The sequence below is a fragment of the Rhopilema esculentum genome, chromosome 14 (genome assembly GCF_057945365.1).
Source record: "Rhopilema esculentum isolate cy_ngs chromosome 14, ASM5794536v1, whole genome shotgun sequence".
Taxonomy (NCBI): Eukaryota; Metazoa; Cnidaria; class Scyphozoa; order Rhizostomeae; family Rhizostomatidae; genus Rhopilema; species Rhopilema esculentum.
In genome coordinates, this window is record NC_142828.1 from 2,019,751 (window position 1) to 2,276,679 (window position 256,929).

Sequence of the window (256,929 nt, forward strand, 5' to 3'; positions counted from 1 at the left end):
TTATAATTTCTAGAAATATACATTCTTTTCTTGTTGTTATTGTTTTTAGGAATTTTTGTTGCAAGGACTTTGTTGCTAATTCCAAAGCAACATACCCCTGACTATTTACTTCCCAGCTATTATGTACAAGTACAATGTTACTAAGTTTTTCAAGCCAGTTTTTCTGGAATTTCAAATTGCCCAACGGTCCATTACCCTGGCAACAGAAACTTGTTACTAAGTCCCTACGCTTTAATAAGCCCAATCCTAAAGTTTACCTGCTAGTTTTTCCAAATAGTCAATAAAAAGTCACATATTCAACGAAAAACGAAAAGCATTAATAGAGCATTTCGCCACATTTGTGTTTTTGAAATCAACTTGCGTGTTAAATTTTTCGCAAAATTAGCGTTAAAAAGTGCAAATGCTTCGAAAACGAGCTATTTTCATGGCAATTATCAGATGATATTTTAAAAATCCCCCACTCTCTCGTTTAAGACTTTTTTTGATTTACTCTCATTTCAAAAACGACCCAAATAAATACGCCCCTAGGTGAATATTTCGAGGATTGATTGTGTTATTGAGTCTTTCACCTTATTTAAAATGGAAAATCAACTTCAGTCACAGCAAACCAGGCTAATTCGATAACGTACAAGTATATACAAAGTAAAAGTTTCTAAATGTTTTCATGCATTATTAATATAAAATCACTTGCTTAGACATACATTACATATTCAGGTCGCCTCGTCCCTGATTTTAAATCATTCTTAAGAATTTAGATTTTCTACGGATTTTATTTCTTCGGGTAAACAATTTCAGGCTTGTGATCCGAGCGAGATTCCTGTGATTATCAAAACTGAATGTTATTTGGTTGAGCCTCTAGTTCTACATGCAACTTTGACGAATTCTACTTTTGATATTGTTTTCGGAACGTTGTGCGTGATAGCCCCCTCCCCTTTCTTGTTCTCTTTTTAGTATTTCACCCCTGGATTAGAGGAAGTATTTGCATCGATTCAGGATTGAGCTCATTTATAGTTTTGTATTTCTAAGAAAAAGAGGGTTATTGGGCTTTTTGTTAATTCTAAAGCAGTCCTTCGTAAGATAATTTGGTCATCGTAAAGAAAACAGAGAGTTCTTTGCTCTGATGAAGCCCCGTATGCCGGGACGAAATATTAGCCATTACGGTATATGTGTGTTTGTTGTTGTTAATTCTCATCGAGTTGCGGTGTTTCTTACTCACTATGTAGAGTTCGTTCCTGTTTTGGCGATCTCATGTATGCGAGCCGAAGAGAAAAATCATACTAAAGGGCAGTAGTTGAAGTTCGCGTAGAACAATTTCTAGTCGACGATCTTTTTTCCTTAAAAACAAAAAAATATTTCAGTCTTTCAATCATGTTTAGCTGTGTTGCTACTTTTTCGCAAATTTCCGATATGCGAATGTTAAAAAGTTTAGTTTATGATCTATAGTGACACCAAAACACCAAGCGACTCCAGCTTCTCTAGTTTCTATAGCTTAAGATTCTATAGTTTGATGTCCTGTGTACAACTCTATGTGTTCGCGATCTCTTGATTGTTATCGAACTATGTTCACCTTCTTTTCCGAAAAAATATATAGTTGCGGCAGGCTTTTTTAAAAATGTGCAAAGAATTTTTTATCTGCTTAGTTGACAAGAGCACATGCCCCTTTGATAAAATAAAAAAAAGTCATTGGTGCAGAAATTGAAAAGAAAAGGGCCAAAGACTGATCCTTGATGTACAACTGGTAAAACAGTTTGGGAGCTGCTGTAGACATCATTGAATCGCACTGTCTGTGAACATTCTGTGAATCTCTCCTTGTACTGTAGATCTTTGAAATCATTTTGCGAATTCCCACATAGAATATTACCTCCCTGATAGCTTACATGAAGGTGTCAATTTTTGTAAATGTTACCATGCTCGATAGAAAGGCCTGCTACGATTGTTGTTTTGTTCCCCTTCGCCACCCTGAACTACGTGCCTCGTATGGGTTTTCTGTTCGGCGAGATTGGTCCGGCAAATGGTATAGCGCTCATTCAAAGCGTCTCCGCCATTTTGAAAGTCAACATTTAGGAGAGCAGTTTTATGTCACGTCAACTTCAAAATGAGTTTCTTTGGTAAAGTACTTGTTACAGTTGGAATCTTATCGTTAGTGCATGCTGGATACTCGGCTGTTCAGTTTAAAACGTATCTAAAGCTGAAAGAGGAAGATTTTGCGAGTTTGCCAACTGACATTTTAGTCCAAGTCATGCTCTCTCTGATTTTCGCAGTTTTTGGAATAGTTAGAGTTGCGGGAGAGCTAAGAGACATTCATGCAGCAGCAGAACTTGCTTCTAAATCTTGGGAAACATTCGGGAATCGATCATCCTTTTATAGTTTCAATCATCGAGGAAAAATCATGTTCTCTGACCTTCTGCAGGATTAAGAAGAAACATGCACTACTCGCAAAGAACAGATGGAATTCCGGTGGCGAACATAAACTTGCAACCAAAACAGAGCAAGGCAGAATGAGTTCATTCAACTTTAGTGTGAGTTTCAAAGATTTGAAAGCCATCTCGGAGAGAAATTAATAAATGCGTTGTTGATATTAACTGCCTTGGTAAGAAATAAAAATGAAAGGCAATAATAAACACGTTCCTTTTAATTCTTATCCTTGTTTCAGACAGAATACTTTTGTAGAAAGCTATGTTGCTTGCATTAAAGTTGTTGGCATTGTTTCAGTGTTTATATATTGTCAAATAACATTGTATCAAGTAATATGATTTAAAGGAATTCAATCAATCAATCAAAATCTTTATTAACGTGTCAAGAATATTTAGCTTACAGGCTAAGTAGGGATACAACAAAAAGTATATAAAGTTAAACTTAATTATAACATTTGAAATTACAGTCTAATTTTTAAAACATTAAATTCCTATGTACAACTAAACTACAGTCTATTGTCTAAAAGAGTAAATTGTTGGCACCGCTTTGATGGCTCTCTTGGGGATCCACAAGAATGAATTCAGGCCACAGGCAGACCTCATTAATCTACACGAGCACGTCCCTTCTTTTTTTCTATTTCCTCTCGTTGAAAGAGACCATTCACAATTATTGGATCTTTCTATTTCCAAACATAACATATGGCTTTCTTTAAAATAAAGAAAGTTTTAGACAACTAAGTCTACTCACAACACACTCTAAGGTATTTGAGAAAGCAATAGAACTACAACTTTCTCTATTTTCTGAAGAACATTTTTTGAAATACTTAAAGTGCATATAGCAACTCTTTTAGAAAATAATTGGTCTGGAAGGATAAACATTCTGGTGCAGCTCCTTACGTGTCAAAGCCTTTGATTGTCTCCAAAAAAACCTTTTTTTAGCAAAACTACTTGCCTATGGTGTAGATGGAAATTCTTTTTTGCTTATACAAAGCTATCTATCTCAAAGTAATGAAGTAGTCAAAGTGAAAGGTTGTTGCAGCTCCTGGGGTAGACTTGTACAAGGAGTGCCACAAGAACCAATACTTGGAACTCTGATTTTCAGTATTTGCCTTAACTAGATTTTTCACTGCAAAAATACAAATAAACTATCGCAACTTGAAAAAATTAACACTAATAAATGTCTTGATTGGTTTAAATCCAATGAAATGAATGTAAATCCCTCTAAAGTTCAAGCTTTCGCAATTGGAAGGAAGAATAAAAGCACAAGTGAGTTTGAAACTTACAAAGAATTTGCAGTTGGAAAAGAGAAAATTTTATTTTGCTTGGTGTCCAGATCGAGGAAGATTTAAACTTGATGCTTTCTGAAAAGATTAGCAAGATTTATGGGCGACATAGAGAATATATGACTTAATTTATACCTTGTCACTACAATTGTATAGATTTTGTGTGGTAAAGTAAGTCAGGACAAGATAGAGTAAATTAACTAGAGGCCATTATACGATCAACCTATTCAGACTTTTGGTCTTACTCAAAAGAAACTACCATACATCATTCCAATCAGTCAAAATTTTAGCACTTTGTACCTAAAACAACAGGTTGCAACCTTTGACTTAAGAACCCTTTTGACATTCCAAAATTCAGAACTGGAATTCACTCCCAGAATCAATAAAGACAGCACAAAATGCTACACAATTCGATTTTCTCAAAACTTTGTTCCTCAAAAATAAACACGCATTTTCCTTTTGGCAGAAAGAAATCTGTCTTATGCAATCCTTGAAATTGTTGTTAGTCGTAATGGGTGTACGTTCACTATTGTAGAAACTAACATCAAATAATCTGTACAGTTACAATTGCTGCCTTCACCCTTCACTGAGTTTGGCAAGCATCTCTTGGGAATGTAAATGGCAAGCAAACATGCAAATAAACTAAAACTTTCATTAACACTGAAAACCGTAGAAAAATTAACCAAAGCCGCATTCTGCAATAAAATAAAGCGCAAAACTGCGGCCGTAAACCATTGCCACTTTACACGGAAAGACGCAAGACACATCTTATGCTGAAGCCGGAATTCCCAGAAAAACTATTGCCAGGAACGCCGGAACGACCAAGTGGCAAGGGGGCAGGCTTAAATAAAAAGGGCATTTGAAAGATTAACTGTCATTTATTTCAATCTTCTTTAGGTATCTCGAAACTTGGCTAGCTTTTAGCATGAAAATTGTTTACAAGTTTTGAGAAATTTCGTCATGATTGAGGCTCTACAGTCAGAATTTCACAGGAAATTCTTTGCTAATTACAAAAGGCCTATATCAATGACTCTTTATGAGAAGGGCCCTTTCGTCCCCCTTGCCCCTCTTATCAACAAGGCTGTCTGACCCCCCCCCCCCGCGCCCCCTTCTCCGGCATCTCTGACTTTTTCCAAATCCACGTTAAGATAGGATTGAGGCCGTGAAGTCACAATCCTAGGATATGTTCCCTTCCGAATCAATGTTTCAGATGCCATAGATTTACCTGCTAAAGTTCTTTTTGCAAACTTTTGATTGGCCTTGTATGGCTTTCTGTAGAACTTTGAACAAAGATGATTGATCGACAATTCTACTTAGCGACTTTTCATTAGAAATCACAGACTAAGAATTATTCGGAGTTTCTTGAAATATTGTCGGAAGTCTTCTGAAATCCCGTTCAAAACTTTTTCGCCGATATGTTAACGCCTAGACTTGAACCTGTCGAAGTTTTCGAACTTAATTTACAACAGACCCATTCATACCCATTCTCGCGTATTCTTTTCGACAGTTTTCGGCACATAATTCGTTTTTGTTAACCTGATGCATGCCTAGCTTACATGTGATCACATAATGTATGTTGGTTAATGCTGAAAGGAATCAATGGATTTTCATAATATGACATTTTTGTCCTAAGCGACTGTTTGCGCGCACAAAATGCTATTATTTTTTTGTCAGAGACAGCTTAAAGATGTCAAGTGTGTTTATTTGCTTTTGCGATCGAAAAATTGGCCATGTGCTCTATTCATCGGTAAAGTTGGGTAGTATATGTTTTAATTGTCAAATTACTAGACCCAAAATAACGCTTTCACGCTTCGGTGTCATGTGCTTGTTATTCACTTATCGATTCAAAAATACCTCTTGCTATTTAGATCTATGCCTAGACGAATATTGTGCAATTCTTCGACAGTATTACATTCAAAGAATTTATATGGAAACACAGCTGCTAGTTTCCTTAATGAATGACTGCAGCTGGAAAAAGTGCGTCAAAGGAACTTTTGCTGCCAATGATTTGGAATTGTGGATGGCAGCTTTTGATCGAAATCGCACAGCCAAATTAAGTAAAGGATCTAGCCAAGTTTCTTACTTTCGTCTTGACAATCATTCTTCAATAACATTTTCTGGGGGGAGAAAAGGGGGCTATTTCATGTTTTGACTGGATAGGGAGTATTCTGGAGATGTTGGATTATTGCAGCTGTTTATTAGTAAAATAAACCCAACACACTGCATTTTTCGTCTGATCACCGATCCCTGTTTTTGTCCATTGATCACTGATCACTGCTTTTGTCCATTGATCACTGATCACTGCTTTTGTCCATTGATCACTGATCACTGCTTTTGTCCATTGATCACTGATCACTGCTTTTGTCCAATGATCACTGATTACTGCTCTCGTCCAATGAACAGCGATCATTGCTCTTGTCCGTTGACTATCAATTGATGCTCTTGCCTACTGATTAATGGACTTGTCTTGTCTCCAGCCCCCCCCCCCCTTCCAAAGCCATGCAAGTTCCATCTCTATCTTTACCGACTTTCATATACCGTAATGCCTCAAATAAGCGTCCAGGCACTTATTTAATCTTTGCAGGCACCGCGGAGCGTTGAGAAAACTGGGGGGTCTAAAAAAGTGGGGAGGGGGGCTAAAACCGTATAAAAAGAGGCTTTTCTGGTAGTTTGATATTTAATTACTTAATATTGGCTAAAGCCCCCCCCCCCAGCCCCCTGCTCCGCGGTGCCTGCTTTGAGGCTCCAGGGTGGGTGCTTGTTTGAAGGAGGCGCTTTATCGAGGGGGGCGCTTATTTAAAAAGTAGATTTGGGTGCAAATTGTGTTGTTCATTAATCTTCCTTGTTGAATTGCCTTCAAATTATGTTTTCCTTGAAAATACGTTGAAAAATGAATGAATAGTCGATTGATAAATGTCCAGCAATCTCCAAATCACCTTTTCTGCTTTAATACATTCCAGCAACGTGGCTGTCGATTATTTTGCCTTCTTTCTGGCTGTCTACATGCCAAGTAGACTTGAACTCTCGAGAATTAGCGTGCATTGATTTGAAAAAATATTGGAAAATACACCTTTTTAGATAACTTTGCTCATCCGGACAGCACTAGACCTGAGCTGCCTCGTTTCCATAGTCAGTTTATGGCACTGAGAGTCAGAATAGAAAAGGTTCAACATTTTTGAAGGTTTTCATCAACAGAGTGAGAAAGAAAAGATGCCTGGGGGGAACGTAAATCAAAGAAGTAGAAGCAGATCGCCTGTAAGGCGTGGTAAGTCTATTTTCTTCTCAGCTTACATGTAGTTTTATTATCTTGCTCTTAAGGTTCATGTCTGTTGTTTGTTTGAAACATGGCAGATTTTTAGGCCGTTGCCTCTTGTAAATTTTTATTGATATCTGAAGTCTTCAGAAGATCGTAATTTTAAGTCACTGGTTTTACGAGATTTGACTTTAAAACTCTTTATATTTAATTTGATTTCGAATAGATTGTTAATTGAGAGTGGCTTATTTGTGAATGAGTAGTTAGTAAGAGTGATGAGCGATCAGTATGGGTCTATATCATCTCTATGTATATTGAATAATACTAAATATTGTTCTTCAAAGGTATGGCCTAGTCCAAAATAGGCTGAAGATTATCAGGAAACTTTTTTAACCAAGAGTCACTTGAGACTTTCAAAGGATACTTAACAACTAAACTTATCTCAGTTTGATATTATCAATTCTACTATTAACATTCAGTAGAAAGAGCAATAAAAGTAACATAACAAAAAAACACTTTTCACATCTTTTTACACTGCGAAAGTCAGGACAGCATAGGCCCATTCTCTGACAGCATTGGAGAAAATCGATGATATCTCAAATTTGAAAAAGCTATAGAAGAGTTGTTTTTTGTTTTGGTCTCTGAATTAAATTCTGTACTAGAAAATTGAAATAGAATTGTAATTGAATATTTGGTTTTCTACACAAATTTTTTTGTCTCACTGAATGGGCTTCCTGCGAAATTATTTAACAGAATTTGTTTATTGATACCACTGCCAAAATCAACCAAATAAGGGTAATTGGAAATACTTTTGTCCCAAACATGCTGAAAAGGTAGGAATATATTAGAATAACATTTTGAGAGTTTTTTTCAATTGTTTTACCCTTAAGTTGATATTTTCATTGCACCTGATGGAGGAGCCAAAAGAGAAATACAAGAATCGCTAGGAAAAACATTAAATTTTAGGCTGACCAGGTCATCAAAAATCGGCTCATGCTTTCACAGACAGCCATATTTTCCTAGAAAAATGTACCAAAGTGACTCTTTACTTGTAGGAGAATAAAATTTTGGGGGTGCACAAGTGGACAGAAAAACTGTTGAGATTCAGATTTCGTGCAAGCGCAGGAAAAGCTTTAGTGTAACGAGAATTGAGCCTTGTTATGTGCGATTCGTTCACTAATAAAACCATCCTTGACTAACGTGTCATTTCCAACCCAGCGTGTCTTATTTTACGTGCAGAGAACACGGAGCCAGTGAGAGAGACAGTGTGTTGCCTGTGTAACTCTGATGTGAACTGAACTGAACTGAACTGAACTGAACTGACTTACATAAAAATTAACATGCTTATATACAGAAATGAATATCTAGAATTAACACTAATGATGTAAGGAAAACAAAGGATAGGAAGGGCTAGACTAAGTGTGAATAGTTTATGAATTGAGATTTAGGTAGATGTGTAGGGTTAATGAGGGCCTAAACAAAAGAGAGGAAATGTTGACATAGTGATATGTTCGTAGAGTGTAGTGATGAGGTAGTGATGTGAAGAAATTACTGTAGGTAAAATAAACAAAGTAAAAATGGATGGCGATAGGTGAGGAAAAATTAGAATGAATGGAATCACTACATAGCTCCCCCCCTAGAATGCAAGCGATAGCGAAGGATTCGATAAGTGTTAGTATGTGGTTAGCTGCGAATAATTAAGACGATAGAAATATACGTATAAAAATTACTTAAATGTTCGAATGTCCAATTTGTTCGTTGACTTGCTTTCGTGTACCATGTGCGGGTCTGCAAGCAGCGATGAAAATTGACTTGAATTTGCGACGTAGTCCGATGTTGAGCAAGGTTTTGTGAATAGGTTTACCAGGAACCTGCGATGAGTGAATTGCCAAGGTTTTGTGAGTCGGGTGACCAAGAACCGGGATGCGAGGGCACTGCAGTGAGTCGAGTGCGTGGATGCCAAGGTTTTATGAGTAGGGTAACCAAGAACCTGCGAAGAGCGTGAGACACTGCCGAGCACCGGAGAGTGCCGTGGAGCTGCCGAGGATGTGAGGCGAATAGAGACACTTGTGTCCGGGTGCTGTGTTGTCTAGCTGAGCTCGAGTGTGTGACAAATCCAGTTGAGTTTTGGAAGCTGACAAATTCTGTTGCGTTGAGTTGGGTTGAAAATAACGTCGAAGGATGTTGTTTTTAGCCATGTCGGGTCACGTCGTGGTCACCATTTTAGTGTAACGAGAATTGAGCCTTGTTATGTGCGATTCGTTCACTAATAAAACCATCCTTGACTAACGTGTCATTTCCAACCCAGCGTGTCTTATTTTACGTGCAGAGAACACGGAGCCAGTGAGAGAGACAGTGTGTTGCCTGTGTAACTCTGATGTGAACTGAACTGAACTGAACTGAACTGAACTGACTTACATAAAAATTAACATGCTTATATACAGAAATGAATATCTAGAATTAACACTAATGATGTAAGGAAAACAAAGGATAGGAAGGGCTAGACTAAGTGTGAATAGTTTATGAATTGAGATTTAGGTAGATGTGTAGGGTTAATGAGGGCCTAAACAAAAGAGAGGAAATGTTGACATAGTGATATGTTCGTAGAGTGTAGTGATGAGGTAGTGATGTGAAGAAATTACTGTAGGTAAAATAAACAAAGTAAAAATGGATGGCGATAGGTGAGGAAAAATTAGAATGAATGGAATCACTACATAGCTCCCCCCCTAGAATGCAAGCGATAGCGAAGGATTCGATAAGTGTTAGTATGTGGTTAGCTGCGAATAATTAAGATGATAGAAATATACGTATAAAAATTACTTAAATGTTCGAATGTCCAATTTGTTCGTTGACTTGCTTTCGTGTACCATGTGCGGGTCTGCAAGCAGCGATGAAAATTGACTTGAATTTGCGACGTAGTCCGATGTTGAGCAAGGTTTTGTGAATAGGTTTACCAGGAACCTGCGATGAGTGAATTGCCAAGGTTTTGTGAGTCGGGTGACCAAGAACCGGGATGCGAGGGCACTGCAGTGAGTCGAGTGCGTGGATGCCAAGGTTTTATGAGTAGGGTAACCAAGAACCTGCGAAGAGCGTGAGACACTGCCGAGCACCGGATAGTGCCGTGGAGCTGCCGAGGATGTGAGGCGAATAGAGACACTTGTGTCCGGGTGCTGTGTTGTCTAGCTGAGCTCGAGTGTGTGACAAATCCAGTTGAGTTTTGGAAGCTGACAAATTCTGTTGCGTTGAGTTGGGTTGAAAATAACGTCGAAGGATGTTGTTTTTAGCCATGTCGGGTCACGTCATGGTCACCATTTTAGTGTAACGAGAATTGAGCCTTGTTATGTGCGATTCGTTCACTAATAAAACCATCCTTGACTAACGTGTCATTTCCAACCCAGCGTGTCTTATTTTACGTGCAGAGAACACGGAGCCAGTGAGAGAGACAGTGTGTTGCCTGTGTAACTCTGATGTGAACTGAACTGAACTGAACTGAACTGAACTGAACTGAACTGACTTACATAAAAATTAACATGCTTATATACAGAAATGAATATCTAGAATTAACACTAATGATGTAAGGAAAACAAAGGATAGGAAGGGCTAGACTAAGTGTGAATAGTTTATGAATTGAGATTTAGGTAGATGTGTAGGGTTAATGAGGGCCTAAACAAAAGAGAGGAAATGTTGACATAGTGATATGTTCGTAGAGTGTAGTGATGAGGTAGTGATGTGAAGAAATTACTGTAGGTAAAATAAACAAAGTAAAAATGGATGGCGATAGGTGAGGAAAAATTAGAATGAATGGAATCACTACAAAGCTGACTTTTTGCTGGTTCGCACCAAATGCTGATCTGTGCCCCCCCCTAGTTTTTAGCCTCATCCACTGACCAATTCATGCAAAAAATGTAGTATTTACCGTCTACCTTTTGAAAGCACACAAGAAAAGTATGAGGAGCACTTATGGCCTAAGATTCCCTCAAGTCCTAAGATCAAAAAAATGGTCGTCCTTTTGATTTTTTTTCCAGAAACCAGTAACAATCCTGCAAACAACAAATTTATGGTATAAGGAAGCAAAAGTGAATAATCTTTTAAAATGATTAGCTTAATGGAGTGAGTGTACCATTTATTACTGAATTTTGAAAGTCACTCAGTTTTTGAAAGTTGCCTATTGTGGTCTGTCAAATGGCAAAATATTTGCTGTCCTCATCTTCCCAGAAGAATAGATGTAACAGCTGTGTCATGTTTAAAGCAGTATTGCAAGAATTGGTTCATTGTATTACAATAAAGCAATATATTATACAATGCAAAAGACAGTAAGAAACTCTATCAGATGATAACTAATTTATTGAGGAATTTCTTAGGAAATATGAAAGACTGTTCAAAGGAATATCTGTTTAGTTTTCTCATACTTTTTTCTTCCTGTTGAGATGTGTTAGGAAACCACTTGACTGTATTAGCAAAACTGTTTGGTTAAAATAGGCTAATCCTCTTGCTTTTTTCAAATCCTACTGGAAATGAATGGGTCATGAAGTAGCACTTAAAAAATTGTGTGGTTCAATACATATCGTAATTTCCACATGATGAAGACTGCTGTCTACTTTTGCACAGTCACTTATACTCCTTTTCATCTGCATGCATTGTTGCTCTCTCACCACACTCTCGCAAAATAGATTCACATCCTCTTTGTGCAGACTGTAGTGGCAGTTATACAGTTATGATATCTCTATAAAAATATGGATTCCCCGTGTTTCAGACAAATTCAGGGCTTGAATTCGAGGTTTTGTTCTTTTGTCCTGCTGACTTGAGATTGAAGAAGCAATCAGCCTTAACTTTATAGAAAATTTCTCAACTTCTATATTTTACTCTCTTACTATTCAATATTTTTTGCATCCTTCTTTGGAGGCAAAATGAAAAAATTATTCTTAAGAATTTTTATATGGCATTAAAATCCACTAGCCACTTTTCAGTGATCAATTTGATTTTAATTCAAATGAATTTACAGTTCAATTAGAAAATGGCTTAATTTGCACTTGTGTTGAGAAGTCCTATAAATTAGTTGATTGTTCAATGAATGTTGCTGGCATACTGGAGTCCTACTGTTGTTAATAGAGAATAATGTTTTTCATAAACCAGTTTTTGCTGAAGGGTACTTGGACCTTGTAAATGAGTCTAAAAGAAAACATATTGAACATAATTCAAATGCCACAAAACCTCATGGTACCATGTGGAAAACTTTTTCATTTATAAGTCAATTGATTGACTGTCATTCCAATTGGGAAGAATGTTTGGGCACAATCATAGCATCAAAAATTGAAACTTTGGTTCATCCATAAATAATTTCCCTCTAGAAAGAAGAAGAAGTCGATCCAGATCTCCAAGAAGACACAGATCACGGTCCCCTCGGCGCAGAGACAGGGAAAGACACAATGAACGAGATGGTGCAAGAGAACGGTAAGACATTTGAAAAGCCTCCCATGAATTTTCAGGCTGCATTAATGCTAAATCCATGGATGAAAGTTGAGTACCTCAGAGGGACATTCAAATTTTTTAAAAATTACTGTCAGTGCTTAACATCGTGCTTAAAATGTTCAAATTTAAAGTATGTACTAGAAGTATTGAATTTAACCCAGAATTACTTATACTTTAGACCTAAAAAGTATGAAATAATTTGGAATGAAATCACTCTGTCCATTTCCCAAATTCATTGACATTCTATAATCTAATGATCTTAGTAAATAGTTTTCATGTTTAGTTTAAATTGTTGTTTATGCAGGAGATCCTGAAAATAAGTAATGTTAGAAACCCCTGATGCATTATATATCTCTCAAAGCTTTAAATAGAAATTTTCCTACTTTAGAGGCAGGGCCATAGCAATGGAGGGGGGAATGGGGGACAAGGGACATAGCATCCCCATAGGACAAGAGCCTGCCTAGAAATTCCAATTCACTGGCAGATTTTATCAGTGATATGTTGATGAGTAAAAATAATCTGGTTGCTAAACTTTTCTAAAAAACTTGGGTCCCTCTCTCAAGCGCTTAGGTCCATATTTTCCCATTTCTTCGCTTAGGTCCTGTTTCATCTATTTATAGATATTGATTCCATTGTTCTTTAGAGTACTGGTACCATTTTTAGGAGGAACTCCTTAATATTCCATGCCTCTTCTTGACCAGGTCCTGTCAAGAGCAACAGCTGTCACAAAATCCTACAACTCATCTTTGTTGCCAGAACTTGTAAGCTTTGTAATGCTTTACATTCTTTTTGTGTCTTGGAACCTTGGTACCTATCTTTTTTCAAAGCTATAATAAAGACTTGATCTCACCTCCTCTCTTCTTTGATTCTCTCTCAATTCCTGTGTTAGGACTTGAATCTCTGCTTCACTGATAATTTAGTTCTTTACCGGAGCTCTTACTAGTATAAAACTTTGAAGCAATGCTGTTACAAAGAGCATCGTAACTCCGTTTTACACTTTTGTGCCTCATTCTCAAATTCTCTCTCTTTGCTTATTTCCTTGTCTTTTATTCATCTAATTCATCTTTTTTCATATTATGAACTTAGGTAGCTTAGCGCCACTCTGCCGCTTTCAATATAAAGACATCGTTTACATCTTGGCATTTACTTTCAGTTGTAAAACCAATTTCTTGGCAAAACTATAACATCAACTTAAATATTTCACCCCTATGAATCTTTCCATGTGGTATCTTTTCACGTGTGTGCGATTCTTACATTCCATTTTGATCAACAAAATGAACGGTATCATATCTGCAAACTTTCCAGTATTGCCTTTCAAGCCACTTTCTATATCCTGAATGGACATGGACGTTAAATGTTAGCAATAAAATATAAACCAGTCAAGAGTTACACCCAGTCTTATATCTTTGTTTTATAAATGGTAAAATTTTATCCAAACAAAACTTGTCAGTTTCAAGCAAAAATCAGTCTTTCAAAGAATATGGGTTTGTCCGAGGAGATAATTTTTCTATAGCTCTTCAAAGTTCATTTTCCCAGGATATTGACGAACGTAATTCACTAAATCTGTCGCTTTAAAGTCGAATATTCCCGACACAACTTAACTGTATTTAGATGTTCCTCAAGTCTCATATTTAGGCACCCTGCTGCCTTACTATATTGGTGAATTTTTTGCGTTTTAACATTTCGCCAGTCTTTCAAGCTTTGTTATCAAAACAACATTCATAAACCCTGACCCTTTGTCTCCAGTATAACGTTAACGGATCTACTAAACAGGCACTAAAATCCAAACGATAAATGTAGGAAGATCTTCGAAAACTACTCGAAATCTCCGGTTTTCTTCGTGCGAATCTTGAAAGCTCTACTACAAACAAGACGTGGTCAATGTTACAGCAAGGCTCACCAGAAAACATCTCTAATTCTATCCGGAAGTACTTGAATAACTCCAAGGCAACCCGCAAAATCCTTACAATGATTTATCACTCTCGCATTTGCTTTCTGTTTCGCTGTCCAGTCGGCAACTCTTGAATTGGCTTTAAAAAATTCAAACATTTTGTGACAGACTAAACTTTTTCATCTGTCACTCTTTAGCGTAGAATAAGTCAGAACGTAGATCGAAACTCAAAGCCAGATATAAATTTATATTTTGGATCGAAATACGCCATTCAGAAAAGCAAGCAAATGTTTTTGAAAGTTGCCCGATCAGTGCCGCTTGCTTATTGAAAATATAACCAATGGAGTCCAAGGGTGAATACGAACTCATTGCGTCTACACAATAGGGGTATAATATTGATTTATTATAAAGTGACATAGAATGTTAGGAAGAATATTTTCTCGACAAATTAAATAATCTTATACTTTTTCGACCTTTCTCCACAATATAATGTTTAAAATTTTTCAAAATTCTGTATGCCATACATCGCTGAACAATATTTATTTTGTTTCAGGTCACCAAGATCTAGATCAAAGTAAGTTTTCTACTTTTCATTTTCACCTTAATGAAATCAGCAGCCGTTCTCCTTTGATATTTTATGCTATGTTTGCACTATGAAACAAGAAACCTCTCTCGCGTTGTACCAGAAAGAATTTAAAATGCCTTAATGTTAAAGAAATGGCTTAATTAAATGCGTGAAAGACACAGGCTAGTATGAAAACAATATCACTGCTTTTTGAGTACTGTAACTATGGCTCAGGTTGTGTTGTTGCCTTACCAAAGTACTTGGTAATGTAGTGAGTCTAGTCCAAAGTCATATAAGATGAAAATTATCCTGCCGTGTTATTTTGGAAACGACAAGTATCCGTTTTACAGGAAGAGCGAACTTAGAATAGAAAACTCTATCCATGAGATTAGTAACACGCTCTTTTAGCTTGATTTGCTAACCGGAAAACAATCAATTTCAATTGGTTGCTAATCCAAGCAACATAATTATGCTAAATATTTTCGATACATTTCTAATAATTTTCTTGAGCTACATTTTAATTTCATGATATTCTTTGCTCGGTAACAGCTGTCATATTCTGCTCATGTGTCAATTGTTTTCTTTGATTGTTCATAATTAATGCATAACCCCAAACCCTCTCTATTTTTTTGCTTATGTACTGTCGGTTTTTTTTGTTAAAACCTCAATTGAAAATACAGTTTAGCGTTTGCTATTGTTTCCATATAATCTGTTTCAAACTCTGTAGATTTCGTGGTATTTTTCGATGTAGTGGAATCATTACAGTCTTAAGTCTATTCACAAATTTTGACCACTTTGAAACGTCTTTACTGCCGTTCTAAAGCCAAAGCCACTTCTTTGCAAGTCACACATATCTGCCTGTTTTTCATTGTTTATGTTTCTTCCTTATGTCTCGTGACTGTAACTTAAATCACCTTTTCAAATGATCTTGACTCGCCAGGCATAATGTCTGTTCATGTTCAATGGGTGTTCCCTTCTTTATTTCAACATTTCTCACTTTTTTTATCGTTTTGTAGTTTAACTTGTAATATAATGTAGTAGAATTATTCCGAATATACGAAGATGTTACCTGCAAGACTACCGATTCTAAGCTGAAACTTCATTTTTTTAAGGGCTGAATCAACTAGCAAATCAAAGACGCATGAACAAGGTAACACACTTCCAATAATTTCTGTTTGATACTTTCATTTCTTTTTTGCGGAAAATCTATGTTTTCGCTCGTTTCCTTTTCAGGTTGAGCCCTATTAGATTAACTTTTATCGGCACAATGGGGCTCAAGGGGGTTTTCCATGTCCCATTTGTCGACAAATTGGATGAGTCATCCTTTGTTTGCCGACAAGTTTCAAAATTTGCTGACTAAGCACCTCTTGATGGTAGAAAACTCCTCGTTTTTGAAACGGAATTTTTCCGGAAAGGGGTGTTACACCCCTTAAGCCTCCCTTTAGCGATGGCCCTGGACACAAGACAAGGGAACGAGCCCGGCTCAGTAATAAGGGTCGTGGACAACAGATCCTTAGGTCTTTGGTTCGAGTTACTCATGACCAAGACTTCGCTTAGCGTGTGAGGGTTCGCCAGCTCTTTATTATTTCAGGACCCTGCTCGATAAGCACAGCTTCTCAGTGTCCTATAACCTATTTTCGGAAGCTGGGTTATAGCAAATACAATAACAATGATTTTCATACTTGTGCCGTGGATGTATGTCTGTATTTTAATAGTTACTGATTTTTTCTTAATTGTGAAGTAGAAGATTTTCAGATTCAAAAAAAATGTTTATCAAATAGATTTTTCTAGAGACCTACTGATACGCTGTCGAAATATCATTTACTTTGATCAGTTATTCCGTTGTTTATTAAATCAGTTAATCTGGCCTGTTTTTACAAATGAGCAAAACAATTTCGTTTTAGATCTCTTACGAATTTATTGATAACAAACAAGTACGAGCCTTTCGGTCATCTTGTCGTTGAACGAAGTTGATCAACGTTTAGAAAAAACAGCAATTGTGAAAGCTTATTTTTTTAAAAATCTGTAATAATTTCGTACAGAAGAAGAAGTTGATGATGATACTCAAATGATGCAGCTGATGGGGTTTTCTTCGTTCGATACGACCAAGGTAAGTCATTGAATCCTTTATGCAGCCAGCTTGGGTCCTATTGCACAATGATTATGTCCTCCTGTAATTGATAGACCTTGTATAAACAGATTGTTTCCTGTTTCTCATAGCTATTCAAATGATCTTATTGATATGCCAGCTTGTTTTTGTTGACTTTTATCATAAGCATGTAAATATAAATTTCTTATAAAGCTGGAGCTTACCCAGTTTATTTCGCCATAGAATAAAAGCGCTTCTTTCTTGTTGTTTGTCAATAGGCCTAGTTCACTAACCATTTTGACCTTCTTCCTATCGATAGAAGAAATTACAAATAGTGACGTACGGCAGTGCCCAATTCTGGCCAATTTTATTGAAAAAGAGTCGTGACTTTCGTAGTCAAATTTATTTAAGCATACTTTTATTGAATGCTGCCTTTTTTCTGACCATCACAGGGGAAACACGTAAAGGGGCAAATGGAAGGCTGTGTTAAGATCGAGAAAGCAAAGAAATACAGGTATGAATCTCAGAAGCATTTCACTTATGTCTTTGTCTCAGTTAGATAATAACATGAGAAAAATGATTCATTGTCTGTGTACGATGAAAGGTAATAGAGTTTGAACACGATGGCGTCTTTAGAACAAATTTCAAGAACTTTCGAATTTGGACCACTAAACGTGAACTTACGCCCTGAAATACCTGTATACATGCATTGTCAATTAAATGTGTTCCATGTTAGCCTATCTATGATAACATGGCTCTTTCCTTATCTAATTACTGTAATTTACTGTAGTTCTAAAATATGCCAACAAGCAAAAAGAACAATGATCCATTTGCAGGACCTAAAGGCATTTGACATGCATAAGTACAGCAAATCCAAAAATAACTCGATCAGAGCACCAAAGTCTGAAAGGAATTTGAAACTACTCACGTGAAACCACTCTAGGGTTTCGCCGATTTGCAAATGTTGATGCTAGTCTATTACGTTTCGAATCCTTTGGTCAAGTATGGCGTTTTTTGCCAGATTGGCTGATAACTATGACAATATTCAATTTAAGATTGGCTGCGGCCCAAACTCCCAAGCTCCTAAGCTCCCAGTTCCTCAGCCTTGCACCCCCAGTCTTGCAACCCTAGCCTTGCACCCCTAGCCTTGCACCCCCAGCCTTGCATCCCCAGCCTTTAACCCCCGCCTTGCAGCCAAAGCCTTTACTCCGAGTCTTGCAGCCTCAGCCTTAAACCCCCAGCCTTGCACCCCAGCCTTGCACTCCCAGCCTTGCACCCCCAGCCTTGCAGCCCAAGCCTCTACTCCGAGTCTCGCAGCCTCAGCGTTAAACCCCCAGCCTTGCAGCCGCAGTCTTTAACTCCCAGATTTGCAGCCCCATCTTGGCAGCCCCTCGACCCGTATGCTTGTGCATGAATAATCAACACTTCTGCAAAGAAATGAGGCATAAAATTCTAAAAACGTCTGCCGCATCTACATTGAAGAATTGTGTATTCACAAGAAACAGTCGTCAAACCTGTTTCCACAGTTAACTTACAAGCCCGCTTTTCGTCATGTGCTAAATTGCCAAAGAAATCTCTACATCACGCCTTTCCTCTGAAAATCGGTCTTTAGACTTTTATAGTTTATAAAGGAAGGATGTCAATTAATTTTAGCCGTATTATTAAATCACTCACGTTGAGTTCCATGCTTATTACAGATTGATTATTGGAAATCTGCCTTAACTTTTTTGTAAACGTCTTTCGATTGCTATCATAATTTGTGAGCTCTTCTCATCTCTTTTCATTCCATTTATTTTATTCAAAAAGAAGGTTCTTGGCGCATAATCTCCAATGCAAATTTTTACGCCGGCTATTCTGACGAAGGATGCTTCACCAACGTTGTCGGCAAATTGGACCTAAACACCCCCCCCTTCCCTGCCCCCCTCCCTGAGCACAATAGCTAGCGACGACCCTGGGAAGAGTAATTGTGTTGTTGGTGTCCTAAACCGTTAAAAAATCTAAATGATACGGAGATTTTGAAAACCTCATCCTATCTCGCTGGCTGCTACGCCCGCCCCCAGTTATAAATAAATCTAAGAAATATCAAGTTCCCCTGCATTTATTTATGTTATACCCCTCGCACAAAAACACTTCGTAGTAATCACTAAACAATTGTTTTCTTTCAGACAATACATGAACAGAAGAGGTGGATTCAATCGCCCTCTTGATTACGTCACGTGAGAGCTGTAGAGCCATCTCGATCTGGTCAGAACTACCGTAAATTATCAAGAAACTGCGCATTTGCTGTTTACAAAGGACCTGTGTATATATTGGTAACTTAAGTTGCAGGTATTTCAGTAAAGATTATATGAACTCTCTCAATTTGCGACATCTTATATTTTGTTGTTGTTATTGTGTATACATGTTCATTTTCACATTGTGTCTCTCCTGCCTATTTAATTGGCTTCCGTGACAGATTCATTTCTGAAGCAATTTCATTCTGGACACAGCTTTTTCAATTCAAGATTACTTATTTGTGCACTATGCATATTTAAAACCAATCAATGATATCAAATTTCAACGCAAATAGGCCTAAGCTGATACAATAGTTTTTATAACTGATTTTTTATCCAATCCTATCAATTTCTATTTCTAAGGTTTCCTAGAAATTTTTAAGGCAATATAGTGCAACAAATACGATGTTTGTTTGGAAATATCATGGGCTAATCCTGTTTATTCCATTAGTTGGAAATGGTCTTTGGAAAGATGGGCATGTAATCCTCAAGGCAGCACCAGTTTGCCCATCGTTAAGATATCTGTTGGTATCGCGGTTTTCTTGTCCTGGGTCAACCAGATTAGTCACAGAAGGCAACATTTAGCGGTCTCTTTATAATAAAAACTTTGGATATAAAAGTTGGTCGATATGCAAGTTATTCTCATTAAACATTAGGAACAGTAAACCTCGGATATCGAATGTTTTTCTTTGGAAAAAACAGCTGCTGTGATAAGTGGTTTGTGATGGACTGTTCGCCCACCTCTTTGGTTGAAATGATTTAGCTACTCTCTTTATCATAATAATCAATTGTCACCATAGCTATCATAACAAATCGCCTTCATCAGCAATCACTATCATCACTAATCATCATAATCACTAACAGCCAGCTTCTAGATCTTCATCTATCACCAACATCCCTATCAATCATCGTGCTGAACGGCATAATCATCAATTGTCACCATAGCTATCATAACAAATCGCCTTTATCAGCAATCACTATCATCACTAATCATCATAACCACTAACAACCAGCTTCTCGATCTTCATCAATCACCAACATCCCTATCAATCATCGTGCTGAACGGCATAATCATCAATCGTCTTCTTAATCATCACAATCCTTATGGCCTTAACCATCATCTCAATCCTTTTGGCCTTATGGTCTTCAGTTCTTTCTCAATTGTCGTAGTTAATACCGAAACAACGTGAATTGCCTTTATGAAGTAATATATTCAAATTTTAAGTATTTTAACACCTCGATACTGCTTGTTCTCTTTTCGTCATCTTCATCAATATATTTAGTGCTTTTTATGATAAAATGAACATACGATTCATCAATTTTTTTAACTATTCACTCTTATTATTTGTGAAACCTACTGCAAAAAGTCTTGCAGATGCTTTGCCATGAAAACAGACTTTAGGTGAATCAAACCATTTTCGTTTAGACTCACATTTAAGGTAGAATTTCATCAAGCCTGATTTTTCTAGATAGAAAAGCAAGGTCGATGTTCTATTAACTTTGTTATAAACCGAAGAGTACCGATTTGTATGATCCGATCCAACTAAAAACTGTTGAAAAGCTTTTCTATATAATTTCTTCAAAAAGAATTACATTCTTTTTTTATAAGAACACAAGCCGCAAAATTGGTCAATAGTTAATGACAAGTTTAGAACAGGCTGAGGCTGTGGTAAGATGCAATTTTGAACAACGTTGTGAAACCCTCTTATAAAATTTAATTTTAAAAAACGAGGAGTTTTCTCACTCGTTTCCCACTTGTTGGTTAATAGGACCTGAAGCACGACAGCTAGCAACTTGCACTGCTTGCAGCCTAATAATTTAAGAATAAATTAAGAATAATCCAGCCTCAAATTTTTTGGTAAAATTAGCAACAGCCAGCCTGAACTTCATTTTACTCATTCCTATAGAAAAGCAGTTCAAATTAGCAGTTCATGCTTGCAGAGAAGTTCTTAGAATCTTTTTAGGCCATCGTGGTCGCAACCTTTTTTAGTTAACTGATGTCGGGTTCGCATTCTAAATGGAGTTTTGCAGGTGCTCAGTTTTCTTTTAAGACTATTTGATCAATAGCTCAAATAATTTGTCAGGTGTGATTCTCAATATCTTGAAACACTTGCATTGTGAGACACAATTTTCTCGTTGAAGCGAAAATCAGCGCCAGATAGCTGTTGTTTTTATTTTTCCGTGGACGTGGTCGCTGCATGTGGCTGTTTGATTTGCAGTTTATCGTATCCAGATGTACTTGGCGCCGCAATTTCTCTCTGATTTTCTTTTGTTACTTAAAATCCCATCAGTTACGTCGCATTTTGCATGATATCCTCAAAATCTTAAATCTTCATATTTGAAATACTTTAACTGGTCTGTGCTTTTGTGTGAATCCTATATGATTATCTGGTGCTGAGCCGAAATATTTTGTGTCTGGGTGATAAATTTTTCGGTCTATCGATCAACGTCTTAGACATCTTGCATCATTTTTGCTCTTTTTTCGCAGGCCTTTTCAATAATTTAATTGAAGATAATAATTAAGAGGAGGAAAACAGCATTTTAACAGAATTTTGTAATACTTTCATGTTTGGCCTTTGCAGTTTGCTATCTGTTTAAGATCTATCAAATTCAGAACTTACAAAAACTCCCAATGGTTCAGTGAACAGTCTGTACTTACAACAAGTCTGTAGCTGCAAATTTTACTATAAATACTTGCATTGTTAAAGACAAAGACGTTTGAACGGAAAAGGCCTACAAATACGCAAAATGATCGATAACGAGCAATCTCAAAGTTTTTTAGCACTACGGCTTTTTTCTCCGCCGAACAAGTGCAGTTTTAAAGACAACTTAATGGGGGTAACATATAATTTTTACCAAATCATCATTTTCTGCAGGTAACATCAGTTAAGCCATTTGCACTAAGATGACTTCAGCCATCGTCAATCAACTATTAGCCAATCAAAAAGCGTCTGCCTTGTGTTGTGCTTATTGATTGGTCAATTTTTGATTGACACATGGCATGAAGCCACTTAAGTATCTGTCGATTGGCTTCAAGAGGAAAAGTGATGTAGTTTTGTAGTAATGCGCTATACGCAAGACGACGTTATTTCTAATCAATTTTTTTTCAGTTCATACATATTAAAAGTTTCGAAGCTTTTTGGACTTGTTACAGATCTTTTAATCAGACTTAGACTGCCAATGGTGTGTTGGTTTTTGAGTGTTTTCTTTGTCTCGGTAGAAAAATAGATTTGTGTTGAAAACGAAAACGGCCTACACACACGACTACTGTAATATGAAATTCTATATTCTATATAGACATAAATAGACATTTAGGCCAAATGACCTTAAGGCTCGTGCGAATAAAAGATTGCTTCATAGCTATAATCAATAATTACCATCAATCATTAACATCCATCACCAATCAAGATCATCAACCCTAATCAGTCATTGTCATGAATCACAAATCACCAGCAATCACCAGCAATCATTAACATCCATCACCAATCAAGATCATAAACCCTCATTAGCCTTCGTCGTGAATCACAAATCACCATCATCAATCATCATCAAAATCAGAACCATTATCACCACCAATCACCTCCAATCATCATCATCATTAACATCATCGTCATGGCACCCAACTAGTTACATCAGGGATACCTATTTTTCGTGTATTCAAATAAAGTCTAGAAGAACTGCAAGTTGAAAAAAACTACCAAATTGATTCATTATCTTCAAAATCCATCAATGAACCCTATTAGTTTTAATACGATGATACGTAGTTCTTGTTCATTATTTAAAATTTCCTTAGGAAACCCGAAAAGAATTATACATAATTACAGATGTTTTCTTGTCTTTAAACTGATGTCGTTTGCCACACTCCATTGTTGACCCGGGCTGGAATGTAAGATGGAGATAGCAAACAACGCTCATCTGAAAATCTCCTGTCGCGATTATCTGCCACGGACAGCCTGCTTGCTGCTCTACCCACGTGCCTAAGCACTTCTCGCTCCCTGCTCTGATCCTCGGAATGGGCATGAAGTACAGTGGAAGACAGGGTAGATCGGATGGAGGCTGTTCTCTGGCGCTCTACGACCTGCTCTCTGCAACACGAACACTTGAACAACAGCTTTTTAAAAGCATGGCGATAGTCAGGGTATCGATATGCATATATGATGGGATTCATGAGGCTGTTGGCGTAGTGCATATACTTAACAACAGGAATGAGAGGATAAAGATAATGCCCGTTTGAGCAAGGACAAGCATGGTGCAACAGAATGTTCAGCAAAAAGAATGGAAACCAACAAGTCAAGAAAAGGACAATGACTATCCCAATCATAACAGCCAATCGCATCTCTTGTTTGAATCTCCAGTGATTTTCTTGCCGTGTTTTCATTGTAAGAAAAATCAGAATATAAGATGTGATGATAACAACTGTTGGAAGAATGAAAGCAACAACAACAACCAAGTAAGTGAAACTGGGCCAGATGTTCATAATCTTAAGTGAGGAGAGAGCAGCGAGCGCAAGAGATAGCCCCCAGACCATGATGACGCCAACCACAATGACTCCGCGCTTATGTGCTATATTCCGGTGCTTTGCCGGGAAGCGAACGGCATACATTCTTTCAAGACTAATCACAGTGAGGTTCATAATTGACGCAGATCCACAGACTATATCCAGTCCGAGGTAAATGTAATATGGCGCAGAGTTTTCAAGAAAGTAACCTAAAATCAATAATATCATTGTGCAATAGCTTGAACAATGTAAAATTTATAACAGATTCATTTTATAGTCTCAGCATTAGTGCGTTCAAACAGGTGTAGTGGAAAAATTCCAGATTGCCGAGTTTTAAAGCATCGAACGACCTAAGAATCAAATACTTTAGAGTCGTGAAGCTACCTAATTCGTGAATATAATTTCAGGAAACATAATTCTACTTCATAATAGTAGCCAGTGTGATCAGATGATTAATTTAAGTGCTGAAAAATTCCAAGATTTGATATACTATTACTGAAACTGTATTAAAAATAAAGTTATTTGCAAAATCTTATTTTTCTGTTAACTTGTTGATATGCGTCTTGGAATTGAGAAGTATGACCACGAACTGAAACGCAAATAACCATTCTTTTTATCATCAATGTTTTAAGTTATAGATAGCCAAAAAAGATTATGAAGAGTGGATAGTTAAACAAAACGAGGCTTGGAAAAATACGTATTTACTAATCTATAGATAACGGTGAAATTACCTCAAGACAAGCCTAACTTATCGTGAAAAAATATCGCAAGATTGTATGTAAATTTGTGGCATAGATAGATAAATACACATACCCATTCTGAAAGCGACCCAAAGTGGCAAGGAGAAGGCGCCGACCAAGATGTCTGACATAGCAAGACTGATGACAAATGAGTTTGTGATCGTCTTAAGTCTTCTGCTCACAGCTTTGAACGCTAAGCAGACGAGGCTGTTGCCGACTAGGATCGTCCCAATGAGCAACGCGAGCACGACCAGTTCAAAGTAACTTGCAGTAAATACCTCTTTGATCGGTTTAAATGCATTCCCGGCAGTTGTATTATTTCCTCTCAGATTGACTGACAAGTTAACATCAACTCTTTCAGGCCTCATATCTGCACAAACTACTTGATGACCTAGAACAAAGCGCTGTATTAGAAAAGCTGTCTTAATTTACATTGCTCAAAGAATTGGTACTGCAACAAAATCGGAGCAAAATTGTTGTCCCGGCAAGTTTATGGAGAAATGATTGTAAAACCAATGCGTTATGTTAATCTTAATCTAAAATTTAACCTGTCATAGCATTACAGAAATGGAAATGTTCGGCTTTAGTTGCAATCATCTGCATATGGTTATCGAGGCAGGTCGTTGTTCCATCTGTTTCCAAGCATATTGTAGATGGTTTCAGTCAATTTTAATTATTATTTTGCTATGAATAATCTCCAAAAACTGTGTGAAGTTAAAGATAAGTTTTCCGATACACATATATTTAAATAGATCAAGATTTGCAATGTTCTGCAACCGAATTAAAATCGTTCTGAAATAAACGTCTTGATTTCAAAATGAATTTGATAATGTCTCTTGATAATTTGATATTGCAAGAATATTAACCTAATTGAGACTACCGGATGCTATCGTGATATGATCGAATGAAAATTCCCTACCACCTTTTCATTAATTGGCATATAAATTCACCACCGCTTCTCGTTATCGTTTGCTGTAAATCGATAAAATATATCGAACTTCGTTATCCTAAAACCTATAAACAAATGGTTATAAAAATTCAAAATATTCTTACCAGAAAGTCACTCAATCATCAAATTGTTGTAATTGTGGTTTAGCGCGTACCATTTTTAGTTGTATACATCTTTCGGCATCGTCATCCTCTAACCCAATGAAGTAACAGGTCTTGCTCTTGACAATTGCTCTTGCGTTTCGTTTGCATATATCTTTATTTTGTTGTTTTTATTATGAATTATGGGAAAATAAGAAGGCTGGAATATAGTTGTTTTGATTAAAACGAAGGAAACGCAAATTGCTGGCTGTGATCCCACACAGGCTGTATGCTCTCGAGAAAAACAGAGTAAGCAGCTGCTTCCTTTATCGTTACGTCATCAGCTACAGTGACCAATTGCTGTAAATGGAAAGGAGATTTGAATTTTCAAACGTATGATAATTTATGTTAATTATGAGGCACACATGCTCAATGAGATAAGCACAGGAGATTAAAGCATGTCATTCTCACGTGGTTTTCTTTTAGACTAAAGTTTTTCTCACACAAACGAAGTATGTCTTCTAGAGCACGAATTCTGAGTAGCAAGAACCGCAACGAGCAAAAGCTATCAAACCAAATGTCAATCAATGCAATGGAAACAACTCAATCGTGAGTTTATATATCTCAATGTTTGCTTCTTCGATTTCCAATTTGGGATAATTGAGAAAATTACAATAAATATTTCATACAAGGTAAACAAAATTTTACATCTTTATAAAGACTTGAAAAACAAAATCACAACAAAAAAGAGGTATATATTTGCAAAAAAATCTTGAAGCAAAACTTGTGAACTCCAATGTGTCTTTAACCTCTAAACAACGGCGATAATAGCAGATTAGAAAGAAGATAATTAGGAAGCATCTCGAGTCCATTACAGGACGCCGGCAGAAACAGAACACCGTTTTGCTTTCGTTTCCTCGCGCAATCCTTCAATCCGCCTGGTTTTTTTCTTAATCTGTTACAGTCTGTGTTTTCATAATCCGAACATTTTAGTGATTCTGTTTTGAAAGTCTTATCAGCTGTAAAGCTTCACTTTGTTTTTGTTGCTGCAGCAAAGCCGTTGCTCTGCTCCTAATCCACTCTATGTTTTATTCCCCTTAGGTCTAGTTTTGTGCTGCTCTGTTAACTTGTGCCAAACTCAAGAATCGTAGTTTTACAGGTTACAAAGATCTGCTCAACATTGAGATCACTATTTCACCTTCATGAAGGAACTTTTCGGTCTATCTTTAGAAATTCCTTCAATAAAAACAACAATACAACAATCTACATCAACAGCAGCAGCAACAACAGCGCCAACAACAGCAGCAACAACAGCGCCAACGACAGCAGCAACAACAACATTGAATCTCTTTTCCCGTAGTTTCAATGTTTGATTCCACAAATTTCATCACAAGGGCAATATTAGATTTTCTTTATCAACGACAGTTCCCTGCTTCAGCCAACGACCGATATGTTTCTAAGCCATAAGAAGTAACATGTAAGTCCTATGCTATAAAGTGAGATAACAGCATCAGATCTATAGAACCGCAGGTAAAATTTAAATTTTTTTACAGATACGAAGCCTGGCCGCTATCGCAAAAAATCACAGCTTTTAACATGAAGTACTCTGTAAGGAAAGGACGATTGGGAAAATGAAGAGCGGTAAAAAGACCAACGCGAACGTTTGGAGACAAGTTTTGGATCGAGATTTTGAAAGGATACTCAACATTACAGATATGAGAAAGCCTAAATGTTTCAAACCGAATGCGAGCAGACAAGTTGACGTACAACAACATTCAAATGAAAATCGAGGGAGAATGAGAACGGATCCCAAGAAGTGGTGGGAAGGTGATTTTGAATGGATGGATGGTGCTTGCATGCGGTTAAGTAAAAGAAACTACGAAGATAACCATTTACGCTATAAATTTACTTTCCATTGGCATGAAAAATTTTTAAGAAAAGGCGCTTGTTATTTTGGCAAATTTTTCCGAATATAATAGAATTTACCTTCACGTCGTCCTATAGTTATATTTTCTTGATACTGCCAAATGATTTTATTCAGAACACATCGCTAAATGGCATCACCACTTGTTTGTGAAAATAGTCAAGGCCATCAGAGGCGCCGGAAGATTCATGATGCGGCGGGGGCAGGACCGACAGAAAGAGCACCTTGGGGTGTCAAAGTTTGCTGATGAAGCAGATCGGGAATCTTCGTTTAGTCAATGAAGAAAGCCTGGTTGTAGTTGAAGACCCTGTCAAGGGAGAGAGGATTATCGTGCTGGGGGTGTAGCCCCTAGGGAGGTTTTGCGTTGATACGCCCTAAAGACTCTCGGAAATGAAGGCAACACCCATAAAAAATACTTTGAATCAAGACTACAGTCAAACTTCCATTTTGAAATTCCTTTCACCCCAATATCAACCACCAAGGGAGGCTTAACCCAAGCCTGTTTTAAATTAAAACAAAATTTTGTTCTGATGACCATCTACATGGATTGATATAACATTTGGATATAACTCCTCTGAACTTACTTTTTTCTTTCTTTATTTAAATTTGGTACAAAATTTTTTTGGCTTAGTTGTGTGAAATGCCGCCGAGAGGTCTTGTAGGTCCTTTGCGAGCGAAGCGACCAGAAAAATGACTGATATATCAAGCATAATTTATAACGTTTTCAATCTATGTTCTAACGTTTTAAAATCTTGTCAGACGAGAAGCTCTAGTATAAAATTAGCTTTTGAAATAAAATTAGCATTTATCAGTAATCAATAACAAGCATAATAGCAGAGATTGATCTACACAATTGTAAAAAGTTACGGTAAATAGTGAATAATGCTTTATTTTTCACGAGTTTTTAATCTATGATGACCAAGTGGCCGAGTAAATATGACACTGCAAGGAAGTACAAAAAGTCTTGGGAAGCGCAATATGTTTGGCTTACAAAGTCTAGTGACGGGAAGGGCAACGGATATACTGCAAACTGTGCTTTTTTTGCTGCGCTTGCGCATTATGACGTCAATGTGTTATGGGTAATTTCGCCTACATTAACGTGATTTGGCCTATTTTCAAAAACAGTTTGGCTACTTAGTACCCTAACCACCTGGCAACCCTGCTTTTGGTAGGAAATCTTTTGCCCAAAATATTGAAAAGCGGATAAATTAAACTTCTTGCTGTCCTTTTTTTTATCTTTACTCAACTCAATGCTATTGATTGTTTTAAACAAAAACAAAAAATAATAAATTTACTTTCGTATCGTCTTATATACATCTCTACTTAATACTCCTGGACGTTTTTAATGAAAAAAAACTGATTGATACGATCATATTTTTGTAATAACACAAGCCTATAGGTTTATGAAAATGTCAATTTTGCAGGAAATGCTTTCGTCCCAAACATTGAAAAATGAATGAATTTACCTTCTTGTTGTTCTTTATTCATCTTTACTTGATGATGCCAAAGGTTTATTTCAGAAAACAGCGCTAAATCGTTTGGTCATTTTTAGTAAAAATGCAAGGCTATAGGTTTATGAAAATGCCAATTGAAAAATGAATGAATTTACCTTCTTGTTGTTCTTTATTCATCTTTGCTCGATGATGACAAGGGTTTAATTCAGAAAACAGCGCTAAATCGTTTGGTCATTTTTAGTAAAAATGCAAGGCTATAGGTTTATGAAAATGCCAATTGAAAAATGAATGAATTTACCTTCTTGTTGTTCTTTATTCATCTTTGCTCGATGATGACAAGGGTTTAATTCAGAAAACAGCGCTAAATCGTTTGGTTATTTTCAGTAAAAATGCAAGGCTATAGGTTTATGAAAATGCCAATTGAAAAATGAATGAATTTACCTTCTTGTTGTTCTTTATTCATCTTTGCTCGATGATGACAAGGGTTTAATTCAGAAAACAGCGCTAAATCGTTTGGTTATTTTCAGTAAAAATGCAAGGCTATAGGTTTATGAAAATGCCAATTGAAAAATGAATGAATTTACCTTCTTGTTGTTCTTTATTCATCTTTGCTCGATGATGACAAGGGTTTAATTCAGAAAACAGCGCTAAATCGTTTGGTTATTTTCAGTAAAAATGCAAGGCTATAGGCTTAATAAAAGTAAATTTTTGCCAGGAAATGTTTACGCCCTAAAACACCATTAAAAATGAATGAACTTACCTTCTTTTCGTCCTACATTCACCTTCACTCAATGACATTAATTTTTTTTATAAAACATCGCTAAATTTTGACCATTTTGAGGTAAAAATGCAAGGGTATAAGCTTACAAAAATTGCAATTTTTGCCAGAAAAGTCTTTTGCACAAAACAAAAACATCAATAAACTTTTTTTTCCTATTGGTTTATATTTACCATTACGCAATGGTATTGGATATTTTTATGAATAAAACATCGCTAAATTGTATGACCATTATTTTGTAAAATTGCAAGGGTTTAGGCTTGAAAAATGTCATCTTTGGAAGAAAATGTTTTTGCCAAAAACAAGAAAATCTAATGAATTTACCTTTTTTATCATTCTATATTCTTTTTTTTTCAATTCTTTTAGATTTTATTATGAACAAAACATCGCTAAATTGTATGACCATTATTTTGTAAAATTGCAAGGGTTTAGGCTTGAAAAATGTCATCTTTGGAAGAAAATGTTTTTGCCCAAAACAAGAAAATCTAATGAATTTACCTTTTTTATCATTCTATATTCTTCTTTACTCAATTCTTTTAGATTTTATTATGAACAAAACATCGCTAAATTGTATGACCATTATTTTGTAAAATTGCAAGGGTTTAGGCTTGAAAAATGTCATCTTTGGCAGAAAATGTTTTTGCCAAAAACAAGAAAATCTAATGAATTTACCTTTTTTATCATTCTATATTCTTTTTTTCAATTCTTTTAGATTTTATTATGAACAAAACATCGCTAAATTGTATGACCATTATTTTGTAAAATTGCAAGGGTTTAGGCTTGAAAAATGTCATCTTTGGCAGAAAATGTTTTTGCCCAAAACAAGAAAATCTAATGAATTTACCTTTTTTATCATTCTATATTCTTCTTTACTCAATTCTTTTAGATTTTATTATGAACAAAACATCGCTAAATTGTATGACCATTATTTTGTAAAATTGCAAGGGTTTAAGCTTGAAAAATGTCATCTTTGGCAGAAAATGTTTTTGCCAAAAACAAAAAAATCTAATGAATTTACCTTTTTATCATTCTATATTCTTCTTTACTCAATTCTTTTAGATTTTATTATGAACAAAACATCGCTAAATTGTATGACCATTATTTTGTAAAATTGCAAGGGTTTAAGCTTGAAAAATGTCATCTTTGGCAGAAAATGTTTTTGCCAAAAACAAAAAAATCTAATGAATTTACCTTTTTATCATTCTATATTCTTCTTTACTCAATTCTTTTAGATTTTATTATGAACAAAACATCGCTAAATTGTATGACCATTATTTTGTAAAATTGCAAGGGTTTAGGCTTGAAAAATGTCATCTTTGGAAGAAAATGTTTTTGCCCAAAACAAGAAAATCTAATGAATTTACCTTTTTTATCATTCTATATTCTTCTTTTCTCAATTCTTTTAGATTTTATTATGAACAAAACATCGCTAAATTGTATGACCATTATTTTGTAAAATTGCAAGGGTTTAGGCTTGAAAAATGTCATCTTTGGAAGAAAATGTTTTTGCCCAAAACAAGAAAATCTAATGAATTTACCTTTTTTATCATTCTATATTCTTCTTTTCTCAATTCTTTTAGATTTTATTATGAACAAAACATCGCTAAATTGTATGACCATTATTTTGTAAAATTGCAAGGGTTTAGGCTTGAAAAATGTCATCTTTGGAAGAAAATGTTTTTGCCCAAAACAAGAAAATCTTATGAATTCACCTTTTTTATCATTCTATATTCTTCTTTACACAATTCTTTTAGATTTTATTATGAACAAAACATCGCTAAATTGTATGACCATTATTTTGTAAAATTGCAAGGCTATAGGCTTACAAAAATTTCAGGTTTTGCTAGAAAAGGCTTTTGCCCGAAACATTAATGAACTCATTTTCCTATCGGCTAACATTCATTTTTACATAATGATATTGAATAATTTTATGAATAAAAAATCACTTAATTGTGAGACCATTATTTTGTGAAATTGAAAGGACTAAAGCTTAAAAAATGTCAATTTTGGAAGAAAATTTGTTGCCAAAAACAAAAAAATCTGATGAATTTACCTTTTTATCACCCTATATAATATCATTTACTAAATTCTTTCAAACGTTTTTTATAAAATAATCGCTAAATTGTATGGCAATTTCGGCACAAAAATACAAGGGTATATGCTTACAAAGATGTCAATTTTTGCCAGAAAATGTTTTTTCACAAAACAAAACAAATTATATATTTATCATTTTTTATCTTCCTTTATTCACCCTTTTCAATGCTATCAAATGCCTTTATGAAAAGAATATTGCTAAATTGTATGGCCATTTGTTTGTAAAAATGGTCAAGGCTATAGGCTTGCGAAAATATCCATATTTGGCAGGAGAAGTTTCTTGCCGAAAACTTTGAAAATTGGTCGAATTACCGTCTGGTATAATTTTAATCGATGGTGCTAAAGTTCATTATTCAGAAAACAGCGCTAAATGGTTTGGAATTTTTCATAAAGCCTATAGGCTTGCGAATATGTCAATTTTGGCAGGAAATATTTTTGCCCAAAACATTGAAAAGCGAACAAACTAACCTTCTTATCGTTCTCTCTTCATCTTTACTCAATAGCATTGATTGTTTTGTGGGGAAAACATCGCTAAATTGTATTGCAAATTTTTTCGTGAAATGCAAGGCTATAGGCTTCAAAAAATGTCAATACTGGTAGGAAATGTTTTTCCAAAAAAATAAAAATTGAATGAATTTATCTCCTTTAAAGTATGTTATTCAGAAAACAGCGGTAAATGCTATCGTAATTTTTTCACAAAAAAGCAATGCTATAAGCTAACGAAAATTTCAATTTTTTGCAGGAAATTTTTTTGCCCAAAATATTGAGAAGCGGACGAATTTAAATTTTTGCTGTCCTATATTCGTCTTTACTCAATGACATTAATTGTTTTATGAGGGCAACATTGCTTAATTGTATGGCTAACTTTCTTAAATTGGAAGGCTATAGGATTAATACAATTTCAATTTTTGCCAGGAAATGCATTTGCACATAATACTAAAAAATAAAAGAGATTCTTTCTTAATGCCCTTTGATTATCTTTCCTCGATGTTATTTAATTTTTTTACGAAAACATCGCTTAATGGTATTATCATCATTTAGTAAAATGCAAGGGGAAATTGCGCTAAAGTGAATTAATTTAAAAGATATACAGGAACAAAGCAATACGACGACGAGAATCCAATGTAACGAGATAAAATTTTCAAAATAAATTAAATTTAAGGAATATACTAATATTTCGCCCCGGCATACAGAGCTTCATCAGAGTAAATGAAACGACAAGTGAATGAATTTGAAATGTGAGATGTGAATGGTGTAAATGCAGCGCAGTGGAGAAAAAATAGGATGATGAAAGTGGGGGAGGGAAGGGAGGTGGGTGATGTAAGGGGATGATAATGATGACTATGAATATGAATATAGAAAAACAACAATAATAATAATAATAATTGTGATGGAACTGAGAATAATGTAATGTTGATGATAGTAATGGTGGTGATGACGATTAATAGTGGTAGGAAAAATATGGTGTGGGTTGTGAGGGCGGCGTGATAGGTGATAAGTTGTTTTGTAAAGTTAACGGTCGGTGGTTCTGTTCAGGCCGTTGGGATGTTCAAAGCTGATAAGGATGGCGAACGGTCTTGATTGGGAGACAGTGAAAACTAAATTGAATGAAATAGCCAATAGCTCTCGAGCAAGATACGATGTGGATAAAATTTGAAATGTGAGATGGTGGTGCCAGATTGGTGGATGTTGAATGGAGTGAATGCAGCGCAGTGGAGAAAAAATGGGATGATGGAAGTGGGGGAGGGAAAAGTGGTGGGTGATGTGAAGGAATGTGGGTGGTGCTGTGGAGATTGATGCAATGGGATGATAATTTACCCTCTTATCGTTCTATATTCATCTTTATTTGATGCTACAAAGGGCTTTTATTCCGATAACTGCGCTACATGGTGGTAAAGCCATTTTGTGAACATGCAAGGGTATAGGCTTAAGAAATTGTCACTTTTTGGCAGGAAATATTCCAGTCTTAAGCATAGAAAATTGAATTGAAAAAGCATAGAGAAAGTTTCCATTTTATCATCATAATTTGACATTTTTGAAGGTTCTCATATGCTTTAGTCCTAGAAATATGTCAATTTTTGACAGGGTGTGTTTATTCCTTCAACATGGAAATGTTTATCACTCAAAAGACACTTCTAAACCGGCCTTCCAAAGACATATTTGATGGATTCTCTCCAAATCCGTTAAGTTATCCACAGAAAATAGGGCGTTTTAATACAAAAAACATAGAATTAACAAGCAAAACGTTAACAAAAAGACCGTTTTGGAAATTCCTTGAAGGGAAGATAGCTAAGAATCTACGCAACATCTTATTTCAGAAACATATTAGCAAATTCTAAAACACTGAACCGCAAAGCCGAAACCTTGAAGATTGTCTGAAAGGTCATAATGATATCTTTGCGAAACCTATCGATCTACTAACATGAAAGTGATAAAAAGTTCTTTATCTACAAATGTGTTGGATCCCAAATAGATAAGTACCTTGAAGATCAGGAACCGCGCAAATCAAATTTTCTGCGTAACATTTCATTTAAAAACGCATTGCAACATATAATGTTTTTGAGGGATTAATCGAGGTAAAACGCTTAGAACATAGATAGGTATATCCTGAAGATAATAATTGGAAGTTTGAAGCACGAACACGATTTGGCAGGCAGTTAGGAAAAGCTTAGCAAAGCCTGATTTCCATGTATCACCAAGTGCTTAAGTTAGATTTTTAGGAATATTTTGAAATGTTTCTTCAGAGCAACGGGGCCAAATTTCTATGTGCTAAAAATCTGTTAATGAATTTTTCATTTTCCACTCTCAGAGGTGCAGAGGGCAGAGGATACGAATTTACCCAGTGACAATAAACCCAATTGTAAATAGGCCTTTACTTAAAGAACCTGAACATTAGACGGCTCTGTCATTTCATAAGCGTTATGTAATTTTATTCTTTGACCTGGATAAACATTAGAATCACGACTTAGATTTTGCGATAACTCTCGAAATTTCGACAAACTTAAAGAATTGCAAAGATTAGGGGGGGGAGAGATAGTGATACCCCCACAGTCCCCCGGTATTTACATGCCCCTTCATCTTGTCAAAACAACCAATCTTCACTTGTCCCTTCTTACGATGGCCCCATACGGATGCTATTGTATCAATTTATTCACTTTAATAAAATCAACTTTTTAAACTGATAATATAAAACTAGAGAAGAAGAAGTGCTTCCGTCGATGTTATTTACAAAAAATTAGCTTTTTCCCTAAGATTTTGTAAAGATGCAATAGGTGCTGTGTCCGTTCGTCATTTAACTTTATCCAAACACTCAAGTTCCCCCGTCTACTGAGTTATGTGTTGCTGTACTGTAAAACTTTAGCATACCTTGGGTATTTGGCGAGTAGCCAGTCCTTGGGCACAATGGAGCAACTATGTTGCAAAAATAACGAACAACCGCGTGCGAATTATATTGGCTTTAGAAAAAATCCAAAGGTAATCGAAAGTGTTTCATAAAATGAGATGACAAACCTCTTCAGCTGGCAAACATCAGTAGTGTCAAGCTAAGGATTTGTGTTCCTTTGATGTACTGCCAGTAGATCTTCTGCACGGAAGAGATTTGAGGTTAACGTGATAATATTCGAGGAAACAAATAAAAAAAGTCGAAAGCTTAGCAAATGTTGGTAGAGTGTTAGAATACTTAACTCTAGCTCAATCATAGTCTATCCCAATTCTATAGGCTATGGTTTAATTTAGCAAAGACAAACAGTTGAGTACCCTACCAAGTACCAATTCAGACCTACTAAGCGCGGAAAGATGCAGTTGGCAGGGGGGGGGAGGGGGGTATTGAATCACACCGCCCAGATTCGACTGACCAATTTCGCACTGAGAACTTTTACCTTTCTATCTTTATACAAGTAACTAAAATCAAGAACGACAGAGCTTCAGAGGTCATTTTTCAATGAGAAAATCTACCCAGAGTTTCATACTGCAAGTCATAAGTCATTAATGCATACAAAAATCCAAGAAAATCAAGTAGAATAAATCAAAAAGGTTTTCATAGTGTGCCATAAATCCTAAAGGGCACAAAAAGGCAAGAAATAAACGGACCTCAACCCATGATCTCCTAGCTGCAAGGACACCAGGCTGCAAACATTCGCACTACTTCGAGTGAATGTAGCACACTAGCTGCTGTCGATAACTGTCAAGAGCTAAAAATAAGCAATAAAATTATCATAATATGTCGAGTACATTTATTGCACTTATTTATTGCACACATCAAACGAATTTTTGCAAATATTTGGGATTAATTTGGAAACTGCCACACTCTTGGAAACCGGATCTCTACAATACACTCATTTTTTTATAAGAAACTGGATGTAAGAAACGAGTACTGGACAGTCAGAAAAAATTAAGAAACTTCAGTACTAGAAGCAAACAAATTAAGAAACTATTAAATCGTGATAAAACTGAGAACAACGAAATTTTGTAAAATCCAAGAACAATATTGCCCTGTTTGCCTAGAACTTAAGACACAAGGGATAAAAATATACTTCCCACATCTAAATACAGCATCGGAACGGAAGCGAATCTCTTCACGTGATAAAATTTCATGACATTATAGTTAAGAAACTCTTAAGAAACAATGAGTATTTAAACTTTCAGAACATTAAGAAACTGGAGTACTCAACATCGACCTTTGTTTCTTATAAAAAAATGAGTGCAATGAAAGAATATAGCGGGCTTTTAAAACATTTCTGAAAACTCAAGACAAACAGTGAAGTGGCTGGGAGCGTAAATTAGGGGGTGTGTGATAGTAAGGTCAATACCTTACTACATATGAAATAATTTGAAAATGTTGTTTGTTGATATTTTTTCGCTTTTTTAAGAGACTACGTAGATCAATTCATGGAAAATCTTGAAGGATAAATTGACAAAATGTGGTGGAGACCCAGCAAATCCGAATCATCTTTTTAACGAACATTCGTGTCAAATCCGAATCAAACATATACCTTGGAAATTTCAGAACGTGCACATGTTCTTCTCTGATGTGAGCGGGGCCAATGGCAGTTGGGAACTAACCATTTCCTGCGACATAAATCGGGACATAATTTCAAGATTACACAAACTGGATAACGTGTACTACATATTGGTGATATATTTTGAAATGCGCAGTACTAAAATTATCAAAATTAACACACATATATCGAATTAAAAAAAGACATACATAAGGGTATAAATCTAAATGTGATTTGTAGCAATTTATCAGACACTTGCAGCCAACTCAGTCACTTCTAGATTATCAAAACTGTAAAATTAAGGGGCAACTAGACTTTTGATTGGCTTAACGTCCGTTCTCTGTTACGAGGGGCAATTCACTATTGCAAATAGCGTACGAGATTTTGCCTAAAACAAAAGGATTTCTGGGGATTTTCAGGCAAAAAAATAGGTGTACGAGATTTTTTAGAGAGGTTTACCCCTCGCCCTGTTTAGTTATGGCAAAATATTGGTGTCCCATATAATAGTCGCATTCTGAATAACTAAGAAATACATCAAGTTATAGATCTCAAATATCAAGTTATCGGACAGTGGAAACCATTCAGTTTGTAAAGCCTGGCCTTGAACAAATAAAAAGAGTAACGTTTCAGGGATATCGAAAAAAGGAACGATTTTCTAAAAATGTCAGAGGTCTAAACACTTTGCCCTTGACACGAAAAGCCACTGCACAGATATAGAAATAAAACCCCGCAAATGAGAAGCTCCTTATGACCATTCATTTCTTGTTGTCTGTTTTTACAGCTGTTAAATTCTACTGTTACACCACAGAAAAATTAGAGTTACCAAGTTTCACCAATATAGGATAAATAAACCAAATACACCAAATATGATAAATAGTGGGACACCACTACTTTGCCACTATTTAGGTCTAAGATTCTTTGATTAATGCTAAATCGTCGATTCGCGTTCGGGAATTTACGTGAGCAGGAAGACTTATGTGAAAAGATGCCTTCTTAGGCACTCCCAGGGTAAATACTAAATTATTGCATAAAAACGTCGGTATCGACCGTCAGTGTTGAGCCCGCATTTCTGAATCCCCAAAGGTGATTCCACTGCTTAAAGAAATTTTCACAAACCTAAAGTTCGTGATATCAGAAAAGGAGCAAGAGAGGTTGTTAGAAAAAGATAAGATGTATTGTGACCAGACATAACCAAACAACAAAAAGAGTAAAGCAAAAAAGAATCTTGCCGTTATTTTCAGCGAAAATAACCTTTTTCTTATACGTATAATATTTATTACCAGTGAATTTTAAGAATTAAATAAATTTCCTCAATGTCAATCAAAAATTTTTGCTACAGTAAAATCTACCACGATTCATGCTCAAGGGATATTTCTTGTAGTATAGAAAACCTTTGGCAGATTTCATAACCCTTTTTAGGAAAATTTTATAAGAAATTCTCAGCATTGGCTCAAAACATTAGGAAACCATTCTCGTATTATACTTTTAGCAAACAGCTTACTCCTAAACAATCATTGCTCGGACTGTCACTACGTCCGTCTCGGTCCGTCTACTCTAAATAGGAAACCATTTAGGGGAAATTGTCATTGGCAGTTGAAAGTGCATCGTTTCTTTTTCTACTACCCAAAAATATATAAATTTTCAAAAATGTTAAATTCTCAGTTTAATTCTAAATATTTCTCAGTAAAGATGTTTAATTCTGAATATCAAGAAGCTTTTTGTACTCGGAGGATTCTGAGGTTTATTTTCAAAGAGAATTGCATTTTAGACGTTAAAATCTCGAGTTGTTAAGGACAGGAAAATGCCAAAGAGTGTCCAGATTCTAAAGCATTTCTTCTATAACACAAAACAAAGTTGTTAATCTTTGAAGCTAGCCATATTGATGACTTTTTAGAAATTAAATTATTTCACTCCAGCCACAGTGGCTTTGGCCTCTAAATGCCAAGCCACAAAAAGTTCAATGTAAATTGAAACATTTTCGATAAAAATTGTATGGTTGACTGTTCTACTTTTAACTAGACTTTCTGTGGCTGAGCCGTTTATTAAATTAGCCGTTTATTTTAAGTAGACAGGCGAAATCTATTTAATATATTTATCACAGAGTTAAGATTGTCTCAATAAACAAGTACATTCACATCGAGCAATTAAACACAAATCCACTGTCATTATTCAATGAGCCAAAACAAGCCAAAACAAGCCAAAACAAGCCAAAACAAGCCAAAACAAGCCAAAACAAGCCAAAATAAGCCAAAACAAGCCAAAACAAGCCAAAACAAGCCAAAACCAGCCAAAACCAGCCAAAATTACACAGAACGACCCAAAACGATCCAAATAACGTCGCAAATAGCATCGAGCAGAACGACCGTTTCCAGCCCAACCCCGGCACGATAACAAGCTACAAAAATCACCATAGAACATAGATAAATCTAAATTATTTTCTGGAATAGGCAACCATCGTACTTAATAGGTAATGATGATGATGAGAATGTGATCGATTATTATTAGGATGGTTTATACGGAAAATGCCGTTGGCCGCTTAGGCCTCTGACCATCAAGCAAAAAAAACAGGTACAACTGGGAGTGAAAAGGAAAGAAGTGAAAAGGTGTAACGATAGTGGTTCTTGTCATGACGGTGAAGAACCAGTCAATAACCAACCTCGTTAGTGGAGCGATGGGCTAGGCCAAAGGGCCTAGGCCCCTAATAAGTAACGCACAAGAGATACTCCTTCGTTGCTTTTATCTCTATCGTCAAAACAGAAAGACTAAATTATTCTAACTTGGATTACATTGTATTAAAACACAAACAAAGGAACACTGTGAAACATCACATAACACGAAGACAGTGACGCACATTTCCCGGAAAGGGAGTTACTAACACTATAGCGCGACAAACAAACATGTGACATTAACAAGCAACATAATCAAAGAATCTAGCTTAATATAATAATAATGATTACTGAAGAATAAAAATCCTAAAACGTTATAAAGGAAAACATATTATCTGCTCTGCATCTAGAAGGGTGGACATCATCGCCTCGCCTCCATTTTCTGGATTTTCAACTCTCAGCCCCCGTGCACAGGACGCAACAGGCGCGAAAAATGGTCGTTCTGCTCGATGCTATTTGCGACGTTTTGGATCGTTTTGGGTCTTTCTGTGTAATTTTGGGTCGTTATGGCTGGTTTTGGCTGGTTATGGGTCGTTTTGGCTCGTTTTTGGAGCAACATACTGAGCATCCAGGATTGGTTGATGATCAAAATTTAAAACAACCTTTCTTATGTTGACTCCAAGTTTAATAAACTCAGTTCCAAAAAACTCAAGATCTGTTCGATGCAGATGCACTAACAGCAAGGGGGGGCGGGGGGTGCAGGGGGCGGGGGGTGCAGGGGGTGGGGCACCCCCCTAGAAAGTTCTTGTCGGCAAATTTTCTAAAAGTAGAGTTTTGTCGGGTTTTGCTTTCAACGTTCCTAAAGCAATAGCTTTAGCGAACAGTTGGGATAAGATGAGGATGTGAGCTTAAAAGTATTGCCCAAAAGCCCTCAGCAATTCAAAACAGGAAAAGATAGCGCTATGGGTGTCACGGAGGGGCAAATATCCACCCGAAACTTCAAATGACTCACTTTCGGCAGCCGGAGTCTAGAATCAAAAGAATCGCTTCGCGCAAAGAAATTCGTCTTGGGTAAAATAGGTTAGCCAAATATGTGCGCACTAGGTCCTTTGCGGCGACTCCATAACAAAAGTATGCCCAAGAATTGTAAAACATTTCAAACCATTGGAAGAAAATTGCTCCAATAATATTCTTCAATGTATTTTGAGGTAAACTAAATGGCGTGGTCACAAAAGTTTTCTCCTCGCTTCGCTCGCAGGAAATTCTCTTCTGAAGTCGTGCCCCAGGGCTTAGGATAACTATTAAATGCGTAGCCATTTTCACTGTCAACAAGACATTTCCATTTTATTCAGGAAATTCTCTTCTGAAGTCGTGCCCCAGGGCTTGGGATAACTATTAAATGCGTAGCCATTTTCACTGTCAACAAGACATTCTCATTTTATTCAGTCAAAGCGGGCCAACATGCTTGACCTTGACATTGTCCTCGATCTATTTAAAAGAAGATATCCAAAAGCAAGATCATACTGTCTTTAGCAGAAACCAAGCAATGACTGGCTCAAACTTGCTTAGCCAGTAAACGATGTACTGTACAAGGGCCTACAAGCTATGTACATCAAAACATTTGCATAACAAATTTGGGATATTTGAAACGCTTTAACGAAATTGTTAGTCTAAAGAAAGTATATATAACAGATTTGATTGACGGATAAAAAAGTTTTTTCCATTCATTTCAAAACATTTTAGGATTCGAAACATTTTAAAGAAACTGTAAAGGGGAGTTAATGAAATGTGTCGGCAACCATTGTTATTTTATAGTCGTCGGCACTTGAATTTCTAAGATTGTCGGCTCACCCTGGTTTGGTTTTTAGCCTCACCCCTGGGCAACTCAAATCTCCATGTAGCAGGTTGAAGCCCTATGAGCCATAAACCCAAAACCGGAGTATCTTTTGGTTCCCTCACAGTAAGGCATTAGCTCGACATTTCCCACTATAATTTGTCTGATATACGTCATAGGTGTGCTACAATGGTCGAGTTTTCGTTGTGTCGTGTTTGTTTCAAACCAAACAAAAAAAAGTGCAGTTTGCAATTTTCATGGCACCAAACGTGCAGCAAAATTGAGGAACTATTACATGGGCTCCGACATAGGTTGGAAAGTTAGGGGGGGGGCAAGGGAACATTTATCACTCATAGCAGAATAATCTGAAAAAAGCTCTATTGTTTAGCAAAAAATTGTAAGGGTTATGCCCCCCCCCTCTTCGTCGGAGGCTCTGTATTAAGACAATTTTAGTAATACATTCCGATGAAAAGAGGTCGAAAAATAAGGAACTTCAAGAACTAGGCCTCGAGTTAGGTTACGTATAAAAGAAGAGCGCCTACTGGGAATTCGACATAACGAGTAATTTGACATAACGAGTGCCAAATTTCTTTCCAGTTTCTGAATAAGGCACAAAATAATGCAGACATGATATTGACCATATTCAAATAACAGTGCTTCTTACCAGGGCCGCCGAGAGCCATACTGGGCCCAGGGCAGGCCCACTGCATGCTAGTCTATATAATAGTCTTCATTTACTTTGAATTTTTATTTGTTATTCTCTTCTAGTACAGGTATGATTTAAAATTACTGTGTCATTAAGAGTCATACTTTAAAAAGAGACAGTTTAATTACCAGCAGGCCCTTCTTTGCTCACGGGCCCAGGGGCAATTGCCCCCCTGCCTCCCCTCACGATGGATCTGCTGCTTACATGCACCCTTACAGAACTCATAGCATCCACCCCTGCACTCTTTGCTGAAATTGACCTTATGGGACGCTAACAAATTGCACCTCGTGGCGAAGGAAATCGAGGGGACGAAGGAAGAAGTTAGCCAGAGAAAAGATGAAATCACAGGATTTGATTTTTGCAATTCTTTATAATAAAGAGCTTCTGAATGTAGTGACTGTGCTTTCACCTTCTTGAAAAATCTTTTGCTATAGCTGTGTTTCAGCCCAGCCCTAAGATTTTCTTAGCTATTTCCTAATTTCATCACTAAAACTTTCTTAACGCTCTCTTAACGTAAAATTGGAAAGTTTTACGTTACTAAGCATGCGCAGTGATGGAGAAAATAAAATGCTATAAATATGCTATATTTCTCAAAAACCCTCAATGTCATACTGTATTTGTCGTTTCCAGTTCAGTACATTACTGTATTGATGAAATATTTCACTCTTACACCACAATTTCCTTCGAAACTTTGAATCTCAAAATTTTTCAACTTTCTTAGGTTTCCATGATCCAGCCCTGAACTTTCTTAACTTTTTGAAGAACCGAGCACAATTTTCTTATAAAACACTTTCTTTGTTTCTTATCTTATACAATACTGTCTTAGTTTCTTATTAAAAAGGGTGTAGTGATATAAACTCTTAACTATCAAAAGAGCTTTTATTTCTGGTACCCGAGCGAAAATATTGGAAGACATACTGTTCATGGCAAGGAAGTATTTGTAGAAAATAATCACATAAACCCGCGAGTAAGCACTCTCTGATTAGCCAAGCACACTTTCTCTCCCCCGAACAGTCTTCTCTCCCCCCTGTTCTCCGTCAGGACAACAGTGTCTCTCTTCCAATTGAAAACTACATTAGGCCATATACATACCGAATTTTCTTTAATAGACTCCAAGTCTAAAACAAACGGCTATCGTTTCCATGGAAATAAATCCCACTCTAATACACAGCCCATCTAATAAGCGCCTTCCTCTTCTAAACGCCTACCATGAATTAAACGCATCCCTTCCGGAAAGCTACAATGCATACTGTTTTTATAAGAAACAGGGGTCGGTGTAATGTAGACCGGTTTCGCAATGCCTTGACAAATTTATGTACAGTAATCATTGTTTCTGAAAACATTTTCTTTACCTACGCTGTATTTCCTACTCTACGTCTCAATGGAGGAGCAAATCTCTCCATAAAGTTCTCGTATGCCTCAAAATTTTAAGTGGTTGCTGGCGTTTCAAACAAATGGTCATTAGGTCAAAATAACGGAAATAATTTCTACGTGCTCTAAAGGTCGATAGGAAGCCGACCAAGGCTTCGCGTGTTTACGCTTATTGGGCAGTCTAAAACGAGTTCTGCCGAGTAAAGTAATAGAGTTTTCGTTTCTGCGAAATATTTACGAATTTCTCCAAAACACGCTGAATCAAGTACTGTTTTTTAGCAATTGTATATGTCTATCATTTATTAGACATGATTAGCGAAAAATAGTGCCAACAGACATATGGTATCAAATCTATTGTCTACGTTTGTTCCCGAAATCGTTTAAATATAGGGGAGATGTTAACACAAAGACGGGGCACCGACAAAGAAATTGACGAGTAGCAAATGTCAGCAGACGGAGGTAAATGATGTCGGCATGAGTGTATGGTAGCCGGGGGTCAAGTCCGATCTAAGAATAGCTTTCATTGAGAAGAGATTGGTATCGGCACGTGAGCAGTTTTCATTCACAATAATAAATTGGCTGGAAAAGAGAAATATTTGTTTTAGGCAAAACGCGCCTATATAAGTTAGCAGATGCATATAGATGGCCAGTCAATGAAATACTAGCGGAGGAACTGATCATCCTGAAATCTCAAATCTGTCAAATCAACCAACGAGAAAAAGGAAATCCACTGACTTGACGCGCTGTTATTTGACCGAAAATTGGTCGATTTGGTGTCGTGAAACATGGGCTTTCATGTGATTGGATATAAGAAGGCCATCTCTTTACTTGCTGTGCACCTCAGCATATTACAACTGTGTTGTTCCTTCGGCTTGCATTCATTCATCGGTAAGTTACGTTTAAACATTTTACAAGAAATTTTGACTTAGAAATCTGGTTTTAGAAATCTAACGAATCTTAACAGTCTGCAAATTTTGAGAAGATCCCTACATAAAAATGACTATAATCGTTTTCAATTTTTTAGGGTCTCTACTTGTTTGTTTTGCTTTATCAATCATCGAAAGGTAGAAATGAATACATTAGCTTATTTTTTTTAATAAAATAAACACTTTTCTAGACATCGAAATTTCCTCGGGCTCAAATTCTTATTCAATTTTTTTGTCTTCCCAAGTTTTTTTTAAGAGAAGAGACAAGGGTGTCGGGTCGGACAGAAGGGTCTTAGACAACGAGGCGGGTTTAGAATAGGGAAAGAAAAAACCAGCAAAACAATGGTCATCTTTATTTCATACTGTCTAAACAAAGGCTTCTATACTCTGCTCTGTAAATCTGAGATGTGGCAAATCCAGCGGAATTCGCTAATATTTGTTCTGTGACATTTGGAATAGAGAGCGTGCGTACACCAGTCACAAACTTTCCCGTGTTGTACAGAACAGAGTTTAATCGTACGACCTGTTTTTGAAACACTCTCGATATTTTCGCACAGAAGGTGAATTTTGCACCATGGCGTTTTGGAACAATGCTGCAAATTGGTACAGACTGCGTCTGTTCCTGCTTTTTTCAGAAAAAGATCTATTGTGTTGTGAGGAGCTATACAGGGCGAACCGCAATTCAGAAATTAATGGGGGTCATGCAATGATGGGCAACTCACACACAATAACTTCTTTAGGCTTTGAGCTTATCTTGGATAATTGCGCAAAGTCCGTTTTTTTCCGCAGGGCCTTCGCATCAGAGTCTTGCTGCCCAGCTCAAAATGTTGGTCAGCCAAATCCTAATAAATTAAATGAATTTTAACGGTGGGCGTCTGACGTAGATTATAAATGCTCAAGCTGGGCTTTTTTTAAACGTAACAATTTGTACCAATTTATTACAAAATTTAACAAATGTCAGGTCAGAGACTGTCTGCGCAAAAATATGTGCGAACAAACCAGATAATTGAAAAAGTTTCATGTTTTTGTCTCTTTGCCATTTAGCAAGGACCGAGATACCGGAGGGGGGTTTATGGCCAAAAAACATAAATAGCATAAGTAAAGTACTTTTATTTTGTGAAATATGGCTGTTTTTACATTTATTTATAAGGGTGCCCCCCTCGCAAACAAAAAGTTGTATCTAATATTAAATAAAACTTTTGGCTTGCTTCTTTTGACATATCTTTTTAAAATAACCAAAAATAGCATTTGTCTTTCCGGAAAAGATAGAAAATCTGGTTTGGAAGGTAATTCTTGGCAGTTGTACGTTGAAATACAATGACCGCCATGTAATCTCGGGTTTAAGTTGCAGCGATAGCAGTGTTAAATTATAATCGCCATAGTTACTGGGCAGTCGAAGTTGTTAATTCACACGCAATGTGGCAGCAAGACTTTCGCGTCAATAATTCGAAAGCTTTGCAACATTCTGTGGCTTTGCGGCATTGGTTATGGTCGATAATTGAAGAAAAACAAAGTTTTATGTAGTAGGGGTGCATGTGTGGGAGATGAACAGAGTGAAATACCAACAGCCCTTCAAAACACCCTAAAACTTCATCTCTTTCACTCCATTTCTATTATTTTTGTAGAATATGTCAAGTTTCCCAAGGAATGTTTCACATAATATGTCATGTTGTCTTATATATGCTGCTAGATTATACATATGATATCTTGTACTTTTTAGTTAATTATTTAATTGTAAAAAACTGTTTCTAGTTGCTTGAATGAATGAAATTGAATTTATCCCTTCCAGATCTAAATGATACCCTTCTGAGACACATTGCTAAAGCAAATCTGTTTCACAGTTCTTAGTTCCGGGCTAAATGATTTTTCCATATTACCGGAATACATTTGTCACGTGATATTATTTCTAGGAAGTCCTCACAGGGTTTCAATGTTTCCAAAGTATTGGAAATGCAGGGTGATTCTTGATTATGAATTTGGGAAGTCGGTTTTCTGACCTAAGGTCACGAAGGTGCCACTACTACATCACAAACAAAGCTATAAATGCGATAAAATCGAGAGACTTCACTAAATGAAATTTTCATTCGCTTTTCTCTATGGATCAAAATAAAAAATAATCGATTGCAATCGGCAAACCAAGGCTTTTTATGAATGGAGCAAGCAAGAGGTATTTTAGATATCCTTCAAAGTTTCAACAACTCTGTTTTCATAGAATGGCCGTTTGTTTAACAGCAGTTCGTGCACCTTGGATACGAGTGGTGTTCAATGTATGGAAATTTAAAGGGAAATCATAGTCTAGCAAACAACCACGTAGCTGTAGGTGTCGGCTAGGGGGGGGGGGGGCAAACTCGAGCAAGAACCATACTTGAGGGGGGCAGGCTTTACAACAAGAAAACAGATATATAACAAACAGATATATTTGGACAAAATCAAGGTCATGGAATTATAAATATGCCAAATTTTCAAAATATCGTTTGGAAAAACTGTAGCCAAAGGGGACAAGCTGTTGCACAGCCCCCCGTGCCCCCTGCAGCTACGTGGCTGCTAGCAAAGATTAATGTGCATTGTTCCGTGTCTTTTCATTTTCCAACAGGCAACTAGTAATCATAAATTTGAGCAATATTGTTCTATTTTTACCTTACCAGTCATTTTCTGCAGGAAATTGTAAAAATATTGATTGAGAAGGGAACAGCAAAGCAAAGAAACGATGTAACGATCATTCCTCTGCTTTTCTAAAAAAACCAACTCATGAAACACACTTTTCAGGAAAAGATAGAAAACATTAGGAACAATCACCAAGGAGGTGATAAACAGAGGCAGAGGTTAGTGAAGAGGATACTTGAACCTGAAGCAAAAAATGCGGGCTGACATATTAAGTTCAGAGCTTTTAAAACTTTAAAATCAAATGCATTACACTTCTAAAGGTCAAGCCACAAAACCCATTCCATGTTTTATTAAATTTAAAGAATATTGTCCAACCACAATCGTGACCACTATAGATTTAATTTTTATACATTGGAGACTGGTGAAATTTGTTTGGAGTATACAGAGCATGATGGCGTAGAACTGAAAGTGCTCGAGCAGCGATACAGAAATGTTACGCTCGTGCGATATAGAACATTTCGATAATAGATATGTGTTATTTAGACAATATAGCCAACAGTTTTATTTCTTACATATCGCAATTAGCCTCACTATGAGGAATTCTGAAAACTAGTTCTGTTCTTTGCATTCCAGTCACTGGTTTATCAAGCTCACTGTAGCATAGCGGTCAAATCTTTGATTGGCTCAGAGCTCTATTCGCTACCATGTTCTAAGCCAATCAGCACACAGGATTCTCACAATGTTTTTTTGTAGACAATGTGGCAAAAACACGCTGAAATGGCGAAAATGGGCCTAATTCTAGCTGCGAAGCGATTTTGTTGTGAGAATCCTGTGTGCTGATTGGCTTAGAACATGGTAGCGAACAGAGCTCTCAGCCAATCAAAGATTTGACCGCTATGCTGCTCACTGTAGATCGATCCAGCTCGATCCAAGTCTTGTTTGTAGATCATCGATTCCCGTTCCTTCCTGAAATCAGTGATTCCCGTTCACTGTTCACTATAGATCATTGATTCCCGTTCCTTCCTGAAATCAGTGATTCCCGTTCACTTTTCACTATAGATCATTTCCCGCTCACTGTTCACTGTAGAACAGTGATTCCCGTTCCTTCCTGAAATCAGTGATTCCCGTTTGCTGTTCACTGTAGATCAGTGATTCCCGTTCCTTCTTGAGATTATAGCACGATGGCAGTAAGCATAAGTCTAGGTTTTCTTGGATTCAAGAACACAGACGGATAAAATAGCGAGAAACAGAGGGAGTTGGGTTCTAAACACGTCTTCTTAACGCTGCCAAGCCACCTTGAACGATTTTCCGCAGAAAATTTAGCAGTGTAAGCAGGCAGTCGCCGAGGAATGGTGATTGCAGAATCCTCGCTAAGAAAAGATTATCACTAAAATATGAGTACCCATACTAAGGAAGGTAATACTCGTTACCAATAAATTAGTGAAGGTAGGATGAAGTAGTTGCTCTTGCGATGAAATGGATGTGTAAGAATTTTCAAGCTGTATTTGTATTGTTTAATAGCCAGCATATGCCTTCTAGGATTATCAGCAAACCTCTTGTACTAATGAGTAGGGAAGTAGCCTTTTCTTTGCCAAGAACTGAGGGTCGACCCTTTTTAAAATGAGTCATGGGGCATTGAGACACCCTTGAATTTGAGGATGAACACTTATTGACGAAGGTGAACAGTTTACGTGTTTGTCTTGCTCTCTAAAGCCTTCAAAATGTGTGTGAAAAGAAGATAACGATTCTGCAAATTTTAAACTTCATGGATTACAAGGCCAGGCCGTCCTTAACCGAATGGCTACAACGCACAAGGCCTGGATTTGAGCTTTTCTAACCAGACCAGACTGCCTAATACCTTGCTGATGGAAAGAGTGGCAAACAGATTTCCAATACAAACAACTTTGAAATGGGTATGACAAGTGACGCTAAACTATTTATCGAATGATTAGTCAAGATTTTGCAGTGGTTACGATCAGACCTACCCGAAGAAAATAATAAAGGATAAAACAAGGGATCTTTGTTGCTTGAAAAAAATACAGCCAGCTTAGTGCATTCGGTCTGAGTGGTAATTGAGTTGTCACTTGGGATTATAAAAAAAGGCCTAAGGAGAATTACTCATGTGTCTATTGATTTAAGTAGGCGTTTAACAGTAATGTTTATAATTCGAAGTAAAAAGGATGTCAAAAAGATGAAATTAAAAATTTTAAAAGCGATAATGCTATTTGACTAAATTAGATAAGAAATAGATGAGAAATATCAAGAGAAGTTCATAATCTAGAGACAGATCTTGGCTTTGGCATCCATATTCAGAAGTTACAACAAAAACATTTATAAACTACCGTAAAAGCTCTATTAAGCCCCTCTCTCTATTAAGCCCCCCTCTCTACTAAGCCCCCCCCCTCTTTAGCCCCTGATGTAACAAAATGCGCGTTAAGTGGGTTTCTTGACGGTTGTGATGATGATATCCCAAGAGGGTTTCTTGACATCCCATGATATCCCAATAAGATCATGTTCATTCAGTGCGTCCAATGTAAAGATTTTCTTGTGCGCCTTAGTCATCAAGAGCATACCGATGCTGATTCTTTCGAAAAAACCCAGAGCATTGTGGAATTTCTATACTATGTTTTATCTTAAATAATTAATAAGCTCCCCTCTCTAACAAGCCTCCTCGCTTTTAAGCCCCCCTCTACTGACTGAAAAAATGAATAAGTTCCCCGGGTCTTATTAGAGCTTTTCATTTGACATATCACTTAGGCACTCCTCAGTTTCAGGGACATCTTCAATTTTAGAGGTATTTGCAATTTAGAAGACAGGTCACCTAGATGATATACTGTCTTTGCTGTCGAGGCTCGTCGAAGTAAAACGGCAGTGCCAATGAAACTATTTATAGTAGAGTATTCTTAAAGTCGAAGACAGGTATTTCATTTTCAGTAACATCCTTCATCTAGCTATGATCCGACCATATTTGAAGGGTATCAGCATTCTTTTTCACCAAGGCCGCCAAGAAGGGGGCAAGGGGGCAAGGGGGCAAGGGGGCAAATTGCCCTAGGGGCTCTGAAACCTCTCAGCGACCCTGATTGTCACGATTTATTGGTACACGATTCCAGTACTATTTGACACGGTTTCAGAGGTACATGACGTCACCAAAAGAAGACATCATTTCAAAGGCACATAACCAAACTGTCAAAAATATTTGTTCAAGTGCACAAAGGTTTTATAGAGTTTGAAATAAAACCATAGCTGGCTACCATAAGAATCGAAGTTTGTTTAGTATGTAAACTAGATTTGCATAAATTGATATCAATGTCAAGTTTTGATTGGTACAAATTTATTTTGGAAAATTGTCCATGAAGCACGATTCCAAGTATACTATCAAAGACAAATGAGAACTTTCTGATATCATTTTTGTATCTTATTTCCTCACGAGTCTTGTTGTTTGAATAACAACAACGTAGTATTGAGAGCTAAGAAACCCATTCTATGAAACCTCAATTCCCTGTGACAGTATCGATTAGAGATAACGAGTATCGCTGAATGGTCCTAGAACATTATTTGTAACAGAGTATATCTAGTTACCGTGCGATCAGAGGCAAATTGCTCTGCTTGCTGTGCGGGGATTGTAACCAGGGTTCTCTATGATTTACACTTGCTTCGAGATAATTCGAGGTAATGGGATTAAATCTATATAAAGTGACGAAGTATCTTAGTCACCACCGGATCCCAAGAAACCTTGAACTTTTGATGCTAGACCGCCCCTGCATGCTAGTGATTTCATGAAGCAGCCAGAACAAGGCCACGGCACTTGAATAGTTCTTATGATGATTGGCCAATACTCTGACCAATCGGGACACGAGAAAATATCATTTGATGTCTGTCGCAACCCTGTGACATTCCATGTTGCCAAAAGCACTACGGAAGGTTATGTTTGACATAAATAAGGCGTGTTGCCATCAACTTTGTAATTATGAAGCGGTAATGCTTGCAGGTGACATATCGTGCGTAATGCTGTATGCAGTCCAAGATGAGCCAAGCCAGAGAACAATTAGCAATGTGAGACTGTGTTTGACCTGGTTTTCTCGCAATCACAAACTGTCGGTAAGACCTTAAATAGCAAGACGGCTAAAAACAGCGAAACCACCCCCAGGCTACGAGGCTAATAAAAAGTTGTGTGAAATCCATTGCAGAGAAATTATCCAAAAATAATGATCCACTGCTGTTATACCGTGGGACTATTTAAAAAACACGGCGAAGGAATTTGCGTGAGAAAGACATAAAAACTTGGTTTATGTTCATTTTATGATGGGAGTGCCTACTTTAAATATTCGAAATCCTGCCAATGTTACAAATAAATTTAATTCATTGTCGTGAACCACAAGGAACAGCTGGCTTGCCCTTGTTAAATTTCTGTCTACTGTTGATTTTTCTCAAATAAAATGCAAAGAGGTTGAAAGATTAACTTTTGAAGGATTTCGAGGCATTAAGACGGCGGTTTCTGCTTGACTTTGTTTCTAAAAATAGCAAACCAATCTGACATGAATATTTGTGAAATAATGGAAAAGGAAATAAGGCAGGAAGAGAAAGATATATGAGTTTGTAAAGCAATCTGATGGTTTGAAGCTGTTTTATCGCATAATTAACAAGCTAAAAGATGTACTAAAAGGGGCTTTGGTGATTAATTCAGTGCCGATATGATACGTGACAAATGAGCATGGCCTAAGCCACGAATTTGAAAGTGGGGGGGGGGGCAAAGGCTAGCAAGAGCAGAGGTGGCGCCAGAAATCTTCCGACAGAGGGGCTGGAGCTTCCGACAGGGGGGCTAAAATGACTAAAATAAGCAGTTTTCGTATGTTATTTTGTCAAATTTGCTCCGACAATAACCTAAAATTTCCTCCGATGGGGGGGCTAGATGCTTCCGACGGAGGGGCTGTAGCCCCCCCCTAGCCCTCCCCTGGCGCCACCACTGAGCAAAAGTAAGGGGCCAAGGCCTTTTCCCCTTTTACTGCAGTTTTAAAACTATTTGCTTTGCAAAGATGTGGGGAGCCATGGGCCCTCCGGCCCTGGAGGGGCAAACGTGCAAAGTCATTATCGAGAGACCAACAGAAATCAGTTCATGGTTAGTAGGCTCTTAATGGAAATGGGCGTTTTAACAGATGGGCTTTAATTTTACAGCTGATGTTCGTTGTCGGATGTATCGACCCTCCTAGAAAAGGCGCCCTTGCAATGATATAGAAGCGCTTGCGCTCTTGGGACCGACTCCAGAACGAGGCAAGGATATCCCATGGACTTGAGAAAATTATAGGACTTGAATCATGTTTAAGTATCAGTTTGAACTTATTGAATAAATTATTTAAACAGACAATTGTTAGAGTTGCTCTCGCCCTAGGTCAGAAACAAATATTCTTGACGTTCGCAAAAAAAGAACAAAGAAACATCTTTAATTATAATGTTGTCAAAAACTTACAAAGACTGAATAATTATTTGATGTGGTTATTGCTGAGTTCGATATATTTAAAAAGCAAATACAAATTGGATCTGTGTGCAGATATCCAACACTTAGCCTATTTTTACATCATGGCATGTAAATCAAGACATAAAGCTGTCATTTTTGGCTTCCAAGACATCGATAAGAGTGTCCTACCAGAATGGAATTATGGAAAACTTAGCAAACCTCCAACAAAAAAATCTTTCAAACCACATATCAGAGCCAGACCGTTATCTGGTTTTTGTATCATCATTCCTTACTATCTGAGTAAATTTCAGCTTTATGAAATGCCATATGCCAGCAGCCTGTCAAATTGGAAGAATGTTCGGGAACATGAGGCCATTAATGAATATCACATTGATCACATTGAAATGACATAACCTGAAAACGTAGTGTAAATCCGCAAATGTAAATTTTGACAAAGAACTTTTTATTCTGGTTGCTCAAGTATTATCAGTGTTAGGGACATAATATATATACCAATCGATTTACTTGCGATATTTTTTTTGGGAACACAGAGCTGCTTGGGTTGGTTGCAGGGCCTCCAACCATAGTTTATAGAAATGTCCTATCAACTATGCTTCGACGATGGGGACCGGGGACGGGCAATGGCCTCCACTTTTTTGTAACATGTTTGTTATAGACATTTAATTCGCCTTTGACCCCCTAATTTTCGTCATTTGTCGGAGCCCTTGCGTTGGATGGAAGAGAAGAAGTGCTGAAGAAGGGATGATAATGAAGCCTGATAGTTTTGACCCCCCCCCCTAAATTTTGGATATTGATGAAAATTGTATAACAAAGATTTATTAGAAATTCTTCAGCTTGATTTAATGTGAACTGAGATTTTGAACTGAGAAAAAAGATTAATTTTACGCAACTCATAAAAATCACATTCATAAAACACTTAAGTTACCTTATGATTTCTCATAGACATATTAAGCAATAAAAAAGTAGTTTGTCCCTCTTGCTATGAAATCAGAAGGCATCGCTAGACTGCCGCATAGAAAAAAGTGATATCACAGCAGTGTCATACAAGACTTTCTACGAGAATACACTTTGTAAGTGTACCTCTTTTAAGTCTAGCGATGGAGACAAATTTCTTTGTTGATGCCGAGAGATTTACAAAAATATTGTCTTAAGCCCATTCCGTGAGATGTAATGCTGTGTATTTCTTTTTCGGCTTGAACATTACGTGAGATAACGATATAGTGTTGTCTTCAACAAAAAACGTAACGTGCAAAAAGTATCGAACGTAATGGGAACTGTAGCCATCCATGTTGTCACAAACAACAACGGCAGTGTAGCGCAGTTGTTTAAATTATGACGGGGGTCAATGGGCGCAAGTGACTGGGCTTTTGCTAAACACTTTTTTGAAGGAGAGCACGAGTCAATCCTTAGCTAGAAGATTGAGCGTGATCGCTGTTTATCAATGTTGTATTTCCATAGGCAAAGGGCACATAGGGGCTGGGAAGGGGGGAGGGCTCCCAATGAGACAGAATTTACCGAAATTCAGGCCCAGTCAGGCAATTTTACCTCAGTGAAGCAAGGATATTTGGTCAAGACCCATACTAAGTCCCTTAAACGATTAGCCTCCGCTGAACCAATGGGTATTTTGATGCAACTAAATACCGGAATGAGCCAGTAATTAGTCTGCAGTTATTTCATTTCACTTGGAAGTACCACTGCCCTCATTTTTAGATGCATGCAGGGGCAAAGTTTAACTGCATATTGACAAGTTCTCTAGGCAAATAAAACAATTGTCTGTATTCTAAGTTCTATTGGATATTGATAAAACGTTTCGAAAATACATTAATAGCAGTATCCTAGAGTGCGCGCAGACTTTACTTTCCGTTGCGAAGGAGAACCAATACGGAATTTGCAAATACGGAATTTACAAGTTCCGTCCTGGCTCTCCTTCGCAACAGAAAGTAAAATTTGCAAGCAGGCTACAGTAACCATGATCACAATGGATCATCAATGCAACTGGATCCATTCCTGCATAAGCAATTTGCTGTGTATTCTAAAATGGTTCACAAACGGAATACAAGGACCCCCCACCCCCCCCCCCAAATGAATTTCGTTCTTCGTTCAGACGGCACTGTATATTTTTCAAAAAATCTTAAAGCTGAAAACCCGTTTCCACATAAAAGAAGTAAACCTTTTTAGAGATCAGTTCATTCGTAAAAATATATACCAAAACTGGTAATAGATAAGTGTATATTAAATAAGGATATCCTATCCGGTATAAGATTTGCATTGACCTTAAATTGATTCGATGAAATCGGTTTAAAAAGTCACACGAAAACATCCATGCGGTCAAAGCCTTCCTTTTCCCGTTCGGCTTCTAATTGTGAAGGACATACCACTATAAATGGGGGATTTTCGACCCAATGTTAAATGTTTAGCTGATAACTAAGTCAGAAATTTATGATTTCAATTAATTCTTTGAACGCGGTCACCCTCTTCAAGTCTAGTAATTGGATGCGGAAATTTTATCACAAAGCGCCTCATTGAATAATGGGAAAAATCGTAGAAAACAGGTTATAAACTTATTATTACCTTATTGACTCTCTAGATACAAACATGTTTTCAAATGAGTCCAAAAACTGTTGTCATTTTATTTCGAAATGAAGTTTTTAGACTACATCTAGACAGGGTATTTGTTAACCATAGGATCTTTAAAGGATAGAATATTTCCTTTAAATAAAACATCTTTCTTTTTTTCATCCAAACACTTTCCATTAGAGGGCTATGTTACCAAGAATCGTCATTTCAAGTCTTTAATAACTTTTCCATCTCCCACTCTTGCTCTAACCATTCTTCTTATAGATTTTTCATTTTCGTGCTCCACTTTTCATTTCAAATTTAGAAGCACTATACACTAACTTCAGTTTCTTACCCCCTGTGTGATGCACTTGAAGTTTTTCTTCTCCCGTAACTTAACCCTCCCTCTCTTCTCCCGTAACTTAACCCTCCCTTTCTTCTCCCGTGATAAGTTTATAAACAAATTCATCTGTTGGAAAGTACCTAAAAATAGCAATGTCGCATAAAACATGATTAGTGAATGCGAGAAGTTATTTTTTTATATTGAAGATTTGGAATAAATTGAAGTGGTTTGACCTTTTGGCAAGTTTGTGCAAACAATGCAATTGCCGTTATTCAAGAGGTTTTTGCATCAATCTTGACGCTAATGCTTGGCATATACCGTGATCCTTGAAAGCATACCTTGGGATTTGAGAAGTATTGATCTTGCAAACACGAAGATAACTTTAATGCACGCATAATGCAAGAGTTAAGGGAAGTAGTCCGCGAGAGAAATCGCTCTGTCAGAAAATCCTCGAGTGAGTACTCTTGGCAGGGGTGCGCTAAACATTTTATGGGAGGGAGGTGCCCTGTGCTAGACTGCTTCTTTTTAATTTCAGTGACCACCAGGTTTGCCGGATAAGAAGTATGTTACATTGTATTACATTGTAATGCAAAGTGTGCCAAATAAAAGGCACTTAACCGTAACACTTATGCACTCTCTCCGCCATCGCAGCATCACCCCTGGCCCACAATTATGCTCAATAGAGTACCTTTGGAACACAGCAAAATCGCTATCTAGCGGACACTTGTTGGATTAGACTCCTTGCGTTTGCAGGGAGGAGGTATTCGTTCATTATTTCCGGCCTATCATAGGGGGAGAGGTAAAGGGGGCAATGAGTGAACCCTGTCATAGCTGTTGGCTAAATTAATGCTTAGGAAATTATTGGGGGGCACCGGCTACTACGACCCCAGATGCTACATTTTTGTTTATTGGAACATGCTCATTATTAGAAAAAATAGGAGGTAATAGGAGGTTTCATAAACCTCCGGTAACAGGAGGTTTCATTTATTTAAGTGATCGTCACACAAAATAGCAGAATCTTCAGTAAGAATTAGAATATGCACAGTAAACAAAAATAATATGTACCATTTTGAGTACCGTTATGACCTGGGCCAAGTGAGTCCCCTGTGATAGACAATGCATACTTGAAGATATCCATAACTAAAATCTGTAGGGCTAGTGCATCTAAATGTTGGTAAATTTTTTCACCAAGGGGCAAATCATTTCGAAAGAATTACTGAGATTTTTTAGATTTTCACATTCTTAAAAGATTTTCAAGGTTATTAAAGATTTTAATTTTTTTCCCCATTTTGAATAATTTTTCTGATTTTGATTTTTTTCAGATAGGTTTTGGAGACTTCTTGAAATATTGAAAATTTTCTGAAGATACTTCAGATTTTTTGGAGCTTTATCAGTTTTTAGAGGATTTTCAGAAAATTTTGAGAATTTTTGACGATTCTTACCAATTTGTTACCAAAGTGTACAGGATCTTTTTCAGTGATTCGTCCCTTGATTTTCAGTACAGTATTGAAGTTATTAAATATATTTTACCAACTAATACACTTAAAACAAAAGGAGAAGAAACAATTGTTAATTTAAGTATATTTTAATAGATTTCAGTGAAAGTTTCCATCATGCAAGGTCTTCCCAACAAGTAAATACCAAATTGTTGCTTTTCTCGGTAGTTTTTAGAAACTAAATCTAATTTAAGAAATTATCGAAATTTGATTTCCAAAAGTCAAATCATTCATAGTAGTTCCATACCTTTATTACTTATTTGGTCATTTCGTATATACTTTGTTAATCCTCTTCAAAATATCTTTACAGGTCATGAATGTGGTGACGTAAAGCAAAGAGCAAGTGGCATGATAATGTCCCCGCGGTTGCCCGCGTCATACTCGCAGGCGGTGCTTTGCAAATGGAAAATTGTTGCACCAGAGAACTATAACGAAATATACATCTATTTATGGCTTCAAGGTAGCAAAAAATTGACTTACGATTTAACACATTGTTTCTCGGACCATTTAGCAATAAATCAAATTATTGATGGCAGGAGAGAAAAAAGGGTCAAATATTGTGGAAAACATGGATTTTTTAAAACTAGGACATTTGGGAGAGAGGCAGAGATTAGATTCTGGGCAAGCCCCACTCGGGAGAGCGAGACAGAACACAGAACAAGCTTTCGGCTGCTATGGTTTGCAAGCAGAGGTAATTTTACAGTATTAATTAAAAGTGATCATTCTAAGTGATCAATAGCGACTGTCAACATTTTGTTCTTATATCTTAAATTGCTGTAAGTAATTTTAGCATATTTTTCTTGGTAATTTACTACACTCATAGCCGACATTAAAAAGATTGTGTAATGTGATATTTGGGATAACAAACATGTTACTTGAAACTCCGAGAAAGGCAATGTCTTAAGGCTATGTCGTTGGCGCGGTTGCAGGGAGGTCGCAGGGGAGGTTGTAGGGGGCTGCAGTGGATTGCACGAAGGTTGTAGGGGGGTTGCGTTTAGTAATGAAACTTTATTGAAAACCTTAGAATAGACATTCATTCTATGCAAGTGAAACTCTAAAATACAAAAAAGACATAAATTCTAATGTTTTTGTCAATATTTTTTCTATTGCTTATAAATTAAGTATCTTTTTTAAAAGTTTTGTTCAAGTTAGTGAACCTTAATGTATCAGCTGGTTTAAAATCATATCGAAAATCAATTTTTAAGACAAACTCGAATCTATCATCTAGAAGACTCATTAGAGCCAAAAAACTAATAGAATCATCATATTGTTAACTTAATTTTACTCCATTGGAAAGCAAATCAGACTTCATAATTTACACGAAAATAAGGGAAATAGTTCGAAGGAAAATTAGAAGACTATAGACGCCTTTGAACGCTTTAACTGTGCACCTCTTTGAATGCCAGAATTTCTAATCGCCCTTTTCAGGTTGCAGCAGCGCTATACACGGACAACATGGCATCATCCAATCGCCAAACTACCCCGATAACTATCCATCAGATACGTTTTGCACATGGCGACTCAGTTCACCTTTCAGCCGCGGAAGAATAAGATTACGATTCATCAAATTTGATTTGCAAGGACATTCTCCCAAGTGCAGGTAAGTTTATATCTAAAAAATCTATGTACCTGGGATCAGATAGGATGTCTTGAAAAAGATGGCACTATCTTTTTCATTTGCCCAGAAATTTAAAAAGACCATTATCGGGGAAAACTTGCACTCGAAGGGGGCAGCTTGGGCAAAGCGCCTAGAAATAGGGCAAAACAATCAAGAAAAGTGCTCAATATCTCGAGGGCTAGGGGGTCACTGCCCCCGCTCCCCCCCCTGGTGCAGGCGTCCTTGATCATACTTAACAGCAAATAATCTAACGTTCAAGAAAAGCTCTGTTTGCTTAAAAAGAAGACTTTTCGGAGACGTTTTGGAATGCGCTGGCAATGCCGGTGTAATATGCGTTTCGGTCCCCCCATGCGAAAGTGTCCGGGGGGACCGAAACGCATAGCAAAACGACACTATGCAAAAGTGTCCCCTCTATAAAACAATAGGGGGACACTTTTGCATAACAAAACTGTATGCGAAAGTGTCCGGGGGGACCGAAATGCATAGCAAAACGACACTATGCAAAAGTGTCCCCTCTATAAAACAATAGGGGGACACTTTTGCATAACAAAACTGTATGCGAAAGTGTCCGGGGGGACCGAAACGCATAGCAAAACGACACTATGCAAAAGTGTCCCCTCTACAAAACAATAGGGGGACACTTTTGCATAACACAAATGTATGCGAAAGTGTCCGGGGGGACCGAAATGCATAGCAAAACGACACTATGCAAAAGTGTCCCCTCTGTAAAACAATAGGGGGACACTTTTGCATAACAAAACTGTATGCGAAAGTGTCCGGGGGGGACCGAAACTTATAGCAAAACGACACTATGCAAAAGTGTCCCCTCTACAAAACAATAGGGGACACTTTTGCATAACAAGACTGTATGTGAAAGTGTCCGGGGGGGGGGACCGAAACGCATAGCAAAACGACACTATGCAAAAGTGTCCCCTCTATAGAACACTATAAAACAATAGGGGGACATTTACCTAAAAACTGATTGCCCTATCCAAAACATCTATGGAAGAGGTCAATAATTGAAATATCGCTCTGGTTAAATTATTCATCAAAATGTCTTATTGATAGGATCAATAAAATATGATTGACTTTCTTCAAATTTGTAATGGTATAACTATTGCTTCAGTGAAATTACCATCAAATTCTTAAGAATTGTAGTTTGCAATTTCGACATTAAGAATTGTAGAAAATATCGTGGAAATTGAATGGAAACAAAGTAACGTTTATTCATAACTGTATGGCAAAAATTTAAGGGAAACGTAGAACACTTTATTTAGATCTTATAAAGAGAGGAAATTACAGCTGAAGAGGTAGGACTATTGACACATGAACATAGCATACAGTGGAATCCTGATACAATGAACCCCTGGTTTAACGAACTTCCGATATAACAAACTATTTTCTGGTTCCCTTCAGAAATCCTTATATCGGGATTCCACTGTATTTGTTATGTCAAACGAAATCAATAGGTAAAACCAATATATTGTTTCATATTCATGTGAGACCATGCTATCCACTATCTAGGTCTTGGCTACCGTAAGCAGACGTATGGCCTTATAATGCGATTCAAGGTGCACACAAAATTTAGCCTGGGTATACATTCCACTGCAAAGTTCCCAATGGCAGAGACAGAGAAAGAGTGGGTGGGACATCTCGGTGTAATTGATTTTGTATTTCGCCGAATTCTGATGAGATAATTCTGGGAAAGGGTAATATTTTAGGAAATTATTATACTTTATTCTGTGTAACCAAAAAATTAGTCTTGAGGGCATCCTACTTGTAAAATAGTTACTTTCTGGGGTTAAAAAGGCGCTTTTTGACTGCAAAAAGGTGTGGAAATTGTTTCATTCTGTCCCAACCAGTTCCATAACACTCTCTTGTCATATACTTTAATCATGTCATGTACTTTAAACAAATTAATTTAAGTTTCTGATCCATCATTCTCCAAATCCTTTTTTGTTAAAAAAAGGAGAAAAGGTGGGTTTTTTTCAAGTCTTAACCTGGGTTGTACAAGAACAACTATAAAGTAAATTACCATATGATTATATATTAGCATTATTGTATTAACTCCTTACACTGGTTAATAACAGAGCCGCACTAGCATATTTAGTCCCAAGCATAGATGAGCCTCTCTATGAACTAATGTGAAAATGAAATCTAATGAAATTTGAATAATCATTGAATGCTGAATTTTTGTCTCTGTAGTTACAAAAAGGCATTTTATGAGTCGAATAAAAGCATTTCATTATTATGTATATGAACAAAAAGAAGTTATTTCTCAAATTTTAATAGATAAATATATCTCCTTAATCATGCCTCCTCGATTTACTTGCGACACGAGGCGACATTCTGTGACTTATACAACTTTTCTCTTCAAATGAATATTCAAGGGCGGAAAGCTATTTCAAGGTTTTGATAGATTTTGAAATTGAAACTTTGGACTTGAATATTAATTTGTTTTTGTGTTTCCATTTTTGTATTCCGTTTTTGGTTAAACTTCGATTTATTGCTAATACTCCGATTCTTTCTAAAGGGAAAAAAGTGGAGTATCTGTCTTCAATTCTGAAATGAAGAAAAATTGATAAAATTCAACGAGGGCTATGTTAAATGATTACTGTGATTTCTTTTAAAGACAATCAACAAACATTAGTCTTGTTGTTCTGGAAAAAATCAAATCTCATCCAATTTGTATTTGAATTGACCTGTACCAAAATACACCATTGTATGGAATTTCTCGTAGCGAAAAGAAGTTTCATTATGATGAGTTTTCAGTTGCCTATTTATAGGCGCGAAGGTGTCCAGCTTTATCTCCGTTGATTCTTTGTAAGCAATAGCGAGATAATGTTTTCAACTTTAACGTTGAAAAATAATCCCATTTTACTCAGACTCTTTGATATCAGAAGGAAGAATGTAATTCTTTGTCAAAGAAGTTTATATGTCCCCTCCTTTGCTACCCAACTTTGTCGTTGATATTCTAGTTGTACCTTTACATAAAACCTTTCAGTAAGGGGTCTCTGATTGGGCAATTGCAAGATACAATTCGCCATTAATACATGCTAATGCTAGATAGTTTGATAAAAAAGGGTCAAGTTTCATATATGGTGATTTGAAGAGATGTGTACATATTGCGAATTTTCCAATTTAGGGGCAATATTATGCATGCTTGTATCGTGCATAAAACAGTTTTACATAAAATTTGATCGTTGGAATTAATCGAAATTCACTTGCCTGAATCTAAACTCAGACTACGATATATTTGGTAGTTTTCAATTTGAAAGCTCGGTATTGCGGTAAAACGAAAATTTCCTTGCAGAATTGCGTTAATAGGAAATTTTCTATGCGGAATCCTGGTATCTGATCTCACCCAAAGAGCCACCCCCCCCCCCCCTTCCCTTGAAATTTGAGGGAAAATTGCAATTTATAGACATCTGTTACTGAAACATCTTGTCTCCAGAAAGTCAGAACAGCTTCCAAAGGTCCTTGTGCCAAATAAAAAATTTGCAGCCCCCATGCCTACAGTAGGATGGTCTCCACTCCAATAAGTAACTAATCTTTTTATATTGAGACTTTGTATGAAATATCAGTTGTAAACCTCTTCACTCCCTTTATTTTTTTCAAAACCACCACAATTTCCTTTACCTCTTCTGAAAGATACACTGAAAGGCTAAGTGGCCATATTGAACTTTGTAATGCCCCTATTTGCATTGAAATCTGTTATTTGTTTGCCAAACAGGGAAATGCCTAGGTAATACCTACCCCTGATGTGGCTAACACAGTTGATTTTGTGCATTTTATATTCATATGCATTTATTCTTATCATATCCATAAGGAATATTATTGATATGTTTTTTTTAATAGGTCTTGCTAATGAAAGTTAAGAACCACAAAATTAAACTAACATTGTAGTCTCTGAACTGGTTAGAAGGTTTACCAAAGATCTCCCAAAGGTCTGAAAAAAGGTCTGAAAAAAGGTCTGAAAAAAGGTCTGAAAAAAGGTCTGAAAAAGGTCTGCCAAATACCTGAAAGCATTAATAAGAAAAGCATTGAAAGTTTATATTACATAAAATCTTTATATGTCTGATAAATCTGACAATAAATACATGCATTTTGAGAAAAACAGCTCTGATTTTATTGTTTTTTCTCAATTATTATTTCTCATTTTTATGCAAAAAAATCTGAACACAAATGTCTATTGTGTAAGAGCTGTGCAATAAACCCCTTAGTGAATGAGGGCTAAGTCAGAGATCATGTCAGGCTTATTCTAGCAAAAAAGTACAATCTCATGGTATTATACAGTAAACATTATGACCCCACAATTGTACAAAACAAATAAGAAATTTTTTTCATGATTGTCAATTGTTTAAACCATATAAAAATTTTAAGAAACAAAAATAATGTATTCTTTCCATCTATCAAAGTAATGTGAACCCTAAGACAGTTGTAGTGTTTACATATTATTAATGATGATGACATCGTCATATCAAATTTACACTATACAAGAAACATCTCATCCATTGTTGTCTTGTTTAAGTTTATTGAGTAAGAGTTTTCAGAAGATGTATTATTTGAAAAAGAAAATGCTCAGCTCAGCATCAATAGAGAGTGTTTGAAAAACCAAGAACAATAATTGCCAATGTCAAGAACATCCAAATTGAAAAGCAGACATTCTGAACAATATTACCTCTTAAGCAAAACAAAATTAGCAATATTTTATGTTTATACTTGTAAATATCAGTACAGAATATTCAAGATAAAATGTTTTCAGACAAAAATTTCCTCAATTTAAAAAAATTAATAGGGGGATTTGGATCATTTATTGATATAGAAGATGCCTAAACTTGAAAAGTATACAGTTTATATACACATCTAAATACTTTGCCTACTTTGTCTCTTAGTTGAAAAGAAAGGATGTAAAAATTCCACCTTGATTCTAGAGACTTTGATAACTTTTTTCAGAGGTGTCATAAAGTTTGATGGAGGGGCTGTCCCTTTTAACATGGGGTAGAATATCTTCCCCGTCTAATGTATGCATGCTTCAAGGGGGCACTAGCCCCATATCTTTTCAGTAGCAGCATCTTGGAAAAAATACTATTAAATGGGCATGATTAAAGACAATGTCGATATTCACGATAAAGTTTACTATATATTCAAATTGTAGCAAGGCTTAGGCCAAACAGAGCAGGGACGAATAAATTATATGTCAACATTCACGCCTTTCATATGCAATTAATGTTAGATTTGTACATAGCTTTTCTTTACAATCAAGTATGCACGAGTAAAAAAATTGATTTTAAACACAAGGGAGCGTTTCTTGTGAATAAACCATCAGTTTTTGCCACGATTTCACGAATCAAGCTGATGGGCCTAAACTCACCGTATCAACTTTCTATTTCGGCTTACTATTATCATCTACCGCAAGAAATCTAAGCAATCTTTGCATTATAAATAATATATTTTTGGATTTCCAGTAAATTTAACAGTCATCTTGAACTTTAGAATATATCAGCATCTTGAACTTTTTCTCGAAGCTTCGCTATACACTTCCGCCATTACCACTTGGTCACTGAAACGCTACCCGTTTCACGAAGGTTACTGAAACGCATATACTTATCGCCTCAAAGGGGACACTTTTGCATGGGGGACCGATTAGCATACTACACCGGCACCAGTACCCCAATATCACGTTTTCCGCCAGGGCTTTAACCCTGCCCCAGACCCCTCTTTCGTACGCCATAACAAATATCTAAATAACTGAATTGCTGATTTATCACTTACGTGCCTAAGCAGAGATCTGGAGCATAGGCTCTGTTTCCATAGCAGCGTGAAAATGCTCGGCGTTAAACGATGCTGAAAAAAAGCAATGTCAAGATATCACCCTCAATACTTCTAAATTCACACAAATCATTTTTAAGTGTTAAGAACAAGGTAATGAAACAAAAACTACAAAAAGATGAACAATGGCAAATTTTGACGAGATTTGTGGTGAAGAGCTGTGGTGAGATTTGCAGGTTATTAAACTAATACAGCGAATCCTCGAAGAATTTAGAAACAGCTTTTTTACTTTCATTTTACCCTCACATATCATCTCAAAGTTTTTTAAGGGCATTGCCCCTGATTTATCTTTGTCACGAGACACCCAAGATTTACTGACCATGTACATCAGAAACATTTCTGAAACCCAAGAACATAGTGTCTGTTGAAAATGTAAGTCTTTGTGGGCATTTACTGTAGAATCTTTTTTATTGATAACGATCTTGTTGGGTTATTTTCACTTGTTTGAATATTTGATACTTCAATATTGGCCGTGTAAGTTACGTATAATCCTAATTTTTGGATGACCTTTTCTTTTTTCCTTAAATAGACACTAATATAGAATCCATTCAAAGCATGAACCCGGGACATTATTTAAGTACATAGAAAGATTGTGGTCACCGTTAAAAGAAAACGCCGTTAATAGTCTTTGTGGGAGGAAGGTTGATGAAAATACAACCATAGCTTGGTAAATTAAATCACAACCATAGAAAGGTAAATTGTGACTGGTGAAACAGAGAAGAATTAAAAGCACTTGGCTGGTTGATATATGGCAAGGGGGAAATGGGGTGTAGGGTGATCAGTAGGGTATTTATGGGGTTGGAGGCTGGAAGCAGGTGGCAGCGAGCACGGGGTAGGAGAAAGGGAACATATATTCAAGGTATACGATTAGCAGGAAAAATGATGAAAATTATGCAAATTAAACAGCTGAGTTTCGAATGGAACTCGACATATTTAAGAAGCCCCTACATCTAACTTTAGTTGGTATTAAAATATTTAACATTGTCTTGGTGTCCATCTCATTGATATTCCTTAGTGGCCTATAAAAACCTTTGGCAGGCCTATAAATGAATTCACCTCCATGCTATAGTTGCATATGAATAGTGTCATTTCATATGATGGTGACAATGGGATCCAGTCTTCTTAACGTTAGGCCTACGTGATCGTTCGCAATCGACTGCCGATCGATTGTTTTCCACATCAAAATATTTGGTACCTAACTTTTCATCAAAGGTTTATGTCTTAAATCATACAAATTACCAATTTTCGGCTTCTAAAGCATACAAACATTGACCACATTTGAGGAAGACTCCAACTCTATGTAAAAATGACTTACATCGAGTGTATGTTTCGTAGGAAGGACTATCTCATCATAAAGGATGGACAGAAGAATATTATAGGGACCTTTTGTGGAAAGGACACTGTGAAGGAGCTCAACATCAAAAGCAACTCCGTAGTAATAACATTCAAATCCAATCGACGCAAGAATTTCCCTGGGTTTAAAATTGAATGGGCAGCAGAACTCGACAACAAAAACGGTGTGTAAATAGTCTTTTTTATGTTTGTATATTTAATAAGAACACAAGGCTCGATCTGCTAAAAAGTAAAAAAAAAGCAAGAATATGTCCAGCCTTGGGCGAAATAAGAAGAGAAAACAATGTGCTTTTGTAAATTTTCGAAATCGACCAGGTTTTATCAGGCTATTGTGCTAATTTTTTACAAGGAACAAAGGTCAATGTTGAGTAATCCAGTTTCTCTTGAAATTTCAATACTCGTTGTTTCTTAAGAGTTTCTTAATTATGATATCATGAATGATGCTATGAAATGTTCGTGACCTTTTTTATCACATCAAGAGATTTGCTTCCGTTCTGATGCTGTATTTAGATGTGGGAAGTATATTTTTATCCCTTGTGTCGTAAGTTCTAGGCCAATAGGGCAATCTTGTTCTTGGATTTTACAAGATTTCGTTGTTCTCAGTTTCATCACGATTTAATAGTTTCTCTTAATTCTTTTGCTTCGAGTACTGAAGTTTCTAAATTTTTTCTAACTGTCCAGTACTCATCTCTTATAGCCAGTTTCTTATTAAAAAAATTAGTGTATTGTTTCTTAGAAACAATTCATAGAATCATTTTTGAGACTATAAAAACATTAAAAACATCCGTACCTTTAATTACCCAGAAAATAAGAACACTGAACCCCTACAAAAATGATCTGGTTCTTATGAAATAGAATGTAGTTAATTCGATTATGACATTGAGGAAATTGGAGATGCTCAGAATAGGAGAAAGATATTGGAGTATTGAACTATTGGTTGAAGGGCACAAAATTGCAATTTGCGCCTTCCGAATAAATTCTTACAACACCTCAACAATTACAGAAACAGTTTTATAGCAGAAAAAAGTACTATATAGGCATGAATCGTAACAAAATTCTTGTCAACAAAAGTTGATATTTTAACAAATGAATGTAAGGATTAGAATAAATCAACCCATATTGATGTTGGAAAATTTTTCACCAACAGACAAAAATTGTGGATACACCAATTTCCAACCAATTCCGTATGGCCACCGTCAAAAACGTTTTGTTGGTGGCGAAAATGCGCACAGAGGGCTCATGCCTTGGCTTGTTCAGGTATGATTTAGTTACTCTGGTAGACTTCTGAAAATCTACTTTTGATTGGCTGTTCTTTTAAAGTAAACTAACGATTTAAGATTAAATAAATCATTGCTCTAAAGTGGCGTAATATTCCGGTTTCGTATGCCAAATGTACATTTTTTTTTCAATTTTTCCCAACTCTCCCTCGGAACATGATGTATCAAATTATATAAATAGCTTCAGCGTTGTACAGATTCTATAAGATAGTTTAACTTTACATTGACTTAGAAAACAAGCTTTGTCTATGAAATGATGAACTTATGACGATTTTAACAACGATAGTAGTCACAGTGATAGGGTAAATAGTTTCATTTGACTTCATTAGCTTGTGGCATCGCAGTACACGAACTCAATTTCTAACATCCGAGAACTGCGGTGCGGAGGTGCACTCATTGGAAAGAAATGGGTGCTTACGGCTGCACATTGTGTTCAGTCAATGGAAAGAATTTCATATCAAGTTTACGTAGGTGGTGAAGGGAGCAAAGACCCTAGCGCAAAAACAGTAGCTGTAAGGAAAGTTCACACCCATCCAGCGTATTTTGGATCTCTAGTGAATGACCTGGCGGTCTTGGAACTTGGGGAGGAGCTGTCAATGTCATTCTCGGCGAGTAGCTATTTTGTCACGACTTTCTTGCTATTTATCATTATGATTATTATCATTATTATTATCAATTTCCTTAAAGTAGGCGTATAATATATGAGTGCCAAACCTGGGCTACGAAAGTTTTACATAATCGGCAGCTGCATTCATCGCCCTTCCATTCCTTTATGCGTTTTTTAAAGATGTAAATATTCAATGACTGTTTAGCATCATTTGAGAATCCATGCCACAGTTTACATCTCAAGAAAGCAATACTCTCTATCCTAAACCGAACTATCCGGGCCTTGAGCATTTGTAACAGACTTTAGTTTCTTAGGTGATAAGGGGGATTCTTCTCAATGAAAATGTCAGTCAAAAAGAAGTTTGAATCGAAGTTAATTCATGTTCATTCACCATGGCTGATTGAATACTTTTTCACTCTAATGAAAAAGTACCATGACCTGTCTTGTGATAAAAGCTTCGAATTTGTTTGTAGATTCGGACGATATGCTTGCCAGATTCAAATACTGTCAAAGAACTTATACAAAAATCAAAATGCTGGATGGCGGGATGGGGAAAAGGCAGCGATGGCATGGCATCGTCAAGCTTGGTATATTCGGAGCTGCAGTTTATGGGTCATTGTCTGATGAGACAGGACATCGTCTGCGCTCGGAGTCCTGATCCTAGCAAACAAATTGGACCTTGTGATGGTGATTCTGGTGGCCCACTGTTCTGCCAATTGAATGACGGACCGTTCGTGGTAGCAGGCATATTAACACACGGACCAAAAATTTGCGGAACGGATCAAGACTATTACATAGATGTATCGCATTTTAATGAATGGATAACAAGTATAACGAAGAAAGATGATATAGCGAATCTTACAGATTAAGAATTAATTCACTAAAGGAACATGAATTAACTTCGATTCAAACTTGTTATCTACAATCAAAGAAAACAGGACGTTGATACTGTGAAAGTGAATTCAAAAATAGAAATGTAGGAACGGAGATTTTGGGGCTGTCAAATGAAATATTTCAAATACTAGGAGATCGTATCATCAGCAGCATCAAGATGGCGATTGCTTTTATTATCTATGAAGTTGACAATGACTGTGCAGTTTTCTATTATTTATCGAAGATGCTGAATTCTGAGATCTTCTTTAATGACAATGTTTATAGTCTTCAATAACTTTTATAAAATTGATTTTGGAAAAGGTTTTGATGTTAATATGGGACAATGTTTATGGGCACACGCAATTAGTTTTAACTTATCAGTTCTGAAAATCGGGGTCAGAAAGGGCTGTGTGTTGGAACGGTTACAACTGTTGGAATGTGGCAAGTATTTTTAAAAAGGTCCTGCTAGAATAAGTTATCAGCTCGACCATGGCCTTTTCCTTGGTTTGAAATCCTTAGGCCAAAAAATTTCATTCTAAGTAATAAAGATTTAATGGCTTGATTCAACTTTTGTTCGAATTTTCTTGCTATCTAATATCTCATGGTTGTTTATTCCAAAATCATGTGCTAGTAAAATAAAACAATGAAATGAAACAAATGTAAAATAAATTAATAATCATTTTTTTGAATTGGAAGGTTTTATATTTTTAGTAGGGTTTTATATCCTCTTTATAATTACCAAAATAGCCTAAAATATGAAAGCTGGAAAGAACACTTGAAATCATTTTTTCGTGCTATATAATAATTGTTTTAAATTTTTAGTCTTTTTTGCAAATTTATCTTCTTGTTGTAGTACCTTAAATAGTATTTTTAATTTTGTGACTTTTTAGAGTTATATGGTTTTCTAGAGTTAAGCATTCATCATTAAACATATTTACAAGTTTTTGTCTATAAGTGGTTGAGAGTAATTAGTTAATGTTTTTTGAAAATAAATAATGCAAAAAATAGTTTTGATAATGTGCCAAAACTAAATGGTACAAATATGGACATTCCAAACCTATTTGACAGTAGTTTGTACAGAATATTTAAATTAGTAGTAAGAATATATGCATTTCTTTTTATGACAGCTTACAGTCAACCACTTTAGTCACCACAAGAAATAATTACATCGAATTAAAGTCGATGACCCTTTCATAAGATTTTGCCTCAATAGTATCCAGTTATCCAGTTTCCACTGGATACTATTATCCAGTTTTTACAGTGTCCAGAGCATAGTTAAATTGTTTTGTAGATTCCAGTGCAGTTTATAAGTGACTACTTCATGTGATGTGACTATAACTAGACCCACCAGAGCAGGGGGCTGGATGGGCTGTGCCCCCACCCCCATTTTTTTGCTAGTATGATATCAAGGTTGTGGTGTCAAAGATAATGGTGGCAAACTATGTAAAGAGACCCCTCCTCACTTTTCTACAGCCCCCAACGCTAGAATGTGCTCGGGTATCCCTGATAACCAGTGCAAACATATTTTGTGTTTGCACTGTTTGCATTGATTCAACTGTTTAGTAAGTCTGACAGGAAAAATTTCCATGTATCGGTCTATAATGGAAATGATAATTCTATAAAATAATAATGAAAAATATAACTTTCATAAGAATGTAAATGCTTGAAGGAAATGTTCGTGTTGCAAGTAGCTTTTATAAAAAGAAATGCATGTAAAGTTTTATTACATTTATGCAATAAATATTACATGGATGTTATGGGTTCAAAAGAGATTGTATTTTGCCAAATCATCATTCAGTTGTTGTTTGCAAATTCTTGAGACAGGTTCCAAGTTCAGTTGCAAGAAAGCAAGATGTCATGTAGCACAATCTTAAGTTTGAAAATTTTTTTTGCGGTACAGAATTTGAAAATGGCTTTGAAAAAAGCAAACATTTTACGACATACTAAAAGCTTTTTCATCTGATACTCCTCAGAGCATAAAACGTCAGAATAAGGTTCCGAAAGAACACGATGGAAAATATATACCCAGTTGTGGATCAAAATAGGCCAATCAGAAAAACGCAAGCGCAAGACCAGTATGGTTGACCAATCAGTGCCGTGAGCCTAAATAAAACTATCAATGGAGTCCAAGAGAGAAAACACAATGGCGGCTTTTACGTTTCTATGTAGATCAACTCCAAAACTGCTAGATGGAAGGACGACCGGGCTCTGCCAATTATCCTGACGTTCTATGCTCTGAGAGTGTCAGACGAAAAAGCTTTTAGTATGTCGTAAAATGTTTGCTTTTTTCAAAGCCATTTTCAAAATCTCAAGTTTGGTTGATTCTTAGGCCAAAGAGTCAAAACTTATGGTATGTAAGAGAAGTGTTTTTCCTAGCACATTAAATGTGCACCAGAACATCTTCAATACTTAAGATGGATTTCCTCTCTTCACAGTATGGATGGAAAACAGAACAGGGTATACGGTACAAACATGTACAGAAGATATTTTGACATTCAAGAACGGTACACTTACCGTACTGCTTTCCATTTTTTAAAGTTGAAAATAAGGCAACTTTTTTCCACGGAATTTGTACCGGTTGACCTCTCGAACAATGTTCGAGACATTGCATCATAACTACAGCAACAAGCTGTACTCGGAACTGAGTCACAGTCATTCTGAAATACCATCATTGGAGGAAGCAGGCAGAGTTGTAGAGCCCCCTTGTAAATGCTAATAATGAACCCTTTTCGTTAATTTGGTGAATTTTTGTAGATAGGCCAAACTGCCCCTGGTCATCCGTTACCACATCCGAATCCGAAGAAACTAATGACTGAAAAATGATCTAAAAACTAAAAATCATTATGTTCAGATAGAAATTTTACACCCGTTGCTATTTCAAAGAGCGTTTGAGCAAATTTTTAAAAGCGTTGCAAAAGGGCAGTTCTCATATCCAAACAATTTTGTAAATTTTTTTAGGCCTATCTGCAAAAATTCAAGATGCAGGCCATTTTCAAAGTCAATGATTTCTCTTACTGTTATCCCACTCTTACTTTTCATTTCTGCCTCCTGTCTTGCAACTTATGATGAAGAAGTGATACTAAAAAAGTTAGTTATGGTAACCTACCTTTGCTTGGCATCAAGGGGTCTCTCCGCGAACGGGCACACTCTGGAACGACATGGTTTTAGCGTCAGCTGTTCGTCCGTTTCCCGCCGAAAAACAAGCTGACCTCGTTATCGCTATTCTCAATTCCGAGGTTTTTGACACGCAGGGATTGCAGGGATAGATTAATTTACTAACTCGGGAATACCAATCCAACATAAAGGGCATAAAGCTCCCTCAGAAAAACTGCCATAGACATCAGAAAGGTCAGTCATGAGGCTACGTTCCCACATCATCGAGAGCGAGTTGGGCCGTTGGTGCATCGGCGCCAATCGCTCAACCTACCATATAGGGGTTACTAAGGGAAGTTACACAATAACCCCAAAATATGGTTGATAAATGGGAGGGAATGGATAAGAAAAGCTTCTTTTCCCCACTGATAGCCGATGCACCAAGCCTACCTAATAGCATCAGAAAACTCTAAGAAGCATAAAAGATGCCTAAAGGTATGAGAGGTTTTAACGATGCCATAAAAGAAACTCAACACGCAAAGTTATACTGAAAAGGCATTTAACATAAAGAAACAAAATGAGGGAGAGAGGGCTGGGAAAATACAATGAAACAGCCTAGTTGTATTGTGGCTTCACCAAGCAAGATGAGACCCACGCTATGCCAAAACCTTAAATACCCCTAGATTAACCAGGGGAATGAAAACGCCACGAAACACACATCTTACCCTTGTTATACAAATCAAATTCACAGGAGGCCGAAAGATTCCCTGAATTGCCCATAAACTAGTAGAGCAGATACAAGCAAAACGCGAGGAAGCGTGGCACAAGAAAACATAACGAAATAGTAATAACAACAATCTCATGCAATTTAGTTAACGCTCAAAAGCCCCTCGTAAAATGAACTCTGATTAAATTTCATTTAATCATCATTTTCAGATTTCACAACAATTGAGTTTAAGTTTAAGCAAAAGCGACGGCAGAAAGTCGTGGGTTCGTTTTTATCAATCTATTACAGGTCATTGATAATAAGAGTCTGAGATGGTTAATAAGCTCAGGCATTGAATTCATTGATAAAATTGAGGATCTTATTTGATATAAACATGTTTAAGCTCAAGGAGGGACAGACACAATAATCTGTATTTAAAACGCAGGGGAGTCACACAGACTTTTTATATAAGGGGAGGTCCATCCGCAATAATCAAAATTCACCTAAAAGTATCGAAAAGAAATTTAACAGGACCAACTTTATCAGGTAAAGTGTGTTGATAAGACCTAAAAATATCAAAATACAAAATATTGTCGTTAAGCACATAAGAGACTAGTAGTCACAATAATATAGGCTGTTTCCAATAATAATGAGTTTAAACACATCTGATAATATATTTATCTTTTATTCATTATTTATTCATGTTTTTGATATTATTATGTGTTAGTGGACCTATAAGTATAAAAAAGGGTTATTGTTAACAGTTCTTGGCGGTACAGAACTTGAAAATGGCCAATATGTTATAAAATGTTTGTTTTTTCAAAGCAATTTTCGATTTTATTGTTAAATAAATCAGGTACCGAAAATTATCAGATTACAAAGAAAATTGTTAAACATAATTATCGGATGGACTTTACCCTGTAACAAGTTCATTCTTCTGTCACATAATACGCATGCGCCGTTAATTACTAATCACATGACTTTTACTCTATATATTGCTTAAAAACATGTTGTTGTATAATCTACATGTTTGTTTAAAGACAGTCTTATCGGCTTAATATTTAAAGCCTTGGCCAAACTGAGCAACATTCACAAATTCATAAAGCCTTGGCCAAACTGGGCAACATTGTTGCCCGACAAATGTTGCTTGAAATTTTGTTGATTTTTTTGTCGTCGAAATATGGTGGCCAAACTGGGCAACATTGTCGTGCAGCATCTTTTGCTGATGTATTCAAAACAGCGGGCCAAATTTGAATTGATAAGTGGTTTCAAAAGTTTGGATAAATATGACTGAAAGAAAGCAAGCTGCAGCCACTGGAAGCTGATTTTGACTCAGAACAACACCATCCTGTTGCTTTTAGCCCCCTTTGGTTGAGCACTCGTAGAAGCAGTAGCATTTGGCTGATTTGTTGTTTTCAAGAACTTGCACTTGGACTTGTTTCAGACGAGACCTTTAAATTCTTCCTGAACTATTCTTCCACTCCATGGTTTCTTCCCATTCTGCAAAATCAACTTCGAAGCTTAAATTTTGACAGGCCATTTTGATTGAATCGAGTTGAGGATATTGTTTTGCAATACAACACTGCGCATGTTGATTGTTTCTCAGATGGTAAATTAAGGTGAATTGTTGCCCGACAATGTGGCCAAACTGGACAACATAGAGCTGAGCAACAAATGTTGCCGAAAAATGTTTGAGCATGTTCAAACATTCGAGCAACAAATTTTTTAATGAATTTGTCGGCCGACATGGTGGCCAAACTGGACAACATTTGAGCAACATTGCACAGTCATTGCATCGAATCATTCCATACGCGGCGACGTGACTCTAATGCAGATGGAAACAAACAAGTGTTGTCACTTTATATATCGTATGTTTTTATGTTTTTTTTGGAGCAGATGATGGTGAATGTAGGCCAGCTACCTGGATTAATTTTGGATGCCTGTAGCAATATTTATGTTGGAGCGTACATATATTTCAAATGTTATACAATGAGCTTTGGAATTTCAATAAAAAATTGGTTCTTTCTTTGTAAAAGATTTGCGCTTATCTTTTTCGAAAGTCGTCCATCTAATTGACATTTCTTAACCTGAGGCAAAATGGTACGACGTTAGATTTGAATTAAGCTTTTCCGCAGTGTAAATCCAGGCAAATAAGAAAGGTTAAAAGTGCTTTCCTTGGGATAAAAGGCTTTAGCAGACGGCTTCAATACATCTACTGTCATTTTATTCACCAAAATAATACAAAAAATCTCTATAACCTCCTCGTTGGCACATACGACATGAACTTAAGCCAAGCTTCTCTTTATAAATTCTAGATTTCATAAATTTTATAGGATTATGAAATCTCAGCATGGCAAAACACAGCAAAAGACTTTAGCGTTTCAAAACACTCTTTGCATCCATCCACCAAAGTAAGAAAAAACAGATCGTAAAGATTGTAATCTGGAAGCCAACGAAGATATAATTAATTTGTTCTCAATGTGCTAGTTTCGGTTTCACTACCCACCAAGCTAGGATTTCGTTTCTCTGAGGAATATCAGTAAAGAAATGTTTTGAAAATGAAAACATTACTACAACATCAACAGGTTACTTTATCAAGAATAAAAGTTATCATAATATTTTAGCACAAATTGTTTGTGTAGAAAACTGTTTATTGACAACTTTGAAAACTACTTGCAGAGGGTGACAAATTGACAAAACGCAATGGACAAAACCGTCTTTACACCTCTCCCACCCTCTTTACAGTTATGGCCATCCTGAGGAATATAGCTACCAAAAAAAGCAAAATTGATTTGCAGATTTAGATACATCTCATTGCTTTCTTTCATGTAATGTAGTCCAAGATAAAATTTTCTTAAAAAAAGATTTTTTGATGTCGCAATAATTTGACACTCTTTAGTGACCAAAAAAGGCAAAATAAGAGAAAAAAGATCCAGAGCTATATATGGAAATTCTCGCAATTTATATTAATCAAGTTTAAATGGAAATTCAAATCAACTGCACTGAAAATATATTTATAAGCAAATGAAAACTACATGACAATGATATTCATATAAGTCTAATATACAATTGTCTATGGCTGCTACGCCCTTATGTACGCTTTCAACTTCGATCCGTTCAGAAATTCCTTGGCAATTTCTCTAACATAGGTTCAAAATCTTTGATTGACCGGAAGATTTGAATATTTCATTGAACGTTGCTGTACTTCACTGAGAATGTTACAAAGTTGCAATACTGTTTGAAATAGAGACAGAATTTGTGTCAAAAGATCAAGAGAAGATACGGACAACAATTTCAATGGCAATAATTAAGGCGGGAAAGCGATAGATAATGATTGGATTCAAGTGCCACGCCCATCAGGTGCCTATAAAATTACGGAAACGCCCACTTTTACAATTACATTCTATCTTTAACGTAAAGTGGATAAGAAGATCAACAAAAAATCTTGGCGTTATTTGATCACTGCTTACTGCCGAAAATCTTTTTTAGCGGATCAAAGACAAATTGAGCGCATAACACAAAATGTTTAGGGAGGGGGAGGGGGGAATGCCGCACACCTATATTCCCTGGTAAGTCCGTCTCTAGATAGGCGGAAGGAAAGCTAATAGAAATTCAAGGTAGGGAAAATATTTGGTGCCTATAAATTAATAATGAAAGAAATTGATAAGGTGACTTTTGTAAGCCTTTTTTCCTAACCGTACCAATTTGGAACCCTTTCACACATTTACGCAGAACTTTTTGGAACGGTTCAAATGGAACTTTTTTTCCTAGGTTTTTTCCTTGATTCCATTTTGGTACGGTTCCACGGGTCCTTTGTAAACGGTAGGCCTAACTGTACTCATTTTTACATGCTTTCAGAAGAAACCGGTCGCGTGTAAACGCTGCTTACATTCGACATTTTTCATCATAACTGTTTGTAGCATCGTATAACTTGATAAAAATTAATGAAAAATACGTTAAGGAAATCGAAAAAGGGGAGCCCAGGAATTTTACTTTCTACCTTGTTTACATCGCCTTTGATCTCCTTTTAAAGAACAACATTCTAAGAATTCCAACAGTTACATTTTTCACCGTCGAGCTTCAATATACGGCAAAGAATAAAAATCAATATTTTAACCAACTTAATGGCTTTTTAACAAGCAATTGTGTGAACATAAATACATTTAAAAGCTTTTTATTGGGGCAAAAGCTGGATATCGTATTCCCACAATGACATACTGATTCAACAACACTATATTGAAGAGCTCAGCAGGCTGTGCTACCAGCCGAGAGTGGCAGCAAACGAAAGATAATATAGCTATGTAGTTCTAATTACGATTTTGGGGCCAAGGTTGTATCTATGGACAAAATCAATAGACAATTTTGTTATTTTGGCTTCGTGTCTGTACTAGGTTGGCGATCAAGGCCAAAACACCATTCTTGTCTTAAACAAGAAATTAATGGTTATTTTAGTTCTGTTCTATCTGCTGAGGTTGCAAATTCTTCGTTTCAGTTAAGAGCAGGAGCACACTAAATACCTATTCAAATACTTCCATGCAATGAACTTTCTTAAAAATTATCATAAAAATTGAAAATTTTCACTTTGAAAATGCTAAGTGATGGGGGCCTGCAAAATAGCGTCTACTTCTGCTAAACGGTTGGCAGATTATTAAAAAAATTAATTATTATAATTCTTATTGATTCAGTTCCGGAAAATAACGTATAAATGGTGCAATAATATTATTCCAAATTTATTAGCAGTGAGTTTATCATTTTTTATTTCCTCGTCGCTCGTTAATAATTTCCTTCAGTTTACGTTTCCTTACTTCTAAAGCATTCTTGTCGAATGGTATTTCACTACGACAAAGCAGCTCAATGGCGTTCATGTAATCTTCAACCTGCAATACTGGTCCTTGCTCAACCAGACTGTTCAACAAACCCTGCAAGATATATTTCATATTAGGAAAAACACAGCGTAGGAAAAAAGGAAGTAAAAATTGGCACAAGCCTATGGGACAATACTCAAGCTTTTTCTTGCAAAAGAAATACCAATACTTCATACTGAAATGGTATCCTTACTTTATAAATACCACCACAAATGTAAGGGATATAAGTTGGTGTCCATCTCTAGCAGGAGAAGAAAGAGCGGTTTTATGACAGGAAGATAAAGCGAAGTCTGTTGCATGATTTGAACAAAATAGCAGGAATGACTGAGCCCGTTGGCACAACAGCATTTGCTGTGCTAGGAGTTGAAAGGAAGCCATCGCTCCGATGAGAAAATGTTCGAGAGAAAGCTATAAATTAATTGGATAAGATTTTGATGGAAACCCTACATAGGCTGTTTGGAATAAAGACCAACATATCCTAGAAAAACGTCCGAATTTCATAACAAATCTTCCATGCTTTGACTTGACTTAACCTTTGCACTTAATAAGGAGAGGGGCAATGACTAATGTATGAAAAGCCTGGTGCATGCGCAACACAATCAATGTGAGCTTTTATGTGGGTTTTGGCTGTAAATGAATGGAACCGGAATCCTTTCCTTGCTTGTTTGCAGTGATAAAAACATTCAAAATTGAAAAGTTCCTTAGGGGTTATGTCTTAAGTATTAAAAGGTCTTTGGCTTTCCTGGCATTCTACATGCAAATTCCTTGTAAAGTGGTTCATTACAAAATGTAACATACTTAAAGTGGAATATCATACGAAAATATCTTTCTATTACGCTAATATTGTCTTATAATTAAAAAATGAGTACACAGCAAGGTTAGCCACAAGACATGACGTTGCACCAGCTGACTTACTATTTTTATCAAATGTTTATCATTTGGCAACAATACGAAACTGCGCATGAGGTTCTACTTGACCATGCAAACGAAACAGATTGGCATCTCATTTAGGGATCACTGTGAGCAGATTTAGCAACAAACGCCCACAAATAATAATGGCCATCGAGAAAATCTTTGCTTATAAAAGAAACAGATGTGGCTCACCGCAGGCTTGGAAAAACATCTTGTTATTCACGAGCTTCTAATGAAGTTCTATGTGCTTTTAGGGTTTGAGAATTCCATCATAAGATATGTGACCAAGATAAATGAGACCAAGATTGATAGCATTATTACTTTGACCCTTACAAAAATTAACAAATGAACTGATAAGAGAGTCTCAAAAACGTCTTTTCCAAATAGCGTCTAGTAACTGGCCGCTAGGAAGAATCGTTTCGCTTTCGTTAAGTCCAAAGTAAACAGTGTGCAAAAATCCTGGTACTTGAGTTCCTTAACTTTTTACAGTATCTTAGTACAAACAGGTTCCTAGCGAGTTTCTTTAACATTTCTAGCAAGAAGTTAGAAGGCATGGAGCCAGGGGCGGATTCAGGGTGTCGCACAGGTCGCACAGAAGACCGTCAGATTTTCAGAATTTAGTTTTCGTCTTCAGTCATTAAAATTAGGCAATCATTTTTACCACAATCTTCTATTTTCCTCCTTACAGTCAATACATTTAACTCTCTTTACACAATAAACACAGGACCGAACTTGGTCGATCTCACATCCAATGCCACGATTTAATTCAATATAGAAGACCATCCTAGACCGTGAACAGTATGATTTTTAAGCATGTCGCCCGCGCCGCATAAATATGCCGGGCCCTTTGTTATGCAAATATTTTACCAAATTTCACTAATCAAGGTTCAAGTTTTCACATATTTGTGCGGCACGAAAAGTCTGTAAACACTATGTTAGATTAATGTGCCTCACAACTGCTGGTGAGGGAAGAAAATGGATGAGGCTTGAAGTTGTGAATGAGAAGAATACCAATTTTCTTTATCTATACGGAAGAGATGCACAGGAAGTGTACATTTCTGAGTCTCAAGATATTTTGTTTTAACTGCGCGTTGGATTTGCTGGAAAATTTGGAAAACCTTTTACAGGCAAAAATGTTTCACTGAACAATTTGAACGTTTCAGAGCTGGCTAAACTTTGAGATATTCCCAGTCTCGTCGCCACCTTCAAAACTACTAAAAGGCTTACGAGCCTCGTTTGTGTCGCCACTTCCGCTCTTAAAAAGAAGGGCGTCCAATTGAGGCGTCTCATCGATCAAAGTGTATCGGTCTTGCTTCGTCCCATTTGTATTAGGACAAATCCCATTTAGAAAGTAAACACTTACAAGACATGAAAATAATATTTTATGCCAAACATCAAGATGACTTTCTTGAGCATGATGAATTTTTTGATTGATAGTAGTTGAAATAATCGAAGTGGTAAACTTTAGGGCATTTTGCCCTTAGGTTAGACCTAGTTTCTATCGTTCCAGGGGGGGGCGGCCCCCATCAAGGCTCCGCCCTTGACCATGAGAGAGGCCCCCTGGACCGCTTGCTGGGTAGTGTTATGTACGACCGTCAATTTTATTCTATATCCGCCCCTGCCTTGGACTAACAATTTTGAAAAATCAAAAAAAACATTAAACGTTTGATAAATAACATTTGAGGTTTCTTACTTCTTTTGACCCTGACAAGATGCTGTACCAATGTTTCTTATGCTTTGAATATATGATAAAGTTCTTATTTTGAAGGATGGGTTAATGGCTTCTGAATAAGCAGCAGCCAAATTCGAGGGGCAAATCACTCCAAGAAAATCTCGAACACCTTTTGTGAAAACCCTTTTGTTTTATCTGAAAATCCCTAGAAATCCTTTTGTTTTAGGTAAAATCTCGTACGCTATTTGCAAGAGTGAATTGCCCCTCGGCCAAATTCATTTTAGCACTTTTCAAAATAACACAGATTTTGAAAAAACACAGTGATTCAATACTTACATCAGGGGTTAGAAACAGCAACTCTATGTACTGCTTAGCGTTTTCCAGATCAGGTTCCCGTGGCTTCATAAAATCTACAAGCTCTTGTTGTAAGGTGAATATATTTTGACTCCTAAGACAAAATAGTCCAAGTAATTCTTAGAATACTTGTGATATTCAAACTATAACTTGAAAACCGAAATAAGGCAACCATCACTTCTGTATTTACTTTAGATTTTTAGTCATTTGAAACGTGTGTAATACATTTTGACATTGCAATATACCTTGACAATATAACAACAGGCTGAGAACTATCAAGTGGAAATTAAAGAAAGAATGGTTTCAGAATTCAGCAACAAGGCCTCTCGTCCCAACTAAAAGCTTGCCAAGTTTTGGTACACCAAACAAGATTTGTGTAACTTTACAGACACATACAACGGATCAAAGAAAAGATTACTCACATTTTCTTGACGCCATTTCTATTGATCTTCTTTATGTAAGCAGTACTTGATACGATGATAGATGCCAATAGGTAACCAATGCCCTCAAACAGATATCTGAAAAACGGCAATACTTTTTGTCAACTGTCATGACAATACGATATGGCATTAGCTAAGGATCAATCTGACCAAAATGTTACGTTATTGTAGAAAGTCTAAAGCTCAAAAAAACATTTAGACAATTAAACATTTTTTGCAAAAACATTTAAACTTTTGAAAAACAAATGGGCATGCTACGCGATATTTTGAGATAGGAACAAAATGTTTTACCAAAAATTATCTTCATGGTCATGAAAAATTATCTTTGAACTCAAATAAAAAAATTCTCCAGGCAACATTAAAATACATTCCGACCTCTGAAGGACTTAATTAAGAAGTTTTAGAAATCTTCTCTCCTATGTAATTTGTCTCTCATTATTCTTGTTTTGTTTTTGTCAATGTATTTTGCATTTGTTTTAACTGCCAAATTGTAAGTGTTTGTTTTGCTATCAGTAATCTGTAACATGTAATTTGTAACATTTGATGTCACTCTAATTTCAAGTAAACATGTTTAATTTAATGGTCACAGGGTTGCTATGTATTTCCATACTCCCTGTGGCATCGACTTGTAAAATTTTATGAGAATATATAAAAGTGTTAAACTTCAATATTTCTGCAAAACCTGCATAGGAAGTCAGTAGAATCACTTGATGGATTAAGTAGAACGGAGGGGTCTGGAGACTAATTGTGCAAGGTTTAACTATAGGTAAAATATGTTAGGACAAAATTTATTTTCCATGTTTGGAGGGTTCTGCTTTTTGGAGGCGTCAGAGGTATGAAGCTGTCAATTTTTTTGGAAGTGCCCGCTCATCTTAGGTGTCCGTTTTAGGAAGATCTCCCTTGTTTAGAGATTAAAGTTATAAGGTGTCTGGGAAACACATTTGCTCCAAAAATACTTTAAACAGAGAGCTTTGGTGCAAATGAAGTTAACAAGCTTTTTGTAGGTGTCCCCTGCAGATATTGCGGATTTCTTGATTACGGTTTAGACATATAATCTTATCAATAAAGATCTGAAATCTGGCTTCAGTTGTTGATTACCAGGCAACAAAACCTTTCAAGTACACCACCATCTTGATAAAATTGAATTAGTACCCAAAATTAAAACCGAGTATGCAGGCAAATCTAAAAAACTCCAATAAACTGCCTGTTGACATACGACAAACTAAGTCATTCTTTATAACTAGGAATTTAATTAAAAGTCATCATTATTAGTCATTCTTTGCTTATGAACAGCGTTTTACTCAAGTTTTATGTTAAAAAGGTTGATGTAAGGCTTTTAATGTATATTCCTTGATTTAATGTCCATTTTTCATACATAATTTTATAGGACATTGGTAGATTTATTTTTTTTTTACGTTGCAGGATCCACTTTGAAAACAGCAGAGAAGCCCAAGCGTATAGTTCCTGTATTTAATCCTGTCATATCACACGCACCTTTTATATGAAACTAAGCTCAAAATTATTACACAGTTTCTTAACTCTTCTTTTTTGTGTGATAAAGTTTCTCAAAGGTTCTTCAAATACCAAGAGCTCATTTTATAGAAACACAAAAACGTAATATAAAAAGCGTAAACAGAAAACCTCATCAGGTGGAAGAAGTTGTTACCTCTGTCATCAATACCAATCTATCCCGAAATAGGAAACAAATCGCCCAAAAACATTTTTGACAGTGTCTAATGTTGAGAAAGACAAGTACTATGGTTTATCAATTTTATTGTCCACTTTTTGCTCGGTTTCCTGAAGACGTTTGTTATTAAAATGAGTGTATGTAGCAAAATAATTTTAGATGCAATATTCAGTGAATATAAGAATGGAATTGAAGAAAGAATAAGGATAGTTTACTTTAATTTAAAAGGTGACAGCGAAGCTGAACAGATTTCCTCGATGTCTCGCAAATCCTTCGTCAGCTGTGGAACTAGAGGATCAACTTCGACGGCGTCCATTGAGCAAACATAGGTTGACTGGAATGCAAATTAATTACAAGAAATTACACTTAAAAGATGCAAGCGTTGCAAAAAAGATTGGGAATAAACAAAATCTTTCAATTGAAAGCAAATAGAAGCAGAAAAATTCCAACTGGTAACACAGGTGTATCACAACAGTGGCGTAGTGGCGACGATGCTGAAGCAACTGTGCTTTCCTTAATTTTTCGAGCAAAATAGATTCACAACAAAACGAAACAAAACAGATGTGCACAATAACAACGTTGTACTCCCCAGCGTGAGAAAGCACGAATACAAGAAGAGGCAAAGACCACTATCGGAGATAATAAAAGTTTCGTTCTTGGTGGCTGCGTCTTAATTTAGGCCTCCCGCAATACTTTTGAAATCCGGCTGACAATAAAAATATAGTTGCGACTCAACTTAAAATCAAAACAGGCAAACACCTTGCATTTGATTGGCACAATAGACACCAAATACAATAAGCGGGCTATGATGCCACAGACTACCCGAGGAAGGTGAAAAATACAAACGTAAATAAAACTAGGCAAGTACATTGTACAGAAAAACAGAAGCTGCAGACTAAAGAACAAGTACATTAATCTTTATATAAGAAAACACTTTTATCAGAACACGGAGGCACAATTTGGTAAAAATGAGTAGATCGCGAGATATTTTTTTGAAAATCTTCACACATGTTAAAAATGTAATACGAATCGTATATTTAGTTTTTTTCGAAACACCTGAATGCAGCTTTAGAAAAATCAACATTAAAATATAAAATCAAGAAGTACCCGAACCTCAAGTTATCCAAAAACTAAAGACATCGAGCTTCGGCATAAATTATCTGATTCTTTAAAAAAATTTGTAAAATATAGTGAGCATTTGCCTCCATTGTCAACTGAAAAATGCTCCTTTGAGAACTTGTACCCTTTAGCTGTGACCTTTTAGATATTTATAGAATAAATGCAACATTTCAGCATAAATACAAGGGCACTATACAACTGCAGCCAAGCAGCTACGACATGAAAGTTTCATGTAGCTTCTGCTTCTGCTACAACGATATTGAATATCTTACATACCTGCCTCGTTGCGGGTATGAGGTAATAGAGGCAATGGCACTGGATTTCCAAATGCAGAACCAAAAGGCACGTGTCGGCAAGATCTTGGAATTCGAGGGTCAGCGCTTCTAAAGACCTAAGTGATCGAAATTTTTATTATTTGCAAAAATAATGAAAATTGACATGCTAATATTTGCAAAAAGGAAAGTCTGCCTTCCAAAATTGTCAACTCCCGACAAAGTCACAAGATTTTAACAAGAGTCCAGAAAAGTGTTTATCTTTCCTCCGAACAATACTCTTTAGTTGTCAATTTATTTTTACTTCTGAAAACTTTCTTCACAAAAGGATGAAAATATGGCGGAATTTGGGTGTGACGCTAAAATTATTTTGCTTTCAATATTTTTTCTTGGCGCCCGTTGACCGTGTTTAGGCCCTACACTCTATTTAGGCCCAAAGATGCAAAACTTCGTTCACTGCCACACGCGGAATTGGTCATATCTTTCCAAGCAACAATGGAAGTAGTCTCAATTGGGGTCTACAGTATCATCTCGGTACACTTTCCGGAAGTAATTAGAAGCTGGAACTATTTGTTATTTCAGAATCATATAAGCTAATTTAAGGACATAATGAAATTAACTTCCGAAGGTAGAATGATTTTATTATAGGTACCCAATTTAAAAACGTGAATCGTCAAATCATTTTGGAAATGATAATCGGTCCTTTGACTATGCACAATATTCAATAAAATCACATGACGTTCAAAGATAACTAAGGTTCCAGTAATTTTAAAATTTAAAAAAGAAAATTCTCGTAATTTTTTAAAAGCACACCATTCTATTGAAATAGTTGAAAATAACTAAATTGGCAAACATAAGGTACTAAATTAGAGAGACATGATTTTGGTAATACCACGAGCAGTAACAAAAATACCTGAGAATATCTTGAGGTATGGGTGGCAGTTGCTGGATAAAAAAAGATGCATCAGCAAGTATATAATAAAGTATCAGAATCTCGTTTTGCGTTTGGAAAATAACGTTTAAAAAATATTCTGAATATGGAAACATTGATAAACAAATGTTGACAACATTGCTAATCAATAAACTTGTCAGTAAATAGTCTTGAAAGCTTAGCGGATAAACATTCGAGGAGTAAGATTTATCATATAATAATTTGTGCGTTTTACGGCATCAAGCACTATTTGACTAGTAAAGCAGGAATTGTTGTCCAATTATTGGAATTAATTTAATGTTGTTTCAGATATTTAAAATTTAACTCAAAAACAGTCTCTTTCCACTATTCTCTTATTGTAAACTACACGAAGTATCAATGGTTGGTAAAAAAATAACGCTGTGAAGAGACCATCCATTGAATATTACAATAAAGGAAAGATTAACAGTAAAGAGGACCAATACAAATGGAAGAATAGCGATGGGCCATTACTTTTGTTGCTAATATATAACTTTTAAAAACAATTGACTTATATTTCCTCTTCGGCACGAAAGGCTACAAATGCCTAATTACCAGTTCAAATCTCCCATAAATAAATGGCCTACTTACAGCAAGGAGGTCCCCTAGCGAATCAGATCCATCGACTTGAATTGTAGTTGCTTTTGCAGACAATTTAACGATGAATTCTTGCAGCTTTCTCGTAAACCAATCCTGCAATTAAACAATATCGAAACAAATACATAAGTTGGATGCACTAAACAGAAAATGAAAATTGGACGCATTTGTAAGAACATATCTTCATAGAAAATAAAAGGGACATTGATATATGGGAATTAATTACTGAGAAATACGAGGACCTAGTGGTCATTAAATTTGCATCATTGAACGAATAGGTTTTGCAAGATCTTCTGTAAAAATCAATTCAACCTTGAAGAAAAACATTACAGTGCCTCCCCCCTTCCCGTTGGCTTCAATGGAAGTCCAACAAATGAACACTGTTTGATTTGATTTGATTTTTGATTTGATTTTGATTTAATTCACATTCTACTATATCTCTAAAAAAGCTAGTTAGTTATATAAATTATAAACAAATCAACTAAAGAACGCAACAACAATAACAATAACATTATTTAAAGACAAGTCGAAGCAGAATACTTAAGGAGGAGCCTTCAAAGTAGGCTAACTAACGAGATGAAGCCTCCCCCACCCTTTTGTTTCAGCGATCTATATGTTTGGGATAACAACTGCTCTTATTGCTTCGTCTGCCATTGTCATTACTTGCAATTTAGATCCTTCTACTGCTTTCGAGACGCTAGAGAAAACACTTTCCCTTATACCCCCTTTTTGTGCCCCTTTCTATAAATATACACATCAATTTCGAACTTAGCCCCTTGACTTATCTATTTCCATCAATACGAATTTTTCTCAAAACCTTTAAAAGCAAGAATAGCCCCATGTGAGTGTTCATAACAGAATTCCTTTTTGCAAAATGACAAGGTAAAGAAAATGCTGACGATATAAGAAGTGCTTGATATTTGTTTACTCCAATTGACGACGATACAGCAGTGTTTGACGAGCCAACGGTAAACAAAGATCCGAACTATCCTCTAAATTATCATGCGATATCCTGCATTGACCTGGGTCTAAGCTTATCTTGTCAATGCATGCTAGGATAAGCCCTACGCTGAAATAAGCTCCTCGGCTTGAATACGCCTCCAATAACATGCTTTTGAGGCCAACTGGAGCTATATCGATTAATTACGTCAAACAATTCCTTTGATAAGATGAGTTCATAATGAGACCGATTTGATATAAAGGGCAAATTTAATATGGAGGATATAGGTACATCAAAGAGTTTTTGACTAGAAAAGTTTTGTTGTCAACAGCCTCCTGAGCAAAACATGTTCATTTCACTCTATCCCCCCTTCTCAACATCTATGGCTTTGTATAAGTGCTTCCCCTTTGTCAGTATACAGAGAACTTCGAATAAAAGAATTGGATGGTATGTGATCAATGGAGTCCTAAGGTGAACATTCTTAATAGGCAAGCGGCACTGATTGGCCTATTTCAATCCACAACTGGGTGTATATATTTCCTAGCGTAGAGTTTTCGATCTATGTTCTGACGTTTTAAACTCTGAAAAGTGTCAGACGAAAAGCTTTAGTTTACTCAATTGTTTGTTTCTTTCAAAGCCATTTTCATATTTTGTACCACCAAAAGATTGAGAACAAAGAACCACCGATGGAAACAACTGATACTAAAATTGATCTGAAAGGATAAATATCATATCAGATCCTACGGAGACACACATCCATGATAATCCAAAAACCAAACTTTCATGCCAAAGCAACTCTTGTGGGAAAAATTCAAATCAAACATGAGACGATGGATCTCTTTACTAAAATCGTTTGCAGTAATGAAAGAAATACAAGAGTTTAAAATGTAAACCATAGAATCCACAGAAATATTTAATTACGAGGAAGCAATAAATTGCACTTACAAGGCTTTCTTGCAGACTCACAAGCGATTTCAGATCACCGATATCCAGAATAACCTCATTTTTTGCTATCGCACCCCTTTTCAAGGTCCCAAGAATCTTGTCTGTTTGCTAATGAGAAATATATCAAACGTTTAAAACCCTGTTACACGGTCATATTTTCAAAACGACATTCGTCAGATACGTTACGATAAGAATACGTTAAATTGAACAAGAATAACATCTGATGAAGATCTGATGAAAATATTTGACCTGTAACATGGCCTTGAGATCACATTAAAACAACAAAAACACGCAAAAATTACATAACATTTGCTATTTGGCTTCTCTGATAGCAGTATGACAAACGGGGCTTCTTCGAAATCAACCTTTGAAATCTTGAAATGTCGAAGATCGTGGAAGTCTTAATAATGTATAAGGCCCTGACTTACCGAATACAATTTAAAGCAATTTATTTTTCAAACTTATATTTATATTGCCAGCTTTAGCTGTAGTGCCATTAATATTTGCTACCGGCATGCACAATATCTTGCAAACATTTTGAAAACTCAAGAGATTTTATGAAACACCTTAGAGATATGAAACAACTTATTCTTCTTCTCCGAATAACACGCTTACCGTTATAATTTGACCAATCGACCCCCCCCCCCTTCAGGGCAAGTCGCACTAAAAAAAGCACCCTGTATTTTACAATAATTTTCAACATTTGATTAAGAGCTTCACCAAAGCTCTTTATAAACTTTATTTCATTCATTTTACAATTCTTCACCTAGAATAAATATATATAGAATAAGAATACTGCTTTACAGTAGCACAGTAGCACAAATCAGTCGGTATAGTAGCGTGAGCACAAAACTCGGAGTAACAGTGAACATGTCTCATTTTTAGCCTAACTTCTACAATAATACAAAAACTATAAATAATAGATTTAAACAAAATTCAAGGAAGAAAATGAAGATATTACCTGCGCGTTTCTGAATCTAACCGACTCCATGTCTTCGTCTAGAAGCTGTAAAACACAAATTGGACTAGTAAGACAAACAACCAAACTTAGAGAAAATCTTTTTTTGTCAAATGCGATCGTAAAATTGGGTTCTTACAGAAGTAGTCAATTTAGATGATTACACAACAATTGACTGATGTATCACAATGAATTTATTTGAGGGCTGACAGTTTGAAATTTGGAATTGGCTTTGAAAAAAGCAAGCATTTCACAACATAACTGGGTATATTTTCTCGGCCCTAATTTTGACGTTTTATATTCTGAACCGTGTCAGACGAAAAGCTTTAGTCATGTTGTAAAATATTTTCTTTTTCAACGCCATATTCAAATTTTGTGCTGCCAAAAATTCTTCAAAAATGGAATGTAAACTAAACAATATGCCAAAGCAGGTGAGGGATTCTTCGAATTTGCAGTAACAGTAAAAGCTAAGTAAACAATATTTTTAGCCAGTTTTTTATTGAGAGCGATTTATTTCAAATCTTAAAATTGGGTAGACACCAACTATAAAATTCTTATCAAAGAAAATTCAAAGAACAACAAGTTTTGCAATACGATGACTGACCAAACATGTTCATAGCAAAATTTACTACATAACAAGCTTTCCATCCAGAAAATTTCAAGATGAAACGAAAAAGCATATATAGTTTACTGCAGACATGTGCACCAAACAAAGTTTCAAAATTTATATCATGTTAATTTTCCATTTTCATTAAATCAAATTTATCATGATAATAGCCATTACATACAAGCATCTTTCCCTTCGTTCTTTCTTCCTGAAGATTAAGCCAGTTTGGCAAAGATTTGAGGTATCTGTTTATATCTTCGTCTCTTGCCCAAGAAGCACTAAATATTCTTGATGGCTTTCCAGCTTCTTCCCTTAACACAAGACCTATAAATAAAAACACATACGTTAAATTGCCTGGGCAATATAGTCGACTACAATGCCAAAATTGAGTGTATCATATTAAGTTGCTACACGGGAAATAAAGGTCATTCTATCCTCAAAAAATACTTTTGCAATAAACTTGTAAGGCCCCTGTACATCCCTTGGCATTTTAAAATTGTTTTTCTACCTTTCTTTTCGTGGTATAGAATTTAAAAATGGCTATGAAAAAAGCAAACATTTTGAAACATGTTACTAAAGCTTTTCGTCTAGCACTTTTCAGAAATAATCTTCTTCCTTTCTTTAGAATCAGACAATCATTTCCCTTAACACGGAACAAGCTTTCTGTACAAAACCATTTCAAGATGAAGCGAAAAAGCGACTATAGACTGGAAACGTTTCATACTCTGAAGAGTGCCAGGCGAAAAGCTTTGTTAAGATTTTTCAAAATGTTTGCTTTTTCAAAGCCAATTTTCCATCATTATTGAATACCAGCATAAAAAAAGACAGATTCTAAAAATAATATTTTGTAATGTTCTGCAACATGGAATTATCGTTGAGCCCTTCAATGAACGTATTGATTCGCTGCAAATCTCAGACTGGAGAAAATGATACACAAAAACTCAAAGCTTGAAAGATATCGAGAACCTAAAAAGGTCATAGAAAAATTGTAATGAAAGAAGTATTATGTTTTTACAGTTAAAAATACTGCATCGAGACATACCTTTATATGCCTCTTTACAAGACAATAGATATTTTCCAATAACTTGCACAATTATTTCCAAGAATTCGGTGGTGTAAAGAGGAAGTGATTTCATCAAAGAGGAGAGCTCTTCCACTACATTGTATATGGACACTGTGGCCTATGTGTAAATCAGCAGATAAATTATCAAGAAAACTTGTTCAACAAAAATTACCACTTGTTTATTCGTGTAAAAAAACAAGTTAATTTTCAAAACGTCCCAATAAAATTGACATTAATAATGGGACTTTCGTGGAAATTGTAAAACCTTAAAGAATTACTAACTAGTGTAAATAAATGTTTATCGACTGAAAAGCTCAAAAGCAATAAAAACTTTCTTTAGTACGGTAAAGAAAACCTGCACATTAAACAACATTGTACCTTTCAACTGCTCCAAAATACGTTGAGCAATGGTTCAAATAACAATAAAGGCCTAAAATTCGTATATGAATATCTAGTATCAAATATAAAGCTTATAAAGAAATCGTATAAATTGATTCTTCAACAGTTAATCAGAGAATATGTAATGAAATCTTTTTATAGAAAGTTTATAAACTGAGAACATAAGGCCCAGAAGAACGAGAACAAAAATGTATATGAAAAGACAAACCTTTAGCAATGGCCTGTCGATTCGAAGGGTATTCTGGGTCGCTTGGTCGGTAAGATTCTTTAATGCATCTAGTCCTATAAACACAACAACAAAAATGCAGTTTGGGACAAATTCCGCTTTATTCCAGATTGGAAGTTAAAGAATTCGCAAGACGATAACGAGATTGTCAACAAAAAGAATTTGAATTAGCTTGACTGTCTCTTTGTGAAAGAAGGACGCGATTCATTACGTCCCATGCATTGCATTTGGCCATCGGTGTTGGTTTCGAGTTTTGGCAGCCATGAATTAATGGCTACCAGTGCAAAGTAATTGAAATAATAATGTGAAGTAAAGCGATCTTCCTTTGTAGTAGCGATTATTAAATGAATATAATTTTTTCAGGATAGCACATGATTAACAAAATGAGATGGCCTATATCAGCACAATCCATCTTTTGACTTGTCATGAGGATTTTTTTAAAAAAAGCTTCCAAAAAGATTTTGCACATTTAAATTGGTCATTTTCATTAAAAAGCTGTTAATATTTGAAAATTTATTGAAAACTAGTCTTCTGAAGAGTTTTATAACAATTTCAATAACAAGAAAACACGAAGAGAAGGTAATATAAAGATTGAATTAAAGACTTTCATGAATACAAAAACAGGCAAAGTAGCTTCTCAGGGCAGTGAAGCTACAAAAATTGTAATTTCTGAAAATATCTGTGAATATCAGAGACTTGATTACACTTTTTTCTCTCAGTATAAAGTTATTAAACACTCGATAAATCCAGGGATTGTATTATTGTCCAAAACGGAACGGTCCGTAAAATTAGGAGTTAAAATTAAATTACCACGTGTTGCAACTTTTGTTTTTTCCATAACAGCATAAAGAACTTGATTTAGGAATTCCTTTTTGACGAAATCAGTTATTGAATGATAAAGTACTCCTTCGACCCTGCCAAAAAATTAGATCAGGTTACAGACAAGTAGACAAGACCTTCTTTGGCACAAAAAGGACAAACATGTTATCTAAAAAATGTTGTTCTTCCAAATATAAGCAGAATTAAGAGCAGCAGTAAACATAACTGCGATACAGCGAAGAATGCAAAGTTTTTCTATCATGTGAATAATTAAAGAGACATTCTGTGTATGAATCTTAAAATTTATATTTGGATTGACAAAGTAAACACTGACGAAGAAGCAGTCACAAATGACATTGAGCAATTCACAAAACAACAAATCAAGTTTCAATTAAGAGAATCCGTGAATAACAAACCTACTTTATGCTCCGCAATGAAATTTCATAAGAATACTTATAAAAGAAAGCAAAATGTAAGGAAGGAAAATATCAACGATTCCTTAAAAGGTGCAGAGCAACAAAACTTCAAGTAGCACCAACATTTTTATGTAATTACGTACCCAAGTTTTGATGACGTTATTCTCTCCACTTCTCCAATAAATGTCATGACAGGAATAAAAAGAACTAAAAAACAAAACGAACGAAGTTTACGACAAGCGACAACAAGGCAAAAATTATTACGGATCAAAATTAAGTTTTAACAATACAGTTTTAACAATCTACTAATAAATATTCTATACATCTAAAAATGTTTGTGTAGCAATGGAAACATCCGTTTGGTACAAAAGGCACGAGTGACTTGTTAATGTGTATATATTATGAATTATTGTATGTTTTTAGAAATTCCCAACATGATGAGAAATTGTCAATAAGAGATGTTAAGGTACAAACACTTTCACATGTGCAGTATTAAGGACAATTAAATAGCGACAATTAAATAAGGGGTTATAAATAAAAACGCTTTTAGTTTTGCTACTTGCCAGTTACATTGGAAGCTGATGGTTTACAGAGAAGTTGACATTTGCTCGAGAGGAGAGAATCTGCATAAGGATCGTCGGGGATCTGCAAGCCAAAACAAAACAGTTTATAAAATATCCTTACGTAACCTGGGAAAACAAATACAACAAAAGATGAGTCAAAACCTACCATCCAAAAAATGGGAAAAACAAAAACTTATCATTTGTCATGAACAAATAATATTAGGTGACAAAAGAACCAAAAGCAAAGTTAGTGATGACAAATTTCGTTACTAGGAAAATTATTTGCAGTTATTAAATAAACATTGAAAGAGGAAATTACTTTCAGTGACAAAGCAAACTTCGAATTACTGCTTTTTTATCAACTAAATGGTAGGCAATTTTTTAAGCAGCAAAAAAATTATAATTTGAATTTTGGTACAATGGTAGGCAAATTAACGGCATCCGTTGGTTATATCTAACCAGCAAGTTAAATAAATTGAGGAAAAGGGAGCTGAACTGTTTTGACCCTAGTATTTGCGATAAATCAAAACAAGACAAGAAAATCACGAAAAGTTTTTTTGAAGGAATAATTAACATAAATTTGGCTCACCGAGGATACCAAATCCTGTCCCTGGTCTTTGATATAACTACTCATTGCAATGGCTGATGATGAGCCCTCGAACCGGAACAGTGGGTACTGCAAAAAATGAAATACCTAAACCTTTTCTTTCCATTACCTAAACCTTACGCTATTTTGCGCGAGTCACTCTAATTTTAGAGATGTGCATGAAATAGAGAAGGGGACTAGAAGACATCGAGAACAGTGTTGTAATAATAGGTTGCAGCATAACACAATCGAAGAGAATTCACACCAATATACAGCGTATATTTACAAGCATAGCGTAGTAGTTCAACCCAGCACTCGAACTTCAATTCCATTGATTATTCTCGCAAACACTATTCTTTTACTCTAACTCGACTCCAATTCTATCTATGATTGATTGTGCAAGAGCCGTAACCTTTTTTATGACTAATTCACAACAAAAAGGCCTAACTGCCAACAAATTTTAAGCATGAAAACATACATCGTTCCACGTACCAACTCGGCAGAGAAAAAATAAGCTGCTTTTATCTTTGAGAAACTACCATCACAAGTAGGCATAAAATAAACCTAAACATGAATAAAGAAAAGCGAACAAACCTTTGAAGATTTCGCTTTTTTCTTGCTAACAAAAAATGAATTTATCTCGCTGCAAAACAAAAAAAAACCATCAACCTTACTGGGTGCGATAAATGCTAACATATATGTTGAAAATATAATATTCCACCAAAAAATACAAAGCCAATGATAATACAAAGCAAGTTTATCGAATGATCAAAAAAATATGGTCCAAAAAATATGCTTTCAATCTGGTATGATATGCTGTAATAATATTCAGAAACTTATTAAAGAATGATAGATTTGATATTCAAAGCAAAATCAAGACAGTTTCCTATCCAGTGGAAAGATACTTCAAAATGATATTAAAACTTACCCTTCCGTGTTTGGAAACGGAGACAGAGCCTGCTGCCGAGTTGCACGACTCTGGATGTCCAGATAATAACCAAGCAATATTTGGATCTGAAAAATATGCAAACTTGTTAGCAAGAAAATAGTTAAGAGAGAAAGGCGCTGGCTTTGTTTCATATATCTAATTTCAGTAGGGTTCCGTGTTTTTGTCTCTGGACGCTAAAAATATTTGAAAGGTAAGGATATCAGATTTTGGTCTTAAAAAGGTTACTTTGAAAGAGTTCTTCAGGCTATATATTTGAAACCTGCAAGAATTAGCAATCTCAAGCCATGAGATACTTTTTAAAAGGGTTCAGAAAAAGATCAGTAAGGCCAAATATTTCAGGCTAGTATGCTTTACACCTTAACGATGTTAGAAATGGCTCTTAAAATGCGGGAAATTTTCAAGCCTTAGGACATGGTTGACATTTCACGGGAAAATATTCAGGCAGACAGCTTTGATAAGCTTGATCAGAAATGGCTCATTTAGCTAATCTGTTTGGAAATCTTGTTAGAAAACAGAGAATAAAACTTAAAAAATACATTGAAAGGTTTCCATGCAAACTTAAATAGGCTTTCTGAACCTGAGAGAACTGTAAGAAAATTGAAAAAAACCAATAATTTTCTGTACCGAGAATTCAATTTCGGACCACACATCTTCTTCTGTGTACATTTGTATTTCTGAAAAGATTAAACAAATGTGATCTTCTGCAAGATGTCATCTCGAATTCAATACACAAACCCAGGACAGTCAAAGCAAAGAAATAATTTTTAGCAACAGTGAAGAATAATAATAACATTTTCTATCACAATATTATCAAGAATAATAGTATCAAAATTATTATTGAATGATATTCGCAAGGTAAAGATGTACCCATATTGCATAACCAGTGGCGATGAAATTCGTGAACTGGCACGTGTTTCAAAAACAGAATGTGTTGTACATAAAGACAGTATACTTTGTGTTTCATTCAACGCACACAAACCATTCGTGGGTAATAAGAATTTGCTTCTGCTAATCATAAGTCGTTTATTCGAAATAATCAAAACCATTAGTACAAAAATTTGCTTCCAGCAAAATGGCTAAAATACTTTTTCAGTAAAGGAGTACATTTACTGACATTGGCCTTTCTGAATTTTATGAATTGAAAAATTGAACCACTAAGTTCTATAATGACCTGAAGTTTCTTCTAAATTTCCAGATTCTTCACCAGACACTGAGTCCAAGTGATAAACAACAAATTCGGCAACTTCCGCATTCAAGGCATCTTTTGATTTTCTCCTATCCTGTGAAGAAATTATCCTAATTATTATAATTTATTTCATAAAAACAGTTTAGGGTGCAAATACATTTGGAAAACTAAAAAATCATTTTCAGAGAACAAGGATACATAATTTTGGCAGAGGGAGGGCTTTTCTCTCGTCATTGCTGGGTGAGGCAGGCAAGGGGAAAGGAAATAGGAAACTTGAAGGCAAGAAAGGAGAAAGGCCTGTTTTAAACAAAAAAGATATGATATACATGCTCATGGTATACAAAATGTCACGTATAAAATCTATGCAGTTTAAGCAGTTTCATTGGGGTAATAATCAGGTATTGCAACGGAGTAACAGCCTTTATGATCAGGAAATGAGTGTAGAATCAGAAATTTTCATCTGCTTCAAAGTATAAACCAAAATAGTAAAAAGACAAAAATAAAAAGCTCCGAGGGAAACAAACATAGATAAAAAATGAACAGAAAATGAAACAACAGTATATCTCCCGGTACACAGTGTTTTCTTGGGGCTTCTTAATCAATGTCAATACTGGTACAATAAACATAGATTGAGACATGAATGGAGGCAGCAAATATGTTTTTTGAGTCATCGTCGAGAATTTCAAAACTGAATCAATTCACGTCAGTAGATTTCAGGGCATTAAGATTGTTTTATACTATACTACCTGAAGCTCTGACAAAATTATGTGAGGTTAAATGCTGATGGGTAAAACTATTACAGAAATGGTCCACTTTGCAGAAGAAAGACTTTCTGCTTATGTTAATTAAAAAATGAAAACCTCCTGGCTATTATAATGTAAAATTTGACATGGTAAGTAGAAAAAGTTCATAAAGGGAAAACAAGATAAAAAATGCAACAAATAGAATAGTTGGGATAGATAGCTCGACGATGGAAGTTAAGTAAGGGGAATCAAGTTACTTGGGAAGAAATAATGCAGATGACCGAATTCAAGAGATCAAATAAGATACAATTATAAAAGTAAAGAGTATTCATAATCATTGTGCTGAAAAATAGATAGTGAGGAATTGAAAAAAGAGAGGATTTAAAGTTGGTAAGTTTGAGACACATGGACTAACAAGATACCTTGATTCTCTGCACGGCATCAATCACAATTTGATGGTTCCTCGCAATCGCCCTGAATTTCTCAAAAATTCCATTCAGCAACTCGACCAATAGTCCCGGTGATTCTTTTTTAGCTAGTTCCTAAAACAGCAGATAGACGTACACTTGAAATGAGGGAGGGAGTCAGACGGTTTTGTTTAATCAGCAAAAGGCATTTTGTCATGGAGGTTCCATTGATTCGGTGTTTGAATAAACAAAGTGCAACCAGCGCCTCATGTACCCCTGGCCACAGCAAAGAACAACGTTCATGGTAACAGAAAATCAATCATTCGCAATGTTTGCGTTTTCAAACTTCATAGCAAAAAGATTCCTTAGGAGTCCTTTAACAAATGTCAGGTGTCGGTTTTAGAAGAAGGTTTATGTATCATAACATTAAAAGTAAACTTAAAAATGCATTTGTCATACAGAGTTTTTGATTAATCTGCAATCGATAAAGCTAATACCAAACGAATCCCTGCTTAAAATTGATTTTAGGAAAGATGACCTTAAGACAATCTTTAATCTTTAAGAAAGATTAAAAAGCAAAGTTAAATATTAGGAAAGAAAAGTTAAAAAAATCATCATCAAAAGCAGCTGGTAGCTAGGAGCTGCTGGTTTTCTAGTCTTCAGATCATAAAATCAGTTTCTCTAATAATAAAAAACCCGAGCTTCATTTGCAAATGAAAGCAAACTATTGATTATAGGATCATTACCTCAACAGTTACAGCATCACCCCTTGCGATAGCCCTAGACACAAAAATGAAAATGTCAACAAATGCATAAGAAAGACACAAAGAGTATAACAAGAGAACAGAGCAACCAGGCCAAGACTACAGAGGGGAGGGGGGTGGGGTAGGGAACTTTACATAAAGCCATACCTCTATAGAAAACGGATTTTGAGTATTAAACTGTGTAATAATATGTATATTAACAAGCTCAATCATGCTTTAATCACATGACCCTCCGCGGGGGCGCATTTTTTATCCAAAACCGAGGCTAAGAGATTTCTTGTCATGCCGAGGCTAATCATGCAAAAAATCATAGAAGGGTTATAGGGTGCCCCTGTAGCGGGCTTCGATGGGGCTTCTGCTGACTAATATAAAGACAGTTTGAATTGTGACACTGAGTTTTCGGTGTATTAATAACTAAGATCCGCTCGGAGATATCAAGGGCCAGGACATATCGAGAATGACAGTTTCCGACTGTATGAAATATAAAACTTTGCCTCATGCCTAAATTCTTCTAAATGATTAACAGCCTCAAAGCTTCTTACTTCGTTACTTTTTGCCACGACAACAAGGGGTATTTGCCCCTTACTACTGACCTTTGCTGGGCCTTTTTCAGAACACCTCTCTTAACGTATTAGGAAAGATTTCCCAGGCACCAGGCTGCAACAATGCAGTCGTTACTACTGAAGGTGAATTCAACGTATCGAAACAAGGTGTAACTTTGCCTAAGAGATTTTTCAGCAAAGTTGATCCACAGTCTCACTTTCAATAATATGCCGCTTTTCGATTCGAAGCCCTGATACACATTTCTACCAAAGCAATTCTAGAATTCTCTGTATTTTTCTGTATTTGTTTCTATCTAGCATCCGAAGGTAGTTTTTAGGAAACTGAGCATAAGCTTCTCAGAGTGTCCTGGTCCTTTCTCTCAATGCGGCCACACCTCGTGATTCCTAGGCCTGGAATTACAGAGAGCTGGCGACTCTTCTTATTCTGGGTGAAAATTTGGTCATGCCAAGGACTCGAACCACAGACCTTTGAGTCTGTAGTCAGCGCCTCTAACAACTGAGCCATCCTCGCAACTAATCCCCCCTTCCAAACAAAACATACATCAAATACCCAAAACTATTACCTGTTCGCAACAATGTCAGTAGCACGATGAATAACCAATGCCATTTCACGTTTTATCCTGCTTTTTAGGGAATCAACTGCTTCAGGAACTTTACCGACAACTTCTAAGGCCTCAATAAGAACGTTGATAAACATGAAAATATTGTCTTCAGGATTGGCTTGCAAATCTTCCGTAACCTGAAATAGAAAAGGCAGTCTTCATTAACGAAACTGTTACTATGTCTATTTATTCAGCAGCAAATTAGAATACAAGGCATTAGAATAAATCTAAGATTTCCAAGAAGGAGTGAGAAAAAAAATGAAATATATGTGGATAAAGCATAATCATCGTCTTAATAAGTAAATAGTAAATAGGATAAAGTAAATAGTTCTGAAGACATTTGAGCGAAAAAATCGTTTTCAGTTATAATAATCAAATTTTTCAGGAAGAGTTGTAATTCTGAATTCATTTGCCTGATAATCATATTTAGGGTGAAATTCGGAGTAGCAATTTAGAACCGGCCTGTTCAGTACACCAAATAGCGTAATTCTGAATTTAAACAGTCGGGTATCTGAACTGTTTCAATATAAATAAGTCATGTTAAGACGAAGACAAGCCCCAAGTGCAGACACTCTGTCTCGTTTCTACAACAAAGTCAGATATACTTAGAATAATATTGGTTAGATAAGAGCTAACCTTTGGCTGCAAGAATTTAGTCTAAACCAGTAAAGTGATATCTAAGCCAGTAAAAAACCTCAGAGCTGGAAAACTCTGAATTACCAAAATATTTGCAATTAAAATCACAGCTTTTTATCAAATAAAAATAAAATGATATCTTTTTTCAAGTAAATTGACTTGTGTCGTTTGTGATCGGGTATGATCAGAAACAGATAACAGGAGCGGAGAAAACTAAGATTTCACATAGGTCTATTTTTGAAATTATTCACTTTAATAGAATTAGAGACAGAGTGTAGGTTGTTGATACCTTCATATCCACAACCAAACAATTGAAATCGTTATTATCTTTGAAAAAGAATTCGTTCCTTTTTTCTGCATCACATATTTTCCATACTTAGACAATCCTATATTTAGATATATTATACCATTTCTGTATTTAGACATTTCTGTATTTAGACCTTTTTAGATATTTACCATATTGAGTTTATAAAAATATCTTAAAATTTCTTATATTTAAATATTTCTGATATCTAAATATTTCTTATGACTAATGATTCTCTTCTATATCCATTTTCGACTTATTTAATCAAATGTTGTAAGCTTGAGATCTTTGAAACACTTATTCGATAATCACGCAACGCTGATTGGCCTATTTCGATCCACAACTGTGTATATATATATCTCCTAGCGTAGAGTTTTCGATCCGTGTTCTGACGTTTTATACTCTGAAGAGTGTCGGACGAAAAGCTTAAGTATGTTCTAAAATGTTTGCTTTTTTCAAAGCCATTAATAAAAAATTTTCCTCTCTAAAAAGGTGCGGTTAGAAAAAGAAGGCATCAAAAGTAAGGGCGTTAATTAATTGTGTTGACAATCAAGATGCTCACTTTCCGGTGCTTATAGTTATTTATCCAAAGATGCAAGCCGAAATTATCTTTGTTTAGTGAAAATAAAGGTTAAGGGAGAAAATAGCTTGACTCAGACTGAATATGAAAGTAACGAATCCTATATTTCCAATAAAAAGCCCAAGCTTCACTTACCCAAGTTGAAAAAGGACGTAAAATAGGGTTTGAAAGGTGCGTCAAATAAAGAATGATAATAGCTACTTTGCCAGATGTCTATTTCGCTTGAAAATACTTTTAGCTAGCTTTAGAATAATCTCTAGTTAGCTTCAAAATAATTATTCAAAATTCTGATAACCCTTTACTGCATGCAGTTGGCTGGAGATCTGAGAACCCTTTACTGTATGCAGTTGGCTTGAGAGTGAAGATACATGCCAGCTTCCGGTTCGAGAAATGTCTCTTAGTTCAATTCAACAAATAAACAAAATTTTCGGTATCAAAACATTCGTGGACATACTTCGTCAAGTCTGGCAGTCTGGACCTCTGCAAAGGCTTCTGGCTTGAATGAACCTAAAAAACGCAAAATGACGATGTCAATAGTTCTTAAAGAATAACAATTGGAAACATCAGTTACAATATGTTATCAAGATAGCGAAAAGCTTTATCGATTTTCCATACCATACTAATGCCATTTTAAATTAATTTCTAGGCAATTTTCAGTTTTTAGGGTAACAACCATCCCACTCTACAGGCAGTGGCAGCCATTCAAACAAAGTTCATAGATTACTTAATAAACAGGAAGCAGCCACCACCTTAAGTTTCACCATCACTTTAATCGCTTGTTGTTGACTTCATCATCAATGATCGAAGTTTCAAACAGGCTGGAGCATTATAAAGCTCGATTATAAAGCTCATTATAAAGGTTCATTCTCAAAAACGGCACTCAATAAAAATTGCACTAACTTGACTATGCATTTAAAACGATAACATCAATAATGCTAATTTTAACAGGCAGTTTAAAAATCAACATTAAAAAGTAGATGGAAAATGATAATTGAACAAATTTTATGAACTTTATAATTAAATGATGCAATATGAAGTCCCCATCAAGATACGACATAAAAGGAAAATATCTCAATTTTATATCGAATGTGAGAAGTTACAGCAAAATAAAACACAAATCATCCTTCCCAGGTGAGTTTGTTTAACTTCATACCTTCAGGTGTTTGCAAAGAAACAAAACAAAGAGTATGGGTTTGAAGTATGGAGCTAATTTCCTAAGGCAGTAATTTTGATATTCTTAAAAACAAAGTTAGCATCAGTAAAACTATCTACCGTTTTGGTTTGCTTTCTAAGTTTATCCCATTGTTTCAAATTGAACCTTTAATTAAATGTAATGGTATAATACACACAATTTTATTCTCTAAGCTAAAAATATAGCATAGTTTTCAACTCACGTGATAAAGATCTTGAAATCCACTTTATTCCAGGAACAGAAAGCAGTGTGCCAGAGTCTAGAGAAAATTTAGAACTTTGAAGCAGGAAATGTTCAAGATTCCTTTTGAAAATATAGCCTGAAAGAGCACCATAAAGTGCAACTAATTGTGTAAAATAAGCGGTTATCTCGGTTGCAAATTGACTGAGATTGTTTTGTTAATAATAGATTACTGTTGTTTTGGCAAGAGCTCTTAGATTCTGGAACCTAAACCATCTAGTGACTTGCTGGCGGAAGAGCCTGTGCTGTTAAGGCTCTGTCTAGGCCAGTTTGTAACACGTTTAGGTGATTTTGGCACGTTTAAAACTCAAGATATATTCTGAAAATATATTCCTTTGAAGTCATCTTTTAAGATCACTTTTACATAAGCCATCAAACTAAAGGGAGGTGAATAGCTAGATTTACTCTACGAGCCTCTGTTCGGCTAAAGTCTCACTCAACGGACGCTACAATAGAGGCTCGTGCATGGAATGAGTCTAGAGAGTTGATAGTAAACTGATTAGAAATGACTTCATATATGGAGGACTGCTAAGAGGTACCATAGACAAAAATATAAAAGGACCGGAGTAGCTTAGACAATCTGTCATGCGCGTCAGATGTTAAAAAACTTAAGTATGTCGTGCATGAATTTCTAGGTTCACTGCTTTACAAATTACTTTCAATGAGTTCAATCGAATCATTTCCTATGAAAATACAAACATCCAGCGTAGAGTCAAACTCAAACCTCTACATTTTCGCCAGCTGCAGTTTAGTTTGACTGCTTTCTCATTAACTATCGTGCTGATATGATCTTGCCAATTGGCTGAAGCACCCTTGTTAAAATACTGTTTATAATCATTACCAAAGCAACCTATGCTTCTACCCCTCGAGAACCATGACAAATAAATACTTACCAGCAGAAGGCTTTTGCTTCAGTTGTTTATCCGAGTGAATCTGTTTGTTCAGCTCCTCAATAAGCACCTCGTGCATTTTCTGCACAAAATACAAAAAAGACTGACACATAAAGCAGTTTAAATAAAATATCAACATATGCTTAATTATAAATACATCAATTTAAGCAACTTTTTTGGGCTTAATCAAGATTTATCTTAAAAAAACAAAAAACAGAAGTACTCAATAAAGACAAACAAAGCAGGCTGACTTTATACTTTAAGATAAGTCGAGATGAAATTGAGATGCATCAATACGAGATCAAGATCAAAATTACTAATCTGAAATGGAAATCCTTGTTAAGTAGTAGGTTTCTTGATATTGCAACTTCAAAGCTCATCTTCTCTGCAATTTGAATGACCGAAAAAAATATAGTCATGCTGTAGTAAATATATTTGCACTTACCATTTGACGGGAGTAAAGGTCGATTCTCAGTTCGCGCAATGCGTCAACGTTTACCAGTGTCGTTTCCAATGTTGTAACTACAAGAAAATATCGATAGGTTGTACATAGACTATGTCGGTACACATATATGCAGGCATGAATTTCAGAATAGACCTCAAAGCTCTAAAAAAGAATAAACTCAGTACTTATGCAAGAAGATCGTGGAGGCTGTTCTCTTTGAGGGGCAGTTTTGCTTCCGATGTTAGAAGGAATATGTTGTTTTATCTTATGCCCAAATCTTTGGGTTGTGCATCCTACGTAGCCAGAATCACACTGGCATGTAAATTCATTAACAATGGAACTCTTTTGGCTGGTAGAAAAGCAATCCTTTGAATGGATGGAAGGGCTCTCCTAGTGCTGTAAACAATGCGAGGATTGATAGCGAAGAAAAATTTTGTGATGGCCTGTTTAATCTGACATTCAGCTCCGAAGGAAATGCTAGCAATCCATGGTAGTTAAAGATAGACTAGGCACTGGACCAACCTTATGCATTGCTATTTATTCGCTTTTTCCAAAGCCATAAACAAATGAATATATAGAAATAGGAGAGCATTCAAGTATTTTGAAGAAATATTTAGTAAAATTATCAAAGAAATAATACGCAACGTCCGTAATGAAAAATTCAGTATCATAATGAATTTACTTATTCATCTCAGAGTTGGCCAAATTACTTGCTTCTCAAAACAAATCTGGTTTGTCCAACTAGGCCCAAATTACATTCGAAAGTTGGCAAAATTCACTACTCGCGGAAATAGATATGAAAGCTTATGACCTACCAGTCTTGACGAGGAGCTTGGCAGCATGAAGATAATGCTTCTTTGCCATGTATCTGTCAAGCTGGTCTGGAACTGCAGTCGCCTTGTCTCTAAAGTAAAATTACAACATAAATTTAACCGACTCTAAATTTAAAAGTACAAGGCACATTAAAAGCGAATAAGTTTTCAAAGCACACTCGATACTTTACCAGGAGTGCCAGGGCGGAACTTGTAAGCCTAGCACTCCTTCTCAATGGAAAGTAAAGACTGTATCCAGGCTATAGTTTTACCGAACCAAGTTTGTCATACTTGCAAAATAGCATTTCGAAATTTGCAAAAAACTTGGAGAGTAACTTAAGAAGAGGTAAACAACAGCAAATAAGAACACATTTCTAAAAGCTTGCAGAACCGTGACTCACAAAAATTTATATTTGAATGCGAAAGAAAACGACAAACAAGGAGGCGTTCCTTACACTTTGTCAAGGAGGCTCAAAATTTCGCTATATTCCAGACCCTCTTGCCAATGTCTCCTGAGGTCATCTCGATTGCAGTTCAGCAGCGTTTTGCATGTAGTCAGCTTTTCTCTTAAGCTACTCACTTTTGTTCTGCATCCTGAAATTGATGACACATATCAGGCTTATTAATGATGCTCTTCTCATTTTTAATTAATATATCTATTTTGGAAACATGAATATCTCAATGACTGAAAAGAACAAAATAAGTCTTATATCGTCATCTTGATCTGAGTCAACCAACATTACAACACTTTAGAATCTAGTATGGATTTAATAATGCAAATGACAGTCTGTTTTCAATTTTTGCATGTCATTTTCTCCACTGACTCCTTTTCAAGGCAATCTTGCAATTCTGTTGATATTTTGCCCCCCCCCCTCGATTCAATGGTAATAACTTTGCTATTAGAGTACACACGTTCCATTGTTTAATGGAAGGAGAGGGTACCTGGGTCAGCTGAGTCAAAAATTGTCCGCTTAGCTCAAAACCTATCACATTATTTCCTCATGTCTGTTGAAGATGAAGTTAAAGACAGCTTGAATTAACGTTTCCATCAGGTTTTTACAGGGACTTGTTAAGTCTTTAAAAAAGGCGCACCAAGGACTTGCTACTAATGTAACTATTGATTTTTCTACTGTCTAGCATTAGTAAAAAAATGAGGTTTATTGGGTGCCTGAGAGTGGTAAAAAATATAAAACTTTGCAGTCTACAGAAACAAGATACATTTTTAACTACCTCTCATCAAAACACATTCGACCAGGGTTTAGGACAGTTTGTCACTTTTAATAAAAATTATTTAATCAATTCGACGATGTCTAAAATTATTGAAAAATCGAGCAAAATCGTTGGAAGATTTACTGAAAAAAATAACAATCCTGCCCATTTTGTTAGCAGTCTTAATGACATATTTGGGTATTGCACTTTAACTGTTGTGATATGTCAATATTTATAAAAAGGCTCTCTGGTAGCCATTCTTTCATTCCAATAAGATACATCCCCAGGTCACGCTGACTCCCAGTGCCCTAAAATCATATGTGGCTGTTTATTTGAAAACAAAAACAACAGGAAGAGAATTGGATGCTTGTTTGAAAAATCACAAAGGCAGCTAAGAAAAATATTGGAATTGGTCAATTTTGAAAATATTTGCACAAACAAAAATTATTCATATTTCTATTAAAGCAAAAATTATTCACTTCAAAAATAATCGTAAAACATTTCTAAAATGTGTCTTTAGTCGCCAAATAGAAGTGCAAATCTCACATGCTAAAGGTAATTTCATAACTGGTTTGGCTGGCTATAGGTAAGAAGGAAAACGAAAATCATTTAAAACTGTTATCAATAAGGTATTTAGGACAAGTTTCTACCTTGTATTCTTGAAGAAACCAGTGCAAAATTTTGAATTGTCTTTTTCAAACTGTCTTGATTATCTAGAAGATATAATTCATCGTTTGAGTTATGCTTACACTGATGAGAAAGAAGAAACCCAAACTAATCGTAATACCACATTGTTAGTTATTGACAGCTTGATAAGTCTATTTTCAATGAGCTTCATATTAAGGCCTCCAGAGACCCATTCCTTTAGCCATTGCCTAAAGAACCCATTTTGATACAACTTTGGTTAATATGAATAGATTGAGAGGAACTTGAGAAAGGGCTACAGGAATTTTTAATATCAATTTCAGCAAGAGTCAGAATAAAACAGTCAAGAGGATTCCCCAATAACTGCTTTAAATCCCCTTCCTTGATCCACAAAGTGAATATATCTTTGGAATTTGATGCATCACATGTACTTACAATGATTATTAAAGTTAGTGTGGTGTTAATTCTGAAACAGCATTTTTGTGCATTACTTAAGAGAGAGTGGCATTTGTTAAGGCAGTAATTATTTTGATTCCATGCTAATGAATGCATAAGTACCATATTTTACCGTGTATAAGCCACACCTGTTTTTATATTATAATTGGCTTTGTTTTAGAGTGCGTCTTATACATGGTAACATTGACTGTCCCACCATTTCCTTTGAAGGCATACTGTCTTTTTATAGACAAAATATTATGATATTTGGAGCAGCTGCTCTCCTAATTCGAATAATTACCCTTTTACTGGAAATTTATTAAAAACTTCGAAATTCTCCAGCCGCAATAGAAGAAAATCTGACAAAAGATTTTTTAATCCCAAAAGTAAGGGTTGTACCCTACATTCGCTTAATTGGAGGGCAAATCCCTGTAATTGTTATGAATATTGTGAACAAAACAGATGACTGACAAGAATTTTATGGACTTAAAACCCTGTAAATGTTAATGATGATTTTGATTATTCTAGGATGTTAAACTTTCTACTTGATGATTTTAAACATAATAGGTAAACATAACGTTATATTTAAAACATTGCAGTTTGAAAAAATTTTCCTCCACAGATTTATTGTCTAATATTCTTGAGTTTTATTCTTTCACATAGATATACATGCTTTGCAAGAACTGAGAAAAGAGGGTGCGTCTTATACACAGTAAAACACATTAAAAACTATTTTTCAGAATTCAAACATGGAAGAGTGTGCCTTATGCAAGGATGTGTCTTATACACTGCAAAACATGGTATTTCACTATTTAGAGCAAGAAATTGGAATTAATATTCAAAGACGCCCCAGTTAACACAAATGAAAATTTACCTTCTACCAAAATACTTAAGCTTTCATCTGCCTTCTTCAAGTTTTCCTGTAGCTGCTCCTTTTCAAGTTCTCTTTGCTGTAAATTGTCACTAAAATCGAATGTTATTAAAGAAGAAATATTATAAAATGAAGCAACCTCAAGGAAAAGAAGATGGAAAGAACAAGTTCATTGTATGATTAGTTTATGTATTTCTGAATGAATGAAGTGCTAAGGGCATTTGAAACCATCCACTAAGGTATTCTATCAAGTAAAACTATATAACTTTATATATTTCAAACCAAAACATTAAACTTAAATAAAAAAGAGCTTGTCGTTCAGCAAGTAACAAAGCGATTTTTTTACTATTGGAGAAATACATAGCCAGTTTGAAAAATAAATACCAATGAACATTGCTAGATTTTGAGAGAACCAAGATAAAACAGTAGAGATGTTTTGGTCAAAAAGGTGCAACTAGTGAAAACAGAAAGACAATAAACCAGATTTTGGATTTTATACAAATGTATTTTAAACAAAATGCTATATACAAATGTTATGTTCTGAATCAATCTTAACAAAGTTTTCCTTCCCATCATTCAATTAAAATTTTCAAGAACTTTCAACAAACCTTGAAAGCTGTTTGATGACTGAAACCAGCAAAGCAACCTAAAGCCAAACAAAATGATAAAGTTTAAACAGACACTTCTACTAAGGATAAATATAGCAAAAAACTTTCAAATTGTATAAAAGTGAGGAATCTCTTTGCAAATTTCTTTTCTTTGCATTTCATGGTTTTATGTCTATTTTGATTTTTTCTCCTTCTACTAGCACATTTTCTTTGCATTCTTTGTGTATCTATTACTCTACTCTAACTGGTGTTCTTTTGTGTTACACATATTATTTGCAGTCCCAGTGAGACTTACACTGCCCTGACTTTAGCAGCACCTTCTCCTGTGTTTTCTTCTAACCCTCCTGTTGAGTTACGCTTTTAACAATAACTACTGTTATAGGCAATCTCCTTTAACCTCCTCATTTTATTGACTTAATTGTACCAACTCAATTGTAATTACTCTATTGTATTAATTTTGTATATGCTAGCTCCATTTGATTTGTAAAGTATTATTGGTGAAGACTTCCGTCAAAACATTGAAGATATAGTGTTTTTTTTTAATTTTGGTATGATATATCAGGCCTTGCTCTAAGTAAAAGGAAGGTGCTCCATAAAAAGAGCCCCTTATAAACTCTAGGCGCTCTATTTCGCACCTCTAAGTAAATTTCCTTGAGAGCATCCTTCGAGACCTTTAGGAGATCGAGAGCTTCATATCAAAAGCTTCGGAAGAATGTTAAATATGAAATTCAATGGTGATACCAGAAAGCACCATAATATGAAATAATAAAACATGCAACAAACACTATGTTAATATAAATATAGAAATATAATAGAACAAAATCGCAAAATTGTTCAGATTTTTCTAGATATGTAAGTTGCCATCATTTGGTGAGCTTTTATCAGTGTCAGTATCACTACTGTTATGTTCAGCTTCACATATTGCTTCATCAAAACGCATGGCTTTAAATCGAACATTAAACTTTGTTTCCTTTTTTCATGTTATCCATTCTATAAGAAACGCTAGAACATCTACTACTCGCAAAAGCAAATGAAAAGCAATGCGATCATTTGGACGGAAACGTGATCGCTGATTTGCACAGGCGATTTTAAGTTATTAAGAAAAACAGAAAATAATATATATATACTTCAATAGAAGATTAACGCTTGCTCGAAAATCAAATAAATCTGCCGGAGAATACGCTTGATGGCCTGTGTCCTTGATGGTTATTAGAGGGTTATTAGATTAAAAAATGATATCGAAAACCCAACATTGAATTTGCTGAATTTTTTCTCAAAGGGTTATCTTACGCAAATCATAATATTGCGGTCTGTTGGGAAGATTGTTTATGCTTGATCAAGTTGATTCAACAAATTCCAAAAATTTATTTTGCTTCGTGTTAATATTGATTTTACGTTTTGAGGGGCTCTATAAATCGCTCTCCAAGGCCTTTTTTGGGTGCGCTCTAGGCGCGCGCGCTCGATCGAGCGCCTTTCCGGGCAAGGCCTGATATATATATATACATTATAGTCAAGGAGGTATTGTTCAGATGCCTTTCTCCTTGTAAGATGGCTCAAAAATAGGAAGATCGCACTTATTTATTTATAGGAAGATAGCACAAAAATAATGGAAACATTGCATAGCAAGGAACTTTTTATCTCTTCTTCACTCTTCAGAGAATTAACATCGGATAATGAATGAAGTAAGCAGAAAAGCTAGAAAAGAATGTGAAAGGAAGAAAGACATGTTTGAAGCTGTCCCTGATTGCTTAACACAAAAGAAGCAATCAAATGCATCTTTCTTCCTTTCACATTATTTTTGATCCACACCTGGATCTAAATTTTCTGGCCTGGCCTTTGTGCTCTGTGGAGCATCAAATGAAAAATGCTTCAGTATGCCATGCATCTGCTATATCGCGTCATCTTCAAATTCAGCAGTACCAATAACTTATTTGGATATATTTAGAAGTTTTAAAGTATTGTTTCAATAAATTCACTTCAAAAATTTGGATACAACAATAAAATCCAGACTGCGCAGAGTCTCCTCCTTGTTGATACTTAGGGGTAGGGAAGAAGCTCGTAGGACATGGTTTTGAGCACAGACAATATGTGATCCCAACCACTGAGCCCTTGTCACACATATGCCATACAATTCTCTAGACAGGGGTATAGGCTTGATGCAGATACTTATCACATGACATAGAACCATATCTTTGCCCCCAAAGAAATCAAAACATGTTGCCTATAATGATAGTTTACCAGCCTTAGAGGACAAGATCCACGCAAAGGATCTCTGTAGTTTATATACATTCTCCACCCTAGGCCTAAATTTTTGGGAAAGTATCTGTTGTGTGCAATATTTTTCATTTTCAACGATCTTCATTTCAAAACAAAGCTAAAATTGACCACCATGTTTTAGTTAAAATTCATAAAACAACCAAAACATGAAAACAACTCTAAAGTTGATTTTACTTCCCATCGCACTTGGAAACAATCCAAGCATACTATGATTCCAGCAAGCAAAATTCATAGCAAACAATCCAAGCATACTATGATTTCAGCTTCCATCAGTAAAAAATATTACCCAATCTGATTAAGATCTCTAAAACATAAACGCCACGGCCTAACCACTAGAAGATAGCTATGTTATGATATGGATAAAGTAGAAGGGTCTTGCCCCAGGCAGACCTGATAACTTGGCCACCTTCACCGTCTACTTTGTTGACAATATAAATAATACAAAACCATAGAAGACTCACAGAATTCTCCGATGACTTAGACATGGCTGAATTTGTAGTCTTCTACGGTGCTTCAACTGTGATCCATTTTCAGCATGCCAATCCCATTCCTCCTACAGCTTGACCTGACCTCCATATTTTCATTTCCTTTTTGCCCAACCTCCTTACAGGGACTGAAAAAACTATAAACGAGGCACGGTGCCAGGAATCTATATTTCCAGAGTTTTGACACAACGATTTTTGGAGGGAGGGAGGGAAGCAAAATATTCATTTGACTCGGAAGCATACATTTTGAAAACGTAATTTCTTCACGGGAGGAAGGGCGCAGACATGAGCTCCAACACAGTCTGGAAAGTGGGAGGGGGCCAAAGGAAAATTCAACACCCATAACAAAAGATTTTGAAAAAGCCCCCACTGGCCCCTTTGGTCGGAGGCCCTAACAAAAATAAGCCGAAAAATTTAACAGATGGAAAGCTTAACAGATCAAAACGCATACAGTTTGAGAACTCTTCAGTTACATACGGTAAGTCTTCATGGGAGGAAGGCCACAAAACTAAAAGGAAGCCCATAAAATCTAAGAAACATTAGTTCTAAAGCCGAAGCTGTCAAATATTCTGGGTGCAAGAGTCTCCTGTAACAAAGACAGGAAATAGATTTTTTATCTGAAATGTTCCTTTTAAACTCTTTGGCACTCAGAGTTGCAATCAAAGCATAATTTAGATATATTCAAGTTGCATCGTGGCCTTGGAAACCAGGAGGAGGGAATGGCTACGATTTTCTTTAATTATCGGCACCTGTCGGGGCCATAGCAGCCTGTAATAATGCACGAACGAGTCTCTTGAAAATCAAATCTAGGCAGTCACCTAGGCTGTAAAAGCTTGAAGAAAAGTCGGTATAAAGTCATGATTAGAAACCAAAAATCTATGAACTGAGTAGAGTAGGTGTTTTGATTCTAGACGTTGCCCCCCTGCTAACAGTAGCTTTTCTAGTAAATACAGTGTCGTCGGAACGAAATTAATATTGGGGGGGGAGGGGCGCTGCTTATTACATTGGTTCTTATTCATTACACTATAATAAAAGAAATGCGTTATTCGGTGTATAAAACAGGACTGTTCTTAGTTGCTACTCCGAGTTTCAGGCCACCAGGCAGCGTTACCATAAGAGAAAGATAATCCACAGGAAAGCCAAACACGATTCTTCAATTTAATTTACAAATAGCCCTTTTTGGTAGCCCTGGTTTCACAATAAAAGTTTCCAATTTTCTTAAAACCTGTCTCCTTCAATTTTATCCTCCTTTTTCAGATTTAATAGGAATACGCATGAGGATTTTGAAACAAATGGCTAAAGGGGCAATTTCATTTGAGCATTTGACTTCTCCTTCTATATCTATTTTCAATAACTTAATGCTGTATGACTTTTCATCTCAATTCGCTCAAATCTGTGCATGAATGTTTTAACAAGATTCTGCTTGTGTACTGTAGTTTTGCAATGCACGCATTTTTAAATAAAAAACAGGTTATAAGAAACGGTAGCCTCAATTTTTCGAAAATTTAGAAAAACCCTACCCAAATTGAAAAAAGCTAAGAAACTTTTCTAATTTGCAGTTTTAATTTTCCGAGTTGACACTAGAAACACGTCTATTGATAATGGATTAACATTGATAAAAGAATGGGAGGGTGAAAACTGTAAATGTAAAAATTGTCGGTAGAACAACGTCAGTGGAAACCCCCCTTCGAAGTTTTATTCATGTAAATACTTAATTTTAGTATTAGCATTATTCTGTAAATTTTTCTTTTGTAGATAGTTGGTTAAAATTAGCTGTTGTATTTAGCTATTGTAAATACCAATCTTAAATAATGTAATAGTTTTTTTAAACATCTCATTTTCATTGAATACATTTTAAATTTACAATTATACGACTCGCTTTTACAGGCATCATAGAATTGGCTGATCTGCATTACAGTATTAAGAAGTCAATCAGTTCGGGGCTTAGCCATATTTTGTTTCGACGACAGAAGATATAGTAGGTGCAGCGGATAGAAATGTTCATGAGTTTCATCAAGATGGATTTAGTTTGATTTGAGTCAAAACTGAGTTGATGTAGCATGTCGGAGAGAGAGGTAGATGAGGTTCCCAGAATGCCAAGGACGCAAAGGTTACACAGGTAACACGTTTATAGGCAGGGCTCAGTTCCTTGATAAGATCGTTATATTTCCTAGCTTTTCGAGTACTGTTTTCGTCGATGTTGCTTTCGAACCGAACAGTAAGCTCTAGCATGTAAAGGATTCGATCTTCAGTTACGAAGACAAGATCTGGTCGATAGGAGTCGCCTGTGATTAAAGAAGGTGATAGAAATGAAGGCAGGTTAGCGTAAAGTGAGCTGTTTCTAGGTGTTGAAAGGGTTTTAGCCAAATATAGAAGTACAGAATCATGTCTCCAGGTATACCTTAGGTCCTACCATGTTCAAGATAATTCTTGCAGCTAGAGACTATGTGCTGTAATGATTCTGATTGGAGACAAAAAATGCAGGCAGATGACTGAGTAATTGACCATTTGCAGAGGTTTTTCCTAGTGGCAAGAGTGTTGTTTAGGTATTTGATGGTAAAATTGTAAATGTTTTTCGGTAACTGTTGCTGGACACTAGAATAAAGTTGATTAGTTCCCTTGGAAGCAAATTTTAAGATGCACGAGATAATAAATCCTTGAGATGTAAGAAGTTTTCGTGTTCACTTTGGATGGATTTGAGAACTTGTTTGGTGTTGCGATGAACGTCATATTGTATGTTTGTACCAGTGCTAGAATCTTTCCATTAAGAGCGAATCTCTTGATTTGAGAACAGTCTTAAAGAGTTGCGGATAACGGTTTGGCATTGTAAGAACTTGGTAGATGGAAGAATGAGATTGATACCAAACTTCGATTTTGGAATGAAGAGTCCACTACCGAGTCAACCGAAGATTCCGAATCCGCCGAGTAAAAAGGCCAAATCATGGTTCTCGAGGGAGAGGAGGGTGGCTGTCACAACTAAGAATATTACCCCTCTGATTATCTGCTTCACCCCTAACCCCCATCTCGTCCCCAAATTCGCATTCTGTTTTCCCGCGATTATTTTCACCCACAGGGAACCAACGATAACTTGAGAAGTGACTTATGGGATGCAGGCCTAATTTGAATGGCGAAAGTGTGGTGAAAGCAAAGGCTCATCAAGTCATCTGAGAAGAAATCTCCAAAACTCGAGATGGCAGATGGGGCAACAGATGTTGAATTCTCCGAATCTTTGCACCAAGAGGACCCAAGTAAATACGTCAAGGATGAAGAAGAGGAGCAGAATCACTTCCATAACGTTATTAGAGCATTTCTTGCTTACAACACTTCATCACTACGAAAACTGCAGAAGCGTGTGAAAGATTTTATGAGTATACCTGTTTGGCATAGGAAACTTGCCCCAAATTATGCAAAACGGTTAAAAGATTGCAAAACCTGCATAGAAGAGAACTATAAGTTGGTCAAGTCAATTATTAACTTTACAAACGGAATGTTTCAGAACGCAGAGTTTGGGCCACCTGGTCAAGGAAGTGTGCCAGTTATTTCGCCTGAAGATGAAAGCAAAGTAGTTACAACTCTTACTCAGATTGTGAGGGACTGGGCAGAGGAAGGTGCAGAAGAACGGCATGCGTCTTATGGTCCAATTTTAAGGGCCATGAATTGTTATCTTCCTGCTGAAAACAGGGGAAGTATTGGCGTCTTGGTACCTGGTGCTGGCCTTGGGAGGTTGGTTTATGAGACTGCTAAACTTGGATTCAACTGCCAAGGAAATGAATTTAGCCTTTATATGCTCTTTGGATCAAACTTTATTTTAAATCAAGTTGATGGTGAAAACAGCATAACTTACTACCCGTGGGTACATCAGTACTGTAATATTGTGAAACCAGACAACCATATTGCTGCAGTCAAATTTCCCGATGTAAATCCGAGAGAACTACCTCAAGATGCAAAACTTTCAATGGCAGCAGGCGATTTTCTTGAAGTGTACACAGAACCAAACTGTTGGGATTGTATTGCAACATGCTTTTTTATTGATACTGCACACAATATTATGGCATATATTGAAAAGATCAATGAAATTTTAAAGCCTGGAGGATATTGGATAAATAATGGACCATTATTATATCATTTTGCAGATATCCCTGGTGAGGTATCGATTGACCTGTCATATGAGGAAATAAAGAAAATTATCACAGAGGACTTCAAGTTTGAATTACTAGAGGAAAATTTGGATGGTATAAGTCACTATATCCAAAATCCAAGGTCATTGTTGAAAATGACTTACAATTGTATATTTTTTGTAGCAAGAAAGCCTGTATGATAAACCTTGGCTAGATTCATAAACATTAAGAATATCAGATGGTAGAGTTTTATTAAAGTAATGATATGAAAAAGATAGATACTTGGTAGTTTGCCAGATATTTCTGCATTCAGGCTGTTCAAGATGTTGGCCATAAAATGGCACTGTATACATGGAACTGTTCAAAATGGTATAGTATGCATATGGGTTTTGCATGGCTTTGCCAGGAAGCAGCTGATAGTGATAACTAAAATGTTCAGCTGACAATATACTTTTTTGGATTTAAGTGGGGATCTTTGGATTTTTGGATCAAAGAGTCTTTCAACTGCTCCAGAAATACACATGTCTTTAATTTAAATCTCAGTGTTTCTAAAAAGGAAATTTTTCACGATTTGTCCCTCTGAACATTAATGCTTTGAAAAGGCATTAGGAGAACTGTATGAATAAACATATTGTAGCAAAAATGCAAGTGTATAGTGTAACATCAAAAGCCAATTGTTTAAAATGCAAACAAATTGTGCATGATACTTTTAGAGCAATATGATCCACCACCATTTTCATAGAGTTCAACTTAAATACAGACTGGTGTGAACAAGAAACATCTTTTCAGAGCTTCTAAAAATCAAAACAGGAAATGGAATTGTGTAGATATATCCAATGTTATTAAAGAGGCACAAAAGCAAAAAATTGTAATCATTAAGTGTTTTTCCCAAATGTATGGAGGTTGGTCTTTGTAGAAATTATTTACTTTGTGGGAACAAATTTATGTGTCAAATGAGACAGGGGCAGAAATATGTGGGTATGATTTCAGTGAAAGCCATGATGCAAGAAATGGTGTAAGAAATGGTGTGAGTGTGCGACCATGTCATAACACAGAACCATTAATTGCTCGTTTATACTGACAACAAACACTACAACAGTCTATCACATCCTCTATCTACCTTTACAAGCAAAAGAAAAGAAACAACATCAATTGATTGAAGCAGCTGGGGCAAGAAGCCCCGACCGTGAACAGCCAAATGACATCAAACCCTTTGTTTCCATGCAGTAGACCAGAAAAGAAGTAGGATATCAAAAATGTGTATCCCAATTTTGAAAGTCATGAAGCTTTACTCTCACAACAAGTACATACAAACGAAAGATTTTCAGGTACCATCAGCTCCCAACCTGTGGCTCATAAATTATTTTTGAAATCTTTGGATGTAAAAATTTGCTTTGATTCAAAATTTGCTGATTTACCTAAATGAAAGCTTCATCAGATGCCAGTTTCTGCGTTCCTTTGCTAGCAACTAGGCAATTGTCCCACTTTTTTCTCTTTGGGTAACGTCCTATTAGAGTATCTGCAGCTATACTTTGTAACCTTTTGCAACCATTTTAGGAGTTTCAAGGAAGAAGACGAAAAGGAACGTCAGTATAGTCCACACTGGAAATAACGAAAAATTCTGGACAAAACATTATGCTTTAAAAAGCAATTGAGGTCAATTTGCAAAAACCCTGGGCAAAAGCTACATGCTCTCTCGAGAATCTCTCACTTTCTTGATACTGAACAACTTAAGAGAGTAATGAAGGTATTTATCTTCTCCAAGTTCAATTACTGTCCTCTTGTTTGGATGTTCTGCAATAGAACACTTAATAGTAAAGTTAATCGTATTCACGAACAGGCCTTGCAAATAACTTACAATTACAAAGATATGAAATCAGATTTTGACACAATGTTACTTATCATTTAACATTTAACAGTTATAATGAGACAATGCGGTCCCAGTCCACACCAGGAATTTACAACTGTTGATGATTGAAATTTATAAAACAAAATGGGAGCTCAATCCTACTTTCATGAAGGATAAATGTGTTTACTGTAGACTGTGTAGACCTTTCCTGGCTCAGGTTGGGTTCTTGACCGGATAAATGTGTTGTATTGTAAATGCCAAAATTTGGGCGTTTCCAACATAAAAGGGCGTGGCTTATCTTTCTGACAACCTTTGTATTGGTTAGAATTCAGGCTGGATCCGCGCCTGCAATGATTTTTGACAAAAGAGGTAAAATGGAACAGGCCTTCGGCGAGAATCTTTGTTTCTCTTTATGGGTGCATGCCTGCCTATAAATTCTTTGACTATATTTTTGCGATAACCACTCTACCATTTGTTGAGTAGATAAGGCTGAACGGCCAGCTGGTGAAATCAAGTACGATGTCGTAGAAAACATTCCTTTATTCCTTTTATATTTCATATCTTGGCTCATATTTGTTCATTCTCCTATTGGCGTAGGCGTATGGGGCATCGTTGCTGCTTATATGACTGAGACCATTCTATCTCTTTGAGATTATTCTATCGAGATAAAACAAGGTTTATGACGCTTTCAGTTTCATCCATCCAATCATATTTTGGAATATTCTATTAGAGCGATAAACAACATGAAATAATAAACTCACAACCATGTCGACTCAAACTCTTGTTCAAGATTTTCACTGACAACAGCTGTTTGCATCTTACCTGTTTGTCAAAAAATATCGAAAGAGTAGTTTTGAAACAAATCGTCAGCTTCTCTACAAAGTACAGCTTCTTTGTGAAGGAGCATAGGGTACAAAAAAGGTAATTCTAGAATTATGGACAGACAGTTATTAATGGAGAAGTTTTAGGAAGAACAGGAATAGAAACAAGCCTGATGAAAGTTATAATAAGGAAAATATAGTTCGAGTTCTTGGGGCATGTGATGAGATCTGAAAGAATGTAATATCTAGTGTGAAAGAAGAAGAGGAAAACGAAGGCAGAAATACTTTATGAGATTGAACACGGATCTTAAAACTGGTAAAAGAGATTCAGAAATTTTGACAATTGTCAAAAAATGAAGCAGGATTGAAAAACATGATCACCAACGCCCTGAAGGGACAAGGCACTAAGAAGAAGTGGAAAAAAGAAGAAGAAGAAACACAATGCAAGCTAATAAGTGTGGTTCCCTTAATGAGTCTAGGGAACATTTCAAAACCATTCAATAAAATATAAATACTTGATACACAAGATACATTCATCGATTGTCCAGCAGTTTTCTTAAGTTGTTTTTAAGCTATCTCTGATGAAATTTCATTTAATCATCATTTTAACTAGATAATCCTGTCTCAATACTTGTATAAAAGCTTGCAGCACTCGCAGCGACTAGGCGTGGCCAGGTAAAGAGTCGCTCTCTAAATAAACTGCTTTATCGTCATAGCTATTGCAATACACAAGTGCATTATGATGATTATTATGACCCATTAGTATCAAGCATAGTCAAATAATGTCGAGAAGCATGAAATATATTTAGATCAAGACAGTGTGACGTTATTAGCCTCAGTTTACACACAGTTTTGTCGCATTTTCAGTGAATTTCAACTCAATTAGTTGTCAGCACAAAGGTTGTGGCAAAACTTGGGAAAATCCACTGATGACGTCATAAAATACACAGACGTCAGCAAAATAAATTAGATGGTACATCAATCGAAAGACCTTGAAATGCACATTCACATAGGACCTACAATTGCTGAATTGTGCAATTTATTTTGAATAAATAGCGGATTTATTACTGTTTTTGCCGTTATTGATGACGTCATCAGTCACGTGATACTGAGGCCAATTACCATACTCGAAAGTATACAAAACCATCAAGATCACCTCGCACAGATGAGAAATCAGATTTTCGCAGCCATAGCCCTGCCTAATTTTCCAATATGTGCAGGGGCGAAGCCAAAACAAGTTTGGAGGGGTGGAGAAGTGGTTTTTGCCGGGCGTATCTCACGCTTTAATGGTGTGGTTAAAAGATAAATGCTCTTATATGCTGCTTTTATGTGTTTCTGTTTCAAAGTTCATACCTAAGTTGCCTATCTTGAAAGTTCAACTACTACAGAAAGGTTTATACATTACAATGGTTGCGGCCCGGCAAAAACCCTTTATGTGCCGACGGACAAAGTGTTGAGTGGGGGGGGGGGGGGGTACCGAATGGGCCTAAATCTCTTAGTTCGGGGTCTAAACATTTTAAGTTAAAATATATGGCATACAAAACTATCGCATATAAAAACTAGAATGAGTTAGCAGGAAAATTGATAAAAACTATATCAGACTTTTTTCATTGGGAAATCGCTGTACTGGTATGCACTGATAATTTTGTTCTAGTGTACTTATGATAAAAAACCTTATGCTGAATTTGAGTCAATTTGGTTTTACTTTTCCCTTAAATTCGAGTCATAAAGGATCCAACTGAACATCAGTTGTCTGGAACCAATCTTAGCGTTTCACAGTTACAGTATCAGTTACAGTATTATTGTTCGAAATTCCAATATAAAACCTAGTTATCAATAACCATCTAAAAATATAATGCAAAATACAACAACGACTTTGGAACATGTGGAGAAAAAGGATTCACAAGAGAAAGAGAAACTACTTAATTAAGATACATGAAATGCAAAAACATAATTTCAGGGTAGATCAGCCCTGTTTAAAGATGACTGGAACCATTGGCTGATTTTTGAAAGTATTCTAGATAATTTACCTGTAGCTATTAGCAAGAGGAAATATAATTTTCGTTTTTCATCTTGCTCTTAGTGAATCATTCCTTTGAAGGTTTTCAGTCACGCGTAGATTGTTGAATAAGAAATTAAGGTCCAAGGCTGTTAGGTAGTTTTTTAAATTTTCGTACCATTTTGCTACCTTAAGCTTCTTACATGTCTCTTAAATTTCTAAAATCGACCTTCTGCAATGATACTCCCTCAAACAGGTGCATTGATTAAAGTTTTTTAAATGAAAACTCGTTGATTTTCGGGTTTACTAGGAAGGAATGTAACGTGGATCTCAAGTGCAGTGTTGTGGTATATTGCGGTATTATAATACTGTAGTATAATGTGCAAACTGTTTATTTCAGTGACTGGGAAAATTAAACCTACTGTTTCTCATAAGCTGTTTCTTATGAAGATTACGTGTATCGAGACTCTGGCCCCGTTTACACGAGAGAAAAAGGAACCGATCCAAAAGATCCGGACCTTTTAGGTACGATATGGGTACGATCCACAAGCGTTTACACGAGATCGGATCCTAAACTATAAAGCGTTTACACGGGAACGGAACAAAATCGAATCGCTTTTTTTAAGCATGCGCAATGACAAGGTAAAATGCAAAATGAAAAAAACTTAGAGACTGTTAGGTCGAAATACGAAGACATTCTCCTTCAATTTATCGAGGCCTATCTAGAAATAGCAACAGAGAACTTTCCAAATACCCAGGATAAAAAAAATAACAAAAGAAAAGGTGAAAAAAATTAAACCATGATTAAGACAGGGTTCAGAAAGGCTTTCGACTGTGGAAGAAAAAGCAGGGGTGGGAGAGTAATTTCTTTGTTGTATGATGAGTGCTGCGTACAATTGAAATGGCCTCCACTGACCCCAGCAACAGTCTCGTTTTACTGCCGTGCCTTTGCGGATCTTCCTGTTTACACGGCGCCGATGAAGGTACGGATCCAAATGGATTCGCTTTCGAATCGTATCCAAAAAGGTACGGATCTCTCCCAGAAAAGATACGGATCCTACCGTGCCCGTGTAAACGCAAGGCCTATCGTAGCCAGTTTGGGTACGGATCTATGCGGATCCGTTCCCGTGTAAACGGGGCCTCTGACTCATATTTCGGTGAATTGGTTCTCTTCGCAAGCGAAACAATGTACCCTGTTTACTGCAAATAAAACCAATCTACCATAAGCTATAAACAGCTTTGTGAGTCGACAAAACGTGCTTAAAGACACAAAAATTTAACATTGCATAAAAACATATTTTCCCCACCTATTCATTCCTTGCAATATTACTGTCTGTAAGTAAACAGGAAAGTACGGGCAAAAGGCCTTCCTGTACAGCCTGGCAACAATATTATCCTTCGAAACTATTTTTAGTGATACCTAGCACGCAGGGGCGCAGGCGGACCAAAAGGGAGTTTTCCGACAAAACTAACCGATCAGGCACGGCGGAGCGTTGAGAAAAATGGGGAACCTAACATAGCGCGGGGACAAAAACCGGATAAAAAGAGGCTTTACTGATAGTTCATTTCCTAATATTTCGCATTTTTTGCGAGAAATGGGGGTAATAGGGGGGGGGGGGGTTAAGCACCTCAGGCTTCCTGCTCCGCGGTGCCTGTCGATGCCTGAAAAAGAGCTCTATCTTGAATGGAATCATTTTCGAATATTTTCATAAAGTTTTGCATGATGAGCGCTACGATTCCTGAATCATTTGTCATATAAGGGCTCGGTTTTGTGTAGACGATTCCTAACAAGAAAAATGAACACCACTTATTAGATAACAATTGATAGATCAGATGCTCAAAAACATTATGATTGTTAAAATGCGTGTGATCTTCTGATTCCTGATGTAACACCCGTTTTTCTCTTGCTTTTACCCCTACTATTCATGAGTGGCACGATGAAACCAAAAGTAGGGGGTCGGGCTGAGAAATATTAAAATTTTAGAGGCACATAATAACGGATATATAGTTTTTTGTCACTGTAAATCGCAAAATCCCAACATTTCTAAAATTCGAATATTTCAAATATATCCTGACTTTATAATATATTGATATCAATACCATGTCATTGTTGAAGAATTAACTCAGATTAATAGCCAGGCTTAAATTTGAAAGGCAGCTTAACAAAAATTTTCCAAGAAAAAAGCGCAACTTTCTCACAAGCAAATGTAGTTGATAGATTTAAACAAAAACTTTTGTGAGGTAATACCCTTAAAAATATCAACAATAGTAAAAAATTTTCAAGAAACGATTCAAGGAACCGTTTGAAGAAAAACTGTCTTCAAAATATTTATACGTTTAGTGGAAACTGCAAAACATTGTCCTTCTTAGGAAAAAACAAGGGGGAGTGAAAAAGGTTAAAAATTGCACTGTGACATCAAAATTGCTTTTCAAAATACTACAGAGCAGAATAAGTATTTCAACTGCTCCCATTTTCGAAAGATTCATAAAATGGTTTACATAAATCTCGTCTGTTAGATTCATAAAATGGTTTACATAAATCTTGTCTGTTAGATTCATAAAATGGTTTACATAAATCTTGTCTGTTAGATTCATAAAATGGTTTACATAAATCTTGTCTGTTAGATTCATAAAATGGTTTACATAAATCTCGTCTGTTAGATTCATAAAATGGTTTACATAAATCTCGTCTGTTAGATTCATAAAATGGTTTACATAAATCTCGTCTGTTAGAATCATAAAATGGTTTACATAAATCTTGTCTGTTAGATTCATAAAATGGTTTACATAAATCTCGTCTGTTAGATTCATAAAATGGTTTACATAAATCTCGTCTGTTAGATTCATAAAATGGTTTACATAAATCTCGTCTGTTAGATTCATAAAATGGTTTACATAAATCTCGTCTGTTAGATTCATAAAATGGTTTACATAAATCTCGTCTGTTAGATTCATAAAATGGTTTACATAAATCTTGTCTGTTAGATTCATAAAATGGTTTACATAAATCTCGTCTGTTAGATTCATCAAATTGTTTACTTAAATCTCGTCTGTTAGATTCATAAAATGGTTTACATAAATCTCGTCTGTTAGATTCATAAAATGGTTTACATAAATCTCGTCTGTTAGATTCATCAAATTGTTTACTTAAATCTCGTCTGTTAGATTCATAAAATGGTTTACATAAATCTCGTCTGTTAGATTCATCAAATTGTTTACTTAAATCTTGTCTGTTAGATTCATAAAATGGTTTACATAAATCTTGTCTGTTAGATTCATAAAATGGTTTACACATAAGATAAAGCCTGTAACATAATATTATTTCCTTAGTAAAAATAATTTTACACATAAATCTCCTTGATAGCAATTTGGGTAACAGTGTTCACAAAACCAATGTCCGTAATAACAGTGTTATGACTCTTTCACAATACCATCCCATCGTATGTATACAAACTTTGCTCAAAATTTTTATTCGCGGTAGCGCAGCATCAACTTGTTCTAAATTTGTTCTTGGTAGAGTTCTAAAGTGATGACGTCACAAAAGAAAGCTTCATAATTTTTAGATTCAAATCACACAGTCTGGGACAGCTTTACGAAATACCTCCAAATATGTGAAATCAGCTGAATTTGTTATATATACTACAGAAATTGACTGAAATATGGTTACATAAGCACAGTCGTTTTCCCCCATAAAATCATTGTATTTCAGAGCCCACGCGACGAATTTAAAGGTGGTGGGGTCATGTTAATAAATCGAACTTGAATTAAGTGCTTCGAAACAGGGCCTCTTTGGAAATATTATTGCTTACCAAAAAAGTGGGGGGGGGGGGGGCCTGGGCTCTGTAATTTGGTCTCTGTTCATTACTTTATGAACCAGGCTACCCAGGGTGCCAGAGCTTCACAGATCAAAGAACGAAGAACGGGGGAAAGGAATTGCGAGGGAGAATGGGAGAGGCTCTCTTTTCCTCTCTTATTCTCCTTCGCAATTTTTTCCCCTTTCTTCATCCTTTGACTCTCTGAGGCTCTGGCAGCCAGGGTAGATCCAGGCCAGAATAAGATAATTGTAGAGATAAATCATGTAGTCTTATTTTCTTCAACTCTGTGGTATATCACGCTCTACGTGCTAAAGTATTGAGCACTGTGCTACAAAAGTATCAAAAGACAAATTTCTAAATAAGTTAGTATATAGGTCAAATAAAATCAAGCAGTCTATATAGTCAGTTTGTTCTTTTAATTTCGTACTCTGTTTTTAAAATTTATAAAAGACGGTCAAAAAAATTTTATCTTTGAAAAAATTGAGGCCGTGTCTGTTAGCTGAAAGGGTTACGTGTATAAATATTGATGAAATGAAAATAGTTGTGGCTGGAAAGTCGCGCATGCATGAGAATGATACGGAGTGGCGCGGCAAGACTGGATCTGTCTTCATAAGTCGTACCGTGACGAGTCGGATCCTTTGTCGCAGCGTACAACACAGTCCGCGAGTGAAATTGGTTATATATGAGACGTGCCGTACCAGATATAAGTAGTGAACACTTGGTCAGTATAGCACGGTACGATAGGCACCAGGAGACAGAGACATACGAAACAGGCAGGTACAGCGAATCAGAGGTTTAGGGAGAGGCTGTAGCCCCCCTTCTTTGCAGAAATGTTAAGAATTTAGAACTGGGCTAAAAGTCAAGTCACTTACACTGTTTTTTTATAAGAACAATTTTATAAGAACACGAGCCTCAAAATTGGTCAAAAGTTAAGAACAAATTGAGAACAAGCTGAGGCTGAGTTTCTGCAAATTGCAATTTTGAACAACGTGTTTTCTCAAAATCGAGGATTTTTGGCGATCTGCTTTTTCGGTGAATATTCAAATTTGTCAGCAACTTAAGGCTGTCTCACTCACTTTGTTGGCAAATGAGGCCTGAACACCTCCTTAGAGCGAAAAAGCTAGCAATAGCACTGCTTCCACCCTCTTAATTTAAGAACAAATTAAGAACAATCCAGCCTCAGATTTTCGAAAAAATTAAGAACAGTCAGCCTGAACTTAAATTGACTGGTTCTTATAAAAAAAGAGTGTATACGGTTCTAGTCCCCACCCAATCATGCTCCACGGTGCCTGGTAAAATTGTCCTTATAAAAAGTATTTACAACTTTTCATAATAAGATCATGTACCCTTTGAAAAGATATTCTGTAACGTATCCTTTTCAAAATAAATCAATCAAAGTTGTTTTTGGTGTCTAAACCAGGAAAGGGTGTTGTGCAACATGCGTAAACGAAGTTTGTGCCGAGGAAACATACCTCACACTGTGCCTGACGCACAGGAAGTCCGACATTGGGTGTACACGGCATTCAACTATCTCTTACTGCTATAATCTTGTGAAACAGTAACCAAGCCGGAAATGGTTGAAACAAACCCTGGATTGTTTTGCAAACCGCAGTGGCTCAAGACACAGTTTAAATGCGTATCGATAGTCATCGGAGCCAGAGCAAAGACAGGCTAGAATATTCTTGTCAAAATGGCTAGAGGAACGTGTTGTTTTCTCATAGTTCTGCTGTCGATTGTGTGTGTCAGAGTGAATGGACTTTGCATGCCTGAGCATCCACAAACAGCCGTTTGCAGATCAAAATACGGTGAGTATACGCCATTTAAACATAACGTAGCTAACGTTTTCGTTTATCGACAAAGCCTTGTTTGATATTGATTTTCAATAAACAAAAAACTCCGTTCTGTTATGATATGCTTGGAAGAGATGTTGTGAATCGATAGGATCAATCTACGAAATTTATATTCGCAAAAATTAAAACCTAGTAGGCTGGAATTGAAACGACAGTCTCTGGCTCGTTTCAGAAAGCATTACGTAATCCACACACTGCATTACGTCTAGTTGGAAAAAACGTAAAACATTATTGTTGGACAGATACGAAAACAAGTGACGCCAAAAATTCTGGCTTCCATGGTTGAACAAAGTACCCCGACATAAGTACGCAAATCAGCCCATTAAATAGCTCCTAACTCAGCAACAGTTTAATACTCCCTGTGCTAATGAACTGCCCCCCTCCCCCCCCTTAGCAGAGAAGCTCAAAATCCTTCCAATTCTTCCCATTCGTTTTAAAGGGGTCAGCACCGCTCATTTTGTTGAACCCCACAAATTATCAAGTAAATATTTAGGTTACGGAACTACACTCTTTTTTTATAAGAACAATTTTATAAGAACACGAGCCTCAAAACTGGTCAAAAGTTAAGAACAAATTAAGAGCAAGCTAAGGCAGAGCTTCTGCCAAATGCAATTTTGAACAACGTTTTTTCTCAAAATCGAGGATTTTTAGCGATGTGTGGGTGCTTTTTCGGTGAATATTCAAATTTGTCAGCAAATTAAGGCTGTCTCAGTCACTTTGTTGGCAAATGAGGCTTGAACACCTCCTTAGAGCGAAAAAGCTAGCAATAGCACTGCTTACACCCTCTTCATTTAAGAACAAATTAAGAACAATCCAGCCTCAGATTTTCAAAAAAATTAAGAACAGTCAGCCTGAACTTAAATTTACTGGTTCTTATAAAAAAAATAGTGTATATTTATTAGTACTATAGATATTTATTTAGTTGATATTTTGGTTACATTTGTACTTGCAAAATTTTAAACACCTTAATAAAAATGGGGAAATTGAGATCAAAATAGAATACTAAAGATATGCCTTAAAATGGTGTTTTCGTCGAACCACGAAATTTGCGCCAGAAATTTATCTTTTCAACGGAAATCCTTGTCTATTGCCAACACGGATATTAATCTATTGCCAACACGGATAGATAAGGTTTAATTGTTTGTATTTTCATGACTCGGGCCGTGTCTTTGACCCTTTAGTAGCCGTTATTCTTTCAACTGTTCTTCGCTGTAAAGGTAAACATCAGAAGTTTTGTTAATGGGATCAAGTAATGTTAATATTTTGAAACTTTCCTTCAGCCTCAAAACACTTCGATCTTTTTCACATATTCCTTTGAATAATACTAAAAAAAATTCCTCCTATCTCTGTAACTTTGCTTTGCCTAGTTAACCTTTTTCAATAAAATCCAGGAAATTGAGGTTCAGACTGGCCTTTTTCAAACCTTCGAAGCTGGATTGTTCTAAAATTATTGTGATTTAAGTTCAAGAAAGCTAAATAAAAGAAAATATTCTACTGAAAAAGAACATTGGATGTTTATATTACGGGTATTGTTTTCAATGGCAATTTTTATACCATGTTCTTCCGTTCTTACATTTTACAGTACATAAGCCTAAATTTTCCCCTAATTTCACTTTTTCCCTTAATTTTTTACCAATAAAATCGTTTTTGTAAAAAGTGAAGTCTGTCTCCGTAATGTCACACACAAGTATCGGATAGGCGCCAGTCCGCGTCGAATGATGTTACCGCAGTGTTGTCGCAATTACGCATTGCTGGCGTACAAGCGCAATTCTATCGCAATATAATTCTATTAAGCAATAATAATAATAATAACATTAATAATAATAATAATAATAATAATAATAATAATGCCTTTTTTACTGTTAGTTTAACGATAGTGTGAACACTAATAAACACTAACATGAAGCAATTTAAGAGATTATGGAAGTCATAGACTGCAAGCGCTACAGGCGCATTGAAGCGTTACAGGCGCATTGAACAGATTTTTAAAAGGCCTAGCCTCGGCCAAAGTCAATTTACAGCATAAGGCTTAACACAGGTCACGGTCGTACTCAAAAAAATTAAACCAAAGTCACAGTCTTCAAATAGTTTATTTTGTATGTCAATGGCGAGGCTAATTACAGACGCTATTTTAGGCGGGGGTGTTTCACTCTTTCAAAACAGCGTAGGAGATTTTCAAGTAGAATAGAACTTTAGGGGATTTCTCGAAAACTAAGTGATTTTGGCCAAAGGCGCACGATATTTTGTTAACGCTCAGAATAAATTTCGAGCTAGTAAGAAATGTACGGCGAACGGTCGTGACGTAGCAGTGTCACCACATCGATTTTCGTGAATAATTAGAGTTTCGTTCGTGAATGATTACAACAAAATCAGTTTTCTCATACTGAAGGAACAAGAAACCATCCTTGAAAGTCATGAAAAATTGAATATCTCGCATATTCGAGAAAAGGATAGCTAAACTTGCGCATCCGTAGAACCATTGCCTTTGCGTAACATGATATTGTTTGCGTAACGATATTCCGCAGTACGGCATTTGAAAACGTAATGCTGGTGCAAAAATTTGGTATTGGACAAATAAGACTTATTTGTGTAAGTCTGGTGCCCCTTTTTTGGAAATTATGCGCCCCTTTTGAAGAATGAGAATCAGGTGAAAAAGTTTCTGAGACCGGTCAATTCGAGTCAAGGATTACTTCAAAGTTATGTTGTTTATTCCGAAAATGGATCTGAAATTGTTGTATACAGTGTTCCCTCGTCATCAATTTTCGAAAATTTTTCAGCGCCCCCACTACCAACTGCCCCTCCTTCAAGTTTGCTCTGGATCTGCCCCTGGCCTTGCTATCCTTATATACCATGCTGGACAGTATTTTGTTGTAATAACATACTCATGGCGAAATAGGAAACTTTGAGAGCAACGGCGTATTATTTGCTAGCTCCTTCCCCTAAAATAAATGCGAATTTAATTTAAATGAATACGTTAAATTCATATCTCACGGCCTTTTATCAATTTTTTGTTTCAAGTTGTTTTTATAGATGGCTAAAATACTGCTTATTTAGCTTAAATAAACTGGCCTAAAAATTTACCAATTTTTCGGTATGTATTGTACATTATGATTCTAAATTTAGATTAATCGATTCAATAAAATCAACAAACTAAATTTGGTTCGACCTTCTGTTATAAAGCCCGGCCGGACATGTAAGTTAAAGGACTGATAAATCATTAGGCCATGTAAATTAGGCAATAATCATAAGGAATATTGCTAAAGAAAAGATACAACACCTTTAACTATTAAATAGATACAAACAACTTAGCAGCCTAGCTTTCGAAGTCATTCAGATATTTTAAATGCTTATATTGCTTTGTAGTCGCCAGAGCAAAAGTGATTAGCACTGACTGGGAACGAGATTCGAGGACAACACGCGCACCAACAACAACTGCAGCTAGGACAACACGCCGCCCACCGTTGACCTTGCCAAAGCCAGAGAATGGGGAAACCGACTTTGTTGTTGGTAGAAAGCCAGACGAAAAGCTTCAAGAATTGTTCAAGAACGGAGAAGTCCTTGTGAAAGAGGAAGATCCTTTAGCAGCACCGGCGATGTTTCCATTTATGAAGCCCAAAGTTGTTCGTTTTGAGCTAGAGAAATTATACAAAGGTACCAAGTACTTGCAAAACAAAATTGGATACCAGTTCAGCGTCACATACTCTTCCTTCAGGCCAGTCCCAGTTGAAGTTGGAAAGTCCTACCTAATAACTGGCTTTGCAGTCGGCCACAGCCTTTATATGAATGAATGTAATTGGTTCTCCTTGTGGCAGAATCTTTCAGAAGTGCAGCTTCTGGGGTTGAGACGGTATTATTGGATCTACTGCAGATGTAAAATTCGATTTTGCCCGGGATGCAAACCCAGCCGCGTGAAATGCGACTGGAACCCTCCATTCAATAAAATTGGAAGGGATAAATATGACTTCCTATCAAAAGAAAAATTATGCATGGTAGGATGCGGAAGATGTGGATGGTTTACACCAAGGGAGACACCTGTGTGCAAATAAAGTGTAGTAGTTTAACCAGACCTAATTGACATCGCAAGATAGACTACGCTTAATAACCACAGGTCCAATACATAGACCGACGGCTGTAAATATGCGGATACATGGAAAGCCAGTAATCATTAGATTTTATATTTCAGAACATAGAATTAATTGACTAGAATTACATGGATTTACCATGTAATTCAAGCATTACGCGTGTTTGCAAATAAATAATAACATATCATAAGATGAATTTAGTTTCTAAATTATTTTCTTTTTTCGAACTCATTTCCTCTCTATTCAAACCACAAATACAGGGAGTTGAACCAATGGCAGACACTCGATCAGGTTTGGATCAAGGTCTTGTAACGATTCTATTGAAATGACTCTGTTGAAACATAATTAAAAACACAACAATGTAAAAGGTTGTAAAACATTCCAAAGTCAGAAAAATTAGCAAACATAGAGAAAAAATTTCTGTTTCCTCAATTCAATACGACAAAAACGTCTTTATCAGTTTTTTATCAGCAAATTCAACGGAAAAATAGATATTCCAATCAAACTATATTTGTCTTCAAAAATTCGATTTTTTGCTACGTCTTGTAGTCCATATACACTCTTTTTTAATAAGAACCAGTAAATTGAAGTTCAGGCAGGCTGTTTGTAATTATTTAGAAAATCTGAGGCTGGATTGTTCATAATTTGTTTTTCTATTAATAGGGTGTAGGCAGTGAGGCTGTCTGATTCCTTTGGATTTTCCTAGTCGATTATTCGGTCCATGACTTTATGATTACCGTATTTCCTCTAATGAACGCCGCCCTCTGATAAACGCGGCCCTCTATTGAACGCCGCATCTTGAAGAAAAGCGTTCATTAGAAAACACACCAAACAAGAAGTAAGGAATCGTTTAAACGCTTACTATTCGAATACCATGAAATTTTTAATCTCATAGAGACGAGGGATATTGACATTCCTTGACTTGACATTCATTTTATCTTTATCCATCGCATTTTTTGTCATTTTTCATTGAAACTTTTCATTTGGTATTGAACGCCGCATCCAAAATTTGGAGTTTGTAATAAACGCCGCGGCGTTCCTTAGAGGAAATACGGTTATTCGGCGAATATGGGCGTGACCAGATGGGTGTGACAAGATGGAGTCGATAAAAAACATCTCAAAATGTATTGTAACCCAATGTAACTGTGTCTAACAAAACTGTAAAGCGAAATGAAATATCATTTACTTTCAAAGTTCATTTCGCGCTATGAAATCAAAACACAGGATAAAGTTTAGTGTTAATCATATTTATCATTTATAGTTTTAGATATTATTTTCAAATTTTTATTCAAAAAATCAACGAATTTACATTTTCTGGAAGTAAGCTGCATCTTTTTTTAGTAATAATGTTCCCTGCGGCAGAAAAACTCTTTCAGATGGAACTGAAGTTGCAGGAGCACAAAGAAATTGCTTTGCAACCGTAGCAACCTTTGGGAATTTTTGCGCATTTCTCTTCCATCACACCAATGGATTGCTGTTCGGATGCAAAGGAGGTTCTTCTAGAAATCCATCAAGTTTCTAACATGGTCTTGAACCGATGACTGCATCTCAAAGGAAAGAAACTTTAGGCTTTTGTGTCTTGGGTCTCATACCGACAAAACTGCAGAAACAGAATCATGCTTTAAGCCAAATAAAAATCTCCTGGTGATTGCTTGTGACACCTTTCCTTTAAACGCTTGCAGCAGCATTGCATCGTTTAAACGCACCTTTAGAAAGTTGCAGTGGTGGCGCTAGGTTTCCTCCGACAAAGGGGCTAGCACTTCCGACGGAGGGGCTAATTTTTTTAGAGAACGATAGGGCTAGGGGGCGACAAGGAATTGTAAGGGTACTGGAGACCGAAGGCGAGCGTTGCGAGCCGAAAATTCGGGGGGTCCGGGGGTACTCCCCCGGGAAAATTTTGGTGGCTACACCCATTAGATTGGCTAAAAATGCTATCAAAATGGTGTAATCGTGTTTTTTACTACGTTTTTTGACATATTACTAAGGGCACGTTTGCCCCCTCCCTTGCCCCTCCTAGCAAAGGTTTTTCCTCGTATTAAAAGGACTTAAATATTAAAACGTATAACATACCACGTTCGATTTGCTCTTCGTCTTGAATTTTCGAAATTTCAACTTCTTGTTCTTCGGGGTCTTCTGTTGTTCTTTCAGTTTCAAAATCATTAACCTTTCGTTTCTTTGGAAAAGTACCGCCTTTTGATTGAAAAAATGTTTTTATTTTTCTCTGCTGCGAGTCCGTTTCAACTATTGCCGTCGTAGGAGCAGTCCTTCCCATTGCAGCCAAATCTTTGTGCTTGGACTTCGTGTGGCGGGCAGCGTAATCATTGTTAAATACGTCATTACATATACTACATCTAACACTGAAACGGGTAACATTTGTTGCCATATCGCTATCGCACAAAAATATTCCGATGTTGTAGGTTGGTTATAGCAAGCAAGATTTGGACGAACTGCACTATCCATAACATAAGATCAAATTTAACAGCATGCGGAAAACACCTGGTACTGAACATCTAAACAACCAATTCAAACTTCTTATAACAGATTATTATTTACCATGAAATTGATGTGTCGATGAGTTGTTTTGGGATGAGCTTCCTGAATTCTGATAACAGTCCTTTTAGAAATTTCTATTTCCGCCAAAACTTAAAAAATTCGCTCCGACAAAAAAAATTCAAGCATAATTTATCTTCCGACGGAGGGGCTAGCCTCCTCCGACGGGGGGGCTGTAGCCCCCCCTGCCCCCCCTCTGGCGCCACCACTGGAAAGTTGTTTTTCAAGCCAGTAACAACGGGAAGAATACACGATACTGGAGTATTCTGCTCTGATGACACTGCAGTTGTTGCTATTTGCAAGGTTTCAAGAACTGGCAATAATGAAGAAATTTTGTTCCACTGAGAAGCACTCAATGACAGCGATTCTTCATTGGCTGGTGTGACAACATTACGGTCTGAAAGAACTGATTGCGCACACTGTTCCACTGTCTTGCAACTTTGAATAAGGTGGGTTGCTCTTTCTTTAACCTTTTTTGGGCTGCCTCGAGTGCTGTTGTTGCTGATGTTGACTTTTTAAAAAACCCAACAAGCTTCGAAGAGGCATGTATTTTAGACCCTTGGAAAATTAAATTTCTTAGGGTCTAAAATACATGCCTCGCTTTACTCTAAGCAAACAAAAGACATGTTCAGATATTCTTTTGTCAAAAGTAGCTAGCCGCCCCAACTGGTCAGAAAGGCTAAAATTACTATCAAGTCAATGCTGAACTAAGCTTATTTCGAATATATTTTCAAGCATTTTGAAAGGTGACGTCACAGCTATTCCCCGAGGAAAAAGCCCGTAACCACCATCGGCTAGGCTTGCTTCACTTTCCCTGCCCCCAAAATGTTACTGTTTCCTAGGTTTGCAAATTGTAGGCCGGAATCAATAAACTTTACTCGAAGCTTGAAAAAAGGGACTTGGTGTTTACCTTTCGTCACTGGCAACGGTCATTTGATCATTCACGGCTATTTGAATAGTCATTGCTATTCGGTTGGCAATTGCTATTCGATCAGTCACGGTTATTCGATCAGTCACGGTTATTCGATCAGTCACGGTTATTCGATCAGTCACGGTTATTCGATCAGTCACGGTTATTCGATCAGTCACGGTTATTCGATCAGTCACGGTTATTCGATCAGTACCGTAATCGTACTATTCGCTTGTAGCCGAATACTCGCTTTGGGCTTCAGCTAACCGAAAGTGAAACAAGTAACCGAATACCGATTATTCGACCTTCGGTGGACAGCCCTAGTAGGCAGTGTAATTCATTACATTTAATCTTATTTATACACGACATCCATTTAGTAAACATTATACACGATCTTCCATGGACTTGTGCCGAGCTTATTTCTGTTAGCTCAAATTGTGAAATATTATTTCCAATCTTACGATGGAATCTATATCTCTAATGGGTTGTGGGATATCAGTCCAAGCTATTGGAGCAGTGTACAAAAACCTCTTTTGGTGTACTCTATGGTTAGTTTTTGCACATGGAGGTCCTGCATATTCCTTGTGTTGTATTGTGTGATGGTAGGCCTTTTAATGAACTTATTTTCAGCCCTTCTGGAGAGCGCTGATTGACAATTTTATAAGCCATAACTGCTCGCTCAAACGTCATCAATTGACTTACTTTCATGAGTCTCTTATCCCAAGCATCCTTTACCTTTAAAGATTCTATTAGATCGAATGCTCCGTTCTTATATTTTTGCAGAGTGCTCAATTTTGTACCAGAAAGGGCTCTCCAAACGATGTTTGCGCGCCTTAAGTGACTTTCAACAACTGCTAGATTTACATTGAGCAACTGGGATTGCGGTAAGAGGTTTTCAGTCTTCTAATCGATGCTAAGCCACCAGCTATTTTATTTCCCCTTTGACTGATTTGTACTGTTCGTCCCAATACAACTTATCGTCAACCGTACGTCCTAGGTATTTAGTTTTATGAAACTGTTTATGGTAGTCCTATCCAAAGAAAATGGTTGTAGCTCTGGCAATTTACTCTGCCTACGATCATTGACCATGAATACAATTATCTTGGGGTGCATGATTAGTTAATTTATTCTCATTTATTCTAATTTATTCTCGGAAATGTTTTCTAGTTCAGCCTGCTAATGGCTAGCTACTGCGCTCTTGGAGTTGTTCAGGCCCCATTTGCCAACAAAGCGAGTGGAACATCCTTCTTTGTCGACAAGTTTGGAAACCGTTCTTGAGATGTAAAATTGCTCAAAATTACATTTTACAATAGCTCAGCCTGAACCTGTTCTTAATTTGTTCTTAACTTTTGACCAATTTTGAGCCTCGAGTTCTTATCAAAATGCTCTTACTAAAAAAGAGTGTTTAGTTCTACAAGAAACTTTTCTTCCAAGTTTATTGATATTTTCTGGAAAACAGAAAAATTGCGTCCTCAGCATTCCTTTCAAAATAATTTGGATATTAGAGTAAGAATGAAAATGGATTGAGAAAGTCATTTTATAGTAGAAACTCTTTTTTTCAACAGTCAAATACATGTCTGACGCAAGTTATCAATTGCAAAATCGCAAAATTTAACAATCCGTATCTGTCCCACCAAATTCTACTTCGGAGATGCAAGCCAAAAGCGGGGCAAATCAGTTACTGGTATTATACTGCTCTTTGCTCCATTTTGCGTATGCGCAACCATAACCATAACGGAATTACTCTCACGTATCAAAGCAATTTAGCTTTCATAACGTCGAATCTTACCCAATCCAGGTATCACTGCCAGTAGAGACAGCGTTCGAGACTACAGATCGAAAATAACGGACTTAAACAAGTAGATAGCTGCATTGGCGTCAAATCTGGACTTATTTTTTCTTGGCTTGTATGAAGCAAGTCTTCATTCATCTTTGATTAGTGTGTGAATTATTACGCAGCAACGACATACAAAGCTGCGAAAGAGTTCCTCCATACGCCGTAAAGAAAGTTACATTGATTTCATCCGTGGAAGTAATAAACGATTTTGATTCTAGTGTAGAAACAGCCAAAGAAAAAAACTTCTAAGTCATATCTTGGGTTTTTTTGACAGCAAAGAGTTGATGAAGCTAACTTCATCAGAAGAAAAGTGACGTCCATGTGTAGATTTGCCAGTGACGTCAGCCTGTTGTGAGTTGCGCGAGAATGATGCCTCGGAATGAGATTTGTAGGATGCAAGTTCCTTTGTAGTCTTACCAGTAGAGTGAGAACGGGCACTGCTTGAGCGTTTGCCATCACTACTTAACTGCCTTTCAACCTCATAGGGTCTGTATTTGTCTTTATCGAGCTTCTTTCCACTTGCCATGTCTGCTTCACGTTTACTGCTGATGTTTTTGGCATCTCTGTATTTATTATCAGCTGCATCCTTTCGCGACGAGCCCTCTTTGCTGCTTGTACTGACATCCACTTGCTTTTCTACCCACTCACCTTCACTGTCACTGGGCTTTTCAGAAGCTGATACAGTCACTTCAGAACCGTCATCATCGTCATCAGTATCATCATTATCTGAATCCGACGATTCTGACAAAGTCCTGCTTCGTCTTTTCCTTGATTTTTTCTTACCTTTCTTCTTTGACTTTGGCTTCTTTAATTTCCTGCGAAATGCGGCCAAAATTGGTTAAGCAGAAACAATGTAAAATGGAAAATGTCGGAGACAAAATTTTCTTAAATTCTAGAACTAATCAACACTACAAATCAGCTGTTAACTGATTCTAAATCGTCCATTAGCTATCATAATCGATTCTTGATCTACCAATACCATCCTAATTTGCAAACGTCATTGTAGGGTATAGACGCAACAGTCTGCAACGAGATAAGCTTGGCGAGCTAAAGTCCTGCATGAGAAGGACTTCGGTACGTTTGCAGTGTTGCAAACCAGCATCAATATAATAATGCGCACATGAATATAATCACTTGGGATTACTGTTCACCAGTCTGTTATACAGTGCTCGATGCCGTATAGGCAGTGCTGTAGACGCTCCTAAAGACCGATTTCCATTTGACATTTTTTGTGCGCGCGGGCGTAACGCCCAAATCTGTGCATGCGTAGCTAAGTGCTGCTGTCAAGTGGCCGCGCGCACAAAAAAGTTGAGACCCTATCAACTTTCTGGCGCTCACAGCTGACGCAAAATCGAGACCACTTGATTTTAACTACGCATGCTCAGATTTGGACGCTACGCCCGCGCGCACAAAAAATGTCAAATGGAAATCGGCCTTCATGACGTATACTCTTAAAAACTGAAGATCTTTAAGATCATCAAAGTGCATGGAGTGACAGAACACTGCTTACTTGAGCTTTTTATGTTTCTTTGGGACTTTCTTTCTAAGGAGCTTGATAAGAGACTCGGGTCGATCCTCGGGTCGACCCTCGGGTCGATCTTCGGGCCTTAACTTGGCATTGGAGCTCTCTGCTTTTGGTGTTGCTTCCAATGAGGCGCGGCGTTTCCCAGCTAAAACCTCCAGATTCAAAAACAGAGGTTTCAAAACATATGCGAACGTGACAGAAGACACAAACACATAAGTTAAACAGTACAATACAAAATGTAAGACATTTCCGCAGTTTAATACATCGTTTCGGACATATAATGAGTGTGGCAAAACCATGAAGATGAAAATTGGTGTTAATTTTGAGAGGGATGTTTCAAGTTGTGTGTTGGCACAGGTTTGGTACAGACATGTAATTTTATAAAGGTTGTAAAATTTTAAGCGGTTGTAAAATAATAAGGGTCAAGACCAGAAGAGACAGCAAAATATCGATTTTCACCGCAAGTTTCGAGTTGGTTCGGCCAGAAGGATTAGGTACGGAATGTCAAAATGGAAAAATGAAATATAAGCAAAAAGATTTGCACCATAGTGTGGTATGATCGTTGTAAAGTTACCATTGACAAACAACAGCCACGTCAGTTGATTTGAAAGGTGATGAGGCAATTTTTGTTGTGCATCGTCAGGTAAATTGAAGAGCCAGGAAGAAGTATAAAAAAGAAAAGAAAATCGTTCAGATAAAGGCAAAACATAAGTAACAGCTACGTAAAAAAACTGAAATCAAACAGCAATAGGCCTTCAACACATCATTGCCTAAAAGAACAATTCGGGCGGTTGAATGTTGTGGATATTGAAAAGGTTCTTTGCATACGTCATCACCCTACCGGGAAAATTTGGGTTTGCTCAGATGCCCTTCGCGATCTTAGCAAATCATTACAATCTATGTGGCTTCAATTCTTTGTACGCATACTACAAACATTTCCAAAAGTACTTGGAACACCCAACACAAAATACTGGGAATGGGCTAGGTAAAATAATATAAACAGTTCTGTTCAGCCCTCCTTGAACAAACTTAGGCCCTTGCAAAAGAGGGGAAAGACAGCTTTTTTTTAACTTGGCATTAAACATATAAGGGAAATACCTCTGCCCAACCGAAAACTCCACCTTTTAAAGAGATGACACATTTTTGTCGGCAATTTAAAACAATTAAAAGAAATTCTGTTTGATTTTGGATTTTAGGAACAGCTTTTGTTTCTGAGGTGTCACTTGTGCTTGGAATCAAAATAGCCAGCGATCAATTCAGGGAATATTCCTTCTTGCCTTAAACAGAAAAATTCCTTATGATGATTTGAGCTGAGAATCTGGGTCCTAAACCTGCATGTAACTATGAGAGTGAAAGCTTTCTAGTCTTTAATGAGAAGTGTATCGCTCTTTCAAAGCAGCGTACGAGACTTTGAAACAATTGGATTTTTAGGGATTGTCTTCTTCGAAAACAAAAGGAGACAAGCCAAGCCAAGCCAAGCCAAGCCAAGCCAAGCCAAGCCAAGCCAAGCCAAGCCAAGCCAAGCCAAGCCAAGCCAAGCCAAGCCAAGCCAAGCCAAGCCAAGCCAAGCCAAGCCAAGCCAAGCCAAGCCAAGCCAAGCCAAGCCAAGCCAAGCCAAGCCAAGCCAAGCCAAGCCAAGCCAAGCCAAGCCAAGCCAAGCCAAGCCAAGCCAAGCCAAGCCAAGCCAAGCCAAGCCAAGCCAAGCCAAGCCAAGCCAAGCCAAGCCAAGCCAATAACAAACTAAGCCAATAACAAACTAAGCCAATAACAAACTAAGCCAATAACAAACTAAGCCAATGACAAACTAAGCCAATAACAAACTAAGCCAATGACAAACTAAGCCAATAACAAACTAAGCCAATAACAAACTAAGCCAATAACAAACTAAGCCAATAACAAACTAAGCCAATAACAAACTAAGCCAATAACAAACTAACCTGCTGTGACATTATCATTCGAATCTGGTGTATTCTATCGCGGGCTTCGGCATGATCAGCATCCAGCTCAAGAACCTCTTTATAACGCCGTGTTGCCTCTTTCCAGTCCCGATCTTTTTCATGCCTAGAGAGATACATTAATGTCATAAACACACGCACAAGATAAGCTGTCATCGAAGAATTACAGTGGACAACAAGGGACGATGGCGCATCGGGACAGTGAAACTTTTCTTGTACAATGGTGATTCGCTATAAGTACTTCTCAATAATCAACATTTGATAAGATATAAATTATCCATTGGAGAGGCCCTTTATGGAGAACACTGACTTGGTAAACTTACTCCTTATCGAGAAACTGTCATGGTCACGTTGCCCTTAAATTGCTGGTTCTCTTAAAGGTCCAAATACTTCCTAGGTCTGCGTTTCGAGTTGACATAAGATAAAAATATTGAATGAACGCGCGCTGTAGTGCACCAGAGCAAATTAACAGTGGTTTGATGGAGCCAGGACCTGTGCTCATGTGTTCATATCTTAGGCACTTTGTAACAAATCTAACTGATTACCTGGGAAAACTACGTAAAGGTATCTGAAATAAAAACATTGGTCCGCTGGATTCCAGTTCAATTGCTAAAGTAGGGCTTGAGCCCAGCTGAAAAAACTTTATATTCAGTGTGCCTATAATTATAGCTGTCGTACGATAAAACAATTATTGAAATGGGTGGGAAACCATCGCTAGAGACACATACGGCATTTCCAACAAATTTGGGTCCAAAAACATTTCCAATATGGCAGTTTTTATTACGTTAAGCCTTGACCAACCTGGGCAACATTGTCAAGCAACATTCACAAATTCCTAATGTTGCTCAAATGTTGTCCAGTTTGGCCACCATCAAGAAATTCGTTGCTCCAATGTCTGAACATGCTCAAATATATTTTGGCAACATTTGTTGCTCAGCTCTTTGTTGTCCACTTTAACCACCTTCGCGCAACAATTCACCTTAATTTCCAACAACTTGCGCAGTGTTGCATTGCAAAACATTGTGCAAAAAAATCAACAAAATTTCGAGCAACCCTGTCGGGCAAAAATGTTGCCCAGTTTGGCCAAGGCGACATATACGACCGATACAACAACATGGAAACCAGGCTTGATAGCTAGTGAGACCAGAATCCAACGTCACGGGAAACGACAGGAAAAAACCACATTGTATGCCACAAAAACCAAACAACTGATCAATTACGTAGATATTTTTTTCAACGTTGTTTTTAAGCTTTGAGGTGGAAGCCTGCGGTTGCACTAAAGCCATTATGAAATATCCCGGTCGCTTTATCATTTAACGTTGACCCTTTTATTGACGGGTATGTCAACTACACTCTTTTTCCTTCATAAGAACACCAAGGCTCCATTTGTGAAAACATTAGAGAACATAAGACCCTGTTTACATGAGAGAAAATGGAACGGTTCCAAAACTAGCCCAAATCGGCATTGCGTTTACACGAGAACTGTTGGAACCGCTCCATTTGGGACCTGCTATCCGTTCTCTTTTGGCCCCGCTACAAAAGTAGTTCCATTTGGAACTGTTCCATTTGGCTCTCGTGTAAACGGGCAGAATCGCTTGGAACCGAGCCAAATGAGAACGCTTAGGAAACGAGGCTGTTGTTCACTGGTATAGAGGCTAATAATAAATGATCTCTTTGTTGCGCGCCAAAAAGAAGAAAATAAAATTTGTTTGATAGTTGACGATGGATTGAATAAAGAAAACTGTGGCATCTTTTTTTCCATTTTAATGTCTGTTTTGGTGGCCAAAATCCAAATAATCAGTACACTGCGTCTTTTCCATAGCTTTCGACAGCGAAGAATTTTGAATATAATTGCCAATTATGAATATAAATGCCATTTCTAAAATTTCTAGCTCCTGTTTCTGTGTGTTCTTGTCGAAAATAAAAATGAACCATGCAAATATCTTATTTCCTGATTTTGGAGCCAAAAACTGCGCATGTTACTCCTCCCTTGTAACAATGCTGGGCCTTGGAACGGAACCGTTTGTTACTCCTTCCTAAGGCTCTCGTGTAAACGCAAGCATGAAATATTTGGAACCGTTTCATTTGGAATCGTTCCAAAAGGAACCGTTCCATTTTCTTTCGTGTAAACAAGGTCTAAGAACATGATCAGATAAGCTGATTCCATCGACTAATCAATTGTGCTACTAAAAGATTCATGTCAAACTTATACTTAGTGGTCTCAGAAACGATTCCCGGTATGTGGTTGTAGCATAATAAATTAAAAAAGATCATAATTAAAAATACACGCTATTTTATAAGGAAGAAGGTGGAAAAAATTAAAGAACTGTTAGTAATAAAGACAAATTCTTTAAAAAAATTTTAAAATTTTGAATATTTTTATCATTGCTAACAATCAAGAATCAGGCAGTCAGTTCCATTCATTTAGGGTTTAAAATAAGATAAATCGTGTATTATGAAGGAAGCTTTTGAGTGCTTCATTGTGTAATTGTCGGCTTTGCTGTTTATTGCCTCTCGGTCATTTCAGTAAAAGCAAAGGGTGTCAAGAGAATACTTTCACTACAGTCAAATTAAGAAACAATTAAGGAACTTTTATTACTACACATCAATCAAAGAGGTCAAAGATAAGGTAAATCCTTGAGTTAGGTTCCTTATAAAGTAAAAGTATGTACTCGATGCTCCTATAGTCTTAATAATGAGAGCATCGAGCCTTGGCCAAAAAACTCTGGTGTAGGTTTTCGTACCCCTAATCTTTTCAACCAAAGTTTAAGGGTATCGCAGGTGAATTAAAACGATTACAATACGAAAACTGAACTACTTACTGTTTCGCCAATGACAGCAGCGTTTCAGTGAGATATTTCAGGCCATTTCGATGCGAGGGGTGAACTTCAAGCGCTTGACGGAAGTCAATTATTGCTGACTTTAACATCCCTTGATTTGCTCTCCTAAAAGTTTCGAAGTATTGAAATAAATTATTTAAGGCCCTTTAACAGAGACAGTGTAAACCAAAATTGATTCGGCTTGAAGTGGCCCAAATGAAACATAATTTAAAAGCGATTGGCCACATCATCAACCGTGAGTTTACTTATAAACCGCTATATAAAATAAAAACGTTCGGTATTTCCCTAAAATTTTTCCAAAAAAAAATAGATAGATTTAACTTCATAAACTGCACTCTCGTTGGATATACCTTTAGATGACAGGAAAATAGAACAACAGGTCGTGACTAATGAACCATTACTGTTAAAAAAACAAAAGAAAACACACTGTGCCCCAGTTGATTGCTGATACCTTCACTTGCAAATATGATAAGTCATAGTATTTTCATCTACAAGCCAAAACTGGTCTTAAATGAAATCTTGTATATCCCGTTTTATTTCTTGTCTATTTCAGTAGTAAGTCGTCTATTGGCAAAGTAATGGCTTCACCAGGCATGCTTAAGCAGTCTACCACTCAAGGGGAACAACATTAGTACCCGGAAAAGCCCATTTTTCTTATCTTATATTCGCGTATCTCGTTTACCTTTCTTTCTTGTAATGCAATATTTTCGTACTTTATAAGAAACAAAAAAAATACACTAATAGAATAAATACACCCATAAAAAGTAATCAAAAATCCAACCGCACTATAGCAACCCTAACTGGCCATTAGGAGTCCCACACAACAAGAAGAATTTAACTGCACGTTGAACCCGACTTTGATACAAAACAGTCACCTAATATCTTTCCGTTGCTCCTGTCCAAAAACAATGGGAAACTTTTTGGAATTCCTGACCTATCAGGAAAACCACAAGGTTCGGCAAACGTTAACACCCTTCCTTCCAGGCGATTCTAACTAATGTTTGTAGTTCATTTTAGTACGAAACACTTCAAACAAAGTGGAAATTAGAGTACAAAAATCTTTATTTACCAATTTTGAAAGAAAATACTTATAAGCTATTTAGGAAAGTATTATGAACACCAAATATGGACATTTAAGCATAAGTGCAAAATTCAAGCTTGTAATCATATGAATATTTCTACGCTCAAAACGATCCTGTTTGACGCATGTTTGGTTAAAGAGTAAGTTTTGAGTGGCGCCAGAATGCGACTATGATCTCCTTTGAAATTCAAGTTGACATGCAAGGATCTTAATAAACGATTCATTGGGAATGCTTGGTAAGCTCTGTGGTTTAATGTTGCATCAAAAGCATTAAGAATGACCCGTCCTTTTACATCACAGCAATGAAAAATCATCAACAAAGTGTCCCGGGTCTCTGATTCCATCGTTAATTTGGCACATTGAATATTCTGTTTCTTTGAAGTTAAAATGTTGCTTAGAAACACCAATACAAAGTTCTGTTAGAATTTCCAAGAGATTAACACACGAAAATTCTTACCAAACACATTCTTAAACTCTGATTGGTCAATGTGGTATGGAGAATTTGTATGTAATCAGAACTCTTAGCCAATCAAAGATTTGGAACCTATGCTTAGTCTGCACGGAAAATACGAAGACCATGAAATTCTCACTTAAGAAGAAAAAACATATTTATAGGGCGCGGAGGTGCTGGTAAAACTGAATTCAATTGCCACAAAATTGTGGTAAGCACTGTGGATAGTTTTGAAGCAATATCTAGCCATAAGCAATTGGTCTTTAAGACCCCGTTTTACACGAGAGTGGATCCGATCCGGATAGGCCTTGCGTTTACAATGGAACTGGTGGATCCGTATACTTTTGGATCCGCTATCCGAACACTTTTTGGGTCGCTTTCAGAGATGATCCCGTATAGATCCGATCTGGACTGGATCCCGTGTAAACGGGTGGATCTGGTCCAGATCGGATCCGTCTCCGTTAACTATCGAAAGTGAGACAGAATATTTTTCAATTCCAGGTAGTTTGAATATGTAATCCGTGGCTTTTTGGCGCCAGAAAACCGAACAATCAAGTTAATAGACTACGGTGTTGAAGAATTATTACGAAACTTGACGATACGTCGTCGTGATTTGTCCTCACAGTTTCCAAATCATGTCCACCTGCAAGCTTTTCAGTCCAATACTACTTTTAAAGTAGTGCAGTTTCTTCTTCAGTCCACACAAATTTACCCCTTTTAGCGTTACCTTCCTTCATGTTCAGGTTGAACTGTCTTTTGATCACGCACAAAGTTCTGGAAACGTCATATGCGCGCCAATTTTCGAAAAGCGCATGCGCGTAACCTGTTGAATTCATCTGGATCCGTTCCCGTGCAAACGCAAATGGCTCTGGATCAGATCCCGTGTAAACGCATTGCCATTTCAGGGATCGGATACAAAAGTATCCGGATACTTGTGGATCCGATATGATCCAGGTCTCGTGTAAACGGGGTCTAAAGCTAATGCATGTTTACTTTCAGTGAGCACGAAGTAACAACTTGGTGGAAATAGAAATGAAAGCAAAACAACATACAATGCTCCTCTTGCAACGAGAGCCTCGACATTATTCGAATGCATCTGCAGTGCTTGATCGAAACATTTCAGTGCTTCATCGTGTCGGTTTTCTTTAAACAATTTAACTCCGCTTGCAACCCTGAAGTAAACAAAAAATATCCATTACTTTGATAGTAAATTAAGTCATCAAGATTGCTAATTCCTTATAGATCAAATTGATCATTATTGGCAATGATTATTTTTCTAGATATAGCCACTATCTAAAAGAATGTCTTGAAACATTGATAAATAATCTTAGTAACTTGAGCAATTGAAGCCTTATCTTTCATAAAAATCAAGGAAAGCTCTAAAAAACTGCAGTATTGTACAGGAAAGGTTCCACGATGACATTTAAAGCTACGAGCGAGGATAGGAGGGAATGATGGGGAGATGGGGGGCTTAATAAACCTTGGAAAACTGCTAAAAAAGTACTTAAACCAGAATGACCACCTTAACGAACGTTGATCTTTTTGGATTATTTTCTACAAGAACAACTGACAGAAACATTATCTGTTTAAGAGTTCGAAACAGGGCTCAAATAATTTTTTTCTTCTTGGTAGCAAGCTTATTACCAACCTTTCCTTTCTTTTGAAATTAGGCACATGAAGAAAATATAGTTTTCCTGCATTTAGGGTGCCAGGATTAAGCAAACATGTCAAATTTTGAAGCTGAAGTAAACAATCTTTGAGTATAACTAACCACGCTCCATTGATATGCTAACCAATAAAAAGATAAACCGAATATCGGGCTCATTTTTCGAAAAATCAGCTCGGGCCGGAATTGCTTGTGAAATCTGGCCACCTACCAAATTTCTCAGAAGTACATTTAGAACAAAGAGGATACAAAGAAAAGATGGAAGCCATTTACAAAACTGTACATAACAAAATAACCAACAATCAGGAATCCAAACGGAGTGTCGTATGATATTTAACATGAAATAAACAAGCTACAAATGAGCATTTTGAATAAATCATTGAAAGACAGTTTAAAATTTCTCCAGGTTATGATGTAAGAGAAGTAACTTCTTCCCAATACTGCGAAGGAGTTTCAGCGCTTGTCCTAAAAGCCATTGGTTACTGCCGTACATAGAAAATGTTTGGTCTTATATTTGTTGAGCGTTTTTTACTTTTTTAGCACTGAGGTTAAAGCCAATAGATCCATTTTGTAATAAAATTTAAATTGCTTAAATAGAATATTAGGAAATCATCTTTGAAAAGAAATTAATCTTTTGTTGTTTCAAATTTTGCTCTGACCTCAATTTGCCAAAAAAATGAATCTTTCATCTTTCAAACGGAGACTTTCAACTTTATCTCAACTCTTTTTCTCAAACGGTTCTTCAAATGTTTGCAGTAAGAACAGCCGATAACAGGTAAAATATTTGGCAAAACGAGGCCAGATTATTTTTTCGGATTTCAGTAAGAATCTGCTAAAATCCGGTTCCGGCCGGATCGAAAAGGTAGAAGATGACTTGCAAAGGAAAACAGCAAAGATTCATGCACAACTCACATTTCCATTGACCAGTTCGTCGATTGTCGCTCTCTGAGTTTTTCACCAGATTCATCAGGAGGAACAATGTTTCTATAAAATCAAGAAAACATAAGCCCTATTTACACTACACAAATTAACCTGGGTTCGCCCTAGGTTAAAAGTAACGCGGGTCGGGTTTACACTGGAAACTGTCGACTTTGTAGTGTAAAGGGAATCAAGGGCGAACCTGGGTTAGTTTGATATCTACGCATGCGTAACATACACAAATTGAAGCGAGGATAAACAAAATGGCGGCGGTCAACGTGTATATTGTTGGTGAACTTTACAGAATACAATAAATCGACTTTAAAAACAATTATACCCAGTGCGGGCTTCGTACAATGAAAGAATTCTAGATTCGCGCTTTGCTTTGTCTTGCATTCGGTGCCATTTCCGTCACTACGCATGCGTCCTGAAGAAACTAACCCAGGTTCGCCCCTGGTTTGCGTTTACACTACACTTTATCTAAACTAACCCAGGTTTGACCTAGGGCGAACCCACCTTTTGAGATGGGTTGACTAACCTGGGGCGAACCTGGGTTAGTTTTCGTTTACACTACAAGAATCTAACCTGGGTTAGTTTTAACCTGGGGCGAACCCAGGTTAGTTTGTGTAGTGTAAACAGGGCTATAGAATCGAATGAATATTTTGTTCTTTATGATCGGTGACATTTTCAAAAGCCCTGCCTTGAGGTAGAATTGTAACAAATACGTAAATTTTAAAATAGCACACAACAACGCTAATATAACATATATAATTCTTTTATAAGAATACCTTTATTTGTTCCTGTGCCACGATATACTTAAAAGTTTTTTAAATTGAGTCGAAGTATATTGTTAAATTTTGCCCAGAACTCACATAAACCTGAGCAATAACCAAGGAAAATTAGAGCAGTTTATTTCAATCGGTAGCTACTGAGACAATGAACGAAGTTTTAAACCTTCAAGAAAAACTCTAAACTCAGGTACGCAGAAATCAATATTTTTGGCAAATATTCCCTGTTCATATCCTGGTTTATTTCAGTCTTAAGTTTTACCAATTCTGAGCTTAAACTACATTTTTATGTAATTTAACAGTCAATTTTTTGGTGGTACAAAACTTGTAAATGGCTTTGAAAAAAGCAAACATTTAGTAAACTAAAGCTTTTCGTCTGACACTCTTCAGAGTTTAAAACGTCAGAACATAGATCGAAAACTATTTTTTAGCGTAGAGTTTTCGATCTATGTTCTGACGTTTTAAACTCTGAAGAGTGTCAGACGAAAAGCTTTAGTTTACTAAATGTTTGCTTTTATCAAAGCCATTCAATTAAACAGTGTAATTAGGAATCTTTCGTCCGACACTTTTCAGAGTGTAAGCAGCAAACGATGTCTAAAATGTGGGCAGAAATTTGGGTCCGAAGGAAGGATATGGGTTTCCTGTCCACGCATGGATATGAAACATCTATTAGTTTAACGCTGTGGTTGAGATTCTTTAAGTTCTGTTATTATAAAAAAGTTCCTATAAGCAGGCAAGTTAAAAAACGTGTCTTTTGGCCTAAGGTTGCTTGATTTTACATTGCTTACAACATCTGAAGCATCATCAAAGTTGTCTTTGAAAAAGAGTGTACGCAGTATTATGTACGAAAAAACGTTGCTCACAGCTGTATTTTTACGTTACCGTTATTTTTACGTTTTTGTCAATGGAGGCCCACTAAGCTGGGCAATCGAACTTTTCTATCCGGTCAAACAAAATTCCATTTACGACCTCATCTTTCAAATTGTCAAACTGTCAAGTATGAGAATATTGTCAAAACAAAAGCAAACATAAGATCTGAGCTGGCAGAGAGCTACTGTAAGTAAGAGGAACAAGTGATTCAGCAACCTGGGCAGATTCTGTCGCAACGCCCTTCACAAAACTAAAGAGATGCCTTTTCTGTGTTTTGTATTTTCCTAGGCTGCAATGGCTACTTTAATGATCGACATTCAAAACAAACCATTAAAAAACAATACATAAATACGGTTTGGAACACTATCCCTGACTTTTTGAGCCGAAAGTTCTTTAGCCTTCTTCAACTATCTTTAAAGGCTTCGTTTTCAAAGAGTTTAAATGCACTTACGACAAACTATCCAAAAATGTAGCAGGCCGTCTTGTTTCAATTCCAAGGTGACACAAAAGGTTGTTTGTAGCTTCTGGATTAGAGAAAGAAGGTCTGGACACCAAGTACTCCAAGTATGATTTTTCATCTTCGTCATCATTATCAGTTCTGTAAGAAATAGGAAAACGTTCTTTGTTTTTGTGTTTGTGATCGGCTCATTTATGCTAAAAATGAATACAGCCTTTGAATAAGTGATCTAAATGGAGCTTTGGTCTAACGAAATAGCCGATTTCGTTGAAAAAAGTTAAAGGGCAAAGAATTTCAATTTTTCATCAAAAGGGGGAGAAATTGATTTTTCTTTTCGGAAGAAGTGGCCACATGCCTTATATCATGCGAACAGAAGAAGCTTTCAGGGCTTCAACAACAAAGGGACATGAACTGTACCATCAAATGGAAATAAAAAACATCACTCACATATCAAAACTTCTTAAAACATCAACAGCGCCCTGAAAACAAGGAGATTAAAAATCAGCTACAAAATTAAGATATTAGATTTTAAACAGGAATTTTAAGTTAGAAATAAACCTATATTCTAGTCTAATCGATTAGTTATATATTTCTAATTGGGCACATAGTCGCTTCGGGAAAAGATTTCAAAACGATATAGTGCAAATCAATAATAAATAATATTATTGGTAGATAAAGCTCGAAATCCGCAGTATATAGGCTAAAAGTTAATTACAACAGATCAAGCTCCTTAAACGATCAAAAAGCGCTAAATTGTTCGTTACAATCACCTCTCCCCTAAATTTGACTCGCAAATGTGGTACAAAAGGGTTCGTAAATCAAGAGTTTATACCGCATTTGCCAGAACGGGTTTACGGACAGCCATAGTTGTCCGGTCTGAAGGCACAACAATCGTGAATATTAATACTCACAAAATTGTATATGAATATTAAATTTTGAAGAAATGATATCTTTAAGTCGCTCGCAACTGATTTTTTCATTTTGAGGACTGGAATCAAGTTCAATGTTCCAAAAATTGAAAATGGGGTAATTTATGGTCCTTATTCTCTTGGCATGACATTTTAAACTTCAGATTGCATGTGAAAACCAAATTTTGCAGACACACACTCGTTAAACCGCTCACAGATTGCATTTGTCATTTTGAGGACTTAGACCAAGTTCGATGTTCTAAAAATAGCTGTTAGAGGAATTTCTTAGCTTGGGTCTGTTTTGCATCTTGTTCTACACCTCAAACTACATAAGTTGTGAAGTTTTCATGCTGGTATCGAATTTTGCAAGATTAGTGCAAGATTTTGACTTAACAGACCTAATTATAGGACTTTAAGTTAAAGAAAAGTGCAGAAACAGAAGGAAGAAAAATTTCTTGAAAATTTTTCGAAAAATTTTCTTTACTAGTTCAGTGTTTTTTCAGCAGGTGTGAAGGATGGTATTTTAGATCGAGTATGTGTGAAGGATGGTATAAAAGATCTAGTAGATACAAATGATGATACTTAAGTTCTAAAAGGTCTGAAGGATGTTAATTTGCAAAAACAGAAGAAAAATATGCTTCACTCATCCTTCTCCACAAACCCAATCTAAACAATTAATATGCACTTGATAGCTTTTTCAAAAATATCTCACCAGCTCCGTGTGGCTAAGGTGATCAGGAAGCGATGACCTTCGAAATGAGACAACCAGTTTCCAGACTCTGTGGTCGACTGACGTCACAACACCTAATAGAAGACAGACGTTGTAAAAGACAGACGTTGTTCCAGCTACAATATTTGTCAGCCTTAGTCACCTGGATAAACTGGCGATAAAAATGAAAATCTCAAAAAAGCAAAAATATGAGACCAAAAAAAACCTAATCGATGGTCATTGTGATCTGATATTAATTACGCCACAACTCACAAGCAATGATTGAAAAAGAATTTTGTTTTCCCGATACAATGTAGCAAAGATTTCAATCTGTGAAGCAAATTCCCATATAGTGCTATCATTCGGTTAAAATTGTGTGTTTTATGTAATATTCATGCTGCAGAGAAAAAATTCGATGATTTTGAATACGCTACCCCGAACGTGATCTCCAATATCGAAATCGGTTATGGAATCACTGAGCCGCCTTGAACCAGAATGAGTCTTGAATTCTGAAAGATTGCACTCGGCCTAGGATAAGAAAAAAACCAATGAAATTACTTTGGATAATATATACATTTTAATTTTGTTAACTTCAATTGTCGAAGTTGGGCTTGCAGAAGCGTAGCTTTGAACTAATTATGTATGCAAGTTGCCATATCAATGTTTTTACACATATTTAGTATTCAGTTTACGGCTTGGGAATAGAACAGGACGGTTCTTAGTTGAATATGAGAGCAGCTCAGAATCGTTATGTTCTATAGACCAAAGCGTGTACAGCTCTGAATATACGGCATCGAGCGCTCTGTATCATACGACAGGTGAAACAGTAATATTCATTGATCTTCAGCTTTTATAGTCGTTTCTCCTTTCTTTTATTATTTCTAGTTTCAATATCGACGAAACATTTATTTTCGAATCCAAAACGCTGTCTTCATACCAGTGCCTTTTATCTCTTTGCAGAAGACACCAAAGTTTTAAAATTTTTTTTAGTGGAGCAGTTATTCAGGCCTGCTACACATGACAATCAAAATCAGTTGATATTATTTATATGTAATATCAAAGGAAACTTTTGATATAAACACTTAATTTGTTCATTATGTCCCAAGTTGATAGAAGGATTATGTTCCTACCAATCAAAAAATTGTGACGTTTAACAATTGTATGAAGGAAGCTCTTGCCACTCATCGATCGATAGAATAGATTCATAGTGACGACAATTTCAAAATCATTTGGCACACCAGCGAGTAATCTTTCTATTTGGGTGTTTGGAATCTTTCTACATCAAAACAAGGGATCCTGACTTGTGAAGACAGAAAAAAATTACTCTTCTATATTCTATTCTTTGACTAGGAGAGAGGTAAGCAATCGCCACCGATTATTCAAAAACAAAGAGCCAATCAAGCGCGTCGTTCTTTCTCTTGCGTTACGCTAGATCTGCTGCTGGATTTAATTTTCGGTAATTATCAGCATTTATAATCGAAGGGTGAAGGGCGGAAGAAAATTCCTTAGATATGTTATGTTTCCGCATTTCAGTGCTACCCTTCCAACTTTGCATTACTAATGACTATTTAGTTAAAATGCATGGGGGATCAATCTTATACCGTAACTTAAGCGTCAAAAAATACGAAATATGCCAAAGTATGCACCATGCTTTTAATATCATGAAATAGAAGTAAAAGTACCTTAATTTTCAAATCATTGATCCAGCGATTAGGACCATAGTAAACTGAATCAACTCTTATGAATAGTGTGTCCGCCCATTTGTCATCCACTTTCCCTTCAACAATGTCACCTGCAGATATGGCCTAAAACAAGAGAAGACCCATACAAATGACACCAACATTCCTATGACAATGATAAAATAATTGCCATATCAGCTACAAGTGGATTAAAAAACAAAAGAATCATAAATGGCAATAAAACATATCACTTCAATTGTCTTTTTAATTGTGCCATATCTGTAAAATTCAGTAAGACCTAATATTTTCACATTTATCGTCTAAATTTAAATATTCCTCTCTAGAATGGCATTGGTCCTTGGCATTTATAACTGCCATTGCTTGTGGTCTCTGAATTAAGTGTGCTGGATGTCGTTCTCTTGACTGCATTGAACCACATACATTTTGTGACACTGAACATGCCTACTCTTTTCAAATCCTGCTAAAGGACCCTGCACTCTTAGCTGGAATATTAAAGTTTTTAAAGACTAGGTTGTGAAAAGTGAGCAAAAGAGACACCCCTCTTTGACAGAGCTTGCATTTTGGTTTCTGTCTATGCGAAACACATTTTTTAATATCATATTCATTTCATAAAAATTAAAAAATAGCAATACTGTATACTGGGGGAGCAGCTGAATCACACAAAAATAAAAGACAGATGGACTTGGTGTGCATTGCCAATGAATAAAATAATGTAAAGCCTACAATTCATTTCAGAATAGAGAGAACAACTTGAATTGTGATTGTTTGGTGTTTCAATTCAACTTTAGATTAGCTTCCCCTTAGGTAGGGAAAAAGAGTAACAAACTTGATTTTATGGAAAACCTTCATCAAACTGGGATCTGGCAAGACCTTTCGGACATAAGTCACAAGCTTTTGGCATTGCAAAAAAATTTGTTATACTGGTTCCAAAATCCCAAACCAAAACAATCCAAAACCAAAATTTATTTTTTTGCTAAGAACATATTTACAGTGCATACGGAAACCAATGCAAAAAATACAATGCATACAACTTTAACAAGTTGAACTACCTCAAAGAATCTTCTCTTTCTAATCTGGGCAGGTATATCAAGCAGTTTTTCCATTGGTAAGGGCCTTGGAAACAATTCACCATCTTCCTGAAGCACATCTTCTGTTGCAGATTTATTTGAGGGTGATTCTCTGTGATACTTTTTGTAAAACTCTGGCAATTTTCTGGCAGTAAATTTGGCTAGCAGTTGTTGGTACCTAGAACAAAAGTATGTAGACTGAAGAAATGCATGCAGTGAATAGACTGGAAAATCAATACATGTCTATTTCAAAAAAAATATACTCCTTTTTGACACAAACAACAAAAGTGATACTTTACATATTTTCCATTGGAATATGGAAGGAGGAGATGTTTCATTTGACCATAAACAATAAAGACTGTTGAACAAAAAATTTTTGACTATGATATATGTTTGTTTGTATGTTTGTACAAAATAAAAGTGAACTTAAATCTTACTTTTAAAACTTTTGGTTCTTTAAATCAGATTTTATTTATTTATTGCATTAGCACTCTTGCAAACCAAACCAAGCTGCATTTGATCACTTGTGCAAAACTGTAAATTATGAGGGACAAATGTTTCATAATGTAACACAGTTCCAGTCATCTTCTGTGACCAACGAAAGTGACACAGGTGATCCAAAGCCATTTGGATCTTGGAAAGTGCAGCTTGATAATAAACATAGTATATCACATCTTTTTTATCCTTAATGTTCACTCTTTCCATACTTATTATATTCTACCACTTACTTAAGATGACTCTAGCTAGAGTAGAAACATCTTAACAACTGATTATGTAATTATAACTGATTATGTCTTTCTGATTATGCTGTACTGATTTAATCAAACTAATTTTGTGGAACTTGAATTAAAGCTGGTTACAATGATTCATGTTCATTTATAAAGATGTCTCTTTTCTCCATGCTGGCTATTCTGTTTAAAATGCATTTGAAAATCAATTCCATTGCAAATTTATAGGAATACTATAGGCACTTAGTATTTGAATTACATTAGCCCTTGGAACATGGTCTAGACAGCTACAGAATTTTTAAACAAGATTTGGAACAACATTTTGCAATCATCTGGCAACAATGTCTATATGACTTTTGTGAGGTACATAAAATTTATAAACACAGCACATTCATATTGGGTACAGTATCAAATCTTTCTTGGAGTGCATTAAAGATCATTGTACTAATTCATTTTCATTTGTTATAATCTTACACAAAATTACCTAATAACAGGATAGTACAGTTTTTATTATGGACAATTTTAGCATTTTTTATTATTATTATAATTTTTAAAGTGATTGCTCGTGCAAGAGAAATCATGCGAGCACTGGGCCATTTGTGTTGTCTATTTCTTACAAAAAGGCCTGGCTCATCCAGTAAAAAATGAATGATCTTCCATTGCAATATGTGTAAAACCGGTATTAAAAGACAATCTGATAATATCGGCAAAAACTTAAAAATGATGTTGTTCATTTTGAAGCATACAAATAAGGATTCAGATTAGTGCTACAAGTCAGGGGCAACTTTTTGTCAATCTGGCTTCTCTATTTTGCCATCATAAACATTCAAAAATGGTTTAAACATTCACCTCAGCTCTGGGTTGTCTTCTGCCATACCTTGATGATTTCATGACCTTCAAAAGCTACAAAGTAGAAATGACCACCATTGTTCAACTTATTCACTGAAAATGTTAAAGCCATTAATCAACTTTTGTAAGTGTGCAAATTGTATCAATGTGAGAAAATTCTATTTTTTAATGTTTTTTGCCAGCCTCTAGCCTTTCAACCTTTGAATTTATCTTGAAATGTCATAGTTAATTAAACGAAGCCCCAGATTTTTGCCTACCACCATTTAGAAACATCAAGAAAATATTGACATTGCTAGTTACCAGTTTCCTTGTATTTGTATGCCATTTTTGTGAATGCAGTTAGCAAATCCATATTGACCTATCCTTTGATGCAAATAGCCAGTGGAAAGCAAACTTTGAATAAAAAATGACGGCCATGGTTTGGAGACAGGTAATTCCCTAAGAATAAAGGGTTTCTGAGCCTTAGAAAGGATAAAATATTTAATAGATGAATAACTTTATAAAAGACTTACCTTTCTGACTGTTTTTGACCTTACATGTCTACAGCCTGATAGTTTTTGTGACCTTTCAAACAAAATGGAAAAGATTAAAATTGACACAGAGCTAGGTATCTATATAGAATCACAGGTCATCTCAAGAAAGTTCAAAGTATTTCAAAATTTTGGATTACAGCTAAAAGCTTAATTATCTCATAACTCGAGATGCTTTGATAAAGTCCACCACACATGACTTTGTATCATATTATTATAAAGTAGTGTGCAATGTTAAGAACTTGTTATTAGTATTTTGTTATGATGATCACTCTATAGTTATTAATTGCTGCCAAGTAGCCTTACGTAATCATTATATATCATACAATTGTAGTGTGGTAGCTAAATTTTGTTTTTGTTTACTCAATCTTGTTATGTTCTGTTCTACTGAAGTGGCCTAGATTTTTTCCCCTCGTGCTTGTACTCAACATTTCTAACATGTAGTACCAACAAATTTGTCAACAATATTTAACGATAAAACAATGCATTCTATAATCATCAATTTGGCATAATATCTGGACATTTGCACCCATATATTATGTTTGAAACTAAACATAGCTAATTCCATTAGAAATTCTTCAACACTTTTCTAAGAAACTCCCCAAACCCCAGTCCAGCCCAGCCAAGATCTCCCTGGAAAATGCCTTGCATACAGAGTCTTTAGAGCAATATTGACAGCCTTAAAACGCTTTGAGCATCTTTGAAAGAGAAATAATTGTAATAATTATAATTTATTCCAATATATCATAATTAAGGATCAAGCACTCTAAACATTGATGAGTAAATTATGTGGGTGGCAACACAGAAATGAGCAAGAAACTGGATAATTTAGTAAAAAGTTATATTCCTTTTAAGGCTTAAAATCTAGACTGTAACAGTACTGAGACCAAATTTCAGATCTAAAATCTGTCCTGCAACCTAGCATTTGTTTATGAAGACATGAAATGGAGCTCACATTGTTTCATAAAATGAGGGGAGAATTCATTTAGCGATTTGCAAAAAAAGCAAAGATTAATGCAGTGATATCGAGATGAAAAATACTTACTCTAAGAACGATTTCTTGGGGTTTACTTTGATTTCCCAAAGAGCTCCAAAATAGTCTATTTGTAAACTCTTTCCCTCCACGAGTTCCTTTGAAAGTCTTCTTCCCATTGAGTTGCATTGTTCCAGATCGAGGCAATGTGATAGAGAGAAAATGCGCGAGAAGGAAGAACAGCAGGATAGGCTGTCCGCGGGATTCTTTGAATCTTGCGACGAGTATAATATAAATTCAGATAAATATTTAGGAACAAAGCAAAACGGCGACGAGAATCCAATGTTATAAGATAATTTTTGAAATAAATTAAATTAAACGAATACTAATATTTCACCCCGGCATACAGGGCTTCATCGGAGTAAATAAAACGAACGAGTAAATGAATTTGAAATGTGAGATGGTGGTGCCGAATTGGTGGATCAGGGTCGGCGAAACGTATTTGAAAGAAGAGGGGCCAAAATATCAAAGTCTTGAAAGGGCTTAGGAAAGGGCTTAGAAAAATTTTAGAATCATGGTTTCTTAGGGATGGCCAGAAACTGTATCTAAAATGAATTTTGACTGAAGGTGTCGCATATTGTGATGTTGACTTGAAATAGAAAAGTTTGGCAAAGTTTTAGAATAACCAATATCATATGGCTCGTAATGAAACCTTTTTTTAGATTTTAACAGTACCCAAAATAAGATGGGTGAGAAAAATAAATGAAACACGGATTAATAAAAAACATAAACGTTGAAATATCAACAGAAGAACTATCAACTAAAAATAAAAAGTTAAGAAATTTTGCACAGTTAAGATATAACTTTGTAACATCTGATCTTAACTTTTTCGGAAATGAAGCGCTTTAACAGAAATTTGAAAAACCTTCAAACTGGGCTTGTCAAAATGAGTTTAAATATAATTCATAAATGCGTTGATATTTTCTCTTTCTTAGTAGGAATGGATTATCCAAACGATCAAACTCTGAAGTTTTCTTGATGATACTTTTTAAGAACAAATCTGCCCATACTTTATTTCTCATATCCTCCAAAAAGTTCTTTCCAACTGTTTCTTTTTCTTCAACAGCTGATTTCTCTCTTTTTGTAATGTTTCTGAGAAAGTTTTCGTTAACAAATAGACCTTGTGTGCCAAGTGCTTGTGTGGCAATGGAAAAAATGAAACTCCGTCAACTTGTGCTGGCACCAAGTTATTCTGGACTAGGTTTCTCGATCTAGTTGCTAAGCTAAGCTGTTACTCGTTGTAAAACTTAGACAATGACCGATTTCTTCGATCTAATTCCCATATTCAATTTTATGTATGTCTTCTATGGTAAAGACATAGCAACCAAGGCAAAGCTAAGGACACATTTAAGAGAATACTAGGCAAAGTTACTTACAGAATCATACTGCATTTATTACCACTTTTGCCTAAAATTTTTCTTTAGCTCTGCAGAAAAGTAGGGGGCCATGGCCCCCTGCTCCCGCTGGCCCTGTATTGCCTTTCTTTCCAATACCTTTGTTGGGGCTTGTTGGGTCCGCTGTTTCCAGCTTATTATATTATCTATCAATATTTCTCAAAATACCTGCCAAAAGTAATTGGAACTCCCAACAATTTTCATTATGGTTTCATGCTCTTCAATTCTTTGTCCGAATACTTCTATTTCCGCACCCCTTCGTCCCAAATACAATGTTGATAATTTAGAATAATATTAAACCAGTAGCAGAAAAATCGAGCTTTCTTATCTTTTACATCTTTTTGTAGAAAACCAACATTGTTCAAAAGGGGAAAAGGTGGTTGAATTCGTCCTTGAAAACTGAGGTTAGCGTACAAAGACTCTGAATGGCAGGCATTTTAGGTATTTAATGTTGTTTTTCTGCAATAGGAGAATTGTTGATTTTTGATACTAACTTTATAATTTTTATCATTCTTTTTAGATATTTCGAGGTATTTTAATTTTTCTAAGTTTAAAGATAGTCTGTTAGCAGAGAGCCATTCCGAAACATTTGTTAGGCATTTTCTTCTTCGAGGAAAATCAAGTTTTTGTGTGAATGAAATATTCATAGATTAAAATTCATAGGGTAAAATATCAACATTAGATAAATACTATCTTAGTCACGCAACTGCTGCTCTGTTGCTTAACTTATATATTTGTTATTATTTGTTGTTAACTTTTTTGTGTGTTTTTGTTTGTTTGTTTTTGTTTTTCTTTACATCAACAGTCCCTCAGTATTGAAGTAGTTGATTAAATTCGTAGAAGTAGAAGTAGAAGAAATGAACATGCTTGAATCATCGACGAATAGATGGACTTTGACAGCATTAGAAGATGGCGGCATACCATCAGCATTAAAGAGGAAAAATAGAGGACCTAGTACGCTTCCTTGGGGAACGACCTTCTTCAAAGTTGCATTTTTCTTCAAAGTTATCTTTCTCCAAGTTTTGCAAGTTTTAAGAAATGACAAACATTTAAAGTTTCAAATTGGGAAAGACACTGCATTCTTGCATTGAGAGGAAGAGGTTTACAAAGAGCATCATTTACTATTCCTCTCTTAGGCCCTCACTTACACGATAACACCTTCATTTCATACCGGATTGGCTTCATATCGGACTTTTATCGGATTACCTTTTTTTATGAAAGCGTGCCAAATATTACTGCAAACCTATTTCCAAAGCTTAGCGTAAATCTTGTTGTTCTGCTTGATATCATGCAACCATATTGTCTGAGTTAAGTTGCTAATGATCGCATTTAGCATGAAACTCAGACTTCTTCACTAACACCAACAAAGGTCTACACACAAAAGGCATGTACAGCTCTCCTATCGGGCATCAAGTTCATTAGATAAGACCAGCAAACCGGAATCTTTGCATCTAAATATATATCATATCACATCATTACAAGTATATTGAATACAGGGCTTTTATCATACATTAAATAGTAAAAGCACTAAAATTGCGCCATATACCCACAGGGTCCTTAATAGGCACATACATATCCATTGTGTATTTACTCTAATATATGGACTTCTTGGAGGCAAGGTCCTTCCACACCTTTTTTAATCCAACTTAACAATTTCCTGAAAAAACATTGCTTTCTCATTTTGACTAAAACTTGCAGGCAGGGCCGTTGCGAGGCAAGCCTTGTTGGATGCTTCCAGTTCCCTGGAAAATGCACTCTTTCAAGTAAATTTTATTGAAGCAATCCTCCTTATCCTACCGAAAATTTTTTCAAATTTTGCAAACAAATGGAACAGCAGATAAAAACAACTGGTACAATTTTACAGTGGTCTTGAAAAATTTCATGTTGTCAGTTACTTCTAAAGCTAGGTAACAAGCAGCGCTGGTTGTCAATTTAGATACCTCTTTCCATCTTAGCATGCATTTTTAGGGAAAATGGACACAAGACACAATTTTACCTAAAGAGTGCCTGGATTTTTAACTTTTGTGCTAACAAGAAATCTTCAAATCTTCAAGTCATTAGTTCTTTTATCTTCCTTCATATCAAGAAGTATCATATTTAGCCAAAGGAGCAACTATCTTTGCTTGATCCTTTATTGATGTTAATACATCATGAAGATCGCTGAAATACCTAAAGCGTTTTTTCCACTGGGCGGATTTTATCTGAAATTTCCTATCGAGATACTATTGGGGGGGTGTGACACCCCCCCACACCCCCCTGTCGCGATGCTCCTGCTTGCAGATTCATATCGTTGAAAGAACAAGCTCTTTGCCAAAAACATATCTTCTAAGAATCAAAGGATGAATGCCCATTAAATATCCTTAAAAATTAAATAAAACTCCGTCATTAGAACTCGGACAATTCTAAATCTTCCTTCATATAGCTAAGATGTTGCTCTTCTTTCAAGTTCGTAAAACTTCGGCTGCGAACTAAGTTTCGACACAGAAGTGTGGGAGACATGTCCATCCCCATGACAGTTTGGCTCTGGTAGCTTGATGCGCAGGAGCAATCGTGTAAGATATCTTGATTGGCAGTTTCATCCATTTCCCCTGTCATGCTGATATACTGATTCGCCACCGCTAGACGTGATAACAAATTTCTATCCTACCGAAAAGAACGTTAAAGTAAGAGAAAACATACGAAGGAATACACAGAACAAATATGACAAGGAAAGAGTTTCATATCAATGTATATCATAATAAAAATATATTAACAATAACGGAAGTAATTATGAATATTAATAAAAAAATCAATAGGATCTTCAAAACAAAAATTAAGATTTATTTTGTACCCACGTTTAAGCATGCTTCGACGAAGTCACTTTCAGCAACAACTCCATTTCCGTTTTTATCCAATCCCTTAAAAAGGAAAAGTCATGTCTTAGATCTTTTGATTGGAAAATGTAGAACTTGAAATTTGAAAATATGGGTTCGAGTAATTTGAAGAAGTTCAGGTAGCAGGATATATTATGCAATCTTAAAGCTCAGTTTCTTTAGCTGACAACATCATGAAAATGTATGTATATTTTTAACTTTAAATCCTTTGAAAAACGCTTCTCATAACTTAAAATGTTTTTACACTGCTTTTGTCAACGTTGAGCTGTTGATTTCTGAGTAATCAACATTTTTCTTTATTTTTTCTTAAACTGAAGTCTCTCAATTTTTTCTGATTATCCGGTCTTCGCTTCTTATAAACAATACCCTTAGGATTTGTAGCCAACTGTTTCCTCTCTTTCAAAACTACTTTGCTTGAAATTAGAAAAAACCACCATTAACGCCAGTGGCGGCATCAGAACTAGGCTTTGGACGGTGGGTGAAACTAAAAGGTAGACCATGTCCTTTGCACTATCAGAAAAAGCCCTTTTGACAAAGTCGAAAGCCAATTTTACCAATAGAAAACACCCATGACTGACCTTTGGTTACGCGAAGCAGTTTCAAAATTTTAGAACTATATTACAAAGAATACGTTGCCTAAATAATACCCAACCATTATCACTTTCTCGTTGAATTTAGACGAAATACAGAATCAACCATGCCAAGAACTGGGGTAACACGTCCCCCAGTCCCCCCAGTTTGAAAAATTTCAAAAGATGCAAATAAACCTAGCCTTTAACACATAATTATTTTTCAGCCCATTTAATGATCTGTAGAAATTGCGTAAATCACAAATACCATGAACAACTCGTCAGCATATTCCTGTATCTTGAGATGCTCGCAAGAATAATTTGTTGATATCTGGTCAGCTGCAACGTACTCGGATTTAACTGTTCTGTATACTGCATCTAATACTGCAACTAATTCCTGTGGAACAACGTCAATATTAGTTGGAGCAAGTATATCTCTGGATAATGATAGATGAAAGCTAGGCTGTTTTGCAATAAGGTAATGATGATGATGATTATGACCAAGGACAACAACAACAACGACAATAACAACAACAACAACAACAAAGACGCAACAACAACAAAAATCACCACGACGATCACGACAACGACGACGAAGAGAACGGAGACATTGACACAAACAATGATACAACCAAGATGAAGCAACCAAGACGGTGCGACAATAAAAATCCGACACAATCAAAAATGAAACAATAATAACTACGTAAAACACGAAGGCGATGATCATGACGACAAAAATATCGCAATGACAAAATGACAACTACCAAGTGATGATGACACAATGACAAAATCATAATATCAATGGCACTGACACAATCACGATGACACATTGATGAGAAAACGTTGCTGACAATAAGATGACGAAGACACGATGACAACTGTTCAATGACCACAAAACAATGACGAAGACACAATGGTGTCTACACAACGATGGAGGTCATGACGACATCAATGACGAGGACAACGATGACGAGGACGATGACTGTGACGCTGGTACACCAACAATTGTGCGCAGTGCCTCAAAATTTATACATAGATAAGAGTTCTGTCGAAACTGCAGAGTTTTAAAACTACCGGTTTAATCAAAAGTCCAAAAATATTGATATACACCGCATTTCAAAATCGTTGACGACAAAGTCAATTGATTCACATCTTTTTTGTAATCTGATTAATTAAAAATTTTATCAAATGATTTGATTACGGAAAAAGTTTTCACTGAAATAAGCTCCAGAAATAAGAGAATTAAGTTTAATTGGATGGCAGTACTCAAAACAAGAGACTTGTTAACTGTTAGAAGCATTTATAAATCGCTTTTAAAAAGGTGCTTTACCTCTTTTGTTAGTATTCCATCACCATCGACATCATACAACCGAAAGGTCCACCTCAGTTTTTCATGTAAGTTGCAATGAATGGTCTCAGATAAGCCAATAACAAAGTCCTTTATAATAAAGCACCAAAATTCAGTATAATGACCAGGTCATGTATAAATTTCATTCAGACAAAGCGATGTGGACATTTTATAATAAAAATTAGTATCCAGACGCATATATGACGCGACCAAAAGCAACAAAATGTTGTTAGCTGGCTTTGCAGTCAACCGAATTCGCCACAGATTGCAGTACACGCTTTTTTATAAGGAACTTACCTCAAGGCCTAGTTCCAAAAGTTCCTTATTCGTAGACCTCAAATCATCAAATTGTAGTACCAAAAGTTCCTTAATAGTTCCTTAATTTGTTTTGACTAAATAAGCCTTTACCCTTAATAGAGAAAGGGGTGAGACAGCATATGCGGAAACTACTCAATGAAGCACTTGACACACAAATAGCAAACAATCTATGCGCGTATTGGCTGCAAATGAATGGAACCAGCTTTTTAGTTCTTGATGCTTGCAGTTATAAAAATTTTTCAAATCGAAAAGTTCCTTGGGGATTTTAAATATTTCGGCCTTCTACATGTAGGTTCCTTATAAAGTGGCTCTTTATAACAAAAAAGCGTGTAAGAGCCATTAGCAGCTCTGAAGAAGGCTCAGTAGTTAGGTTTGCAGACTACAGATCCACTGACATGACGTAACATTCATTTAAAAGGAGAAACGTTACCAGCTCTCTGCAATACTAGGCGTAAGAATCATGAGGTGTGGACACATTGAGGGGCAGGACCAGGTACTGTCCCATAAGCATAGCTTCTGAGTGTCCTAAAAAACTACGATCGGATGCTGGGTAAAAACATGGGCATAGCGGAGGCTAAATGCTTAGGGGGTCTTGCCTGAATATTGTTGCTTCATTGCGATTAAATTGCCCGAATGGGCCTGAAATCTGACAAATTTTGCCTGATTGGAGGGACTGCAGCCTATGGGTAGAAATAACCACACATACACAAAAAACTGGCTCTATGATCCAAAAAATGCTTGCGTTCACATGAGATTGAAATCATGGCTCTAAACTGTTTAACGGATCCAATTTCGGCCCAAAAACTGCCCTAGCTTTGAACTAGATTAGGTTTCGGTCAGGCCGAAGTTGAATCGAGGTAAATATTTGCGTCAATGTGCTACTTTGTGACCACTTAAAATTAATTCGTTGGGAAATGAAAGCAATTGCTTAGACTTTTAAGGTTTGATCATCGAGCAAGACAGGACAACTTAAACTATCAACACTGACTTTCAAAATAATCTTGTAGGCTCCATGGCACTGAAGGCACCATTTAGGCCTGGTTCCCAATTGTTCGTTTGGGTCGTTGGAAAATGCCCAAACGACTGAAAAGACTCAGTGGAAACATACCTGCCAACAACCCAAAAGACCCGAAAGACTCAAACGACAGTTGTCGCAGAGATCGAAAAAATTCTATCTCTGCGACCCAAAATACCCACGCATGAATGATTTTTGCAAGTGGAAACCGACGAACGACTCAGACGACTGAAACGACCCACGCTTTAGTAACTTTTTCTTCAAGAATAGGAGATTTTCTTGTAACCGCGTGTTTGACTAGAACAAGAACAAGATAGCTGAATATTTCACAGAAAGCTTTATGGAAGAAGTTCAAAAATACGAGTGCCGTTATAACAACTACTGGAAAGAGTTTGAAAGTAAATACAAAAATATCAAATCATGGCAAGCTATTGCACTGAAATTTAGTGATCTAACATCGTCGTCTGTGCAAAGTCACCAGAGGTAGAAATAGTTGACTTGGCAACATCAGTTGTTGTTTATCAAATGCTACCATCGTTCCTTCCACGCATGCCGCCAAAATTAAATGAGCGATGCATGGTGCAAGCAATGGACAGCATCAACAACAAACGACTCGAAAGACTCAAACGACCAAGTGGAAACCAATGTGTTTTTTGGGTCGTTCGTGTCTTTCAGGAACGACTCTGACGACTCAAACGACCCAAACGACCAAGTGGGAACCAGGCTTTAGATTAAATTCAGACAACATGTACGCGTAAAAAAACACTGCTTGAAAGAGCTAGTTATCAGGATCTGGGCCCGTGTAAATGCTGTTTTCTAATTGGTTTAATGCAATTAGTTCATCGCTGGCTTTATTTCGGCCCAGAAGTTAAACCGGCTAATGCCATTTTCCAGCGTTACAGGCTCATGAGTGTAAGATTACCCCGAATACAATCGACATGTATGAAGATTTTCAAGAAAATAGTTTATGTAATAGAATGAAAAATAAAATAAGAATTTACAAAGAGAAATTTTAAGTTTACCTGAAAGTTGATCTTGCCATCTTTATTAGTGTCGAATGTGTTGAATATGACGTTTGCATACAATGAAGAATCTTATTGAAGAAATAAAGATTACGAAGGAGAACGAATAAAAATTCAATGACATTTATTAAAGGAATTTAATGATTGTGTTACATGTTATTTGATGAGCAAGAAAAAAACTAAGTCAGTCGCGAAATATTTACCAAAGTTATTCAGCAGGAGAAGTTTTAAGAGAGTAAACTGACACTCGAAAAACGAACTGCCATGATAGGATCCTTACGCAAGAGAGGAAGAATGTTTGCTTGACACGGTTTCAATCGACAAATGCTGATTTTATTGGCAATTAACCTAGGGCAGCCGGGTTCATTAAACCCCGGCCAAACAACTCGATTTTTCAATCGATTTTTTACTCAACAAGAGAAAATCGAGTCGTTTGGCCTCCTTGTCGAGCGAGTCGAGTGAGCGCGTGCGCAGTTATCATCTCTTATGCTTAGTTATTTTTAAAAGAGCTATGGATATATTCGAGAGCGGGGCGGCTAAAGGGGGACAGGGAAGCATACTACCCTAAGGCCTCAAGGTCAAGGGGACCTCTTAAAGTGATGAATTCCATTTTGAGAATGGAATTAATAAAAATAAAAAAAATATGCCTGGAAAAAGTCATTTGCTTAAACGAAATAAAATAGTTAGTGACGGTAGTTAGTGACATTTGCATGTAAGATAAGCACGGCAGCCGCTTTGCGTTACTTTGCCTTCATTTTGTTGGCGTTAGCAAAAAGTCAAGTGAAAAATCGAGTGAAAAGTCGAGTGAAAAATCGAGCGAGAAATCAAATTGTTTGGCCATCCATGCTCGACTTCGCTCGATTTTGAGATCAAAGGTTGAGAGAAAGATCTAGCAAAAAATTGAATTGTTTGGCTAAAGCTTTCAGCCTCAATTTTCTCAATTCTTCACTTCAACCGTTTCTCTTCAACAGCAAAGGATCTGGAAACGAGCCAAAACTTATACTCCATTCGGCTTTTTAATCAACAATTCAACACTTGATTATCTTTCAATTGCTTAACCACAGGGCCGTCGTTAAGCACTTTCACTTAGGGGGGTGCCAGTCACCAATTTGCCGACAAATAGGGCGTGGCCTAACATATTTCAATGTGGGGGTGTGGCATTTTGACGCAATTGATTTTGTTTATCAAAGAGGATGTTCTCGTTAATCAATCATCGCTTCAATTTTCGAGTGACTGTGGGTACTTAAGTTTCGAAGGCCTTGAAACAAAACCGAAAGACGAGGTCCCTGGCCCTGGGAAATTTTTGCGACCACGCCCTTTAGATTGTCTTAAAATGAATTTCAGAATATTTCCTGAGTCAATTCTTGCAATTGTTTAGAACTTTTAACTATTTTTAGGTATACCTGCGTTTCATTGATTTCATTCTTAAAATGGAGTTCATTACGACTTAAGGCCCCCTCGACCTCAAGGCCCTGAGGCACTTTGCCCCCTTTTCCTGCTTACAGTCCCTTCCAGTACCCCCAGGATCAACGTTCAGAGTTTTTCAATAAACTTTGACCATTCCCTAAACCCCAAACTTTAGGTAGAAATTAGGTCGCCCTGGACATTGGACATTAGATTCTAGACTCCGGCTGCCAAAAGTGAGTCATTTGAAGTTTTGGGGGGACATTTGTCCCTCCGTGACACCCATAGCGCTATCTTTTCCTGTTTTGAATTGCTGAGGGCTTTTGGGCAATACTTTTAAGTTCACATCCTCATCTTAACCCAACTGTTCGCTAAAGCTATTGCTTTAGGAACGTGGAAAGCAAAACCCGACAAAACTCTACTTTTAGAAAATTTGCCGACAAGAACTTTCTAGGGGGGTGCCGCACCCCCTGAACCCCCCCGCTAGCGACGGCCCTGCTTAACCAAGGTTGCCATTTGGCCGTTTGGACGGCCAAATTCCTCTATTCTGCCCGTTTTCAAAAGCTATTGGCCGTCAAAAATTAATTTGGCCGAAAAAGTAAAAGTTGGCCGAATTTTGGCCGCATGTTGAAAGCCACAAAAATACAAAGAAAATGACAAATTTAGCATAGAAAATATTCAACATGTTGTTAAAATAATCTCAAAGTTGCAAATAACAAAGCAAGAAATAAAGGAAAAGATAACAGAAAATTGAAATTGAAAGCAAGTTGGAGCTTTTGTAACAAACAAAGCCAATTATGATTACACTATTACTCTAAAGACTTGGCCAAAATGTAGCTTTTTTGTATATTTTGTTTGGCTGGCCGAATTTGGCCGTCACGCGTAAAATATTTGGCCGCCAACCATTTCAAGCATCTGGCAACCCTGTGCTTAAGAGGTATGCTCAGCAAGGTATATTTTGAAGAAGATTTTTATTAAGTTTAAAATCATAAAACTTCTCATATTATCAAAGTCTACACAAGCAAAGAAACACAGTCAAAGGAAAATTGCCAAGAAGCTTAACTTCGTTGTAACTTCACTTGTTCATGATGTATTCTTATAATAATCCTAGACGCACATTCAAAAACCAATTATATATTGAGAAATATCTTATCAAAGGGTTAATTGAATCGTACTGTAAGAAACACAAAAGGCGAACCTCCCTCTGGAAAGAGATTTGCATACTGCTCTTTAAATGTTTCTCTATTGACAATTCCAGCAGGACAGTCCTGTCATACAAAGAAAAAAGATTCGTTAAAGTTGTTGAAAAATTTGGATAACAGGAGTATTGAATAACAGGGGAAGGCATTGTTTGGAAAAAAGAACTATTTTAGCTTATAGTGCATGACATAAACCTGCTTTATATTGATGATCTTATTGCAGATTCTCTTGCACACAACGGAGCATTGTTGTACAAATAAGATATTTGCACAATGGGGCAGAGAGAGCAAAGTGACTGGACAACTAAAACTAACAGTGGCAGAAATTCAGGCTTTCGTTTGGGGGATGAGGGGGGGGGGGGTGGTGGGATCAGGACCATGGTTTTCTGACAATATAACATTTTGGATGGGCACGTTAAACGTTTGTCTATTAACTGTCGAAAGCCCGAATTTACTAACGAGAACGCTGGTTGGGGGTCTGCTGGGGCCCCAATGCCCCCCTAACGTTCGCTATTGGAAACTGGAAACATAAGGTGAGAGTTTGTGCCCCTTGCATACATACTGCTGAGCACATCTGTTAGCCAATACTGTTTGAAGTCATTCTAGGAGAATGAAAGAAAGAAAATAGAATGCGTAATTACAGGGGCAAATAAATACAAGGAGGCAGTCAATGACAGTTTTTCTAGGAAGTTCAAAACAACTTACATTTTTGAACCCTTCGTACATATGTTGCAACTCAATACGAGAAAACTTTGTGCACTTCACAAGCTCATCTAGACTTTTGACTGGCGGACAATCCGGACACTTCATTGAGGAGCTAGTTGTTTCAACTTAAAATAATTTTGAGTAATTACCAACATATTAAAGCAATAAGATTTGCTAAATAAGCCAAGATAAGTCATTTGATTTGTTTTTGTGATTTATAGCTAACGATTACTTAGCGAATCACTTAATGTATATTGCATAATTTATTTACGCAATAGATTAACTTCTGCTTGTTTAACTGTCAGGCGTCTGTGACATTCTATTATAAAACATTTCAAGAATGGTTTTTGAGGATTTTCCAGGAAACGGTATAAAATTGAAATATAAGAGAATGGAGCGGTTTTGTTATTGATCTTTCAGAATATTATTTTGATAGGCCTAGTCTTATGACACTCCCTTTCAACCAATCGACTTCTCCTTATTTTGTCTCCTCTTTTCTTATATAAACATGTTTTATCGAATTGAGGTTTATCATAATTTATTATTCAGCAAGAAAAAATTCGGAGCCAACCTTGAATAAAGAATCGATTATTTTCTTACTGCCTTGTCAACTGGCGTACATGCTCAATGCTTTTGTGAACTTTACTGAAACCCTGAAGAAATCAAACAAATAAAGCCTGCATTTCAAGATTTCTGTCGCTATAAATAACACTAACAGTGGAAAATGGCTATATACAACATATGGCGAAATTACAAAATTCATGGTGCATTTACCAGGAAACATTGTCTCTGATTTCTCGAGAGTAGAACAATCTTTTTTTGTAACTTTTCTCTTCAGATCTATAACGGAAATAAGGAAAGCTAGGAGACACTGGCTAATATTCGCTTTTGAAAAAATTGGAATAACGAGGCTCCATTGGAAGATGAAAAATGGAAACTCCATATAGCTAGACTTTTGCTGGAGACCCTTCTTCGGTTGGAATAAGGGACAATGACAAAACTCCCTTAACTCTCACTTACAGCCGAGGACTTTGAAGATTCTGCAAGCAATGTTGTCTCCTTCTTTGATCCTGAGTTCCCGTGCTGTGGAGCGGGACGGTATCAAAGCAGGATAGCTATCCCATGAGTCAAAGCTGCTCGTGCTTGTTCTGCTTGATGAAACGAGGCTTTGCCCGTAAGTCTGGCCTCCTATCTGCGTCGAACCTACAAAGATATTAAAATAACGAGAGCTATTAAAAAGATGGAATCGTTTTCATTTTATTAGACTTTACAACACGAAGGTGCAGGGTCACACCCAAACAATAAATCTTGCTTTCTCAAGTCAGCCTACAACCCTTATTTCTGGACTCAACTGTTGAGAAAAACCCAAAAACAAGTTGGAGCTGTCTAGTTTCCATACTGCTTGACCTGATGACATAATTAGTTTACCCTAAACCTAACCCTAACCATAACCATAACCTTAAACCTAAACCTAACCCTTACCCTAACCCTTTACTTGAAATAATTAATCATGCTAATTTATCACTATTAATCATGCTTATTTATGACTATCAGGTAGGGCAGTATGGAAACTAGACAATTCCAAACAAGTTTCGTAATATGCACGATGCCAATGAAATGATAGAGTGGGAGACCAAAGCCTCATGACTATCTGCAAATGTTTGGGTGCACTTTAGTGTCGTGCCCCAGTAATGTCGTAGATTTGATTGGAAATAAAATTTCTTCGGTGTTCCTAGAGTCTAAGAAAAATGATCCTCTCCTAATAAAAGAAGCCACATTATAGATCAAAAAGTTTAACCAATCTGCAATATTTCAACAAAAAGCCTGACAGGTAATTTTGAATCTTAACATTGAACAGCGAGCGGACAGAGTGAAACAAAGATAACTAAAATAAAATTTCACAATAAAAGATCTCAAGCAAACTAAAGGAACGAAGCAAAACAGGGAAACAGCGATGGCAATGTGGAAACAAAAAGTGGAAGGAACTCGCTATCTCTGGCATCGTGGCATGACAAAAAATAATTCTATCAACCAAATGGCGGCTTTTAAAAGAAAAAACAACCGGATCAACTGAATTAGACATAATTGAAGCATGCAGTTGTGAAAAAGAACCAGCAAAAGGAGTTAAGTACTGTTAAGCTTTGTTCACTGTTTTGATGTTTTCGCAGATTGAATTAATGAAAAACGCAGAAGCAAGACAGGTGATGCCTTGGTAACATGGCTGCTGAAAATCTTTCGAAAAAGCCACGCTTCCCCTCACCGGCCACACCTCTAAAAGAATCACGCCTCCTGTTGAGTACTTGACAACCAAGAGGACAGCTTCCAGTGCTTTTGATTATCCCTATAAAACGTGCACTTGAAAAGCTGACTGTATTTGCTACATATGACTGTTTAAAAGCTAGTGTAGTTATTGCTTGAACATCAACACAAAATGCAATTGCTATCAACTTGAATTAGACTCCCCGAAAACTGTTCATAGCACCCAATCTGCTAATAACGTTTTAACTTCATATTTCTGGTAAATTTGCAAATTTTCCACGTAGAAATAAAAAACCTGCCTCGAATACAAGAGTGCAAAATATCAACCGCGCAGAAAGTATGGTGAATATTTTAATTTTTTTCTAGTAAATGACGAAAATTTTCTTCTAGTAACAAAGGCGCCTAGAAATGCTAAAACGTTTTTTGCAAACGTAAAACAAACAAAACGAATCCTTTCCCGTAATGAACTGTTAAACACCATTTTCAACATGCAGAACAAACATCTGATTGAAAACATCTCTAATATTAAAGGAAATTACTTCAAAATCTTTCTAATCATTTAAGTCTCTTTCCTCAGTCTGCTTAGAAACGATAATCTCGTAACATTGGCAAATTTCTGAGTTCAATGAAGGAAGCACACATCTGCTCATTCTGTTGCCATGTTTATAAAGCCTCTCATTAAAAACCTCACAGCATTAAAACCACAATATCAAATTAGGATTTTACAAAACTGTTTTTAAATTACGACGACGGAATGCTAAAATTGAAGCTAAAATAAAGATTGCCGACTAACTGCATCCCAGGATGATCTTTATCTTTGATGCCGACTTTGGCCTAGTGTAGACAGCATAAATCTTTTGTTGTTGTTGCAACCAATGAAAGTGAAGACAGATGGCAAAAGTTGAAAGTTCCCTGCTAGGGGCTACAATAGCTCCACAGTACTTGCAGTCATAGACAAGGGAGCCAGCTACCCCATTAATGTGATTAATTTTAGGTTGATGTCCACTATTTCCACTTAGTGTTAAAAAAGTTTCTTAGTGTTAGGGGAACAATGAGCAAAATCACAAAGAATCGTAACAATAGGCTTAGATTTTGGGGAACTTTTGGGTGCCATGAAACTGCCCCCCCCCCTAGAAGCTTCTAGTAGGAATTTTATTTCAGATTCCCCTCACTGGGAAGCATTCCATTTTATCTAGCCTTTAACTCTATTGCTCGCTGGAAGAAAAATGCATGTAAAGATCATCAACACTCGCTTATTTCTTGAAACTCTTGTAAATAGGGTAGATTATCCAAAGAAACCGTTTCCAATTCGGTGCTTAGCAAAGAACAAAATCCGTTTATTTGAAGACATGATACCAAGCGTAGCCAAGATGATGTGGTTATCTGAACAAGGAACCTATGTGAATATATTGTCAAGAACCCATTACAAACTAAGTTATCAAGAAGATCTCAATTACGAAAACTAATCTAGATTAAATGTGGAAAGAAAAACGTGTTTATGATACTAAATTCATTCTTTTAGAAAGGAAGGTCGACGTTGAGTGCTCGAGTTTCAAAACGCTTTATGAAATTCCATTACTCATTGCTGCTTCTTCATTGCTTCAAATAAAGACAATTGTCGATGTTTCTATTGTTTCCAAATGTTCATGACGTTTCTGTCAGGAGATTTGCTTCTGTTCTAATGCTGTACTTAGGGGGGGGGGGAGGGTGGGGGAAGTATATTTTCCATCTGTGTCTTAATGTTTATGCCAACCAGTTCCCGAAATTTCCGAGTTTTTTTTCAAAATTCAATAGTGTTTATAATTTATTTGCTTCGAGTACTTAAGTTTCTTAAACTTTTCCGACCGCCCAAGTTCTCTTTTCTTATAGTCAGTTTCTAATAAAAAAGAAGTACAGTTGATGAATTGGCTGCATATGACTCTCAGCAAAATTAGGTCGACAAATGACTTCCACAAGACAGCTTTATATAGGATAGTGGTTAATTTTAAATAAATAATGCGGAAATTAGTATTAGCAAAAACCATTATGAAAAACTAACTCACCAGTTGCTTCTTTACTGCTGCTTTGTCCCATTTGGCGTAAGAAATTACCTGCAAAAACCAACAAAACGATTTGAGCCACTGGTACACGGAAAAACCGAGAGTTTATGATTGGACTGTACTGACCAAAATTTAAAGAAGTTTGAATTTGTATTTGAGCAAATGAAAATGAGGTTTAGGGATTACAATCTCATGAATAACAATGTCTGATGATATGATAAATATTAATGAGACATTGAGGCAGACATTTCTTCAGCCACAAAAAGCGCCAAGTTTGTGTTACCAGTGCATTTTTACCAAACACTGACAGCCCTATTTGAATCTGTATAAGAACTTTTTAGGTAAAATGATAGTTTAAAAGCAACAAGGTAATATTCATGGGTGAGGCAGTAGGATTTATATTGTAAATTACATAAATTGATTCAGAGAATGATTGCTTATTGAATACACATTCATACAGGTGTTTAGTCGACAGTTTCTTAGCATTGTATAAAAGTGAAATACTTATGATGTCACGTGACCAGCTAATTAGCCAATGGGAATGTTTGAAGTGGAATATATGACTATGCATAAACAAGGAGCTTCTTAAAATTAAGTACGGCGCTAAAATGGTATTTGGCAATTAGTCCAATAATTCAAAAGTCTGATTCCAATAATTCAAAAGTTTTTCTTAGTTGCAAGACAAAGCTTTTTCCTTTCACAATTGTATTTGTCCAGGCAATTTATTAACTAACAGTAGTTTCCTAAAAAAATTCCTTGAAAGTTTGAATACTCGGACAAATCTGTATAATTGGACGAATCTGAATAATCGGAAAAGTTTAAAGGTCTACATTTAGCCGCATCAGATTATATGCCTAAAGGGTCTAAAGATCTCAAAAGGCAATCGACAAATACTAGAGGGGCTTAAGTCATCTTTCAGTCAAAAATTGACCAATCAGTGAGTGTGATTCCACTCACACGCTCATTGATTGGCTAATTTTGATTGGCAGATGGCTTAGGCCACTTTTATATCTGTCGACTGCCTCTAAATATCTCAATGCAAAGAATTATTGTTTACGGTTTGACGGTAAACTTGTGAAGCGCTAAAATTCAAAAATCAAGGTTGATATAAGAAAAAACACCAAATATTTTAAAACAATACATAAGACACCTTTAATGTACAATTTTAATAAATTACCTAAGGTTAATAAGAATAAAGTAATCTTATTCGAATCAAAATAAGAACGATCAAAATTGACAACTAATTACTGATATCATTAAGAAGATTGGATGTTGCAGGGCTTAAGAATATAGAGGCGGTGGTCACATGCTTGGGTGTTCTTTTGGCGTTGCGGAAAACTCTATTGGTTTCATAATGGCTAACAAACTACCTAAAATACGAAAAAAACTATAAGGAAAATGAAAAAAGTGATTGACTTTTTCTTTTGAGACAATACAACCATCCATGCGGTATAAACCTGAAAAATGCACTGGGTCTGTTGCATGCATGAATTTAACATGGTTAGAGGTCTTGTAGATACCTTAACTAAAATCTTTAAATGTTCTTCGAAATTCTGGTGCTCCGATATCTACAGAATATCCAACTCAAAGCACTTATGACGTCACAGCACGATAGCAATACAGCCTGTGTAAATACTGTAGTTCATCTAGGTCCTACTTAGCTTCAAGAATCTTAAAATGATGCAATGCTGTCTTGCATATCACCACGCTGCAGTAAGAATAAAGGATTTCCTTTCGACGGTTACGTGATGGTTATAATAAGGTAATCTTTACTTTAATTGGTGCAAAGTTGATAATGATGTACAGTTAATTACAGTGAAGTATTAGTGGATAGCAGCACTATCTTAAAAAACCAAAGTCATTATGATAGGTCAAAGTTAATTTCCATAAAACTGGATTTTGTCCTTCAGTTAAAGGCAATCTGTCCCCTCAATGATTGGCTAATATGAACAATAGTTTATCCTACCTTAAAGTATTACGATGCTCGCTTTGGCTGGCCTAGCTGCGGTAGTGGACGACATTGTAAACTGCGAGCAAAAGGCTATCGGAAATGGCAAGAAGATTCAATTACTGGAATTGAATGATGATAATGGAAGTATTTCTTTTCCCTGTTGACATATTTGTCGGAGAAACCAAACAGGGAGCCATATTTTTCTAGTCACAGCTTCACTACAACGGGAACACAGACATTTGATTCCAAAGATCTGGAACTAAAGTTGTCTCTGATTGGTTTAGATCGTTTAATTATCGATTAAGCTCAACGGTGCATGAATTTCACTCCCGTGAAAATAAAATTGAGCACAATAGAGGACAGACTGCTTTTAATAACGATACCAGCACTTCAGACTAACAAAGCTGTGCATCACACAGAGGTATTCAAAATGGAGCACAGCCTGCCTAGTAGCTTAAAACGTGCAAATGGAGCAGAGCCTGCCAAATAGCTTAAAACGTGCAAATGCAAAGAAAAGCAAATTTTCTAAAGTTCTAATTATTCCTAGGAAACAGCTTAAAATGAGAATTTATTTAAACCTGGAGCCTTTTATTCATTCGAAAAAGAGCTCTTTACAAACTACTTTCTTATTCTCATTTCAGGTACCACTAAGGCTCGTGGATAATTAATATATACCTTAAACGAGTGAAAGAATATCTTATAAGCAAACAAAATAAATTAGGCTCGACAGGGGGATTCCACGGAGGGGTTTCTCACCAATTTACTCTTCCTCTACAGCAATGCAATGTATTTAAATGCGAATTTGTACATAAATGCTACTGCACTCTACTAGTCAACTAAAAACGAAGAAAGGCTTAAATGTGCCAGCACATGTATTTACATTAAGCCAAATACGTCATTTCATGTAGCTGAATTAATTTAAGACAGAATGTAGTGAGCGATACGCCATTTTACAACGATGCACTTGAAAAAACGGCTTACACATGGTTGCCCTGCGCGGGCCAGAATTAAAACAAAATAAAGCATTAAAAAGAGACAGATAGTCTAAGTATACGAGAAAAATAATTATACTTTATCGGGAAATATGAAAAAATGACGCCCAGTTTAAATTTAGGTCACAGTTGGGAGGAAAAAGGGTCCCGGTCAGGTATTGGCTATGTCAGATGAAATGATCTTGGCAAAACGTTGTCATTCCCTAGCTGTTAAAAATTCTTCCGTGTAATCCGTTACATAAAAATGTACAGTACAATGTACAGTAAGTAAGCCTTATCTTGAAGTTGAGCAGTTGAGCATAGTACATTAATCAAAGCAACCATCTTTCAAGTTTGCGTTTGGGGGTAATGACCAATGACTGGCATTGAAGTGGTGAATAAAATGTGCTATCAAAGAGCATCATACTGAACAGCGGGAGAAAGAAACAAATTCTGCGCTCTTATATGACGACAGTGACATAAAACCCTCTTTAATAAAAGGAAACAGCGGGGGGGGGGGGGGGGGGGGGAGAGTTGTCGCCCACGGCACAGAACAACTTGTTTTCAAAACCAACCGCAATACATGAAAGAACAACGGTTGGATTCTAAAAATGACGTCAGTGAGCATCTTCGATTATCTTCAATTTTAAGAAATTAAAAGGGCGCCATTGTGTCTGTCAGAACACGTTACAGGGTGATTCACTTTTAACAGTAAAAGAAAAACATCGTACAACTCTATGCACAGTGTTCAAAACTATTCTTAAAGTCAACAGTTTGGAAGCCTGGGAATAACGCTGTTACGAGGTGGATTTTTGGATCCCAATCGGCAGTTATCGAAAGATGCTCAAACCAAAATTAATGTAGGGAGCATATTAATCTGGCAAAAGGTTTATTTAATCAAGCCCTGTTTGGTTCCATTTACAATCGATTGGTAATTACACAAATCAGTATCTCAAGCCACATCTCATCCGACTGTTCTCTCCGCTCCATGATTTTGATCTCTTGGTGAAATGTTTTAAATCCTGAGAAAACTTTTCATCAACCATCTTAAGGTAGGCTTGCGGTTCACAATACTCCTAAGAAAGAGAATCGTGATATTCAAAAACGATTCTAATTTGAATCATAACAAAAACTTAACGGGGAATTAAAAAGCATTGAACAGAGGAATTATCAACCTGATCATGAAATATTAACAATATATGTATTTTAACAGTCATTCAAAAACAACAATGGGTCATGAAGGAATGCTTGTTTCTACCACGAGCTTCTAATAGAGTTTATGGCAGGTGCTCAGCTGACACTGCATCATACGCTCTCAAAGAACACTCCGTATTCAACGACAGGCTGAATTTTTATGCTGACATTTTGCTACCTGAAAGCAAGACTAAATCCAAAAAAAAGTACTGGCTGAGGTAGTCAACCCATTGACATTTCAAGATGCTAAACACGGATATGATGAAGATCTATCGTGCGCATGTGCTGATAAGGCAAAATTGATGAAGGGGACCAATAGCTTCGTCAATATTGCACATAATTAAAATCTTGAAGCGATTGAATAATATTTCTAGGCTAGAGACGTCGTTAAGTATTTGAAGATATATAAACTGAAAAATCATAATTCAAAATGTATGGTAACAGGGAATCGAAAGATAATTGTGGGAGACAAGCACACCAAAGCTTGTCGAAAGAGCACACTGGGACTTTAACAGAAATGCCGCAATGAGCAAGTTTTGAGCTTGTTAACAAAACTTAATACCTATTGCTATGTACGAAATAGAAAGTGCTGTGAAACGGCATCTTATATTTTGAAAAAACAGAGCAAAGCTAGAATTAGATTGTAGGTACAATGCGTGCCAAAAGTCTTGGAACACTGACGTCAGTTTGCAAGGTCAAATTCAGCCATCCCCCTCTCCTCCAGAGAACAATGATGGTTTACTACAAAACGGGTAAGGGGCTAAGAAAGAACAATTTTGGGATTCTATTGTGATTTTTAAATAAACTATCAACATTGTTCTAGGGGGAAGGGGGCGGAAGTAGTATTTTTTTCCGAAAAGTAATGAAAGATATAAAATGCAACGTAAATTGCTTGGTGTTTCAAGTATTTTTGGCAGGCATTGAAGGTCTAAAGAGGTCGAGATAGAGTGTTTAATAGAGTCAATGTGATATCAAAGGACACCCAGTAACAAATTAAGCACCCCTTCAAACTGAACATGGTTGGCATGGTGAATTCCTTACCTTCTTTTCATTAAAGAAATCTCTATAGCCACCTTCCAAAATATACAGCTCAGGATAAAACAAGGTTGGATAACACGTCCTGTGTATGTCCCTGTCTTTGTTGCGCAAAAACCGGCACCTGAAAAGAGATTAAACAAAAATCAGTGACATAACCGGAAATTGTTATTACAGCTTTTGTTATTACGAATTCATGGCCTTTGCCATGAAAGGGGGCCTTTGCCCTCACTGCCCTAGAGGTAGATTTGTCACATGGTCGGAAATACCCAGTTCTTCAATTAGAAGGCAGCCAGCATGATAGTTAATAGTTAATGCTACCAAGAAGGCTTGTTTCTTGGAAAAAAGATAATTCTTATAAAATGCATAAGACCTTTGAGTAAGAATACAAAAACATTGCATAAGAAAAACGTTGAGCATAGGCTTGGGATTTGTGCTAAATCGAGCTACATTTAACAGGCAAATGCTTATCATCCCTTACAACAGGTTCGTCTCAACTGAGTCGGACCTTATATTGAAATATCAAAGCTTGTATATAGAATTTATATGCTGACATGATGCCAATAAAAAACCCATCTTATATTTGTATCACAGCTTCTTCAAAAGAAAGGTTGTCTCCTCGCAAAACGCACACGAGTTTCTCAGCATTGACAAACAACATCCAATCTATTATAAACAAAAACAAAAAGTATACTTACAGTGTTGGACCTCTCTTCGACGAGAATTCACAATGAAATATGATCGCAGTTCTTTTGCTTGGCTGAGACTTCAATTTCTGTAAAAACTGCTCTACCATCTCTTCCTTCGTGTAGATATTGATTGCAGTCTGCACAAAACAAAAAACCAGTAAAAAAACATGATATAATCAAACTTTTCAAAGGGCGGATTGAAAGACAACAGCACCCTTGAAAGACAATAGCAAATTCAAGTCTATCAGGTCATAAAACGGTAATCCCTATAAAAGAAAGGTAATGAAGAGAAGTCGGGATTATGTCAAAGTTAGCGACAGGGCAGGAACCTGTACCCTATTGCAACACTTGGATTGATCTAACATGCTATTGCTGCCACTTACTAGACGCAACATTTGGAAGTAATATGAATAGAGCCAACACTTTGATGAAATATTCATATTGTGCCTTGAATCAAAGAATTGTTGTTTTTTGTTATTGTACAACGCTCAACTCGAGAAAAGGGGGCGTGACAACTGCAAGAGATCACATTGGAGAGAAGTGATGTGAAGCTGTTCAGTTCATATGCCACAGTTGTTACTTTTCTATATGCTTTTCCATACCTAAATGATTCAAGAATTGGTGCAAAGAGAACAAACCTTGATATGACCACCTTTGAACTCATACGGATATCGGCAATCGACAATTATAGCTTCGTCTAAAATTCCGCTATACTCTCCATCCAAAACCTTGCATAGCTAAAATTGATTATTATGTATCAGAGTTTCTATGCAAGAGTTCGAAAAGTTTAGAGAAAAGGAGTCGAACTATAAAGTAAGTTGATTTGCTTCTCTTTACAATAATGGCATAGCGTTTATGCTATCCCCGAAAAACTAAAAAAATCAGGAAAATTGTCACATAGTTCCATAAAACACAACAAAAATCACATGGTGTTCATCTTACATGATGCAAGCCAAGCAGGAATAGATGCACCGTAAGATTGTTTTGAAAAAACCTAACAAAATTGAATAGCCCTTATCCTATACGTGACAAAAATCGAAATAATCGTAACATGATGTAGGTTGTGCAGATGGAAAACAAAAGTTCGTTTTGAAATAAAACATATCATGATCAAGCGATATTTGTGATGATTCAAGGCGCGGATTTAGACAAATCTTTTCAGACACATGCACAAACGCATTATACCGTTGCAGGTGAAATTGACTTGAGATCTGGATGCTGTCCCTTTTCAAGTAACGGCAAACAGCATGGCTGCAAAAGAATGAACAGGGAATCAAGGGAGTGTAAAACACGTTTTTATAATACAATTTAAGATAGGTCAGAATTTTAATAACTTTCTGGGCTTTTCGAACTCATCTTTGCTACTAAAATTATCTGCTTAAATAATTAAAGAAAAGTAACATAAAGAAAGGGATAGCAACATAAAACTCTGAATTGTATCATAACATTACATCATCTAAATGATAATAAATATCATTTAACAACACAGCCAGGCAGGAGTAAACAAATCCACTATCATATTTCTTTGCGTTCAAACATATGCTAACGATGTTCCAAATTTCTGACATCGGATGAAGATCTCTTAAAGCTTCTTACAAATTTTCTACCCACCTTCGATTTGTCACCGATTAAGTTTTTGTCATCACAACCTGGAGGAAATTGGATGATGCATATAAACATTGTCTCCAGATGTTTCAAAGCAAGATTTATACAGGATCATGTAAGAACAATTTTCTCTTTTCTAGTCTTATCATCGAGAAATAAAAAGTATATACTGGCACAAAAAGTTCAATGCTAGGCGTGGCAGGTAACATTCCAATGTCACTTTATATTCTCGTCATAGCTTATTTTGCCAAATGATTCTGGAATTCACTTATCGTTTTTGAAAAGGAAACAAAACGGATTCTCAACAGACATCTTTTTAAAATAGCACCTGCTTCAACTTCTATAAAATCTACAGTTGCAACTAGATAGCAGGCCAGACAATTTTAAAAATAGATAGGTTGTTGGGATATATGAATCAAATATTTTTATCTGTTTAAAGTTTAGGCTACGATTTGCAAAAAACAGTTTTTGAGACACTATTCAGTAATGACCAGGACTGAACGTATTGACAGTTTACGGGACAGCAAAAAATGCAGCAAGGACAAAATACACAACATGGGTAAAGCTTAAATACACGGATAAAGGTTTATCTTTATGCTAAAATACAAAATATAAACTCCATACCAAAAATGTCTTCTTTATGTTTGCTTGGACTTTCAACAGACAGCGATCGAGCTAGCCTTGGCATCGGGTGGTGCTGTAGAATGCAAAATATAAGAAAATTATCAACGAATTGATTTCCTAACCCTTGTAGACAAAAAATATCATAATTTCATGGTGTATACTAAGCAGGGTATGTAAATTAAGTAATTTTTGCATCATTTTGTTACAACTGACTATCAAAAAGTGTTTTTTATCAAATCGAAGCAAAATTTACTCAAAAAAACACCAATATTGGGGGGGGGGTGGTGTCGCACCTCTCGCACCCCCTTATAAATCCGTCCCTGATTCAAAGCTCCGCGTAGGGTAATCCCCACTCCATCGGGTAATCCCCACTCCACTGGGTAATTCCCACTCTACAACTTGACACAACAATAATCACAAACTTTTTGCAAACATACGCTTGTTGCATAGGATAACCAAAAAAGTAATGTAACGCTAATTTGAAGACAATTTTTCAGAAATCTAACAGTCCTGTATGCTTTTGACAGAGCATCCTTTGAAAGAGCCTACGTTTCTAATATAAGGCAGTGCTCTTGTTTTACGTCTTCACAGCATGGAATGGCAGAAAACTAATAGAGTACCGAAGTGATGACGTTACAAAAATTTGTTTTTATTGTTTTTAGAATGTTTCATTTTTGATCCCATAACCTGAAAGAGCATCAGGAAATATCTCTAACTATGCATAATCAGTACAATGTGTTACAAATTGGAGGAGATATGGCCACATGATCAGAGGCTCTTGCCCCACCAAATCTCTGTAATTTCGTCTTGGTAACAGTAATCAGTTAGCAAACCTGAAGTCTTTCATTAGCCATATCTCGCCCAATTTTGAATGTATCTAACTGATTTTGCATATTGAGAAGTTTTTTATGCCATTCCTTCAGATTATGTGGTCGAAATCAAAAAATTCCAAAAATTGATTTTTGATGACGTCACATTCGGTACTCTATATCTGAGTTTTAAAGTGATGACGTCACAAAAATCTGCTTTTAGAACTTTTGAATTCGGGTCTCGTAGCCTGAAAGAACATAAAGAAATACCTCTAAATGTGCAAAATCAGTCAAATGTGTGACGAATTGGCGGCCGATATATGGCCACATGTGTCTTGGCTCTTTCCCCTTCAATCATCTGATTTTGTTTGTTTTTGTTCATAACTATATGAACAGAGCCAAAATAACAGTGATTCGTTAGCAAACTTCAAATCTTTCATTGGCAATATCTCAACCGATTTTAGACATATTTGACTAATTTGGCATATTTGAAATTATTTCATGGTGATCTTTTATGTTATGTGGCAAAAATTCAAAGATTCTAAAAATTGGTTTTTGGTGACGTCACACTTTAGAACACTATTAAGGATTAATTCTGCTTAGAAAGTTGATTCAAACCACAGTTCTATGACATGTAGCCATGCAAGTATTAATATCAAATTTGTTTATTTTCAATATTGAATAGTGCAGAATGTACCACTTTGGTCTAATAAGGAATCTTATCAGTGCCCTGGTTTAGGAACCGACAGAGGTTTTGAAGGAAGAGGATGATTCTCGCTTTTCCGGTAAAGAGTCCCAGCAAAAAGAAGAATAAACGCGAATAAGACTGTTAAAAGGATGAGTAAATGAAGGTAAAAGGGAAGAAATGTGAGGCTAAAAGGAAGAAAAACAAGGTGAAGGTGAACAAAAAATACAAAGAAGAGGAACATTAAAGGAGCAAGGAAGAATATTGAAAGGATGATGGGAGATCCTGGCAAAGAAGAACCAGGAGAAGGCTAATCAGAGAAGGGAGATGAAGAAATAGGCATTGAAGTGAATGATTAAGTGAAAGATTTTGAAAGTGAAAAAGGAAAAAACGAAATGAAATCTAAAGACAAAAGAAAGAAGAGGGAAATGTCAGCAAAATAGAAAATAAAAGAGTTAGGACGAGAGGGTGTGCTAGCATAGGAATAACAAAAATATAAAAGTATTGCCATTGGAATAAATATTACCTGCGAAAATAAAGGTTTCTTCAATTGCTCATCTGCATTGTACAGAGACTGACTCCGAATCCTGCAAAGGAGAGCAGTAAAAGTGGAATCTAGGCAACACTAAGTATCATAAGATAAGTGCAATAATATTGCGTGTGTGGAAAGAGAAACACAAGCTCTAGTAAAAGTTTTTCTTCATTTTTTTTGAGTTTGTCTCCGAATTAGAAGAACAATAGGCAAATACAGGGGTGCTATTGCGGGTACCTCGGCACCTCGACACATCCAGTGACAAAAAGAAAACTCATCTGGCATTCCAATATTTGAGAGACAATGCTTCTTTGACAAATTGATTATTTTACTGAAAAAATTGAGCAAAAAATACTAATGATATCGGAAAGTTGGGTTCTTACGGATACCAACCACACTTAAAATGCAATGTTACAGTCACTAAGGTCTAAAGCAAGTAGACATACCCACAATATGGGACGATCCAAGGCCTCAATTTCGATTGGAGTCACAATAACGATTGGAGTCGTAAAATATAAAAATATTGGTCTTAAACAGTGGCCTGACCATTGGATTAAGCGTTAAACTCGGAGTTACGACTTAGAAGCGCACTGTTCTATACATCAAAGCGTATATAGGGGTCACAAATTTTTTTTATTAAACCTCTGGTCGTATTTATACTTTGATAAACTCCCTAAAAAGCAAGAATCTAATTCAACTCACTTCGTTCTTTTGCTGGAAATCGGACTAAAGTCCATTTGAGATTCAGGGCGCTAGAAAAATGAACAACAGTTAAAAAATACTACATTTACTAAGAGCCTATGACACTCATTCTAGGAAAAGCAGGTATTAATCGGATGGTACTCAGTGGTAAGGGCTTCAAGTAAAAAGAGCCGATTGCATTTTAGGCCTATATGAGTAACCTTACAACTACCATAAAGAAGGGAGCTCGATCAAGCTGGTAAGATGGACACTGTTTTTGCTACATTTTACAGCGAATGAAAGCAAATTTTATTTCGGGACCTAATTAAATACTTATGATGTGGTATATTATTATCTGTGCAACCACAAAAAAATTACTGTTCTCTGGTCTGTCACAAAGTGTTCAATGCCGTGAAGTCAGAGCACGAATTCATTTGTATAACAGGAAGGTTATAAGTGGCAACTGTATTCGGTCTTCGGGCAGATTTAGCGCAAAACTCAGAGTTGCAGCTTAGAACCATTCTGTTCTACACATCAAAGCAAATATAACCACGAATGTGGATCAGAAATCAACAAAGCAGTCGTTATAGTTGTTTAGTGTTGAAAGGTAATCAAGAAAGATAGAAACCAAAATGGAATCAAGCAATACCTTTACGGAGAAAGAAACTGATCGCTTTTGAATCCTTCGAATAAGTTGGCTGGGTCGTTTGAAATGGTCATCAACAGGTTTCTAAATGAGTATAATTTCAAACCGTCATTGCACTGACATTGCAAAACACTCTTTAGATCAAAATAAAAATTAACAATTCTCTATTTACATTAATTTGATCTATCTAACATCACAATTTTGAAGAAACCAATATATATCAAGAAAATTTAGTGATATTTACGATTCTTATCGAATGCCCCTAGATTTTACAACTTAGATTCAGTTTCTTCATTACCATACAAGTTTTTGAAGTCGATGGCAGCTATCATGGATTCGACGGTTGTTTTGGGGGTGGGAAAATGGGACAACAGAACCTTTCATCAACTTCTAGATCTGTTTCCATACAGAGATTAATTCCCTACAGACCCTATTTTTTATATTAATTTCCCTATAGACTCTATTGTAGATTAAGATTTCCCTAAGGAGCCTATTTTAACAACAGCTTTTTGTTTTTGAAGTCATAACAATGTTATAAATTAATCAAGATAAGTTTTTATATCAAAAATGAGAGTTCAATAAGAGATCGTGCACCTTCTTCTTTTGTAGGAATAACAGGAAAACTTGCCTTTATTTTGATTGCTCTTTCAGAAAAATTTTCGATTTGTGCATTAAAAGCAGTGAAATCAAAAGCAGTAAAACTTGACCTTTTGGATGGGAATAAAATCAAGCCTAAAGTTGACTGAGTTTTCAATTGATTCGATGAGTAATGTTAATTACAAATTTACAATCTGACCAGAATAAGCACACGAATGAACAAATTCTGTTTAATCACAAATGCCTTGAACTGTCAAAAATTTAAATAAACAAAGTAATCAATTTGACTTACATTTTCAGGAATGACATTCTGTGTTAAAGGGAAAACATTCTCCTTGTCTTCCTGAGACACTTTTCTGGTCTGTTAACAAGAACAGATTGAAGAATTTATAACAACATTAACGGGCAAGGCACGATAACCCATCATGATAAGAATATGTCTCGGGCAGAGCATGATACACCCACCACCCACCCCCCCCCCCCCCCCCCCGACCATGCGACTGAATGGCAGCAGGTGCACAAGGTTCCGTTCTGCAGGAAATTTATCAATGATTGTCTAGCTGACTTCGGAGGAAGTGTTTCAGCAAATCAGTTTTCTAACAATTAAAGACAACCGCTCATTACAGATGAGGAAAGAATATAACGATCGAATTAGACAGTTCGTCGTTGTTTCCTGTGATTACAAAATTCGCTTCTATTATTTGCTTCTCATCAACAGCCATTTTTTGATCAAATTGACCTACCTTTCTTGACTCATTTTCCTTGTTCAAGATCTTGCCACTAATCAAATTGGACATCCCTTTAGGTATACTACCATCATTTGAGTTCTCATCGTCCTCAATGAAGTCAAAACCATCAGAACTCGCAGGCGATGTTGATCTTCCAACTATATTTACACAATATGTATCTATCGAGTCCTACAAGAGAAATGAGAAGCCTTATTTCTAATTTAATTTAATTTCATTCATTTACTACAAAAGAAGAGCACAGTAATGTACACGACCCAAGAAAAAGTATGTATTTATTAATCTAGCATGGGTCGTTAACAAAAGATATAATTAAAAACATAACGGTAATTTGCAGTAACAGAAACAATGTTGGTTAATCTAATCGTATTAAAGATAAAAAAATGAAGTTAAAAATGGTTTTGAAAAAAAGCAAACATTTTAAAACATACTGACACATAAAACAAAATGTGAGAATGATAATCAAAACTTTTCCTTCGTTATTCTGACGTCTTATACGCTGACGAGTGTCAGACGAATTGTTTTATAGGTTTTAAAATGTTTACATTTTTGAAAATCATTTTTTGATTTTTAAAAGTTTGATAATAAACCTTTATTCTTAAAGTCAAACTCATGCGAATGTAAATATCCATGACACTGCAAAATTTCCACATTAAAGCATAGAGTTGGAATCACGTGCATTGTTCTATCAGGCCTACTACCATTTCTTATCATTGGCAAAAGAATCATACAATTGATACCGAAATACGTCACAAGTTGAAAACGTTGGTCTACTGTGGGCCGAAAAAACAATAAAATGAAGAGACCGACCAAGAGACTGAGAAATAAAGAGATTTGAGCTGCTAAATTAATGGCATTGTAAAGAAAAATAGTAATAAGATACAAAAGATGTATTCGTTGTGTAATTTTAGTGAGCCCAAAGAATGGAGCAAAAGAATCTGCGATTAAATCCTGGGGACAGCATTATGATAAATCAGAATCTCTGATGTTCATAAGACTGAGAACTCATGTCACTTTCTAGTTATGTTCATATCTAAATACAGAGTTATTGTGCAATAACTATCCTCTATAACTTTGCTGAATCTATAAGAAGAACAAGAAAAATTTTATGGATGTGACTGAGTTGAAATATTAACGAAAACAGTTCCCATTCTATCAATTATATTTATGACTTTTCTCTACCTTTGATCCAACGGCCTGGTATTTTAATTCAGAACAGTATAATCACACTTACAAGCACAGGGGGTGCAGAGATTGATCTGTTGTGAGTGGAGTCATCAATATCAGGCATAAGGGTTAGCTCGTCAGGCAAACCAACTGCATCCAATTCTAAAGCAATCTCTTTATCATCCTGGCAATGTTTGTCTGCCTTCTTAACTGGTGAAAACTCCTCTTCGTTCAGTTTGAAAGCAAGTGGCTGTGCAAATGAAGAGGTTGCCTTGAAGGAGCAGAGAGAGTATCCTTTTTAGTTACATTGCAACTCAATTAAAATTCTTTATTACGTACTAGCTTTTCTAGTATTAATTTCATTCTATAGATTTATTGAGTGATGATGTAACAAAAATAAATTTTCGAATTTCTAAATGTTGACCATAAAGCCTTTCAAAGCATTTGGATATCAATCAGGCTTGGAGGTAGCTACGTGAGCAAGGGATCTTTCCTGTGAATAATGTGATTTGATTTTCGTTCAGAAATTTTTGGACCAGGCCATTTTGGTAACTTCAGATCTTTCACAGGTCATACCACAGCCAATCTCTAATATGTAAAATGATTTGCACAGCTGTGGCTCTTCAGATATATGGTCCAAATTTAAAACTTATCTTGAAATTATACAAATAGTCTAGGAAAGCAATAATGTATCAAAATGCAGTGCAGATGTGTCCCTGTTTATCTAAGTGACAAAAACTACAAACAACTTTTTAATCCAATGGAAATCCATTGGTAGCTATGGTAATAGAATTAACACTTTATTCATATCATTTGTGCTTCAAGAAAAGTAATATTAAGCAGTAAGAAAATAAGAAAAGCTTCTTTACCTGCATCGAATTTGACCTCTGGAGAGTGGCCCGCCTAAAATTATGCAAATATTCAAGCAAGATTGTAAATCACGGCTCTCTCTGTGATTATATTAATCAATGATTCAAATATCATCAATTTGATTAGAAATTGGGTGGGTACATCATTTTAGAAATTGCAAAAATAAAGTGTTTGACCATTTGCAAAATATCGCTTCCCTAAGGTAATTTTATGATGAAATTTGCATACCACATCGAATAAAAAACCCATGGACTAAACAAATGGAAGCAAATCTCCGAACGGCCTAGAGTATCGATAAGCTTTTGTGAGGAACGATCCAAAAAGACCATCAGTGAAGTTGAATACAAAATGATGAACTAAGCTCAAGATATCAGCAAAATATATTTTGTAAAGATAAATTGACTTGCCTCCTCAGTGAAAATTCTGAAGTAGATGATCTTTTTGATCTTGCCCTGAAAAATATGACATAAAAACCCTTGGCAAATTATAATTATAACAAAACTTTTCATCACTTTTTTTTCATTTAATACATACATAGAAATTGGAACTTATTCACTTGAAAGAAATGGGGGGTGCGTAAATATGGCATTACAGTCCTAGTAATATTAGGCATGCTTTTACACACGGACACCTCCATATACACCTAAAACGCAGGCATAATTCTTATCAAACCTGCAACACCAAGTTTTGAATGACTATTCTATTTTCTCTTTTTCTTTTTAACTTGTTTTTTAACTTTCCCTAAATGAATTTTTTAATGTCCTTAATGTGCATTATCCTGGTGGCATTTTCGGGGGCATATTCGCTCTTTGAAAAGCATGTATCATTTTTGTCAAATAATTTTGTTTTCAAGAAACATCTTCCAAAACTCTGTAAAAAATTCAGTGGTTTATAAAAAACCAGTGGTTTATTCAAACAGCTATACATCAGACAAGCATTTTCACAAGTATATATTATATTGAAAAGATTATCATTGTCTTTCTATTTTGACAGATGGACTACTAGACATTATCTTTGGTATTTGCTATTGCATTGTGTTTTGCTGCTGTGAAACATTCAAAAGTGTTATCTTGATGGAATGAACTGTGACACCAAGGGATATGGGTATTATAACCACTTTGATCTCACTAGAATTTATGTCAGTAATGGATAAAATACATACTGAAAACAACAGAGATCATCCCAACTCATAGGTATCCTTAAGAAATGCAAGCTGATAAATGTGGTTGTAAAATTGTATTCAGAAAATTTAAATGGATAACAGAGCAAAATTTTCAAAAATGCCTTTCGAACAATGGCTGGCAAACAAGAGAAATTATAAAATAATTTGATGTCAAGCTATTAGATAAACTTTTAGTGGATTTGCTTTGAAATTATGAAATTCTAGAAAGCATCTAAAACTTCTTAGGAAGACCTTTGGTATACTCCTACCCCCTTGGAAAAAAGTTTTAAAACAGATAGGACTTTGCCCATTATTCAACAGAATTATGTTACCTTATGTCACACAAAGTTGGAGAGTCAATTACATCATTGCTGAAGTCCATACAAATTCCTGTAAAATATAACAATGCATCATAAATATCTATATTAACTTCTTATTCAACAGAAAAAATTTAAAAAAAAAATTGACTGGACAGATGTTTGATAAAAGAGGCAGAGTGAATCTAAAAAGGTATGAGAGTATAGATAGAAAGACTTTTGGAAATCAAGAAATTTCAATTCAGTTTGAGACATCTTTGTTTTACATGCTTTGTCTGTGTGCCCAAGTTCATCCTAACTTTGGATGGCAAAAAACAACCAAGCAAACTATTCTTCATCAATATAGCATTCAATTATTCATTTCTATCATTTTATTTTTCTACTAGCTGATCCAGAATTATAAAGATGGAACAGAGATCCATTTGTCTTTAATTTGCATTTTTTTTGTATTTTGCTACCTTGCTTTTATTTCCTATTCTGTTGTGACATTTTAATCTGCATTGAAGTTGTTGGTGTGATGATAATCTTGCTTCAAAAGAGAATTCCAGATTCCTGGTTGAGCCGTGATGGTCAGATAAAAGTACAAATACAGGAAAACTGTGAATATGATGAGGCAAATTCTACCAGATTTGAAATTGGGGACATATTTTGCACAGAATAAGACATTGTTATCGTTGTGTGTCAGTTCTCCTTTAAATGCTGGCATAGAGCAAATATGCTAATGAGCAGCTTGTTAATACCAAGTAGAACATTAATAAAAAGAAGTTTCAATCCATCTTAAAGAGCCCAAAATCCAATTGGACATTACAAACAAAAACTTACCTGACTCTGTAGAATCTGCTTTTGAAAGTGACTTTATTGGGGTTGGAGTATTTTGAATGTCTGTAAGCGATAACCTTCTCCGTGGGGTTGATGAATAACTAGAAAACATGACCATTAAATGCAATTCATAAAGCAAAGATAGAAACAAAAACCCATTTAATTAGACTTAGAAAAGTTGATAGCATTAATACTTGCAATTGGCTTTCAGAGACCTGTCAAGAATTAGGGTGGCCTATACAAGGATTGAATCCATGCAACTTATGCCTTAGATATCTGTTGTATATGAAGAATCTCCCATTGTATTTTGATTGTAGTATTTGTAGTATTTTTATTTATATTGGCTTATATCTGGCCTCAGTTTTACCTGGCCAGGCTGGAAAACTTGCATATGCTCGCAGCAACGCTAGACTTCTTGTGCTCGCACCTCTAGTGACCCAAAATATCAAGAAATTCATATATCATACTATAGTAATGTATATATGGGCATCATTGCTAGCAGCTCAAATGATTCTGCTTGCAGGTCGCAACTGATAATGTGCCGTTGGTCGCATTGACGCGTCCGCAAAATCATACATGTTTTTCAACTTGGTTACCTGGATTCCCACCCTAGGGCCTATACTTGTTCCAGTATGGACCCTGATAGTATATACTTACAGATATTTTGAAATAAATTGAAGAAGAAAAACTAGATTTATCAACATCAAAAAATAGAGGTTGTAAAAATGGATCAGATGCTGTGCTCTTGTCCTGTCAGTTAAATTTGCATCTCAACATATTTGCAAAATGCTAAGGTTTTTCTTGCTCTTTTGTGACAAAGATTGAATTATTCTTCCAGTTTTTGCATGCAATTTTGGTTCTTTTTTATTATACAGCTATCGTTGTCAAATTAAGTAGGTTGGTGCCTGATCTGTGTCATCAAACGAAGTAATTTTGGGTCACACATGAAACTGAAACTGAAAAGGGAAAAAACCTAAGGTAGTGAGAAAATATTTAAAAGCTGATATGTTGACTGAGCTGTTAGGAGTGAAATTATTCATTTTCAAAAACACCTTGTATATTTTTCACATTTACATAGTAAGTTGCAGACATTTTTCCTTTGTATTCACTGAATGTAGAGGACAGAACTTAACTTACCTTTTACAACTTTGCTTGAAATTTATGGCAAGTTCTGTCATCGGAGATATAGCAGGCTGTCCATCATTTGCGATGCTTGGCTCATTCTTCCACTGAGATGACAAAGAAATGTGAAGACCTTTCGGTTTGGCCTTCCTTTCTTGTGCCATGCTGCCTAGGATTCCAACTGAAAACTGTTAATGGAGGGTCTTCCTTGGATCCAGGCAATAATCAAAGCCCTTTAAATGGGTATCAAATGAAGGTTTTCAAATATTCGGTTATTGTAAACTTTGCAAGCCTTCTCAGACAGCCTAAAAGTCGAAACAAACAATTATCTACAAATGCCTTCTTGTTTTTCCCGCCGTTCCATTCAGCATCGGTTATGCCGCCATCTTTCAAACCGTCGAACCAATCAGCGAGCCGCGCACATCACGCAGCACTTCTGCGTCTCAAGGGACTTTTAAGTGCTGTGGGGCATTTGTTCTTTGGCCCACAAAAAATCTTGCCGAGAGTATATACCGTAATTACTCTAATATTCCCGCTGCGGGATTAGCGTTTCAACCTAACGAAAAAGGCGGGATTATTCGAGAGGCGGGTATATTGGAGAGGCGGGATTATTTTTTCAATGCCTTGAAGCAAAGTTTGAGAATACCGTTTCAACAAAAAAGTCTCTTAAACATGATTGTGGCAAATCAGAGAAAAAAATATGCAATTTTAACACATATGGGGGCTTAAAATTAAATGGGGGGTGGGATATTTATTTTCACAGACAAGACAGAGCAGATATTGTGCTTTATAGACAGTAGTACGGAGTCAAAGAATCAAAGGTCTTTTTATGCTGCGAGACTCGGATGTTTGATAAACTTGCAAAATAAGACAGCTCTCTGCCCTCTCCCGTCTATGACATTATCATGTGATTTAGCCCATTCATTCCAAGCATAAGTTTCAATCCTTGATTTTCAACCCATACAAAGTGTGTAAAGAATAGCAAATGCCAATGAAAAGTTTCATTCCCGCATGCGGGATTATTGGGAAGGCGGGATTATTCTTACAATCTATGATATACAAGCGGGATTATTAGAGAGACGGGAATAAAAGAGAAGCGGGAATATTAGAGTAAATACGGTATTTCATCTCAAAACTGCGCGTTTTCATTTGAAAATTTTAAATATATTTCAAGTAGGTTACAGTACAATAAGATTTCGCTGTTTTTAAGTGGAGCTTTGTTTAGACAAGTGACTACCATTTTAGGGAGGTCAAAGGGGGCCACGGTTCCATGTCCGCGCCTACGTTAGAAGTAAAGAAAAAGACATACAACTTTGTACTTCATGCATTTTATACTTAAATTTTCTACAGGAAAAGTATGAAACCTTGTATCGAGGCTGCTATACTCTCATCGACAGGGGCGGCGTTAAGAAATTCAAAGTGAGGGGGCTCGAGTTGATAGCATTATTAGACTAAAAAATCAACTTTTGAAAAACACACTGTAATGCTTCACAATATTGTATGCCTATAATTTCATTGAGCACTTGTTATGCTAGCAGCAGTACACTGAAAGGGCGGCGAGAGATTGCCGGGGGCCTTAGATATACCCAAAGTGGAGGTTTTTTGCGAGCGAAGCGAGCAGAGAATTTCTGCAACCACGCCCTCTAGACTGGCTTGAAATACATTTCAGAATATTCCTTTGAAATTAGGCAGTACTGTAAAGGGATTTATCGCAGTATTCTTTTCTTCTATTTCTATTTTTTTCTATTCTTTTTATTCTCTTAAAAACACTTTTTTGCAAAAAATGGGGGAGGGGGGCTGAAGCCCTGCATCTTGTGCCACCCATGATCGAAAAGTAGTGAATGCAATATCTAATAAAAATATGTAGCAAAGATTAATCATAAATAAAGATGATATGATATTGCATTGCAAAGTGTGAAAGCACAAGGATAATAACAAAAGCAGCACAAGGAAAGGATTGATTGGTGGAATTAGGGTTTATAGCCGTGTAATAAAGTATCCATAAATATACTAAAATGCGTGCGATACAATATGATGAATTTAAATAACGATCAATGTAAGTAAATTGTAACAGGAAATTTTTTTTCAAAATAATTAACTAAATGTAATAAAGTACTTGGCAAACTTTGAAGAATTATTTTTGTTTGTATCTTGTTGTCAAATTTTTTCAAACGTAGGCTAGTATCTTAATATCAAAACAATTAAATAATTGCCAAAAGCGATTGCAACATATTTTTATGAAATAGATTTTCTACTTTAGTTCTGTGTTTTTTTGGCGAATATAAGGTGTTGATTTGTTTCTTTAGTTTTTGCAGTCAGTAAGTTCTGCTCAAATGACATTTTTTAGCCTTTAGGTTAGTTTTCCCTAAAGCATTTTCAAAAAAGAAATTTTCTATAGCCATTAAGCCTGACTTTGTATGACAGGGCATGGTGTCCATTTTAGACCATAAACCCATGGGTCCAATGAACCATCTGCGTGGACCAAAAAAGTGTCATAACCAGGGTTGTGGGGTTTACACCCTAATCATATAATGATCTACTTAAACCGGTTTGAAAGTCTGTTATGGTAATTTAAATAGATGTTCCGAATTACATGCCATAGAAGTTAGAGTGACAAAATGTATTGCGAAGGTTTCTATCAGCAACTAAATAATTTCAGTTAAATTTTTTTAATCAGGTAAAATCGTAGATGACACCCACTCCTGCCAACAAGGCCTGCCTTGCGACGGCCCTCCGAAATAGTGCACTGTTTTTTACCAGGTTGAAGCTTTTACCATATTTCAAACACGGACTCAAATTTAAAACTTAAGGACTCGATACCAATTGCTTTTTTTGTCTTTGTCCCGAAAAAGTAGTCTGTTTAATAATTCGAACTTAAAAATTCCCAAAACTCATCAATACACAAATTGCTTATCATTGAACCTTGAAAAAGTTGGCCACGTGGTAGCCTATAGATTACATCCTAGTCTTGGATGCACATAGCAACGTGTGTGATCCATCATGGCGGCAATAAATTTGTCACTTGACAGGTTAAAGTAATCTATAACGTGTAACTGCTACATGAATTGATAAGAGTAGAAATGCTAACGGTTGTTCCTCTCCTTCCATTCTAGTTAATACTTAATTCTCCATTCTTCTTGCGAAAAAGATGAAAATAAAATTGAATGAACTTGCTAATAGCCAATGAAACATTTGCTCTAATGGGCCCTTTGCTTGTCCCAGCAGTGTATGTAAAATAAAGAGGGATGCTTCTTCTGTGACTTATGAAACTCATGTCGGCAAATAAAGGAAATCTCACTCACTTTGTTTTTGTTGGCAAACGAGGCCTGAACACCTCCCTAGAGCGCAATTGCTAGCAATTCCACTGCTTGCACCCAATTGATTTGAAATAAAATAAGAACATCCAGCCTGAATTTCAATCTACTGGTTCTCGTCGAAAAAGAGAATATGAGCCCATATGTTATCGCAAAATTATTCGTGGAAGGTTCCTCCTATGGTATCAAAACGTGAGACTTTTCCTAGTACCAGGACTAGGGAAGCGAAAAAAGCATTAGGTATTGACTCAAGGTCATGTTTTTCGAAACTGAATCATTGCTTAATGCCATAACAGAACAATCCTTTTTCCCCATTCCCAGCTATTGAACAAGAAAAATCCTCAGGTTCACCTACAATGATTGGCATCATAAATTTTTCCTATTCCAGTACTGTTGGCTGTTCGTTGATTTGGTTATTAAGAACAGGCAACAAACAAACAAAGGTACCGAAACAGGAAAATTTGTAGCCTGAAAGATCAGTAGTTTATCAGGCATGTCGGACCCAAAAGGGGGGGGGGCTGGGTGGGCTGTAGCCCCTACTTTTCCGCTTAAGTATGATTTCAAGGTTGTGGCATTAAAAGATAATGGTGGCATACTACGAAAGGAGCACCCCTACTTTTCTAGAGCCCCCCACTTTAAAATGTGCTCCGGGCTCCCCGACTATTACAACAAGCCCAAGTCTAGAGATTGTACAACAGTCAACACCAATTAGAGAAAAACTACACTCTAACGATTTTGTAACGATTAAGAACTGTGACGATTATGAGCGTCCAGTACTAATTTTCCAAAACTTAGAGATATACCATGCCATGAAAGATATATTCTTAATGACAAAATTCTTACATTCTAACATTTTAAAGGAATCGATGATTCTTTAACATCAGTCACACAAGCTTCCATGTTATGATTTATATTTGTGAACGTAACAGCTTTTTTCGTAACAGGGCTGCTTTGCAAGAGCAGATATCGAAAGTGATCTGATCAACCCCCCTCCCAAAAAAATTTTCAACGGATTTCGAGTGATTAGTAAATCGACCTCTTAAAAAACTGGGGTGGAAATATTTATCGTCTAACGTACATTTTGTAAATTGAATCTTCTTTATGTTAGAACTGTAGCATTTTAACGTTCATCTTTGATACATTTGATATATTTCAAAAAGAAATTCAATTTGAAAAAGCTTATGGATTCAAAGGGTTCAAGATCAATGCTAAACATTGCTTTTTAATTGCTAAAAACTGCTTTCTACTTATGCCATGCCACTTTTAATTAATTCCTGTGTCCAGAAATGGATTGCAAAACATCTAAAAATGCAATGTTTTTTAAAAGCGATGTTGAAGGGACCGAAAGGAAGATCATTTCTGTGCATTCTGAGGCAGGGAAAGCAATGGAAGCAGAATCATATTCCATAAGAAGGCATAAGGTATGGTTTGAAGATCATCTAATTTTAGTTACATTTTTCAAAACAAATTAAATAAATACAGTACTCGTTGTTGTAACAACAAAGCAAGTCTCGGTTATCTCGCCATTACTGCGTGCAGCTGCGTGAATTGCTGCGGTGTTAGAAGGACTTTCCGGTGAGTGGCCTTTGTGTCAGCCTCGTTCGAAGGGAATGACAACCTGCCAACGAGGACTGGGCGAGATCTTTCTTCAATCACCTTGAGAAAAAGACAATATCAAGGGAGCATTTATCAAATAATCTTCTCGAACGTGGTTCGTATCTAGGCATATATATTATCTAATTGCGACCATTGAAGCAAGCAAGAGCTTACAAAAGGAGCAGTATCACTGAGTTGATAAAAGTAAAAACAATTTTTTCTGTAGAGAACGACAAAAATTGCAGTTTTTTCAGTCTCTGTGATTTATGAATTTATGCAATATATGAAATAAAATGAGGTTTTTTAAACATTCATGAAATGTATAATGTTGGGCTGGTGTTTGTTGAATTGAGAGTAATGTGAAATTTTGAGAAAAAAATGCACAAAAACGTAATGTGGGTAAAAATAGCGGATTTAGTTTTCCTCAGCAATTACGGCACCACGATTGAAGTTTCTAATTACTGATGCGAATAAATAAATATTCCAAAATTAACGTTACAGAACTCAATATAATGAAGAAATCAAGGCAACTTTTAGTTAATTTCTTGTTTATTAATTATTTTCAGTAAATTATTTCACTTAAGCTTTGTTTGCCTACCTTGGAATACTCCGGCGAATAGAACTGCTTGCACGATGACGCAATCGCTGCTCCAGGAAGCTCCTTGGTGATCACACTTTGGATACTCTTTTGCAACTTTAACAAAGAGTGAATTTATTGCATTGCTATATCTTAATTGTTTAGATCTCAAATTTAAACTTACGGGCTAGAAACTGTTAAAATTTTGAACTGTCTTTTACAGGACCCTCTCCTAATTTACCCAGTCCTTCATCTACTTAAAAACTTATTCTTAACTTCGTCAACAGAAACAAACAAACAGTGACAGACACCTGGGGCGGCGAGTGTCTGCCCCCCCCCCCTCAATATTTTGGAAGACAATGGTATTTTTTTAAAACAATGGTAAAATGTGACGTCATCTTATCAAAACAATAGGCTTGCCCCCAATATTTGACCAAGTGTCCGCCCATGTAAACAAACAAGTTAAAGATACCTCTTCCTTCTGTCTTTTAAATGCCATCAGCAAGTTCTTCGTTTCGATAAACTGGTTCATAGGTGCAGCTTTGCCTGTTGCCAGTTCACTTCCTAAATGAAGAGGTCAAAAAAACTTTTTACAAACCCATAATCGCAAAAAAATTTTCTTTGTGTCTTCAGTTTCACTCTCATTTTCAATAAAATGATAAGGAGAAGGACTCAACTAGAAATGCAAAGATACGTTGCACCTTAAAAATCATTAAATTGCAACTGATTTTAGTTTTTAACAAAGGTTAGCTTTAGTTTTTAACAAACATTTTACAACATACTAAAAACTTTTTTGCCTAGCACTCCTCAGAGTATAAAACGTCAGAATAAGGGTGAAAGCACAGGATGGATAATATATACCAGTTACAGGAAGGAGGGAGGAAGTAGAGATATGGTGTTAAGAGAAAAAGGGTTTTAGGGGCTAGGGCCCGTTACTCCTATCGCTCCCGGCGCTAATGACTATAGCGCAAAGAAACCTTATCAAAGCGGCAACGTTACTCACCCGGCTTTCTTTTTGTAATATCTACCACCTTAGGGCAAACGCTCAAAGCTTGGAGATTCTAAAAAAATATAAAGCAACAATTTACAAACCGAAAGAGACTGTAAATATTTGTAGGTTGTACAGATATGTATACCCAAGCATAATACTTCATAGGTCTGCTAACGAAAATCTCGACTAGCTTTTCTAGAACTGCAAGAAACTCTTCAACTTTGATCGTGTGGCGATAACGATTATTCAGATGAACTCAACAAAAACATACATGAACTGACACTAAACGTTATTCATATATAGACCATGCAGCATGCAGATTAGCCTCAAGATCATTACGGAAAAGAGTGACCAAGACTTCCAGAATTTCTTGCTTTTGGCAAAATAACGACAAAGACAATTTTGAAATATCTATATGTGTGCAAAAGATTCATTTGACTCTATTGCAAACTGGCTGAGATATGGCCAGTGAAAGACCCCTGGATTTTTGCATGGGTCATAAAATAACAATCTAAGATAAAAAAAAAAAAACACATATTTCAATATGAAATTTTACGTGATTCCAGGTACTATAAATTTTGCTTTCTTTCTAAATAGCGCTAAACAGGAAAAATCTATTCATAATTCAAAAACTAGGAAACTTACATTAAGGAGAGTCGTAGTGTCTTTTGTTACTGTTTTGAATGTCGCAGGCGTTTTGCTGGAGTCTGAGTCCTCTGCTCCACGAGATTCATCACAAGCAGGGGGTGAGTAAATCTTTGGGAGGGCAGCCAACTCATCCTGTCCAAGGCAACGTAAAGAAGTTGAGATACTACGCCAGCCGATGCAACGAATTGTCATGTCAGTAGACATGCAAACAAACAAAGTAGCTTTCTTACAAGAATGCTGCATGAAAAATAATAAAACCAACGCCAAAAACCAAAGACACCCCTTAAATATTTTATAATATGAAAAAATGGGAAAACGCTATTTGCAAAAAAGATTTTTCATCTGCTTTATGTGTGCTAGGAGTATTAGAAACGTAAGTAAAATATGGCTTTAAAAAAGAAAGGATTAAAGCTATTCGTCTGACACTCGTCAGAATATAAAACGTCAGAATAAAGATGGAGAACTCTACACTAAGAAAATAAATATACCCAGTTGTGGATCGAAATAGACTGATGTTTCTGATTGGCCTAAATTTTTGCTTTTTTCAAAGACTTTTTTCAAATTCTGTACCATGAAAAAATTATTTGCAAATATGTGAATAAAAAAATAGATATTCACTTGCTTGTATAAAATATTAAACAAGTGACGTCACATGTCAAATGTACTTGCATACCTTTAGCTTATTTGCTTTCAAACGGATGTTTTCTGCACGAACCTGGCTTAGTGCACTCTTCAACGATTCAAGCTACGAAATAGCAAAAATAATTATAAAACCCACTGGCCAGATTCTGCTCCATTTACACTCTAATAACTTTGTGAACAGACAGATAATTCTATGTATGTTAAGCATGACAAATATTCAGATTTGTAAAACTGGGTGCTGGTCCTTTTGGTAGTCTTGAGCAGCACGATAGTATTACGTTTTATAGTAAAGGTAGAAAGAATAGGCGACACGTTCCACCAAATGGGAGGAGTACTTATCGTAATCTTACCTGTGCAAGAATAACCGGAGAATCTTTGATGATCACTTGAACAGAACCTTTTCCCATTCCTCCGGATTTTGTTGGCGAGCCTACAATAAAAAATGGCTTTGGAAGGTCAGAAAATCAACCTTTGGGAGGTAAGAAAATGCCAATGGCTTTGAAGGTAAGAAAATTGTCTATTGCACTGATGACACCCCGTATGCCATGATGAAATAATAGTTACCATTAAATTGCTTGTTGTTTGTTCTCAACGCGTTGCGGTGTACCTTGTTTTCCACTATTTTAGCGACATTTCTATTAGAGTCCGTCGAGAATTTTGTTACCGTGACCATTCTTTTATTTACATTACACAAGAAAATTAATATTTGTAATAAAAGTAGAACCCCTTTCGTAGAAATCTGCAGAGATGGATAACTCCGGTAAAATGATGGTCCCAAGGTGGGAGACAGCAGCTTTTTCAGTGGTCTCCCGCATATGATCTGTGGTCTCCGAAAAATAGAACTCTGGCGACAGGGGTGGACAATTCCAGTAAACATTTGGTCGCCCGGCGGTTACTCTGTGTAACGATAAGCGGTCTCCCGCAGATAAAACCGGTCATCCCGGGTGCGTGGGAAACCGAATTGTCCTTCCCTGAATTTGACCAACAAAAATTTCTAAAAGTATTGAAGAAACCAACTGAAGATGGGTAACATTCAAAATTCAAAGCCATTATGGAAAATGTGCATCGGATAGTGGAAAAAGTAAGAGTTACTATGAAAAACAATTGGCAGTCATTTGATGGTAGGCCAAATTGATCATCTTAAGAAGTAAAACATTAGTGTTTCGTCACTCACCAACTAGACTGGCAATTCCAGAGCCACCTTGAGCCTGTCTCGCAATATCAGTTAACAAGGTTTTCTTAGAATATGCATCCAGCCTTTTCTTGAGATCCTGGTTCTCCTTTTCAAGGCTAACAATGTCGGCTTGTAAACAATCTAATGTCTCTTCGTATTCTCTATAACAAAGTGAAAAGGGAATTACATTCTGTTCGCTAGAGAGATCCAAATTAAGTAACTATCGAGTTCATCTATTGAAAGAGCTTTAAGAAATTCCCCTACAAACAAATTTTTATCATTTTCTGTAATTATTTATAGTAATTTTCTGCTTTTCATCTTTTGTTATCTTTTTATATAATCTTTGTTAATTGTTGCCTGATAAATGATTTTTGCTTGTAATGGAATTTTCAAACTAAAGTTATTGAAAAAAATTAAGGAACTGAACATGAAAGAAACGGTAACTATTTATGATACCATTATATCTTTTTAGCATAAAAAACGGTTATAGATTGCAAAGTGGATGCAATCATCAATATGAGTCTTGGGAATCACCTTCACTTCCCCACTTTAACGTTCACATAACCGAAATTCAATAAACTTACTCGAGTGGGGAAAGGTATACAATCATATCAATACTACGTTGCGCGTGACGTTTGTCTCAAAACCACTCGAGTATGGGTTTTGTATGGGTCAAACAAATTTTCATTTTTGACAAGGCAGATCCCACTACTACCATGGCTGGAATTCGAGACAACAGGCAACGCCTTTACAGACCATAAAAACATACTGTCTGAAGATTTTGATTCTAGACACCAAGTATAGGAACGAAGCAAGCCTAATCCACACTCTTTACCACCATGCGCCGTGCTGTGCAATATAAAGCCATTTGAATATAAACCTCCACAACCATCCCGCAACAAAAACGAATTCTCTTACTTTGTTTTCTGAGCGTGTTCGTTGGAGGCATTATCATATTTCTTGTTCACAGCTTCAACCTTTGCATCCGCCTAAAAATCGTAATTGATAATCATGTTGCTTTAATTTTTTAATCAAACAACTGAATGCCAATTGTAACTAACTGAAAAGTCGATACATCCAAGTCGATTCAAAGTCCATTCAGATTGCAAGAGTGAAGGAAACAAATTCGAAATATAAACATCAAATTGACATATCATTGACAAACAGTAAGTACCCGCATATAAGAAATCGCTTTTTAAAACTGAGGCCTCAGAAAGTTTCTTTTAAACAGAAACTTTTCATCATCAAGGTTTAAGTTTCTTATAAATAGGTACTGTCAAGTCAAATCAAGTCACAATATAGGACAGTACCGTCCATGGATTTGTATTCAATGTTACTGGTAGTAGCGTATAATACATAATCTACAGTATAATTTATCATATCAGTAGAATACACACACTACAAGAAAATATAAAACACGACTGTTTACACTTAACAAATCTCGATTACACAACTTTGTGCAAATGCACTGTAGCTTAAAAGCAAAACAAAAGAGACTCACGTCGTTTGCAGCATTGTCTGCTCGCTTTTCCAGTAATCCGATGCGAATATTAGCAGCACTAAGTTCTTCTGCCTGTTGCCGATACGGAAAAAATGCAGGTAAAAGAAAAAATTGACTATGTTCAAGGAATGTGGTATTCTTAGCGCAGTATAAATGAACTCAACAGTTGAGATGTGCGATGTAACTATAAAATACCCCAATAAATCAAAGCTGACTTTAAAAAAAGAAATTTATTTGGTCGATGAGGCAAGAAGTCATTGAATTGACAAAGTCATCAATCTCGCATTGCCTCTATCGTAACAGAAATATTTTATGTATTAACTATCCGAATGATAATTGTAATTGATTAGAATCTGTGTTAATAAAAACACTATTACTTGTCTTTGTAATATATATATTGTTAATGCTTTGTTTGTTCTATTATTAAAATGTATGTGGATGTTCGTTGATTCAGGGCCATTTCGGCCTTTATATCTTTATTGTGAATAACATAAATAAAAAAATTTAAGGGGCTGGTCCATTACCAGAATCCTCGGACAGAGTCCTAGTTAACAGGGCATAGCTGTGACAATCTTCCGAACGAGAAAAAGTATGGTGATAAATTCAACACACAAGAAACTCGCCGAAACCTTAGATTTTTTGCATAAATCTTTTTGAAAAAGATAATTTAAAAAAAGCTAGATAACTTGAAGAAATTGGATTTTTCCCAGAAATTCAATAATTTACAAGATTTTATGAAAACAGCTTTTTATTGTAAAGATTCAGTCAATCATGTAAAACACTTCTGCCAACGCCTAGCCGACTAAAAATAATTGAAAAAGTCTAAAGCCGATCATCTTATTACATGAATATAATCACCCAGCTTTACGCCTTGTAACAAAAAAATTCAATCGCAGTTCACATACAGCCAAAATGCTATATACAATCGTATGCTACATATAAACCAGGCGAGTAAGTGGGGGGGGGGGGGGTTTGGGGGTATCGTCACCACCCATCGAGGGAATTTGCAAGACCTTTTTTTGGTCAATTTCGCTACGCTGATTACGAAATCAATGTTATACGGGGAAATTTGGTACCAGGAAGCCTCTATTTCATGTTCAAACCTCGTTTTCATCAAAGTTTGAATGTTGAACAAAAGTTTGTAAATGAATTGATGTTTATCAATTTCGATGGGCTGATTTCAAAATATTATACATGTCTTATATACTTTGCTGGAAATCATGACATATCTATATTACCATATGCATAAGGTTGTTTATTGAAAAGCTAATAGTTTAATTTGAATGATTTCACGTCCTTCCTCCATATAGTAATTAAAGATGAGGTTCTGAATCATAACAAAACCTGGAAGAAAATTGCTTTTCATACCTTTATTTCGCTTTGAGTAAGCCTTTTCGTTGACAAAAAGGAAACTTCTTATAAAGGTAGGCTTGATGTTATGACGTTATTCCCATTACTAAGAGTACTGAATTCGATCCTAAATTGGAGGGGGGGGGGAGTGTTTAACGGGTGCAGCACGTAAGGTGCAACAAGGTCACGAGCACAAAGCATTGGAATCACCTAGCAATCCCCTTTAACAAAAGCTGAATAAACAAAGGTTTAGCAAAAGAGCAGAAGAGCAGAATTTGAAACTATACGCACTTTCAGCTTCATAGCCATCCTTATTTCAAGCATTTCTTGTTCCTTTGCTTCAATTTTCTCTTCCAACTTTGTGGTAATTGACAGCTCCTCTTTAAAAGCTTTCGCGCGTATCAAATAAGGTTGTTCTGGCTGCAAAAACATTTTAAGAAATATTACACAATTGAAGTTGAACAACTGAACTTTTATCTGTTGAAAAATGACATCTTTTCAGAGCCATTATAAAAACTGACTTTTGTGACTTTGAAAGTTAAAAGAAGAAGACCTATTTTCAACATAATTTGATCAAATTCACGACCTGAAAGAAGTATTTGGATAAAAAACAAAAAACTTGCCATCTTTGAAGGAGGTTCTGCATCATACTCTCCTTCTTGAAGCTTGATCGACACACCAGACAAGCACAGAAGAATCTTTTTGAAGCCTTCACTAGAAAAACAAACAAAAAATAGTTAAAATGTGAAGCCACATGCATCAAATAGAATAGCAAAAAATTTACTTTAAGAGTGTTTGAGTTTTGACAGCCTGGTCCAAAAGAGCACAGAAAATACCTCCAATAGGACAACTTAATGAATTTGATGCAAATTGGCTGACATACAGCAAGTACAAGAAAGATTTGTTTTGAATTTCGCAAACGGATTACTGTTGTTTCGGTCAGGGTCTTAGAATTTAGAACCACACCAAAATCAAAGACTTGGTCGGAAAAGTGCCTGTGCTCATGTGGTCATATCTCACACTATTCGCAAGACATTTAACTGATTTTTCACATTCAAAGGCATATCATAGTATTCTATTAGATTGTGTGATCAAAACTCAAAAATTCTAGAAATAGGTTTTATGACGTCATCATCTGGCCACTCGATACTACAAAAGGGAAGAAAATGTCAGCATCCAGTGCATGATATTGCTCTACTTAAAGCTGAATGGACTCGTAATCTTAAAATAATAGAGTTAGGGCAACAACCAAGTAAAACTTGAAGAAATTAATATGTTCAGCTTTTAAAAAATAGATGATAGAGTATTTCATATGATAGAGTAAATGATAGGGTATTTCGAGAAATGTTGCAAGGAGTAAAAACGTATAGAAAGTTGTTCATACGAAGCTTTGCCAGTGTTTCCTACAACAATATGTAGAGATAGATGCTGAACAAAATGAGGCTGTTGATCGCGTTTACATTGATTGCTGTTCAAAATGGTCCAGTCGACTGAAGAAAGCTTTTGTCTGTTATATGTCTGTTTTAATATTTTAGTTTTTATTGATTTTAACCTTGCATAGTATTATTCAAAACGGACACTAAATTTGGTATGTATAGATAACAGAAGTTAGAAGAAGTTCTAAAAAGTTGGAAAAAGTTGAAAAACGTTAGAATAAATGGAAAAACGTTGGAAGGGGCTGAAAAAAGTTGGAAGACGTTGAAAATAGATGGAAGAAACTGAAAAATGTTGGAAGAAGTTAAAAAAAGGTGGAAGAAGTGGTAAAAGGTGAAAAAGTTGGAAGAAGTTTAAAAAAGTGGAAAAACTTTGGAAGAGGCTGAAAGAAGTTGAAAAAAGTTGGAAGAAGTTGAACAAGTTGGAAGGAGTTGAAAAAAGTTTGAAGAAGTTAAAAAAATTGGAAAAAAATTGGAAAAAGTTGGAAGAAGTTGAAAAAACTGGAATAAAATTTAATGACGTTTAAAACAAGGAGTTAAAATAATTAGGTGAAAGTTAATAGAATTTGGAAGAAGTTGGTAGAATTTGGAAGAAGTTGGAAGAAGCTGATTGAAGTTGACAGAAATAAATGTGATGAAGTTGAAAGTAGTGTTAAAAATCAGCTGATCACTTGAGGAGATGCAAATGTAACAAACCTGATACAATCTATTGGCTCACAATCGTCTTTTTCATACACAAGCATCACGCAGTCCCAGGCAGATTCCTCTAGCTGGCCACTCAACAGCACTTCACCCTCTAGTACGTTTCACAAGAAAACAATACAGCGTGAAAATAATTGACAGATAAATATAGGTCAATGCTCGTGATATGTTGAGAGCTCTGAGTTTGGGCTTCATAAGTTTGGGATCAGAAAGGTGTTTCTTTGTATTGATAAGCTAAATGTACCGTAAGTCCCCGAATAAGCACCTGGGGGCTTATTTTGCAAAAATATTTTCACGTGGGGGATTATGCCTTAGGTGGGGGCCTATATAAAGACTTACGGTAACTCTGTCATTTCTCCAATGGAAATGGAAAATGTAACGGTCGCAACTTATAAAACAAATCTGTATATGGCACAAATTACAGGCTTAAATCTCAGAATTCAAGATTCTGAGAAGGCAAAAGCCATGTTAAAAATAAAGCAACTGAAAATAGATTCTTCGTTTTCGAGAAGACTACATATGAGAGCATAATGGAGAAAAAGAAAAATTGCCTAGTATTTCAAGGATCAAGCTTCAAGAAAAGTCTCTGAGAGTCAGATTTTCACACAATATAACCTTAAAAACCTCTAGTACGTACCAGCCAACGAACTCGCCTTGTACGAAGAAACATTTGCAAGCTCTTGAACCATTTTGACAAGGTTCGTTTGCTCCGTGACAACACTATCGATCTGACCCATAACCTTAAAAAATAAACGGAATTTCTTGTTTGATGAACATCCTTTATAGGAGGGGTTGATTACAAAAAATCTAAGGGTGGAGGCAACTTGTAATATGGGGCATAAAATTTGTTCAAAAATGAAATTCCTGCTCAAAGTTTTGAAAAAATGGCGGCACCGATCAAGTTTCAGTTGAAGAGGTGGCAACTGCCAATACAGGCTGAATTGAGATTAACAAGAACATTTTTTTGGAAACCTGTATAAATTACTAAATTAAAAATGACTAAATGCCTTGAATTTCAATTAGAATTTCATTTCTATTAGAAAGCAAAAAGTTTTGTCAGCAAATGGAGTTCTCTTAACCATCATCGTTAGTTGATAACGAGGCAATGATATCAACCAACCTCTTTTGGATATTCAATCACACTGGTACCATTAGGAGGCATTCTTCTCTTTATCTAAAACCCAAAAACAAGCATAGATGTAAATAATCTTTGACATGGAACTACAACAATCCACCACAGTGTTTCTAAAAGGTTTCTTTCTATAGAAAACTCACTCCAATAACAGTTTTCTTACGAATTGACAACTTGCAGGATATCGTTGAAGCCTGACAAATTCCAAACTGCACAAAGGAAAACAGATTGCCAGTCACTACAGATTCAGTTCATTATCGTAAAACACCTTTTAGAAAGAGCCTAAAGAAAGAATCTTTGACCCTGTTGCTCCTAAATTCAGATTTAAGACAGGACCAACACATAAAATGTAGCTCCTTCCTTGTAGGGATTTAACCAAGTTGAAAATATTTAGTTTATTTTGTAAAACATTCCGCAAAATGTAAAAAACCTATCCCTGTCAACAGCAAAGAATTTTGTATGAATAGGCGTGAGTAAAGAGATTTAAGCTGCATGTCTCATTCTGTAAAAGTATGTCAAACTGTAAGTGAGTGTAAGTTTTCCAACATGGCCTAGGCAATTTGCAGGTTTTCGAATTGCTCCGCCAACGAGGCATTCACTACATATACGGTAAATACTTAATTTAACGCCCATGCTCTTTTCAACGTCCTTTGATTATTACAGCCAAGAGAAATGAACTCAGTCAGAAGCATTGGGCTTTGGGTTTATGGCGTTCATTAATAAAAATATACGATCTATTAGTTCCGGGGGTAAAACAGCGGATTAGGTCAAGATATGTTTGACGAAAAAGGTAAAAAACCTTAAAGTGAGGACCTTCATGGTGTTAAAGACATATCAAATTTATCTTGTTAAACTCTTCACTCTAATCGAATTATCTGTTCTTCACAGCAAGGCCCGGATTAAAATATATTATTTAGCGAACAAGGTGAACTTTACTGGTAGGCCCAAAATTATAATAGAAGAACATTTCGATAATCAACAAATACCTTTTTACATAGCTGTTTTACTTCCATGTTTCTCAATTCAATTGACGCAAGAAAGTTGATGAATTTGCTTCCTTCGTCACAGGTCTATTAAAAAAATCGAGTGAAGCGTGAATGAACAAGAAAAGTGAAATAATGGAATATACCTTTAATCTACTGGGTTATCATAAACAGAACTGACTATAGTAAATCAAATATGATATTTAATGGAGAGAGAATAGGTATGAAATTTATTGTATAAGGAGCAGGGGCCGGGAAGGGTTAGGGGGGCTTTGGCTTCTGCGATAATTTACAAAATGTACTTAAAGTCATACCAAAAATCGCCCTGCTCTTGGTTTTTAGCATGTTTAGCCCCCCTTCCTAAACGTTTTAACCCCCCCTCCCAAACATTTTAGCCCCCTCAATATGCCTTGTCCGCGGTAAGGAGATTCGTCGGAACACCTACTTTTGTTTCCAAACAAATTGATCACAGCATAATGAATACAATTTGATATTTACTGAAACGTGAAGTACATTGTATACAAAAAATATTTTTTCTTTAATTTACTTAGAGTAAGTAAGTCTTGAAGCTTACATTAAAGCTTATTCGAATAAAATCTATAAAAAATAAAGTATAAAAACGTAAAGAAAATCCAGGTAACTGCAGTATCGATTTCATCGAAAAATACGTAAAAATGAAGTATATAATTCAAAGAATACCGCTGCAAGTGACCGCAGTCTCTGGGTGTCGATCGATAAGCATTCAGCACCACTGCTAATGATTCTAATTGCGTCATTGAGAAATTCGGTTTGGGAGACCTCAAAGTTCCCGAGATGGAGAGAATACAGTGCCTAAAATGTAAGCGTTTTCAATGATTCTCACGGCTTAAATCCAATTTCGTACAGTCGCAGACTCCATAAGAACGCTTTGCTTCATATGGTAAAGCTAAATCAAGCTACAGCCTCCTTATAACATGAAAATAATCCATAGGGTGGAGATAATTGTAAAGGTAACACCTGTAGTTTGGGCGTATTGCATATAAGGTATTTTTGTAAATAGCTCGTCTCAGTTAGTTACCCATACTTCTAAGCTATCAGTTACCCTTTATAAAGATTCTTCATTATAACTATAATCAGAAAATTGAAGTTTATTGACAACGAAACGAAAACAAAACAGCATTTAAATGGAAATGATGACATCTGGAGACACCTTGAACTTTGAAAATTCTTTGAGTTCAAAGGCAAAAATAGCTTTCTTTGGACAGCAATTTTCTAATCAAGCTAACAATTTTGATGCAGTTTAAAATTTGATGCTTTTAAACTATCCTAAAACAACCTAATCAGCCAAGACAGAAATGGTTAACACCAACTTGCGACAAAACCAGTCCCATTTATGTTATTTGTGTGACAAAATTGTTTCATAAATTTCGATCCATAACTGGGTATATATTTTCTTTCTTGATCTTTTCGACCCTTATTCCGACGTTTTATACTCCGAAGAGTGTCAGAAGAAAAGCTTAAGTTACGTTATAAAATGTTTGCTTTTTCAAGACAATTTTCAAACATTTTACCTCCAAAATTTGTCCAAAAATGGAAAAGATAAATGGTTTTAAAATCGAATTGAATTTAACACGGGGACAATACTCATTTTGAATTCTTCCGTCACAATATTTTGGCTGTAAAGCGGCCAGCAATTAGATAAAAGACCCCATAAATACTCCTTTGAATATTCCAATAAACATTTGACAGTTACCGTGAAGTGCTTGACAGCTTTCTCAAGGGGCTCCAACGACACAGTGTCGTCCAGCTATGATAAAAAAACACGAATTTATCAAATAAAATGAATCTCTAACAAATACCGAAATAGTTACCGTCAAAGAAGAGCCAAAGTTATAAAATCACAAAAAAATTTCACAATCTGTTTAATTTTGACCACATATCCTAAAAGTATACCATGAAATATGCATTGATTTTGCGGTTTAAGCTTCAAATGTAATTGCTTAACGCTAAACATGAAATTCTCAACATGTATCCTTTCGATTTATCACCGGAGCAAATATATTCCCTACTCTTTCCTAGCACTTGGATGCCTTTATATGCCTATATGCTATTTTTCTTTTCAAGAATTTGGAACTATCTCAGAATTTCAATATGGGTCGTGAAAAAAGGAACAGTATTTTAAAAGACGTATAGAATTGTTAGTGCCAAGAGTTGTCACAGAACAGTTGAGCTCAACTGAATATAAGAGAGTTGCAAAGACAACAGTAGACAACGTGAAATTTAAATAAGGACTAGGCTGTATCACCTCGTCCTTGGTAAGGAGATTTAAGTAATGATCAATATATTTCTCATCAGCCGCCAATTCCGGATACTGTGCTGCGATTCTTGTAAAAACAGAGACATCGCAGGATCCTGCCGCCCTATAAGGAGTAATGTGAGTATACATACATAATAATGTTCACAAAAAGCATGACAGGTAAAAAGAGAAAGTGTGACATATCAATTACTTGATCGGTATATAAGATTTATGAGGATCAGGTCTAGAGCATAAGGAGAGAAGGTCGTGTCAGAGAAGTGCTCGTTTTCTGGGGTTGACGAGAAGCAGGCCAAGGGAGAGAGGGTATTTGTCAGTTTATGTTCCCTTTATATGGTTTTTTAGATTCCAAAAAAATACACTACAAAAACGATACCCCGGGGAGCATTAACTCTGTATAAACCAGGGCCATAAGATAGAGGGTTAAAATACACGTTTTTAATTACAAATACTTAAAGATATAATAGGGGTCTATAAGAAGGAAGTAGGTTGGTCTATAAGAAGTAAAATTTAATCGAAGCCTTCAGTTTCATTCTTCTAGGGTCATTAAAAGAATGGCGGAACAGCAAGAAATGTTCCGTATCCTCTATGCCATCGTTTGTTCGACATGATGGGTTTATTGTATCTTTGAAATTATGCTTGAATTTTTGGAATTTAGTTTGCTTAGTCCCAATTTGTGAATTGCCCGTCATTTTTGAGCCTAATTTCTTCTTAAAAATGCTAAAGGAAAGAGATTCTCTCATGTCGGGATCACGTTTGTTCCATTCAAGCAAGGCGTTGGGTAAAAACTAGACTTAATATTTTCAGTTCTTGCCTTTATTTGCCCTACTACAGGTTGGTTTCTAAGGAAATAACTAGGCTCATTAAGTACTGGAATAGGATTCTATGTGTACCCAGGAGCCATGTTAATGTCACAGTGACGTCACAATTTTTTTCGGCTCTCAAAAAGTAAAAATTCATATCTTTTTCAATTTATGGCATTAAGAAAATCCAAATGTGCCAAACAACTTTCCATCCACTTGGCAACAAGGGTCTCTGGTCGGAATTGGATTGTCACCTCTCCTTTGTGCCAAAATGTGCCAAAAGTTCCGAGAGCCCAAAATTCTTGGTTTTTTGTGAATAACTTTTTTCACAGACGCGGTACCCCCCAACATACCCATATAAATCGAAAGTACTCGTCAAGGCGCATCGATTGATGGTATGCTTGTTCCAAAAAAAGTTGAAGATAATGTGCCATTTTGGCACAAAGTTTGAAAATGTGCCAATTTCAGACGTTTTGGCATATATCTCTGCCCAGGTATGTGGTACCTCAGCTTGCAATGGCTCATATAAAAGGGCGTCGCCAGGCGGTCAGTTTGATGCATTTGGTTTTGGATTTGGGCGTGGCTGTGACGTCATAGCTACGTCACAATGGCGAATTTAGGCCCATTTTCAAAAATTCGTTTCTCTTTCGTCAAAGAAATGTTAGTGTGGGTAATATGTGGAAAAGATCGGTAAATTAGCGTTCTTTTATGGTGCGTTGAGTATTTTGCAGTACCTATCACAGTTTTCCCAGAATTGGCACATTTGTAATGGCCGGTATTTGAAAAACGTTTAGGCCCATAACTTCCGTCATACATGAGGTACCTCGAATGTTATTGCAGCAAACGAAAGATCTCGTCAATACGAATCGATTGGTGGTATTGGTTTTGGGGTATCACCTAGTAATGACGTCACTATGACCGGTTGAAATTTTGGCACTTTTCAGTACTGTGTCCTACATAGCCGCTATACAGTTCCTATACAGTATACAGTATAGACTCTATTTCCTATAGGCTTTTCCTATACATTTAGGCCCATTTGCTGGTTTGTTTACTTTAGCCTATTGTTTGGGCAAATAGCAGGTATTTTTAGGGTTCGAAACAAATGGAAGTAAACTTCGATCCTTTTGCCTACTATTTGGAGTAAGAGGGTACATTTCCTAAAGGGTTTTCCTATACATTTAGGCCCATTTGTTTACATTAGGCCCATTTTACAGGCAGATAGCAGCTTCTTCAAGGGTTCTCATTGCAACGCTGTATTTATAGATCCTACTTCCTGGATGGAGTAGGGGTACACATTGGTTGTTGGAGGGGTGAATTAGGGGTAGGGGTGGGGAGAGGGGCTAATAGGGAGGGGGGAGAGGACTTTTTTGGAATATAATAAAAACTCTCTGATAAACCGTTTTGAGGTAGGGTCCACTTCTCTTGTGACAGCACAAAGACAGTTGCGGGTTCACACCACTCCCCCCTCCCCCCACCCCTTTTTTATTCCCCTGGGGATGTTCCACTGAGGAGATTAGAGTGGTGTGTTCCATGTATGATTTTATAAAAAAGAATAAGACGTCTACTCCATCTTCTAGCACTTAGCAACTCCCATCCAAGTTCGTTATATAGCCTTTCTCTAGCCGTCCTCTCCAAGTTCCTGATACTGCTAGATTAGCTGAATACTGCACAGATTCAAGTTTTTCCATCAAATGATTTTCAGAACAGGCATCTCTTTGAGGTATATGGTAAATTACATCGCCGTTGTCTAGATGGGGTCTTACGTATAATTCAAACAAATTATTCAACGCACTTCTAGATAAATATTTTGACAAAAACTTCAACATGCCGATCGCTTTTCTAGAATTAGCTATAGCCGTTTGTATGTGAGCTGAGAAAGAAAGTTTAGAATCAAGTATTATACCTAATTGTTTATGCTGTACAACTTTGGTTACAGGCGTTTATTTCAGAGGATCACAGGATGGTCATTTTTCTTACATTTCCTTGAAAATATTAATTCGACAGCTTGTTTTCGGGGATCCGGATTGAATGTCACTCTTCAATTGTGTGCCCATGATGTTATAAGATCCAAGTCATGGTTTAAGTCACTAGCAGCTACTTTGGGATCTTGTGCGATCGCAAAAAGTGATATATCATCCGCAAAAAGTTTCACCCTGCACTTCAAGTTCTGTATTAGATCATTTAGGTATATTAGAAACAGTAAGGGACCCAAAATTGAACCCTGCGGAACGACAGCAGCAATATTACTCCAGAGTAAAGTCAGGCCATTTAACAGAGTTCTCTGTTTCCTGTTTGAAAAGAAACTTTGAAGGAGTAACAGTAGATTTCCCGAAACATCATATCTTCTGAGTTTATAGATTAGCCCTTCATGCCAAACCCTGTCAAATATATATGGTTGATAGCAATAATAGCATAGACAGAGAAGGTACAGTCCAAGACTTGTTGGGGTAACCGAAATAAGGATGTCTAAAAACTCTCTGCATCTTAATTAAGAGAGCAGTCCCAGCAAGCTGGGTTTACAACAATCTTAACATATAGAGAGAGATCTTGTCGAACAGCGCCCTGTTAGCAGCCCAGACATAATGGTAAAAATATCAAGCATCTCTCTAGGACAGGAGCCTTATAAGTAGCAGCCGAAATATTTCTCTAAGCACAAAACGTGTGGTACGATTCCTACCTCGTGTACTCTGCGATTATTTTCTGATATAGGTACAACAACATTGTCATCTGCGTTGCATGGCTTAGAAGATCACCCCGAGATCCCTTCAGTGGTTGGCCATCATCAACGATTTCTCCAATGTCGTGCTAAAATAAAAATTCGATGTGCTTGTATTAAAATAAAAAAACCAAAGAACAGTAGACTTTGAGGAAATGAAATGTGAATCAACCCCAATTCAGTGGCTAATGCCTTTGTTATTTTCTATATCCGAATTTTTCTACCTAGCATCTTTCTGCTTTATAAGAGGAATGCGCTAATAATAAAGTTGACTGCCAAAAGAGAGATGTTTTCTAAAAGTAACTCATATTAGCTTAGATTTCAACAATATAAATATCATATAAATACGCAGACAGACAAGTTTCTGAAACTGTACAGCTCACTCCGAAGAGCAGTTGGAGTAAACAAAATTATGATTCACTGGAATCTAACAATTCATATAGAGAGAGATAATTATTACGTCATCAACTGAATTGCAATAGCTGGAAATAAATGAATTTTCTACAAATAAGGAGTGTTACATGCAGCTTTCAAAATTTTTGAATAAAATATTGCATTTAAAAATCTAGAGAAGTTAGTCTTTTGAGAATTCACAGAGGCAAAAGCACTTGCACAGTTAATCTTGCTAGGGAGTAGCTAGGTGTTTTAAGCACAAGAGTCAAATCTTGATTGACTAGGAAAGGAATAACCGCCATGGGAATCGTCTTCAAACTGAAAACAATTAAGGTTGGGAGAGAATCTTTGAGAAGCACGTTTTTGGCCTTATGTACCACCAAGCGAAGCATTTTTTGCAGAGAACATTGTAACAAGCGTGAAAATGAATGTTTGGCGTTTCAGTTTATATTGTACTGTTTATTTAAGTATTCAGACTATTAAAGTAACCATAATTTTTCGACAGATATTCATCAAGATTGCAATAACTTTCGCAAAATATGAGATCGCGCGTCTGATCTTTCTGGAAATGTGTGTCAGGATCATTGGAATAAAATAGCAAAGTTTCATCCCATTCCCCCACTGTATCTGTGATAAGATTATAACGGGAGGGGTTCATACGGCCAAAAAACGTGCTTCTTGAAGACTTTCTCGCAACCTGATTGGTTCAATTCGAAGACGATTCCCGTGGCGGTGATTCCTTTCCTAGCCAATCAAGATTTGACGCTGGCTAAGGAAGAAAATATTAGTAAGGGATAGTATGCGCGAATTTGGTCTAAATGTTGATTTGATTATCAGGGAATTGGAATTCATCGTGGTTTATTTGGGTGTTTATATTTCACCCCACGACAACTGACTTGGTAACTGACAAATATTCAAAGGCAATCAGCGTTTAATTTATCGCTAGCTTGAATCTGTCAAGGTTGACAAACTTCAAAGATGATACAAACACAAAATATCTGCAAGTTAACAAAAATACCTTCTCTCGAAGCTGGTTGCTGAGGAGCTCAGTCTTAAAATTAAGTCTTGACAGCAGCAACAACAGTAACACACCATCATAATCACCTGGAAGGTTAAAAACAAATTATGATGCGCAATTAAGATTTCTTAGGAGTCAAATTGTAGATTACCTGTTTCTAGAGAAAGGTAACGTTCACAGACACTTATTGATGATACCTAAAATATTATAAAGGCATTGGTAACATTCATCAAATAGATTAATAAACATGGCTAAAGAAGTAAGATAAACTTAACATCAGCGCAATTTATCGAGTCATCAAGAAGTTCCAGCACATTCAGGAATGATGAAGCAGAACTTTTAATGACTGCCCGCACAAGTTATAAAATCAGCCCCCTTTTCAAACGAACATACCGCCTCGTCTTGAGAAATAATCTGGCAAGTATGAAGACAGCATTTTCACGTGTTCGTTCGCCTCTTGAACTTCAAACTTGCGTAACTCAAGTTCAATTCCCTAAGAAAAGACGGAAAAAGCTACATTCATGAAGACTAAAAAGGTTTAAACGAGTATATTTAGATGGACTTGACTTGATCTATCAGTATCGAATAAACTTCAATGAGACAAACAGGCATAAATAGGCATAATGTCGTCTTAAAAACAAAACGACAATCCAAAAATTTCATAAAACATACAAATAACTATTAACAAACCTTTGAAAAAATTGTTTGTTCTTTTGAGATTGCATTTGTCGTTTACATTTGACATGATCAGACAAGGCGTACAATATGACACAGATAATACTGAGAGGATAATCACTCATTGGCAATCGCATACACCTTTAGTGTAAATGAAAATGCCTAGGAATCGCTTTACTTTGGTATAAATCTAGAAAATCATTTGCATGAATGAATCGTCTTTCGGACAATACTAAAGCCAAAAAGTAGTGTAATTTTTTCTCCTGTCTTGAGGAAGCTCCGCCCCCTTTAAAACATATCTACGGTGATTTATCTTCAAAACGCCTACCATTCAAACTGCTTAAGTGTATCCTTATATTGTTAAAGGGGCAGTGAAGTGAAAATTATGAAATCTGTAAAAACTTATTTTTTGCGCTGTCTAGGGTCAGATAAAATGGACAAGTTTTGTTTCTCGTTCAAATTTGATGTAAATTGCACAAAACGGCCATCCAAAGTAGGACCATGACGAAAATTTTTGCTGAGAGTTCGTTCTTCCTTTGTGACGTCACACGGGGTATAGCACCTTGATAGCCTCCGATGGAAGCCTCTTTGTTCAATTCTTTGTTTGAATTAGCTTCGTTGAACGAATCATCATCATTTCGTGACTGTCCAGTGAGAGGGAATCTGATAGTGCATCTTCGTCAGCTATTTCAGATTGGAATACCCCGTGTGACGTCATGTTGTTGTTATTCAGAGCAGAAGTTTTCTTACTTCCGGTGACAATAAAAACCCCAATTTTTATAGGAAAAAACCTGCATACACGAAAAGACCTATGTAGGCTTCCTTTTATACTATAGGTTGACTATATTAAGCAAACAAATTTTCATTTCACTGCACCTTTAATCAATTGTGCGCATACGACAGCATCTGCTATTCAATTAACCTTTCGATTTATTAGCACTTAGGTATTCATTTCCATCATTCTATTCTATTGTTAGTAACCACTTCGAACGCAAGAAAGGAAATGAAGAATCAACAAAGACTGAAGCCCTATTCCCACATTTAAAATATTCTTTATCGTCTGCAATCAAACGACGTTAAAAAGAACGATAAAATACAATTCAATATTATTGCAACTCACTCGAGCATGCTGCTTGATTTCAGCAAATTTGATTTTGAAATCAATCTCCGGGGCAGCTTGCGACAACAAAGCCTGGTCGCTTTCTGCCGATTGGTCTTGTTGCTGTTGTTGCAAGTCATGGATGCGAATCTGTTGTGAGGATCAAATTTTACTGTAATTTTCAAGGCAGATATGATGCAGCATTTCAACAATTGGCTTAGGCTACTTAAGGTTTACAATCCTATAACAACTATTAGCAATCCCGAAGAATGGATGAGTAGGCACAAATTGAAAACTTTGATTTGAGAGAGCATGTTTCGTTCTGAAATTCTCCTACCATCTAAATAGAACCAGCGGATAAAAAGCAGAAAGCAGAACTAAACTTTTTTAAACAATGAAATTGTTTTAATTGCAAAAAGATATTCGAATTGTATGCAACGTGAGTCAAATAAATTATGACATTAAGTTTGCTAAAACAAGCCATTTCAAGAGTGTTTGCTAAAGAGAGTGAGTTTGCTAAAACAAGCCATTTGCTAAAAACGATAAATGGCCAAAAAGCTTTTTCTTATCGCGGTCCAAAACTGTGGAACAGTCTAGAAAGGGCTACCAAATTGGCCCCCTCCCTGAAAACCTTCAAAGAACAACTATAGTCGGGGACAACTTTTATTTCATCTTTACGTTCACTTTTTATAGCCTTAGTTTTATTAAATATTGTAAATTAGGTTTGGTTGGTAAATTTCTTTTGTTATTAGTATTATAACATATTTATTAGCGCTTATTTCAATCTTTTAAACAGGTCAGGTTGAAAAACATATATGTATGAACCTTTAACCTGTATAAATATTATAAAAATAAAAATGAAAAGAGTCACTTCACGTTATAAAGTACAGCAATAACAAATACGCAATTCAATTTGCTTTGCAAAAGATAGGATTCATTTCTTAACAAGTGGTAATAAAGATTTGAGATATAGAAATGATATCATTTGCTAGGCTTTCAAGGGAGGATACATTGCTACAGCAGTAAAAACTGAGTTTGAACGTGAAGACAATATGCTTCAATATGTCAAGAAATGTCACAAACATTACCTGGAGATTATTAACCAAATCTCTGAACTTCGTTATCGTCCCTTGATAATCGGCGATTGTTTCATGAGTGGCATCCAATTTTCTATCAAGCTAGAGAATATACAAAGCAACAATATAAGCTAAGCTTCATATTAAAACATGAGTATAATACACCAATTCGACTTACGACCTCGTTTTGGAAATTTCTCCAAATTTAATTATACGACTTTTTTAAGCTCAGATTTGGTTTTATCGCCATAATTTTAGGCGGGATACCATTTTTCATATTGTTTCAGCTTGTATTTTAGGTTTTACGGAAAAATGAAGTTTGAAAACTTGTAAGGGATTTGACCGCAAAAATCGTTCCGGGGGAAACTTTACCCCCCTAGTCGCCAATCACGGTCAAATCCCTTATAAAGTTTTTATCTTTGTATCGTCATAAAATCAATACCGTGAGTAATATCATAATGAACACATACAATTAAACTAAAATCATTGCTCTCAATCTGAATCTGAGGTCAAAAATTTTGAACAAAAAATTATTGAAGAATCTTGCAAAACGATGCCGTAGGTTGAATTGGTGTATTTGCTATGAATTCTTTACCATCAATCAAGCTAATATTAGATGCAATAAAGAAGGTATTGTATAACAGCGTGAATATACCTGATTGCTATCATTTCTTATCTAATGACATTGATACAAGGATACTAGCATTGTATACCAATGAGATAATTCCACCTTTGAATAATTTGTCATATTTTGCATCACTTAGTAAGTATTCAAGCTTGAAATTTTAGTGGGTAGATCAAAGTACATTCAATGATTATTAAACATCTGTAAGAATTGCTAACCTCAACTTCTTATGACTGTAATCGGTATTACAATCAATAAAATCAATGGCATAATTGCTTAGGAGATTAACTTTGCCTTATACAAATTGAGAACTGAGAATCATATCACCAACAGCAGTTGCTTCTTCTACAAAAAACCTTGCTCTGAATTCTGCAAAAACGTCTCTTTTTTGTGAAAATCTTATAGGATAGCAACTTTTAAAGTTTTTTACTTTTATTGACTGATAATCGCTTTATTAAAACATACTATTATTCCTTGAGATATACTTAACATCATCAAGTTGGCAAAATGATAAGGGTTGCAATTCAACTTTGGCTATCTAGTCAACATTTGTTTATATTTCAATTACCTAATCTTTTTTAAAATAGGTTCTATAACTGTGAAAAGATTAACAGCAGACGTCTTCTAGTGCAGTATTATAACCTTCTCAAAAAGGCTGCCAATTTTCGCAAAGAATTTCTTATGAAAACGAAGACTTTGTTACAAAAAAAAGATGAGAACTCAGATAGCAATAACCTCTCTTTTCTTATTCATTGTCATGTCAAATTCTTCTCTTAAATCATGCTCAGTTTGCAAGTGGTTTTCTTCCAATTCTTCATTCAGGTCTCGTAGAGCTTCCTGTGAAAAATGATTTCGGATCGAGTAACTGTGAAAACTACGATCATCAAAAAGCAATCACATCTTATACTATGTGGAAAACTTGCAGCAAAGACTTTGCAGATGTTACTTTGACATTTTTCTAGGGTAGCCATGAGGCAGAGGCCATGGGGCAATGGCCATGGATCAGTGGCCATGGATCATGGGGCAGTGGTCATGTGGCAGTGGCCATGGGGAAGTGTGCCATGGGGTTGGCATGAAAATACAGCTCCCTGAAGCAATAAATTTGTGAGGAATTTTCGGCAAATGAGGAAAATTAACGATGCCCCAAAAAATTGAATTCGACTGGCTAGGCCAATTCGTTAAAATTCCAAGCAGGGGTTCAAGCCCCTAAGACCCATGGCAGCTGGAACCTATGTCGACCAGTGGAATGGATAAGCTATCTCTTCGACAGGTATTTTGCTATCAAATTTAAGCACTTCTATGAAAGCTTTTAAGCAACAAAAAATTGCTCATAACATACCAAATCTGCAACAGTCTCCTGTAATTTATCAATCTCTTCTTCCAAAGCTAAATTTTTGTCGGTCAGCGTTTCAACCATTTCTTCTGCTCCAAGTGCTGTATCGACCTATATCAGAGAAAAAGAAGCGAATCAAAAATATGACAGAACAATATTGAATAGCATTTTTAGCACTATCGAGCCTTTCAAAGAGCAGGCCTAAAAAGCTGAACAATTCAGTTAGACATTGGGAAAATCGATCATTATTGCTTGAATTGTCTCTTTGAATATATGATGAACTCGGCCTCAACAAAAATCATCAATTGACTACATAGGTATATACAGAGCTTACATATAACCAGATATCAAATCTGGCTGGCGTCTGATGTATCTCCTTTTAAGTGAGTTCAGACTTTTATCCAGAGCCAAGATAAAGTTAGGGATACATTGATGACGTCTATGAGGGATTTCAAAGTATCAAATTCAAGCTGCCATACACATACAAACCTTTTTGTGTTTTCTTGTGAAAGGCAATAACAGTTTTGGTTCATTGACAAGAAAAAGGGGCATCACTTTACCCGATTCTATTTTTTCATGCAAGAGCTATTGTCCCATATAAACTCATACCTGCTCTTTAAGCTCGTCGATTGACTCCTCGGCGACCTAAAACATAAAGTGAAAATGGCTGTCAATTTATAATTCTTTGAATTTAGAATGGGAAAAGGTTGTTATTAAAATAGCACAACTACAAATAGAAGTTCGAGACAGTGCTAATCTTCTAAAGAGGAAAACTATAACTAGTGGTGGTAGTTAAAATCAAATTTTGTTAACAATGAAAAAATAAATTATGAAAACATGCCCCTTATCTCTGATATTGTCTACTTTTTTGTTACAAATGTTTTATCACTTCTTTTTGGCGCAATTAATCTATGATTTATATCAGTTAAGACGTCAAATCTGACCATTTTATTACATATACAAATTGCAATCTAGAAATACGACAAATTGGCATACCTGTAAGCGTGACTGTAGTTTGTCTCTTTCCGCAGAGATTTCACTGAGCTGGTTACTCATTTCTTTAAACTGCTTCTGAAGTTGTTGCAGCTCCGTCTTGTCACTCACAGAAATTTCCTTCATTCTATACAGAAAATATGAGAGTAGTCCGGTTAATGAACGATCGCACGCTTTATTTTTCTAAAACAAACAAGTTCTTGAAACCACAAAATTTGACGATGGCACGAAAAATCGGAAACATAACATACTGAGATACTTTTTGTCAGGCACTCTTCTTTCATCACAGATGTCTCCTAGTTTTTCACGACATGTTCTACATTCACGATAAAGCTTTATTCGGATGACATCGGCGTTTGAAACAAAGAGATTTTTCAGATATTTAAACGGGTTTTTGGGATTGATACCTTATTTCCTATCGTAACGACCATTATGCTTATGTTTTGATGTTTAATTAACTTGAAATTAACGTCCAAAAAAATTGAATTCCGTTTTTTAAATCTTTGCTGAATACACAAAAATCCAATTATTGACCAAGTATTTGTTACAAAACACCTATTCGCTACAACCCAGTTTCAAGAGAAGCCAACAAAAACATACTTCACAATGGCTTCCTTTAATCTCGTGTTCTGCTGCTCATACTTCTTTACTTCCGCATTTGCAGCCACACCTTCAACCCCTATAAGAAGCGCGTGCAATGACGTAACTGATCATATGAACGAATGACAGCAAGAAGAGGTACGTACGGCATTCTTCAGATCCAAATATTCTCAACAAAAGAGCCCAGTACATAAAAAAGCAATTATTTAATTATAATATCACCCTACACATTTGCAGATAATGGGAATGACACATTTAAATAATGCCTGGTCACTTCAAGAGAGCCATAGCTTTTGCTCCCCTCTAGGTTCCCCTCAAATGCCGAAGAAGAGCTGCAGATTGGTCTCTAAAGCTGCTAAATAGGTAACTGCTCTTCTTGAAATTATTTCCTTTGCTCTAATTTTATCTGATCTAAGACGATCTACTTTATTTTTCACTTGATTAACTTCCGTATATTCTCTCTGTCCTATTCTACTTTATGTTTTCGCAGTAGATTCATAAAAACGGCAAACATTTGAGTGTAATTTACTAATGCCCAGCTTACGAACTGGTATCCAATGTATATGTGTACAATTTGAAACAAAATTAGGGAAATGGGCTTAGTCAGGATCGCCAGTTCAAATTGCACAAAAAGAACTAAACATGAATCGTAAAAATATCAAAACAAAAATAGCAGAGCCTGACATGAAATTCAAATGAAATTGAATAACGACAGGGTCTTGGCAAGAACTTGCCTCCATCACTGATCTCGTTTCTAAGTATTTCCAATTCAAGAGTTAGTTCTTCGATTCTCTCCTTTAATGATTCACTTTCAGCTTGAAGACTTTCACACTATAAATAAAAATTGCCAATACATAAAATCTCAAGTTCACAAAACCCTCCAAAACAATGTTCAGTTGTTTGATGATCGTCTTTTATTATCGTGAAGTCTTGAATTTCCATTTGACAGAAAACGGCTTAAGAACTTAAGATGGCACAGCCTTCAATCTAATATAGTTTTCCTGCCATGTATACAGGTATAGATATTAGCAAGTTACACAGACATTTAACAAATGGAGGATTGATATAAAACAAAGGGATATGAGAAACAATAAGATGCATAAACGCGAGGTACCTTTTCTTCTGCCATTTCTTTATCAAGCGTTGCCATTTCAACTGCCTCTTGTAAATCCACTGAATCATCACTATGTTTCGCCAACTCCTCTCTTGCTTCCCTTGCTTCCTGTTAATCAAACGAGCCATTTTATTATCGCCTCGTTTACAAACAGTTGCTAAAGAACCACTGATCTATAAAAAGTCTTTTTTATAGATCAGTGTAAAGAACCCATTATAAGCAATTTGACCCACCTTACAGTATTATTACGACTACACGTTCAATTCATATCTGCTTGAAAAATGGCTTTCATACAATGTTGATGATAATCCTCCTGATATCATAGCAAACATCGCATTAATTCGAAATGATGAGTAAAGTCATTCAACATGATCATCGACTAAAGATATCTGGTCACTGCTGCCATCCAATGCATCTTTATAAAGGTTTAGCATTTGACGTTATAACATGCGAGAGAACGCAGCACATACTTACCCAACGTAATTTAACTACAACTGGGTAGTGAGTACATTTCAACATTGCGGAATATTACAAAGCCTTTTATTTATGACAGCAAAAATTTCTTGCCTGTTAAAGCACTTCATACTTTGATTTACTGGAGAAGCTATCGAAAATGGAAGATCAAACTTTAGAAATGCAAAAACGTAGACGTAGGACGCATTTCAAAAGTGGGGAGGGGAGGAAGGCAAAAGGGCACCTCCGTGGGCAGCAAGGAGGTACTTTACCGTTTCTGTTAACCGATATGGAATTAACAGGGGATTTCAAAAAGAACTGAAAGAGTATCTTTCTCTAGAAACTTTGAACATCTATGGACAATCCCCTATTTGTCTTGGAGCATATCCGCAGGCATACAGTTCTGTCAAGGCATTCTGTCTTCATTTAAAATTATCATGTTTGCTCTAGGGTTGTCTGTCCAAGGTGGACTGAAAGACCGAAATACTGGAAAGTCACATTCCATATCATGTTCTGGTTATCTTCAACACAGATTGTTCAGCTATATCCATATAAAATATTACAAACATAGGCTACATTCTACTGTGCTTTAAATAACTATGCAACACTACAGAGTGATGCCATGGGAGCAAAAATAAATGACTACACTACAGCCATAACATAAAGACATGGAACTAGACTAACATCTATGGTACAGTTTGCTTATACATTGCCAAGCCAAACCAGCCCAAACCAAACCAGGTCATTGATTGTGCATTTTGATCGGATTCACTTGATGGTTAAATCTAACCTGGTTTAGACAAAGCCGGCTCAGCCGCGTTAGTGCAAATGAGGTATAATCAAGCTACTTAAGCTACCTACAAATTAATATAAACAATGATTACAAAACAATGCTACAAATGGGTGGCCTATGGAAGGGGGGGGGGGTAAAAGACTTCAATCAAATCGACCAGTTTTATGTACAAAATTTAATGTAAATTCAAGGATATGCCTATTCACTGGGCCAGGAAAACCTTTATCACCGTACAATAACAGTTGTACGGTGTTCAGCTATTCTGTGATTATCTAGAAACGCTCTGCTAGGACAGGGAAGAGCATCACACTTTATATGGCCCCGGTCCGCTTTATCAAAAATGCACCAAAGAAATATGATGTATGATAGCACGCCAAAGAACTAAACAAAGAGAAACAGAATTACCTTTTGGGAAGTTCTCAGTTGATGCAATAGCTCTTTCTGTGTTTCTTGCCATCTTGTCTTGTATTCAGTCAACTGAATAGAAAACAATATGAGGCAGTTCAAACAAAACCTGCTGCAGACTCAAATATTGACAAAGTTTATCTTCAATTGTCATATCCTGCTTCAGCAAATTCAAATTAAATAGTTTTCAACCAGGCTAAGAATTGCCTAATTTTGCTCAGAGCATTTATTCAGACCATTCTGCCTGACAAAAAAGGTTCTTACAAAGTGGCTGGTAAATCTACATCAACTGATAAAAAAATATTTTTATCATAACACATGTAGTATCAGATTGAAATCCAAGACTCTGTATATCAACAAATAATTTATGAATCTATTTGCTACCTGTTGATTTTGCATTTTCAACTTCTCAACTTCTTTCAGCTTGTTTTTATCTTCAGCCCTCTTTTGCTTCAGTGTTGCCAGCTTCTCCTCGAGATCGATTACAGCTTTATCCTTTTCAATTAGCTTCCTATGCAATTCAGTCAGTTCCTCAGAGGCAGCTGTAGATCTTGAAGATGTCATTGGTGATTGTACATCTAACTTTGAAGCAGGCTCTGGAACTGCAGATTTTATTGGAGTTGGGATGGGTGTGCTGGCTGGTTGTGAGGTTGGGATACTTGCAGTGGGCTGTGGTGTTGGTGGAGCTACTGCAGGTTCACTTTTCTCTTGCTTTGGTTTTAATTCTTCTTGGCCAACAGCCTTAAGAAAAAAAACATAGGACTTACTTTACATATCTCAATTGAGATAAAAATTGAAAAGTACATTTGAAATACAATAAATTTAAGCTCAATTTCTGAATATCTAAAAACAAAATTCTTAATTGCGGTGTGTATCACTCTTCCTAAACAGCATGCAAGATCTTTTAGAACAATAGGACTTTTAGGGATTTTTCCAAAAGTGTACAGGATGCCCCTGGAATGAAACACATGATATAAATTCACAAGTCCATGAATGAATTTTAGTGATTTTTAGTCAATTTATATATAAGCAATTTATATATATAACTCAAGAAAGATTAGGTAAAATCAATCATTTAAACAAAAAAGCATTGCGAAAAAGTTATTTTCTAAAAATAAAGGCTGCAGGACTTGAATATTAGGCTATACAAAAGAGGAAATCATTACCAAATCACTGAAAGTTTTTGGTACAAAAATAGTTTCAGGATAACTGTGCTCTTAGTTGTTGAGAAAATACTACCTTTTTCCCAAACCCAGGTCGGACTAGACCACTTTTTCCAGGCAGCCGGCTCATTTGCTGTGTTGGAGAAGGAGAAGGGGAAGGGGACAATGATGCTGAGCTATCTGGTGACTTGGAAGAGGCTCCAGATCGCCCCTCATCCTCTTTTGAAACAACATCTGATAGAACAGCAAGTTGTGACTGTCTTACAAATATTCCATGATTTGGAGGACAGGTGAAATATCTTTTTTGTTGCACTAGAGAAAAGATTAAGATCAATTTATCTCTACTTGATAAAAAAGCTTAAATTTAGGTACAATGTTATGAAAATATGCAGCTAGATATTAGAAGGTCAAAGCAAAATTTTTTGTAAGGGCTTCACTTATAGCAAATTTCAGGAAACTTATAAGAGGACTCATAAAATTTCAGAAAGAATTATATTTCTTGCTAATGCAGAATATTGGCTTTAATGGCTATGTAACAAAATTTGTACACAAAGTAAAAATACATTTCTGATTCTGATTGTTTTTTGTTGTCATCACAAATATTGGAAATGAGTGTCACAGAGATAGTGTGCGGCCTTACTTCACTCGTTTTTTCTCACAAATCTGTTGTTACAAATAAGAAAAGCTTCCTTAAAAGAAGACAAATCCAAGGGGCTCACACGAAAAGTTTTAAAAGGCCTACCAGGAAATTTCCAGAATCCCAATGGGCCACCAAGCCCCTGCATATAGAAAAAAAGGGTCCCACTGTAAGCTGCAAGTAGGCACTTTACCCTTGTTTCCAAAAAGTATGGGGCTCGTACACCTGATGGAATTGCCCTTATATATTCACCTCAATTCAATCAACTGCCCCTCTACAAACCAAATTCAATAAGAAAACATACAAAATTCAAAAAATAATGTAAAATAATAGCACAGATATAGAAAAATATTTTTGGCCATGTCCATTCTTTATTGTGTCCTATTTTTTTAAAAATACTTTTTTCTACTTAAAAGTCGACCATCTGCCTTTCTTAGGCCAAAATCGAATCGACCTTACCTGTACCGTCATTCTTGCCTTTTGACTCGTCAAGGGCAACACCGATCCATTTCCCAGAAGCAAAAGCTGTCATTCCAGAATACTGTACAGTTCCGACCAACCCTTTTCCAATTACTTCAACTTTGGTTCCAATTTTAAGCGAGCCGCCAGCGGCGGGAGTGCCACTTGCGGCAGCCATTTTGACGAATATTATTTGTAACTGCGAGGCCGCCTATTGCACTAGATTAGATCCTTGTTTTGAAATCGACGAGGGACGGGAGTATCCATGCCCCAAAGAACCCCATTATAATTGAAGCAACCCAGGTACTTTTATTCCTATTTCTATAAATGCATCGAGATACTGAAAGGACATCTAAGTCAATAAAGAAGAGAAGTTTCATAAATATGTAGACACTGGCTACCTGAAAATCACAAGATCTTGGTAAAAATTGATCATGGAATTGGAATTTTCATGTTGAAATTAGTATGTGCCGAAAATTTCAGGTTGTTTGGGCCATAGTTGACTATGTTTGGGCCATCAGGCTGCGAATTAACCCGTTTTCAAAATTTAGCTTTTCTTATACATTTCAATGGAATTTGTTGCTTTACTTTTTCACTGCAGCAGCAAATTACGGTCAAATCTAAAGAAATATCTAATCATTCGAATCAAGGTACCTAGCGACCGAACGGTCCAAACTCCAAACAACATGATTTTTCAGAAGATTTCAATTCTGAAGTCCATTTTTGTGAAAGATGTAGATAGCGAGATAGAAAATCGATGACATCAACCCGCAACGGAGTAAGTATTTCGTCAAAAACTTGAGTGAGTTGGGGGCTCATTTAGCAGCAGCCAAAAACATTACCAGGGTAGATTTTCATCCGCATTTTGAGGCCGGTCAGTAAGTTTCAAAATGCAGGTATAAAACTATTGATGTAGAGGGAATTCCTCACCCCAAGGGGGCGTATTCGAGGGTGGGGGCTTATTTCACAAAAATTATTTTAGTGTAGGGATTTAATTGAAGGGAGGCTTATTCGAAGGTGAGGCCTTATTCGGACGAAGGACAAAAATGTCTTGAATTCAAGACTTTTTGTTCAAGACGTTTTTTGGATCAAGAAAGTTTCATGCTGCACGGTATTCATATTCGACACTTTTGCTTGTCCTATCGGGCCTATCAATGGCGGCGCCGGCCACTAAGCTCTGGGGGGGGGGGGGACAAACCCAAAACAATTTAAACCACGCCCATTTAACCACCAGAAAATGCCCTTTTACCAACAGGGAACGCCAATTTTTCCGAAGGGAACGCCTATGACTAACTTTTGTTGAAAATTGGCAGTTTGAAAATCATAGGGTTACATCACAAAAAAGTACGGTATCAAAATATTACCCCTACCCCAACATTTTCTCATCGAATTTAGACGAAATACAAAATCGATTCTGCTGAGAACTGGGGGGACGTGTCCCCCCAGTCCCCCCTTGGTGCCGCTACTGGGGCCCATCTTTATCCTAACTAGTTTAAAATTCTAAAAAAATATCCTAAAGAATTGGCTTGAACTTGGTAAGCAGTGCTAGAACGCACATAAACTTTTATGAGCCAGAACTAACGGCTTCTTAAAGTCATTAGATTTTGAGTAAATTGTGTTTCTTATGAAGTCCTTACAGGAGCCTAGCTGCAATCCGAAATTTCAGAAACAAGTTTTTAAAGCATTTTGAAGCCGAGTTGTTTCTCGTGAGAAGTAACAATAATTAAATGATATTATAATAATAATTATATAACTATTTATACAGGGTTCTCTTTTCAGCAACAAAGGTGCTGTTATCAATGATGGCCCTGTTTATATATTCTTCCTTCTACTTTCATGGTGGCAGTGTGTGGATTGGGTCAAGCATCCTTTGATGGTTGATGTTGAGTTAAATAGAAATTTCAAAAACGAATTTGGGCTTTGGATCTTGATTTCAATGTATTTCTATAGGCGTACCTCTTCTTTTCCGAGAGTCCTTAGGGCGTGGCAAGGTGAAATGTTCTTGGAGGATACGCCCCCAGAACTCAGACTTTGGGCAGGGCCATCACCTACAACATGTTTTCAGCACTGGCTGAACGACGATTCTCTATTTGCTTTGGCAGCGAACTTCAAGTGTCCAGGGGCGTCGTGGCCGGAGGGCAGGAGGGCCGTGACCTCTTCTGTTCTCAAAATTTGACGGGTTGTCCGAAAAATTATTGTTATGTCGGAAAACTCTCTCAAACTTGAGTTGTGGGTAAAAACGAGAAGCAAAACGAACCTTCAACGGCATAAATCACTCGGACTAAAGTACATTCCGTATTGCCAAGGGGCAATTCACTTTTGTAAAGAAAATACTACTAGGTTTCGATTAATTAAAAATGATTTCTCAGGATTTACCAATTTCTACCATAAAGTGATTGGCTGTTTGGATCTTGTCGGTAAAAATCCGAATCTTCAAAAGGGCCAAATTTGTTTATGGAAATTTTCAATATTGGTCATAAATTATATCTTTATTTGATATTGAAGACCGGGACAGTGCCAATTTTGTGCCAATCACCAGATTTGAAAATTTATGCAGTTATGTTGCATAAGGTAAAACATTTGTAATACATTTGTAATTTATGCATAAGGTAATAAAAACGATAACAAGAAAGTCAATCTTAGGAGTACGATTTTATTATTAAGATTTTCTCCAAAGAATGTAATTTCCGGCAAACTTGAAGCATTAAGGTAATAAAAAAATTTTTCCCCTCTTCTTGTCTACCGATCTAAATGGTTGCAAGGTATCAGAATCGTTCAAAATAGATATCAAGAAAATAAATGTGCACTTTTAATATCTTTGAGTTTTTGTGAACAATTTTTTGGCAGTACAAAACTTCAAAATGGCTTTGAAAAAAGCAAACACTTCACAACTTACTACCTAAAATTTTTTATCTAAAACACAAAATATTAAACGTCAGAATAAGGGGTCCAAAAGAACACGATGAAAAGTACAAATAATAGCCAGTTGTTGATCGATATAGGCTAATCAGAATGAACTTTTCTGCAACCCCCTCCCCCTCTTACATTTGCATGAAATTCTTCTATTTAATAAAAATAAATCAAATAAATTTTGTCAGAAAATTTTTCTTTTTAACCCTCTCTAGAGATAACTGGCCACGATGCCCCTGCAGGTGCCTTTTTTGTGGTTCCTGCCACCCGCATCATGAAGCTTCCGGCGCTTGTGAAGGGTGCTCTTAAAAAAACAGGCAAATTTTAGCCTGCTTGACGTTGGCCTTTTATGACAAACAAATGCAAAAGAGAAACACTTTATTCTCCCAGTAATTTTAACTTATTTTCTAATTGCACATCATCATATGGTAGGCTTGCTAGCATAATGAAGCGAAACAGAATTATTGCAGAAAATCAAATGAATTGTCAAACAGAATATCACTGCATCCTGTTTCAATCATTTACTATGAATCAATAATTCTAGACATGTAAAGAAGCACGACTTTTTTCTGCTTTACAATTTTTATTTACTGAAGGAATAAATCAAATAGAATAATAGTTTCATGATAGTTATATGTCTGATGTAGATCAACCAAATCTCAAAGACTTCAATCTGTCATATTCAACAATTTTACCGTTGTTGCAGATGCGGCCCCGAAAATCATCGTATTCTATGAAAGCCTTATGTGGGTATGTATGTCCATTCTCGTTGCAAGAGTTCCCCTTTTCAGAAAAGGGGGCGCAGATTCCGCCAACCTTGTCGTGATTTTTTGTAGATGCTTCCTGGAGCGCCTTGCCACCAAGTTGCATTTCCCGTAGACCTTGAGATAAGCAGCATTCAAAATGGCACACATTGCCTGATACTATAAGACCTTCGTTGAAAGTGTTGCACGTGGTCTCTTCAGAACCCACACAGGCCACCAAAACTGAAAGCAGCAGTAAGATCATCTTAGCCTTGTTCGGGGGAAATTCTGAAATGCAAAAAAAAGACTCGATACCCGCATTGACTAAAAGCTGCATTCAAATATCTATTCATTCAGCCTATAATGTTAATAATGGTAATATCGACTGTTGCTTTAAACTTGTTTATTATCATACTTTAAGCTCCGTCACAATTTTTAAGAAATATCATAATAAATTGCAAGAATTTACCTGTTTGAAGCAGCCAGCAGAGCACCTTGCAGAACTGTAGTTCGTGATGTTTGTCACCTGTTTTTATACCCAACAAATATGCAATTGTTGTTTTTATGTAAATATATTTTGTTTTAGGATCCGGGGGAATGGTAGCTATGTAATTTTACGAAGCACGTAAAATAAACAGAAGAAAAGCTCTCATTTATCCAATGTATTCCTAGAGCTATCTGAAACATATGAGGATCCTAGTGACAAAATGAAAAAAAGGCATGCTCAGTTAACTATATTTGCATGAAAATGTTTTGCTTGATTTTGTTGTTTAATTCGTAATTAGCAAAAGTTCTAATTTTGTTCCTTTACATAGAGGGTTTCCTTACATAGAAAAGTTTTAAGGTTCAAGCTGACAGCGCACCCTATGTTGTGCCAAGTTTCCATAGCTACCTCAGAGTCGATCTGAAATTTCCTTTTGGCAAATAAACAAATGAAACAGTGAAGCCGATATATTGAACAGTAACCATCAAAGTTTTCGTTTAAGAATGCCTGGATAATACCAGAAACTGTTATTTCAATCTGCTTGCAACTCAATCCTGTTACATGTCAGTACTTCAACCCGCACTCCCTTCTATTGCCTTAAACATTAAATTCTAAGACAGCTCAGGCGAAAATCTGTAGAAGATGTTCGTTGTTTCTGCCAACAAAGGACACAGTCTGAACATTTCAAAAGACTAGAATTAAAGACTAGCACAGAATGATATATTATCTAAAAAGCATGACCACTTCGGCTGCTTTGCTGTTAACCTTTTTGCTTAATCTAGCAAAAAAAGGCTAAAGAATTGCGAGTTCTTCGGTAAAAAACCTGTAACATCAAGAGATTAAACCACTAAATTACTAAAATATAATAAGTAAGGTAACTCACGACCTTGAGATTATCTTTGCGAGCTTTAAAGAGGATGCTTGAACGATCTTGGACTTGAGTCTGAACCTTGGGCGCGGCAAGTGTTTCTGGACTTCTACTTCGACAAAAACGTCAAATCTCTTTCACCAACAAAGTTTCTCTCGTAGCGGCTGGCCCATCAAGACTCACTCCACCCTAAAGCTGGCACGCTAGATGCTACTGTATAATCGGATTAAGCTATTGTCCAATTAGTGTCCTAAAAGGATGATACACATAAAATTAACCAATGAACATCAAGACAATGCTCAAAGATCAACAGAACAGTTAAAAATTACCAAATAAGCAGCAAAGCAAGCATCAAGCGAACACATGGAAATAAAATGATGAAGACGTGATCGAGTCAAAGGTCACTTCCAATGTAACGGCGCCTCCATTGCGTAACATACCTCCCCCCTTAAGATCAAACCTCCTGGTTTGCGTCAGGGACAAAGTCTCGAATTATTTCTGGTGTCCAGGTGTATTCTGGGCGTGTTATGTCAGGTTCCTTTTCCGAAGTCACAGTGACGGGCGATTTTTGAGGCACGTAAACGACTTCTGCGGGCTCAGGAGTGCAAAAGCTGTCCGGAGGCAAGTCTGAGTCGCACAATTCCGAAGTCTCACGCAAATTTGCAATTGGAGGATCAAACGGACGATCAGCTGGGTCGCAGTCCGGTTTTAAACGATATGCGTTCACGGGTACGGAGACAACACGATTATCCAGCGTGCGAAGCTTGAAGTGCACTGGAGACAATTTCGAAACGATACGGTATCGGCCGTGATAATTATGCAGCAGCTTTTTCGATAAGCCTTTTCGATGTTTAGGCGTGTAAACCCTTACGCGTTGACCGACTTCATAAAGTAAAGGGCGACTACGTTTATCGTGCTGCGCCTTCATACGCTGCTGAGCAAGTTGCGTGCTCGACGAAATAATGTCCTGAGCATCTTCTAGTTTCCGCACGATCCGAGCACGGTGTTCTGCCACAGACAAAGAAAGGTTTTCCGAAGATGGAATCAAAAAAGCTGCATCAATCGGGAGGCGTGGCTCGCGACCATATAACAGATAGAATGGTGATTCGTGGGTGGTTGCGTGTGGTGACACACGATACGCGAAGAGAATCATTGGCAAATGCTTGTCCCAGTCTTTTTGGTTACTGATCACATACATGGAAAGGCCTTCAGGGAGAGTACCGTTGAAACGCTCAACCAAGCAATCAGTTTGTGGGTGGTAGGCTGTAGTATGGGTGCGACGCGTGTTCATTAGTCGGCAAGTTTCTTTAACGACGGCTGCTAAAAAATTGGAACCTCTATCCGACAAGAGAGTTCGAGGAGCACCTTGACGAGCCAGGATTTCGTCGACAAGCAGGTTGACTATTCGAGAAGTCTCGATAGATGGTAAATCAAAAGCTTCAGGCCACCTTGTATAATAATCGGAGAACACGATTATGTATCAATTACCATCATGTGTAGCCGGAAAAGGACCCTAAATATCCATGGCAACGTGATCAAAATCTCCTTCAACTGGTTTAGGCAAATGAGGCGCTTTACCACGTTGGCGCGGAATTTTCTTCATGGCGCAATTGACACAGGAGTGGCATCGATGCTCAATGTCTTTGTACATGCCATGCCAATAACATCGACTTCTACCTTTCTCATACGTTTAGATTAGACAGTACTTAAGTGGCCAGCAGATGGATCATCGTGACATGCAACGAGAACATCGTGTCGTAGAGAAGCGGGAATCACCAACTGGGAGACAAGAGAATGCACATGGCGTTTGCCAGGCGTCCACCAATGGCAAAGAAGGCCTCATTTATCAAGATAATACGAATCAATAGTAAGCAGCAAATTGCGAGCTTGCGTGTCACTTGAAGGAAATTGCGAAGTTTCGAGATATGCAATAATCATAGCAAGATCTTTATCCTGACGCTGCAGAAAATTGAGTGATTCTGCAGGTGGGCAAGGTGGAACAAGAACAGCAACAGGCACAGAAAGCATGCAACCTTGTTCAACAGCGGACAAAGGAGCATCATAGAGACGACGAGAAAGAGCGTCAGCATTACCGTTTAAGCGTCCTGGCCTATGGACAATTTCAAAATCATATTGCTGAAGCTGTAGTGCCCAACGAGCTAAACGACCAGTTGGATCCTTGACATTCATAAGCCAAGAAAGGTTACCGTGATCTGTATGTACATAAAAGTGATTAGCGGACAAATAAGGCTGGCACCTCTTTATCCCGTTAACAACAGCAAGAGCTTCCCTCTCCGTAGTGCTGTACCGTTTTTTTGCACTGCACTGTTCACGTCCACCATATGCAATAACGTGCTCCTTCCCATGTATGACTTGACCCAGAACGTATCCTAAAGCTGATTGACTAACATCGGTATACAAATGGAATGGTTCTGCAAAATTTGGGTATTGCAAAATTGAAGGAGAGCACAAACAAAATTTCAAATCTTCGAAAGCTTGCTGACATTCAGCAGTCCAATGGAAAACAGTATTTTTATGCGTTAAACGATCGAGTGGAGAAGCAATAGCCGCAAAACCTTTAACAAAACAGCCTTAATAGTTGCATAGGCCAAGTAAACTATGGACGTCCTTAACACATTTAGGCACTGGAAAAGACTTTACGGCAGTGAGTTTATCTGGGTCAGGCAATATTCCATCCGACGACACAACAAATCCAAGAAAGTCAACCGACCTGCTAGCAAAGCGACATTTCAAAGGCTTTAATTTTAGATTAGCTTTGCGCAAACGATCAAAAACAAGGTTTAAACGTTCAATATTTTCATCAAATGTTGAAAAAAACTGGATTGTATAGTCGATATAGATAAGGCATATCTTCCAATCAAGTCCGTGCAACACTTTATCCATCAAGCGCTGATAATTAGGTGAAGCATTTGTTAGCCCAAAACTGAGGACATTGAATTCGTATAACCCTGAATGAGATATGAAGGCAGTTTTCTCCTTAGAATTTGGATGCATAGCAACCTGGTGATAACCAGATTGAAGATCAAGCGCTGAAAACCTGCGAGAGCGTCCAGAGCATCATCAATACCAGGCAGAGGATAACTATCCTTACGCGTAACAGCATTAACTTCCTATAGTCCACGCAAAAACGAGTGGTACCATCTTTCTTCTTAACTAATACTACAGGAGAGCTCCAAGGACTTGTTGACACACTAATAATGTTTTGTTCAAGTATATTAGAAATGTGACGGTCAATTTCCACTATTTGTGTATTAGGGACTCTGTATGGCTGTTGTTTAATAGGCCTAGCATCACCAGTGTTTATTTTATGTTCGATTATTTGTGTATGTCCTAGATCTAAGGAGGACGACGCAAAAATATCAGAATAACTTTTCCAGAGTTCAACAAGTTGAACGTTTTCTGCTACTGTTAGGTTAGGGCTAGGCAAAGATTTAAACTGCATATATAAATTTTTAATAGACTCAGGAGTCGTAAAAGACTGCGGGCTAAATTGACTCTGTGAAGGAGCTTCCTTTGTTGAAAACTTGCTTTGATTTATGATGCTTGTAAAATTGTCAGTGTTCCATGGGCTCCGAGGCAGGATGGAAAGAGGGGAATGGGTCAAGGGATAATTTAGCTATCATAACAAAAGATTTTGAAAAACGCTCTCTTGTTTTGCAAAAAGTGGGGGGGGGGGGGGAGGTTACTTCAGACTCTACTGCTGCATCTCGAGGCAAAGATAAACATATGCACGTCGAGCTCGAGACAAAAGACAGAAATGTATATGTGTTGCTGTTGCTTGCCTCGTTTCTGTTTTGTTTTCCAAACTGGGCGTATCTTCTGGCGTACCATTTGGTGTAGCAACATATCAATTTGGCATAGAAATCGCTTGCCATGATTCGGTCCAAAATGCGGAAAGTTCAGAGCACTAGTAGTCCAGAGAGACAAGGGGGAGAATTACCGCCCGACGAGGGACTTTACCAGACCAACTTTTTCAAGACCAGTTTTTGGTGTAGAATTCAAAAATAAATATTGATCGGGTGCGGAAGAGGACACTTTTCCGAGATACAGGGAACAGTGGAGTCTGGTCAGGGTCAAGGAAGGTCAACGCTAAAATTTTAGAAAATTACCCTCAAATGGTAGTGCCTTTTGACAAAACCCCTCAAACGGTAGCAAAAGAACCGATAATATTTCCTTGCTAGTATCCATTTCTTTGTGCTCTCCTGGTCCTATTTTGACAAATTTCTTCATCATTGATTGCTGTTGTTTTGGGAAAGATAAATCTTGTTAATTTTCTATAAGAAATCGCAAGCTAAACTGAGCAGTTCAGTTATTATCGAAAATGGGCCATTTGGTAGCCATTTGTTAAGACCCTCAAACGGACTGGATCCTCCTGTCAGGCCTTAATGGGAGTACTCCCCCCCCCAGGACATAGAATAGCACTGCTATCAGCACTGGGGCTCTTGGCTTAGGGAGGGGGATGAAATAAGGGTCATCTGGTTTGGAAAAAGGAATTATTGAATCAGTTTGGTCTGTGAGTTATCTCTACAGCATTCAAACTTGAAACCATAACACATTTACATTAGCTTATTTTGCCCAGATAACAATTTCAAGATCATACCGGGAGGCCGGGGGCATTAGTATTGGTAAATTGGTAAATTTGACGGGTTTTCGGAAAAATCATTGGTATTTTGGAAAATTCGCAAACTTGAGCTGTGGGTCACGAGAATCAAAGCGAACCTTTAGCGACATAAATCATTCGCATTAAAGTACATTACGTATTGTCGAACTGTCAGGGAACAATTCACTTTTGTAAAGAAAACACTAGGTGTCAACAAATTCAAAATGATTTCTCAGGGTTCTCGATTTCTACCATAGAGTGATTTATCAGTTAAAATCCGAATCTTCAAGGACCAAATTTGGTTATAGAAACTATTCAGTATTGGTCATAAAATATTTCTTTATTTAATGTTGAAGACCGGAACAGTGCCAATTTTGTGCCCAGATTTAGAAATTTTGTCCTCTTGAGAAATCAGGCAAATTTTAGTGTGCTCGACGATAGCTTTATAACACAAAGAAATGCAAAGTCTCAGCAAAAGAGAAACACTTTATTCTTCTAGTCATTTAAACTTTTTTGCTAATTGCACATCATCATATGGTGGGCTTGTTAGCATAATATAGTGGAGTGGAATTATTGCAGGAAATCAAATGAATTGTCAAACAGAATATCACTGCATCCTGTTTCAATCATTTACTATGAATCAATAATTTTAGACATGTAAAGAAGCACGACTTTTTTCTGCTTTAAAATTTTTAATTACTGAAGGAATAAATCAAATAGAATAATAGTTTCATGATTGTAGGATGTCTCGTGTTTAGCTCATCCAAATCTAAAATACATCACTCTGGCATAATTAAAAACTTCACCGTTGTTGCAGATGCGGGACCGATAGTCATCGTATTCTATGAAAGCCTTATGTGGGTATGTATGTCCATTCTCGTTGCAAGACTTCCCCTTTTTAGCAAAGGGAGGGCAGTTTCCGCCAACCTTGTCGTGATTTTTTGTAGATGCTTCCTGGAGCGCCTTGCCACCAAGTTGCATTTCCCGTAGGCTTAGAGATAAGCAGCATTCAAAATTGCACACATTGCCTGATACTATAAGACCTTCATTGAAAGTGTTACACGTGATCTCTTTAGAACCCACACAGGCCACCAAAACTGAAAGCAGCAGTAAGATCATCTTAGCCTTGTTCGGGGGAAATTCTGAAATGCAAAAAAAAAGACTCGATACCCGCATTGACTAAAAGTTGCATTCAAATATCTATTCATTCAGCCTATAATGTTAATAATGGTAATATCGACTGTTGCTTTAAACTTGTTTATTATCATACTTTAAGCTCCGTCACAATTTTTAAGAAATATCATAATAAATTGCAAGAATTTACCTGTTTGAAGCAGCCAGCAGAGCACCTTGCAGAACTGTAGTCAGTGATGTTTGTCACCTGTTTTTATACCCAACAGATATGCAATTGTTGTTTTATCAATATATTTTGATCTAGGATCCGGGGGAACGGTAGGTCTATTTTATTACGATGCACGTAAAATGAACAGAAGAAAAGCTCTCATTTATCCAATGTATTTTTAGAGCTTTCTGAAACATATGAGGATCCTAGTGACAAAATGAAAAACAGGTAGCTCAGTTAACTATATTTGCATGAAAATGTTTTGCTTGATTTTGTTGTTTAATTCGTAATTAGCAAAATTTTTTTTACTCCATTACATAGAAAGATTTTCCATTACATAGAGAAGTTTTCAGGTTTAAGCTGACAGCGCACCCTGTGTTGTGCCAAGTTTCCACAGCCACCTCAGAGTCAATCTGAAATTTCCTTTTGTTTTCGTTTAGGAATGACTGGATAATACCAAAAACTGTTATTTCAATCTGCTTGCAACTCAATCCTGTTACATGTCAGTATTTTAACCCGGACCCCCTTTTATGCCTTAAATGTTAAATTCTAAGACAGCTCAGGCGAAAATTTGTGGAAGATTTTTTTTTCTCCCAACAAAGGACACAGTCTGAATATTTCAAAAGACTACAATTAAAGACAAGCACAGAATGCTTTATTACCAAAATAGGATGATCACTTTGGCTGCTTTTCAAGATGTCTTCTTTGCATCTTTCAAAATGTACTCATAGACAATTTAAGGATCAAGCTAAGTGGCCAGCCTTTACTGAGTAGGACAAGAAAAAATTCATTATCAACTAAAACGAGGTATGATTTTAAGGAAGAAAGCCTTAAAAAAGATTCTTGGTGGATCTCACTTCCACGAAGCGATTTTCAGATTGAACTATTTTATCGTTTTTTCGCCGCAAGATTTCCTCCGGAGTCCGTCGAGCAGCCTGCTATCGTGGCCTCTCCTTTATTCGCACACTTTAAGATGGAATGTTGTGACCACTAGCAGGTACGACACGTTTCTCTAAAAATATCTTTCGAGGAAATGCCCCGGCTAGGGCTCAACTGAAGGGCGCAACCTCAACTGTGATCATGTCACACTGATTAAGTGAATCATAAGGATATGTTGTAAAAGAAAAGAAACCGTTTCTATATACGAAAACTGTATTATAAGAACGACACGAGATGGCAGCTCAATGCATTTCATCATGTTATAACAATTTTCAGGCTTTTTCCTTAATATCAGCAAAAAGCTATACCATGAACCTATCGTCCTAATCTTAGCGTTAACAATGATTTTCTGGTACAAGAAACGCAAAGTTACACAATTTGGTGCTAACTTTTTTATAGAGTTTATATACTATGCTACAGTTTTGGGCTTTTCGAGACCATCCCCCCTCCTGCAAGAGAGAAACCCTGGCCTTGAGCCTGTGACTCTGTCGTGTATTCCAAATTGAGGCAATCCCTCCAGCATCCTGTTCTTCCGTGCCATCATTGGCCTCCCTCTCTCACTTCAATCATCCACATTTTCAAATCTTATTTTATGAAAATAAGTAACTGAATATTGAATGAATAAGAACACGAAACAAAAGGCCTGCTTATCATATTCTCGGGCCCGGCACTCGAAATACTTAAGAACCCCTGCTTTACATTCTGCTAAGTCATGGAGTAGAGATTCCGGAAGAAAGCAAGCCTAGCAATCTGAAGTAGAGCTTATGGCCCTTAGTGTCCACATAAAACTTTCTTTTTATTGGCAAATATGTTACTTAGTCAAGGGGCAGAGTCGTGGCTTATTCTGAAAAGATGGCTTATTCTGTTCATAGAGGGATCCGTCCCTCCAAATTATAGGAATATTTTGTTTTCAATTAACAATCACAGAGAGGGGGATTGCAGGCAGTGTGTCCCCAAAGGGAGGTGTTGAGGGGTGTGGTACCCCCCAACACCTCGTCGGGCAAAGGAAGCAATTTCCTGAAACCTTCATGAGCAATTGCAACGTAGAAACATTTCTGTAGAACAGGCAGGGCCGTCACGAGGCAAGCCTTGTTGGCGGGGGGGGGGGGGGGCGGTGGGGCGGTGTGTGGACTACAAATTTACCTATAATAACGATTAATGTAAGTAAATTTTACCAGGAAAAATTTTTTTTTTAAAATAATTAACGATGTTTCGAGCATAGTCCGTTATCAGGTAAAATTGAAAAACGATGATAGAACTAAAAAACGTTAAAGGAATATGGAATTCGACAAATTGAATAGGAAGACGGATAAAAGAGCATGGAAAAAAAATATATATGGAAAGAGCTAATAAAAATAAATATATATACATATATGCAAATACAGAATTTATGTATATGTACAAATATGCACACTAATATGAAGAAAAGAAAAAACAAAGAAAAGGGAGGAGGGGGGGGGGGGGGTTATTGAAGTTACGTAAACTGTTTATTAGGTCCAGAAGGATATAAATTTCCAAGTCTAAAAATTATCCGTTTTTCCAGTGACATTCTCTTTGCACTGTCCGTTGGGGCAAACAAGAGGCCAAGAAGCTACCATGTCATCTTCTGTGTGATTCGCCAGGTTAAAATGTTTGGAAATGTTGCTATCAGGATCACTGTCGTGTTTGTTGTTGAGGTGGATTTTGTTCCTGGCATTACGTAAATGCTCGCCAAACCTGTTGTTAATCTGGCGCGATGTTTCACCACTTTACAGAACATTAGATTTGGTGCAAGAGATGCAATATACGACACATGAGGAAGAGCAGGTGAAGCTTGATTTAACAGTAAATGACTTGTTTCCATTAGAAATGATGGTAGATGGGTTGATGTGGTTGCAGGTTTGACATAGGTGGTGGTGGCAAGGTGAGGTACCAGGAGATTCAGGTGAACGAAGGTTGCTGCGTACAAGGTAGTCTTTGATGTTTTATGCTTTCTGTAGGCCAACAGAGGTGGAGCTTTGAATATTTCCTTTGTAATTGAGTCGTTGTGTAGAATAGAGAGATTGTTGTATATAATTTCTTTAATTTGTCTGTTGAGTGAGTGGTAGGTGAGAGCAAAAGCTATACGGTTATCAGCATTTGTTCTGTTGACTGGTTTAAGGGCTTTATCCTGAGTGATGTTGTTGACTTTAGTGATAGCAGACATAATTATCTTTTCAGGGTAGTGATTGTGATGGAAAAAGGATGTCATTTCTTTCGCTTTTTCTTGAAAATCATCGTTGCTGGAGCAGATGCGACGGAGATGACGTAGCTGGGACTATGGAATGGAATTTCTGCATTTTTGTGGATGGGATGAAAAGTAGTCAAGAAAGCTGTGTGAATCTGTTTCGTTATAGAAGATAGAGGTAGTAATAGAGTTGCTTTGGATGGTGAGCAAGATGTCAAGAAAGGGTACACTGTATTCGGAGATGGTGTGTGTGAATTGAAGCGCTGGATGGAAATTGTTAGTGTAGTTGATGAAATTTTGTAGAGATGCAAGTGGTAATGATGTAGCTCCGACAATATCATCAATGTATCTCCTGATTAGACAAGAGAAAGAACCATCATATGAACTGTAGGTCAAGTGTTCCTGATAACCAACAAAAAGGCAAGCATAGCTAGGACCAAGTTTACTTCCCATAGCAACACCAGTTGTTTAAAGGTAAAAATCACCATTAAACGAAAATGCATGGTAGTTTCTTGGCCTCTTGTTTGCCCCAACGGACAGTGCAAAAGGAAAGTCACTGGAAAAGCGAATCATTTTTAAACTTGGAACTTTATATCCTTCTGAACTTAATAAACAGTTTACGTATCTTCAACAAACCCCCCCCCCCCCCTCCTCCCTTTTCTTTGCTTTTTCTTTTCTTCATATTAGTGTCCATATATGTACATATACATAAATTCTGTATATGAGTGAAATTATATATATATTATGTATATATATATAGTGACCTAATTTGAGGTGGTTTAGCCGGACCCGTGTAAACGCAAGGCCTAAGTGACCAAATATTCGGCCGGTGTACTATGCGTTTCTGCATGGGCATGCGTTTCTGCATGGGCCGAGACGCATATGCGTTTCAAGTGTTACAGTGTAATGGCGGACATGCAGGGCCTAGCTGTGAATAGCGTGAAGCGCATATGCGTTAGACAGGACACAAATGTGTTTCAACGGATGTGCGTTTCCTGACAACTTTTAATAAAGGTTTGTGAAATGATCCATCGCCACAAAACTTTAAAAACAAATTTAGACTTGTAAGTTAGAAAACAGCAACTAGTTAATATAAAGCTAAGAATATGTGATAATATCATGCGTTATACGAATAAAATTATGCAGATTTACACAAAGAGCTTCCTCCAAAATGATTCCCATAATTCAAAGCCAACGATATAAAATTAGTTGCTGATTTATGACTATTCTTTTGGCTAAAGAACCAGATAAACTTGTTACACAGGTCATGGAATCAAATTCTGGGCAATTTTGAATAAATCACAGATAGTATAGAATTCCTACCATTCTGATAAAAAAGTAAACCAGTAGTAGTTGATTGACATCCTCCACAGCTCTATTTTCAGTAATATTTTAAGGTTTGCAAATAAATAAGGCTGAAAATGCTTACCAATCACTTACAAAAATATAAAATTTACTATTAAAAACATAAAATTAGTGAAATACTTGTTACAATAAAAAAACCAAAATTTGAATAAAATATCTTACACTATTTGCTTTTGCAAGCTTTGCATTTATGGGCTTTTTTAAATATATATTTTGAATATCTAAAGGGAGTCTGGGTTTTTTCAACTCTGGTTATAGTGTTTCTCGTACTTTTTCCTACAAAAATGATGGTTTGATACTGATTCCAAGGCAAGTTGGCAATTGTAGTTCATCAAGAGACGTTAGATTGTGAGGAATTTTTTTCACCAAAGCTAGCTTTATGAAGCTAGAACATAGATGTGATATTGTTTTGTAGACCTCTACCAAAAGCAAATACAGGATCATTTGATGAAGGCTTAAAGAGCTTTCAGTTTCAAATAATTTTTCAAATCTAGAAGCATCATAAATATATGCTATTATAAGCCCCTCTCTTAAATTCACTTTATCTTATTGTTCAAATTTTCTTTCTCGAAACACGCAAATCAGCAGGCAATAGCCAATCTGAGACATCAACGGTTTTAGTTTCTCAGGCTCCATGAAAATTGAAATACGAGTTAAAGCATGACTAGATGTTTTACAGAACAGTTGGACTTGTTTTTAAAGCTCGATTTCTTATTCAGATTGATGCCTTATTGCTTCTTCTCATCACCGAGGGTGTCTCGATCGAAGGGTGTGGGGTTTGGGTTGTCACAGCCCCGCAATAGTAGTTTTATAGGAATTTTCAGGGAAAATCAGTTCAATGGAAAAAAGATTGTAAGTAGTTCAGAGCCCCTACGTCTTCAGAGATCAATAAAGAATCAGGCAATGATTGTTACTCCGTTAATATGATAATCAGGGACAGATTTACCAGGACGGGGCTGTAGGGGGTGCGCCACCCCCCAATATTTTTGTGTCCTTTGGTAAATTTTGTTTTGATTCGGTTAAAAATATTTTTGGTGGTTAGTAGCGAAAAAATAATTGAACAATTTACTTTTTTTATTTCCTAAACCTCTTCACCTTGAAGCGAGAAGTTTAATTTCTAAAATGGGCCTTTCCATCATTTTCCAGTTACCTGAAAGGTGTGGCACCAAAATCCAATCAAACACCCCCCAATCATTGCCGCTGAAATCCGTCCCTAATGATATTCCCGCGAAGGTTTTAAGATTTCTTGTTGGTACTAAATCGGAAAAACCAGGCCTTCTTCAAGTAATTTCGAAATTTCCTTACTGCAGGAATTTTTTTTCACTCAGGAAGTTTCGTAAGCAACATCCCCCTCCCCCCTTTCCTAACAAGGCCTGCCTCGCCACGGCTCTATTAATCACTTTTCTATTTTGGCCTCTCCCAGTGGCAGCTTTTTAAATCGATTTGGGGGTACTACTTTTCCAAGTACCATTAATACTCGATTTGGCCTGGGGAGGAGGGCGGTTCTTGTAATTTGAGATGTTTCTGTAATGGGCTAGAGCAAATTTGCTTTTTTGAAAATTTTGTAGCGCTGCCTGAAAAAAATCAAAATTGTAAAAGCTATGAATTGAAAAGTTACTGTTGGAATCGACTTTAAAACAAAAATAATACCATCAAAACATATTTTTTTTAATACATGATTTATCACTGGCTAAAACCATGTACATTATTCAGCGCTAAGCCTCAAGTGGGGCTTAACAATATGGGAACTGATTTGTCGGGGGCCTATACAGAAGGGACCCGTTGGTGGCTTTTTCTATTCTCTGCTGCATCGCACTTGCCTCTTACAGAGAGAAAAACAACAGAAATTATGACATTTCCAAATGGATGAAGCAATCTCGCAATAACTTTCTTACGCAATAAAACAAAGAGCCTAAAAATCAATATGGGTTTTTTAATCATTCATTATCTGAATAATAAAAATTGCTTCTAGTAAGTTAGTTTAATCTTAAGACAGCCACTTCTTTTAAGGATAGATCTTTTTTATAAGAATTTGATTTTAATGCGGGTTCCAGTTTTGGAAATATGATCGTGAATGAAGAAAGGGCTAACTGTTTTAACACCTTGACTGTTTGTTGATTCCCAAATGCTATCTACATCGAATCATGAGATTTCGAGATGTTTTGCCATAATAAATGGCGCTGCAGCCACTACAAGTAAACTTGTAAATAACGTTAGAGCACAAAAGTGGAGTGTCACGATCTTTAAAGATGAATGAATTAGAGATTGGTTTAGATGATCTGAATACGAATTAATCAGTTAATCCGTGTCTTTAACAGTTTAAACCTACTACTAAAACCTCTGACCTTGACAGTAATAAACAGCTTCTCTTGTTCTTTTTACCATTTTAAAGAAACTATAGCCTCGGCATTAAGAAAAACATTACTAAGCTCATGAAGAAATGCTACCCTGATGTTCAGCTGAAATTCTCTGAAACTCTTAATGAATTTTTAATAGCAAATTTAATAGAAAACCTTTATGAAAAGCACTCTTCAGTTATTCAAGTTGTCCTCTTTCGGTATCTTATTATTTTCAATAACCGAAAAGGGAACAGAACATTTTACCAGTTAAACCACAATTTAAACCAGCAGAAACATCACTAATTGTTGAGTCTAAACCGTTAAGAAACATCAAGACATACAACATTTAGTATTTGAAAGGGCATGGTTTTTATAATTTTTCCAAGGTCCAGTCTCGTTGGCCCCTCATTTAAGTATCCCATCGACATTGTCCCTATCAAGTCTTGCAAGTGTCCTTTATAACGAACAAGAAGAGATGGTTCGTAGACTTTACATAACACTGAAATTTTTTATGCGTTTCTGCATGGGCCTAAGGCAAACTACAAAAAATGATAAAAATTCAAAGATGCTACTTGCATGGAAAAGTTTGACCTATATCAGATTGTTGCAATCATTTCTTGTTAGTAAACAGTCATTTGCGATGAAATTCGATGGTGTTTTGACTTTAGATGCCCCATGCAGAAACGCATAACACTGAAATTTTCTATGCGTTTCTGCATGGGCCTAAGGCAAACTACAAAAAATGATAAAAAATTCAAAAATGCTACTTGCATGGAAAAGTTTGACCTATATCAGATTGTTGCAATCATTTCTTGTTAATAAACAGTCATTTGCGATGAAATTCGATGGTGTTTTGATTTCAGATGCCCCATGCAGAAACGCATAGCACTGAAATTTTCTATGCGTTTCTGCATGGGCCTAAGGCAAACTACAAAAAATGATAAAAATTCAAAAATGCTACTTCCATCAAAAAGTTTGACCTATATCAGGTTATTGCTATCATTTCTTGCTAGTAAACAGTCATTTGCGATGAAATTCGATGGTGTTTTGATTTTAAATGCCCCATGCAGAAACGCATAACACTGAAATTTTCTATGCGTTTCTGCATGGGCCTAAGGCAAACTACAAAAAATGATAAAAATTCAAAAATGCTACTTCCATCAAAAAGTTTGACCTATATCAGATTGTTGCAATCATTTCTTGCTAGTAAACAGTCATTTGCGATGAAATTCGATGGTGTTTTGATTTTAGATGCCCCATGCAGAAACGCATAACACTGAAATTTTCTATGCGTTTCTGCATGGGCCTAAGGCAAACTACAAAAAATGATAAAAATTCAAAAATGCTACTTCCATCAAAAAGTTTGACCTATATCAGGTTGTTGCTATCATTTCTTGCTAGTAAGCATTCATTTGCGATGAAATTCGATGGTGTTTTGATTTTAAATGCCCCATGCAGAAACGCATAACACTGAAATTTTCTATGCGTTTCTGCATGGGCCTAAGGCAAACTACAAAAAATGATAAAAATTCAAAAATGCTACTTCCATCAAAAAGTTTGACCTATATCAGGTTGTTGCTATCATTTCTTGCTAGTAAGCATTCATTTGCGATGAAATTCGATGGTGTTTTGATTTCAGATGCCCCATGCAGAAACGCATAGCACTGAAATTTTCTATGCGTTTCTGCATGGGCCTAAGGCAAACTACAAAAAATGATAAAAATTCAAAAATGCTACTTCCATCAAAAAGTTTGACCTATATCAGGTTGTTGCTATCATTTCTTGCTAGTAAGCATTCATTTGCGATGAAATTCGATGGTGTTTTGATTTCAGATGCCCCATGCAGAAACGCATAGCACTGAAATTTTCTATGCGTTTCTGCATGGGCCTAAGGCAAACTACAAAAAATGATAAAAATTCAAAAATGCTACTTCCATCAAAAAGTTTGACCTATATCAGGTTGTTGCTATCATTTCTTGCTAGTAAGCATTCATTTGCGATGAAATTCGATGGTGTTTTGATTTTAAATGCCCCATGCAGAAACGCATAACACTGAAATTTTCTATGCGTTTCTGCATGGGCCTAAGGCAAACTACAAAAAATGATAAAAATTCAAAAATGCTACTTCCATCAAAAAGTTTGACCTATATCAGGTTGTTGCTATCATTTCTTGCTAGTAAGCATTCATTTGCGATGAAATTCGATGGTGTTTTGATTTCAGATGCCCCATGCAGAAACGCATAACACTGAAATTTTCTATGCGTTTCTGCATGGGCTAAGCGGATGGTAGTTATCAATATCACTACAATGGTAGTTCATCTTATCAATAGCATGATTGTAAATTTTTTTCTGAGTTTTTTCATGTCAATAGGTTTATTTATTTGAGTATTTGATATTTTGTTAATTTCTAGAACTTTGATTTGGTTTTGTATTGTTTATATTGGATGTGCGCGTTGTGTGCCTCACAGCTAGGCCCTCCATGTCCGCCATTACACTTAAACATTTGAAACGCAGATGTGTCTCAGCCCATGCACAAACGCATGCCCATGCAGAAACGCATATGACACCGGCCCCGTGTAAACGCAGCCTTATCAGCTTTGAACATCCCAACGGCATGAACAGAACCACCGACCGTTAACTTTACAAAACAACTTATCACCTATCACGCCGCCCTCACAACCCACACCATGTTTTTCCTACCACTATTAATCGTCATCACCACCATTACTATCATCAACATTACATTATTCTCAGTTCCATCACAATTATTATTATTATAATTGTTGTTTTTCTATATTCATATTCATAGTCATCATTATCATCCCCTTACATCACCCACCTCCCTTCCCTCCCCCACTTTCATCATCCTTTTTTTCTCCACTGCGCTGCATTCACACCATTCACATCTCACATTTCAAATTCATTCACTCGTTCGTTTCATTTACTCTGATGACGCCCTGTTTTGCCGGGGCGAAATATTAGTATATTCCTTAAATTTAATTTATTTTGGAAAATGTTATCTCATGACATTGGATTCTCGTCGTCGTATTGCTTTGTTCCTGTATATCTTTCGTAACAACACTCATTGCAAGATTCACAGAATCCGGCGGACAACCTATTCTGCGGTTCCTCCTTCTTACACACTTATCAGCTTTCCCTACTTTCGTTGCTAGTTCAGTGTCATTTTGTTTCAAGAACCAACTATTAAAACAAACTAGGCCTTATTTGTATTGACAATATCTTTGGATTTGGTCTAAAAGAGAAGCAGATGATTCTGAGGAGAGTATGAAGTCTTTGTACGTTGGCGGGAATTTTGTTATTCTTTTGTTGCCCAGAGAAGACTTCATTTTGGGTGTTCTGTGCATGATTTAGGTCATGTGACTGCAGTTATCCGGCACAGTGTAAACGGGAGGGCAAAATGGACAAAATTTGTGCGGCACAGTGTAACCGCAAATCAATCTGAACAAGTTTTATGCGGATAAATTTTATCCGGCACAGTGTAAACGGAGTCTTCATGGACCTATCACAAGTCCCACCTTTCTTTTTGCCCCAGGTCCCTGTCGCCGGCTTATGAAAAAAAAATCCCTTTAGTTCCCATTGTTACGGCACTGACTTTTGTATCCATTGTATCATGATTGTATTGTAGATTTCAAAGCTCACAACCAGAAGGTGGAAAGAAGAAACTTGTTTTGGACAGCTCCAAAAGAAGCATGAAAAATTCCATATTGAAAAAAAGGAATACAATGAAAGTGCTGCTCTTTTGTTTTGGTGTTGTTTCATGCAAAACTAGAAGATATTATTGAAATAAACAACTCTATTCTTCTGCATTTCCTCAATTTAATCCATTAAAGGACAAGTGACACACTTTTCACCCTATCTTTTCTTTTCATTAACTTGTAGATCATCATTTAAAAGTAAGTTTTTCCTGGTTTAGAACAAAAAATTCTAATCAGGGGGCGCAGGGGACGCGATTTTGCTTTTTATCACGTGACCCTACCAGACGAACTGAATTCGTTTAGAAGCGTGCAGTAAACGTTAATATTGCACTGTATACCAGTAGCAGCAATAACAAATTATCACAATCTACGTCACGGTGTCACGTGATTCATTTCCCGCCATAATTTGAAAAGGGTTTTTAAGTAGGAAAATGAAATCCGAATAGAAAAATATTTCAACAACACTCTCATACAGCATTTTACTTTTAGTTAAAAGAAGAAAAAAATTTGGCGCCAAAAGCGTGTCACTTGTCTTTTAAATTTCATATCAGTAACGTGTATGCGTAAAGAGGAAAGTATTTGTTCAATATGAGAAAGGAAGTTGAAAATATACAGTTCGAAGAGCATAGAGGTCTAAAGCTTGTATAACAACTTTGAAGAATTTCACGTTGTTGGATAACTGGTTAATACTTTCCCGTGCAGTGAAATTATTTTATTTTATTGGCACAGAATAGATTCTGTGATATTGGGTCTGTGAAATAGATTAAAAACGAAACATGGATAAAGGTCTGTTTGTTAACACAGCAGGCTGTACCTGCTTTTGCTTTCACAACATGTCAAGCTGCTTGAACAGTTGAAATCCCAGCGTAATATTGCTAAAGATAATGACATCTACGCCCATGCCTATTGTTTTTGCGATGTTAAAGGGTGTACCGATCGGATCCGGGCGTTTTCAAGGATTTGAAGCATTGGAAGACGTTCAGCTTCTTGTATCAAGGTTTTTTCAATATGGCTGATCGACCTGACGGTTACGGTTTCACTGCAGAAGTGAGGGGGAAGCTGAGCAGCAAGTATGATTCAGGAAGGGAGAGAGAGGCATTACAATGGATCGAAGCTGTCCTTGGTGAAAGGGTTTTTGGTGGGGTGCAAGGCTCTGATGCTGTGCACCAGAAGTTGAAGGATGGAGTTATACTTTGCAAGTTGATAAACAAAATCAAACCAGGAAGTGTGAAAAAAATCAACGACTCGAAAATGGCATTCAAAATGATGGAAAATATTGGTAATTTTTTGGATGCATGTATGGCAATAGGGATACAGAAACTCGATACATTTCAGACAGTTGACCTGTATGAAAACCAAAATATGACGCAAGTGATTGACGGCATACATGCCCTGGGCAGAAAGGCTCCGTCAGTTGGTTACAGAGGACCAGGTTTAGGCCCCAAGGAGGCAACTGCAAACAAACGTGAATTTACAGAACAGCAGAGGAGAGCAGGAGATGGTATCATTGGTTTGCAGGCAGGATACAACAAAGGGGCAAGTCAAGCTGGGCAAAATTTCGGAAAGACGAGAGCCATAATTGACTGAGAAATCTCTTCGATCCGCTGAAGGTATGGTTATTTCTTTACTTTCCTATACATTTCAAACTTCCGGGTAGTTTATGAATTCTAGTTTTTGAATAAATGTATCAGACGGGGAATCCTGATTTCTACTCTGGGTTCCAGAGCCACAGAATTTCGAGCGCGTAAACAGAATGCAAAGCAGAGGACACGCTCCTCCGCTTCTACACTCCTATCTTCTATTTCCGCTCTTACTTACACAATTACTTACAATATAATACGGTATATATGAGTATCAAGCATATGATTTTAACAATGATTTTAATTACAACAGAATTTTAGTAATATTCTCCGTTCCGGGTTGACGTCATTGATTTTGTATATCGCTATCCATGGATCTTTCGCAAAAATGGACTTCAGAATTGAAATCTTCATCTTTGAATCAGCCTATACTGAAGAAAATTATGTTATTTTGCGAGTTTGCTTCAGTGGAAAAATTTCACTGCAGCAACAAATTCCATTGGAATGTATAAGAAAAACTAAATCTTGAAAATGGGTTAATTTGCTGTCTGACAGCCCAAACAACTTGAAATTTTCAGCACAGACTAATTTTAAACATGAAGATTTCAATTCTCTGATCCATTTTTGCCAAATGTGAAAATAAAAATTGCCTGGATCAGAGAATAAAGATAAAAGATGTTGTCTTGGACACCGCGATAAATCATAATGATTTTCGAGCCCAGTGCCCTAAGGCTTAAGGTAAATCGGTAATAATTGTAGTTATTACATTTTGATATTACCAGACCCGTCGCTAAAGGGAGAGGCATGTGGGGTGTTACATATAGGGGGCTTAGTTGGCAAATTTGCAAACTTGCCGGCAAAGAAAGGATCGCCCACCCACTTGGAAATGTGCCTGGGTATAACTACAACATAAAGCAAGGAATAAACAGCGGCCACAAATCAACAGCGACCAACCGAGCCCTCATTCGACACGTGCGATATTGACGTTTTTGGCAGATTGTAGATCCCAAGAGGAAAGCAGGGACGGGGGTAGTTTTAGTGACTGAAGCGAGTCCAAGACCCTCGAGATTAATTTTTGGTTAATTTCTGCTTTTTAATTCTTGAGTTTCAATCTTATAGATATTGGGGGTCTATTTTGCGATAAACTCCGTATTTCGAGCTCAGTATGCAAAGCATGGTGAACAGTAGCGGCGCCACTGACACGTCCCCCCCCCCCCCAGTTGTCGGCAGGATCGATTTTGTATCTCGTCTAAATTCGATGAGAAAATGTTGGGGAAGGGGTCATTTTTTGACAGCCTCCTTTTTGTGATGTAATCCTATGATTTTCAAACTGCCTCAACGTAACCAAAAGTTAGTCATGGATGTTCTCGTTCGGAAAAAATTGGCTTCCCTGTTGGTAAAAGGGCGTTTTCTGGTGATAAAAGGGTGTGGTCGAAATTTTTTTTGGCCCCCCTCAGTGCTTATTGGCTGGCGCCGCCATTGATGGTGAAAGCGAACCCAAGATGCTGGTATGGTAGCGCTAAAAGTGAAACTTATGTCAGGCAAAATTCAATTTTACCAAAAGCCTCTCATATTGATCTTGTGGATTATATCCAAAATAGTGTATTGCTCTGCGTTTGAAGAAGCCAATAATTTCATTTCCGGTTTTGTAATTTTTCTACGTTTTAGGTCTTCTGCAATTGTGAAAGACATCAAAATAGATGCGCCATCAAGAATTGGACTGAATTGTTGATAGAAAAAAAACTGAAGAAGTATTATTTAACATGATGCAAAATACAATTGTTTCCCCTCTATTCTGTTTTTTTTGCCTTTTCTTAACCGTCAAATTACGATACAAAAAATCGTCCTAAAGGCCTTAGAGAGAATACCATATTGCTTACGCAATTTTCTTAAAAGAATACTATTAATTTTGTCCCGCCTCGATATTCTTGACAAATGTTTGGTAACTAGTGTTCTTAAAGTTAAATACATTCTTAAAGTATTATTTTTCAAATCTGATATGGTTTCAAGAGAACATCGCATTGCCTCGTTCCCGAATAGAAAACCACGTTTTTTGAAAAAAGTCAACTTTTCAACAACGAGACAGGAATATGCGAGTATATTTCTTATAAAAATGAGTGTATCTGATATCTTTTACATTTTGTATGATTTTAATGGAAACAAAACAATATCTGTTTGCATGTTGTTTTCCAATTTCCAATATCAGCAAGTTTTGTTGAAATTTGCAGAATATCAAAGGCTTTTAAACTTTTCGATTTGAGGAGAACAAGCAAGGCAATTTGGTTTTACTTACAGCAGCAATATAACTGTAACAAGGACAGTTTTGCGCAAAACAAGCCTCGTTTTTTGTATAATTAGGAGTCAAAACGCAAAGATCTTCTTCAAAAGAACCCGTTCTTGATGTCTCGTGTCCATGATATTCATATCCTGATATTTCTTTGACCCAGATCAAGTGCAATTTTTTCGCCCGACCTTTTTGATTATTTACCGAAAACCAAATAAAGATTTTCAGTCTTCTGGATGAAGTTTGTGGTCTTGACACAGCACACCCTTGGCTTTTCGTTAAATAGGCCAATGTACTACGCATTTGCAAGTCAGGCTTTGCAAGAACATCGTAGTGTCAGAAAAGTAACGAAAAGTAGAAAAGTAAATTTTAAAACAGTTCTAAGTTATGAAAATAAATTGGAGCCTTGTTATAACGTCTATTCTATGTTAACAACTTTCCAGAACTACAAAGTAAACGACGCTGGTTATTTGTCACTTCAAGGTCCGCTATTAGTCCTTTTATATGTATTCTCCAGTAGTAAAGAGAAATTGAAGATAAAATTCAGTGACAGCATGTGTTGTGAGAATATTGGCATAATAATAAGTATTGCATTGTATTGTATCGTACTGTATTGTATTGTAGATTATTTAACGTTAGTTTTTACAATAGTGAATATACACTAATTAAGGCTAACATGAAGCAATTTCAAGGATTGCATAAGACAGTTCATTTACTGCAAAACGAGCAAGTAGATGCAGTCAAAAGCCGGGTTATGTTCCAAAATGTGGAGAGTGTGTGGTCTTAAAGCGTAGAAATCTTCGGACTTGATTAATGGAATAACAAGGTATATAAATTCATAGAGCACGCACGAGAATCTCAATTGACCGCATGGTCATGAAAAGCACGGTAACTTCAGAATTCTCAAAACTTTTTACGCTGTCAATAAACAGGTTCTTACAAATTTTATTATCAACATAAAACTCTTTATTTGAACATAGACATTTAATGTAAAATGTCTCTTGTTTTACCGTAATTCACACCAGAAGCATTGGCACCTCTATTTGAACCCATTTGTAGGCCAATTATACCCTGACCAGCTTTGAGTTGCTCTTCTGAAAATTCTCTGACATTTTTCTCAGACTCTCTTGGGCCTAATGATGGCCCGTCATAGCCATTAGCTCTAGCTTTTCTTCCAAGTGCGTGAATAGCACAAATCACTTGATGCATGTTTTGATTGTCATAAAGATCAGCCGTTTGAAAAAGATCTGTCTTAGAGCAGCCATATTTCTCGCATTCACTCAAAAACAAACCTATGTTTTCCATCATTTTAAAAGGCATTAACTTCTCTTTATCATTAAACTTGATTTTCTTTGATTCTGGGTTTAACGCGTTGATTAATCGGCACAGAATTCGCCCATCTCGCAAAGCACAATGCACCTCCTTGGCGCCGACTGCTCCATTGAAGGCCTCTTCGCCAAGAACACTCTCTATCCACCACACTGCCTGCTGCTCAGATTCTTCTGAGTATTTCGAGTTAATTTTACTTTTAGTTTCTGCTGTTAAACCGTAGCCAAAAGGCCTTGACGACATTTCGTAATATTCAACGAGTAGCCACGATAATGAGAAACTGCAAGAGGCCTTGTGTGATGAGCCACCTGTCTACATGTGAGCTTCAGTCTTTGTTTGGTTTCTCTAGATAATTCGCGGCAGGTATTGCCATAAGTTTGTGTCAACATGTACAAACCAACAAAACAAAGACGATATCTCAAACACATGCCTTAAACGTTCGAATTAAGTTTTTAATTGATCAAGACTCGATCACGTTCAACTAAATTTGGCATTGCAATGACTTCAGTCTAATATAAAAAACATTGCTATGTCTCTTAACGTCAACATCATTTCAAGCTTTGCAGTTGCTTCTTTATATCTTATATTTGTCATCAATGTCTAACCTATAGGCTCCCCACCACAGAATAGAGATTCTGTGTCCCCATTTTTTTTATTCAGTAACAACACGTTACTGAATAGCAAAAAACGTTAAAGGAAAAGAAATCAGTTAGGTGCAGAAAAACAAGCAAATACATCTTGAAATTTGATGCTAAAAAGTACGCTATTTAAACATGACTAATGAAATTGTTTATGCAGCGTCGTAAACATTTCACAGTTTGCTGTAACCTGCTCGTATTTGCAAGAAACAAAGGTTCGGAAGACGAAACTATCAGTCCTTTGTTTTGAAACAATACCGTCTTAAACCAATCAGTGTTGCGGGGTCACAGCACATGCGCATTAATAACAGTATTCCCAAAGCTGTTCTGCGCATGTGCAATAACCCCGAAACGGGGGCTAGTGCATGTCTGGAAGACGGGCATGATTCGTCTCCAGAACAAGCCCTACTTACACAAGGGGCATTGAAGCCCTCTACTCAGAGGATGAGAAAAGGGGGGAAGTGACTATCGTAAATTCTCTTTTAGCCTCCCCGAGGGGTTTATTGTTTGTCAGCACTTTTAAGGGGGCTTATAAGAGAGGGGGGCTAAATTGAGAGAGGGTGCTTAATAAATATTTTGTAATAAAAAATCATTATAGTGATAAACTAATATTTTGTTATAATGATTAGGCTATAATATAACGATTAGGCGTTTCAACCTTAACATTAATGTTACCCTCGGTGCCAGAGCCTCAGAGAGTCAAAGAACTGAGAACGGGGAAAAGAATTGCGAAGGAGAATGGAAGAGGAAAGGGGATTTCTATTTGGAAAACATTTATTTTGAAAGCAGACCATACCATTTCGGGATACAGCGAGCTTCATCTGCTGCAATAAGTAGAATATTCGATTGATATGCAGTCAGCTGTAGCATACTTCACCATTTGTCAATTTTAACCCCAGCCTCTGGACCGCCAAATACCAACTGATATTCGCCATTTATTAAGCCTTCTTCCTCGAATGTAGATATGCCCGTACTAACAACTGATTTGACTTGTACTTTCATTAGTGCACGCAAAGATGACATTTCCATAACAATGTTTCTTTTTTCAAATTGCTTGCCATTAATGCGATCCAAAGATACTAATTTTGTGCAACTACCAGAGATATTCCGTGGCCCATTGGGAGGATTGCAAAGACGTCTTTGATATCAGTAAAATTGATTTCATTTTTTCTATCTGCTGTACCAAAAGTGTCCTAATGTGAGGAACAAATTCTTTTAGAGCCTCGTTCACTGCCATACTCAATTCATCTTCCGTAACAAAGTCAGAGATCATATGATTCGATCGATGATTCTTGAAAATGATTGTAAAAATATTTTTCTTTCTGGGACCCTAGGAAACAGGACAAAAGTTCTGTTAGGTGAAAGTATTGTGTACTATAGCTCTACCAATTGTTACGCAAGGGCTTTTGATTTATTGGGTTTTGCTAGAGAAATTTCCAATGAAATCACTAATTTGGTTGTTTATTGCATCTTTTTGTCTTTGGTGAGGATTGACTATGCGAAAAAGGTAAAACTGATTTGTGAACCAAATGGGGATATATTTATTGATTGGCAGAAAACTTCAACATGGTGCTCTCCACAAATACCTGATGTTTGGGAAAGGTAACAGATGCCAGTTTCAAGGAAGATGAATCTCCGTTACCTGTTTATACTTATCAGTCAGCTTTTTTAGCCTTTCATTTCATATGATGGGTATACATGTCAACATGATATTTTACATTAAAAAATGGTGATATCTCAATATTCAAAGAACAAATATGATTTTAAAAAAACATCGGAATGTAATTCAGTTTCAATCAAAAACTGCCAAGTCAGCCAAGAACGCAATCAAGTCTCAACACTTCGCCAAGTCTATCGAGGCCCCAATCAAGACTCAAGTCAAGTATTGTATTGCTAACAAGAAGAAAACTCAGGATACATGTAATTTTCGTAGCTTTTGATTTTTGAAGATCCAAAATCATAGCTTGATATAATGCAACTAAAACAGCACTTTTCGAAGCACAAAAAACAAATAAGCCTACTTCAAGTCTTCAGCTTTATCTGTTAAAAAAATCCTGGACAAGGAAGCTGGAGGTTGCTTCCAAGTTTTACAATTTTTTGCGATATTTGACAGACAAATATAAAAGTTTCAGAAATATATGTATAAACCTTTGTATATATAGACTTTTCATTTGTATAAATGTTTGAACTGTTTTGAAAAAGTCAAGAAAAACAGCTGTTTTTTATCAAGTTCTGCTGAAAATTTTCTGCCAGGCCAAAAATTTTCCTGGGAATCTAGTCCCCAGGCTCCGATACTTTTTGCAGCTCTGCCGATTGGTAGAAAAGTAGAATTTGAAAGGAGGTTGTTGAACGATGGATCCAGAGCTTCGTCTCTCCCCTTTCCTCTTTCTTTCTCCTTCCTTTCCCCGTTCTTCATCTTTGACTCTTTTAGGTGCTGGCACCCAGGGTACATTAATGTGTACCTGTGGCCTAGATAGAAAAATTCATTGGAGGGGCAAGAAATTTAGATTTTCAGACAAAATCTGGTAAGTATTTTTACTTTTACCTATATTTGAAGATAGCATAACGACACAAGAACTAAAGTAAGACCAGAGATAAAGTCTTATCACTTATTCAAAATCAAGTGTCATAAATCATACGAAATAAAGATTTTTCTGGTCTTCCCCTAAAAAGTATCATACCTTATCGAAAGAGATTGCCAATCTGATTCAGAACAGCGAAGAAAATGGTTATATCAAGCTTTAAAATCTTTTCTCTCGAAATGTAATACCTAGATACAAAACAAACAGCAATGTTATAACAATGCTATAAATTTTTTTTCCAGCCTCTATATTCTTAATAAATATTTCGTTTTGAGCCTGACTATATTCTTAAAGTATTCTTACGTTTTTCAAATCTGATACAGTTTTAAGGGGAACATCGCCTGTCCTCGAATAAAAGCCACGCTTCGAAAAGGCGAGATCGTCAGTCATGCGATTCTGACATATCAAGCAACAGACAACTGCTAAAAAATGAGACACGAATTTGCGAGCTGAGGCTACTCAGCCTCACTGGGAGACAAGTCCTAAAACTTTCAATTCAACTAAACTTAGTTTCATGTAACTAAACTCATCTGTTGAAAAATCAGATGAGTCTGCGCGCAGGCTAAGGCTGAGCGAAGTGATCCAGATACTGCACCACATTCCTGTTGTGTTGTGTAACCACCAAATGGATCTCTACTTTGTGCCGTAACTGCACCCCATATCCGATAAGAAATCGTTGGGGATACGACCTGAAATGGCTCTTGTCTTTCCTATCACAATGACCAGTAGATAGTGGGAGACATAAGGGTGGGCAGACCACTTAAGGAATTCACAGTTAAACAAACATCCCCTAATGCAGGAGCGCGCACCAGCCAGGGCGGCTGAAATGGGTGTACCTGAAAAATTGTTGAGGCCACGCTCTCTTCTAGAACGCCGGAAAACGCCCCTTTTAGAAATTACTTGCTTATTATACTGAATTTTTATAAACAATCTGGTTCAGATAAGATATCAATAACTATAAAAAGAGTAATAAAACACCAAGCTAACCAAGTTAAAAAATACTTCATGCCATTGAACAAGATAAAACACCTAGCAAATGAACAAAAAAGGTTCTTAACTGCTACTGCATAGGAATAAACTATCCAAAGTTGCGTTAGAGTAAACTTTGCAAAAAAATTTCTAGCCATTTATTGCAAAAAAGTGGTGGGGGGGGGGGGACTATAGCCCAATGGCTGAGCGGTGTCTGCCCTAAATCATGCTCGTGCGTCTGCAAAATGAGAAATGGTCAATCAGATAACCCCAGCAATGTCATACATGATTTATTAGGGAAAAAGGAGAAAAATTCAAGAAATAGAAACATAATTTATTGGTTCTTATGCGGGTAACCTAAATACTTGTTTATGTCTGCTAAGCATGTAAAAATTGCATACACAAAGCATGCAGCATTTTTCAATAGTGTTATATTACACTTTAACTACAGTGCAACTAAGTATATATAAAATAACTCACGGCCCTTTTCAACTCGACTTGTGGCAGAAAGGAGCAGAGAGACAACGACTTCTTTCGTCAGCATTTTGAACGAACAGCAAGATGCTTCTCCCAAAAAGCCTAATTCTTAAAACTACTACAGCGTATTTATATATACAAGCATTTTACAAGTATTAATAACAACCAATCAGCTAAAAACACGTAAGACCTACAACCAAAAGAAACCTAGATAATTAACAGCGGAAATAAAGTGTTTGCCAAATATTTAAATTATACCCTACAATGGTTCGTTCGATCTGGTGCACAACACAACCTCCCCCTTTGAAATCGAGCCTCCCGGCTCGAAAACGCGCCAAACTGGTAAAATCTCCTGTGGTGTACAGTAATCCTCGGGACGAGTGATAGAGGGCTCATCTACAGACGAGTCACTTTTTGCTATCGGGTGAGGTTCTGGTAGAAAACTGTCTGGCGGTAAATCCACATCACTGAGATCAACGAACGTGTCACATTGCGGAGGAGCAGCGGTTGGACGGTCCGACGGATCGACGTACAGCTTCATGCGGTTTGCGTGCACTGGAACACTAACTGGACGGTTGTCGAGTGTCCTTAAACGAAAATGAACAGGCGATAACTTCGTGACAACGCGATATGGTCCGTGGTAGTTATGGGCTAACTTTTTGGAAAGACCCTTTCTCGTTTTTGGGGTGTACACCCAGACTTTGGATCCGATATCAAAGGAGACTGGCGCACTGTTCTGATCGTAGTAGTGTTTTATGCGCTGTTGAGCCAACTCTGTATTTGTCTTAACTATGCGACGGGCGTTTTCCAGATTTTCGACAATGCGAGCACGGTGTTCTGCAACGGAGGACGAAAGTTTTGCTGTCGAAGGCAAAATAAGAGACGCATCAATTGGCAGACGAGGCTCTCGCCCATATAAAAGATAAAACGGCGATTCGTGGGTCGTAGCGTGAGGCGAGACACGGTAAGCGAAAAGCACCAATGGCAGGTGGCGGTCCCAATCCCTCTGATTTGAGCTGACATACATCGACAACGCTTCCGCAAGGGTACCATTAAACCTTTCGACTAGTCCGTCCGTTTGCGGATGATACGAGGTAGTCCGAAGTTGGCGAGTGTTGAGCAATTTGCAGACCTCTGTAACGATAGATGCAAGAAAATTCGAACCCCGATCTGATAAAAGCGTTTTCGGAGCACCATGGCGAGCGAGAATCTTGTCCACAAGCAAGTTAGCAATCATAGACGCTTCAGTAGAAGGCAAAGCAAAAGCTTCAGGCCACCGTGTGTAATAATCAGAAAAAACCACAATATAACGGTTGCCGTCGTTTGTAACGGGAAACGGGCCTAAGACGTCCATGGCTACTCGATCAAAGGCTCCTTCGACAGGAATAGGCAGCAAGGGTGCCTTCTTCTTACCCCTAGGCACCTTCTTCATCGAACAATCAATACATGAAGTACACCAATGTTCAACGTCTTTATACATGCCGTGCCAATAATAACGAGAACGAATTTTCTCATACGTTTTAAAAACGCTTAAATGACCAGCAGTAGGTTCATCGTGACAAGCAATAAGAATCTCTCGGCGAAGGCTTGCAGGAATTACCACCTGAGAACATAAAGACTGAATATGTCGTTTACTAGGTGTCCATAAATGACATAAAACCCCATTTTCGTCCAGATAGTACGAGTCGACAGTCAGTAGCAGAGTACGCGCTTTATTGTTATCATCTGGCAAGAGAGAACACTCGAGGTACTCAATAATGGCGAAAAGGTCACGATCTTCGCGTTGTAATTTGGTGAGCTGTGGAGGAGCAGGACATGGGTGCCTAATAGAAGCCATAGGCGGAGAAAGACCAGAAACAGTGGTTGAGGAATAAGATCGTCGTGAAAGCGCATCTGCGTTGTTGTTGGAAGGTCCAGGGCGATAAACAATGTCAAAATCGTACTGCTGCAGCTGCAACGCCCAGCGAGCAAGCCTACCTGTAGGATCCTTCACATTCATGAGCCATGAAAGGCTACTGTGGTCTGTATGGACAAAAAATTTACGGCCATGAAGATAAGGTTGATACCGTTTAATTCCATCCACTACAGCAAGAGCTTCACGTTCCGTGGTGCTATAGCGTTTTTCAGCATTATTCAGCTCACGCCCACTATAGGCCACGACATACTCCACACCCGCAACTCGTTGGCCGAGAATATACCCAAGAGCCGAGTTGCTGGCATCAGTATACAGGTGAAAAGGCTCACTAAAAACGGGATAAGCTAAAACAGGATTGGAGCACAAACTCTGCTTTAGTATGTTGAAAGCGTGTTGACATTCAGCACTCCACACAAACTTGACATCCTTTCTTGTTAGCTGATTTATAGGTGAAGCTATGCGTGCAAAATCATGGACAAAACGTCTGTAATAGTTACAGAGACCAAGAAAACTGCGTACATCCTTCACATTGGACGGCACTGGAAACGAGTTTACAACTTCAAGCTTGTCTGGGTCAGCAGAAATACCATTTGCAGAGACAATAAACCCAAGAAATTTCACAGAATGGCGAGCAAAGTGGCACTTACTTGGTTTCAATTTCAAGTTAGCCTGACGTATGCGATCGAAAACGAGAGACAGCCTTTGCAAATGTTCTTCAAAAGTAGAAGAAAAAACGATAATATCGTCTATATAGATGAGACAAACCTTCCATTCTAGGCCAGCAAGAACTCTCGACATCAGTCGTTGGAAAGTCGGTGGAGCGTTTGTTAAACCAAAACTCATTACATTATATTCGAACAATCCTGCATGTGAAACGAAGGCAGTTTTTTCTCGTGAAGACGGATGCATGGCAACTTGGTGATAGCCCGACTGCAGATCGAGCGTTGTAAAGAACTGAGATCCAGAAAGAGCGTCAAGGGCATCATCAATGCGAGGAAGAGGATAACTGTCTTTGCGAGTGACAGCATTTAATTTTCGATAGTCGACACAAAATCTCGTCGTACCGTCTTTCTTCTTTACTAAAACTACAGGAGAGCTCCAAGGGCTCGAAGAAGGTTGAATCACATTTTGAGATAGCATATTTGAAATCTGTGTTTCAATTTCTTCACGTTGCAATTGAGAGACTCGATAAGGTGAAGACTTAATAGGCCGAGCATCCCCTGTGTAAATTTCGTGTTCGATGATGGAAGTATGGCCGAGATCAAGGCTAGATGAGGCGAAAATATCTTTATACGATAAAAGTAATTGTGAGAGAGCTGCATTCTGGGCCTCTGAAAGATCGACATTCTTAATAGACTCAAGTTCGGAAAGGAGGCTGTGATGTTGTGGAGCAGAATCCAT

General features: G+C 36.5%; 13 protein-coding genes across 20 annotated transcripts; 6 read left to right on the plus strand and 7 right to left on the minus strand.

The window, feature by feature from the left end:
* Positions 1 to 2,016: 2,016 nt before the first annotated feature.
* Positions 2,017 to 2,792, plus strand: LOC148958512 (ER membrane protein complex subunit 5-like). Its single transcript, XM_089112439.1, has one exon. It carries the CDS (start codon positions 2,096 to 2,098, stop codon positions 2,414 to 2,416), a length of 321 nt encoding a protein of 106 aa, XP_088968565.1. The 5' UTR covers positions 2,017 to 2,095; the 3' UTR covers positions 2,417 to 2,792.
* Positions 2,793 to 6,519: 3,727 nt separating this feature from the next.
* LOC135695883 (uncharacterized) lies at positions 6,520 to 19,422 on the plus strand. Of its 2 annotated transcripts, XM_065215089.2 has the most exons (8): positions 6,520 to 6,962; positions 12,299 to 12,401; positions 13,121 to 13,180; positions 14,864 to 14,884; positions 15,988 to 16,025; positions 16,918 to 16,985; positions 17,417 to 17,478; positions 19,130 to 19,422. In XM_065215089.2, the coding sequence occupies exons 1-8, from the start codon at positions 6,908 to 6,910 to the stop codon at positions 19,182 to 19,184; spliced, it is 462 nt and encodes a 153-aa protein (XP_065071161.2). In that variant the 5' UTR covers positions 6,520 to 6,907; the 3' UTR covers positions 19,185 to 19,422. The 2 variants fall into 2 exon arrangements, with proteins under 2 accessions (XP_065071161.2, XP_065071162.2); XM_065215090.2 differs by lacking the exon at positions 13,121 to 13,180 and having other exon boundaries at positions 6,812 to 6,962.
* Positions 19,423 to 22,894: 3,472 nt separating this feature from the next.
* LOC135695879 (adenosine receptor A2b) lies at positions 22,895 to 72,155 on the minus strand. 4 transcript variants are annotated; one of them, XM_065215076.2, is made up of 8 exons: positions 71,333 to 72,155; positions 64,060 to 64,131; positions 36,746 to 36,821; positions 35,844 to 35,944; positions 35,265 to 35,337; positions 25,529 to 25,864; positions 24,549 to 24,866; positions 22,895 to 23,944 (listed from the first exon to the last, which is right to left on the minus strand). In XM_065215076.2, the coding sequence occupies exons 7-8, from the start codon at positions 24,841 to 24,843 to the stop codon at positions 23,076 to 23,078; spliced, it is 1,164 nt and encodes a 387-aa protein (XP_065071148.1). In that variant the 5' UTR covers positions 24,844 to 24,866; positions 25,529 to 25,864; positions 35,265 to 35,337; positions 35,844 to 35,944; positions 36,746 to 36,821; positions 64,060 to 64,131; positions 71,333 to 72,155; the 3' UTR covers positions 22,895 to 23,075. The 4 variants fall into 4 exon arrangements, with proteins under 4 accessions (XP_065071148.1, XP_065071149.1, XP_065071152.1 ...); XM_065215077.2 differs by lacking the exon at positions 71,333 to 72,155 and adding an exon at positions 70,741 to 71,283; XM_065215080.2 differs by lacking the exons at positions 64,060 to 64,131; positions 71,333 to 72,155 and adding an exon at positions 56,914 to 57,052.
* On the plus strand, positions 43,763 to 70,102 carry LOC135695875 (ovochymase-1). The gene is made up of 7 exons (XM_065215069.2): positions 43,763 to 44,156; positions 56,977 to 57,357; positions 58,095 to 58,266; positions 65,452 to 65,633; positions 66,617 to 66,726; positions 67,076 to 67,354; positions 67,827 to 70,102. The coding sequence occupies exons 1-7, from the start codon at positions 44,054 to 44,056 to the stop codon at positions 68,220 to 68,222; spliced, it is 1,623 nt and encodes a 540-aa protein (XP_065071141.2). The 5' UTR covers positions 43,763 to 44,053; the 3' UTR covers positions 68,223 to 70,102.
* A 2,809-nt stretch (positions 72,156 to 74,964) lies between the features above and the next one.
* On the minus strand, positions 74,965 to 109,394 carry LOC135695872 (exocyst complex component 4). The gene is made up of 33 exons (XM_089112513.1): positions 109,234 to 109,394; positions 106,496 to 106,533; positions 105,891 to 105,979; positions 104,587 to 104,649; positions 103,183 to 103,321; positions 102,731 to 102,819; positions 101,916 to 101,992; positions 101,474 to 101,552; positions 100,543 to 100,599; positions 99,603 to 99,655; positions 97,590 to 97,765; positions 96,446 to 96,479; positions 95,715 to 95,834; positions 94,535 to 94,643; positions 93,988 to 94,037; positions 93,343 to 93,428; positions 93,009 to 93,057; positions 92,418 to 92,504; positions 91,829 to 91,910; positions 91,409 to 91,472; positions 90,841 to 90,944; positions 90,013 to 90,086; positions 89,385 to 89,523; positions 88,524 to 88,666; positions 87,739 to 87,783; positions 86,778 to 86,885; positions 84,887 to 84,988; positions 84,260 to 84,291; positions 83,351 to 83,465; positions 82,171 to 82,289; positions 80,251 to 80,346; positions 79,811 to 79,922; positions 74,965 to 76,944 (listed from the first exon to the last, which is right to left on the minus strand). Exons 1-33 carry the CDS (start codon positions 109,255 to 109,257, stop codon positions 76,774 to 76,776), a joined length of 2,925 nt encoding a protein of 974 aa, XP_088968639.1. The 5' UTR covers positions 109,258 to 109,394; the 3' UTR covers positions 74,965 to 76,773.
* A 2,867-nt stretch (positions 109,395 to 112,261) lies between these two features.
* On the plus strand, positions 112,262 to 113,916 carry LOC135695880 (protein-L-histidine N-pros-methyltransferase CARNMT1). The gene has a single exon (XM_089112515.1). The coding sequence runs from the start codon at positions 112,448 to 112,450 to the stop codon at positions 113,573 to 113,575; it is 1,128 nt and encodes a 375-aa protein (XP_088968641.1). The 5' UTR covers positions 112,262 to 112,447; the 3' UTR covers positions 113,576 to 113,916.
* Positions 113,917 to 123,469: 9,553 nt separating this feature from the next.
* Positions 123,470 to 128,000, plus strand: LOC135695931 (metalloproteinase inhibitor 3). Its single transcript, XM_065215158.2, has 2 exons — positions 123,470 to 123,664; positions 127,073 to 128,000. Exons 1-2 carry the CDS (start codon positions 123,550 to 123,552, stop codon positions 127,753 to 127,755), a joined length of 798 nt encoding a protein of 265 aa, XP_065071230.1. The 5' UTR covers positions 123,470 to 123,549; the 3' UTR covers positions 127,756 to 128,000.
* Positions 127,605 to 153,264, minus strand: LOC135695927 (tetratricopeptide repeat protein 14). Its single transcript, XM_089112552.1, has 15 exons — positions 153,176 to 153,264; positions 152,113 to 152,164; positions 151,601 to 151,654; positions 150,006 to 150,201; positions 148,939 to 149,061; positions 147,691 to 147,784; positions 147,260 to 147,351; positions 146,087 to 146,118; positions 145,634 to 145,780; positions 143,519 to 143,590; positions 141,993 to 142,112; positions 139,391 to 139,513; positions 136,551 to 136,674; positions 134,599 to 134,765; positions 127,605 to 133,903 (listed from the first exon to the last, which is right to left on the minus strand). The coding sequence occupies exons 3-15, from the start codon at positions 151,624 to 151,626 to the stop codon at positions 133,339 to 133,341; spliced, it is 1,881 nt and encodes a 626-aa protein (XP_088968678.1). The 5' UTR covers positions 151,627 to 151,654; positions 152,113 to 152,164; positions 153,176 to 153,264; the 3' UTR covers positions 127,605 to 133,338.
* A 2,485-nt stretch (positions 153,265 to 155,749) lies between these two features.
* LOC135695929 (A-type potassium channel modulatory protein KCNIP1) lies at positions 155,750 to 171,823 on the minus strand. 2 transcript variants are annotated; one of them, XM_065215156.2, is made up of 10 exons: positions 169,312 to 171,823; positions 166,031 to 166,213; positions 165,785 to 165,850; positions 165,011 to 165,135; positions 164,305 to 164,374; positions 161,703 to 161,773; positions 159,330 to 159,437; positions 158,268 to 158,396; positions 157,392 to 157,454; positions 155,752 to 157,200 (listed from the first exon to the last, which is right to left on the minus strand). In XM_065215156.2, exons 1-10 carry the CDS (start codon positions 169,340 to 169,342, stop codon positions 156,943 to 156,945), a joined length of 1,104 nt encoding a protein of 367 aa, XP_065071228.2. In that variant the 5' UTR covers positions 169,343 to 171,823; the 3' UTR covers positions 155,752 to 156,942. The 2 variants fall into 2 exon arrangements, with proteins under 2 accessions (XP_065071229.1, XP_065071228.2); XM_065215157.2 differs by lacking the exon at positions 165,785 to 165,850 and having other exon boundaries at positions 155,750 to 157,200.
* A 155-nt stretch (positions 171,824 to 171,978) lies between these two features.
* On the minus strand, positions 171,979 to 187,954 carry LOC135695928 (M-phase inducer phosphatase 1-B). Of its 2 annotated transcripts, none has more exons than XM_065215155.2 (18): positions 187,546 to 187,954; positions 186,412 to 186,509; positions 185,605 to 185,662; positions 184,518 to 184,562; positions 184,110 to 184,143; positions 183,308 to 183,490; positions 182,071 to 182,244; positions 181,620 to 181,688; positions 180,734 to 180,814; positions 180,106 to 180,155; positions 179,398 to 179,458; positions 177,378 to 177,450; positions 176,760 to 176,797; positions 176,334 to 176,399; positions 175,787 to 175,885; positions 175,158 to 175,285; positions 174,466 to 174,583; positions 171,979 to 173,306 (listed from the first exon to the last, which is right to left on the minus strand). In XM_065215155.2, exons 1-18 carry the CDS (start codon positions 187,692 to 187,694, stop codon positions 173,175 to 173,177), a joined length of 1,656 nt encoding a protein of 551 aa, XP_065071227.2. In that variant the 5' UTR covers positions 187,695 to 187,954; the 3' UTR covers positions 171,979 to 173,174. The 2 variants fall into 2 exon arrangements, with proteins under 2 accessions (XP_065071227.2, XP_065071226.2); XM_065215154.2 differs by having other exon boundaries at positions 183,308 to 183,511; positions 187,546 to 187,952.
* Positions 187,955 to 192,251: 4,297 nt separating this feature from the next.
* Positions 192,252 to 222,421, minus strand: LOC135696092 (dynactin subunit 1). 2 transcript variants are annotated; one of them, XM_089112550.1, is made up of 35 exons: positions 222,222 to 222,421; positions 221,202 to 221,437; positions 220,347 to 220,703; positions 219,963 to 220,034; positions 218,312 to 218,419; positions 217,932 to 218,028; positions 217,198 to 217,276; positions 216,601 to 216,724; positions 216,214 to 216,249; positions 215,611 to 215,715; positions 215,007 to 215,108; positions 213,659 to 213,748; positions 212,592 to 212,720; positions 211,190 to 211,289; positions 210,797 to 210,882; positions 209,347 to 209,474; positions 205,858 to 205,972; positions 205,306 to 205,359; positions 204,273 to 204,404; positions 203,577 to 203,660; positions 202,579 to 202,632; positions 202,096 to 202,198; positions 201,453 to 201,552; positions 199,947 to 200,037; positions 199,615 to 199,743; positions 197,974 to 198,045; positions 197,391 to 197,461; positions 196,473 to 196,633; positions 195,649 to 195,728; positions 195,330 to 195,401; positions 194,654 to 194,788; positions 194,021 to 194,078; positions 193,490 to 193,581; positions 193,039 to 193,134; positions 192,252 to 192,500 (listed from the first exon to the last, which is right to left on the minus strand). In XM_089112550.1, exons 1-35 carry the CDS (start codon positions 222,397 to 222,399, stop codon positions 192,360 to 192,362), a joined length of 3,867 nt encoding a protein of 1,288 aa, XP_088968676.1. In that variant the 5' UTR covers positions 222,400 to 222,421; the 3' UTR covers positions 192,252 to 192,359. The 2 variants fall into 2 exon arrangements, with proteins under 2 accessions (XP_088968676.1, XP_088968677.1); XM_089112551.1 differs by having other exon boundaries at positions 199,615 to 199,739; positions 199,943 to 200,037.
* Positions 222,422 to 244,643: 22,222 nt separating this feature from the next.
* Positions 244,644 to 247,125, plus strand: LOC135696140 (myophilin). Its single transcript, XM_065215423.2, has 2 exons — positions 244,644 to 245,364; positions 247,003 to 247,125. The coding sequence occupies exon 1, from the start codon at positions 244,763 to 244,765 to the stop codon at positions 245,339 to 245,341; it is 579 nt and encodes a 192-aa protein (XP_065071495.1). The 5' UTR covers positions 244,644 to 244,762; the 3' UTR covers positions 245,342 to 245,364; positions 247,003 to 247,125.
* A 1,052-nt stretch (positions 247,126 to 248,177) lies between these two features.
* On the minus strand, positions 248,178 to 249,564 carry LOC135696345 (myophilin). The gene has a single exon (XM_065215716.2). It carries the CDS (start codon positions 249,188 to 249,190, stop codon positions 248,603 to 248,605), a length of 588 nt encoding a protein of 195 aa, XP_065071788.1. The 5' UTR covers positions 249,191 to 249,564; the 3' UTR covers positions 248,178 to 248,602.
* Between the last annotated feature and the right edge of the window lie 7,365 nt (positions 249,565 to 256,929).

Bases quoted from the DNA above. Each gene is read 5' to 3' on its own strand.
- LOC148958512 (XM_089112439.1), top strand. From the start codon at position 2,096: ATGAGTTTCTTTGGTAAAGTACTTGTTACAGTTGGAATCTTATCGTTA.
- LOC135695883 (XM_065215089.2), top strand. From the start codon at position 6,908: ATGCCTGGGGGGAACGTAAATCAAAGAAGTAGAAGCAGATCGCCTGTA. The intron at 6,963-12,298 runs GTAAGTCTATTT...ATTTCCCTCTAG, and splicing joins CAGATCGCCTGTAAGGCGTG to AAAGAAGAAGAAGTCGATCC. The intron at 13,181-14,863 runs GTAAGCTTTGTA...ATTTTGTTTCAG, and splicing joins CATCTTTGTTGCCAGAACTT to GTCACCAAGATCTAGATCAA.
- LOC135695879 (XM_065215076.2), bottom strand. From the start codon at position 24,843: ATGAGGCCTGAAAGAGTTGATGTTAACTTGTCAGTCAATCTGAGAGGA. The intron at 23,945-24,548 runs GTATGTGTATTT...TATTGATTTTAG, and splicing joins TTGGGTCGCTTTCAGAATGG to GTTACTTTCTTGAAAACTCT.
- LOC135695875 (XM_065215069.2), top strand. From the start codon at position 44,054: ATGGGCTTTCATGTGATTGGATATAAGAAGGCCATCTCTTTACTTGCT. The intron at 58,267-65,451 runs GTAAGTTTATAT...TATGTTTCGTAG, and splicing joins GGACATTCTCCCAAGTGCAG to GAAGGACTATCTCATCATAA. The intron at 67,355-67,826 runs GCGAGTAGCTAT...ATTTGTTTGTAG, and splicing joins AGCTGTCAATGTCATTCTCG to ATTCGGACGATATGCTTGCC.
- LOC135695872 (XM_089112513.1), bottom strand. From the start codon at position 109,257: ATGTCTAAGTCATCGGAGAATTCT. The intron at 104,650-105,890 runs GTAAATTTTCAT...TATATCTTCTAG, and splicing joins CTTAAGTATTTTGGTAGAAG to ATAATCAAGACAGTTTGAAA. The intron at 90,087-90,840 runs GTAATTTAATTT...TTGTGTTTATAG, and splicing joins AACAAAAGTTGCAACACGTG to GACTAGATGCATTAAAGAAT.
- LOC135695880 (XM_089112515.1), top strand. From the start codon at position 112,448: ATGGCAGATGGGGCAACAGATGTTGAATTCTCCGAATCTTTGCACCAA.
- LOC135695931 (XM_065215158.2), top strand. From the start codon at position 123,550: ATGGCTAGAGGAACGTGTTGTTTTCTCATAGTTCTGCTGTCGATTGTG. The intron at 123,665-127,072 runs GTGAGTATACGC...ATTGCTTTGTAG, and splicing joins CGTTTGCAGATCAAAATACG to TCGCCAGAGCAAAAGTGATT.
- LOC135695927 (XM_089112552.1), bottom strand. From the start codon at position 151,626: ATGGCAGAAGACAACCCAGAGCTGAG. The intron at 147,352-147,690 runs GTAGCGTATTCA...GTCTTCTATTAG, and splicing joins TATTGGAGATCACGTTCGGG to GTGTTGTGACGTCAGTCGAC. The intron at 142,113-143,518 runs GTGAGTTGTGCA...TGTTTACTTCAG, and splicing joins ACGAACTGGTCAATGGAAAT to GGTTGCAAGCGGAGTTAAAT.
- LOC135695929 (XM_065215156.2), bottom strand. From the start codon at position 169,342: ATGGGACAAAGCAGCAGTAAAGAAGCAACTG. The intron at 161,774-164,304 runs GTTCGCCTTTTG...TTCTTCAATAAG, and splicing joins AAATCTCTTTCCAGAGGGAG to ATTCTTCATTGTATGCAAAC. The intron at 158,397-159,329 runs GTAAAGCACCTT...GTTGTTCCACAG, and splicing joins ATGGAATACTAACAAAAGAG to GAATTAGTTGCAGTATTAGA.
- LOC135695928 (XM_065215154.2), bottom strand. From the start codon at position 187,694: ATGGCACAAGAAAGGAAGGCCAAACCGAAAGGTCTTCACATTTCTTTG. The intron at 181,689-182,070 runs GTAGGTCAATTT...TCTTGTTAACAG, and splicing joins AGGAAAATGAGTCAAGAAAG to ACCAGAAAAGTGTCTCAGGA. The intron at 173,307-174,465 runs GTAAGGAATTCA...TCTCTTTCTTAG, and splicing joins ATTTCTTTAATGAAAAGAAG to GAGTATTGTGAACCGCAAGC.
- LOC135696092 (XM_089112550.1), bottom strand. From the start codon at position 222,399: ATGGCTGCCGCAAGTGGCACTCCCGCCGCTGGCGGCTCGCTTAAAATT. The intron at 210,883-211,189 runs GTATGTTCGTTT...TTAACCTTCCAG, and splicing joins TTATTTCTCAAGACGAGGCG to GTGATTATGATGGTGTGTTA. The intron at 194,079-194,653 runs GTAAGTTTCCTA...ATATTTTTTTAG, and splicing joins ACACTACGACTCTCCTTAAT to AATCTCCAAGCTTTGAGCGT.
- LOC135696140 (XM_065215423.2), top strand. From the start codon at position 244,763: ATGGCTGATCGACCTGACGGTTACGGTTTCACTGCAGAAGTGAGGGGG.
- LOC135696345 (XM_065215716.2), bottom strand. From the start codon at position 249,190: ATGTCGTCAAGGCCTTTTGGCTACGGTTTAACAGCAGAAACTAAAAGT.